This window comes from Conger conger, chromosome 8 (assembly GCF_963514075.1).
Source record: "Conger conger chromosome 8, fConCon1.1, whole genome shotgun sequence".
Taxonomy (NCBI): domain Eukaryota; kingdom Metazoa; phylum Chordata; class Actinopteri; order Anguilliformes; family Congridae; genus Conger; species Conger conger.
Window position 1 is genome coordinate 40,893,091 of NC_083767.1, and position 230,024 is coordinate 41,123,114.

General features: G+C 43.7%; 3 protein-coding genes across 4 annotated transcripts; 1 reads left to right on the plus strand and 2 right to left on the minus strand.

Annotated features, from left to right (window-relative positions):
- Positions 1–47,425: 47,425 nt before the first annotated feature.
- Positions 47,426–106,642, minus strand: LOC133135745 (IQ motif and SEC7 domain-containing protein 3-like). Its single transcript, XM_061252993.1, has 12 exons — positions 106,526–106,642; positions 91,008–92,137; positions 81,609–81,770; positions 72,730–72,852; positions 64,635–64,801; positions 61,663–61,802; positions 58,752–58,877; positions 57,182–57,281; positions 54,905–55,066; positions 52,781–52,873; positions 52,082–52,125; positions 47,426–47,574 (listed from the first exon to the last, which is right to left on the minus strand). Exons 2-12 carry the CDS (start codon positions 92,129–92,131, stop codon positions 47,536–47,538), a joined length of 2,280 nt encoding a protein of 759 aa, XP_061108977.1. The 5' UTR covers positions 92,132–92,137; positions 106,526–106,642; the 3' UTR covers positions 47,426–47,535.
- On the minus strand, positions 105,702–172,807 carry LOC133134462 (IQ motif and SEC7 domain-containing protein 3-like). The gene is made up of 5 exons (XM_061250658.1): positions 172,129–172,807; positions 147,649–147,726; positions 106,718–106,778; positions 106,499–106,603; positions 105,702–105,761 (listed from the first exon to the last, which is right to left on the minus strand). Exons 1-5 carry the CDS (start codon positions 172,644–172,646, stop codon positions 105,702–105,704), a joined length of 822 nt encoding a protein of 273 aa, XP_061106642.1. The 5' UTR covers positions 172,647–172,807.
- Positions 172,808–178,855: 6,048 nt separating this feature from the next.
- wash1 (WAS protein family homolog 1) lies at positions 178,856–219,509 on the plus strand. 2 transcript variants are annotated; one of them, XM_061251430.1, is made up of 12 exons: positions 178,856–178,980; positions 193,446–193,586; positions 199,917–200,028; positions 201,282–201,428; positions 208,497–208,633; positions 211,413–211,548; positions 212,505–212,519; positions 213,688–213,895; positions 214,295–214,471; positions 215,396–215,554; positions 217,255–217,323; positions 217,647–219,509. In XM_061251430.1, the coding sequence occupies exons 1-12, from the start codon at positions 178,973–178,975 to the stop codon at positions 217,793–217,795; spliced, it is 1,458 nt and encodes a 485-aa protein (XP_061107414.1). In that variant the 5' UTR covers positions 178,856–178,972; the 3' UTR covers positions 217,796–219,509. The 2 variants fall into 2 exon arrangements, with proteins under 2 accessions (XP_061107414.1, XP_061107415.1); XM_061251431.1 differs by lacking the exon at positions 212,505–212,519.
- Positions 219,510–230,024: the final 10,515 nt, after the last annotated feature.

Here is a 230,024-nt window from a genome sequence, read left to right on the forward strand (position 1 = left end):
TGATTTATAGAACATTGAACATTTTACAGACATGATGACATACATGGTGGGTGATGGTGTGAAGACTTACGAAATGGGGACCAATTACATGCTTTCAAACAAGTTACCACCTCCAACCTATGAGGAGCCACCGTTCCTTTCTTGCTAAAAGAAATAGTAAACAAGAGTGAATTCCCTGTTCGGAAGACAAATACAAATTTACCTTGCGCTTTGGATAAAACGTGCCATCTCGCATCCATACTAGCCTACTTAAAAAACGTTATTATTCGTGCAGACACATCATTGTAAATTTATGGCATGCGATTTTTTTTGTAGGCTACCACGTGTTGCAAGACCGTGACAATTGTCTTCTGTGAATTTAGCGCAACGTACACGGTGCCTTCAACGCTTAAGTAAGTGCTGTCTGGGCAATTGGTTTTATTAATTTGCGTAGCAATACTTTCCTCGTAGAATATTCCGCCTGGTGTAATTAGGATGCAATTTAAAATCGGTGCAGAATGTTTTTGTTTGTTTAGACCGTTGAAGAACATTGACACCAGAATTATCGCTGTGATGCGTTTTTTCGTAAAACAAAAATGGATAAATACTTGAAAACTGGTTGAAGACAACGAATGTCAAATACTGTTAAATAGTGCATGAATACAGTTTTTCCTGTACAGTTTTCCACACATCAAATCAGTAATATACAGTATTTTGGTAGAATAAAGTAGGCTATTGAATACGCTTGTGTGTATATTGATAAGAGTATTTTGTTCACGCTTAAAGTAGTGGTCGTTAAATAGGCTTATTTTTATCACGCCAATTTTTTTGCACGTCTGTTATTTCCTGTCGGTTTAAGTGTGAAAAACGTTGTTTAACGTGATGTACTGAACGAAAATGTTCATGGACTTACAAACGAACAACTGCAAGAATGTACATCTTGAACGTGGAGCATGTGCCCAAACTAAGGGCTCATTATGTAAGAGGGGCTTCTCCTGCACTGTCTCTACAGACAGTGCCGTGGCTATGGAGCCCGCAACTTCACACACCCCCGCTAGCGGGGCGGAGTGCGCCGGGGCGGAGACCACGAAGCACAGGGGAAAGTGGACGAACAAGATGGAGTTCTGTCTGGCCATAGGTGGAGCGAATATTGGGATGGGCCATGTGTGGCGCTTCCCTTACTTGCTCTACTACTGCGGAAGTTAGTAGAGCGAGATCTTATTCCTCCGTGACAACTCCGCCAACGAGTCACGGTGAAGTGTTTGAGTAGTCCAGTTACCAGTTCGCCAAATGCAGACATGTTTTACATTCGTTCTCACAGATTATATTTTATTTACATCTGGATATTTTAAAGAAGCAGTTCAGGTTACAGCACAGTAGCCTATGTGCGTTGTTCAAAGGTATACGACGGTGCCCTAACTGGGAATCAAAACCGCAACATAACCTAATAGTACAGTACTTAAAATGAAAGTAAAATTAGATTTTATATATATACGCATATAATCTGTTTTGACAAAGTTTATTTTGAGAGGTCAGTCGTGGTGTTTCGCATGGCTGGATGTTCCTTCCTGTTTTCTATTTTTCATTCGTACTCCTGCATTTACACTGGTGACAGTCCAGATTACGCTATGCTGTTCAAATGTGCAATTGGATTCAAATACTTTTCTATGCTCGACTGAACTTGCCTGGTGCAATTGAGCCAACCAAGAGGACCATAAGGCAGGGTTTGTACTTTGTGACTGTTAAGGATCGTGGTGTTACCATCTGATGGGGGTAGACCAGTGACAAAATCAAGGGAAATATGGGACCAGGGTCTTTTAGGGACAGACAGGGGTTGCAGCAGGCCAGCAGGTGGTCCAGTGGAAGTCTTGTTTTGGGCACAGACTGTGCAAGCTTGGACAAAGTCACAGATGTCCTTCTTCATGGAAGGCCACCAGAACCGTCGGCCAATTAAGGCATGAGTCCGTCTGGATCCAGGGACGAATGGCCCCACTGCAAAACCTGTGAGCGGACAGACCTAGGGACACACAGACGGTTAGTGGGACATTGACTGGGCACGGCCTCATTAGTTTGGGCTGCAGCGAAATTGAACCTGGAGAAGAACATCGGCCAGCGAGCTTGGCGGGGGTTGAGCCTTTTAGCAGTACGGATGTACTCTAGATTCTTATGGTCAGTCCAGACCAGGAATGGCACAGAGTGTCTCCATTCCTCGAGGGCCTGTTTCACAGCTAGCAATTCCCTATTGCCAATGTCATAGTTCTGTTCAGCAGGGGTGAGGTGTTGAGAATAGAAAGCGCAGGGGTGGACCTTGTTGTCCATAGGCGAATGTTGGGAAAGGACTGCTCCAACGCCAACATCGGAGGCATCATCCTCCGCAATGAATTGCCGATTGGGGTCTGGCTGCAGGAGACCAGGTCAACTTGAAGGAAGGTGAGGTCAGAGCTGTGAGGGGGGCCGCCAACATGCTATAGTTCCGGATGAAGCACCGGTAAAAATTTGCAAAACCGAGAAAAAAAAGAGATCTTTCTGTGTTTCTTTCTGCAGTGAAGTTCCTGTTGCCGTATATGGTGTGCCTCATCTTCCTTGGAATGCCCATGTTTTTCCCAGAGACCGCGGTCGGCCAGTACACCAGAGAAGGCCCTTTCACTGCCTGGAGGAAGATATGCCCCATGTTTCAGGGTAAAGTTTGCCTGGGCCTGTGCTGTAGAAACTGTAGTGTAGTGTAGTGTAGCTGTAGAAACTGTGGTGAAGGGCCAGACTGGTCAAAGCTGACAGGAAGGTGACAGTAAAGCAAATAACCACACATTACATAACAGTGGTATGCAGAAGAGCATTTCTGAACATACAACGTGTCAAACCTCTAATTGGATAGGCTTCAGCAGCAGAAGACCAATCAGTCTGAAATATAAGTCTAATAAATACCTAATAAAGTGTTCACTGAGTGTATAAGGCTGGACCAAGAATTGTCACCTTAGCATCAATGGGGTAATATTTGGGCTTGGGAATGTTGCCAACCCTCATATATTCTTTGGCATACTAAACCATGTTTTCCTAGTTGATTGTTGTGTTTAGTGGTGAAAGTCAACAGTTCTGTAAGGGTACAGGGCAAAGTGTTTGAGGTTACACTAATGAGAATCTCCAGTTGACATTCTTGGCGAACATAAAACCTTGTCTGGAAAATTTCTGCCCCCATTTCATTGTTAAAAAAGTTATGGCAAGAATAATCACAACACACTCTTAGAATGTATTTATGGTGCCAAACAGTTTCTGTCAAAGACAGAGAAAAATATTAGCTCAGAAATTTACCGGTAGCATCACATTATTATATTTTGTCACAAAAAAACACAACAAATCTTGAAAAATCACAGAGGATATTGTTAAAATAATATTTTCTTACTTCCCAAAATGTGTGTATGGAAACATATTTGAACATTATAAACTGAAAATGAAAGACCATATTAGACTGCTGAAGTACATTAACTACTTCATTGTTTGTTTTATTGTTTATTAGGCATTGGAATTGCTGCTGAACTCATGGTCATATACCAGACTGTCAGTCATAGCCTTGTTTTGGCCGGGGCCCTTTTCTACCTGTACAACTCCTTTGCGAATCCACTCCCCTGGTCCCACTGCAACAACGTGTGGAACTCAGGTATGACGTGTATGACATTTACATTACAGTTAATTTGCTGGTGCTTTTATTAAGAACCAAAAATGTCCATTATGCATCATATTTGGAAAGTGATGGGCTTTTCTGAAGCTTTTGTAGCACCTAGAGCAGATTGGTTTACTCGAGGTCCAGCTCAATGCATTGTGGTAATGGTCTATTGAGTGCTTGTGAAAGCAACATGAAGCTGAAATGATCGATGTCAGGGGTGATTTCAGGAAGAATGATATCTTAAGAAGGATATTTTAAATATCTCGTCCCTTCTTTTGTACAAATGTCCCATAAATCCATATCTTGCGTTGAGCTGCACTAGCTGTCAAATTGTATTTCTGGCCGGCTGCAGCATGTTGTCGGAACCAGAGCATCGATTACAATTGGCCATTCCTGTACAATAGCAGCTATGCAGATGAAAGGTAAAGGATGAAACACGAAACTAAAAAATGTCTTTTTCTGGAACTCTAGTGGGTTTTTTTCTAGCTTCTTTCTGTATTCTAGAACTCCATTGCTTCTAGTTGCTAGTAGTGATTGTTACATCATTATTAGAATGTTCAGCTGAGAACATTCTAATCACATAAGGACCACAAAGCCATAAGGGCACATGTCTTTGAAAAGCAAAGTACAGTCAGTGTTGATGGAATTAACAGTCCATACAGATGAATATACAGTACATTGCTTGTAGTTATACATTACATTACATTACATTACGTGGTATTTAGCAGACGCTCTTATCCAGAGCGACGTACAACAAAGTGCAAATCAATCACAAGAACAAGTGCAAAAGTAGACCTGAGAGGACAGTACAGTTCCGAGACCTAGTGTAAACATACAGAAATTCAGAACCCTTGAAGAGTACAATCAACATTCAAACTAGCATACCACTGTTGGCAGCTAGAATACAACAACAGCCAATAAAAACAACAATACCTATACAAGTAACAATATCTATACATAAGTGCCATTACGGTCTAAGGCTAATCACAGTGATTGTGAGTTGGGGAGGGAAAGATGTAGCCTGAAGAGATGGGTCTTCAGTCTGCGCTTGAAGGAGGTCAGAGACTCTGCCGTTCTGACATTCACCAGGAGGTCATTCCACCACCGTGGGTCCAGGACAGACAGCAGTCGTGAGCGTGAAGTGCAGGTGTGGCGAGGGGGAGGCGCCAGACGGCACAAAGTGGCAGAACAGAGGGGTCTTGTTGGTGTATAGGTCTTGATAAGGGATTGAATATACACAGGGCTGATCCTTTTACTGCCTGGTATGCGAGCACCAAAGTTTTAAATTTGATGCAAGCCATAACAGGCAGCCAGTGGAGGTTGCTGAGCAGGGGGGTGACATGAGAATGTCTGGGAACATTGAATACCAGACAGGCTGCAGCATTCTGGATGAGTTGTAGGGGTCTGATGGCAGATGCTGGAAGGCCAGCCAGCAGAGAATTGCAATAGTCCAGGCGGGACAGGACCATTGCTTGAACAAGGAGCTGAGTGGAGTAGGTGGTGAGAAAGGGTTGGATTCTCCGGATGTTGTACAGGAAGAACCTGCACGCCCGGGTCACCATAGCGATGTTCTTGGAGAAGGATAGCCTGTTGTCCATCACCACTCCAAGGTTTCTTGCACTAGGGGATGAGGTCACTGTGGTATACCCTAGTGAGATGGAGAAATCAGAGATGGGAGAGGTTAAAGCAGGGATGAAGATCACCTCCGTCTTATCTGGGTTGAGCTTTAGATGGTGGTTGCCCATCCAGCCCTGGATGTCTCTCAGGCAGGCGGAGATACGGGTAGAGACCTGTGTGTCTGATGGGGGGAAGGAGAGAAAGAGTTGGGTGTCATCGGCATAACAATGATAGGAGATGCCATGAGCAGAGATAACGGGGCCAAGGGATCTCGTGTAGATGGAGAAGAGGAGGGGTCCGAGGACTGAGCCCTGGGGGACTGAGCCCTGGGTAACAAGGGGGCGAGGGGTTGACACCTGGGAGGACCGGCCAGAGAGATAAGATTGGATCCACTCTAAGGCTGTGCCACAGATCCCTGTAGATGCCAGGGAGGCTAAGAGGATGGAGTGGTTGACCGTGTCGAACGCCGCAGAGATATACGGGTCTGTAGTGTGTGGCAACGAGGCTATCAGTAATGATTTTGCTTCATGTTTAGCTAAATTGTTTGAGTATTGAATCATAATAATAAAAGTGAATTTAAAATAAAAATACACTTTATTTCTAGAGTGCTTCTCAGACCAGAGGTTGGAAGCAGTTTACAACAACACAATAAATGATGCTATGATATTTTAATGATTTATGAAAATTATTTTTAAAAGTATTTTTTAATCAGGTTCATGCTGAGGGCAGGATGTTTTGCTAGTTTGCTTACTGATTCCCTGCATTTATTCCCTGACTTTATTCCATAATTCTAGAATAGAGGCATGGATTTGGCAATCAAAACATTGTTGGCCTAACCCTGAAGGAATCTGTTTACATGTTATTTTTCAACACAATCTCTTGACTTTGATGTATTTCATCCAGCATAGCTCCAGTTGTCCTGACCTCATAATGTAGTGATTCTCACATTGCGGCATGGCTTCCCAAGCACTCCTCAGCTGAACACCGTTCATATAACAGGGGTGGGAAGTCCAAGGCTCAGGTCCTGCCATGTGTTTCTTCCACCCAGGAACTCATAAATTAGCTCTACTTCCTGGCTGAAAAGACTGTGCTAATTAGCAAATCTTGGTGATTGAAGAAAATACTGGGGAGGACTTTTACTTTCTGAACCTGGATTTTATACATCTGCAATATAATAGATTTTTATAAACTACAAGTGTCTTGGATGACAAAAAACATGTCGCAGTGAGAATGTTCCTCAGGAGGTTAACAGTGATCGAACATGGGGAGAGATAGGGCAGGGAAGTGAACATGGATGGAAGGTTAAATTCCAGGAAAAGCTTTTTTGAGCAAACTAGTGAAGCAGTATCTGCCTGGTACACTGCATAATCACGGATTGAGTTTATTTAGCACAACTTATTTATGCAAGTTTCAATTGCACATCAAGGTAATCATTGTCTATGTTTAATTTGTGTCAATTCCTTTATCATCATAGATTGCTGAGCTGGTGCAAATTGTTTGAAAACTGGCTTAAGAAAGAGGCTATAACGACCTCTAGCTGGCGGAGGACTGAAGTACCATGTGACAAAACGAGGGCAGATAGACTGGTGGCCCTTCATATAACACTGTTACGGCCCAGGGGACAGAGGAACCAAAAGCAGACAGGGGTGCAGAAAAATGTCAGGTTTAATTGGCAGATGAAGGGACAGACGGAGCGTAATCCAAAGCAAGCCAAGAACCAGGGGGTCAGTCCACATAGGCGAAAGTACAAAGGTTGATCCAAAAGCAGAGTCCAAAAAACAGGCAAAACAGAAAACAAAAACCAATCGGACAGAAGGGCAAGTGCTCAGGAAACAAGGAGGCTAGAACCGGGGGAAGGAATTCAAGGGCTCGGGACTAAGAAACAGGACAAGACAAACTAGCAAGGTGCAACTGAAAAGGACTGGTATAAATACACAGGGGAATGAGACAAAATAACAACTGAACATCAGGTGAGACACATGAAAGGGTAATAGCACAATAACGAGGGGGAAACGAAAACACAGACTGGATTCACAAAGACACACATGTAATACAAACGACTCCGGACTAGGGAGTAGACAATTGCACAAAATCAGGAGATGCAGAGATACGGAGAGACAGGTGCTGAAACTAAGCAAGTAATCAGTGATAGAATAGGGAGGCGGAGTTACAGAACAGAATTGAAACTGGAGATGCGTTAGTAAGTTAGTTAAGTGATTTAAATTACAAATACCCAAAACTAGTGAATGTTAGTTTGTTAGTTTGATGAAGATATTAGTGTGTTAGTATAATTAGTACTGTACAAATTATATGTTAGTTGGGATTAGTATATTAGAGCTATGTACAAACATGAAATGGAGGGAAAGCAGGAAGTAAAGAATGCCATATTGGAAGGAAGGTTGAACCCCGGAACTACCGTAAACACCTGGATAGCGGGGCACACAGGGGAGTGACTGGGCTCGTAAACATTCAGACTCAGACATCACAGGGGAAGACGAGTGCAAAGACTAATGAATATAAACAGAACCAGACATGAATATGAAAAATAATTAATTACAAGAATAACGATAATAAACAATGCTAACCTAACAGACAGAAAACAGGAACATAACAAACACAGTATGACAATAAAAGGGATGGGGCTTGTCTGGGTTGCTGAAATCTTACATAAATCTTACATCTCAAAATTGTTTTTCCAGTTATTTCCAGCCCATGCTGCAGACAGCTTATCCAGAGTGTGAGTTTTGGAAGTAAGTTTCAAGTCCCTGAGTCCTTAGGTCTCTCTGTGGGAGGGGTGTGCTGCTGAATCAACTCACTATACTGAATCAAAAAAGAACTCTTCTTTTTTGGGCATTTTCTTTGACAAAACATAAAGAAATGCATGAACAACATAAATTGAAGTGATGGAAACACATAATGACAATAAAATGTGAATGGATAGAATGTCTGTTAAACTGCACTTCTCTGCTTGCTTGGTTCTCTAATCAGAAATCAGCCTGGGTTATGTTAGCATAGTTGAATACCCACTGGGTCTGTCAAGGCTCTGTTTATTAATTTATTAATTTGATTGAAACCCTCTCAGAGGTAGGTGAAATGGCAATTAACACATAACTGGTTTTAGCTCTGGGTTGGATGGGGTGGGGTGGGGTTTGTGGAAATATGGGTTGTTTTTGTCTTGAGAGAAAAAACCCAGCATTATCATATGTTTCATATGAGAAGCCCAACAAGCTTGCAAAGCTCAAAGTCCTGGCCCTTTGGTTATTGCTGCCACACTGTCAGTATGGAGGATTGTGGAAGACAGGTGAGGCTCAGTCCTCAGACAGCTGCTCTTTCATACAGTCCCCTCCTAAGGTATTGGAACAGTAAGGCCAATTCCTTTGTTTTTGCAATACACAATACATTTGGGGTTGAGATGAAACAAAAGTTCCGAATTTCAGCTTTTATTTCTGGGTATTTACACCTAGATGTGTTAAACTACTTAGTACGTAGCACCTTTGGTATCAGACCACCCAATTTTTGTGAGCAAACGTATTGGAACAGAGAGTATTTAAGCAAATGAAAATAAATAACTCTTGATATTTGGTAGCATTTCCCCAGCTTACAATAACTCTATCAAACAATATAATTCTTTTCAGATTTTCCAGGCTTCTTTCAGTTGTTGTTTGGTTTGGGGCTTCCAGGCTTTTTTCAGTCTCCTCTTCAGGAGGTGAAATGCATGCTCAACTGGGTTAAGGTCTGGTGCTGGGTTAAGGACTTGGCCAGTCTTCCATTTTTTCTCCCTAATGAGTTGTGTTGGCAGTGTGTTTTGGGTCATTGCCTTGCTGCATGATGAAGTTCCTCCCAATTACTTTGGAATGTTTTATAGACTTATGAATTCATCTTGCTGCTACCATCATAAGATACATCATCAATAAACTTTAGTGAGCCCACTCCAGAAGCAGCCATGCAAACTCATGCCATGACACTTCCTGCACCGTGCTTCACAGATGAGCTTGTATGTTTTGATCATGAGCAGAACCCTTTTTTCTCCATGCCTTTCAATCACTTTGATAGAGGTTAACATTGGTCTCAGCAGTCCATAAAACTTTATTCCAGGACTTCTGTGCCTCATCACTGTACTTCTTTGCAAATTGTAATACTGCCTTCTGATTCTTACTACTGTTGAGTTGTTTGTGGAAATAAAAGCTGAAATTTGGATCTGTCATCTCATCAGGTACACCTTTTCACCTCAAACTGGATTGCCTTCAGTGTATGGCAAAGACAAAGGAATTTACTTGCTTTTCCAATACTTTTCGAGGGGACTGTATGTCTGTATGAATTAGGTGCTCTTTTTCTTGTGCTGTTTGCATGTTTAGCGTCAGTTAGCTTGGGTTAGTCCATGCAATTAAGATTTTTTACATGTCATCTGGCTTGCGCGTTTATCCAAAGCGACTTATAATTGATTTAGACTAAGTAGGAGACAGTTCTCCCCTTGAGCAATGCTGGGTTAAGGGCCTTGCTCAAGGGCCCAATGGCTGTGTGGATCTTATTGTGGCTCCACCGGGGATCAAAACTCGGATGTTGCGGGTCATGTCATGTACCTTAACCACTATGTCAGGCTGTTGTATGTGCGCGCACACACATGCACACACTCTTGTGTGTACACACACACACACAGACATTTGTGTCTTTGTAATCTCCCAGCTACCATATGTCTGGACATAAGAATAACTATGATGTGCTGAACACTGGATCAGTATACCGGCAAGATGAGTGAGCATGGAGAGCGGAACAGTCAAATCTACAGGTAAATTGAACCTGGTAGAGGACAGAAGGGTCAGATCTAAGGGTGAGAGTATTTGTAGCCGCTTGTCTTAATTTTTGCACAGAAATTCTGACAGATGTTTACATTCTTGTTTAAGAATTGAAAGCTGAGTGGAATTGGAAGTGCAAGCTCCATCCTCTCCTCCATCTTATCCAGAAAGGGCTGATGTGGGTGCAGGCTTTCCAACCAAAACCTGATTCCACTCCTCAACCACTAGAGCCTTTGCTGAGGACCATGATTAGTAGAATCAGGTGTGTAACTGCTTGGTTGGAACAAACGTCTGCATCCACACCGGCCTTTTCTGGGCAGGATTGAGGACCGCAGCTTTATTGTACTACCACAATACATGCAATAGCGAGCACAAGCCAGCCTAAATCGTTGTGTAGGTCTGATTTTGAGATTGTGTACATCTGTCTCAAAGTGCTGTACTTCACTGTGGCTTTTCCATCGCTTCTGATGGTCATTCTCTTCTTCCGTGGAGCAACAGTGCCGGGGGCTTGGGAGGGCATATGGCGTCTCGTGTTCCGGCCGTTATCCTCCTTCAGCTTGGTAGACGTGAGTCTATGGGTCGATGGGGATGAACCCGCTGTTCCAGGGTTGCTCCTGCAAAAGAGTCTGTATACAAGTGTTTTAGTTAGTTTTGTAATGAGACATTAAATGCACTTTTAAATGTTTAAATGTTAAAGTGTAAAATATTAACTTGGTTTATGTTACTTTTTTCTTGACATATGAAGTTATCTTTACCTCGTTAGCAAATCTTGAAATTAGTAATACTGTCTCACCCCAATGGCAATCTTTTTGCTTTATCTAACAGAAGAAATAATATTTTAAGTCGAAATCTTTTTTTGCAGTCTACTATATGACTTAACCCCATATATGTGCGTACAAAAAGAAAACTCTTTTAACAGAAACACATGTTTGACATTACATGGGCCTGTTAATGTCCTCCCAGGCCATCCCATTTGATTGATTCTCTCTGTGTAAACACTGTCCTTTGCCAAGTAAATGATCCTTATAGTACAGCCCCCGTCCCACGCTCCAACACCCCACAGACTGCTCCCCTGTCATCTGCTCCTAAACCGAGGGGGCCGTAGATCGGCTTTTCCTGTCCAGCCTTTGCTGGTGTTATGCACTTCCTAAAGAGGCCCTGGTCTAACGGCACCTCGTCTGGGTATCAATCTCACAACCGGAGACCGTGGACTCCCATGATGGCTGAATAGCTGTAGCGATTTGCTGAACGTGGGAGAAATGTGCCAGACGCAAGCAGTGCTGGGCACGTGTGTCAGGGCTCACCCAGCATTTCCCCATCAGTGTCGCCCGTACCCTGATAGGGGTGCCAGGGATTCTGTCAGCTGGCATGGAAGACACACACACACACACACACACACACACACACACACACACACACACACACACACACACACACACACACTAAACTAATATCCATCCATCCATCCATCCATTATCTGAACCCGCTTATCCTGATCAGGGTCGCAGGGGGGCTGGAGCCTATCCCAGCATACATTGGGCGAAAGGCAGGAATACACCCTGGACAGGTCGCCAGTCCATCGCAGGGCACACGCACCATTCACTCACACACTCATGCCTACGGGCAATTTAGACTCTCCAATTGGCCTAACATGCATGTCTTTGGACTGTGGGAGGAAACCGGAGTACCCGGAGGAAACCCACGCAGACACGGGGAGAACATGCAAACTCCGCACAGAGAGGCCCTGGCCGACGGGGATTCGAACCCAGGACCTCCTTGCTGTGAGGCGGCAGTGCTACCCACTGCACCATCCGTGCCGCCACACTAAACTAATATGAAACTAGCAAATAAGGTGTCTGGGACATCCCAGGGACCATCTTCCAATTTTTAATGCTGTGCCAATTAAAAATTTAAGTGGCAAGATTCCAATGTAGTTACTAGGAAGATGACCACCTGGCGATATGTGCAAATTCAAATTTATAAGGTTATAATGGGAAAGAGACCTGGGACAGAGAACTGGAAGAAGCTTTTTAAGTAACCAGGACAGATGCGTATGTGCATATATTTCACTAAGGCTGCAATGGGAAAAAACAAGAAGTTTTGGTTTGTGGTATCGACAGCATCTGCTGCCCGTAAACAGTGATAAATGAACTTGGCTTAAAGACTTAGAAACCCAGGTAGAACAGTGGGACTACAACTTCTTACAAAGCTGCGCTCAAAAACATTAATCGGTTGCATGCAATATTATTAAGCATCTGTGACTTAAACCAAGTAAGTACAGGACTTCTCCCTTTCTTTTTACATTTTGTAGTTGATTATTTGGTAATGCCGCAGTTTGGCCGCTGTTCGTAGCTCATCACCGGACTTAATCCTTGCAGTGTGCGGCTGCGTGTGTTTGGGGGTGGAGGTCAGCGGAGAACATTCGTGGACTGCGTTTTCAGTAGTGACATCCATTGCAACCCAGCCTTTATTTTCCATAAAAGCACCATTTCTTGTGAAATTGTGAAAGGAAGCTACATCATGTGAATATTTCTGTAATGAAATAAGTGACCGTGCAGAACTAAAAATGCCCTTTCACTTCCTGCCACATTTGACCCACAGAGTTGGACCCACAGACTTCATGCTATGTGCTAATTACTGCTGTATGGCTAACAAAATCAGAACACGATTGCCTGAGGCTAACTCTCAGAACAGGGCAAAAATAATTATATTCATCCATGAGCCACTTACACTATGTGCATAGTATGTAATTTTCTGGGGGCATGTAGCATCGTGGTTAAGGTGCATGACTGGGGACCAGCAAGGTCGGTGGTTCGATCCCCTTTGTAGCACAATAAGCTGTTGGGCCCTTGAGCAAGGCCCTTAACCCCACACTGCTCCAGGGGGAGAGATTATCTCCTGCTTAGGCTGATGAACTGTAAGTTGCTTTGGATAAAAGCGTCATGGATGTAAAATCTTAAAAAATATTGGGAACCTTTTAGAATAGTCTCTCTAATAGGTTTTCTTTCAGTTAACAGCTGTGATCCGCTGAAAAGTTTTTATTTTACCTAATTTTTGAAAAATTATTTCACTCTGCCCAGTTTTTACTTTATTACACTTAATTATTCATGCGATTATCTAATCAGCCAGTTGTGTGGCAGCAGTGTAATGCATACAATCATGTAGATACGGGTCAGGAGTTTCAGTTAATGCTTGCATCAACCATCAGAATGGGGAAGAAATGTGATCTAAGTGACTTTGACCGTGGAACGATTGTTGGTGGTTTGAGTATCTCAGAAACTGCTGATCTCCTGGGATTTTCATGCACACTGGTCTCTAGAGTTTGCAAAGAATGTTGCAAAAAAACTAAAAAAATCCAGTGAGCAGCAGTTCTGTAGACAGAAACGCTTTGTTAATGAGAGACGAGAGGAGAATGGGCAGACTGGTCAAAGCTAACAGGAAGGAGAGTCATGCAAATAACCACACATTACAACAGTGGTATGCAGAAGAGCATCTCTAAACACATAATGCATCATAACTCTAAATGGATAGGCTACAGCAGTAGAAGTCTAAAAATTAAGTCTAATAAATACCTAATAAAGTACTCAGTGTATATCTGTATTCCCATTTGTGGGTACATCCCATTGATACCTTGCCCTTTGTCTAGTCAAAGGATTGCACAATGGCCTAGTTGGTACAGGACAAATGTACGTGCCCTCATGACCAGAGTAGAAGCCATTGACAATGGTCTTGTCATAATGCTATATACAGTAAAAGCAACATGTCACCAGACTGGGAAGATGTTTGCTTTCGGAAAGAAGCCTAACAAGCACAGTCATACAATGGCCATAAATGTTTATTAACTGTGCTGTGTTGAAGTCTGCAGCTATCACTGGCAATGATGGGAACTCCAGCATCCCTGGCCAGCATAAACAGGATGTGGGGATGGAAGGCCAGCAGAAACGCCTGACCTCTTTTTGACCTGTGTCCTTTGACCCGAGAAACCAGGAGCAGTTCATTCCTGCAGCGTGGAATGCAGCCACTGGCTCACGGGATGGAATATCAGTAGGGAACGCATTTCGGTTTCAGCGACCCCTTCCACACCCAAATTTGGGAGGAAAGATCTGGTCAGGATGAAAAAAACTGCCACAAGCTCCCTTTGGAACCTTAGCTCTTTGTTAACCATTCAAATTTGGCCTGGGAGGTAGCTAGCCAATAGCAAAATATTGCACTGCAAAACCCCCAAAATAAATCAATCTCTGGTATTCAGAAAAGATCTATATGGTTTTAAGATTACAAAACTAAAACCCTTTTTTGCAGTGTAAATGGTATGCATTGCGAATTAAGGGAAGGATTGCTCCAGATACAGCTGTCAATTCAGTTAAGCCAGTTCCAGTGTGCAAATGTATTCAGTATCAAAATTTAATAGAGCATGCACACTGCAAAAAGTGACTGTCTAAAAGTGTTTTAGTTTTAGGAATAAGACTTAAGATTTTTTTTTTCCAAACAAGCAGAAAATATTAGGCTGTTTTAAGTTACTGATTGTTTGACAAAAAAGTTAAATAAATAAGACTCAATACAAGACTAAAATACTTGTTCTTTTTGTAATTCAGTGTTACATCACCGATGTGTGCATGTGGCCATGTTTTATAAATGGGTGCAGCAGTTTAAAGGAAAGATGCGTTCTCTCTCCAGGTGTGGCGCTTTGCGATGAATGACGTCTTTCATTCCTATGTCGTTGGTCAAGGAGTCCTCACGACCATCGGCAGTTATAACAGATACAAGCATGATTCCTACAAGTAGGTGCTTTTATCTGTATCACCCCACTGCTATTACTGATTGTGTCCGTTATATACAGTGCAGTCCACGTTTTGTTCTTTCCGCTCTGTACTCCAGATATGAATACTCACTATGTGGTTAAAGTGCATAGTGCAATGGGGGGCTACAATTCCTACGCTGTTCACCCAATATATAAAAATAGGATGTTCAGATTAAAGCTAAAAGTCTGCACCTTAACGTCATAGTCATTGTCTTGTTTCAAATTCAATGTGCTGGAGTACAGAGCCAAAACAACAACAAAAAATGTATCACCGTCCTTATATGTAACTTATAATTTAGTGCTTTTTCATATGTCAACTGTCATGTGACGTGACGTATGGCGATGAGTAGTGGTTCGGTTTAATCGTTAAAAGTTCCAGCTGTAGGAATTTGGGCCTTTGTGAAGTTATACTTATAGTCCAGAATTCAGTTCCCAATTTATTAATACAGCAAAATAGTCTTGATTACAGTATGAAGCATACCGGGTAAAAGTAGTTAAAGTTATAAAGAAGTGCTGTGTGGGTACAAGCTTTATACCGCACAATGCAGGTTCCGGCCCCTGATTGAGTGGCAGGCGGACAAACAGGCATTTGTATGTGATGTGGAATGAAACCAAATGGTCATTGTTACCAAAGCGTATCAGTAAACTCCTGTTGTATGTATTCTTAAATGTATTCTTCCCTGCACAGCCATGTTTTTTGACGTGAGTGATGAATGTTTTACCGATCTGGGTTAATCCGTAATCCTCTGTGGTTTCTCCGGCAGTGACTGCTTAGTGCTGTGCAGTCTCCACACTGGGGCCAGCCTATTTTCCAGCCTTGTTTTCTTTCTCCTGGTGGGGTTTGGGAGCCATTCTTACAACATGACAGTGTCAGGTGAGTCAACAGATCTATGTGAGTCAACAGATCTAGATTTTAATGTGATCATTTTATCCACTGTACTCTTTACTCCACTGTTACAGTGCAGTCCGTAAATATTTGGACAGTGGTACAATTTCTGTTCTTTTGGCTCTGCACAGTGAATTGGATTTGAAATGAAGTAATGAATAGGAGGTTAAAGGAGGTGCAGACTTTTTACATTTATTTTAGGGCATTTCTGTACACATTTTAGGAGACCAAAAGTAATTGGACAGTTGGCTTCTCAGCTGTTTCTGATTAGTCAAGTGTACATCGATCAGCCACAACGTTAAAACCACCTGCTTAAACCAGTTGTTTCATGATTAAAATGCTTTAAACTGTATCAACTTCATATTTCATTTTATGATATGTGTACTTATATAAGCAGATAATCATCACTGAATTGCATTAAAAATTATGTTTTTTCATCATGGAAAAACAGATTTAAGCAGGTGGTTTTAATCTATTTAGATCAGTATCTATTCTTGATTCTAGGATTTTAATTTACTTTGGAGTCTGTTATTGCCATATTAGTAGAGTGATTAAATGTGACAATCTGCACTTTAACCTCATATTCATTGTTCAAATCTTATGTGTTGGAGTACAGATCCAAAAGAATTTAAATTCAACCACATACTTACGGACCTCACTGTAGATGTTTTATAGATTACTCCATCCACTGCATGAGCCGAATGATACTCTTTTCATTTTTGTGTCCTGTGAAGCATGTTATTATTATTATTATTATTGTTAAGACAGGTACCAATATGAAGGCTGTATAACACTGACAGTTGCTTTGCCCATTGTCAATACATTGCCACAGGAATAACAAATCACTGTTTTTCAGAAAAGACATCTCAACATTAGTGGTCACTGAAATATTTTCTTTAATTTCTTCTTAGAACAGACTGTATTGGCAGGTATCTGTCGAAACTGTCAATTTATCGTTGTTACACATGGCAACCACAGGAGGGCGACCCGACTCAGTCTATACAATTATTATCTCTGTGTACATCCACAGCATGCACGGCTTATTGTGATGCTGTTGCATGTAATTTAGCACTGCAACATTTTACTTTGAATTTTTGAATTTACTTTTTCATTCCAGTCCAGTCATCTCTATTCCTATAACCAACTTTATAGGATGTATTATGAAATAGCCTCACATTCAAAGTTTAAAAAAATCTTGCGGGTGTCATAGTCTGTAGAGCGCTGTCTGCAAGTATATTGCTGTTCGCAGACATCTCTCTCTCTCTCTCTCTCTCTCTCTCTCTCTCTCTCTCTCTCCCTGACTCTGTACACTGTACACTGTGCTGTCCTATAAAGCTGCTTTGTTAGCTGACCATTAGTGACGTGCAGTTGTTTAGACTGTTAGTCGGGGGCAATCCTCCCAGGAGCAACGTGGTCCTAGATCCACAGGTCCCAACAGCTGTACAATCATCTTATTGTGGTTACACCGGGACTTGAACCAGCGAACTTCCGGATCCCAGTCATGTACCTCAGCCACCATACCAGACTGCCCCTCGCGTTGTGTTTGACTCCTTGTGTACATCTAGATCAGTAAGGGCTTGTTCTCCCCGCAGGTTGGGAGCTGTACGTCATCATGACAAGAGCCCTATCTCTTCTGCCGGTCCCACAGTTTTGGTGTGCCCTTTTCTTCATCATGATCTTCCTCTTCACCTTTAATTGCCAGGTATGGTGAAGGTTCTGAAGGCCAGGGGTGTCACACTTTGTTGAACGTCAGGTCCTGTTTTGTCACCTTTGGATAAATAAATGTACAGTCCACTGAGTTTGTTTACATATTAGCTGGATAGAAAAGCACATATTTAAGAGTGAACTTACTAGATCATTAAAAAAAAAAAAATCCTTTCCTCCTTTTTTTAGGAACACATGCAAATTAACTCATTAATAAGAGTTTATCTCTGTGTGTTTTTGTATGCATGTGGGTGTGTCCGTGTATTGTGTTTGCATGCATGTGTGAATATGTGTCCATTTGTGTGTGCATGCATTTCTGTGTGTGTGTATGTGTTTGTGTGTGTATGTGTGCCTGCGTGTGTGTGTGTATGTGTGTGTGTTTGTGTGTGTGTGCCTGCATGTGTGTGTGTTTTTGTGTGTTTGCATGTGTGTGTATGTGTCTGTGTGTTTGTATGTGTGTGTGTGTGTGTGTGTCTGTATGAGTGTGTGTGTGTCTGTATGTGTTTGCATGTGTGTGTTTGCGTATGTGTGTGTTTGTGTTTGTGTGTGTTTGCATGTGTGTCTATGTGTCTGTGTGTGTTTGCGTGTGTGTGTGTATGTGTGTGTTTGTGTGTGTGTGTGTCTGTATGTGTTTGCATGTGTGTGTGTGTGTGTGTCTGTGTGTGTTTGCATGTGTCTGTGTGTCTGTGTGTGTTTAGATGTGTGTGTGTGTGTGTGTTTGCATGTGTGTGTATGTGTCTGTGTGTGTTTGCGTGTCTGTATGTGTGTGTCTATGTGCTTGCATGTGTGTGTGTGTCTGTGTGTGTTTGCGTGTGTGTGTTTGTGTGTGTGTGTGTATGTGTCTGTGTGTGTTTGCGTGTGTGTGTTTGTGTGTGTGTGTACATGCCTTTAGCTCCTGCTTGTGGAGAGCCTGGTCACCACCATCATGGACGTGTTCCCTGAGGAGCTGCGTAAGCCCTGGCGGCGTGAGGCCCTGGTGCTCCTCACGGTCTCAGCCTGCTTCCTGTTCGGCCTACCGCTGGTCACCAAGGTAACGATACTGCACATTGTGTGTGTGTGTGTGTGTGTGTGTGTGTGTGCCTGTGTGTGTGTGTATGTGTGCCTGTGTGTATGTTGCAGCCTGCTTCCTGTTCGGCCTACCGCTAGACACCAAAGTAACGTTACTGCACATCGTGTGTGTGTGTGTGTGTGTGTGTGTGTGCCTGTGTGTGTGTTGTGTGTATGTGTGCCTGTGTGTGTGTATGTCGCCGTCTGCTTCCTGCTCGGCTGTTGACATTACTGCACATTGTGTGTATGTGTGTGCCTGTGTGTGTGTGTGTGTATGTGTGCCTGTGTGTGTGTTGTGTGTATGTGTGCCTGTCTGTGTGTTGTGTGTATGTGTGCCTATGTGTATGTTGTGTGTATGCCTGTGTGTGTATGTCGCGATCTGCTTCCTGTTCGGCCTACCGCTGGTCACCCAGGTAACGTTACTGCACACCGCGCACATAATCACATAATCACAGGTTCATGTGTACGGTACAAATATTAATAATAACTCGTTATTTAGCTGACACTTTCATCAAAATTGACCCCCCCCCCCCCCCGGAGCAATGTGGGGTTAAGGGCCTTGCTCAATGGCCCAACAGTCGTGCAGATCTTATCGTGGCTACATGCTTCTATATTGCATTCTTTTCTAATTTAATACAAAGAAAATGTATTACAAATTATATTATCAGCATAACAATTTGAGTGAAAAGTTTAATCTTTTAATTTCAGAATTTCTTAGTATTTATGTCCACCTTTTGCTTTTACTGAATGCTTGGCTTCAAGTGTCCCCATAAATGTTCAGTGGGGTTGAGGTCAGGTGATTGTGGATTGTGCAGCACTTCTTGCTCTTCTTTGGCCTTCGTATAGTTCTTGCAAAGCTTTGAAGTAACTTCAATTTGGTTTTCAAAATCACAAAACGTTCTTTTTTTTTTTCTTTCCAGGATTACATGAAAAAAAAACAAGATTTTCAATATGGTCTCAGACCGTTGGACCCCAGTGAATACCCCATGTTTTTCCTCCTTTGAAAGAGATCATGAACTGTTTGTGTTGTGACGCATGCTGATATGATGGGTCATCATGAATGTGCTCATGATGCATAAATGATGTTACATATAAACAAACCCCTGTGATGCCTTGCTTGGGAAAATCAGTACAAAAATACAGTACTGTGCAGAAGTCTTAGGCACCTGTATAACATTACATTTACATTTACATTTTAGTCATTTGGCAGACGCTTTTAATCCAAAGCGACTTACAAGTGCATAGGTTCTACCACAAGTCAAAGCATCACATCCAGAACTAGGAAAATACACCTGGACTGCTGTTCTAAACATATAGTCGTCATCATAAGTGCAATATTTTATTTTATTTTTATTTTTTTTGGGGGGGGGGGGGGGTTAGACAGGGATAGGGGTATCAGAAGGGGGGGGCGGGGTAAATCAGGAGGGAGGACTAAGGTAGAGTTTGAAGAGGTGTGTTTTGAGTCTGCGTCGAAATAGGGGGAGGGATTCTGCTGTCCTGACAGCGGTAGGCAAGTCATTCCACCACTGAGGAACCAGAACGGAAAACAGGCGTGAACGTGCAGCTCGACCGCCAGGTGCCCGTAGAGAGGGAACCGTAAGGCGACCAGAGCTGGCAGACCGGAGTGGTCTAGCTGGGGAGTAGGGAGTGATCAGGGATTGTATGTAATGTGGGGCAGTCCCCTTAGCAGCCTGAAATGCCAACACTAGGGCCTTGAATCGGATGCGTGCGGCAATAGGAAGCCAGTGGAGGCCAATGAGAAGCGGGGTGACATGAGCCGACCTGGGCTGACTGGTGATCAAGCGGGCTGCAGCATTCTGGACCAGCTGGAGGGGCTTGATGGCGCACGCTGGGAGACCGGCTAGGAGGGAGTTGCAGTAATCCAGGCGGGAAATGACGAGCGCCTGGACTAGGAGCTGGGTGGCTTTCTCCGTCAGGAGATGACGGATGCGGCGTATATTATACAGAAAGAACCTGCAGGTTCTGGCAGTGGAGGATACTTGTGGAGCCAGGGAGAGGCAGTTATCAAGAGTCACCCCAAGATTCTTTGCCGTACGGGAGGAGGAAACTACAAAGTCCTCCACAGTCAGTGAGAGGTCGATTGACGGAGAGGACTTAGCAGGGATGTAGAGAAGCTCAGTTTTGGCAAGGTTCAGGTGATGGGAAGTCATCCACGCAGAGATATCAGCCAAGCAGGCAGAGATCTGTGTGGTGATTTGGGTGTCGGGGGGGAAGGAAATGAAGAGTTGGGTGTCATCAGCGTAGGAGTGATAAGAGAAGCCGTGGGAAGAGATAACAGAACCAAGAGACATGGTGTATAGCGAGAAGAGGAGAGGCCCAAGAACCGAGCCCTGCGGGACTCCAGTTCGTAGGGGTTGAGGGTCGGAGAGTGCGCCCCTCCAAGCCACCTGGTAGGAGCGACCAGAGAGGTAGGAGGAAAACCAAGCGAGTGCAGAACCTGTGACACCCATCCCAGACAGCGATGAGAGCAGAATCTCATGGTTGACTGTATCGAAGGCGGCTGACAGGTCGAGGAAGATGAGGACAGAGGAGAGGGATTTTGCTTTAGCAGAGTGGAGTGCCTCAGTGACCGCGAGCAGGGCGGTTTCAGTGGAGTGGCCACTCTTGAAGCCAGACTGGTTGGGGTCATGGAGATTGTTGTGGAGAAGATAAGTGGACAGTTGGGAGCAGACCGCCCGTTCCAGGGTTTTAGCGAGAAAGGGAAGAAGAGAGACAGGCCGGTAGTTGTTCAGGGCAGAGGGATCGAGAGTAGGTTTTTTGAGGAGGGGAGTGACTCTGGCCCTCTTCAGGGAAGAGGGCATGGTGCCGGAAGAGAGGGAGGTGTTGATTAGAGAGGAGAGAAAAGGGAGAATGTCCTCAGATATAGATTGTAGGAGGGGAGAGGGGATGGGGTCAGGAGGACAGGTGGTTGGGCGGTGGGAAGTAAGGAGTTTCAGTGTGACATGTGTACATGTCGATGTACATTCTGTACAGATAAGATTCTTTCAAAAATAATTCAATGAAAGGTCCTAAATGAACGTACTATACATTTTACATTACGTTTTAGTCATTTAGCAGAATAGTTAAAAACTGAATCAAATCAATATTTTTGGTGACCACCCTTCGGCATTAACTGCATCACTCTGTGATAGCCAACGCTGTCCTGCAGTTCTATAAGACAATCAGCAGGGAGGTTGTTCCAAGCATGTTCAAGAACTTGCCACAATTCTTCTGCAGACTTTGGTTGGCTTCTTGATTCTGATCTCAGACAGCCTTGATCAAGTTTTTATGTAAGTAGTCAATTGCTTACAGTAATATGTTACTTTTTAAATTAAATACAAAAATGTATCTGTAAAACTAAATCTTTTGGAAAATGAATATTTGGAAATCTCTAATATGTTCTTTTATACTAACACACACACAAAAATAAACATATATATAATAAAGTCTAGGGTGCTAAAGACTTCTGCACAGTACTGGACATGAAAAAGGAGAACAGAGTTCCCACAAAATACTTTCCAAGACTTTTAGATTTTAAAAACAAACTGTTGCGTACTATTTCTATGATCATGGAATAAATCAGATAAATGATCTGAGAGAGTAATGCCACAGTGGTGCATCCTATAGTGCACTTTTCTACAGAGGAAAGTACAAAGCTCCACTGTAAAAACAAGATAAAATCCATAAGGAAATACTAATGCTATTTGTTTACCAATAGAATTTCCCAAGGTAGTTTCAGTCTGGGTTTTTTCCTTGTTTTTTTTTCAGGAGGGATTCAAACTCATCAATATTATTGGTGGATTCTGTCTGTCCGGGCTTTGCATGCTGTATATTATTTGTTTTGAAGTTATCATAATCGGATGGATCTATGGTGAGTGATGTCACCTACTCCAGTACTTGACTTAAATACATGTCAGTACCTGGTAGGTACAAAATATCTTTCCACAACAATAGAAATTTGTAGGAGCTACTTTAACATGATTGTTAAATGTATAAAAATGTATAAAAATCCTTGTTTCAGCTGTCTGTACAATGCCGGTGTTACAACCTCTCTGATAATAAAGTATCTAATTAGGCTTTTTCAACTGGTTAACTAAACAACAAACTGTTTTTGGCTTGGCAGGTGTCACCCGTTTCTGTGACAACATTGAGGACATGATTGGATACCAGCCATACCCATACCCACTCTACACAGCCTAGTACACACTCTACACAGCCTGGTACACACTCTACACAGCCTGGTACACACTCTACACAGCCTGGTACACACTCTACACAGCCTGGTACACATTCTACACAGCCTGGTACACACTCTACGCAGTCTGGTACACACTTTATGCAGCCTGGTACACTTTTTTTCACCTTACATTAATTCATTGGATCCCAGTATGCTATCCTCGCTGACTTCTGTCCCATGTGCTTGCTCAATCCTTCCTGCAGGTTCGATCTCGTCCCGGGTGTGTCGAAGTGTCCCTGAGCAAGGCACCTAACCCCCAAATTCTCCTGACGAGCTGGTTGGTGCCTTGCATGGCAGCCAATCCCCATTGGTGTGTGAGTTTGTGTATGAATGGGTGAATGAGAAGCATTAATTGTACAGCGCTTTGGATTAAGGAGCTTTATAAATGCCAACCATTTATCTTTATACCATTTATTTATATTTCCTGTCTTTCAGAGTCCTTTCTTCTCTCGATGAAATCCATTTTAAATGGCAACACTTGCCTAAAGAGTGACTGGGCATGTTGATTTGTTAACACCCATTTGTGACTTTATTAGATAATGACACCTCTCCCTAACAAGTTATGACTTCTTCAGAACAACACATTATGTACAATGAGCTAAGAATGGACCAATTTCAGGCCCATTAGTTATATGTAATGTGGTGCCCCACCAAAAATTTTAACCCCACCATATATTTATTTTGTCCATTTTACAAAGGATATTCATCACAGTTTCATCACATATTTTATATATAGTGCATATTGTGCATGATCACTAATTCAACAGTCAATGCACATTTCACATGCTTCTCCAAGCTATATTATGATGCCGAATGCACTACAGCTAAGCTGATGTGCATTCAAGACAGCGAACGTTCACCGAAAACTATGTTAGCAGCAAACCGTTACTGTTAAACGATTTCAAATGAACATTCCATTTACACATAGTTCATCACCGATGCATTTTTAATACAAATAATACAAAAAGCGACTTAGATCTAACAAGGCCAGCTAGCTGATTCGCTGCTTACCTGTTTTTTTTAACAAAACAAACATGACATTGATTGAAGTGTATTATAACAGGCAAATAATTGTTCAGAGTTTTTGTTCTCTCTGCGTTTTCCCCATCAGCAGCCATTTTGGTTCGGTGCACACTACCTTTTCAAACTGTTGGCTAACGTTAGCTAACGTTCATGGCAAACGGAAAAAAATTAGCTTATGTTCGCGAATGTTAGCTAATGTTTGCCATCTTGAACACAGATCTGGTAGTTGCATGGATGAAGATATCAACGGCAGGTTGTTTTAGCCATCCAGATTTCTAAACAGTACAATCACAGAATGCCGCACTCAACATTTCCCTAGATGACTGTAATACACAGCCAAAAAGTGACATTTAAAAACATTTAACAAGCATCCTGTGTCCTTGCTGTGTCCACAATAAGATCAGCACAGCTGTTGGGCCCTTGAGCAAGGCTCTTAACCTCGCATTGCTCCAGTGGAGGATTGTCCTCTGCTTGGTTTAATCAACTGTGGCTTTGGAAGTGGCTTTGGATAAAATTGTCAGCCGAATAACATGTAACGTACAGTAATAACGATTTGTTTCATTGTCACCTCTGGGCCTCTGTTGTTGCAGATTGTTATCATTGTCACTGTGGTGAAATCTGCGTTCCCTTCCTGGGGTACTCATATTGGAGCTCCACTGATGCTGGCACCAATCTTGAGTGTTCCTATTTTCGTCTTGTTCTCCGTTTCCAAGGTGAGGCTTCATCGTTACCGGGCAGCTGGCACCTCTGCCACTGTATCTCAGCTCAAACGCAGGAGAAAGTGCTCAACGTGTTCTTACGCTTTCCTTGTGACATCCTTTCAGTAGCATGGGGAGAATGTGTATGTGTGTGTTTGATTGCAAATTTAATTTGCTGTGTTAAAGCTGTTTACCTGTTAACTATGTAATCGTACTGTACAGTACTAACTCTTTCCTACAAATAATAGAAAATAGTATAAATAGTATTGCAGCTTAGTATCAGTTTTTAGCAGATACTCGTTGCATGACTTTTTATGAAACTGTTTTTTTCCTTATAGTCAACTTCCTTCCTAGATCTATGAACACATGTTAATATTTTTCAGGAATGAATAAAGACATTGTGCCCTATGGGGACTGTGGCACACATTGCTTTTCCAGCCCTTTCATTAGACTGCTATCGTTTTGTTTATGGTTCGTGTCAAGGTTTATATTTCTCCATTTCTGTGCACCTGGTGTTGCTCTGTCAGGCTGTAAGTCATATTTACAGATTGTAGATTACTCTTGCCTGGCTCTGCGTTGAGTACCGCTGTCTGTCTGACCAGCATGACGATTTGGTCACAACACCTGCCCGTGAGCTGAAACAAGCCCGTCCTGGGAGGCCAAGACTCAGTCTGTGCAAGCGCGCGGTGCTGGCGGGGCGCGAGGCGAACGGCAAGCGGACAGGCGAGGAGGAGCTGACCGCGGATAGCACCACTGGTGTCTGAAGAAGCCGTATGCAGTAACGAGCATCAACGCTGTCTCACTTCCCTTTACCAACTGGACTTCATACTCCATACTGGACATCAAATGAACTCGACCATACTCAACTCTGGGTAAAGGTTTAAGGTGTTCAGTTAATATTCTTAACTGAACATTCCCGTGCTGCTGCAACCATCACCACTGGTCATTGAAAGGAGTAAGAGTTTGAGAACACTGACTTCCAAAAAACCCCTGATGATGTCATAGAACCTCACCTATCAGCATGTCCACCCGACTGCTGTGTGATTGTTCTCTCTACCACTGGAAGAAGTCGATCTTCATCCAGAATTCGACGACTGGTGCCTGCAAACTGGGATTTTCAGTGCTTTGTTATCATAATTGTATATTATTAATCACAGATGCTCCCAGTTCATTATTAAGTCATATATCTTTTTTTGTTGTTGGCCTGATCTTTAGTAAAGAGGAGCGATTGTGTGTTATCCACGCAGGTTATTTGGTACTCATCCGAATGAATTCTTGGCCCCCTGAAACGAATATTGCCCTGGTCCCCGCCAGCTCTGGGCCCCTCGAATCATCACCACCTTTCACCCCACTATCAACGGCCCTGGCTGAATTCATCTGGTTATAGGAAGGAGGACTTCCGCATACGTTAAATTAGGTGGCTTTAGTCCAGTGGCTTTACTGAAACTTAATGAAAGGGAATTCATCCTGTAGTTAAACAAAACATTTAAAAAGCAGTTTCTCTAAAGGTTTTGATCATCATCTTTCAAATTTCATAGATGCATACTGTCAGCACAACAATTTTTACAGACCTATTGGCGTACATGCTGAATGGGTTGTGTTATGGATGTGCTGTTATGACAAGTGGTTATCTTTCATGCTCTTATCTACCGTATTTGTAGAGCATTTATTTCCTGTGGGAAATTATCCATGTTCATCGTGAGCTACTGGTGAAATGACCTCAAGCATTCAAATTCTCATCATATTTCATCTATTGTAGTCCTATGAAATTTATATAAATTTGCATTATGCTCTTTTAATATTTTGAAACCTACTTACCTGCACTAATACATTGACTCAGTATAATGAAAATGCATTAACTTTATTATTAACTGTATTAACTTGTGTATTCGGGCTACAATGGGGGAAATAAGTATTGAACACATCAACATTTTGTCCAGTAAATGTATTTCCAATGAGGCCATTCAAGTGAAATGTGCACCAGACTTTGGTATTAACTCAAGAAATCCAGACAAAAGATCTAACATTAAAGTCCATATGTAAATAAAGTTATGTGTAATAAAATAGAATGACATAGGAAAAAAGTATTGAACACACTAACTGAAATGAATTCAATACTTAATGGAGAAGCCTTTGTTTGTAATGACAGCTTCAACGCCCTTTCTGTATGAAGTAACTAATCGCCCGCAGTATTCAGGTGTGATTTTGGCCCATTCCTCTACACAGATTGTCTTTGAATCTTTAAGATTGTGGGGGGCCCTCTTGTGAATCTGGATCTTCAGATGCTTCCATAAATGTTCAATTGGGTTTAAGTCAGGTGATTGACTGGGCCATTCCAACAAGTTGATTTTCTTTCTCTGAAACCAATTGCAAGTTTCCTTTGCTGTATGCTTTGGATCGTTGTCCTGCTGGAAGGTCCACCCAAGTCTCATCCTCAGCATCCTGGTGGATGGCAGCAGGTTCATCTCAAGACTCTCTCTGTACATGGCTCCATTCATTGTTCCTTCAATGATATGAAGTCTGCCAGTACCATGAGAAGAGAAACAGCCCCACACCATGATACTTCCACCTCCAAACTTCACTGTTGGTATAGTGTTATTCGGGTGATGTGCAGTGCCATTTCTCCTCCAAACATGGTGTGTTGTGTGACAGCCAAAAAGTTTAATTTTGGTCTCATCTGACCAGAGTACATGCTCCCAGTAGTTCACTGACTTTAAACGAGCTTCAACATGTCTTTTTTTCCAGTAGTGGAGTCTTGTGGGCTGAGCGTGCACAGAGGCCATGGCGGTGGAGTGCATTGCCTACTGTCCTTTCTGTCACAGTTGTACCTGCTGCCTCCAAGTCTTTCTGGAGCTCTTTCCTAGTGGTCCTTGGCTCTTTTGCTACTCTTCTAAGTATCCTTCTGACTCCCTGATCAGAAATCTTGCGAGGAGCTCCTGTGCGTGGCCGGTTGATGGTGGAGTGATGTTGCTTCCACTTACGGATAATGCCCCCAATGGTGCTTACTGGAAGATTCAGAAGTTGTGAAATATGTCTGTAGCCAATTCCATTTTCATGTTTTGCAACAATCTGGTTGCGAAGGTCGAGAGAGAGCTCTTTACTTTTACCCATCATTAGATGTTTCTTGTGTGGCACCTTAGTAACAAAAAAAAACCTTTTATAGCCCATCAATATATTCTAACCCAGCTGACATTAATTAGCACAGATTGAAGGTAGAGTTGCCTCCTAGCGGCCTGTAGCGTAGTGGTTAAGGTAAATGACTGGGAGACGCAAGGTTGGTGGTTTTAATCCCGGTGTAGCCACAATAAGATCTGCACAGCCGTTGGGCCCTTGAGCAAGGCCCTTAACCCTGCATTGCTCCAGGGGAGGATTGTCTTTTGCTTAGTCTAATCAACTGTACGTCGCTCTGGATAAGAGCGTCTGCCAAATGCCAATAATGTAATGTAATTAGTTATGGTTTCCAGCTGGTTCCTTGCCTTTCCTTGCTGTTGTGTACTGCTTTTTCTTAGTGTGTTCAATACTTTTTTCCTGTTTCATTCCACTTTATTACACATAACTTTATTTAAATATGGACTTTAATGTTTAGATTTTTTGTCTGGAGTTTTTGAGTCTTTTCACTTGAATAGGCTCATTGGAAATACATTTACTGGACAAAATGTTGATGTGTTCAATACTTATTTCCCCCATTGTATTTTTATATTTTTTGCATGACACAGAACCACATTTTACAGGTTCTGTACGTTAAATTAGTGTATCATAAGCTATTAAAATGTTATTATCTTGATTATTTGACTGTCTGGGATAGATGATTTGCACAAATGACTGTCTTGACTTTTCTGGTTTAAAACTGCTTCAAGTTTTCATTATTAAATATTCATTAAATATAGCTTCTAAACCAGGGGTACCCAAACTGATGGCCAAGGATGGGGTGGCCTGAAAATTTGGGGAGAAATTAAAATTTGTATTTTTAGTATTATTGTTTTTAAAATATGTGAATGTAGACTACTACAACACCCCAACAATAATAAAGCAATGAGGTATGAGAGGTTGTGGTATATTATGTCACATCCTGTTAATTTCCTGGTTTCTGTGTGTTTTCTGTGTTTGTATTCCATTTCACATTTTCCCTTCCTCATGATTTCTTGTCCACCCGCACCTGATATTTGTTTCCTCTATTGAAATCGTCTCACCTGCTTCTCGTTGTCTAGTCATTAGTGTAGCATATAAGCCTGCCTGTTTCTTTGTTTTTTGTACTGTGCCAGATTGTCTTGTGCCCTGCATTTGTACGTGTGTCCCTGTACTGTCCAGCATTGGGACTGCCTGCTCTAGCCCCCTAGTTCCTGTACATGTCTCATGTACCTGTTTCCAGCCCTTCTGCTTGATCTCCCGGCTTTGACCTCTGCCTAGTCCGGACCTCACCCTGCCTTCTCCTCATTGCTCTGGTTACCTGGACTCTGGCCTTTGGCCTGGACTTGGCCACGATCTCCCTAGCCTACATTGCTCTGTTTGCAGGACTTTGACCTGTTTCCTGTGACATTAAAGCCTGTTATCTGTTCCACCATGGTGCCAGCATAGCCATGGCTGAAGGCTGTTGTGTGTGGGTGGGGTGGGGTTTTGTAATTTTGTGAAGCTTCATTTCGGTTCACATCCGAGTAAGATCAGTTTGGGAACCCCGGTCCTAAGTAAACTGAAGTCCACAGTTCTAATTATACCTAGTGTTAACATTTTGTTGGACATCCCCAAAGCCCAAATCACCCTTCTTCTGGGCGATTGACCCAGTGTGTGCTTGCAGTATTGTGTGTTTGTATATTTTCTACATTTGTATTTTCTTCAGATGCTGCACAGTGAAATGTCCAGTGTTATTTCAGTTTCGAAGCAGTGGCCCACCTGAGCCTCAAACCTGCAGCAGTCTTCATAAACTCTTAATGAATCCATTCATTAATGATAACCATGGAGGGAGCACTCAAATATCCACTCAAATAACCATCAATCAAATGCAAACCTTCAGTTAGTATTTCAACTATTTGGTACACGTAAAATTGGAATAAACCTTTTCCAGACAAAGAGGATCAGCATTATTCAGATCATATTGGCCATTTCTTAATGCTGGGAAAACTAAGAGGTAAATGAGGGCACTCATGTGAGAAAGTCTTATTGCTCCTTGATTTGCATTTGATATTCTTTTTACACCATAATAGTTTATTGGAGAGAATAATAAGCAGAAAAAAGTGTATTTCCTTAATTTAGAATTTATTTTTTCTAATATTCATTCATACCTTGCATTCCAATAGTTTGTCCCAATGTATGTATACAGACAACACCGTGGAGGTCCATGAAGAGGTCACGTGACTCCTGTCTGATTGGGCAGTGAGCAGGAAGTGAGTGTGTGTGAAATCCATCCATCAAGGCGATATAAAAACCACTGGATCTACTTAGCTGAGTCCCTGTTTCAACTCTTACTGCTGGTTCCTTCTCGATGCCATGGAGAAGTCCCACTGTATTGTGGCACTTTAGAGCACATCTTTGATTTGCAGCATTCTGTGTCTTCCAGAAGTCTATGAAATTGACTGGTTAGCTACAAAATCTCTCTCTCTCTCTCATCCCCAATTTCCTTGCCACAATCATTTTCTCAGACATTTTTCAGCTCACTAAAAAAGGTGCCGTCTAGCATACAGATTTTTGAATGGAAGATGGAGGTAATCTTCGTTTCACAGAGAAGCTTTTTGGTGCCCCGTTGTATAGGGATAGAAAAAACTGACTGAAGCTGGGTTTGAAAGTAAATGCATGATATGAGTTTGTTTTATCAGTTGCTCTGTACTTAGCTTAACTCAGAATGCAAATTCTTCAAAACTTTGGTCAAAAGCAAGATACCACTGCTGCACATCTAGGCCCCCTTTTACCTGAATGTGAGAAACCAAAACAAAAAAACATTGCATGCAGTTCACACATTAACGCATTAATTACTTTTTCTAATTTGGGATTTCACATAATTAAATAATCACATGTGGAAAATACACAGGAAAACCCCACAAACTTTACATGCAGTTCATATGTGTGTTGTTTTGTTTGATTACAAATCTAAAAAAAATCTGCATTTGTCCCAAGACTTATGGAGCTCACTGTACATATGCATCTGCAGATGGCATGTGTTGTGTCTCTAGCAGATTTTAATTCTGAAGCATTGGCAATCAATCATTGAAAAAAGTAGCAAACATAAGCGTATGTTTTCAAGTTTATGACCTAGGAGTACATGTATCTGAATAGACAAAACCAGACATTCTGCTACAGTAAATTAGGCCTGCTCATAAAATGAAATGATTGATGTCTCCCGACTTAAATCTTGATATCTCCTGGGATGTATTGCTATAGTAGTCTGTTTCCTAAATCACTAAGTGAGCTGTATATCACTAGTTCCAGCTGTGCAAAGTCTCCTGGCAGCAATATTGTTGTCAGGTTTTATTACTCTTTTTTTGTAACAAGAACTGGAAATGCCACTTGATTAACTGCTAGCTAGTTGTGCCAATCAACAAATATAAATTGTGAAGTTATGTTACTGCCTTTCCATTGTCGAGATGGGATGAACTAAGGCACTGGATTAAGGAATTTATTAGACTTATTTTTTAGGCTTATTAAGTGTTCTGCTGCTGTAGCCTATCCACTTAGAGGTTTGACGCGTTCTTTGTTTGGAGATGCTCGTCTGTATACCTGTTGTAATGCATGGTTTTTTGTGTTACTGTCAACTTCCTGTCAGCTTTGACCAGTCTGGACCTTCTCCTCTGACCACTATCATTAACAAGACGTTTCTTCCCGGAGAACTGCTGCTCACTGGATGTTTTTTGTTTTTCGCACCATTAACTACAGACTCTAGAGACTGTACATGACAATCCCAGGAGATCAGCAGTTTCTGAGATACTCAAACTATCCTGTCTGGCACCAACAATCATTCCACAGTCACTCAGATCACATTTCTTTCTAGCAAAATAGCTCAACCTTTGACCATGTCTGCATGCTTATATACATTTAGTTGCTGCCACATTAAATATTTACATTAACAAACTTCTGTACAGGTCTACCTAACCAAGTGCTTACTGAGTGTGTATACTATGTACTAGTAAAGCCACTAACATTGCAAACACAGACTATTCAGCATTGAACCCTTCTGAAACCTTGCTTGAATATGATGATTGCCAGTTCTTTCTGCCATGCACATACAATTATATTTCATCAAAGCTATATGCTATTACCTTGGCCTTTGAAATCAAGCAGATAAATGTTTTAAAGTATTACACTCCAAAGATAAAAGATCAAGTTGAGACAGAAATTATAGCAAAGTGACACGTAAGAATACAAATCTACCACATTGCTTATACTGTACATTTTCTAAATGCAAAGGTGTGGAAGTCGTAAATCAAAGTCAACTTTCCCAATTAGCATCGGTAATACACTTTTCAGCACAGCTGTTCACTTTGAGCGGGAACATTTCCAGCAATTAAAATGGCTGCTGCTATTTTTGAACCGCGTGGCATATGAGGTCATGTGGCCCCGCGGCACAAATACGCGATGAATTGTATGCATTAGGTCAAAAAGAAGCTGCCACAGGAACAATGAGCATTAGTCACAAGTTATATCCTGTGACTGGCTTTAAATTCCAGCCTCCTGCTATGATAATGCTGTGCACACCCCGCTCGGCTGTCTCAACGATGTATGCAGCATCTTTGACAAAGGTCAGACAGGAAAGCCGTAGCCCTTTTTTCACTCGGCATGAAAAAAGCCGGATATTTTTAACCCGACCCGGTTTGGCAGGAGAGGGAATGCGCAGTGACGCAGCGGAAAAACCCAGGGTGCGTGTGACGTTCTCAGAGGTGACATGTTCGGCTGCGGTCAGCCACCCGGCCAAGATGCCCTCGCCGATGCGGAAGGCTACAGCACCACAGAAGAAGAACAAGAGTGTTGTTATGCCTGGTTCCTGCTTTACCCTCTGTCATGGGTATTCCATCTGTCAGAAATCCCTTCACCTGTGAAATTTAATCCAGTCACATGCCTCTTTGGCTACCAAATCAATATCTGTCCAGTATTTCACAGAAAGAGACCCTGATTTGGGGCTAAACACAATCATGATTGCATCGCTCAGCATGGGAATCTTCTGCTCTCCTGTTCGTGAGCAGAAAGAAGACTTACCTCAGTCAGGTTCTCCAAGCCAACACAAACGTCTGCTGTTTCTCATCTCTTTTTAGACTGAAGGCTTAAGCCCAGGCTGTCAGATATATCTGCAGATATGTCTCACACACTGTACTGTTCCGCCCTGTACTGAGAGGTGGCTTTCCTAGTAGTGACATTCATCAGCCTACCTTAAGCTTTAAGAAAGGCTGAAGTATTTCAATGTTTAAACCCATAAGTATGCTTGGCTTCTATTTTGGGTGCAAGAATGACAGACATTATGTCTAGCAGTATGTGCCTTTTTCCAGAAATCCAGTGGTAAATCCGCAATCCAGTCTAAATATAATGTTTTGTATGAGTAATATTTGCAAGCATCTCTTGCTTCAGCCTGAAGCATACAGTGAGCAGATAGCAGACTGCATATTTTCCAAATTTATATAAATAAGATATACTTAGGCATTTCTTTCTTGACTATTGCCTAGGTCAGTGCAATCTTGTGTAATTTTCAATAATTTTCAATAATTTCAATAATAGTCTCAAAGCAATCATGTCTTAAAATGCTCCTTTTGAGCGAATTGATGAGAAAATTGTAGACATAATTGCAATCTTTTCAAAGGCTATGTTGCTCTTTGAAAAAAAAAAACAATGATTCCAAACAATAAAGCATTTCTAAGTTGACGATGACTACCTTTTCTTCTCCAGTAAAAATAACTCCCATGGTGATGGACATTTTAATTGAGGTAAAGCCATTTGCATGCATTTATGATACTTCTAGCAAGTCACAAATTCTGTGATAATTATAACTTCAAGCAACCATTTTTTGTTGTTGCAGATGTTCATGTCTTAATTGAGTCCAATTTAGGCTGTTTGTATATATTTGAATTATAACGATAGTCACAAAATGTGAACTCATAACATAACATTTATAAAATAAAAACATTTTAATTGTGACCACATTGAAAATCTTTTCTTTTTTTTCATGTAATCCTAGAAATAAACTGAAAGTGCTGTCTGTGATGCATACTATACAATAGCATGACAATATGGTACCAAATGAAGCCAGAAATGTCACATGCGACTTAATCTCTCATGTACTGTGATTCATGGACACTTCTCTAATCCAGGCTCTAGCAGGAATGCCACATTCATAAATCCCCTAAAAGATACAGTCGTATGCAATATTTCCAGCATGCTGAAACATCCAGCCTTCAGCTTCAATTTCTTCACTGTCTCTGGGACATTAGCTTCTAGGATTTGTTGATATGTAGTTGAATCTATTCTTCCATCCACCCACACAATATAATTTAATCATCTTTGCTATTGGCTGCCACAATACCCCAAAGCACAATGGATACATCCCCAAGCTCAATGACTGGCAATGTGTTCTTTTATTCATATGGTTTTAATTTGGCGGTTTACTTGTGGACAATTAGTTCACATTTTGATTAATCAGTCCACAGCACTTTTATTCCAAACAAGTCTTTGACTTATCCAAGTGTTGTGTTGCATGCTTCAGACATTGACGTTTGTGATGAAATCGCAAGAAAGGTTTTCTCCTGACAACTCTTCCAAACTGAAAGCACTGAGCATTGCATAAGCAGACCTGCACAGTGGACTGCATCACCACTCTAGTGTCAGTTAAAACTTTCTACTGGTTTCTGTGGTGATATTTTCTATCACAGTTCTATCACAGATTTTCTCGATCTTCCAGATCTTGCCTTTACCTCAACAGTTCCCCCTAACCTCCATTTCTGAATGATGTTTCTGACTATGGGAAGTTCAGTGTTTCAAACATCTGTATATCTTCTTATAGCCTGTCCTGCTTTGTCAGAGTCAATTATCTTTATTTTCAAGTCCTCAGTCAGCTGCCCAAAGGAGTCCATTGTTATTGAGATTACATACAACACTCTTAGAGGTTAGAAGCATTAATTAAACTGGAATTGTCTCCACCTGGTTTAATTTAAGATCTAATGAGTCAATCAAGTTTTGAGACCTTCAAAACAAACAGAATTAATGGAAAAAGTGGAAGGGTTTAATTTTGGAGAGCTTGATGGCCAGAGGTCGGCAACCCTGGTCGTGGAGAGCCGCAGGGTGTGCTGGCTTTGTAGTTACTCAGAACTTAATTGATCAATGAAAGGTGATGATTTTTAAGTTATAACAAAAGCAGGCACACCCTGCGGGTCTCCAGGGCCAGGGTTTCCGATCCCCATGGAGGACCATGGACAGCACAAACGTTGTCTCTGCTTGTTGTTTCATCACTTTTAATTTTCTGAACTGTTTTCCATTGTCAGAAAGGTGGTAAGCCAAACAGTTTTCTGAATTCTAAAGCATGTGGACATTGGCTCATTGGCTCAGGCGGTAAGAGCAGTCATCTGGCAGTTAGAAGGTTGCCGGTTCAATCCCGCCCTCGGTGTGTCGAAGTGGAGGCAAGAGCAGTCGTCTGGCAGTCGGAGGGTTGCTGATTTGATTCCCACCCTGGGTGTGTCGAAGTGTCCCTGAGCAAGGCACCTAACCCCCAAATGCTCCTGATGAGCTGGTTGGTGCCTCGCATGGCAGCCAATTGCCGTTGGTGTGTGAGTGTATGTATGAATGGGTGAATGAGAAGCATCAATTGTATAGTTCTTTGGATAAAGGCGCAATATAAATGCCAACCATTTATGTCAAGGGCCAAGAGCTGCTGTTTGTTTGTTTGTGTACTGCCAGGTGTGAAGCCAGTATGGCCAACTAGTAGCACAAATTGTTTTGTTAATTACCGAGTAGGAAAGAAACCAGGGCTGGATTTGTATTTGAGGACCAGATTTGATGACTGCTGCTCTAAGGCAGGGGCCGATCTGTTTCAGTATTTTGTGCCAACTTCTGGTCTTAATTATTTAACTGACTCAATCATATGTTATGTGATGTGTATGAGTACCGGCTACAGCTGCAGACTGCAAGTGTATCCTAATGATTTTATTGTGCTTGTACAGGCTTGAACCAGGGTAATTTACAGAGCTGTCAGCAAATAAAAAAACAAGGCACAAGGTTGGAACAAAAACCAGTATGCAGACTAGCCCTCGAGGACCGGAGTTGCACACCCCAACTCTAGAACCAACTGGTTCCTGGTCCTAAGGGAACATAGTTATGCATGCTTCCAGCCTCCATTTACATTTTACCATGGACATGGAAGACTAGCACGGGGAGAAACAGGCAGGTTGTTGGCAGGGTCTATACCACCATGAGAAACATATAGCCGAATATTAGATATTAATGGACATCAGACCCATTTGAAGTCCCAAATGCTTCACCCCCTGCATCACTGACCATGAAACCCTTTAGGGCAAGTTCTTTCTCACTGTTGTTACATACTAAAACTGACAGAGCTGAACTACTTTCTCTACTGCACTTTAATTAAGAAACACATTTGGAAGAAGTCCATTTTTGCTTTCCCTATACTGTTGATAATGTCCTGCCAGTCCAGGAGAAGTTCTGGACACCGCTGGCCCCAGGCAAACGCATGCATTATCTGAATTATTGGCTGCGCTTCCCTGATTTTTATTCTTGCAGTGAGCCTAGGGGCTCATCTCAATTGCTTCTTTTTCTTTTTCTTGCACCGGAATCGATTGAGGTCCGCCATCTTTAAGGACATTCCAGCCCATTAAATGTTTCTTCTGTTAGCTAGAAGTAGAAGTTAGGAACTAGGAGCAGAAGGTAGGATAGACCTGTGGGTCCTCCTCTCTCCATCTGCCACATCTGTAATTGACATGGCTTTGAACGAACGTTTGAAGGAGCAAAGGACATTCTTTACTTTACTTTAACTCTCTTCTCCTGAATGGTAAGTAAAAAACGAGGTGAAAAATAAGCCCCAGATACAGAAGACAATGGATCTGTGTAAGGTAAGAGGTGGAAAGTCCAGGCATTGGAAAGTAAACATCCTGCCACCTACAGTATAATCTCAGCCAGCTGATTTTACTCATTAGTTCTGCCTTCTGGCTGAAGAATTGTGCTAATGAGCAAATCCAGGTGATTAGAACAAAAAGTATCGTATCTTTCTTTATCTTTAAGTTTCTTTCTAAAATTTTGCTTAGGGCTAATTTTATACCTTTCTGCGCTGTGTTGAGACAGGTAGTAGGCAGTTCTGTTACTGTCTGTATTAGTTGTGTCCTTCCCCTCAAGGCCTATATTTCATTTCCATAGCGAGCTTGAAACATAAAATAATATCAAATCTGTGGTTAGCCATGTGCCATGGACTGGATAATCTTACAATGGAAATGTTTCGTTCAGGGTAATATTTGCAAGCTAATTAAAACATGGACATAGTTTGTCATGTAATAAATGAAATCACATATTGATAAAATGCTTTGGGAGTTTAAATACAGTTAAATTCTTCCTGTGGTTAACCTGATTTTACCTCTTACCCCAAGAGCACAGTAACAGGTTAAAATAGAGTTCCTTTGCACCATATGACAGATATCGATGAGGCATGGGAAGAAGCCATCTGAACATCTAGGCTGAGCTATTCGAGTGGCTTGTGTCATCTGATCAGACACGGAGTATAAGATGGCAGCCATTACAATATAGGTCAGTATACTGTTTATGACAGTAGCTCCAAGCTGCAAAGTTGAAGCAACTGCAAGGGCAAGAAAAGCAAATAGAAGAAGCAACAGGGAGCAAAAAGATACGGATTGAATATAGAAGCAGGAATAATACCATGGTGTGGTTTTGTTTTTGTCAAATAACCTTGGGATAATGAATTAGACATTCAAGCAGGGTTTTTTTCCCATTGATCACAGTCTCCGACCCACATGTTTTGAACAGCCAGCTAATGTTTAAGCACTGAGATTGATAGGGAGTGTAATTCATTTGAAAACAGTGTGTGTAGGCCTTCCTCTTGTTTGCCAAACCTCCCAGCTGTTTCATTGTGCTGCAAAACAATTACGAGCACAAATATTCACTGCATGCCGTCTCTTCCAGAGAATATATTACTACCAATCTGGGAAATGTCAGAAGGATAGAAAAAGTGACCATAAGTGCCATGAGACTGTAAGATTTTTCCTTGTGTATGCACAACTGGAGAGGAAAATAAAGCTGAATGATATTGCTTGTGTCCAAGATTTTCATTTATAAGCCTTCGGGTAATGGTGTGCTGGGCAGTAAACCAGAGAGTTTATATGACAATGGAACACCGCCTGACAGTTTTGTTCTGTGTTCATATTGTAAGCCTCCCTTTTTTTATTGAGTTCTGTTTGAAGGGCAAAGGAAACAAACCACTTGTATGCTTTGCTTTGTATACTGTCGAAACAACTTCCTACCCTTTCAGACGACCTTCCGAAACATTACATAACACTACATTTCAGGCATTTAGCAGAAACTCTTATCCAGAGCGACATACAATGAAGTACAGATCGAACACAGGGACAAGTGCGACGAGGACCCTAGAGGACAGTACGGTTCCGAGTCCTAGTGTGACCATATAGACACCTTTCCGAATATCATATTTGTGCTGACAGAAAGCTTGTGACCGAAGTTAATGATTACCTCGTAGTCATGAATGTTTTCTTTTCTACTCTGTAAAAGGAAAGCATTCATACCTGAATTCCTCTTTGTTCACGGTGTAACGACCACATACAAAGACACGTTCTGTTACTGCTTCTGCTTCTTGTATTTACATGTGCACTAGCAGGGAAGCAGAGGAATCGTACAGTGTTGTGCCTTCTTACGGAAAGAAAGTATGACACCCTCCCCACACTGCAAAATCACACATGTCCAAACTTTTGCTTTCAGAAAGAGGGAATTTAAGAGAGAGAACATTGCCATTTTTTTAGGGCAGGAATGAAGTATCAGAACTGTAGCTCTGGGCATGAAGCAGTGCCTTAGCCTCTGATCTTCAAGCACAGCAGTGAGGTTACATCTGGCTCAGAATCATTATTGCTCTATTAAGGAAAAATCACATTTGTATTTAATTGTGAGTCAAAATGAAGGAAAAATGTTGACTTGAAAACATTTCTTGTTGGTTGTTGGTATACTACTTTTGGAAAGAGAATGTCACACTGATAAGTTCATTCACAGAAGCGGTTGTACATTCAAACTAAATTCTGCAATGTAAATGCAGAGGTTATTTAAAAATTCGTTTTTACTACCTGATTATTGATTCAGTGAGTCACAGGCCTTGAGATCTGGCCTTAATAACTGCTCGTAAAATATTTATCAATGCACACCCTGCTGAAAAAAACAGCTCAAGTGAGGTTTTGAAACAGCTGGTAACTGGAATTTCAAGCTGGTCATAGTTGGATTTTACACCAGGGAAACACACACATGTGCACAGACACACGCACACATGCACATGCACATGAACACTTAAAATATGCAGATTGTGTTTCAATACTACATGTCTAATGTCAGCACAAGCCATTTCCATTTTCCATTTTCTGGTAAGGACATCAAGCTGAGTGGAAAATAATACCCCCCAGGTGCTAGTCCCACTGGACATCAGAAGTTACATATTTCCCCGACTAATTTCTCTGCAAAGCTGAAACCACATTGAAAAAATGAAAAACAGGTCGTAGAAGTATATATATGTCACTCAAAAGCCATTTCCTGACTATTTGGGGTCAAATAAGGTTAATTCCTCATTTGCAGATTGATGGTAATTAATGCCTTGCATATCCCCTGAGAGCTTTTTGAGGCAAATATAGCCTCGGATATGTTTTCCCGACCAAGAAATAAACATCACAACAAAGGCAACATTAATACTCAAGAATGAGGCAGCGATTGACCTGATTATCCCAGTATCTGCACAGAACACAAACCAAGCTTGCTACATTCTTCATCCCTTCTTTCTTACTATGCCAGCTATGCCAGCTTGACCAGCTTCAAAATTGAGTCATAAGCTGGTTTAGCTGGTTATGAACTGGTCAACCAGGTAAACCAGGTCGATCTGGGAGGTGGTCTGAACTGGTCGACCAGCTAAACCAGGTTGAGCTGGGAGCTGGTCTGAACTGGTCAGCCAGCTAAACCAGGTCGAGCTGGGAGCTGGTCTGAACTGGTCAACCAGGTAAACCAGGTCGAGCTGGGCGCTGGTCTGAACTGGTCAACCCCCCCCCCCCCCCCCCCTCCCCCTCATGAACAATCTCATATGTATATTAATAGGTGAGAATTCTCAGGCCCATTCTCCTTCAGTGTGTTTTCATTTGAAGAGCTTATGAAAAGAATGGATATTATAACAGCCCGTCATGCTTCATTAATATTCAAAAGAGCTGCTGAATATTAAAAAAGCAGGTGGCAAAGTTTTCATATTTATATTCCGAAATCATTTGGAAATTTTGAAAAGTGCCACACAGTTCTCCTTTGACCAAACGGATTCATGGACATTTTAAATTGGCGCGATGGCTATTAAGCTATCGATAACCCATAGATTTGTTAGCCTGCAGAATACCAACCAGAGTACAGCCTTAAGTATTTAGTTGTTTTTATCGGGGGATTATTTATCGCATACATAGGTTTAAATAAATAAAGCAAATGAGCACGTTTTAGCTAATAGGCTTTCATTACAGAGTTCGCATCCGTCTCAGACTGGTCATTAAGCTTGCTGTCTTCATCAAGTAAAGCCACACTTAGCAGCAGTTTAGCTGATAGGATGGAGCTTCTCTTCTCCTCTGCCCAGGGTCTGTTTCCATCCTGTGACTTATATCCTGAAGGAGACGTATTTTAGGGGGAAATCGGGCAAATACATGGCCTGCTGGAAGTCCTGCGATTAGTGAAAACCATTTAGATCTCTTCCCCCCTCCCATCTCTTTATTAAGAGGTATTATACTGCATTTACACAGCTTTTTAAAAAGTATCTATAGAAAGACTGGGACAGGTTTTGGCTGCAATTGCTCCCAGATGATGACAGTATTATGCAACCAACGCCATATAATGCATTCAGTCTTGGACAGTGACCAGGGGACTGTTTCACAAAGCAGCATTACTGAGTTAGCCAGATAACCATACTGAGTAAAACTTTGATCAGGGCCCTGTTTCACAAAGCAGGCTTACTGAGTTCCCTGGGTAATGGCACTGACTAAAACCTGGAGCAGTTGTGTTTGCTTCAGTCCATGTGCAGTTATCCGGCTAACTCAGTAATCCTGCTTTGTGAAGCAGTCCCCAGGTCTTACATCTACTGCACAAATTGTTTGTGTGAATACATGCATTTTAGACATCTCCCTCCATATTGGGGTTGAGTCCCTCCCGGTGTCTACGATAACCTGAGTACCTGTGTACCTAAGGGAAAGCAGGAATGTTGATACCTTATCACCATGTTTGTTAGACCCTGTGGAATAATTCACAATTTCAGAAAAATAGAGCAACTGAGGACCTTTAAAGGTTACAGGTTTGGACACAGCTGTTAGGGGGAGGAAGGTATTCCATTAACCGTTTCCCACAATGCATTTGCAAATGTCAGTATGTGAACTAGATTATGTAAGCTGCTTTGAGAAGAGCATTTAAAAAGAAAACAATATATACAGTAGCTGAAACGGTGTCCACTAGATGGCCACTAAAGAGCAGTGTCTGAAATAAGACAAAAACATCAACATATATATCACTCCCAGTTTATATGTGCTGTCATTACTCCCAGCTTATGTGCTGTTATCACTCCCAGTACCAAAAGAATAAATGAATTAAATAAAATCAGGTCAGAAAAATCACACAGAAAAGAGTTGTCCTGTACAGCGAAATTGAGCGCCTTTTGGAAATCAGCCCAATATGAGGGTTACCATCTGTATTTCTACTGAGGTCTGGTTGGGAAAAAGAAAAACAATTTTAAAAAATGTAACAGCTGAAGCAAATATTTTCTGTACAAACAAGATGTCAAATTATATTCTGTTATGAATATTAATATTAATTGTCAGTATATAGGGCATAAGCCCCTGGGGGGTGTGCAGCTGCAAAGAAACATGGGTAATGTAGTCACAAGTTGCAGGATCCCAGTTAAAAGTATTATAATCAGAAACATACCCCACAACATTATATGGCTTATATCTGATCCACATGACTACACTTTAAAACCTTTCATTTCAAACCCTTCCTGAGTTAGATAGTGCTTAAGTGATCTTTATTCTGCACTCATCCTTAATTATTAATTCACTAAATTCCCAGAAACATAATATAATATTTTTATAATTATTTTGCTGCCAACAAGAGAAAGGAAATGTAATTGTTCATGATCAGCAAGTATTAAACCAAAACAAGTGCCGTGAATTGTAAACTGCTCCACCAAACAATTAGCATTGCCTCAGATTTGCTGGAGTGATACACACTTCCTTGTTCATGGTAGTGCTATTTTTGTGTGAGCGGTCTTGGTGATGCAATACTTATGAGTGAGGCAATACAGACTTCCTCTGACAGTAGACTGCTTCTGAATCACTTTGCTGGGAAAAGAGAGTGTTCCAGTTGTAGCTACCCGTCGGCTGTGGGTTTTTAAACTTCTACGTTTACACCACCTGACCCGGGACCTGGACTGGAGCTGGAATGGCCACTTCTGCTCAGCGACAGCTCATCCAGCTGGACTACAGCTCATTACTGCAGGATTTGAAACATATTTTTGAAACCCCAAATTGTGGCATAGGTACCCAAAGTGAACATGCTCAATTCTGTATACGTATAGACGGATTCGCATTTTGTCACGAATGAGAGCTAAGTCTGACATGCTAGACAATTTGGAATGTGTTTGGTGTCTTTCCATGCTTTCGAGCCCCTTGTTTGTATGAGACGGGGCACAGAGAGTACAGGGAGTTCTCTAAAGATACATAAGGAAACAAGCTTGGCATAGAAGATCATTATCGGGTTAATTGTTTTCTTTCCCGAGAGGTATCGAGTAATGTGATCTCTCTGTGTATAAACTGAGACAAGAAGGAATAAACAGGACAACAAGAATGACTTTAGATCATCTTCCATTTAATCAACTGTCAATGAGAAATGCAGCCTAAAATTTGCATTCAGTAGATAGCGTTAGATTTCAAGGGAAAAGAGACAGCAGGAAACCATCATAATGAGGAGCTGCGTGCCATTGTAATGTACACAGCAAGACATCTTGTGTTCTCTGCATAGCAAAATGGCGTCTACCAGAAGCTGCACCGAACATCAAGAGGAACGTCTTCTTCACTTAAATTACTACCACAAAAATGGAACATGATCATCAATCTTTTTTAGTTATCTATTTATCTCCTGGTCTCCCGGATCTATCTCTGACGGATTCAACACTTCCCATCAGGAAAGTTGCTTTGCTGGTTCTGAACATCTCAAGAGTGTTGAATTTGTCCGTCATCCAACACTCGAAGTTGGCGTTCTCTTGATAAGCAGGACACATCGATTTCTTTCTGTAATTAGTTTGATTTCACCAGGTCCGGCATACAAATGGATGAATCACTCACTCAAGCATATCGGTCAGTCAGGAGGGGCAGAAAATCATAGTGATGACAAAAATATTAACAAATATTTAAATATTAATAAATACCTTTACGATTTATGTTAAACATATTTAACATAAATCCCTATACCTATATTTGATATAAACTTTCTGTACACTAATATTTAAAACGTCCCCTTGATGCCCAGTATTGTGTGTTTGAAGCAGTGCATTGAAGAATAGTCTCTTTCTTTATATTCAAAAAATAGGTTTCTTTAAAAACGTGTTTCACAAGGAACAGAGATCACAGTGTATATCATATATATTAAAAAGAGTGGCTCGTAGAATCGGAGGTTACCCCAATTTCAGTTGTGTGAAGCCAGCCTACCCCCGGAGACATTTCCCACAATCCATCACAATCAGCATAACATACTGAATTTCTAGCAGGGGGTTCAATTTTGGTCTTTGGGATTCAACATCCAACCTTCAAACTGAGGACTGACAGTCTAACCTAGGGGTGCACAAAGCTTGCTTTCAGAGCTTAGAGTGTATGCTGGTATTTCATCTCAGCCAATTGCCCTGGCTAAGAAGTGAGCTACTGCAATTAACTGTGTACACCAACAATAATATCCTCTGTATATTGGACAGAAACACCATTTAAATAGAACAGCATAACCTTCAGCTGTCACACAATTAAAACAAAAGAGAAAACACAATCACATCAAGTAAATGAAATGTGCTGCATAAAAAAAAATATAAAAAGATAGTTAACTTGAAATTCAGAGAATCAGCGGTCGTTGTGCACCCCTGCTCCAGCCAAAAGTTGACTGATCTGGTGAGTGTTTTATACGCTCCAGTCTTTTCCGTATATGCTTTAGCTACCTGTAGATAGTTGGGCCTGCAGGTTTGATTAGTTAACAGTCTCACATACTGTGGGGAGGGGGGAGTCTAATTCCCTCTGTGGGAAGAACACAATATTCACATTTATACAGAACAACAACGCTCTGTGGGGATTTAAGCATGTACAGTGAATCAATACAAAATAAATATTTTCAATGTACAACTTGCATCGACACAAGCACAACTGCGCTACAACTGTCTACCTTGTGCATTTTCTTCTACATAGCATTTCTAATTCATTAAAGACAAATATGATGAAATGAATGAAATGAGACATTGTTAGAGTGGCAGTTGGGGCTATATCGAAACTAGCCGAACATATTACAAAAAACAACTTCAAAAATCATGAGACAGAAACTGCAGACATCAATGCAATAAAGATGAGCATATTAATTTTGGCTAACAGTGAAGTAGGCAGTCTGGTTGGCACACTTGGCAAACTTTGTGAAATCTTTTAAATTGCTGGTTGGATGGGTGCGGTTGTTGAAGTTGTAAAAGGGCTGATGTCAAATATGTACCTACAAAAGCTGGATTGTATTCATTAAAACACACAGATTTGAATAAGAGCAGATCATCCTGACGGAGGCTGAATTAGCACGTTCAAAATCCAGTTTCCCTCCAACTGGTGCAAGCGCTTCTCCTCAGAGAAAAGTGCTTTATGGGCACTCTGAACTCATGTCTCAACACGAGAAAGAGGGGACAGAGATGGAGGAATTAAACTCATGCCCATGATCTTATCGGCTCTGTATGGTACGATCTGTTTCGCGGATCTAACCCAATTTGCCGCACAGAAGCGCTAGCTGTGATCCGCAACCGCACGGACAGAAACCGCACGGCGAGTGAGCAAGGGACGATAAGACGCATCGCGCAGCACACCACGGGATAGCAGTATGTATAAAGATACACTATATGCTGCCTGTTCTGTTGAGAGGATGTTGGAGATAGAGGAAATAAAATATTGATGCTAAGATGGGGGGTGTAAAAAATACATTGCGTTAATATTTTACGCAATAATGTATAGCGGAGCTCTTGAGACCAAAATGGAACCAATGGCTAATGGAACACTGCCCGGACCTTCTATTTGACCCATTATCTCTATGGTAGTGAGGCTTGCATTACTTCTATGGTCTTGTTACAGAGCGAGCTGCAAGATAGTCAGCCAATGGAAGGTCTGACAACACTGAATGTATACACATACTGTAATGTACGATAACATACTATGACGTACAAAAAATATTATGTTGAATGTCTGATTGGAAAATAATTAAACAAAGCTTAAAATGCCATGGGGCTGGACTATGGATTTATATTTCTGAACATGAAATGGTATTGTGAGCCTGTGGATTGCGACAATTGAAAAAAAAAAAAAAAGGCTTGTCACACAAAAAATATAGTGTACTTTAACAGAGGGGTCAGTTGACTGAGGCAGCTGGTTTTAGACATGATGGTTCCACCTACAGAAATCATTCAGTCAAGAACAACCTCAATAAAGCTGTCACAGTTTGAAATAATGTACAACTAAGATAAAAAGGAAAGCATTCAGCATTGCAACTGGATGGATTAAATCGCAGTTCCAATATTCTTACATTTAGAAATTTAACAAAAACACAAAAACACAAGGAAGAAAAGTTGCCATCTCAAGGGACATACCGTAATTATGCATGAATGGTAGGCTGGGATTGGCTGTTTCCTGCGTAGGTGGTGGGTTGTTGCCCTTTTCCAAAGAAATTTGGCCATACCAGGGAAGTGAAATTAGCATATTTGACACAGACTGCAATTAGACTCACACAGTCCCAAAAATAATGCAGCCGCTCTCTGTTTTCTCTGAACACAAACATACCATCTTTCATCCTTGTTCCTTTTTCAATTGTGCGTGCAAGATTGTTCCATTTTCAAGATTGTGTGCACGTGTGTGTGTGAGAAAAGGATTGTTTTTTGCCCTTAAAAGGAACATTTGTCCTGTTTTTAATACAATTAATATCGATTTTATGCAGTTGCTTGTTTTCTTGGAAACCTTGAATGAAATCTACTAGCAGCAATATGCAGAAACATTATCTAAACATCGATTGGTTAAAAACCAGTCCGTCCATCCAGAGTGAAATGAAGCATCATCGTGTGGTAGTTATAGTCTCCTGTAAGTGATTTTATATGGGATGAAATGCAGAACAAGATCACTGTGCGACCTATGCAAACAATACCCACTAGAAATAGATGGAAATATAATAATAATAATAATTATTATTATTCTTTTCAGACTGTTTAAGATTTTACCCTTCAGTCCGTTTGAAGAACAGGTTTAAGATATCTTGTAGGTATAGTATGCAACATTTACATGGCATCTGCACATAAACGACTCTGTTCTCACATCAAGAACATTGAGATTCCTGAGCTGCTGAGCCGTGACCGTTGCTGTCGCGTGTTCGATTGAAATCCTCTTCTCCGCTGGCAGTGACTCTTCATTATCTGCCCGTTCCCTTCCTGAACACACAGTCCTTAATGTTAGAAAATCTGAAATTGTTTTTTTTTTTCGCTGACAGAGGAAGCAAAACTATATCACCAAGACAATTCAGTGACAAACACTCAGAGTAGAACACTGATTTTAGGTTGTTGAGAGAAAAAGTCCTCTTTTCAAAACGTAAATGAACAACACAACAACAAGTGAATCGTTTCAATGAATATTTGAGTTCTGGTTGCATTGTTTATGCTTAAACTCCTTAAACGGGTCAATGTCTTTTCAGTCCTGGTGGGACAATCAAACATGTATTTCAATTGCATGTCCTTAAAGCACAGATATATTCTTAACTTAATTTTCTCAGACAACAATGGAGTCCATTTTGTGAAGTCAGTTTTACTTTGGCACTCACATTTTTCAGCAGTCCAACACAAAAACGCCCAGTAAGAGATTAGCGTGAGGGCCTAAAACACAAAGTTGAAATAGTCAACACGATGGCCATTAATGGTTTCTTTCATTCCAAATTCAATCTCATTCAGGAAAAAATAGCCATGGAATCTACTCACGAAGGGAAAAAACTAATGGAAAAAAAAGTTACCGACGTTGATGAATAAACCAACAGAACATTATACAAATTTCAAACTACTTTATATTCCATAAAGTCTGAGAGCTGCTTCATATCCGTATATATTTTTGCTATTTCTTAAATATACTTTCTTTTTTTTAAACTCATCTGTGCATATATATATACATATGTACTATACTGTATATCATAAGGTGGGTGTTCTCTATAAAAGGTGAAAGGTCAGAGGTCAGTTCAGGTTATTTACACGAGGCTGCGGGAGCCACTGGAGTCTCTGCGGCGGGCGAGGAGTGGGTGGGGGAGGGGCGGCTGGGGGGGGATGTACTGGTGGGGGTGGTTGTAAGGCGGGGGCGGGGGGGGCAGCGGGGGCTGGGGGCTGGAGCTGCCCTGGCTGCGGCCCTCGGGGGACCGCACCGGGGTGGAGAGGGCGGACTGGATGAGCTGGTGGGTGGGGGTGTGGCTGAGATAGGCTTCCACGCGTCCGTGCCCGCTCTTGTCCAGGACGATGACCTTGACGATCTGCTGGCACTGGATGAGCGTGTCGGGGTGCAGGTCCACCAGCTGGGGCAGGTGGACGGGCGTGGGCTGGAGCTGCGGGTAGAACAGCTCCCCCCGGAGGGCACCGGGGAGGCAGACTCTCTCAGGGCTCCGGGACGCGCTGAGCTGGTACGTTCGAAGCCTGTTGTGAATTGACACCTATTTTAGAAAACAGCCAGAGACAGCATTAAATGTTATAAGTACTTTCCTCCTCTAAGTCGGTTTAGCCCTCTGGTGTACAACAACCACAGACAAGACATGCGCAAGATGGAGGCGTGCGACACGAAACGGGACCAGTAAGAACAGGTGCTGGGAGCGCTGGCGGGGGTGTGGTTGTGAGGTTGAAGGTGGGGAGGTGGGGGGAGAGGGGTGGTGTTTCGCTATCTAGGGGGGGTGGGGGGGTGGAGTGGTAGGAAAGTTGACACCGAGGGCCTTGTGTCACCCTACTCAACCAATGCGGCACTAAGGGAAAAGTTTGGGTCCTGGCGTAACCATGGTGAGGGGGACCACAAATTTTGGCGCACAACTGGGGACCAATATGCTTTGGGGACCTATTAAGGAGATGCAGCAAGGGGAGGAGTTTGGGATGGGGCCAGTGCTCAGACAAGAGAGGGCCACTTTCACAAAGGACACTCACCAGGATACATGCTGTCATTTTACATTTAAGATTCAACACGCCTAGTCACATTCAGTCAGTACAAGTGTGTTCAGAAACACATGAGAATGTGGACACTTTTTCTTTTCTTTTTTTTTGTCAAGGGGCATCCAGGGTCCTTCTCTGAAAATTTTTTACCCAGGGTAAGTGTTTGGTTGGACATAGCTCGCTGACAAAGGCCATCCAGGCTGTGCTTTGAAATGGCCGACCAAACACCTTCCCTACGGTTTTAATCTCGCAAAGTGTTGAATTGCTCCAGGGAACTTTAAAACAATGTTAAGTCACAGCCATGGTAAACAAGTCAAATATTAACGGTAACGCCAACCATTTTTCAGAATAACACCCTTGTTACCCCTTTAAAGGTCATAAAACTCCAAGCTTTTTGACAACTTTTATGGGTTTTATTTATTTCAAAACTGCTTTGGGCTCTATTGAGATATCATGAAACACAGCCAGGTTTAGATGTTTCTTGTGGAATTCACAAGCCGTTTACTTGGGCAATAATATAATTTGTGCTATAATAGAACCAAATTAGTAATTATTTAAGAATAGTGCTGTGTACAGTATATTATTTTACAAGGCTAAAGAGAATTAAAGAGGCTAAAGAGAATTAAATTGACATGATTACATGATTAAACATGATTAAAATTATAACATGGCCATTATGTTACAACTGTCCCAATTTCAAGACAGTAAAACTTGAGTAAACAACTCAAAGAAATGTTGATGCAACAGATCAGGCTATATCTCTGTTGCAACCTGAAGAGCAACTGCAGAAACAGTATTAGTATACCAGTATACAATATTGGTATACACAAAGCCAATTAGAAAACATGTGAAAGGCATCGTGAATTAGTTATGTTTCAGGATGTTTCAATAAAGACACAAAGGCATTCGTTTCAGACTGATGTCCACATTAAAAATACATCCTACAACCCTGTTCATCAAATCATGGTCCTAGAGGGCCAAATCAGGGTCCTTTTTCCACCTTCCCTTTACCTGGGAGTCATGTGTGAAGACAGACTACTGTAATTGTTCAATCAATTTCAAGGAAGGAAAACCAGAGCCGGATCTGGAGTCATGGAGCCAAATTTGAGGATCCCTGCCATATCCCTGTGTGGGCCATAGATTCCTAATCCACAAGCTCTGTGGTGAAACTCTAAAAAGGAAATGACTCCGTTGGGATCTTAGTTGTTTTGTCCTAGCCTCAGGAGCATGCTCATGAGGTAATCACTTGAATGCAGTGTCTATTTGCAGTGAGTGGGAAAAGCTTTGTGATCTTTTAGGAAGGCAACATCAGAGTTATGGCACTAAGATGGCTGTGTGTGCCAGGAGAGTCATTGTAGCTAGCGGAGGGTAGCCTGGAAATGTGATTTTTAGCCACTGGGGCGGGGATATATGGCTATGGCCCGTTGCCCCAGTAGTGACATTATGCGGTTTATGATAATGAGGAGGTAATGGATGCAGAGGGAAGGTTTGTCATGGGCTAAGTCTGTGCCGAGGCCCCCTAGTGCGAATGCTCCATACAGGTGTGTACAGTAACCGACATTTCCTCACGGGCTGGGCTGCTTTAACTGTGCTCCTGATCTGTAATATCGAAAATACGCCCCCAGCTGGACATTACTCTGTCCCTTCCAGTCGCATGATCTCTACAGGGCCCTACAATCTCTACAGACACACTTTAACCCCTTTAGGAACAAGCAACATTACTACACTTCCTAAAAAGGTCTTAAAACAGAGTGCTGTCGAGGATCGCTCAGAAGGACTGGCAATAGAGTAGCATCGTGACGTATGTGCAACCAGAACAGTTTAGCCAGGGGCACAATATGCTGTTTCCTTGAACAAAGTTGAAATTTTGGTCATTAGTCTAGTCCCTGTCGGTATGTGCTGCAAGAGCTGCCATCTGTTGGAACTGCCTGTATGTCTGTGGCACCGGTGCATTGTGGGATGTGCTGACTGTGATGAAGAATGTTCTGGAACAGCCACAGACTTCAGTCACTAATTCAAACTGAAGAGCGGCAGTGAATCATGGCTATTTCCCTCTCGAGAGCCGTCGGTCAGAAAACCGTCGCTAAACAAAATTATAAGAAAAACACATATGTGTGGCGGAAAATTAGCAGTTTTTGTCGAATGTGAAGAGGGTAATTATGCAATACACAGCTTTGCTTCTGTTGAGCTTTCAACAGTAAGTATGTTCCATTTATGTAGCATGTAATTTTAAAACATTTTGCCGCGACACATAACCAAAGGACCTGCTGTGGAAATGACGCCTGCGATGATTAGCTGTAAATGATTCGCTTCATTCACAAGTCACCGACACGTTCCCTGACAGAACGGATATCTACATCCCTTTGCCTTTTTTACATCTCCTGTTTAAGTGTGGCTTGAAAAGCTTGTCATTTTCATGAATAGGTTCAAAGAAATCAGTTGATGTAGCATATTCCGAATCTGAGATTGTTCATTAGGACACATGCCTAAGTAGGCTCAAAACTTTCAATGCAGGTCCTTGCTTATGCAAATAAATCCCATCCTGCCTTTCCACTACGTTTATCCCTGTGATATCGTTTTTCTTGCTGATATCAGCACTGACAATACACTGGAAGGAAAGCGTTTCATTATGCCAGGAGTTCATTGGCAACATAAAGGACAGATTAGGATGCACTGCTATTGCAGGTTTGACGCCATTCAGCATTCAAATAATTTTAGTCTTCTCTCTGTTTGTGTCACGAGGGTGTATATATTTAGGTTACTGTCAGTGCTTCTGCGCTAACGGGATGACGTCATCTAGAGCAGTCCCTCAGCCATGAAAATTGGTTAACAGGGCTTTCTTAGTACAACTGCAAAATAAAAATGAAGTCAATCTGTATTTTAGTTTTATGTTTATTAAAATCTTATTAATATTATGTTTTTGCTAAAGAAGACAAGATATTGTCAATGGGATGAGACATTTTGGACATTGAAGAGGCTTGTTTTGCCAATGGGGCAAGGAAATGTCACTTGTCAACACAAAACAGGCTAATATTTCCCACTTGGCAGAAAAGAAAAGTTTGACTTTAAATCATATTACAAGACTGCAGGCCCAGCTTAACTCTTAAAATTAATTATGTTGCGATCGAACATGTTTAAAAACAGTATTCTGTTATACAGGTTTGCTGAATAATTTGCCTTCCTTCTCTTACAATATTAATTTCCATGGCTGAGAACATTCAGCTCCATTGAATCATTAAGCTTTTCCAGCAGATTCAAATGCTGCATCTGACCGTACTCATTGAAGTGCAGAGTGCATATATTCTATGGTACTTCCTGTCCATCTTGCTTGTGTACGTGTGAGCCTTACATAATTCTCTCAACTAATGCACAAGGCAGTTTTAGATTCTGGCTGTATCAGATCGGTGGTGCTTATTTACATGCTGTTTACGATTCATTTTACCAGACTAAAACAGTACCACTTCTCTCTGCGCTAAAAGAAGCGCAGACTCACTACAACAAACACGCTTTCGCACAAACACACCTGCACACACACACCGATATATCAGTCTTAGCCTTCTTTCTCGTACTTAAGGTGGCCCTGCACCAATGCTCAACAATCATTTTCACCAACAAAATCTACTGCTCTGTTCAAAGTACTGGTTAATCCAAGCCTTATATCTTGGTAAGGGTGTCAAATATAAAAATAAGAGAATAGTTTATCTACCTGATTATCAACTGTTGAAAGACTGAAAGGGGCGTGGCATGCTGGTGTGTGTGTGTGACCTGGATACGGCTGAAAATATCACATTAGAAATAGTACAGTGCCAAATGTCCTTGATTTATATTTTATGTTCCTTTGCTCCGGAATGGGGAAAAAAATGTGTGGCAAAGTTTCAAAGCTGCCACACATATGGATGCTTGTAAATGCACCTACGCACACACGTTCTCCCACACACACTTTTCTACGGACTGCCACACACACACTTACCTGTCATGGTGCTTCTCTGTATGTATGAGCACTTACCTCCACTGCATTGTTCCCGCTCCTTTCTTCAAGGTCCAGCTTGCCTGTAGGCCAAAACAACTCTATTCAACACACACACACGCTCCTTTGAGCAACATGCAGGAGAGAAGCTCACTCCGTTACGTGCTGGAGTTGAGGTTTGGTTCATCCTCCAAAACTTTGGGCTGGTTTCAAGGGCACAGATTAAGCTTGGTCCTGGACTAAATTGATTTATTTTATGGAAAAACTCCATTCAAAATCAAATTTAGTCTAGGATTAGGACTAGGTTTAATCTGTGTCTGCAATATTCTGTCAGAAAATTCATAAGAATTCATGAGAAGCTATTTTATATTGCATTCTTATCACTTTCACAAGTATAATCTTGACTTTACTGACACAGCAGTGTAAGACTGGCACCAAAAGTATTTGCCTTATTTCATCATTTGAAGTTAAAAACAAAGCACTGCGTCAAAGAAGACGGGCATTCAGGTCACGACGCTGCATAAAGGAGATCAACACCCACAGTGCAGAGCGGTGCAACGGGACGCCTAATTGGTGTGTTTTTGGCTGCTGAGGGTTTTGCCTGGTAGTCAGAGACAGAGTCTTGACACCGTGCAGAATATGGGGCATTTTTCGCTATAACGAAGAGCGGAGTGGAGTGGGGGTGGGGGTGGTGTGGCGGAGGGAGGGCGTCGGGGGGGCTACCGATCGAAACCCTACCTGGTGGGGAGCCTCGCTTCCCCCGAAGCTCCACCTGAGTTCCGTTATTCCTGCCGCAGTGAGCCTTGCCCCCCTGCTGCCTCTCCAGCTCCCCTGCGGAACACAAACTCATCAATATTCACCAGCCCCCGGGACCACAGAAACAGGGCCTGTTTGCTTTATACAGCCCCTGTTTTCATATCAGAAATGCCTGTGGGATAGTCTGAGAGAAATCTTCACAATCACTGAAAGGGCTTCGCTAATTGCGCTTTTTCATTTTATGGATTTTCTTGTCAGCTCCGATCGGGATTTTTCAAGAAGACTCTGCTGTTTTTTTACTCTGCTGGGTTCAGGAAGTGTGATTTGTATTTCAATTAGAAACACTGTATGGGTGTGATTAGAAGACTTTGGCTTGCAACAACTCAAAACCTGCAACATAAGATATTGCCTTATATATAAGATATTGAATATGAATAAGCCAAAATCTTAAAAGTCATGTTGGCAACAAGAGTCATTTCCGGTTTCCATGCCAACTTCTGGCCTTAATGAGCCTTATTTAGCATGAACAACCGAAAACTCTCTATGCATGTAGTTTTTCCTGACTATGGCGGGTATCATAGGAGCCATCTTTGTGTTTCAGTTCCCCAGGTTTGGTAGTGTGAACATGGCCGATTCAAAGGGCTGGTGTCGATAAACACGTTACCGGCTCCCCCTACGCCTACTCAGCTATTTTCACAGCAGAGATGAAGAAGTAAACAATGACTGCCGCATTCTTTGTGTTTCCATGTCGGTATCTCTGTATCTGCTATGCAATGCAAATGGAATCCCGGTTATTCTGGGTTTTGTTGAGGGTACGCAGCATTTGCAAGCACTCTCTCATCTCCTCCTATCATATCCTACCGTATCCTGTATCTATCCTGGGGCTATGAAAACATATCCGCTGTATACATAATGCTTTGTTTGTCTCTGCGCTACGTTTAAGTGCATTGTCTTCATCTAAAATGTCCCTTATGTCCATAGGAATTAATTGAATGAATCATGAATTTCTCTGACTCAGCGATTCAGGTAGGACTACCTTTAGAGAATGGCCCCACATGAAGCAGGGGAGTAAAGCCAAGCCTGTATTTCAGCTGGCATTGAATCATCACCATAGCTGCCAGAAGTAATAATTCACAGTGGAAACGTTTGCTTATTATGGATGCTCCTACTCCTGAGACACATTACAGTCTTCTTCCATCGCGTATTACGGATGTTTATAACATCACCGTTTATGCTGACATCTAAGCTCCATGTGCATTCAATCAAAATCTGAATCCCTCAAAGAAAATCATCTTAGACAACAAAGCAAAGTCTGGCAAATTACTTTCCCAGAAACTATTCTCTGGCAGATCCACTTTTCTTGCAAAATTGAGAGATTTTGAGTGATTTATGCAGGTTTTTGTTCAGCAGTAGTTGTTAGACTGCTGAATCATTTCCTGATGAGTTTTCCATCTTGCTACTAGCTGTCAACAACAAACTGGAAAACTTTTGTGCCATTTTGAAAATGTTTAGGCTGGTAAAAATATCCGATGAGCACAGGAAAACAGCTTCTTGGAGAAATCCTTAGATAGCTGTCATGAGATGGATTCAGTTCACACAGAGGTTTTACTGAGTGATAAAAGTTGCCAAAGACACAATAATATCAGAAAGGCTTTCGAATGGGTCATGAGACCAGGTTGCACGTACAGTATATTAGTTCCACCTAAGTGATCATAAATTATGAGAATTATGAATTATGTTGCATTCGGTTAGTACTTTATCCTCTTTGTTTACATATAATAAAGATAAATATGTACGTATATATATATATATATATATATATATATATATATATATATATATATGCTAAAGTTCTGGACAGTCACAGGATTATTATTTGTTGTTTTGGCACTGTTCTCCAGCACATTGTATTTGAAATAAAACAATGAAAATGAGGTTAAACTGCAGACTTTCAGCTTAAATGTGATGGCAATTACATCAATAACAATATAAGTAAGTATGTGTGACTTCAGCTGATGAAGTACTTGGTACAACTCAACTCGGTTGAAGTCTCATACACTTAATGATACTGTGTGCAACCCAGTGTCCCAGTGGGGGGGAACTCACAGTCGATGCGGATCTGCTCCATCTCAGACACCTCGGCAATGGACTCCTTCAGGTCCTCCACAAACTTCAGCAGCTCCTCGGCACTCTGGACGCAGAAGTTGAGCACCTGCTTCTTCTCCGAGCCCGAGTAGGGCGACACGATGGTGATCCCGTGGGGGTAGTCTGTCAGAGCAGGGCAATTGGACGGTGACCCTGGGGTAAAAATCCAGCTGTGACCAGTTTGAGATTAGCAGCTATCAGCCGTTTCAAAACATAGCTTGAACTGGTCAAACCATGTTGAGTATGGAGCTGGTCTGAACTGGTCAACCAGCTACCAGCTGTTTCAAAACAGCTAATCAATCAATCGGTTTTTATTTGTATAGTGATTTAACAAAGGAGCTTTGTCACAAAGCAGCTTTACAGAGAACCGGCCCCCAAGAGTACGCCTAGGGCAACAGTGGCAAGGAAAAACTCCCTGGCTAAGAGGAAGAAACTTTGAGCAGAACCTGACTCAGAGGGGGAACCCATCTGCCACTGTTTGGCGCTGGTGTGTTGTAAAAAAAATATGAAAAATAAAAATAAATGAGAAAAATTGTAAAAAAAAAAGAAAACAAAATTGTAAAAGCTAACAGTTTATATACCTTGGGAAACCAGGTGTGCTCAGTGTTTGGTTAAATGAATCACCTGTTCAGTGCTGAAACACAGGCTTTTCATGCAATTTCAGCGATTCATTGCACTGATGCTGCACACAGTGTGGCCCAAAGCCTGACGCCACACTCAAGACACTAGCTTATCACTTTGGAAGCAAGCAGTCTTAGATTGCAGACCCTGTACCTCTGATGCCAAATAGTCATACAGCATGCAGAAAGAAGGAAATGCAGACCCAAGCAAACACAATCCCTGTGTCAATTACTATTGAGTGCTTTTAATACCACGTTCACCTTCAAGCTGACAGATAGTGGTACAACTGAGAAGAGCGATTAATTTGCTCCACAGACCAAACTACACCTACATTTGGTCATTTCAGTGTCTCTGAATTATTATATTTGGACATGCACCCCTTCAATCCCAAACTAATTTAAATTATTTATGCACAAGTGAATATTTCAAAGTGCTGCAGGTTAATTCTGATTAAGGAGCTTGCCTTCAGATTGCACACAATCAAGTGGGTGCAGAATAATTGGCTCAACCAATTCACTCCATAAATATTTAAGCTACAATTAGCAAATAATCATCAATGAAGGGTGAGGGGAACATAAACTAATTAACTGCCATTGAGCAGATTGAAAAGCCAGAGCCATACAATTTTTTGACAACTATGTATGTATCCCAGATCAAGAATTAATCTGTATCATCATATTGTATATTGTTCTGAGATTGACGCAGACTTCAAAGCCCATCAGTCTTAATTCAGGAAAATCTAAAATGGTGCATTTGAATGCTGCCTTGCAGAAGAACCTTGAAAAACAACAGCACATTCATGGTTCATTCTAATGATCTGCTCTGAGCTACACCATTTTCGAAATAAGGACCATTTAAAGAGTTCACCATTTCAATGACTTAACGTGTAGCCAGCAGCAACTAACCTTGGTGGTGATTTCCAATATGCAGAACTACAGTCACAATATTCCCTATATCTCATGTATACTTGCCCACCCTCTTGGCATCATTATGGAATCAATTCAAAAGAATGTAATCCTGATACACAACGATTCTCAATTAGGTTCTGGCAGATCAACCATTTGCAGGAAATATCATCATGTGGGGCTGTAAGCCTTCTCTGGATGTCAATACCACCCCCTCCCACACTGGCTCGGTTATGTTTATGAGACTCCATGAAAATAGCCATGCTGACAATACAGCAGCAAAAAGGCCTCGAAGATGCAGGCAGCCATTTTAAATCAAGCCCCAGCTCTGGATGTAACACACTCAACTACACAGAAGCCCTGCTTTCTTTTTTAAAGGTAAGCTGTGGACCTCCATTTTGCCTTCCTGTTACCTTAGTTACACTGCAAAACATCTGTCTTATCAAGTGTCTTGTAATGAGACTTTTTTTTCTCTCTCAAGTAGAAAATATTTCAGTTACATGTCACTTGTCAAGTGAAAATGTCTCATCCCAAATCTTGAAATTGTCTCACCTCACTGGCAATTGTGTGTCTTACTGAGGAAAATAGTAATAGAAATAAAAGTCTAAATATAACACATAAATACTAATTGAGTTTGCTTATTTTCTTTGGTCTGTGTAGTGCAGTATCGAGGGAGAGAGAAAAAAGCGGCAGGAGAAGAGGCGAAACTCACACTCGTTTTCAAAGAGGTGGAACTGCATTCCCAGGAGACCCATGGCTTTACAGAAGGTGTAGGTAGCTGAGCTCTTTTTCTTTGGGCTCAACTTCAGGATCTGGGAACAAAGTGGAAGCCGAATGCAGTTCTTAAAATCGAAAAAGGGAAGGGGGCAAGAGCATAATGTAATTTACGCCGATACCACACGTCCGTCTGGGTAATTAAGTACACTGAGGGGAACACTCACCGAGGCAAAATTAGCGCATTAGTTCTAACAGTTGAACTAATGGCCTAATTTTCACATTCATGCAAACATATTAGGAGAACGGATGAAACCTGGGAGCCATAATCATATTCATTAATAACATTAACAGCCTGGCGTAAATCTGGACAGAAGTGTAGAGAGGAGAGCAAACAGTAATGCTTTAAACAGCCAGTGCGTACGGTTCTTTCAATGCCGTTTAAAACCCAAGCATTTTTTTCCACCGTGACCGTTATATACGGCTTGGCTGTGATGAAGAGGGAGCCATTTTCATACATAAATTATGCAAATAATTCGAGCTCCCAAGTGGCTTAGTCTGTAACGGTGTGATTCCCCAATCCACATTCTCGCTGGATCCAATCCATTGGCTTCCCAATCACCGTCTGCCATTACTGCTTTTCAGTGTTCAAAATATCACATCAAGCCATGTAAGGTCATCGGAAAAAATAAAAAGAAACTTAAAGAGAAATAATAATAACTCTGCCCATCCAAAGCTGGGATTTTTAGACTGGGATTTACTAAATTAAATATTATTTCTGTGCCAATATTTTCTGCACATATTGCTTTCTTGCATCTATTGAAAGACTCCCATGAAACAATTTTTCTTAAAAAATTGGCTGCGAAAGTACTTTCAATTTTCTCATTCCTTTAATACAGATTGGGGAGAGAGGGGGTTTAATTATGCGCTTAATACATCATTTTAATATTATATTTAAATCTGGCTAATAAGGACATTCATTACTCTGGGAATTACATTTATTGCAAACTTATTTCAGTGACTTTCCCTTCATTAATCATACAGTATTCCTAGTGACCTAAGTTTCATCACTGACCCAACTTTTTATGCACAATGTTGGCATGGGTCTTGCTTATATGTACAATGTGGACAATACAACTTTTCACAGTAAAAGCCTGTTTAGCAGAACAGCTCAAAGCAGAGAAGACAACTACCTGCGCACAATGGAAAATAAGCACAAGATCTCGCCCCTTTCAGCCAGAGTGTGTTATCCCAGCCTGCTTGGCAGTCAAAACAGCTTAACACAATTTACAGCAGCAAAGGTTGCCATTTGGGGCAAGACAAGGAGGCGTGGGCTTCTTACCAGAAGGGTGTCATTTTAAATCTTAATAAATCAATGCTGTCCTACCCTCTAACAAAGTCATTTGGAATGTAAGCTATGAAGGTCTCTCAGGTTAATGTTTCCTGCTATGTGAGTGCATACGCTTTGCAGCATCAGGGTTTGAAAAGCTTCAAATTGATCATTCGCTTGGCTGCATTCCCATGACTCCAGACAGGGCCAGGCTGCGGACCAATGAGACGTGTCTTACCACGATGAGGTCATTGAAGAGGAAGACCTCCCTCTGGTGGGCGGCCTGCTTCTGGGCCTTGTTGACGTCGGACACTTCGAAGAGGCGGCTGCAGCACACCAGCCTCCGATGGGGCACAGAAAGCACCTGGCGGAGTCCAGAAGATGGGCCTTTTATTCGGATTGGCTGGGGACACCATACCAACTGACGTCGTGCAGTGTAAATAATGTCTTAAAAAGCGTTTTAGTCTTGTAATAAGACTTAAGATCATTACAAAATATTAGCTTGCTTTAAGTTACTGTTTGCTTGACAAGTGACATTTTCTCACCACATTGGCAGGTTTTTTTTGTGTCATTTAGCAGAAAAGTAATAGGAATAAGATGTTAAGTCTAAGTACGTAAGACTGACTTATTTTTTCATTCTTGCAGTGTGACTGTACAGATCTCAGAAAATAGTCCTATGAGGTGTACAACAGGGGTTGTGGTCAGCTGACTCCAATTCCTGAGGCCGAACCTTGCCAGCTATACGGTTCATGAAGTTTCACTTGCACCTGGATTTTCACTGCTCACACACCACCTGCTCACCTGCCTGTAGCCAAAACGTTTTCGCCCCGGAGAACAGATGGGGTAAAATGCTGCGTTAGCCGCAGGCCTGAGAACTGTTGACAAGCTCTTCCTAAAGACTCCCTTTTGCGATCGGTTCATCCCCCCTCCCCTGATCTCTGTAAGCGGGGAGTCAGTTCCCTGAAGCTGAGATGTCAAGAAAGAAGGCTGGGAGTCAGGCCATCTCCCACATTTCCTAAACCCTTCCTGCTTCTGAGAGTGTTTCCTAAACCCTTCCCCTGTCTGAGAGTGTTTCCTAAACCCTTCCCCCTTCCGAGAGTGTTTCCTAAACCCACCCCCCTCCTGATAGTGTTTCCTAAGCCCTCCCCCCTCCTGAGAGTGTTTCCTAAACCCTTCCCTCTTCTGAGAGTGTTTCCTAAACCCTCCCCCCTCCTGAGAGTGTTTCCTAAACCCTTCCTGCTTCTGAGAGTGTTTCCTAAACCCTTCCCCTGTCTGAGAGTGTTTCCTAAACCCTTCCCCCTTCCGAGAGTGTTTCCTAAACCCACCCCCCTCCTGATAGTGTTTCCTAAACCCTCCCCCCTCCTGAGAGTGTTTCCTAAACCCTTCCCTCTTCTGAGAGTGTTTCCTAAACCCTCCCCCCTCCTGAGAGTGTTTCCTAAACCCTTCCCTCTTCTGAGAGTGTTTCCTAAACCCTCCCCCCTCCTGAGAGTGTTTCCTAAACCCTTCCCTCTTCTGAGAGTGTTTCCTAAACCCTCCCCCCTCCTGAGAGTGTTTCCTAAACCCTTCCTCCTTTGGATCCCATAATTACGCAAGCCGAGAGATACACTACAGCAGAGACTGCTGCATTGAACTGGAGTCTTAAACCCCGGTACAAGCAGCCCCATGTAGATTCTCTACCTCACAGATACTGTCACACAGACACCCATTACTCGCCGTATATCATTAAATCACTCTCATTACGGACTGGAGACAACCTGACTGAGTAAGCACTCTTCTTGGGGAGGCAATTAAAAATTCTCAGGGCAGGGAGAGGGCCCGCCCACCCCATCGCACCCCCCTTCCAAGATCAGTGTGTCATCCCAATGCCCTGGCTGGTAGAGATAAGCACCAAGCATGAGTATATCCTTGAGGATTACTGCTGCAGTAGAGGTTGAGTAGAGACACTCAATTGCACTGCAATTGTTTAAAAGGCAAGAACCCCCTCCCCCTCTTCACCTGTATCCTAGCGATAGGAGACATACATATATACATAGCTTTGACACAGTGCAAGGCTGGCTGATGGATGGCTTTCTTTAGAATATGGACTTCTGTGCACACTACATGTCATGACATTAGGCTAGAATCATGCTAGCAGTTCTGACACTGGCCAAATGGCTGGAGTTCTAACATGGATAGTATACCTTCCTGGGGAAACTAAGATGCTGCCGGAAGTGGCGATGGTAGGTCAGCACTGAACAATCCCGATACTCCAATACAGTGACGGAGGCTGTGCTGTAGCAGATGCCATCTTTCAGATGAGACCATATTATTTTTATACTACAATGATATACAGTGTAAATGACATTTAATGTGGTGTTAAATTGTTATAGCTGGGTAAAATAGGATAATTAGCTGTTCGCTTTTCAGTCCAACTTTTACAATCCTATCTCTCTTTGACTGATAAAAAATCAAAGATAATGAACGTGCATAGTGAAAGCTATAGCTGAAAGCTTTATACTAAATATTAATATGCACTCTTTTTGCTGAATTTGTGTTAAAGTAAAATAATGTTTTATCCATGTTTTATGTGCAGAGATTCTCATACCGCTGGAATTCCTTGAAAGTTCCCACAATGCTCTGCAGCTCAAAGCCGTGTGCGTTTACAGCCCACTGCCCCATTTAACAAAAGGGATTAGAGTCGGAGGAAAGATTACAGCGGCGCACGGTCCGTTGCCTGCCTGATGCGTTGATGAGGGGGATTAAACAAGTGAACGAGTGATCCAGCACTTTGTGAGAGCGAGTCAAATCCCCCCCTATCTGTGCCCTGTTCTCAGGGTAAAAGGCCACACTTCTGTCAATGTCATCGCCAGCCAACCGCAACTGCCCACGTCGTCTACTGACATTTCAATAAATTACTTTTATTGTGTAGCAGCTCATTATGTGTTATCTTTAAAACATTACCTTAGCTTTTTATGTTTAAGGAGAGTGGACAATCTGTCCCTCCTTATATGGACCTGTATATTTTTTCAGGTTCCATTGCCCACTCAGCCCAGAGCTTAAAGGTGTGCTCACATAGAGCTGTGGAGGCTGAGACCAAATGAACACCTTACACAGAAAACTGTCACCGTTCACACATGACACCAGGAGTGTAGCAGCAGACAGACACTCACAGTCTTCATGCCCACGATGGACTGCTCCACCTTGGTGACGTAGGTGACGTGGTCCTCGTTGGAGCGCAGCTCCCTCAGCTGGATGCGCTCGTAGATCCCCACCACCATGTCCCGCGGGATGTCCGCCCCGTCATCCACCCCTAGGAGGCAACACAGAGGCACGGCCAAAGATTGAGGCAGACCTGGGTCAAATATCAGCCAGACCTGGGTCAAATACGTCTGGGACTCAAGTACTTTTCCAGGCTTTATTGAGCTTGTCTGGTGTATTGGAACCTATGAAATACTCGGTTGGCTCAATAGCACCAGGCAAGATCAATCGAGCACAGAAAAGTAATTGAATCCAAAATAATTGCATATAACTCAGGTCTGATATTAGCATCTACAGCACCTACTTTTTCCTGTTGAGAAGAACGGGGACAAACTCCATATTGTTAGTGAGTTCTAAGTAACCCCACAAGCCCAGTGTGAACAGATCTATAAAGCTCAGCTCCACAACAGCCTGAGAAGACTGAGAAGGAACTCACTTCAAAAAGGTAGTTTGAGACGAAGCAAAAACTGTCTGCCTCTTCTGACTGCAACACTGAAACTTTGCACACTAAGTTTCTCTCCCTTATGAAATAATTATACTACGGAGACAGTGAGCATTGCAAAGTTATGATGGAATAAATAGGTATTAGGAGAAGACAAAGACATTTGGGCATGAGAACCCCAACTATTAATTAAAACCAAACATCACCTTTGAGTTCAAAATTCAAAGCCTCGGCCCTCTTGTAAGTAAGACAAACCATCAAATTAAAATTCTACAATTCCACAGTGTCAGACCATTGCTCTCTGGGTATAAAACAGTACACCACGCACAATGAGAGCATTCCCAGCTCTACCCTGTCAGACCGTACATCGCTCATTACCCGCTGCGATGGAAGCCACTGTCATGCCTTTCGCTCCAGAACGCAGTACTGTAAAGCATCCCCCTGTGATGTTTTTCACCGGAATATGTTGGTGAAATCATCTTTATTCAGAGACATTGCCCAAATGTCTCGCTCTACTTCAGACAGGAATATACAGTACCACGCCATCACTGTGTGAAGTACATTCAGTTACAGAAATAAACTATGTGATTTTCAAAGAAGGGACTGTTCAGAGATATGAGGGATGGTTTTACTGGTTTTGAACAATCTACAATTATATAAAAACAAACACGACACACACACACACCCACACAGACACATGCGAATCAACCTGGTCTGGTAGCTGAATTCCTATATGTGACATGCTTGAGAGTGACTATGTTTTTTGTGATTATGTTTTGTCACTATTTTATGTAAGTTAAAATATATTCAGTGTATTTATATTACATTACATTACATTAATGGCATTTGGCAGACGCTCTTATCCAGAGCGTGTTCAGACATAAAATGCTTCTCTGAATTAATGTGGAGGGATGCAGTGGATGTGAACAGAAAGAACAACATTTACTGGTTTTACTGGTTACCTCAGAGAGAGAGAGCAGAAGACATATTATATAAATATAAATATAAATCTCTGCAGAAAAAAAAGCTGTAAAAATGTTATTGCTTCCAATCTCAGTGCATGCGTGTGAATGTGTACAGTACGTATATGCACTGTATGTGTATGTTTGCATGCAGCAACGCATATGTGCATCCTGTATGTATGTATGTATGTATGCATGTGTGTGTTCTCGTCTGGATAAATAAAATAGGCTCATTGAATTGAATACACAACAATGTTTCAGACCAGGCCTGCAGGAATCGGAACCGCACTGAGTGGACTACGTGCGCTGAACATCAGCTGTGCCTCAGAGCGGCGGTGGGGGGGTGCTGGGGAGATGGAGACGGCTTTCAGGCAGTAGAAGGGATGAAAGTCGGAGGCAGAAATGTCCCGGGGTGACATTTTGTGAACAAAGACAGTATTCCAACAGTGTAACTCTCAGACTGCCGCCACATCAGCCACATTTTGGCAGAGTTTCAGAACAGCATCATTATGACGGCCCATTGTAGTCAGACCAAAGGGCACGGCTGCCATGACTGGGAAGAAGCGGACCGTGTCAGAGAGCGGGGGCTGGGAAACACGAACAGGTCTGCGTGTCGACAGGTGTTGCCACGGAGATATTAAGCTGCTCCCAGAATGCCTCTGTGACAGAATGAAACTCAGGGAAAAATATATTGCTTGAATCCTAAGGGAAGCGATGAGAAAATCTGAGCTACAACAGTCATTGGCTTTCTCGCATTCTCGATACATCCAACAACACACTTATCTTGGAGTTCATTTTCAAATCGAATTACATCCCAGCCCCAGTAAGATAGGCATTCCAAGACCAATGGTAATATGTTCTATTGAGAATGGAGAAAGAGACATATTTTTACAGATATTTGCATGAATGAGCACACACAATTGAATGTATGTTAAAGTAGAAAATTAGAAAATAGAAAAGTTACTGCAGAAATTGTTCAGCCTTGTGATGTTATGTAAGGTCGACAAGCTCTGATTGGCTCCCTGCCATGCTTCCTCTAGACATAACACAGACACAGTTGATTCACATTTGACAGATTCCATCAAATGTCAAAATGTTAATGGATGTTTCCCGTGGGGCAGATTGTCCCTAACACAATTCTGATTTGCACCACAATCCACCATTCACTGTAACACCCAATTCTACTAATTTTGTTTTGCAGACATGACTTTACATTACATTATTGGCATTTGGGAGACGCTCTTATCCAGAGCGACATACAGCTGATTAGACTAAGCAGGACACAAACCTCCCCTGGAGCAATGCAGGGTTAAGGGCCTTGCTCAAGGGAACTACCAGCTACCAACCTTGCCTGTCCCAGTCATTTATCTTAACCACTAGGCTACAGGCCGCCCCATGATTAGCTAATCAGTCGAATGAGGTGACTGAATGGCTGGCTAGAGCGATACCTGCTACCCGTCCTTCCCAGGATGAGGCTCACCTCTCAGGTTGCGAATGAAGTCCTCCAGCATCATCTTGCGGTCGGGCTTGATGTTGGGGCTGTACATGTCCGTGTTGAGGAGGATGATGGCGAAGGCCAAGATGAAGATGGTGTCGGGGTTGTGGAACTGCTGTACCACGTCGGGGTTGCACATGCAGTAGCGCTGACTGTGGGAAGGGAAGAGGAAGAGGAGGAGGAAGAACACAGGTGAAGCTCTGTGATTTGGCTTCAGATAAATAATCGGGTTCACTTCGACGACCTGCTCTCATTCCCAGCCCGTTACTGATGGATGGTCAGAAGCCCTGATGTCTCTAAATGACGCACAAAGAGTCGTTTGGCCTAACAGACTTCAAAAGAAACCCTCAGCATCTTTATGTTAATGCCAATGGTAAATTAAGTTCATGAATCATGAAATATGAATTCCCCTTTACCCTTGATATTGATGTTACATGTTTACCCTTTGATGTTGACATAACATGTTTAACCTTCACTGCTGTAAAAACCAGCTATGCCAGCTTGAATATTGAGCTGGTCAAGATGGTCATAAACTGGTCTAGCTGGGTACAAGCTAGTTAACCAGCTAGTACTGGTAGGTTGTCTGAGCTGGTAGCTGATCGACCTGATACCAGAAGTTTCAAAACATGCCAAACCATGTCAAGCTGGGAGCTGGTCTCGTCGGCAGAACCTCCAATTTAAGCCACGAGTCAAGTAATCCTTCAGCTAGTTTGGCTCTCTTTTCAGAAAACAATTCAATTACTCCTGAATCAGACTCATGAGGAGATTGACAGTGTGCTGTTTGTTTCATTGATCACTTACTAGCTCATAGTAGTGTGTCAGACAATGGGGCAATATATTGAAATGTCCATCACAAACAAGCACGTAAGTTCTTCTTTTATGAGATAGGAGTTGTTGATTTGAAATGAGCAGCCTGTTCAAAAATATTTTCAGGTGAAAATAATAAAACCTGCAGCAATAATAAAACTAAGGGCATTTAATTATAAACAGGAGCAGCTACATTGACGAAAGGAAAAAAGCTGAACTTTGTTGTTAAATTTAACAACTTTCAGTTACACATCTATAGACAATGACAGATTTTGAGATCTGACAAGTAGTGTGAGGCTATTTGTGTTAAGCTTAGACCTTTTTATCAGCTGTTGATTAAAATACATTTGAGCATTTTCTCAGTTGTGAATTGAAGCCTTATCTTGGAAAAGAATCAAGGCGGATATCTGCACTGGGACTGCAAACTTCTCATGCATCAAAAATCTTGGCATCTGTCAGAAATCTACGAGCTGATTGACAGAACCAGGGTTGTAATTTTCATTTAAAACTGTTAATGTCTTCCTCCCCAGCTTCTGTGATGTTGTAAGGTCTGAGTCCATTTCCCAAATCCATACAAAATTCACCACCGTTTTGAATTGCTCAGTTAAAAATAAACGTAATGATGCAGCTAGTTACTGTATAGTTATTGCTGTATAATGCATATTTGCCACTACTCTGTCATGAGAAAAGCATACACATCAATTTAATATACAGATCTGGCGAATAGTGAAAAATCATGTACACATGAATAGAACTCAATCTCACAGAATCCAATGAGAACCACTGTGTGAACAGTTTCCACACCAAATCAGATGGGGAAACTCCTCACCTGGCTTCTCAACCTGGATTATTATTATTATTATTATTATTATTATTATTATTAATAATATTATACCTCTAAAATATTGGCACATCTAAACTGTCCAAAAGGGAAAAATTTAAAGAGAATAATTAAGTGTCTTTCAGCTTCGGGAGAGATGAAATCATAAAAGGCCAATTGGCAACAACAAAATATCAATGGAAAAATCAATGACAACTACAGGAAAGTGGATACATAAGAGATGCTGTACAGTGCGGAACAAGCGTCAAAGAAATGACGCACTCTGGACATAAAAGGGGATGACATGCCCTTTGGGATAATGAAAGCCCCTTCATCTTTTCTCCATAGCTACAAGGAATTATCTTTGAACAGTGCATAGTCTTTACTGAAATTATCAGCTCTGAAATAAATCCAATACAGTCTGTCACACCTGGAAATGTATCTATGGTAGCAGTAATGTTGCAAAATTTCACTTGCGTTGTGAAAACATCTTAAGGCATCAGTCTTCCCACTGTGTGCTTGGCCTTACTGGAGGTTTAAATTAAGGATAATATCCAATGGATCAATGGATTGAATTGAGAGGTGAAAGCTCCTTATATACTGCATAATCTGCATGTATTCCACACCATTCGCTGAACTTATTTCGCAATAAGGTGCATTACATTACGACATGGCATCTTGTAAGCTGAAAGATAAGTCACAATGATCCCCAAATCAAAGTGTTACGGTTGAACTACAATATAGCATCGTCCAGGGCTGAGACAGCCATGACTTACACAGAGTTTCTCTTTACCAGTTACTGCTCAATAAAGTCTCCTTTATGTTTAGGGCAGAAGGTGTGAATGGAAACATGCTAAAATGAATAACAGAGAAAAATATAACATCGCTCATCATCCCACAACTTTTCAACAATCCCCGAATTACCCTGGAATGGCCTATGGGCATACACTCAGTTATGCATACACTCAATCTTTAATAGCCTCATCAAAACTGATGTTGAGACAATAAACTGGTGTCAACAAAAATGTGTGATTTCCATAAAAATGTGTGGGTTTTGTCGACATTTGCATATCATGATATCTGTCTTACTGATGTTTTCTCTTTGTCAGACTGCAAAAAGCTCTGGACTATTTGTTGCACGTATTTTATCCATTATCCATACTGCACACACACACACACACACACTGACACACACACACACACACTCGCACGCACACACACACACAGACACTCACACACGCGCACGCACACACACACACACACACACACACAATTACAGCTGAAAATTAGGTTCCCGTTTCCCTTGAAGATCGCTAACTGAGGGCGGGGGAAGTGATCGCAGAGAAGCGACGCAGCTCGTCATCCCTCTCCCCGGCTCTTGTTCTGGGACTGCGCACGACATCATCCGAGCCTCGCGCAGCACCGCGTTCACATGATACCAGCCTCCCACTCAACCGCCGCCGAGCCCCGCTCTCCCCTGTCTCATTACGCTCTTCAGCACAATCAAAACAGCCCATTAGGAGCGAGAGTTGCAAACGCAAACAGGTACCCACCTTCCATTCTTCGGCACGACAAAGCCTTTGTTCCCTAAGAGGTAATGACAAGGTTTGCTTTTCACACGTTCCTGCGATTCGGCTTTCGGATTTCGAGCACATACGTGGCTTTGTATCTCTGGGGCGTTCTGATAATGGACACATTACAATCATAGAATTTGAAAAAAACTCGCTGAATATGTGCACAGTGGAATGCCCAGTGTTAATTCAACTTCAGTAGTGTACATAATGAGTCCACTTGGGACCACATGCACTCTGTAAAAGTTGATTATACTACAGTGAAAGTTTTATTGAGTACACTGGCACAAAGAGGAATGACTTGCGGTGAGGAGAAGCGGTTTCATCGATGTCCCTGTGCGGATTCCAGAGAATCAGAGAATCAGAGAATCAGAGAGGCAGAGAATCAGAGAATCAGAGAATCAGAGAGGCATATGTTGAGTAACTATTCCTCACAGTTTCTGTGTCAGTATTGAATGCAGGCATACAGTAAATATTTGGCCGTTGTATTATGTAGCCATTGAAAATATAATTTTATATCTCACAAATAACTGTCTGAAAATTACACTCACTGAGCACTTTATTAGGTATTTATTAGACTTCTGTTGCTGTAGCTTATCCACTTAGAGGTTTGACGAGTTGTGTCTTCAGAAATGCTCTTCTGCATACCACTGTTGTAATGTGTGGTTATTAACTCTCTTAACAATGTTTCTGCTGGCAGAACTGCTGCTCACTGCATGTATTTTTTCTGCAAACTCTAGAGACTGCTGTGCGTGAAACTCCCAGGAGATCAGCAGTTTCTGAGATACTCAAACCATCCTGTCTGGCATCAATAATAATCCCAAGGTCAATGTCACTTAGATCACATTTCTTCCCAATTCTGACATTTGGTCTGAAAAAAACAGCTGAACCTCTTGACCACTTTTCTGCATTTACATCACAGGGGTGTTCTCATCCAGAACCCTGTGATTTACACTATCCCTCCTATCTCTCACAGAGCCATGTGAGAGCCTCCTATCTCAGCTCTCTCAGCTCTCTCAGTCCACTCCTCCCCGCCAATCCATGTGGGGAAGATTAAACTCAAGACAAAGGTGAAAGATATTTGCTTCAGATGCTCTCTGATGGGGGACAAGGGATTTATGATTGGGGGCGTGTAGCAGCAAAAACCTAACTAATTCTGTCGTGTGAAATGGGATGGTCAGTATCGTCTTTGATGCAATTCATTCCCCGGGCCTTAAATCTTCAATGCTGGCAGTTTCAGGAGTGGTGCTTGAATGCACAGCTTTGCCCGGTGAATGTATTCCTGAGGCGAACAGGATGTACTCCAGCGGGCATGGACACAAGCGTGTTTTTATACTTTATGTAACCAGGGAAGGTCCACTGAGAGTGTGTTTCTCTTTTTCAAGGACAGGCTGGGAGAAATGCCGGGAAGAACAGCTGAAATTGGGGGGAGAGGGAGATCAGAGGTAAAGCCTCAGGAGAATTTGTTTTCGGTTGAGGGCCTTGCTCAAGGGGGCTTAAAACAGCGACTCTACAGTGGCCACTCTAAAACCATACAACTGGGCTACTCTGCCACCCCACATCTGGACAGTGTAGGCAGGTTAGTGATACACAGCGAGGTCCTCCAGTACAGAAGAAGAATGCTAATCGGTCTTACCCAGAGTAAAGAAGGCCTGTAAGAATAACTTCTGAAAACCTGCATTATGTCTTATTAATGTCTTATTAAATTGTTATTAAAGGCTTATTAAACTGGTATTAAAGTTTTATTAAAGGGTTATTAAAAGTCTTATGTTTGTACTAATTTGGTCTTCTTAAAAATGTATATCGATTTAGACTCCAATTCCAAATGATATTTTGTAGATATTTTGAAAAGTCAGCAGTGAAACATTGTTGTGGCACTCCAGGACGAGCATTAACACTTGCGTGGTCTTCATAGTTTGTAAGAATCCGGGCAGAAATTACCCACCCACACCAGTTCCCCTGTGATAAAGCCTCTTTGAATCCATGAATCAATATTTTTCATGTAAAAACAACCTGGCACTGATGAATAAGCTGGTGAATAATTTTTCCACTTCACAGTCCAAAGAGTCTACGCCACCTGTTTTTACTACGAAAAAGGCATAACAGCCAACAGTAATAGATTTATTTGGTTTGTTTTAATAGATGGCACTGATTTCATAACTGCAGGTTTAATAACGCCAACAAAACAGTTTTTGCACCCTGATGGTGCACACTTTTATACAAAGTATAAAATAAAAAAATAAAAGGAATACAACTTTTTTCTAATGGTTGAGTTTTTTAATACAGAAAAAAATAATATTTGAGGGGTTTTCAGTGCAGTTTTCAGGGTCATTTTAGACACGAGGACAAAATAAGGGGTTAAGTCATTCTGTCCCTCCATCAGAGTGACTTTACCACTACATCTCCAACAGGCCCTAGAGATGATTTATCCAATGACATGGTCTTGCTGAGGACATGTGACCACCTTTCATTCTGCCATTATGGTCTTTCTCAATGAATAGCTCACGGTCAGTGATAAGTGGCAACATTCTCCAGCATGTTTCAACATTCAAGTGGAGTGGGATCAGACTCATTCAATATCTGTCCATGACATGAACACTAATATAAATGCTGTTCAACCAATTGAGAGCATTGCCCTTCAACCACAAAAGCTACCTGACTCGCATTGCTAGAGTAGGTATACTGTGAAACTTTAAGTTAATGCGAGTAAAATGCAGCACTTCCGTTCACAGAATAGCAAGAACATTTCTACGCTGTTACTTCTGGGTCCCCTGGGGTAAGCCTTCAAGCCCCAAAAACAAACATTTCACATTAATGAATTAACTGCACTTTGGTTCAATGCATCTCAATGAAACGTGATTTTATTCCCCTCTTTGTTTCAACTGACTAGAGAAAAGTGGGTCTCGGGAGATGCATCCCAGAATGCATCATCATCTACAGCAGCAGTGATTCACACGCCCCCTGTCAGCCCGCACGTCTCCTCAGAGGTCTGGCCGACTTTGTTACCTGAGTACACTTCCAATCTTACTTTTAAATGTGTGCATTTCACATGTATGCATCCCAGAGCGCCAAACCCCAGGGCTTTTTTAAGTGGATGAATTTTAACAGTGGAGATCTCATTGCTTATGCATGCTATAACCGCCATTTCAGAGCAATTACTCGCTTCAGTAATGAATCTTGAGAAGGCAACGGAAATCAACGCAGGATCTTACTTACTTACTGTGAACTTGAGCTCTGCAAACAACTCAAGTTGATCAAAATGAATTACGTGCTCTAAAAAGAAACACATTTCAGGTTAATGACTTATGTATGTGTTCCTGGTTTTGATTTGAACAGAGCCCTTCTCTCTTTGGGAAATACTTTTTCTTGGCATGTTTCGTTAAGCTCAGACAAATAATTAATGAGCTGGCTCTCACCGTTAAATTCGCCTACACACCGCTCTACATAATCTATATTTTTACATAATGTTTACCGTGGCGAATGACACTGATGAACAGTGGAGCTATTCCTGCACACTGGCGAATTTCAAAGACGTTTTCAGTGAAAAGAAACGAGTGCACAAACATATGGAGCATTCATTAGAGGATAGGCCCACTCCTATTGGCTGATTTTACATTTCTGGGCTTTCAAGTACTTTTTTCATACAGAGACATCAAAGGCAACAGAGGCAAGGAGCCGAAAAGGGGGGAAAAAGGCGGCGCTTATATAACACTGAATTATTTTTAAACCAGCTGCGCTTTCTGTTCGGATGTTTGTCTCCGTGCAGCGCGATGCGGAACGGCAGCAGAGGGGAAAAGATGCGCATATGCCACGGCCATTTTCAAAGTCAATAAGCTAATTGGCTCCTTCAAAAAGAACACAAAACGACTGAAATGCATTGACCACCCTTGTCAGGGAGATCACTGTAGAAGTCGTTGGTTGGAGTATTTGTGACTCAGTAGTGCAGTGGGGATGTTTACTGATACCCCCACGTGTGGGACACCCATTCTCAGATCCCATTCCTGACCGACTTAGGGCAGGTCCCACTGAGGGAAAATATTCCAAGACTCAGGGGCTGGGGACCCAGATAGCAGGTGACTCCGGGCCAGATCTGGGCCGATCCAGGCCTGAAGTCAGCACTGCCACTGGTTGTTTACTCCCTGGGGAGGTGTCAACACAGGATGGGGTGCAGACTGACCTGCTATGCAGGAGAAACATAAGCGCCTTCATCTGATCGATATGAGCAATGGATGTGGATAAAAATAATCCAAGACAAGCATGTATAAATGCAGCATCACTAAAACATAAGTGCAAGTGAACTATTATGCAATGTTGGTTATGCAATTAAACATATTGTGGTGAGTGATGGTCTGGAGAGGCTTAAACTCCTGGGTCTCCTGAGTGAGACATGGTGAGAGATGAGTTCACCTCTAGCAGAGCAGTTAGATTGCCCCAGTTGTGGATCATTACAATATTCCATGCTGAGAAACTGACCAAATAGAGTGATGCAAAGCTAGACAGTAATATCCCCTGGTGTAAAATCCAGCTGTGACCAGCTTGAAATGACTAGCTACCAGCTGTTTCACAACATAGCTTGAGCTGGTCAAACCAGTATGGAACTGGTCTGAACTGGTCAACCAGCAACAAAACTATGCTTGAGCTGTTTTGTTTTCAGCAGGGCCCACACACAGCTGTTAATTCTCCCTGGTAATATCTTTATTAAAGTGAGCAAGATAATGTTTTGACCAGTTTGTTCTTCATCAGAGCCATCCCTTCCCCCGCTTAGTCAGGCCAAATTCTCCCTCCCACCCACTCCAGTGATGTGAATTCACTGTAAGGGACCTGAGGCTGGGCCGATGCAGGGAGTGCGGGAGGCCGAAAACCCCACAGCGGGCCGTCTCACCTGAAGGCCTCAATGAGCCTCTCCACCTTCTGGGCCTCTCCCTGGACCCGGATGTGGGCCTGGAACTTCCGCAGGGCCTCGTCCAGCTCCATCCCGGAGAAGTCCATCTCATCCACCACACAGCTGAAGAGAGGGGCAGGAGGGGGCGAAGTGAAGACTCAGAAACAACCAGCAGTCTAGAACATTCTCATCTCATATTCTCACACTTTACAGGGTTAATACTCAAACTATTTCCGGAAGGTGTTCCTGCAGTAAGTGCACATCTGACAGTGCTCACTAAAGTCCTGACTTTTCTGCAGGTCTCAGGGGTGGTGCTGTCATGCCGTGGTTGATGTTTTATCAGACAGTCTCTTAATGCAATTTTAATGGGGGGGAATTTTGTGGCCAACTTCACAGCCCTGATTAGAACGTCGTAAAATTAGGCCTTCGCTCTGTCAGCTCGGTGAAACACGGCCCGGATTCCGCCTCCTAAATTGTACGTCAATAATTATTGCAGGAGAGGCTACAAATTAGCCGTTCATCATTCATAGATAATGCCCTTGATACTGATTTTTTTCCTCTTCTCAAAATTGACCAGTGATTTACAGAACACATGCTGGCAAAGTGAGCAGTGAACAGAAAGTGAAAGAACAGGAATTTTCTGCGATGCATTGAGTAACTTGGTGTATTTTAATTAATTTCTCAATACACTGAAAGATGAATTTATTAAATAGCAGTTTATATTTATCATATTTATTAAATAACAGTTTTCATTCATTGCACAGATAAACAGACCAACCTCTCTGTATACATTTCTGGAAACTTTCCAAATATAGAAATAGAAAATGTTGTCAGTTGAAAAGATATAGGTAATGCAGTTTCTTTACACCGCTAGTAGATATCTTTTTCAATTCTGTCATTTGGCTTTTAATATTTTTTGACACATATTAGAGTATTATCCAAGGGATGCAGACAAACACAAAGTAGCCCTTAAACACAGCCAATGTTGTGAAAGACAGAATCCCATCATAAAATCTCCTCTCCGAGCTCTGGGTTAGTGAGCGCATTTGAGCATTCAAATGCAGCATCAACAGTGATAATCTTATGGGAGTGTAAACAGTGATTTCAGGGAACGGTAGCCTTGGGGTTGGGTCCCAGATGGAAGTATAAACATTCACCCGCAATATACAATGTCAGCAGATATTTCATTTCATAATTCACAAACAACTCTCATGCCATTTAACACATTTAGCACATCGTATGTAATTTGCACTTTTGTAAGTCGCTCTGGATAAAAGTGTTTTCTAAAGGGTCATCGCGCATTTTAATGTGTTTTTGTGCGTGCACGCCTGTGTGTGTGTGTGTGTGTGTGTGCGTGCGTGTGTGATATTTTACTCAGAAATGTATTCAACTGAGGACAGTCAAAGATTAAGCCTAAGGGGCTCAAATGGATATGCCATGTACATGTCAGTCAATTATTTATGTACCTTTATTTAACCAGGTAAAAGTGTCATTGTGATCCTTTGAAACAAATTCACCATACAAAATCAATTCTGTCAGTTTTGAATCTTTCAGTAAATTTTTTGATACGGCAGATTACAGTGTAAATGCTCACTGACTGCACTGAACATACTAGGAATCACACTTTTTTAGGAATCCAGTGAAGTTTGTTTCCCAATGTTTATGCGAAGTGGACCTGAAGAACATTCCGGAGGAAATAAGATTACTGCTTTCTTCTGGGTCAGTACCCTGCCCCGATGTCAAGGTGTTAGGCACACTCAAGCGACCATGGTATCTGTGGAGCATCCAAATAAGGCAGGATTTGTCAAAGTGGATATGCTGCCTGCCACATCTGAAAATAGCATCTACATTTACCAGCTGAAACCCAGGGGCCTTGCGTATACTTTTTTTTCACATTATGTAACAATATGTGAGTGTCATAAAGTGTTATATTAGCATATTAGCTTTTACATTTAAATCCAAGACATTTCAATTGCTGAAATTGACCTGCTGTAGATTTGGGCACTGGATTAATGTTAATCATTTAATTTACCCAAACTCATTCTGAGCACAAAAATCATTATTTGAAATAGCGGTCATTACTGTACTCACAGCAATGCGTTGTAGTTTATCACTAAATAAAGCTAAGTCAGGAATCAACCTTACACTTATAATTTACTGGTATGCTCAGGAAACATAAGAAAGGAAATTGTTTTTTGATATGACAAGGCACTTTCAATCACACACAGCAATAAGCATACAACGTATCCGCAAACAGAAATCTGCAATCTATGGATCTGTTCATCCACCTCTCTGTCTGTAGAAAAGCCTCTCTGCAGGATGACTTGCAGTCTGCGTGTCTGTGGAGCTGCAGGTGTGTTGGATGAGCACTGGAGCGGAGAGAGAGTCCAGGCTGAGCGCATCGTCCACAGGGATCAGGACGAGGGAGCGCTAACGGCAGCACGCTAACAGCAGCACGCACACAGCTGTACCCAGCTGTACCCAGGACCAGAGAGCCTCTCCATTTTGGAGTGCTGTTTACAGCACAGACACAGCCCCTCCAGGACGCAGCGCTCAGACACAGTCCCTTCAGGCCACAGCGCACACAGAGGGTCCCCAGTACACACAGCAGGGCCTATACAGACACAGCCCCAGGACACACACCCAGTCGCTCTCTGACAGGATGGTACTGTCCCCAATTCACTCCAGACTCCTTGCTGTGCACCGAGAAATGTGTGTGTGTGTGTGTGTGTGTGTGTGTGCGTGAGTGTGTGTATGAGAGAGAGAGAGAGAGAGTAAGAGAGAATGTGTGTGTGTGTGTGTGTGTGTGTGTATGAGAGAGAGAGAGAGAGTAAGAGAGAATGTGTGTGTGTGTGTGTGTGTGTGTGTGTGTGTGCCCATGGGTGTGTATGAGCATGTGTTTGTGTGTGTGTTTCTACGTATGTGAATATATGCCTGTGTGTGTGTGTGTGTGTGTGAGAGAGAGAGAGAGAGAGAGAGAGAGAGAGAGAGAGAAAGAGTGTTTTAATAACACGCACACACATAGTGCTTTATTCAGCTCACCCCATGGACACCTGAAATAAACTGCACATTCACTGAAAGTGTTTATTATCTCCCCCTCATGTGTAACAGCCAGGAAAGGGCATCCAATTGGGCTGTTTTTAATGTCATTGCACTGGGACGGGAACTTGGCTTTGGGTTTCTCGCCATCATTCGAGCTATTTTCCATTACATTGGGAATTCTTTCCTGTCTGTCCGTTAACAATTTGTAATCATTGGCGCTGGTGCAGCTGCTCCCTCCTTGGCCGATTCCTCGGCTGTCACTGAACCTGAAGTCTGTCAGTTAGCAGCTGCATCTGTCTGACAGGCAGAGGCCTCCTTGCTCACTTAAATGTAGAGCAATCATGAGAGGTACAATCAGGGAAACCACAACCCCATTTGTGAAAGGAGCTTGAGCAGAAAGGAAGGGGGGAACATCAGTAAAATGAAGGTCTCTAGCACCACACAGCCTGTGGGAGCTGGGAGCCACAGGGCGGGGAGAGCCCCTGTCGAGCGGATCGTCAGTCCTCTACTGTACATTGCACACTGCACCGGGGGCTGCGCTTCAGCAAAGATGCTATAAATGATGCAAGATACTGCAGCAGTGAGCAGGGGGGAAGAGGGGGATGGGGGGGGGAGCCGTGTGTAGCGTAGCAGTCGTTCTCCGAGGGATGGCTCTCTCGCTCGCCTTCGCCGCTTCCAGCCTTCAGCAGTCTAATGAGAGACTCGGGGAGATGCGCGATTTCAATCTGCCTAACAGCCGTCAGACCCCCTCCCCTCCCCCCCCCCCCGGGGGGCCGTGCAGGGTCTGATTAGCTTCCTAATCAGCAGGTTTTGGCGGATGTTGCGCGGATTGTAACGTTTTCGCGTTCGCGCCGAGCACCTTGATTGAGCACGAGGCGTCAACTAGCCGAGGAAAAGCTAACCAGATGGAGCGGTGTTTGCTGGAAGGGACTGATGAGGAAATTGCGAGCTAATGAAACCTTCCTTTCCCCCAATCAACAAGAGCAGAGGAGATAGCGCGGGGGGCACGGAGATGCTCTTTGGAGATGCTCTCTGTGAAAGTGTGAGTGACTATCGTTGAGTCGGAGGACTGACTGCTGAAACGTGTCTCTTGTTCTAGTGAAATTGACAGACGAGTCAGAGTATGAAAATTTCAGACAGCAGGATGGTGCAGGCTCAGAGCTGCACCTCGGTGAAACGGGCAGGATGGTGCAGGCTCAGAGCTGCACCTCGGTGAAACGGGCAGGATGGTGCAGGCTCAGAGCTGCACCTCGGTGAAACGGGCAGGATGGTGCAGGCTCAGATCTGCACCTCGGTGAAAGGGGCAGGATGGTGCAGGCTCAGATCTGCACCTCGGTGAAAGGGGCAGGCTTCTCCTTGGAGTGCTGAGACATCCTGTTCCAGGCAGGTGTACTGAATGTCTAACAGAGTTGGAGCAGAGTTGGGATTTGGGTATACTTGTGAGAGGGTGAGATGGAGAGTACAGGGAGGAGAAGACAGAGAAAGGAGAGAAAAGGAGATTAGTGTGAGAGAGAGACAGGGAGAGAGAAATGGAGAGAGGAGAGTAGAGAGATTGAGAGAGTGAGAGGGGGATGAGAGAGAAGGAGTAGAGAGAGAGAGAAAGAGAGTACTACAGTACACAAACACAATACTACAGTGCGCAACACACACAGACACACACTGACATAGTTTATACACACATGCACATACACAGAAAAACATGCACACTCACACATGGGTAGAATCAACACATTGTTATGTTAGTTGTTATCATTATGTTAGATAGTGTTATAATAATTTGAGAGGGGGTGAGAGAGAGAGAGAGAGAAGGAGAGTAGAGAGAGAAAGAGAGAGAGAGAGGTGAGATTAAATGTGGAGAGGCAGGACTTAGTGCAGTGACCTGTTTCAGTCCATTGGTCTGTGGCACACCCTGGTTCGAGTGCACAACATACAACATCACTTGCACACATGACTGCACACACACGGACACACACACATGTACACAAGCACACAAAAAGTGTTTATATTTCTGTGGCACAGTTCAGGATCATAGTTGGAGATGTGAGCTGACAATACTGAGGCAGAAATCCCTTAGATAAGCTATTTCTGTTACACCTGAACTGATGAAATATTCCGCTGTATGATTGCATAACCTTCAAAGTGTACGCTTATGTAAGCCAAACTAATGTGTTTTGCTGATAATGTACTATCAGACAAGATGGTATGAGATACTTCACAAACTTCAAAAGATCCTGGTTTGAAACGTACTTTGATGCACTACAAGAAAACAGGGACAAGTCCAGCTTTTCACTGGGCAGGTTATTGAACATATACAGGGTGATAGTAAACCCCTCCATGCCCTCCAATTCAATTTGTGGCAACTCATCCTGAGAATGAACACTGTCAGGTACCACTTCTCCAGGGATGGCAATATGTGGTAGATAAGAGCGCACCGTGAACCATGTTGTCAGAGATGGGAGAACCATTCATTTCTTTGTTTTTTCAAGATTCAAAAAATCAGTGTTCTAGAACTCCACTGCTTTCAATAACCAGCCATGATTGTTCTGCATCAGAATGTTCATCAGAAGAAAATTCTAATCACATACAGTACTGTGCAAAAGTTATAGGCAGGTGTGAAAAAATGGTGTAAAGTAAGAATGCTTTCAAAAATAGAAATGTTAATTGTTTATTTTTATCAATTAACAAAGTGAGTGAAGAGAAGAAAAATCTAAATCAAATCAATATTTGGTGTAACCACCCTTTGCCTTCCAACCAGCATCAATTCTTCTAGGAACACTTGCACAAAGTCGAGGATTTTGTAGGCATATAGTCAGGTGTGTGATTAGCCAATTATACCAAACAGGAGCTAATGATCATCAATTTAATATGTAGGTTGAAACACAATCATTAACTGAAACAGAAACAGCTGTGTAGGAGGGTTAAAACTGGGTGAGGAACAGCCAAACTGCTTCCAAGGTGAGGTTGCTGAAGTCAGTTTAATGTCAAAAGTCATACACCATGGCAAGACTGAGCACTGCAACAAGACACAAGGTCGTTTCCTGCATCAGCAAGGTCTCTCCCAGGCAGAAATTTCAAGGCAGACAGGGGTTTCTAGATGTGCGGTCCAAGCTCTGTTGAAGAAGCACAAAGAAATGGACAACGTTGAAGACCGTAGACACAGTGGTTGGCCAAGGAAACTGACTGCAGATGAAAGACACATCATGCTTACTTCCCTTCACAATTGGAAGATGTCCAGCAGTGCCTTCAGCTCAGAATTGGCAGAATCCAGTGGAACCCAGGTACACCCATCTACTGTGCGGAGAAGTCTGGTCAGAAGTGGTCTACATGGAAAAATTGAGGCCAAAAAGCCATACCGCCGATGTGGAAACAAGGCCAAGTGACTCAACTATGCACGAAAACACAGGAACTGAGGTGCAGAAAAATGGCAGCAGGTTCTCTGGAGTCAAAACGTGAAATATTTGGCTGTACCAGAAGGCAGTTTGTTCACCAAAGGGCTGGAGAGCGGTACAAGAATGAGTGTCTGCAGGCAATAGTGAAACATGGTGGAGGCATTCCTTGCAAGTTTGGGGCTGCATTTCTGCAAATGGAGTTGGGGATTTGGTCAGAATTAATGGTCTCCTCAATGCTGAGAAACACAGGCAGTACCATCAGGGAGGCATCTGATTGGCCCCAAATTTATTCTGCAGCAGGACAACGACCCCAAACATACAGCCAATGTCATTAAGCACTATCTTCTGTGTAAAGAAGAACAAGGAGTCCTAGAGGCCCCCACAGAGCCCTGATCTCAACATCAGTCTGGGATTACATGAAGAGACAGAAGCTGTGGCTAGTTCTTCAAGATGAACAACCTACCTGCCGAGTTCCTTCAAAAACTGTGTGCAAGTATACCTAGAAGAATTGATGCTGTTTTGAAGGCAAAGGCAAATATTGATTTGATTTAGATTTTTCTTCTGTTCATTCACTTTTTCTGTTCATGCATTTTGCTAATTGATAAAAATAAACAATTAACATTTCTATTTTTGAAAGCATTCTTATTTTACAGTATTATTTCACACCTGCTAAAACTTTTGCACAGTAATGTATGTGTGATCTCACACCTTAAGGCAGGGGTGTCAAACTCCAGTCCTGGAAGGCCACAGTGTCTGCTGGTTTTTGGTGCGTGTCAGCACGAGAGATGAATTTCAAAGTCTTTCATTGGCTAAAGAGTCCACACACCTTGTTCTCAATGCCTTAATTGGCTGCTGATTGAAAGGAAACCACAAATACCAGCAGGCACTGCGGCCTTCCAGGACTGGAGTTTGACACCCCTGCCTTAAGGCATTAAATTGAAGAGACTGCCGTGAAAACACCCAGGGGGTCTGCGTTACCATGGCAGCTTCCAATCATTCCCTGCTCTTCAAACCGAGGTAGAGGATGCACAAGTGGTATCTGATGGCGGTGTGGAGTAAATTGATTATAAGCGCCGGTGAAAAGTGGCTTTCACTCGCAGAGATGGTGAGGATAGCAACGCACCCAGAGAGAGTGCTCCAGAGATGCACCCGCCACTTCCCTAATGGTGTTTAATAATGACAATATCACAGATCCTCAGGGAAAAAACCTGCTCTGCCTTGTTCTTAAATGGGTCTTTATGCATCATCTGTGGGATTGTCTGCCCCTCGCAGAGTGGTTCTATTCCTATGTGCACACGGTCACGGTTCAGAGATTCAAAGGTAGAGATATTGATGTAGCGAAGGCCTTCACGGGAACAACACATAGTCATAACCACAGTGAGGATACTTGCAGGAACGACACTGTATTGTCAAGATCAGAGAAAGGATCACAGGATCTTTACAGGAACAGCAGAGTACTGTTCTGATCATAACCCTTCAAAAGAACACTGCACTACAGTCATTTTCAAGGAGCAGGAACCTCTCTCTCTTCACTTTCCATCATTTCATTTTTCTTCTTTGATTCTAAATACACACACACAAACACACGCACACACACTTCAATACACACTCACTGTACGTTCTAAATGATGTAGAGATGACTCTGTGCTGGTAATGATTTTACTCCTTGATTGTGCCTACGCTTTATCCATCGAGGCTGTGGCACATCAGACTCAGCTCAGCTTCAGGTGAATGCCCATTAAATGCGCTTCTGATTCAACCAGACTCACGGAGGCCAACATGCGCTTCTGATTCAACCAGATTCACTGAGGCCAACATGCGCTTCTGATTCAACCAGACTCACTGAGGCCAACATGCACTTCTGATTCAACCAGACTCACTGAGGCCAACATGCACTTCTGATTCAACCAGACTCACTGAGGCCAATGAGGAGCACACCGCTAAGCTTTCTGACTGAGTTCAAAGATGTTAGAGTATGTCCAAAACATGTTAATGGTTTATATGTGGTTTACACATAAAATGTTATTACCTCGATTGTACCAGGAATATTTCTCACTTAGATTCAAAATCTCAAGGTCCTGGCCAAGATAGCAGCACAAAAAGCTTCCCATAATAATACAACATGACACTGAAAATAGACAGTCATATACATAGTATGCTATTGATATTATTCAATGATATGTTATGCTGCTGTATTGTTTTGTTTCTTTTGTTTTGTTATGTTATGCTATGCAATGTGATGCTATGTTATGTTATGCTATACTATGCTAGGCTAGGCTAGGCTAAGTTAGGCTAGGCTAGGCTATATTTTCTCATTCTATGTTATGCTATGTTATGTCATACTACGCTATGCAGCTATGAGACCAGAACAGCTGAAGGAAGCATAAGCTGTCGTGATGTGGAAAGCTGTGAGCACTGATACAGGTGCGTATGGCTGAGGGGACTCACTCCAGCACGTCCCTGTTGAACTGCTTCTTGCTGTTGCCCAGAAACTCGCCGATCATCTGCCGGCTCAGCCCCTTCCTCTGCAGCAGGAAGTGGGCCACGCCAATGGGCGTGTCCGGGATGAAGCCTCTGGAGATGAGGAACTGGATTCCTCTGTCCGGGTTCCTGCAAGGGACAGCAGACACGGGTGAGCGCCTTCCCACAAAACACTCAAAGCCCCTCCAATCAGCACAGAGGAATGGGACGGAATGCAGCCCACAGAATTGCACCAACCTGGTGTTTCACTTCCACTTAGGGTGTGAAATCGAAGTTTTTTTTTATTATTATTTAATTCAAAACACGCCCCACACTAAACCAATTGGTCAGAGTAACAATACTGTGAACCTGATATTCAGCAGATTAAGGTATGAACTCTCTCCAGGTTTTTGGGGAAGAATAATTTATTTTTGTGGAATAATAATGTTTTTGCCACTGTTTGAGGGTTTTTGTCCCCTAAGAGAGTCGTTTACCACATATGCTATTGGGGGCTTAGGGCTGATATGTTTAATTATGTTCTGTGCTACTCTGGAAAGCTTCTTTGTGACAGTCTCCTGTGAAAAGCGCCATACAAAAAAATAAATTGAATTGAAATAGAATTTTTGGGGAATAATAGTGTATTTTTGGGGAAGAATAATGTATTAAAATATATTTTTGGATTGTTTTGGGAAATAGTAGTCTCAGAGTCATCCGTAATTACTTTAAAGGCTCTAACCAATCACGGTAGTGTCACACTGACCAATCATATCAAGGCAGATTCAGCAAGGGGTGTGTTTTGGGATGGAAGTGGGTGCAAAGAAATCTAATAATAATAACGCATGAAATCCCATTAGATGATACAGGCCTCACAGTGCTAATGCTGGATAAAAACCGTGCTAGTATTAGGGCATTGTGATGGAAAAATGGGACTAATGACAATTGGAATATGCAACAATAAGACAATAGATTTCTGGACTACAGACCACCTGAATGGTAACATTCACGGGTAGGGACACATTATTACATTACATTACATTAATGGCATTTGGCAGACGATCTTATCCAGAGCGACCTACAACAAATTATGAATACCATCTCAAATTCAGGAACTATAATTAAAGTACCACAGCGCAGTAGAACATTGCGATGCACACAGACCTACAACTGAGTCGCTGTGATGCAGGAACTCAAAATGGCTTCCAGCATAAATTGCCCCAGGTTCAGATTTGAAAATAATAAATGCTGTATATTTAAAACATAACAAAACAAGATGCAGATGGAAAAAGGACAAAGCTCCTGGACGCAGTAATGACCCACAGACCACGGCGCAGGAGCGCAGTGTAGATTTCTTTTCAGAATAACGAGGAATTCTGCTGCTGGCAAGGATCTGTCCAAAGTTATGTTGTTTGTATGCGCGCACAGAGGCGAAAGGGAAATTGATTCACTTAAACACATTACCTCACCCCCCTAGACCTATGGGTAATCTGGCTGCGCTATTTATAGCGGCATTAAGCATGCACTGTGGGATCATGCCACGGCAACCATGAAAGCTTAATGCATATTCCCCGTCCTCCTCCCGTTAGCCTGTTAGCCCGTTAGCCTGTTAGCGCATTACGTAATGGAGGACATGTGCACTGTGCTCACGTGAACCATGCTAACCCCTTCAGGTGTGAGGTCACATTAGAATGGTCTAGAACTGAACGTTCTAATGCCGATGTCACAATCGCTACTGGTGACTGAAGGCAGTTGAGTTCTAGAACACACACACAAACATTCAAAAAAATCTGTTCTTCAAAGGGTTGACTGACATCTTCGGTCTGGGGCCATGACCTGCAGGGTAGGCAGGCATGGTGCTGGGATAACAAGCTTGATTGCACAGTTGATTCATCTTGAAAATTATGATCTTAGAGCTGTATTAGCTAAGTTTCAGGGACAGGACCATACCTCAAGCATACCTCTTCTACTTTTTCCTATGCCCACTGTTCCTTCATTGTTGTTTTATGTGCCCCTCCCACCCTCTCCCCCTCTCTCTCTCTCTCTCTCTTTCTCTCTCCCTCTACCTCTCCCTCTCTCTCTCTCTCTCTCTCTCTCTCTCTATCTATTGCTCTCTCTCTGCCCCCCCCCCTCCCCCCCCCCCCCCCACACACACACACCACAGACTTGTTATCCATACCTGCCACAAATACAAATACTCACTCAATAAACATCCTTGTTTGCATTCGATTGATGGTGCAGGTCTCAGCTTGTGAACCGAGCATTAGAACGTACCTCCGGTGTGCGTTCATTTGCGTTCATTACGCCTAATAATTAATCTAATTATGCAGTTTAAGGGTTAGATGGACCATGGTAAGGGGATCAATTAGGCCGAAGAGAGTGGATGAGAAAAAGTGAACGGTCTGTCCTAGTCTGAGGTCTCTGGGGTCCGTTATATCAGCTGAGCTCCTCCACGCCTCCCAGATGATTCATGGTCCATGTTCACCGCCTCGTGAAGGAAACAGGCTCGTCTGCCTTCTCACTTTCACTGAGGGGTACAGCCCTGTTACACCTCCTCAGGAAGATGCTCTCCTTTACACCAGACGCCACACTGCGCCTCTGCATGTGTCTTCAGCATTCCTGCTGATGAAACACCAACAACATATGACAACATACGCTTGATACGAGATTGATGCCTTTTAGAATTTTCTCTCGGTATTTCGGTATTTCGTATCTGCATACATTTAAAGTGTCTCTCTGTAACTTTTCAATTTAAGTGGATTTACAGTCGCAACATCTGTATTTTTAATACGTGGCAGGAATATCACACCCAACACTGAATAGCTTAAAATGGTATATAAAGGAGAAATCTACGAACACAAAGACAATGAATAGCCAACTACTACAAAAATGCCATCACGAGAAAGTATCAAATATGTAATTTTGATGCCTTTAAAATGGTTAAATAAATATAAATGTAGCTTTATTTATAATATAACAGGGCTGCCTCTGATGGTAAGTGACAGATGCACGGCTGTGTGGGTTATTTTTGTGCCTGTAATGAATAGGTGTGTAAAATCCCCTGCCCCTTCTCGTCTGTCAGAGGGCCCTAATGTGTGAGAATGAGGAGAGCTAGGAGGAGAGCTAGGAGGAGAGCTAGGAGGAGAGCCAGGCGGTGAGAGAGGCGGTGAGATGGGAGGTGAGAAATTAGGAGGAGCCCTCCTTTCCCTCGAGCCTCCACCTGACTCATCCGGACACCAGCAGAAAGGCCCGTGCCTCCATCCACAAACGCTGTCCAAAAGATGCACGCTACGCCCAGGGCCAGCCTGTAGCGTAGTGCTTAAGGTACATGACTGGGACCCACAAGGTCGGTGGTTCAATCCCCGGTGTAGCCACAATAAGATCCACACAGCTGTTGGACCCTTGAGCAAGGCCCTTAACCCTGCATTGCTCCAGGGGAGGATTGTCTCCTGCTTAGTCTAATCAACTGTACGTCGCTCTGGATAAGAGTGTCTGCCAAATGCCATTAATGTAATGTAATGTTTAATAATTAATAATAATAATTTATTTAGCTGAAGCTTTTATCCAAAGTGAGAGTTGATTAGACTAAGCAGGGGACGATCGCCCCTGGAGCAATACGGGGCCCTTGATCAAGGGCCCAACAGCTGCACGGATCTTATCATGGCTACACCGGGGCTTGAACCACCAACCTTCCAGGTCCCAGCCATGTACCTTAGCCACTAGCTGCCCACTTTCCTCTAATGCAGAGAAGCCCATCGACTCTTGGGTGGTATGTGTGGGCATCAGAGAGTGATGGCAGGCCAGCAGGTAACATGGTAAATGGACAGCAGTTATATAGCCATTTTTCTAGCAGCTATGGCACAATGAATTCCTCTCATTCACCCGTTCCCACACATACTCACACACAAACAAAGAAAGGCAGCCATGCAAGGTGCCAGCCAACACATTGGGAGCAGTTAGGGGTTAGGTATCTAACTTCCAGCTATAGAAAAATGAATAACAAGGACAACATAAGCAATGTAATTGATGTAAATAAGAAAACAGGATGGTGTTGTCCACTCTCTGCTGGAGTGGAATAAAGCAATTTCTCTCATTAGCTGCAGGCTAACAACAAGACCTTGCTGTCACACAGACACACAAATATGTGGCACTGCTGTCAAAGAAACATGACTGCTGCATATTCCTGTCTGGGGTGGATCAGCAAGAGAGCTCTCGATCCCAGGCCCAAGGTGACTCAGCGTACCACATCCTGGGGATTTTTAAAGGCAGCCGTTTTTTAACGAGGAGCCGTAACGAGCCTCATGCGTTCTCAGCATCGTTAGCCCCTCTGGCCTGGGGAGCGCGTCTCTCTGTCCTGGGAAAATGCCCCCCACTGCTCATCTGGCTCGGTTGGTTCCCCCTGTGTGCCCGTGAAGGGGGGCACAGTTAATCCCCTCGCTTTATCGTCCCTGACGACGCGCGGCCCAGAATACCTCACTGGCACTGCCGCTGGTCACCTCTGCAGCTCATGTTTTATTCAGTTGGTTGAGAGACATATCCATGTTGGCAGCGTGAGCGGAATCTCACTCTGGAGTGCAGTGTCCAGCACGCTGAAGCGCAACACCACTCCGCCCCGCTCTCCCTCCACCCCCTCCCTCCCCCTGTGGTCGATTGGACAGCAGACCTCAAGCTGGGCGGAGGCACAAGAGTTTTGCACGGGTGCTGAGCCCTTTAGGTGTGAAAATATCACATGTGAACAACCCCCCCTCCCCCTCACGCTGCCTTTCCTGTGAATCACGCTGCAAAAAATCTAAAAGAAATCATAACAGGTATTTAAAACGTATTTATTTCACTTTTTCACTAAATAAGACAAAATAGATCCTCAGACATGACAAAGGATTGTATCCGAAACATTGGTTACACAATCAAATTGTTGTTTTGCAAGATATGCAAACAGTATGCGGGAGTCCAATTTCTTTTTGCATGTATTTTTCTCCCAGCACCTGTTATCTAGGCCAGGTGTGCAAAGCGCACTTCCCATTTGCTAAATAAGACGAAAATAAGATGAGGCAAGATAGTTTTGACTCATTTCAAGATTTGCCACTGGGCAAAACATTTCAAGCAAACAGTGACTTAAAACAAGTGAATATTTTCTACTTGAGAGATAAAAAATAAGGTTCTTATTACGAGACTAAAAACGCTTGTTAAGACCAACATCTTTAGCAGTGGATCCCTGGTTCAGGCAGTACTAGGCCCCAGTGTGAGCTCTGCCTCCCCTCTATCCTGGCGTTCTGTCTCCGTCCTAAAAGGAATACACCAACATTTTGGGAAATATACCTTTTTTTCCAAACAATTTCATTTTCATTTTGGTGCGTTCAATGGCTCGGTTTCCATGTTAGTATAATGTGTTAGCATAGCATAAAGACTTGACGCCCATAGGAGTCAGTAGCCTACCTCCTTTAAAGTGAAGAAATACACCTTACAGGAGGTAGGATACAGACTCCTATAGGCCTCAAGTCTTTATGCTACGATAACACGTTGTGCTAACATGGAAACCGAGCCAATTAATGCTTAAAATAGAAATGAAATCGAAATGAAATCAAACATCTCGTCCAAGTCTGAGTCAGTCGGAAAAAAGGTCCCAAAATGTTGGTATATTCCTTTAACGTGTGGGCTTCCTGACCTCTCCCAGGGTGGAGAGACGACCTCATTCCCATTCCGAGCACATTCCCAGGAACGTTCTGTCGCCCGGGGTCTCGGGAGAACGTCCCGCGGAGGAGGGGGGGAGCGAGAGCGAGCGCGGTCGGCTTCGTCACCCCCCCCCCCCCCCCCAACTTTCAGAGCCGTCCCGGAGCGCTAGGGGATGAAATGAGACGCGCTCGTCTCATCGCTCTTAATTACCTTTCCTCGGTAGAGTGGGTCCCGCTAGGCCCGGCTTGAATTTTAAATCCCCCGCACCGCAGTGGGAACACTCCCCCCCCGCGCGGGAGAGGACGCGGCGCGCAGTCGCAGGTATTAGCGCCGGGAGCCGAAACGACGACGCTAATGAGACGGAATCTACCGCAGAGCGCTGAGGTAACGTCTTAAGTCGTCAGCCGTTTCGATGTGGAAACTCCCATTTCCGTATCTGTCACAGGGACGGGTGCGCTACGGGGGCCACTGACAAAGTTTACCTGGGAAGAACTGGAACATAAAGTTTGAGTTTACGAACTGCCGTGGAAACATTTTAAATTCCAAAATCCTTTCACACGCCAACTTTCTCACAAATAAATCCCTGTGGAAATTGATGTGTAATATGTTGACTGCTAATTTTGTACACTGGATAGGTTGCCAAAAGTTGAGTAAGTCTGCCATTCAAAAGATCTGACTGCACTCAAAATGGATTTAACTCAAATAAACTCTGGAAAAACATAAATAAATAACCAAAAGGGAAGGTCAAGCAATTCTGCCACCTTCTGATATTCCATGGAGAACCATGTTGGAAACAAATGTTGAACACTTCACCATGTTCATCATCTGGGCTGTACAATGTTTTCATATTTTCTGAATCACCTAGCTTGTGATTGAGGAGCAAAGTTCTACCTACCTGGACCTGCTCTGTCAAAACAGTCACGGTCAAGCAGGGGACAATCATCCTTCCACATGCACGTCCAAATGCGTCAAACATTTCCACAATGGACTGGAACAGTTCTTTTTCTTAATAAATATATTTTTTAGTTGAAAGACTGCAGAGGAAAAATATCCACTTTCAATCGAGGAAATAATAATTCTGATAATCCACAATCTGTTATCGGACAGGTTTGTTTTGGTGCCTGAGCCTGCATTGGACAAGAGGCAGGAATGCACACTGAACAGGTCACAGATTTTATCATAGAAATACTGTCTATACTGTTTCTGTGTAGTGGACAGTTGCTCTTTCATTACAGGTAGTGGGGATTGATGACCTCTGACCTGAATGTACTTGAAGACAGAAGGTCATAATGAATGGCTTTTAATAGAGAACTAAGTGTGCCGTGCCTATAGGAACCTCCATAGCTCTGCTTGCTGTGCTCCCTGGGGCCACATATCCCATCATGCCCCTTGTCTTGAATGTCTTCAGCACTCTTATCTTCAAACTTAGTCACTCTCCACTTAGCACAGTGAATGGCGAAGCCGAATTGAATTTTAATGGAAAGTGCACTGCAGCTCAAAATAAAGGCGGAGGTCTTTATTGTGTGTGTGTGTGTGTGTGTGTGTAAGTGTACGTGCCCATGTGTGGTTGTATGTGTGTATGTGTGTGCATGTGTGTGTATGGAAGTATTTATGTGTGTGTGCATGTCACATGTGTTTGTGTGCATGTATGCACATATTTTTTTGAAGTCTTATATATTACACATATCTGATGTATGTGAAATATTGCTGAAAATAGCAGATAGCCTTAATTGCTTCCCTGTGTCCACCTGAAGGCAGTGACAGCTCCCAGCCATCAGCAGAAGAGTTCCACCCCCTTTTCCATGCTCCGCAAAGCAGAATACCACTGTGGGCCTGCTTAAGTGCTTTGTCCAATGGAGTGAGGAATCAAGGTTAAAAGGGGAATGGGGCTTTAGAGCTACAGAACTATGCGTCAACGTTTGGTAATGGTGGCCGTAGAATGCTACGCCCGTGTTTAAATCACAAAGGCAGACTATATATACGGGACCCTTCAACATTTAGATCGATTGGTATACTGTAGTCTTCTTATCTGTAAACTGTGACCACCAATTGTTCTACACGGGCCTATGAAAACCCCAGTGTTAGCGTACAAACGGCGTCCTATGCAGAGAGCGTATCCATTCTAATTGATGCCTCTCCTGCCAGTCGGCGTGTGGCGAGCCAGCCGGGCTGGATATTTAAAGCTCTTCGGAGGGTTTATTTCAGCGAGCCGTCGGCTCGGGCGAAGCCAGCGAAAGTGCGAGGCCAGCTCTTCCGCTCGAAGAGGCGCATTAAATCTCGTTAATCCCGCACCCAGCTTCATGCGCGCTGACAGCGCAAACCTCCCGCCGAGACACCCCTCACAGCTACGGGGGAGTTAGGGCTGCCAGACACGCAGTTTTCCACCGCTTTCAAATTATTTGTACAGGTCCAGTTTGTGGCCCCGATCGGTCCAGTTTGAGAAATTGATGGAACAAATTTACTGGTAGTTTCTGAGGAATTGGATAGAATGGTCACCCAGACTGACGTCGGTTCCCAGAGGGACCACCCCGCCACATCCACCCCCCTCTGGTCTCTTCCAGCATGCTGTCTGGTTATGACAAACGTTGGCAACCCAAGGATGAGCATATCCTAAATCTGACAGCCCAAGGATGAGCCATTTCTAAATCTGGCAACCCTTTCCCCAGGCCCCATGGCTTTGGGAGCAAGTGCCACGCATGGCGACCCACTCCTCTAAGTAATTAGGTGTGAATGAGCCATTAGCCAAATGTTGATCTGCATTCGACAACACCATAGATATTTGTCTCGCCCTGAGAGCCACCAATGGGTCGTTAGTGAGGTCTGTTTGCGTGAACACGATTAAAAGTGGTTTTATAAGCCCATTTTTGTTAATGTCTAGTGCTAAAACGAACTTTTTGTACCTGGCTCAGTCAAGCTAAATGAGTTTTCCTATTAATTGCTTCACGCCTTATCACAGTTAATTGAGGAACTACCTCATTTAAATCAGTTATATTGAATACAAACCAGTATAACTAATTAGTTTGAGGCACAAAGTGAATTACATTATCCACGTGCATGTACGCAAGTACGCACACACTCCAACAAGAGTCATATGCTTTTCACAAAGGCAACAACACTTACTGTAGATTAGCTGTTTAATTAACATTCTCAAATGGCAAGTAATATAGAGCCCTGGTGCGATGAAAAGCAGTTTGCTCCTGGGACTGTGTCTGAATAAGCAGAGATGAGTCACTGTCACCTGGATAAATGGCCTGTACTTTTCTGTGATTAAGGTGTGGGCCAGGGTGACCAGGTGTCCCACTTTTCCTGGGACAGCCCAGTATTTCAGCCTCTTTTCACGTGTCCGACTTACTCTTAGATTTACTTTAGTATTTTAACGAGGTTTGTCTGATTCCGTAGGTTCTCATTGAATTATATACACGGTCCTCAAAGGAATCTGGTCACCCCAGTGTGAGCTCAAAAGGCCATTTTATGAGGCTTTGAAGGGCAATGCATTCTGGCACATGCCCTACACCAGTGTTTCTCAAATGCAGTCCTTGGGGTCTCACAAGCCAGAAGGCTTTTGCTGTAAGCAGGAACTCACATACCTGATTTAACGACTGCACCATCAAAAACGCCCTTGAATAGTTAAATCAGGTGTGTGACTTACTGGTTACACCAAAAACCTCCTGGTTAAGTGGGTCCCAAGGACTGGAGTTGAGAAACGGAGGCCGGGGTACTCACACGTTGAAGAGGTTGAGGCCGATCCTGTAGAGCCGCTTGCGCATGACGTCGGTGGACAGGGTGGGGGACTTGCAGCTGGCTGGGTTCTCGCAGTGGTAGCGGGGCAGGCTGAGGATCATGGCCTGCAGGGCCTCTTTGGAGGAGGCCTCGGAGGCCGACTTGGCCGAGGTGGAGGTGCTGCTGCTGCTCATCTGCTCCGAGCTGTTGTCCGCCGTCTCTGACTCGCTCCGCTTGGCCTCCAAGACCTCCGGCCCGGCGTCAATCTCCTCCACCTCAACCCGGGGCGGGGGATCGAGCTCCGGGGGCTCCACCTTCTCCAGGGCGAGCTCCTGCAGCAGCTCCTCGCCGAGCTCCTCCGGGGGAGGGGCCGGGAACTCGAAGTCCGCCTCCCCGGGGTCTGGAGGGTCCCCTTCGTCCTGGGGAGGTGGCTCCCGCTCCCCCTCCGGAGGGTCTTTGGGGTCTCGGTCGCCCTCGACGGCGCCCCCTTCCTGGACGCAGTTGCCGAGGGAGACGGAGGTGGACTCCATGACAGAGGAGGACACGTGGAAGTTCTGGTTGTCGATCTGCACCGTCACGTCGCGGAACGCCATCATCAGCTTGCTGGCGCTCCGCGGCAAGTTGTCTGGGTTGTCCTCCTGGCCCACTTCCTGTAGAGCGGCGGGGTCCATTCCTGGCTCCGCGGCTCCGATTCCTGTCCCAGGCGCCCCAGAGCTGAAGGTCTCGGTGAACTGGTAGGTGCCTCCATCTTGAAGGGAACACATGGTCTTCAGGCTCCAGTTGCTGAGGGCGTCGTCAATGGACTTGGCCAGGGACTGCACCTGCTCCGTGAACGAGTCCTCCAGGTCGGTCAGCGTGCCGCCGATGGCGGTGGGCAGGGAGGGGGAGCGCACCAGGGGGATGCCCATGAAGTTGTAGCCTTCCATCAGGGCCTTCTCAGCCGAGAAGCCCTCCGTGTTCTGGACGCGCACCTTGCGCATGGAGATGCGGCGTGGGAGGCGGCTCTCCAGCAGCGAGTTGCGGATCTTCTCGAAGTTCTTGCTGAGCTGGTACTGGCGGAAGGCGGTCTGGATCTTGCAGGCGGCTCGGCGTGAGATAAGATGGCCGCCGTATTTGTGCTCTAGCATTTCCACCTGGGAGAAGACAAACGACAGGAAGAGAGAGATTTTGTCACAACAGCACAGCAGGGTATATTGAGAACAGCTTCCAACAAATAAGCACAGTCTGATGCATTAGGACATCATTTCACTACAGTACGAATAGCTGCAATAACAGAATAGAGAACAGCTTTCAACAGAGTCACTTTCTTTTACAATTCATCGTGTACAGGAGAAAAATATCCCTGGTCTTCTAATTTCCACAGAAATCCCTTCCATAGTCAGCAATCTGAAACGCTCCATCAATTCTGCTTTGGGTAGGGAACGGATAAAAAATAAAGTCAGCCGGCAATAAGAGACCACTTTGCTGCGGAGAATGACCAACCTGGGCTGGGATAACTGCACATGACGGGGAAATTGCGAAAGGAACCGCACGACCGCGAACACAATCTGTTGACACAGAGGAAAGCAGCAAAGGGCTCGTGGGCACTACCCAAGGCAAACAGACGGCCAGGGCCGAACACTGCTGGAATCAATAAAGCCCTCCGTTTGCTGTGGGAGCAAACTAATAGAAACGCCAGGGCCTGCTTCATTATTGATGCTTTCCAATTTCAATCTCCTCTTCTCCTCCGCTCCACAGAGTACGAAAGATAAATACCGGGAGTTTGGGAAGAGGCGGAAAAAAAGGAGAGAGCGGGACCATCTGGAGACGGCAAGGGCGGAAAGGAAAGAGAGCACGTTTGTCAAATTAAACCTGTCCTCTCTGGGAGTGGACTCTGGCCTGGCGAAGCCCGTCTGAGAAACAGAGGTTAAGCAGGGGTCAGCTATGGCACCCTGAGAATTCACCCTTTGCCCAGTGCTCTGATTGGCTCTTTCGATCTCAGCTTCCCCCAACTGCTCCAGAATGCCGTGGTGGGCTCTTCTCTCAAACATCAGCTGAATCAAATGGATACCATTTCCCTTTCTGACCTCCCCTAAGTGCCAACTGAACTGTGGAAGAGCTGAGCAAAGCTGCCTTGTACAGTGCATGGCAGTGCTCTCATCGCACATTTCAGCAATGAGAGGGATTTCTACTAGAGAAAGAGTAAACAGTATAGTCAGCGCAATGAAGGGCTGCACTACCATGAAAAATATTTAATTATTTATTGCAGAGGTGTTACGGGCAAGACGCCCTACTTCGGTGTGCCAAAAGTAATAAAGCAAAATGGAGGTTCCATCAAACAGAAAACTTTTAACTGCTGTGGCAGGTAAGGTAACGTGGTTCGTAGTAGGATTCCTACTAACCCAGTCACAGAAACATTGGCAGAGTGAACATAAAATTCTGATATGCTGCACTCAATATCAGTGTGAAACAGTATATTATAATGCTGCTCCAGAAATCCATCTTTAATCATACACCGAGAAAACAATGGACCTCGTGCAAGAACCACCGAGTGATTTGAGAGAAGTCACCAATTTTCCAATTTTGTATTATGAATTTTTCTTTACATTTATGAGTGGTTCCAACCCGTCATACGAATCAAGGCATTCCATTAAATGGAGAGGCTTGAACTCATAGCTTGAAGTCCATGTCAGTGCAGCTTGCCTGTCTCACAGAACCAAAATCAAACTTTCAAACTAGGCATTGCATGTTTCCTTTCAGTTCTTGAGTGGACTGCTTAGGAGGAATAAGAAATTGTATCAATGATACACCATATTGTTATGGCATAACCGATACGTCCCTTGTTCTCGTTAATCCCATTGGCCAACTATCCAATGGAACGCACCTAAAGTAAATACTGTATTATCATACTGACTTCATCATTTCTGAAGTTTGCTGAATCCGATGTGGCACACATTTACGAGCCGTTCATACAAAAGAGTAAGATTTTACTCAAATAATTATTTTTGTTTGCATGAGGCCCAATGTATCAAGTCTGTAAAGACTGTAAAGTAAGTTAATGTTGTTCCATAAACAGTATACTGAGCATACTGAATACTGTATATTTCAAGGCGGACTACATCTGAGCATTATTATTTCAGTTAACAACAGGCCACTTGGTCCATAATTAACGTTGTGCTAAGAAACCAGGGCAGTTTGGAATCAAATCATTCAAATACTAATTTTCTACAAGAAAAATTATTCAGCTTTTATCAAGCCATAAATCTGCATGTAAACAGGGGGAAGGCATCACCTGCTTCAGATTTCTTGGCAGAAGTGCTAACAATTTAAATGAACTGCTCCTTGTCTATCCCTTGGGAGACACACCACCTGCTGCTGAAACAACAGATTTCTACTCAGGCCTGATAGATGTTCTGGTTAGCAAAAATAGGGGGGGCTCAAAAAGTAATTGCATGCTGCCAGTGATTTCTGGGTGGAAATATATTGGCACCTTGACTTCAGGTTCATTTTTCATAATAAGCCCATTGAAAGCCCAGCTGTGCAATAGATAATGTTGTTATTCAAATTCACTTAGCCGAGGACACAGTCTTCCACTCCAAACTGGCAAATGAGCACTCTAAACTCTGAAATCTGGGGTCCAATCTCACGCCTCAGAACAATAAATGTCTCCAAACAAGCATTGTATTTATTAGTTTCTATCTCGCTGTTTTGAGTTTGTTGAGCAGGCATAAATTAAAAAGTTATTTTATTCTGACGGTTTTTGTCATTGTACGGGCAGCGACATTGTTGCCAAGCAGCACGCTGCCAAGGATAACTTGGATGTTTCAGGTTCAAATTGTAGTCAGCAGCGCACCGCTGTTGTCCATTTCAGGTATTTAACCAGAATGAATGTCGCTCGCATTCAGCTGTGTAAATGAATAGCAAGCGAATGCCAGGTTGGCAACAGTGACCATTGGCTTTTGCAGTCTGAAAATTTCAGCGGTGTTGGAGACAGTTTTAACAGCTTTGAAGCTATCCTAGCTTGATCAGACTTATCCCGTTCTCACCCTCCCAAGAATGGAACTGTCATTCAGAAACACAGCTGCTTGCACCATATGCCTTGCTTTGCATTTCTGGACTGTGAAAACAGTAACACTGTTTCCTGTTTGCCTGGTCATGCACAGATTGTTTGTTAATCATCCCCCCCACCCCCTCCAGTTGGCTGAGGGGAGGTAGCTGAAAGCCCAAATGGGCTCAACTCTCTACCTCTGTCTCTGTTTAGAGCAAAGCCTGTTAAATTTGCCGATTGAGAAGAGGTGGCAGCCACAGCAATTCTCCATTGAGCTCAGTGGGTGCCAGAGGATTTGTGCATCTCCGTTCTGAAATATAATCTTGAGTGAAACTCATTTGCTGGAATAATTACACTTTCCGTGTCTCTCCTTGTCTGACTCCCTGTTGGTTGATGATGACGTTTCCATGCGGGCATCAGGTAAAGAGAAATGTGAGCTGGTGTGGTACATATGGAACGCTTTGGATTGATTTCAGTCCACACCTTCCTGCTTTTATGTTTTAAGACGTTTCGGTGTCTCTGACCCCAGTCATCTTGTTCTGAATATATTCTTGGCATTGGCTTACAGATATCCAGTTCATAATCTTTAACTGTCCCCACAAGCTTCAAGGCCCACACGCATCTGCGTTCTCTCCCTGGTTTTAGTGCCCACAAATCATTTGCAAAGAGCAGTGACGTAGGTTAAAAATTCTCCCTCCCCCTCGACCTCCTGTTGTCAGCGCTCTGTGTAAGCATTTAGCAACGTCATCCGATAATTACTCAAAAACATACGTCATGTCACATGGGAAATCGTTTGGCAAACAGCCTGGAAAAATAGCAGTTAGACCTTAAAATATGCATAGCCTGGAAAAATAACAGTTAGACCCTAAAATATGCAAAATTTCAATTGATTTACTTGAATCAGTATGGAACACAAATCAAAAGCTCCAGGATGATATAAAAAGCTCAAATGCACAAGTCAAGACTCAGGTGATGATCAGGCCATAAAGATGAAGTCGTGGAAGAATTCCTTTTCTTCTGTGAGAAAATGAGGAATGATGGATGAATGTGATCTAAACTGTGACAAGCAAATACAGAAATGAAAAATGGTTTCCGTAGTCAGTTTGATACTGCAGTGAGAATCCCTCTGAAAACCCCAAACACAATAAACAAGAGCACAGACAGTTCAACAGTTCTTTCTAAATCAGGAGGAAGGTGCTCTCGCTCATTTTAAGCTGAATGAGACCAACTTGGACACTGAAACCATGTCTGTCATTTTCATATAAGTTCTAGGGTTAGGTGGTATACGTTTTTTTAGGTAGATCAGCATGAATTCACACAACATTATTGTATGTAGTTTTATAATACAGTTGTCAATGGTATTTTATTGCTTTTCTTCCAATGAACATTAAAAATTGCAGCAACAAAAAAAAGCTAAGTAAACTTAGGGTTAATTGTCTGTCTGTTTGAAAAAATAAATATGATGTTGCATTGTGGAGTGGTCTGCGTTCATACAGCTCCTTTATCTATTCACCTATTCACATGCACACCAATGGCTGTTGGCTGCCACGCAAGGCACAAACCAGCTTGTCAGGAGCAATTTGGGGTGAGGTGTCTTGCTCAGGGACTGGCAGACTACTGCTCTGAGCCAACGTGGCCCCTATGTGATGAGCCAAGTGACAACATAAGTGAAACCTCCCAGCTTGGCCCCAAAAATGTGTTTCCAGAAATCAGACACGAACATAGGGAAATGTAATATGCCAGTTGTGCAAATAGAGAATTTGTATAACATTTGCAGTTTACACACTCCTATTGTGTGTTTATTAGTGTTCATGCTCCAAATAAAAATAGTGAAATGCATTGCTGCATTTTGATTGATCCTTATTTTTCTACAGTAACAATACATTTTACGTTAGCTTCTTGCATGACATGTATTAGAAAACCAAATACTGACATAATATCAATAATATTAAAAATCCTGTTATGATATTTTGGCCATATTGCCCAGCCCTGAAAGAGCTGCCAAAAGGATCCAAATGAAGCAGTAAACAAACTCAGATCCAAAATATCCCCCAAAATCAGAACAGATGTATAATTCAGAGAAGCTCAAATTAGCCAGCTGCCCAATCTAGCTTTCAAAAAAAATTCATTTCATGCACAAGTATGCAATTAAGGAAATATCTAAATTTATATGAATCAAAATATTTATATTAACTGAAATGTAGAGATCACACATTCTATGTATTGAGGAGTATGTTTAATCTTCCTATTGTTTGGGGTCAATTTGTCCCCATTCAGTGTTTGATATCTCTTAAAAAACAGTTAACGGTTTTTTATATTGATACTGCATGATTTTTCTAATTTTCTAATTTGCTGGGATTAAATAGTAAATGTGTGCTGTCCTGTTCCAACTTGATAGCTCAGAGGACTACAACATTAATGTGTCCATCCCTGTATCCACACAGGGTGTGTGTTAGTCACATAACTGGCTTGTAAACAAAAATGTACATAATTAAATTCAGTTCAGTGGCTGATGATCATCTGTCTCAATAATCATTCATCACAGCAGACATTTCTACAGTTACAGTACCTCCCTATTCTCGTAGAAATAAGAATGATGAGAACATACAGTATGTTCATTCGATAAAATAATGCTGTTTTGAGCAATATTCATTCATTCATTCATTATCCTAACCTGCTTATCCTGAACAGGGTCACAGGGGGGCTGGAGCCTATCCCAGCATACATTGGGCGAAAGGCAGGAATACACCCTGGACAGGTCGCCAGTCCATCGCAGAGCACACACACCATTCACTCACGCACTCATACCTATGGGCAATTTAGACTCTCCAATCAGCCTAACCTGCATGTCTTTGGACTGTGGGAGGAAAACATGCAAACTCCACACAGAGAGGCCCCGGCCGACGGGGATTCGAACCCAGGACATCTTTGCTGTGAGGCGGCTTTGAGCAATATGAATGCTTAAATTAACACACTTATCAGAAATGCATAAAATACACACAGAAATCAACAGATAAATAAGCACAGAGTATACTCCTTGCTTTTACAAAACACTTGTTTTTATTTATTTAAGATACTCTTTAATAAAAATAGAAAGAAGTCATTTCTGCTTTGAGGATGAAACATGACATGATTATCAGGCCTAGCAGAAAGTGCAATCAACTGCTAAATCAAGCATTGTTTTTAATTGCGTGCTAAAATAACTAATCAGGGATCATTAATTTTTTCAGAACCTATGCTTTTAAAGGTTAACTAAATTAATCATAAAGCTCCTTTTTATTGAAGATAATTATTATTTAAATCATAAAATACATTTTCAAAGACATTCTCATTTTTCATTCTGAAAATGGGCCTGCTGGTATATATGAGGTATTATCACATCATCATCACCGAGAGAAAAGCTGTTTTTCCATTTGAACCCAGATTCAAAAAGAACAGAGGTCTTTTACAGAAACACTGCATCTAAAGGATCACGCGGGTTGAAGATTAAGATTGTCACTGTTCTTTCATTCAGGATTGCCCTTGAATGACCTTAGAAGGCTTTCATTGAGATGCTGTCAAGATGTAACTTTAATCCACTCACATATCCTAATACTAGCCATGGGTCTCCTGTGGATCAGAGTCCCTTGGTGGCGATAAAACAATAAAACAGGTTGATCTTTTTAGATAGGTGTGCTTTCATGTAAGATTTCGGAAGACAGTGAATGTTGGTTATCTACATGCAAATTATACATTTTATATCGGTCCTCATGAGAACAGGATTAGATGTTCTTTTCATGTTAAGATAATCTCAGTGGTATTGAAAGAATCTTTTGGCAGTGTTAATAACGGTAGATTGTAGAGCCTGATCTCACGCTAATTTGACGACAGGTGACGGAATGTTCTGTCCACTGAAATCAGCCTCTATGTGCCAAAATCTGAACATCCGCCCCTAGTGGTTGAAGTTAACAGTACACTCTAATTCCCCAACCAAAACTGAGGCAACGCAAATGTCTTTGTGTCTCTTAACCCTAACTGTTACCATAACCTCTGTTGCAACAGTTTTTTTTTGTCGTTTGCCCACGGACTATGTGCAAATACATCTATTATTTAATATATCTATTACATTTCTCCTTGCAATTGCAGAATGTCATCGCGGTGTTGCGCTTATCAAGGATTCTGAATGTGTGAACCGGTTTCCAGGGCATGAGAAATCGATGCAAGATCATCATGTAAGAGGTCAAACGCATCATTCAAAGCTTTGTTCCTAGGATGGCTCCAAATGCGAACTTAGTTCCATCACAACCTCGTTCCACTTCACTGCGAATCAGAGCATTTGAGTTTAAACAACTTCAGTGCTTTCAGGGATAACACAAAATGGTATTCTAAAGAGTTCCCTTCATCAAAGGGCAATTTTAGTTCCAAATCATCCCAAAGGTGTCTATCGGCAGCGGTTGAAAAGATAGTTGCCTGTGGGTGGTGGGTATCCAATATGAATATCCAATGTGCGTACTGTGAACTTTCTGTGGAGATGAAAACAGAAAGATACTCTGCGCCTGCCCCCCTCTGAGTGTGTGACAGATACAGTCCTGTGCGTGTGAGACCGCAGCGAAGAGCCCGGAAGAGAGAAAAACAGAGAAGAGATGGGAAGAGAGAAAAACAGAGAAGAGCCGGAAAGAGAGAAAAACAGAGAAGAGACAGGAACAGAGAAAAACAGAGAAGAGATGGGAAGAGAGAAAAACAGAGAAGGGTGGATATGCCACATGTATAATTCACCCAATAACCACCTGACACTTCCCCTACATATAGTTTAACTTCGCATTCATCGAGAAATCATTCAGGACACATCCTAAATGACCAAGGCCTTACACACAGAAAATAAAGTGTGAATGATTCTGTGCCATTGCATATTTAAAATGGCAGCACACTAAATTCATGGAGGATACTGTATGTTACAGTACCTGTTAAACACACAAACGCTTTAAGTTAGATGAGACAGAGAGTTAAAATATGGATTATCGTTTGAACAGAGATACATAAAGCGTCTCCTCTTATGATGTGTGAGCTCTTCACAGGCCAAAAGGAATATTATTTGACTGAACTTCTGTACAAATCACTGTCTTCACAAAAGTTTGAAAAGTTAATGTTCTAAAGAAGTCTATGGTGATCTCAAAGCTGTCATGCGAAAAGGAACTTTTTTGTTTTTATATAAAAATGTAAAGGTTTTCATAAAAATGTCACTTTTAGTGACGATAAAGGTCACTATATCTTAAAATGAAACGTTACAACATTACAACAGTACAGTTTACTTCAAATTCATTATAATACTATCCACCAAGCACGGAATGTTAACTTTACAGTGCAATTATCACATAATAACATATGTAAATATGTGCAAAGTGCAATGTCTTAATCTGTATCATCATGTAATGCATGAGAAATATAACTTCATATCTTGAAGGTTGCTGTGCACTGCATCGTATTTTTGGCACTGAAATTGAATATCGATCCGCCCCCTCCCCCATCCCCATCCCCACCAATCTCAGTGATAATACAAACTCATGTCATTGTAGCATTTATTTATGTCCAATCTCAAGAGATTGATGGCATGACTCCATAAACAGCTCCAAACATGCCGTGATTCTGTTAACTTTATGGAGATAACTTTTATGTCCTTGTTCTACAGACCTTTTAAAAGCCCAGGTGTTTGCAGATGGTATCATGGCCAGGGTTGGAACATCAACAGTGGACATATTAAAAAGAGTGAATTAACTGATCATATTCTTTATATTGAAAATTAAGTATGCTGAGTGATGGATGATGTACTGACAATGACTTTCCTAACTGTAAGTCATTTTATTTATCTGTATTTAAACAAAAAATATGGATGGGCACATAGGGTTGTTGACAACATGCATTATTAATGCAGCAAAAAATTTTTTTTGGGAAACTTAGGATTGAAGATGATTAATTCCTCTGTACTTCTCTGTAATTCCATTAGCATTTTCAGGCATGCGAATATGTAATATGAGAAACAAAATCTCCACCAAACTAAAAAAAAATGTGAACAAATATTAATCATTGCCTAAAACTTTTCTGAAGAAACCAGAGATTATTCCAACACTTTCCATTGATTTGTATCTGCGCAAAGAATGCATATTCATGAGTCTTGTCTACAGACAAGCTAATCAACACTCCTGTAATGAGATGAACAGTGAACTGATTAGATGTGTGTACGGCCTACAGGAACAGAATCCGGGGAAAGGGATCCTCAGGGATTAGGAGGTGGAATCTCACAACTTCAGATGTCTACGTCAGCTAAACGTCATGGCAGAACCTCGTTGAGATTGAGCGGTACAGAGTGCTGAGAATTCAACAGGATCTATCACTGGACAGGAGCTCAGAGAAACAGGGACAGGGACAGATCTTCGATTTCAGAGAACTGGGCAGGACCCTTGTGGCCTTGTTTCTGCAGTATTGCATGAAACATAGATTTATGCCACCAGACAAAGCTAGGGCAGCATATAGCATAGTGGCTAAGTTGCTTGACTGGGACTCAGAAGGTTGGTGGTTCAAAGCTTGAGCAAGGCCTGCTTAGTCTGTAAGTCACTTTGGATAATAGTGTCAGCGAAATAACTGTAATGTTATATTTTATCCCATTATACGGACGTTCAAACACTCATTACTGATTACACCAGGTCTTATTGGGTTTCAGTTTAACATACAGAAATAGAGAAGTTGTAGACAGGCAGGATAACAAAGAATGCTGAGGGGACTTTAATTACAGTAAATGGCCAAACTCGGTAAATAAATCATGAATAAATACTTTTGCTATGGGTAGCTACAGCCATTGAGATTACAGTAATGAGGCCCAGGGAAACAGAATGGATAAGATCTGTACCCCACACTGATCATGACAAATATTAACGCTGTCATCGCAATGATTAATCCTTCATTTCATTCCGGAGGTGAGAGAACAGCATGAAGGGTATTGCCAAGCTTACTGGAGCACAGCCTTCAAATGTAAAATGTTCTAAATGTCTTGTGGTAAATAATTGGTCTGATAGTATTAAGATTATAGATATAGTTTTATCTATTTCTGCATGAATCCCTTTCTTTTTCAGAATGGAATTTTGGAAGTAGTTTGTCATGAGGCACAATGGTCACGGTCAAAGTACTGCGTTCTGAAAATGACTCAAACTCAAATCACACTGAAAATATTGCATATAAAGGCTGTTTTATTGATTATCTCTGAACCGATGTTGCTGAAGCGCTGTAAAATGCAAAAAAGACCGAGAAAACCATAAATGGGGTTCTACAAAGGGTCCTGGAATGAATCACAAAGTAATAGGTGGGAAGATGAATTGGGATGAAAATATGCCGGCGCAGCTGTTGATCTCCCGCATTGTACGGCACTTTTGACGCAGCGGATCCATCTGCTTCTTTTGGCTTCTCCGGGGGAAGTTTCTGATGCTACAAAGAACGCACTCATCTACGGCTCTCAGAGGTAAAGCTAAATAAGCTGTTGCATTTCTGTGTCACGCCGTCTCAAAAGAGAAGACGACATCCAATTACAACACCCAATTTGTGTACTTGCCTCTGAGCATGTTAGCTCCAGTTTCGTTGAATGCACTGTAAGGAAAAATGATTTAAATGAATATTGCAGTGAGAAATTTATTAGGTGGCCCTGTACACCAGCTTGTTAATGCAAATATTTAATCAGCCAATTATGTGGCAGCAAACAAACGCATAAAAGAATGCAGACGCATTCAGCTTCAGCTGTTGTTCAGTCCAAATGTCAGAATGGGGAAGAAATACGATCAAAGTGACTCTGACCGTGGAATGATTGTTGGATGTTGGATGGCATGTAACCACGCATTACAACAGTGGTATGCAGAAGAGCAACTCTGAACACACAAAAACGCATTAACGTATATGTGTAGAGTAGTCAAAATTTCAAAACAGGTTGGCACTCGTGTACGATGAGTTAATGCTATGCCGTTGTGGGGGAGTTTTCATTTTGAGTATCCCTGATTAAAAATAAATTCAGATTACTTCTGAATACAATATTAACGAATGAATCAATTAATTAAAGCAAACAAGACTAGATGAATAACCAACTGGTGTTGTTTCCTATTAGAATTTTAAATTTAATTTGCGAAGATTTTTTGCAGAGCATCACAAATAGTAAATGACAAGTTGTCCTTTAAATGTCTTTAAAATCTAGCTAAACATTCATAGTATCTTTGGTACAAATTTGATTGACAGCTCTTGCAGAGTATTATTATAATAGGAATTGATTGTAAATTTTAAAACATAAAAGACATAATTCACTTGCTGGAGTTTTGTTTTGGTGTTAGTTCAGTATTAGCGCACATTTCTGATTGGCACAGGCAGTTGTTGATCAGTTTTATAATGCCTGGTGTAGGAGCAATTACGGTTTTGTAGATTAGAAAAATAATGAAGAAGAAAATAAAAAATATATAACTTCAGAACAGCTAGGACAGCGTTATTGAAGGAGACATTAATTCAGAAGGATCCTGTGTCACTAATGTGTGATAAATACATTTCCATTATCATAAAGAGAGAGAGGTTCTCCTGAGCCTAGTCCCAAATCCCATTGTCCCAGTAAATATGACCGTGCAATTATGCTAAATGTGACCCTCTCTCACCTCGTGCTGTTATGAACGTTCTGGAAGAGAGTAACCCAACTGGGTGGCATACATTTGAGGGGCTTCACTTGAGTCACACCAATCTCCATAAAGCCCCGTATGAGATGAGTCGTGCCATATAAATGTGGCTAATTATAATTTTTCTAGGAGGTCTGAAGTACAAAGAATGTTTTGCATAATGGAAATGGTGAGAGAGGTCTGTTACCGGGCAAACAAACATGTCTCCAAGTAAAACACACGGAAGCGCGCACACACTCCTGCTGGACGTTTCATTCTGCGATATCTAAACCAATTATTCGTCCTCCTTAAGGTAATTACCAGCATAATGGAGTCCAACCACATCAAAGGAAGACAATCACATTGAGCTAAAAGATATTAGCTCTATTCATCACCAGTCTGAAATTAGATGTCCATTTCAATTATGTCAGCTTCAAAGACACACATACTTCTGCTTGGATGGGAAGTTTCCTGGAAATCTACCCCTCCGTAAGCGCAAGAGATATACCCGCGATAGAGCAAGCGATAGGGCAAGAAAAAAAAAGAGTACAGGATCTAATCGTAGTCCTGCCAGCCTGTTCACACAGCTTCTCTGGGCATCATTTCAACAAAGTCTATCCATTCTACAGTCTACAGGCCCTCCAGGAACAGGGTTGGACACTCCCAGCCGGGATGCTGTTGCCAGTTTGAATCTTGGCTGTGCCATACTGGGAAACTGGAAGGGGATTCCATTCCTGTGGGACAGTTAGAAACAGACGTAATCTTGGCCCAGATTAGACTGGCCTTTCATACGGTAGGGACCATATGTGGTGATACAGCATACCGCACTATATAATCCCACTGCTGCCGATACCAATGGTGCCCAAACCATTAGAGCACCATGTTTAGAGTGGCTGTATGCATAAACACTACTTTAAATAGCATGTCTTTGTAAAGCACTGACCCGGTTTGCCAACATGATGTTGTGATAAACACAGTGCAAGAAAATGCTGTGGAATCCAATTGCTATCAACAAGTGATACTGTTGGCTAATAGAGGAGGCGCCAAGATCCAAAATGGAGATCCAAGACTTGGATCCTGTATGGCTGTATGTTGGCTTTATACTACACAATAAAAGGAAACCCAAAGAAGTAAATTAGGTTATGTTCAAACTTTGGTGATGGAAAAGGGTTTGAATCATTGTGTGTCCTTCCAAGCTTATTACCCTGCTCAATCAGCACAGAAATTTTGGGAGTGTTGTTGTTTGTTCCACTGAAATCTTTCACTAAACTGATGAACAGAATGTGAAACATATGTCGCTGGTTTAGACTCACCATGAAACTGCCAATGGGAAAAATCCATTGTTTCAAATTTGTCGCGAAACTTCTGAAATGTTAACAATAACATAAGCTAAAGTAAATACACTCAATTATGAACAACTACAACCATGTGAATATGCCACATTTTTGCATTTGTTACCATTAAAAGGGCATGCCTTAATTCCACATCGTTTACGGACATGCTCTTCACTGAAGGTGTGACGTGTGAAAATCTGGCCAACGCCCAACCCTCGTGAGGAACAGTCTCCTCCAGAGCTGACCTCTACAGAAGGGGAACGGAAGGACAGTGTTTGGCCAATGACACCGAATCGGTGTCGTGCTTGTCATCTAATCGCAGAACGCACGCGGCTGCAAAGTCATTACCTGGACGGTGACATCATGCCAATAAGGAAGCTCTGACCCGTTGTGATCTCATTCAGCACCTGTCACCGAAGAGGACGAACTGTACGGCAAGCGGAACGAATCCCATAAACAAGCACGCAAGCTCACGAACGCACCCAACGCTAAGGACACGGACCTACCCTACCCACACGGTGCCCTCAATCGTCTGCGGATATCAACCTGCCGAATGCGACAACCACGCCCTACTCAACGACGCGTCCCATTTGCCCTCAAGCAGGCACAGGGGGGAGATGGAGAGGACTAGTGTTTTAGGTACACAAAGGCTTCTGGGATATATCACGTCCCAGGAGGCTTTAACGCATCACGCTGTGTTCCTGAGAAAATTTTCTCCTCGAATACGCCACTCGCGAGCGATGTGACCCTGAAATGGAGGAATAAAGAGCCTCCAGCAGAGACCCTCTATTCAGACAGACACGGCGGTGTCATAAAATCACGGGGGACCTCGCGCAGCAGAAATGCTGGCAGCGGCGGTTACCATGACGATGCATCTTTTTAGTTTCGGACGAACAGACCACAGGTGACACTTTTTTGAGATTACGTCCCTACCCAGCACACGTCAGTTCTAGAAAGCATCAGTCGAGAAAACATTTTTTTTTTCTTCTTATTTTTTATCTCTACTCCATCGGTAGCAAATGAAAGTGGACCGATCAAATTGGCCGGGGCAAATCGCTATCCAAACATAGCAGTCGCCACCACTCAACAGAGATTCCACTTGTGGAGCCTGAGATGGGGAAGCAGTATGCACTGAGACGGAGGGAGACCAGACCACCGGAGGGGCCGTCCCCCTTCAGAGGAGCCTGACCTGGCATAGAACAAACATCCAAACCCTGGCTGAGCAACAGTTTGAGTGTTTGAGAACTAGAACAAGACGTACCAAAGCACAAGAAGAGCCAAAAAAGCCAAAACCTTGTCTTCTAGTACAAGAAGAAGGAGAAAGGCCAAAAGCCTGTCTACTAGTACCAGAACCAGATAAGCCAAAAGCCTGTCTACAAGTCCACGAAGAACCATAAAAAAGCCAAAGTGTGTCTCCCTCTGCCAGTGCCACTGTGTGATAGACCCCAACATTAGCACTAGTATTTGGGGGCTGTGCCCCCTGACCCTGTGGCCCTCCAGCAGAGCCCCTACCTGCTTGTTTTTGAGGTCGAGCGAGAGCTCGTAGTCGGAGGCGGAGGAGTGCGAGCAGGTCCCAGGCCCCTTGTTCCTCTGGCCTCTCACGGGAGAGGTGGTGTGGTGCAGGCTGGCCCTCTGCCCCGTGCCCCCCCGGGACCCCGCTCCTGCTCCTCCCTCCTCCTCCTCCTCCTCCTCCTCCTCCTCCGCCTCCTCCTCCTCCACTCCATCCTGCGCGTTCCCCTTGCCCTCGCCTGGCGGGGGGGCTTCGCTGTGGAAAGGAGAAAACTCAGTGTGAGGCTCCATCCTCCAGACCTCTCCCCTCTACCGGGGCTGGCTGACTGTGCCAGACCTGGGTCAAATACGTAACTGTTTTGGATTCAAATACTTTTCTATGCTTTACTGAGCTCGTCTGGTGTATTGGAACCGATGAAATACTCTCAAAACCAGAAGGACCAGAAAGCGGGGTTTGCACTTTTTGAGAGTATTGTTATACGATCCTATACACCAGACAAGCTCGGTAAAGCAGTATAGAAAAATATGCTTTTCTGCTGAAAAAATCTGCTCAAGCTAGGTTTTCAAACAGCTGGTAGCTGGTTGACCAGTTCAGACCAGCTCCCAGCTCGACATGGTTTAGCTGGTTGACCAGATCAGACCAGCTCCCAGTTTTGACCAACTCAAGCTATGTTTTGAAACAGCTGGTAACTGCTTGGCTAGCTTGGCCATGTCGGTTGACCAGCTCATACCCAGCTAGACCAGCATATGACCAGCTTGACCAGCTCAATTTTCAATTTCAGTTTTTACAGCAGGATTTGAATCCAAAACAATTCGTATTTCACCCAGGTCTGGAGGATTGAGGGGGAGGGGGGTAGGGGGAGAGGAGGGCGGGGGGGGGGTCTCAGGTTTGCTTTTAGACTAGCTAGCAAACACGACAGGGCATTTCAAAGTCAGAGTTCACACAGCAACAGCAGACAGAGGGTCGGACACGGGACTTTGGACAGGGGACTGTGACACACAGAGACGGCACACAGCCATGCATTTCGAGCGGCCATTTTGAGTAGCAGCAGTGAACCGTCATGGCCGCCAGGACTGAAAGGTGACCTGGGATGACATGTCTCGCTGATGTTGGCAGGCTGTCTGCACTCTACAGCTACGTGTCTGTGACAGGAGGCTTTTCCGAACATCACGTCGATGTTAACGTGAGGCTCCGGAGCTTTCCGCGCTCGGACGGGAAACATCTCAACGCTTCGTGAGCAGCAGTGACGCTTCGAGCACCCGTCACTGCCGGCTCCCTGACAGGCTAATAACACCCAGCTGCTGGAAACAGATTGCACAAATACTTCCCATAATGCATCAAGGGCCAAAGGAGCATTTACACCGTGCTAATTCTAATGACATCTCTCCCAAGCTCGGTGAAATTACGATAGGCGGCAGAAAAATAGAGCTGCTAAAAGCTTTTCATGTTTTTTTTCTTTCTACATTGGGAATATACTGCAGTATGAGGGAATACAAACTACGAATCTATAAAATCATATTAATATCAAAGAAATATGGTGCGCATTAGGAATGTATAATGTATGTTTATTCATAGTAAATCATCAGGTTAACTGCACTGATGTTTCATGACGTCAATGTAATGCATTTAACCAATATACATTTACACTGGGAAATCATCAAACCAAGGGGGACAGTTGGGCCTTGTGCTTATTGGAGAGTCATTTAGAAAACAGGCTTCTTCTCTTCTCTCTTGTATCCCTGAATGATTTCCTTCTTTTGCTTCTTCCTTTGAACTGGGTGACTGTACACAATCAATTAGCTGTTCTCATAGTGTGCTACAGCTCAGCTTGAAGAGACACTCTCCTCACAGCTTGTGTGAAGTTAAGAAGAGAGGGAAAAACTCTCCCTGGCTCTCGTGTCATTTACATTCCTGAAAAGTACATTTGAATATGATCTTATCATAGCTAAAAAATATATGGAGGCAGTAATGGCTGCAACACTGCAAAATAACATCCATAACTCATAAACCATCCCCTTTATCTTAATTATTTAAGATAGACTCCTACATTCCTACACACCACAAAAGACACGGCTGAGACCCAGGAGAAAAAAAAGTTTTAAGTATTAAAATTTTTTTGACAGTTTGAATTCTGTTTGAAAAATACCGTGTAGAGCTCAGGGAAGCCAGAATGTAATGTCCTCATTTCAGGACGCAGGGTCTCAGGAGGTTAAATTCGGTCCAATTAAACAGAGGCTTCAAAATTTGCATGCTTGTTACAATTGAGGTATTCACACCTGCACTAACCAGTGGCATACAACTTAAATTTAATTCTCAAAAAGGAGATTAGAAAATGTATTTTTGTAGCAGTTCTCAGCATCCCTGTTGAGCCAGGAGGCTTTTGAAAACACGATAAGCAGATTACGGTGTTGACAGAAACCTATTCATGCTCAAACGCTTGATCCGTCTCCTTGAAGTCTGCTGTGAAAACGTTTGTGGGTGCAGGAACTGATCTTCACCCTAGCATCCCAGGTCCATGGCTGGAGCTTAGGAGATGTGTGCAAAGCATCATGGGAAGGGCAAGGCTGCACGGAAAGCAGGCCCGAAAGGACAGCTTCTGCTGCCTCACCCACCTCTTCCGCAGCTATGCTCCGCCCACTGTGGAGAGGGGGAGGGGCATCCAGTACTAGCCCTGACTTCCCACTGGGAAGGTCCATATGAACACCTTATTACGTCAGATGATCAAGTAAGGAAAATCTGGATTCTGGATGCAACACGAATTCACTCTTGCCAAAACCTGCATAAACTGTAAGAAATTTCGAGCAATAACTAAAGTGAACCACAGCTACATAGCCACAGTGACAAATCTGCAGTATTTAATTCCCTGTGGCATTTGCATTGTTAACCCTCGGAAATAGCCGAAGATCACTTGTCATAACTAGCTAGTCCATCGCTAGCCGAGAAGGTAAAAAGCCACAAAGGAACTGATGCACAGACACACATAAGGCACCTAATCAATCGACCAACCATAAATCACAGGAACACAAATGAGTCGGTTGGCCGAGAGACAGAGAGGGAGAGAGAGAGAGGGACAGAGAGAGAGAGAGAGAGAGAGAGAGGTTGTGTGTGCCTGGACTGACAGAGAAACAGATTGTCTGTGGCTGAAAAGCAGCTATCCAGCCCGCGCCATGACCCCTTCCAAATGGGAAAGATGCCCACTCTGCGTGTGGGAAACACAGCGCGGTCACAGCCCCGCACTCCGCCCGCTCGGCGGGGGGGGGCTCTGCAGTCTCTTCCGAGCGGGGAAAACGCCCAGTCATCAGAGCAGTCATGCGTGCAGTGAGCGTATGCCTCCTCATCGATCGATCGAGCGGTCGGACGCATGCCCGGCCTCCCATGCTTTTCCTTCCATTTTGTTCCGCAGACATGCCGATGAGGACTACACTCCATCGACAGTGGCAGTGACATGGCACCATATGACATGTTTATGATATGATGATAGCACGCCTGCTCTTCTGCACAAGCACGCTCATGTTCAGTCCGACCGCAACAGGCTTTGCTCTTGTGCAGCTTTTCTCCCTTGCGTTTTCAGTGACCGGCTGAACTGCATAAAATTATATTTATCTAGAGCCGCGGTGGCGCAGGGCTAAAGCAACGGACTTTGATGGAGGCGTCAGTTCATTGCAATCGCACAGCGAGGAGATCGCCCCATATAAGGCACCCCGGGCGGCTCAGAATGCTTACTGAGGGACGGGCTGTATGTGGTGTATCCCTATTGGAATAGATAGGGCACAATTGGCTACCAAATTGGAAAATGGGAAAAATCATAAACACATTTTTTAAAAATGATATTTACTTTTTCGGCGATAAGGCCTAAACACACTGTCAGTTAAGCAGTCTGGTCTCGACAGGGAGGGAGGGGGGGGCACAAGCTCTTTGGAAACCTTGGCTCCATGACAAATAAGTTCTTGCGGGCATTGAAGGGCAAGTACCAAATTTGTCTTCACAGTTTTATTCAATATGAGTGAATTATTTGTGCCCTTTACTTCAGTGTGAAAATAATGTGCAGATCAAGGTTTATCTGGACTATATTCTGAAACCATTAAAATGAATGTGAATGCCATTTAAAGTAACTGTGAACAATTGTGTGCCGTAAAATGTGCCAAGTATTAATTGGGATGAAACGATCGTCTTTGATCATTATCGCTCACGTCGCCAAGGTGAAAGACTGGAGTTTGCATTCACGAGTTCTGCGCAGAAATAGAGATCGCCCTCAGGGAAGTGTGGAACCCTGTGTTCAGAGCTTGCTCAGGCAAAAAAAAAAAAAAAAAGCCTGGGTCAGCAAGCACAAAATAAGCATGCACAGGGCTGGGAAATGGGAAATCGATCTTCGAGAATGACACAGCTCCGCAGGGATACGAGCCAATCACAGTGTTGCGGGGCATCGCCAAAGCCAAACACCCAGAAACTGAAATTAACCCCACCAATAAAACAGGCACTTGAGAAGGGATGTCTCTTCAGCTGATTAAATTGAATTACATTGTTAAAAAGTCAGTTCAAGCCATACATTTTCAAATGAAAGTTCTCCGTCTATGAATATAAGATATGAAATACTGCACTGAGGCAAGATGCACGTGGCCATAGATGTGTTCAGTCGGTCAGAGTAGCGAGGGCAGCCTGTGATATGCATTGTTCCTGAGGTTTGGCCATATTGATAGCTAGCCTGTTGTGAGCATGTTGATGAATGCTCGCAACTGATAGTCAGCCAGCTTATGCAAATGCTGTGTGTGTGTGTGTGTGTGTGTGTGTGTTTATACGCGTGTGTGTAGGTGTGTGTGACATGAATGAACAAGCCTGTCTCTGTCTCCCCAAGCTTCATATCCATAAACACTCCCTCAGCTCCTGCTAGTGTTTTTATTGTGGTTTATTTTTAACCCTGCTTACTTCACCCATGAGAGAGAGAGATGGAGAGAGAGAGGGAGGGAGAGAGAGAGAAAGAGAGAGTGTGAGAGAGAGAGGAAGAGAGAGAGAGAGAGGGCCCTGTAAAAGGACGAGGGATGGACTGTTTCCACCCACATCCACTGAAATGATAGCAGAAAAAACAACAAAACACACTGAGCCAGCTCCCAGCAGGAACACAGGGGCTTTGGGCAAAAATAAGCCTGTGAAAGCCACATAGCTCTCAGCGTGTAAAAAAAGAAAAGGGAAAAGAAATCGCTACGAAGCCGGAGTGTGGATGTACCAGCCTGCGCTCAGTCTGTATACGGTGTTTACAAAGAGCGGCGTGATGAACCACCTGTTATCTTCTCCTCCGTTCGAATTCTCACAAGTCCGACGTGCAAACTGTGTGTTGCCTGTCAGGGAGGCTGCGAAGCGAATGACAGAATAATGAGGGGAAATAAGCACGTTTACCGCGCGCTGCAGCAAGTGTGTGGCATAGGGGAGAGTGAGTGTGTGTGTGTGTGTGTGTGTGTGTGTGGCATGGCAGTGAGTCTTGTGAGTGTGTGTGTGTGGCGTGCAGTCCAGAGGGGACAGCTGATGTGTACAAACTGGAAAGGTGGGTGGAGAGATGCAGTGCAGACAGTGTATCGTGTGTGTGTGTGTGTGTGTGTGTGTGTGTGTGTGGCACAGTGGTGAGTGTGTATGTGTGTGTGTGGCACAGTGGTGAGTGTGTATGTGTGTGTGTGCCATGGCGGTGAGTCTGTGTGAGTGTGTGTGTATGCGTGTGTGTGTGGTATGGCAGTGAGTGTGTGTCTGTGGTGTGTATGTGTGGTGTGGCACAGTGGCGAGTGTGAGTGTGTGTGTGTGTGTGTGTGTGTGTGTGTGGTGTGGCACAATGGTGAGTGTGAGTCTGTGTGTGTATGAGTGTGTGTGGAATGGCAGTGAGGATTATATGGCAGTCTGTCACTCACTGTCATTGCCTGTGATTTCAGTCATTACAGGACAACATGGGGAAAACTGTTTGCAAGCTTGTGTGTGTTTTCATGTGTGCATGTGGTGTTGTACACTCAAAACAGGTACTAAAACAGGCTTAAAAAAGGCCTAAAATAGGGACTAAAACAGGCTTAAAACAGGCCTAAAACACGGACTAAAAAAGTCCTGCCTCTCCATATGTCCTTTCTCTCTCTCTCCCTCCCTCTCTCTTTCTCTACCTTTCTCTGTCCTCTTCTACCTGTGTGTAGGTGTGAGTGTGTGTGTGTCTGCATACCAATGCCATGTCTTCATAGCGTCGATCCAGCCTTTCACATTTAAATAACGGCACACAACCATCCCAACATGAATCCACCCAAACCCACATCTCCCCCACGTGTAGCGCTCCCCCCTCAGATTCCATCCCTCCCTCACGTAGACCGACCTGCCATCACACAGCACATCGCAGGGTGTCAGAGCGCCAGACGCGGGCGTCACGTGACGCAGCGCTCCTCAGCGTTATCTCCGTCGCAGACGGTGGCGGGCGAGCGTCTGAGCCGTTGTTCGTTAGCGCGCGCTAATTAGCGTGTTCCGCTCCTTCCACACGCGGCCCCTAGCTCCAGCACGCTCGCTCCGCCACCTGTCCGTCCTCCTTAACGATGGTTTGAAGGACCTGTGATTCGCCCTCCCCCGGGCGACACGCTTCCCTCTGCCAGACGACAGAGAGAACACCGTGTCCCTGCCGATTCGCCGCTGGGTTCAGCCCGGTTATGAGTGCTGGGTAGGACAGCTCTATTCGTATTTTGGAAACGCCTTATGTCAGATTAAGTTTACATATAAAACAGTGCAGCAAGACTTCCCACAGGGATATGATACTCTGTCCGAGTAACATTGGCTGTATCAGAATCGACCTAACACTGAAATTTCTGCGGAGTAATGACGTTTTGTTTTCCTGACATCCCGTCTCTAGACAGGCCCAAGGGCGTAGCCAGAGTTAAAGCTCTCCTGGGGCGTGGACACCCCTGAAATCTGCGGCCATAAACCTGCCAGACGTTCGCCTGGAGCTCCGTACTGACAAGCACCTGTGGTTGACACTTAACAGCTGACAAGTTTGTTTCCCCATAGTTGTACATATAATTTATTGCGTATTATTTAAGAGTAATAGCGGTCAGTATATTTCATGATCAGGTTACTGGGATACACGACACTGTGGCACCTGGAGCTCTATCGTAGCTTCTAAGAGCCATTCTCCGGTCTTGTACTGGTGCCCATTCATCAGCTTCATAAAGTTTTGGGTTCGTAAACTTTGGAATGCATATTTTATGGTTTAATAATGCTTGTGGTGGCATCGTCTATTCCCTTTACAGAATGTGCATGTTTGAGCATCCATGGAGGTGTCGTTCAGCCCACTTAAGAACACGTGTGTTTGGTTAATAAGCCTTCACCACACAAAGTTTAAATCAAACTTTCAAAAAAATGCATCAAATATCACATATTAGGGGAGCTCAAACTCTTCTGCGTCAGAAATTATGGAATGAATGCATCTATGCTTTGACATATTGTAATCTGCTCACTTGATCAAACCACATGTAATGATAGCACAGCCTTTAAAATGTTTATTTTTGAAATCCCTGTTTCATATGAGCGGTAATATGTATGTGTGTATGAGAGCACTGAAGTGCCCTGCCTCGTTTCCCAGACTCTCTCTCAGAACTGACTGAAGAAACCTTGTTTTCCAGACTCTCTCTCAAACCGGACTGAAGAAACCTTGTTTCCCAGACTCTCTCTCAGAACAGACGCCTCTCAGAAGCCTCTCCACCAGCCCCAGTCGGAGGAGGGGTGCAGTAACAAACACGAACCCCAAACCTTAATTGTGAAGTATGGAGCGGTAATGAGGCCCACTTAAGGCCACTGAAGACTCCACCTTGAAGTGAGCGTTGAACGGTGAACTGGGGGGTGCCTCTGCGCATAACCCAGGCCAAATAAACAGCCTTCTCTCTGCAGGAATAATGATTCCCGTCGCTGACTGATGGGCCATCTTCTGATCTCTCACCGCCGGCCTCGCACTGTAAACTTTAACCGCCCCGTGCAGCCCTTCCGTTCATCAGAGTCACATTTAGATCAATCGCCGCCTTCACCTCTCTCTCCAAGGGTCGCCATGGAAACCATGCTTACGGGCGGCAGTGCAGCCTGGTTCAGTGCGAAATTCTGGAAATATCGCTAACGCTTTACTTCAACCCCTCGACACAAGGGTGACATACACATTACGCGACAGCTGTCGTAAGCTGGCATAACAGCTGATGTCAGCTTATGTTACATGTTGCGAAACTGTGAAATGACAGCTAAATGACATAAACTGTAATCGCGTTTATCAGCAAACGTTATGGCAGTAACGATAAGCGTGTGACAGTTTTATGTCATTTGACATAAGCTAACATCATCTGTTATGTCGTCCTGAGGCAGCTGGTATGTCATGTGTATGACAGTGGCAGGTCGGCGTTACGTCGAAGGGTTCAAGTAAAGTGTTACCAAATTATTTTCAACAGAAGTACAGTTCAACAGAGCAAGTAGATGCTTTCCAGGAATTGCTCAGTATGTCCTTTCAAGCCCATTTTTTACAAACATAAAATTTGCCGTTCTCTTGCTGAACCTTGTAATCCTTCAGAGTTCTGCCCTCCCTCCCACCCTGGCAGTAACTCTGCGTGATTAGACATTTCCTGCTTATGATCTGTCATAAAAGTAATGAAGCGCCATTTCCCAGAATACTTTTCTAGGCCAGCTATCAAGTTTCCAATTCACCACAATTTCTATTTAGTAGGACAAAAACACCTCCAGGGTGCTAACATTATACAATATCTGATATGGATACAGTCGCCAAGACACTCGTTATAGTACAGTTTACAGATTTACCATCCTGTAGGTTTTCACTGCAACCCTAATCTGGCACGCCTGATTTTTCAAATTAGCAGCTGATGGACATCATTAGCTGATGGACATCATCATCATTGTTGAAAGAGGTGTGCTTTGTTAGGGTTGGAGTGAAAACCTACAGGATGGTAGATCTCCGGGAACAGGGTTGGGCAGCCCTGTTCTAGTATGTAGCCTATAAGATAATGTATGTTCTTCAGTAAAAGAGAAACAAAAGAAAAGCCACAATGATCAAGTCTCCTAGGAATGGTGTGTCGCAGCCTCATTTGCAAATCGTACTGTACTGTACGATTCTGTATAAAATGACTTGTTATTCAAAAACTGTCAGAAACAGCTGTGATGTTAATCTACAGAGGCCTTGCTGATTTAATTCTTACAGCTCACAAGCTGTACATGATCTTTACCCCACTGTTACACACTCGCTTTGAGTACATGGCAGGCTGACTGTCTCTATGTTCCCATTGCTGTGTTCCTTTAATAGGACAACTGATAAAAATGATGAAATCATTACTTTCATCAGTTTAATAAATTGTGATTTAATTAAAATCTACACTGTACAGCTGCCTACTGTATAAACGTACAGGGATTCTCCTGACATCTTTTTTTTTTTTTTTTTTACCTTCAAACATTTCCTGCACCACTTTGTACTGGAGGATGTTATTACAGTATATTCGTGTAGGGATGTGTGTGTATTCAGTTAGCATTTGGCTATTATTAAGTTGATGAGAGAGCTGGTCAAAGCTGACAGGAAGGTGACAGTAACGCAAATAACCACGCATTACAACAGTGGTATGCAAAAGAGCATCTCTGAACACACAACGCATCAAACCTCTAAGCGGAACACTGAATAAGCCTAATAACTATATTATATTAATGGCATTTGGCAGACGCTCTTATCCAGAGTGTCGTACAGTTGATTAGACTAAGCAGGAGACAATCCTCTCCTGGAGCAATGCAGGGTTAAGGGCCATGCTCAAGGGCCCAATGGCTGTGCGGATCTTACCGTGGCTACACTGGGGATCGAACCACTCACCTTGTGTGTCCCAGTCATGTACCTTAACCACTAGGCTACAGGCCACACCTTAATACTGAATACCTAATAAAGTGCTCACTCAGCATGTCTCCTGTACTAGTGGGCACATACACACACAGAAATAAAGTGTGTGTGTGTGTGTGTGTGTGTGCGTGTATGCGTGTGTGTGTCTATTCATGTGTGTCTGTATGTGTGTGTGTGTGTGTGTGTGTGTGCGCCTGCGTGTACATGCAAGGAGGGGCTCTTGCCATCCCAGCAACCCCCACACACAGCTACCAGCCCAATAGAGGGTACAGCTCCACTCAGCAATCAACGTCCAGGCTTCCTAGCTTTGCTGGCTCCACACAGAAAAAGTATGAGCTAAAGACAATTTAAATTCATACTTCTGTCCCAAAGGTCCAGCTGGCTTGTGCACTCAATGAAAGGAGCTCAAGTGTGTTAAATTAGACTCTGCAGTTTCTCTGAGTGGGTTACGGTACTTAAGAGTGCTTCCGATGGTGTCGAGGCGCAGTCCTAATATGCAACCGGGGACTGCCCTGCTGCCCTCACAGTCCTGCTCTCATTAGATCCATATTTCCGGAACATTCCACGTGGCCTACAGCGGCTCTTAAGCAATGAGAACGGAAAGGACTCTTCAATCAAATGCCCCGAGTTCTGACTGATCTGACAACTGACTGATAATCGCTCAAAATTCCCACCCCGCTTCAACTCAGACTCCAACATTTGCATAAAACAAGTGTCTTCCATGTTTGCATGGGTCTCCGACGTGCCAGTCATCAGCAGATTGTTAACCAGTCCGTAGAGTAGAACACAAAGACCAATAAGAAATGTGCAAGTTGATGCTTTACAAATGAGCAATTTTCTAACGCGGCGCTCAGGGGTGTATGGAATCAGTCGCAGATTCAGTGGGGCGACGTGCTACTGAACATTTTTAATTCATCTTGCCGTTGCGGTAGAGTGATTTTGTGCCACCCTGCACATGTGAATGACATTCACGACGTGACTTGCTATTCACTGGAGAACAGGCCTGGAAATTTTCATGCATGAACAGGATCCCCGCTCTTGGAGGTTGTTGCGCATTTGCTGCTGGTGTGGCTGACAGGAAAATATTACAGCTTAAATGAACCAGCCACCAACTGGTCAAACCATGTTGAGTATGGAGCTGGTCCAAACTATTGAACCAGCTACCAGCTGCTTCAAAACATAGCTTGAGTTGTTTTTCTTTTCAGCAGGGCAACTATCATTTAAGACGCTAACCTAGCATGTAAGCATTTTAGGGGCAGCCCAGGGAACCATGGCCCCAACCTTACCCAGTGAAGGCAGCTAGTGCCTGGATGCAGAGGAGTGCACTTGGAATGCGGTGTAGAACGACAACCAAGCAAACAACTGCACTGCAACCAACAGGCAGCGACTACACCAGTTTATCTCCAATCTGTCTCTCCTCAGCCCTGGCACTGCTGCCAGGCTCAGACGAAGGCACACATCAGAAGCACCGCCGCATTACGGCTTTGCTTCAGACATTTCCGACATACAATATACAATATACCCGCCCTTAATAACAACTTACTAACTATATCGCAATAATAATTGACTAACTACAGCATATCTCTGAATAGTACACCCACCCTTGCTTGTAAGCCATAATCACCGTGTCAAGGCTTTGATGCAGGCTACGACATCACGTCTAGCAGTAGTCACAAACGCACTTTGTTCACCTGGCTGTGGTGCAAGCCCATATGTTTGCGGGCATTCTCATCTGGCATTCATGAAAGGTAAATAAACCCCCATCACTGTTCCTTGCTAGGGCTAACGGCTCAAGCTGGTTCAAGCAAACGCTCTTGAATACACTGTAGAGCACTGTATTCTCAGCACATCAAAGCAACTGGGAACAGAATGCAGATTAGGTAGCCGGTCATAACTTTCCTTAAGCCTCAATGATTCCTTCTCCCCCAGCAAATGAAAAAAGTTGTTGTTTGTCTGACAGCGCTGTTAGCATAACTCACAAAATTAATGGAACTTTTCTGTTTCTAATTAATTTCTAATCTCAAAGTCATCCAACAGAGACAAAAGCTGACTTTCCTTTCCACATCGCAGGTCAATATTTCATGAAGAGTATGAGAAAAACTTGTTTGGGAGGATCTTGGCAGTCGCCCCACTGAAATAAAAATGAAATGATATCTTGGGCATATTGGTGGAAATGTAGATTTTGGGTGTGGTGAACTGTCTCGGCCCATGAGATGGATGGTGAAGGACCAGGGGCTGATGGAGATGAGACATGATGTGTGTATATGTACAGTTCTTTTTCCTATGCATACATACAGTATGCCTGTGTGTGTGTGTGTGTGTGTGTGTGTGTGTGTGTGTGTGTGTGTGTGTGTATGTGTATGCACACGTGCATGTGGGCATAGGGGCAGCCTGTAGCGTAGTGGTTAAGGTACATGACTGGGACCCGCAAAGTAGGTGGTTTGATCCCCGGTGTAGCCACGATAAGATCCGCACAACCGTTGGACCATTAACCCTGTATTGCTCCAGGGGAGGATTGTCTCCTGCTTAGTCTAATCCAAAAACCTGCTTAGGACAAAAAGCGTCATGTAATGTAATGTGTAATTCAGATAGTGTAATATGTGATTCAGATCGTGACAGGTAAGAGTCTTCCAACAGGAATCACTTCTAATAATGAAGACAGTTCCCACTGAGGTTATCCAGAACAATATACCCACCCTTAAAAACAACTTAATAACTATATCTCAGTAATAATAATCGATTATCGACTGCATATGTCAGTAATAATCATTGACTAACAATACCTTCATAATAATAATTGAATAAATATATCTCAGTAATAATAACTTACTCACAATGTCTGTCAATAGTACACCCGCCCCTGCTTGTGAGTCCTAATCATGTTTGTGAAGGAGGAAGCTGGTATGTGGGCGGGGTAATGATGATGTTTCTTTGTTCTCAAATCTACGATCTCCTCCCACTCTGTGGACACCTGCTGTTTCCACGGCGACAGTTCATTTTCACACGCAGTGCCGAGGCCCCCTGCACCCACACCCCACCCCCCACCCCCACACCCCCACCCGTGCGGGGTTTGATTCGGATGACTCAGCGCATGCGTGTGTGAACGTGCGTCCGCATTCATTCGCCTGTGCTTGCGTGTGTACACGAGCGCGTACGAGTTTGTGTGTTTATAGGGGAGATGTGGAACTCACACAGAGCACTGGACTGATGACGGGCATACGTCACGTGACCAAACAGACCTGCGTGGGTGTACTCATCCAAAGGGCCTCCATCGAACAGAGAGCACACACGGACAACCGCTTACCATGGCAATTACATCACCATCATTACATTTCATAACAGCTTCAGCCCAACCTTCAAATATGGGTGCCTTGAAAATACAGTTTAAGAGAATAAGAGTAGACTACATAAAGCTTCAGAGAAAAAACAAGCCTGCATACATACGTTTGACTACCCTTGCCTGGCGTATTGGGACAAATGAAAAGTGCAAGCCCCTCCCATTTGCTCCACCTAGCAGGCTCAAATGCACCAGGCAAGATCAATAGAGCACAGAAAAGTATTTGATTCAAAAACAAATACTATTTGAACCCAGGTCTGGAAAGAAACAGGGGATTCAGCATCATACAGAAATAACCTGACATGCTGTCTGTCTGAGATGGATTCTCACTGCAGGGACTCAGAGATCCCCTGTGGGACAGAGGAACTCTTTCATCCTTTAGAGTAGAGGGTATGTCTTGAAGGGATGAGTTAATGTAATCAAAAAGATGAACATTGTGTACAGTGGCATACACACAGTGAGCACATTATTAGGTTTTTATTGGACTTTTTTTTTGGTCTTCTGTTGCTGCAGCCTATCCACTAAAGAGGTTTCACGCATTGTATGTTCAGAGATGCTCTTCTGCATACCACTGTTGTAATGTGTGCTTATTTGCGTTACTGTCACCTTCCTGTTACCTTCGACCAGTCTGGCCCTTCTTCTCTGACCTCTCATTAACAGCGTGTTTTTTCCCACAGAACTGCTGCTCACTGGATGTTTTTTAGTTTTTGCACCATTCTCTGCAAACTCCTGAGACAGTTGTGCATAAAAATCCCAGGGGATCAGCAGTTTCTGAGATACTCAAACCACCCTGTCTGGTACCAACAATCATTCCAAAAGTCAAAGTCAAAGTCAATTAGTTCACATTTCTTGAACATGGTGTTCCAAAAACCACCCACAGCTGTGGTTTAGAAAGACACCTGTATAAACTAGCCTTCAGAGAGAGAGGGGGAGGTTGGGATATCAAACTGGTGATTACTTCCTCAAATCCAATTTGCAAGGGTGGTTGAAACTACCTTTACAACTTCCATTAAAACTTTAAATTACCAAAAAAACCTCTTCCTTTTACTCCCATCATCACCTCTTCTTTCCTGAAACCCATAAAACAGCGTTCTTGCTTTAAGGCTTGAAGCCTGCTCATTACTGCCTGCAGCTATATTCACCATGGCTGCTTTGAATATCATTCTTATTGTTTACAATAACACAACAACATTTGACTTATTTATTGTATTGTTGCTGCTGTTGCTACTAAACCTATTCATCTGTATTAATATTTAAATAGATTTCCGTGAACTTTGGTATTAGATATGCATTTCTTGCACACATATCAAAGTGATTTTGAAAAATTATGAGAGTGGATGGAGGGACTAAGAGATAAAGGGTATATGTACATATGAAGTGAGAATAGAGAGAAGACACTCATGCCCATGTAGTCTAACTGAAACCTCTTCCCCTGGCTGAAAGTATAAAGAAAGATACTGAACAGCAATAAAGTTATCAGACACTTGGCACTTAATTCAGCACTGTTGAACTTATGGACTCAAAAGTGAAACAGAAACAGGAACTCTTCAACTGGAACAGGAAATACCATGAAGCATGTCGTCTTCCTGGTGATAAATGGTCTCTGAAGTGTATCCCATTCCCAGGCGAAAAAATGTCTCCTTGCTTCTCACCTCACGCACAGACACATGACGTTACCCTTCCCAAACAGCTCACCAGAGAAACAATGTTCTTCAAATTCAAAAAGCCACGCAAGTACGCATCATGCACACTCACACAAACAGTAAATGGAGTCTATCAGTCGTCATGTACTTCAAAAACATCAGCTATTTCATAGGCAATTTATTTTGGTAAATTCATGCATCACACAGCAATTTATACCAACCTAGTGTATCAGTGTTAACAGTTTGAAGAAATACATTGAAACAGGGATCATTGCCCCGCATATCAACTGTCACAGAGCCTGATCGGGTTGGTGTTACTGGGGTCATTCCAGGATAAAGCCTGAAGACATTTTGAACAGAAAAAGAAGGTTCTAATTGCGATCTCTCTATCGCACAGGAGAATCGAACACCAGCTTAGTGGCATTTCCGCCGAGGCCGATGGCTTCAGGGTTGTGTGCGTTCAAGTCGAGGACGGCTGCGGCACAGCGATTAATGCCGTCACCTCGAAAAACTTTTAATTGACAGTCAACGAAACGGCGAAGCCCAAGGTACTTTCTTTCCCTCAGTGAAGCCTGGAAGGCAGAAGCTTGTAGAACTAGAAAAGTAATCGCGACGGGTTTACTAAAGCTAGCTAGCTCAGTAACGTAGATGCAGATAGATTTCATAAAAATAGATTAAAGAAAAGTTGCCTGTGAAGAGGTATAAACACATAATCTGTGGTTGGCTGAGCTGAACCTGAAGTAACCGTGGGCAACAGCGAAGCAGGAGGGTGTGGGATGTGTCCTCCGCACATGAGCGAAGTCTGTGTGTTGGGATCTCGGTCAGTGTAGCCCACAGACTGTAGAAGAATATGGACCAAGCGCTTGTTATGTCATCCACTGACTGTCCATGGACTTCAGAAAAGCATTTTGAAGTGTTTCAGGGTTACCGGCACCGCCATGTTGTACAATTTGGAGCCAGAGATTGTGGGGGAAGGGAAGCCGATGCAGCTCCTCCACTAAGTGTGAGCGAGAGCGGCGAGATCTATCCCGGATTCGTCCACAAAGTATTGCTGTATTGTCTACATTTTTGTAACTACATTTCCTTGAGAGAAAAAAATATTGACTTTGTATTTTGACAGCAATCATACTACAGACCTGACCTATACTGCAGCAAACCGCAGTGGCACTAGTGACTACCGTCTCTCGTGACCAGGAAATGAGGTCCAAAAAAGAAGCCCGGTTTTTGGCCGCTTCTGTGCAGCCGGGCAGAAGTTCAAACGGACCTGCCACAGTGAGCAGTATCCACACTGACGGATACTACTCATAATTTATCCATAACATAAAAAGGCCCCCAGCAAAAGCATCATTTACATTTGGAATTAGCATCTGTCCATATTCAATATGTATCGCACTGGTCAGAGCAAGAACGGTATTAAATCATGGACATGCGTACGGCTCGTTCTGCATAAATAATCGCTCACTTCAAAAAGACACTGTGTACATTCTTTCTTTCAGGCAGGAAAATAAAGTAGGAAAATAAATTATGAAAAGACATTCAATTTTACTCCACACTGGTACAATTCAGCTTTGATTTATTCAGGCCAAGAATAAATGAATACATGATCTGTGTTTATCACATGTATCTCTGTGATGTGTAGGCCCATCAAGTAATGCAATTGTCTACTTCCTGATAACCTTCTTAAGCTGCTGACAACATGTTAATATATTGACACAATTTCACAGGTGGATGATTTTGCTAGGGAAGAGTTGAAGTTCAGCATTCTGAAGGTATTCCTGAGGTCGAGCCTAGTCACGAATGAAGTGCATATGCTATAAATACACTCTAATTTTCCCTTAAACCCATACTGTACCGCCCATTGCCCTGAATGACACTTTTCTGGGCCGACTAGCACTGACTGTCTGAGCGAAGGGTATGAAAAGATCAAGGTGAAGTTACATTAAACATAATCACATCCTTTATCATCCAGTGGCTTAGCCCAGTGATTTGTGCCTATTGGAGAGGTGCCAGCTAGGGTAGTCACCTTGACCGTCTTGTAACAATAAAAAGCACCGCTCTTTGTAATTACATTTCACCGCAATTAATACATATCAGCTAATCCTTCAGATAATCCAGATGCCCCATTACAATTATAGAAATAAAACTTGGCTAGCTCTGTTTCTGCAATTGCTCAAAGCCAAACAGAAAAAAAAAATGTTTGTTTTCAATCTATTGCTTATGTGCCAATATCATACCCATGTAATTTATGGTTTGTATATTGCATTGGAACAATATTTCCCTTTCAATGTTAATATTCTCACACATTCTTTTCCTTTAATATTTAAATATTTAGCAACGGTGTTATCATCAGAAACATGACAACAAACAAGTTACATTTAAATCTTCATTCAAATCCTTCAGTTTCCATAGTGTACCACCAATAGGCCTTATGACACAACAAATTGTCTTTATTTTCAATGACCTTGATGCCAAGACAAAGAAATAAAATAGAATGTCCCATGGATTTAAAATGGATCACGACTGGCAATCGTAGGCTATGATTTCTAAATGAATGCTCACAGAAGAACAAAGATCAGTGAGCATGAACAGGCAATGAAAAACCCACGCCCTAGCTAGTTCAAATTAGGAAATTCAAACCATACACGGCACAGATAATATTTGTGTCCCAAAGGCCTAAAATATACGCTCCTCATAACAAAAATATTTTTTTATGAAACAGAAGCCAATATAACAAAGATGTGGGTGAGGATAAGCAGCAGCAGAGAGAAAGAGATTTTTGTTGGCTGTATCCACCAATTCATGTCACCCCACCCCTTCATCCGTCTCTTTCTCCCCCCTCCCTCTCTCCTCAAATCAGACTTTCCACCCCCCCAGGAAGAGAAGGAGACAGGGATGGAGGACTCAGCTGTGAGAGCAGACACTGCCCTGTGATGGTGCAGGGGACGTTGTTACAGCAGGCCCGCGCTCCCACTGTGTCATGGCTGTGGGAAGTCTCTCTGGGCTGTGGAGGAACAGGGCCGTTTCTCAGATGCCTCTGATTAAACATCTGAGAGGAGCGCAGGGAGAGGTCTGCAGCTACGCGGGGAGCGGGGGGAGAGGTGCAGCTACGCAGGGAGAGAGGTGCAGCTACGCAGGGAGAGAGGAGAGAGGAGAGAGGTGCAGCTACGCGGGGAGAGAGGAGAGAGGAGAGAGGAGAGAGGTGCAGCTACGCGGGGAGAGAGGAGAGAGGAGAGAGGAGAGAGGTGCAGCTACGCGGGGAGAGAGGAGAGAGGAGAGAGGAGAGAGGTGCAGCTACGCGGGGAGAGAGGAGAGAGGAGAGAGGTGCAGCTACGCGGGGAGAGAGGAGAGAGGAGAGAGGAGAGAGGAGAGAGGTGCAGCTACGCGGGGAGAGAGGAGAGAGGAGAGAGGTGCAGCTACGCGGGGAGAGAGGAGAGAGGAGAGAGGTGCAGCTACGCGGGGAGAGAGGAGAGAGGAGAGAGGAGAGAGGAGAGAGGTGCAGCTACGCGGGGAGAGAGGAGAGAGGAGAGAGGAGAGAGGTGCAGCTACGCGAGGAGAGAGGAGAGAGGAGAGAGGAGAGAGGAGAGAGGAGAGAGGAGAGAGGAGAGAGGAGAGAGGAGAGAGGAGAGAGGAGAGAGGAGAAGCTACGCGCGGAGCGGGGGGAGAGGTGCAGCTACGCGCGGAGCGGGGGGAGAGGTGAAGCTACGCGCGGAGCGGGGGGAGAGGTGCAGCTACGCGCGGAGCGGGGGGAGAGGTGCAGCTACGCGCGGAGCGGGGGGAGAGGTGCAGCTACGCGCGGAGCGGGGGGAGAGGTGCAGCTACGCGGAGAACGGGGAGAGAGGTGCAGCTACGCGCGGAGCGGGGAAGGGCGAGAACGTGCTGTGAGTCTTCAGTCACACGTCTCAGTCCTGGGGGTTCTGCTGTCATGCACGCACACACACAGCATACACATACACACGCAGCAAACGCACACAGATACATACATGCACAGACACACTGATCACACACATACTCAAACAAACCACACACAAATAGACACACACACATGCACAGACATACGCAACACACAAATACACATACACACACACACTCTCTCTGAGAGTTCATATAATCAGGTGTGAGAGTGTCTCACATGAGTAAGTACATGTTTGTATGTACAGTATACATGCATGTCTGTATCTCTGTGGGCATGTTCAGTATGTATAAGCCTGAGGCCATTCATTTGGTCCATTAGCATGGGTCACATACACAACAGAAGCAAAACAAAGCTGATGCTATATTTTAGCTTTTCACCGCTAGTCAAATTTACAATATGAATAAAATGGATATTCATATTGTAAGCCCACCTACTCTCTCTATTTTGTCGCTAATGCAATGTCAAAATGGCAACAACTTTAGCTCATCTTCTCAATACTCAGTTAAGACTAATGATCTTGAGCAGGAAAAGTAAAATGCTTGGTAATTAACCCAACTTTAATCCACAGAAGGAGCTGCTTCACAAAGGAAGCTGTTTTCATTAACTGTGGCTATATTTAGGTTGTCAATATTTGTTTTGGTTTTTTTTCCCCCCTGATGTGTTTCACATGACAGGAGGAACTCAGGTTTTTGGCAAATCAGAAGCACTTGGTGTGTTATTTGGAAATTTATGACTACTGTACATCTGCTAACACAGTCTGTGGTGTTTCTGGGCTTCTGCTTGGACAGCATTTTACACTGCATCTCACGCAATGTTTGTGGGCCTTTAACCAGTGCTAAAAGTACTCCAAAGAGTAGCATTTATAAACACAATTTAACACTCAATACAATTCTTCCTTTAACTGCGCCTGGGTCCCATCTCTGTCGAAGCAGCGGTAAATGATGAAATGATTTGGGAGTGTTCAATGGAGCATTTTGGAATGACTATCAGAATGTTAACTCATGGGAAGACTGATTAGTTGAATTTCCTAATCATGCACAAGGTAAATTAATCTGATATGTACTTTCAACTTTCCCTGGGTTTTATTTTTTCAGGATACCTTACAAAATAAATATCAGAATTGATGTCAGCAAATGCAGGGTGATAGAAGACTACTGCTTCTGACGGCCCACAAGTACGAGAAGATGAGTGTGACAGCAGCTCCTCATATTATGAAACATTACACCCTTTGTCCTATATCTGGGCTGAAATGGAAGCCTAGTTTCTTTAGCTATGAAGACATCTGCAGGATTATGACCACGTATGGTTGGATGATCGATGAAAGGGTGGGCGTTGGTAACAGATTAATTTATAACCTGTGGTTATCTTCCATGTCAAATTGTAGTAGAATTGACATACTAGTTTGGACACATAAACAAAGAAAATAGAATTAACTAATTCAGTTTTTGCCTGTTTTACCATCAGAATATAGAAAGAACTGTATGGGAACTGTATTCATGCGCTGCGTTTCACTCCAAGCAAAGACTGCAGCGGCGTGTAATTCAATGTGACAAGCAAGTCACTACGATTATGTACACCGAACTGAATCCAGCAGTGCACAAGCCATTGTCCAAAGAGGTCAAGACATCAGCGAATCCAAAAAAGCATTGTTTAAGGAATAACAGTCATAACCAAGGTGAATTTAGAATCATTTTGTTATTCACACAGTCACAACCAGTACTTATTTTACACTGTATTGCAGATAATGAACCAGGCAGCGTCCCATCAATTACAGTTCTTCCGACACTCTCCCATCTTTACACTCCCAATATCCAAAGAGCCTAAAAATGATCTTCTGCCTCTAAAATGAGGTAAAGTAATGATCTGTCTATGGAATACAAACCTCGGTGCCCTGTCAAATTTAACTCTAACATGCTAATCCTTCAACTATTTTGCGTGAAAGCAAAAGGCTAAAGTTGGGCTTATTGAACTAAAGGTAGAAAAAAATGAAAGAAGAATGGAATATCTATCTATCTAGCTTTAACCGATATTTGACTAAAGACTAAAATAGTATGTTAGGAAAACAATCACAGAGGTCATTCTGTTGAGAGGACAAAGAAACCCTTTGTGACGAATGACTAAAAATGACCATGTTAAGAAAAACCCACACTGTAGCCTCATACAGTACAGTACATTGGCCAATATGAATCATTTCAACAGATTTGTGATCCACTCAACAAGCTTGACAAGTGTACCAAAGGAATTTCAAAACATCCACTAAGGACATTCATGGGTGTGTAGATTATCTACAGTGCTTTATGGCCTTAATATTTGTAATTATTATTTGGATGTATTAATAAATCCAATGACAACCTTTCTTCAGAAGGACACATAACGTTGTATTCATACAGGTGTAAAATATCTACAACAACAATACAGACTTGATCCCCACCTCAATCGAGACTAAAACCTACAGCCTTCTGGTTGTATGCTCTGCTCCCTTAAGACTACACCATACGGGACTACAAACATATTGGAATGCGTAAGAAATACTGATTTAATGATTTGTTACGTTATTTGACACTTTTATCGAATGCGACATACAGTTGATTAGGCGAAGCAGAGGACAATCACCCCTGGATAATAGCGGGGTTAAGGGCCTTGCTCAAGGGCCCAACAGCAGCGCAGATCTCATCACAGCTACGCCGGGGCTTGAACCTGCAACCTGCCAGGTTCCAGTCAAGCACCGGAACCACTACACTCCAGGTTGCCCCACTCTCCCTGAATGTCAATGGGCCTGGAGTGGGTACATTATCCTTAGAACGACTCTGCTTTCAGCCTGCCGCTATAAAGCATTTGGACACACGGAGGAGTAAATCACAGACGTGGCGTGGAGCCAGCTGTGAGAGAGAACCTTGTGTTTTTACCGGGGTTTCTCTCACGGGCTACAGATTTTCATCCTCCGGTCAGGATTGATCGGCGCACGGGGCGACTCGACAAAGTGGAGCGAGGCGGACCACGGTCCATTATAAAGACAATCACCGGCCCTGCCTTCATTTACCACGGCTTAGCCCCGTTCCTCAGAGCGAGGAAGTGTAACACTGTACACAACATCAATAAAAACGGCTCTCCACACTCCCGGGAGGAGGTGCAGCGACCTGCTGAATCCACTGGAGTGTGGGCTGATCCATCGTTAGCATTTGGCGTGTGGGGGTGGGCTGGGTTTGCTTCCAAATTGTGGCAAACACCCAAATATTAACATCGGAATACAGTCGATTTGTAAAATAAGACGTCCTCATATATGTGCAGTGACCTTCTGATTCTCAATGACAGGTGGGCTGTTCCATTGTTAGCATTTAATGGTGGTGGTGGGAGGGTGGTTGCTTCCACAAAATGGTGGCAAACAGCCAGACATTAGCATAGGAATGCAGTCGATTTGTAAATAAAATGTCCTTCTATATGGCAGCCTTGTAAACATATAGGACTACACATAGTGATTTTTCACAGAAGTAATTACTGCAGGGGTCACACATTGTAATTGGATTTAGCGTTGGACACATTCCCCCTGGTAGCAGCCAGCTTACCTGTACTTTAATTTAGTTTTATGTAATCTGTTTGAGGTCTCTGTAATGGCCTCGTTCAGCATTACCCCTTTATATCCTCTTGCATTGTCCATCTATACAAGCCTCCCGTCTCATTCCATAATAAAATGGCTGGCTACACTACCATATAAAGGCACTGTAAATGGTGATTGGGTGGGAGTGATAAAATGATTGACTACTCAACCGTATAAATGCACGCTAAATGGTGATTGGATGGAAGCTGTTTCAATTAAACCAGGGACCCAACTACAGTTGACATTATTTGCGACATTAAAAACTTTTCTCAGTGACTATGGAGTGCAGACCCACTGGGCCACTATATAAGACTCCAGTCATAAATAAAATGCAACATTGCACAGTTTATTTGAAGTACTCCCACATCACTCGACCAGCAGTCGACAGTAAATTAATCTATTTCAACGTGGCACATTATGACATTTGCAATGGCAGCTGTAATTGCCGAAAGACCAAAACTGATTCACACACAACAGAGAGGATAGACAGAAACAATTTATATCACCGGGGGTGTGTATAGTATACTGTAGGACAATAGTCTCACTTTCCTAGCTGCCATACAAATTAACCACAAATTATTAAACATCACAGGATCGGCTACGTCTGTTATCCTCTCTTAAAATGTTTTGACTTTTCCTTTTGTGCCACAAAAAGCTATTAGTACGGATGGAAAAACTGAGCAATTATTTAATTACAACATGAATTAAATGTCACGTCACCTTCGGAAGCTTATCTGCAGCAGACATCACTGACTGACAGAATCTTCTTTTCCCCATTCCACTGTCCTTTCATTCAATAGAAGCCCAATATATCAGGCGAGTCACGCGGTGTGGTTTGTTAGGTGGCCGATTCTCCACCTATACACGGCTACGCCCATGAGGGTGGGTGCCTGAACCCGGGAGATTGAGCTGTGATCCCTCCTCCCTCTGTCACCCTCTCTGCTTTATACCAGCCTGAATAAAGCAATAAATACCAAAGCTGTTCATCAAGGTTGACTGAGTGGCCTGTAGCCTCGTAGCTAAGGTGCATGGTACTAGGACCCGGAAGGTTGGTGGTTCAAGCCCCAGTGTAGACACAATAAGATCCGCTCAGCCGTTGGGCCCTTGAGCAAGGCCCTTAACCCTGCATTGCTCCAGGGAGGATAGTGCCCTGACTAATTGTAAGTCGCTTTGGATAAAAGCAACAGGTAAATAACAAATTATAAATATTTATTATGTCTACTTACGCACTGCTGCAAAGAGTCATCAGGACCCAAATCAGCAACAGAAACACTTTGCTGATTGATCCTTCTTTTTTTCAGATATAAACATAGATGAGAGCTTGTGAAGCTCAATCCAAAAGCATTACTACTGACTACCTTCACAGCGGTTTGCAAAATTTACAAAGAGCATTCCACTCGATTTTGGGTCTGAAAGTCACAGCCTGTGAAGGTTATCGGCAAGGATGGTCTTTGAGCTGCGATAGCCAAAAAGTGAGAAATCTTTAAAATCATAAAAGGTGTCTCTGCTCAGAGATCAGTTGGTGGATGATCTTTTGTTGGTGCTGTCACACACACCTGGCTGTTTCAGCGCCGTAGTGTCTAAAGATCCTCCGGTCGGCAGGAAAACAGCAGGGCGCGAAGCACAGGGCCTGAAATATCCACGCTCCATTTCAAACCCAACTCTTTCAATGGCCCCACCGGTGAAGGAAAAAAGCTTCAACAGCTCGCTTCTGGCTAACATAAGAGCACTCAAAGATGGAGAGGGAGTCCACCTCTGACAGGCAAATATGAAAGATGCATAAGTTTGCATCATACTGTTTATGTGGGCCAGCTACAGTACAGCAGTGCTACAGGCTGAATCACCGAGCAGGATTTCAGGGAAAGATTATTTTTAAAATGCAGATGCTAGATTTGCTTTTTCAGATTAATCACATTTATAAATATTTAGTTTATGCATTCAGAACAAACAAAGTAATTCAATCTTTTGAAATAAGATCATGGCCATCAATGTTTGATATGATTAAATTAAGCACTGCTTATGCAAGATTTGAGTCATTTCATATTTACCAATGAAAGATAAGTAGTGCAGGACATATTTTGTTCAAGTATTCTTGCTTGTAGGATAGTGCTTAATGCTATTTAAGCTTAAAATTCAGCTTTTCCAAGAAAACAATGGATGCAACTACAATCGCCATCAACAACCTCTGAACTGCCTTTATTTGATAGGGTCATCAAATCATGGTCCTTGATGAAAATCTGCTGATTTTCCACCAGTTTTCCACCCTGCCTTTAGTTGTTTGGTATTTAATGAAAGCAGGATTACAGAGTAACCCAGAACATCTTTTACTTCAGTCCATTTTACAAATTTGGAAGGGTTCCAGGTTTTACTCGGTCAACTTATCCAGCTAGCTCAGTAATCCATCTTTGTGATATACCCCTCAGCTGTGAAGACAGTCATCCGTCATTAGATCAGTCGCACTAATTGTGCAGTTAATTACCTGGGAGAAAAGAAAACCAGGGCTGGATTTGGGTTCGAGGGCCAGATGTGATGATCCATGCGTTAAAGGGTCTGTCGGCCCTTTAAGAAATACACTTCAGACTGACAAATCACTGTCACTGTGACGGAGAGTGAATAAACAAGCTCTGCTTGGCAGCTCAGTTCTTAGTCTGTGTTGCGTGTCTTCTTCCCCTGACTCCAGAGGAGAGGGAGCGAGGCACAGCGACCTTGTAAATATTTATCTCTTCTCAAAATCGGGCAGGATGTCTTACACACAGCATCCTCCCACATGCTGATGCCCATCCATCAAGCAGGAGCAAGGCGAAGAGAGCTCGCAAGCTGTCGGCAGTCAGCTCGAGTCAACATTGTGTGAATCGCACACTGTGATCAAACTCCGCAGCCGCAAGTCTGGGTAACAGACATCGGGCGCGTCCCGATACTCCAAAATTGGTATCCTCTTTTCCGTCACTCGTCGGATAGGGGGGAGAGGATGAGAGGGGCAAAGGAGGACACATTTCTTTGAGTATTGGGACGCACGTCTTGGTCACTCAGATGGCCACACCTCTTCCTATGACCACATCCTGAAAGTCTCAATACAGAGGAAGTGCCAGCTGCCGGCCTATTAACATTCCAAGGACCAGCGGCGATAGCTCTTGCCAAATTTTGACTTCTATTGTAAAAGGTTAGAAGATCAAGTACAATGAAAATACTGTTTTGAGATTGGAAGCATTGAGTAATGAAAATGAATGGAAAATGAAAATGAAATTAGATTATATTTTATTTATAGCTGTGCCAGACGTCAGCAGGCATTCTGAATACAGAAAACTGACCTTGTATCCCAAACGGTAGGATATCACTGCAGTATGACTCTGTCACTCTGTCATCCAGCTACATATTCAAATATAAACACAGACATTTCAGGTATTTCTCAAAATGTCATCTCACTCAGGGAGATACAATATCAATATTTAAGACATGATGGTTGGTTGGCATTTATATAGCGCCTTTATCAAAAGCACTGTACAATTGATGCTTCTCAATCACCCATTCATACGCACACTCGCACACCAACACCGATTGGCTGCCATGCAAGGCACCAAACAGCTCGTCTGGAGGGTTAGGTGTCTTGCTCAGGAATACTTCAATACACCCACGCAACCCTCTGCCAGGCGACTGCTCTTGTCACCACATGAAAAGATAGTTTGAATATTTGAAATTTCACTCAGTATTTAATTATGTGCTGTAAGGTAATACAACCCCATAGCTGTGCAGTTCTTTATTCAGGATAAAGAGAGCTTATTGGGAGCTCAAACTCACTGCATGGCACAATCCCACCCTCTCTATGCTCTTCCTGTTAAACCGAACTGCGGTTTCATAATAAAAGTCCCCCGCACATGAGCTCTAATCCCATCTGCCCCATGAGGTCACATATACTGCAAGTCCTCAAAATGGGTCAGGACCCAAAGCGGGCAGTTTTGTGTCGAGTTGCTCCTAGGAGAGGAAAAATCCACCATTTTGTGGCAGTCCAAGGATATCCTTAAAGCCAGCAAAAACAGCTAAACAAATAAAATAAACAGAGATAATAAATAAACAACTATTCTTTATAAATGTATTTTATTTTTTGTACAATTCATTTATAAAATGATAACACGGTGCATTTTTTGTCTCTAAATTAATTGTTTTCTTGTTTCACCCCCGGGCTACGTACAGGATGTTCAGACCCCAGCAATATCTCTTAAGAGACAGACGTTTCGACGGCGAGTTATTTTTACCCCTGCCCACAGAGCTGCATGCTCGTGCTTGTAAGCACATAATGATTTGCTGTTTGATCGCAGGGTAAGAAACGTTACCCGAGTCCCAGCCGTCTAACTGATGACACCGCGACTTCATCACCGCGTCTTCATCTCCGAGTGCGAGCCGCATCAAATCACGGCGACGGCCGGAGCTGTACATCACAGCCCCGGCAACCATGATGTCCGGAGGACTCATTTCACATACATCGCGCAGGACGCCAAGGCGTGTGCGTGTGTGCCTTCGTTCCATAGCGCTGATTAATACAGCCATTTGCACACTAAGCTTGCCTAGGGTAGAAATTTGAGGTCGTTTGACGGAGGTTTGAAAAGCCATTTCACTTTTTTTTTTAAAAGCAAAGAGACAGGTTCTGCTCGGGGAAAAGAGAGAGAATGAAAATTTTATGCAAATGCGTGCTTATTTATTTAATTTCTCATCATTACGAAATCCAAGATGATCATTTTATTGAATCATTTCATTATTTGCTTGGCATTTCCATATAAGGCAAACATAGACCAAAGTGGCTGCTATTGCAGGGAATCAAAATGTTGAATTTTTTATGTATGTTATGTAGTCGTGGAGAGAAATATTATCCTGTATATTTCAGCCTTCTTTACGCTATTCACTAAGTACAAAGGCTAAAACTAATAACATTTAGTACAATCCTTTCTGTAAATAAATAGACCAGAACACAGCAAGGATCCAATATGGAGACGGAGAGAAAGCAGGTAATTTCATAGAGAAAGTTGGTATCCTTCACTGCAGTGCTGTAGTGAGTCAGAATTACATCAACACACGCAAACACACACAGTTCTCACATATACTCAGCCAATTTCTGGCATAATGCTTTCTAATACTTCAACAACAACAACAAAAAACTGGCAAGAAGGAGTAATCTCACCCACTCACACAAATAGCACACTGCATCACTCAAGCAAATGGCAGCATTGCTCCCCTGTCAAACAGCCCGGCAATGTAATTTATGAATTACAAAGAAATGGCTGACACCAAAATCTTATGCTTTTAACCCCAACACCAGCAAATTTAAGTCATCATACTAAAATGTCCATACCTCCAAAATGTCCATATGTCCATACCTGCTTATTCCCAGCCTCACCTGCTGTGAGGGGGGTTAGCATGATCCCCTGGGCCCTGACTGACAGGGGCCCTCAAAACATATTACAACAGGATTTTCTGGCGTGGTGGGGCCCAATGTGAGATGTTTTCATGGGGCCCAACATCCCTGGGCGTGCTTGTATGTTCTAATGTACGCGTTTGATGTCTGTGCCTGCTGTAAAATCCAGTTCTGCCTATGATTAAGCTGGTTTAAGCTGGTCTAGCTGGGTATGAGCTGATCAACCAGCATGGCAAGGCTGGTCATAAAGCTGGTCTAGCTGGGTAGGAGCTGGTCAACCAGCTAGAACTAAATGTTTGTCTGAGTTGGTAGCTAGTCAACCAGACCTGCAGTCTCTTCAGATTCAAGAACAAAGGTAACCTGTGTCCAGTCTCTTCCATGTTAATATCAGCCCTGATCAGATAACATAAAATACTCCTTTCTTTGCTGAAATGTTTTAAATGCGAGGGCTGCTGATCCCCTCCCCCCTATCCACCGTAATTGCCAAACAACACTTCCTCCAAGACTGAACGAAGCGGACAACAACAGCTTGTAAACCGAACAAAAAAATGCTACAGTATGTCTGGGGAGGCATCGTTTTTGGGGTCGGTTGGAGGTCCCTCGCAGGACTAATTGCGGGCCCTCTGTCACCTTGCCCACTGATTGGAGGAGAGGCAAGCTGCCAGACCGCAGGGGCACCGAGACAGCCGCCCGTCTCCAACTGTGAATCTTATTACCAGCATCTTCCATTTATCAAGGCCCTGACACCCCCCTGTCAGCCAAAACCCCATCAGAGATTACTCATGTGGGCAGTGCCTCGCACAGGCCAGGCGACGGAGGATGAATTCAGAAGGGCCGGGTTTGGAGATGGAGGCTGAATTCAGAAGCGCAGGGTTTGGAGACGGAGGCTGAATTCAGAAGCGCAGGGTTTGGAGTCTGTCAAGGGCCTGACTCTCTCACCGGGCCCTGCTGTCGTAGCTCTGAGGAAGGGCACTTAACCCCAATGACCTTGATAAATCGGCAACTGCTTAAAGGACACAAACACGAAGGGGGCGCTATTTTATGCACCTTTGGGTCAGGGTGTCACCTCTGAGGAACAGTAATTAATAAACCACTGTGACAAAATGACACGTGGGGGTAAACCCTCAGAAATGAAGATACGGTGGAGGTACAGTTTTGTTCTGGCTCAGGGAGCAAGAGCAGTCGTCGGGTTGTAGGAGGGTTGCCGGTTCGATCCCACCCTGGGTGTGTCTGAGCAAGACACCAAACCCCCAAAATGCCCCCGATGAGCTGGTTGGTACATTGCATTGCAGCCAATTGCCGTTGCTGTGTGAGTGTGTGTATGAATGGGTGAATGAGAAGCATCAATTGTACAGCACTTTGGACAAAGGTGCGATATGAATGCCAATCATTTACCATGAAAGTACAATAAGGTTTAATTTGAGTATTAATACATTACATACAGTACATTTTCCAAGCAACAAAGGTACACAATAATGTGTGGGCAGATGGGCAGATGTTTATGTACCAAAAGGGTACCAGTGACAAGCGTTTGTACCATTTTTAGGCACTTTTTGTACCTTATTATTCAGAGTGTGCAGTACATGCCATGAAACCCAGGTTGTGAATATCACATTTCCAGTGAAATCAAGCAGCATTCTGAGGGAAAGGCACGTGTAAAATATGCAGGTCTTTACGCACTCAAACTCAGCCAGCCTTCCACCAGCCTTCCCCAAAGAAGATGCAAAATCCACTTCCACTCAAACCCCAGGGGCTCAGACTAATATTCTCAGCTGGCGAAAAAGGCGTCAGGTTTAATATTCTCAATGCAAATACAGGTCCTCCTCTGTTCAGCTTCCATTTCTGCTTCCTTCGGTCAATTTCAATGTCAAAAGAAACTGTGTTATTATTATTGGTACTTCTGTTATTGTGCTCATTGTTAACTGACAGATGTACACCTCCGCAAAGCTAAAATTAATGAGCCTCCATTTTGTCTTCCGCCTGGGCCCTTGTACGCCAAAAAAAAAAGAAGAACCCGTTTAATTTATATGTTAATATGTCAACAAAACCTTTGTGTCTTTGTGTATCTGAGTAGCACCTCAGCGCCCCTTTGTACTGGAGAAGCGACTCTGAGAATGGAAGAGGGCGTTTCCCTGAGGGTGAAAACATCGGGCCGAGTGCTTTTTTCACACGCAGGTGTCTGTTAGCTTCGCCTGTTCGTTCAAGGACGTTTCCTGCCGGCGAGGTTATGGTGCGGAAAATGCACAGTGTCAACGTTTATCAGGTAGAGCCAGACCAGAGAGAGGACCGACAGCCGGACTCTCAATCATGCTACGGCCTCATTACACGCCATGCTGCGTACCCCGCCCCCCCATTCCCTATCTGCCTGACAACATTCGATGGCAAAGAGGAACCTTCTGAATGTTGATATACATTTTAACATATAGAGGCTTCGGGAAAGTTCATGATAAGATAAGAGAGGCCATTGAAGTCACAGTTCTGTAGAATGTAAGTCATACGTAAGTGTCGTGGTTGACAAAAACATGTTGCAGTGAAAATATGTCAGTGCTTTCAGCATTGCCGAATATATGGTTCTTAAGAAAAAAGACCAGAGGCGCATCCCCTATAGAGGACAAAAATTCCCAAATCACTCAACAAAATGGCTTCTTCAGGACAATGTATTTATATAGCACCTTTATCCAAAGTACTGTACAATTGATGCTTTACATTCCCCCATTCACACGGCGATCTGCTGCCATGCAAGGCACCAACCAGCTCGTCAGGAGCAATTGGGGGTTATACGTCTTGCTCAAGGACACTTCGACACACCCAGAGCAGAATTGAACTGGCAACCGTCTGCCAGACGACTGCTCTCACCTCTCGAGCCAATGTCGCTGCAACGCCACTCCACTGTAACGCCTCAATGTTGAGTTAACACAGGTTCTGCAGATACGTGTCATCACTGAGTCATACAGTCTGATGTCTGTATGTGATGCCATAGTTACTGTATAGCAAGACTCAGGGTGATGACACATGCGTCCTTTTAATCATTTCTTTTCAATTCAATTAAAAGCACTTTTTCCTTCTCTTACATTGGCCCTTCAAATCAAACTCTAGGCAACGTTGTCCTGCCCTTATGCAACACCTGAAAACACGCCTCAGTTTGTTAAAATAACATATATTTTCAATTAAATGAAGATGAATTATTTCTGCTACTATCACCAAAGTCTGTATCTTTGAACATTCTATGTATACCAATACATATTATACAATTTCGCAGCAACAAGGTCAAATTCTGTTGTAAACCGAACACCACAGGAAGGATAAGAGGCTCTTACAGACTGCAGAACGTTCATTGAATAAGAACAAGTGGACGTGTTTAGTTTCATTCACAAAACTTTATTGGTGTGTGACACAGCAATCTGTTCCCCCCAGGCTACTGTTCTACACCGTCACCCCAGCTTGGTGCCACACTGGTGTTAGGCGGCAATCGGCATGGCAACGGACGGCAGGCAACATGGCGGAGGTCTGCCGGTCTTTTGCGACACCTACGCGGCGGTGCCGGCCTGTTCCCGCCCAGCCATGCGACGTGGAGGAGATGTCGAGACGATGACTGAGCACCGCTAGGGTTGTGTGTGTGTGTGTGTGTGTGTGTGTGTGTGTGTGTATGTGTCTCCGTGTCCCAGTTTCAGAGTGACGCACCACCCCTCGGGTGGCGGGTGTGCGAGGGGAGAGGCTGCACACACCAACTGCTCATAGTTAAAGAAGCTCTAGAAGCTTCCAGAACAATCTCCCAAATCGCTTTCAGTCCCAAGAGTGACATATGGCACTCAAGCATACTACAACTACCAAAAAAGAAAAGACACTCTCGGGCTTATACCTTTTAAAACAATCAAAATGACTGCCATACTATTGCTTTTAGTCCCTATTAATACCCAACTTTTTCTCAACCAAAGCCAAAACCCCTGTTCTTGTGTTTCCTAAGGCTGGCCAGGCCCAGCCAGCATCAGTGAAAAGTCAATGTGCTCGAGGCTTTTTAAATGCCCTTTCCTACCGCCTTTGCAAAATACAATTATGTACATCAGGTGCTAACCTCCTCCTTTAGGATTTTCCCATATTTTTACTAAGAATCATTACACAAAGTCAAGTACTGCTGATGCGTTTGAGAGAAGGAATCTTTAACTGAACTTTTAAAGGGCAACCTCACACATGAAAAACACCAATAATTTCACAAAAATGTTAAAAGCAGCTTGGGTCTTCCATGGCATAGCTGTAGGGGAATATCATGCTGTTGAAAAATAGTTGCTACTTCAAATATCATAATGTTACAAAAAAACATAAAAGAATGAAAGGTTTCCTGGATTTTCAGTCTGTACGAGCGTGAGATATAATTTTTTTATGAGAGTAGGGTCGGCCTGTATGAATCTAAAGGTGTTTGATATGTTAGGGCTTAAATAGGGCTTTTGTTATAAACATTCAACTGGGCCAACATAAAGATCCACAATGAATCTGAATATATCTGCATACATTCACATTCAATTTTCAGTTCATTATTTCTCCAACTGCATCATGAGTTGAACCCGCGGGACCAATTTATATGCGAATATTATGATTTCTCTCACTGCTAATCTACTGTGGAAGTGTCAAAACACCAAGCACTCGATCTGGCTGAATCCTACAGCGACCCTGCAGCCGGACGGGAATCACGTGATAACGGCGCCGTGTTCTTCAGAGGACCCGTTCCCCATTGTCCCCCGACCAGGACGGCGGCCTAACGAGAGCTCGCGTTGGCCTTCCATCTCTGGCCCCGGCCGGCGGGGTACGGAACACGGCGGAAAGCCGCACGCTTTCAGAGCGCGTTAGGATCCCCGCGCGTGATGAAAGGATTTCCGCGGATGAGAGGTTTATTCATCCGCCTGAGCGATGCAGGGGAAAGGCGAGCGGAAATAGCTCTGCGGTGGCTGAACGGGTCTGCTTTCAAAGGCTCTGTGCCCCCGCTGAATGTGTCGGAGGCTAACGATGACAAACCCATCAGAGAAACATCCCACAGTTCCCTCTGTGGCTGCCGTGCGCTCGTAGCTCATATGAGGAGAGAGCGCATCTCTGTAGCTGTGCATGAGCCTGACCAAAGTGCCGTGGGGTAGAACATCGCTTCAATCCGCCTCCGGTTAGACCAAGATGCAAATCGCTGAGCAGATAACAGCCCTATGCTGCAGTTTCTGCTTCACGTTTAGGATTCTCCCAGTAACTAGTTTTATTCCAGTATGGCCTGAACCAAAGGCTAAGTAACCAACCTTGCTATAACTTATACTTGAGCTTTGTTTGTGCTACACCATTGCTACTTAGAGTAAATAAGACTAAATGAGATTTCACTGCATTTCAAATTGCTATTGTATTCCAACAGGAGCACCCACACTTAGAGGAGCACCATCAATCTTCTCTTGATGTCAGGGGTTCTGAAACGCAATCCTGGGGGACCGCTGTGTATGCTGGCTTTTGTTTCAACCTCTTTTTCAACCTCTGAAATTCGAAGCTGCTAGCAATTCTTAATTTGACTTTTATTGTCTATTTGGGGAACTGAGGGGTTTTAAGCTCAGGTCCGGGAGGGCTACAGAGTCTGCAGGTCTAAGCTAAAAATGAAGACCTTTGGAATCAAAGAATGTGGACACTTACTTCAGTTAAACAGTGAATTTCTGAAACACATCAACACCAAGCCTCCATCTCTCCCTTGTTTACTCCACTGCCTCCGTGTTTTCATCACTGTTTGTCTCTCCTTATATATCCCACAATGTCTCTCCACAATTTTCTTAATTTACTTCCTGCTCTTTCATTCTCTCTCCCACTGTCTCTCTCTATGTCTCTCACTCTTAAGCCTGATTTATACTTCTGCATCAAATCTACGCAGAGGCTACTGCGTAGGCTACGTGTAGCCGCGTTCCCTATGCCGTAGGCTACAATGTAGGGAACATGGCTGCGTAGATTCGACGCAGAAGTATAAATCAGGTTTTACTCTCTCACTCTTTCACTCTCTATCTCTCTCTTTATTTTTTATTTCTCTATCTCTCTGTCTCTGGCTATATCTCTATCCCTCTCTCTCTTTCTCTCTCCCCCTCCCTCGATCTCTCTCTTTCCCCTTATGTTCTCTCATTCTCACTATCTGCTTCGTCCTCCATCTTAACCTCACTCTCCGTAAGCTCTTTCTTCATATCCCCCTCCCTCCCTTCAACCTTCCCCCTCTCCCTCTCGCCCTCTCTACACCCTGTTTCTTCCCCACCCTCCCTCTCCCTCTTCCTCTCACACCAACCTCCCCTTCATCTCTCCTTCATCTCTCCCCCTCTATCTCTCGCCACTCACACCCTACATCTCGCTCTCCATCTGAGATTTAATGTAGTTTTGGGAAGAGCGCTCTGGTTATATCGAGGGTTCAAAAGTTCAGCGCAAGCTGAGCGTCTCATCGCAGATCTGATATAATGAGAGCGGATTCCAACAGGGAGTGTGAGGGAGTCTCAAAAAAACACACAGCAAAGACAGCCAAGGTTCATTATTAGGCCCGTTTGCTACCACAGTACATCGGTAATAGAAAACAGATTGCACACTGTCGTTCCTGATGCAGTGGCCCTGGCACAAAGAAAACAATTACAAAGATGGAGAGCCATGTATCCCAGAATATGTGCATCTGTGATCACACAGATCTTGGCACATCATGGACAAACAGTGTTAGACGGTCGCATCTCAACTGCTCCAAATTCTACTGTGTGACTTAGCAAGACGTGTGGAATGATTCCTTTCTATTTTTCAAACTAGAGATGTACCAGACTATGAATTGATTGGGAAAATTACAACTGAGTTGGTAAAGCTCTTGGGCTTCTCGGCCTTTCGGAAGCAGCTGTCACAAGCATATATCTCAGTTTATCATAAAAAAACATCAGTTAATGAAATGAACAGCTCTTCACGTTTGATTCCGGAAACTCCGTGCCCCTTTTTTTGACAGACGTGTATTATTTGTCAAGAGCCTCCTGGTCTAGAGTGTTTTGTTTTGAAAAGCCTGAAGTGCACTTTTCTACTTCACCATGTTCATGACAGCAATTTTACAGTGCTTCCTTCATCTGCACATGTGGTGCTTTGTGTGCTTGCTACTGTTTAAGGTAAGGGATTCTGCAACAGTCACACACAGGAGAAACTTCAGAGGAAATGCCAAATCATTATAATTGTGTTCCTGTTCTAGTGTGTCAACGGAACTTGTAAAGTGGTTTTTGTGTGGGTCTCATACTTATCAGTATCATAATCCTTCTTTTGTTCATAATGTCAACTATGTTGAGCATTCTGAGCTGAACATATGTGGAAAAGCTAAAAAGCAAAGTGACTCATTCTGTTGCACTGTGTCTCACTGCAGTCTACAGAACTTGGAAGAGAAGATGATTGGTCCCTCTGGTGATGAGATCATAGGTCAGAGGTTACTGTTACTTTGGAAGTAAAGGAACATTGAATCTTGTCAGGCAGATTGTTATTTCAGTTCTGTGTTTATTCTGTCTGTGTGTTCCCTACAGAACCGGGTTTTGTTGACTGGTCACGTATTACATTTTATTAGGATAACTGCAGCAACTACTGGAGGATATTAAATATTATGTATTTTGTTGCCTAGTGACAAGCTGGAAAGTAATGTTTTTTGAAAAGTATGATCTGATAGGCTGGTGTAAATTAAGTCTCATTCCAAAGAAATAGATATTGACGATTAGAAATCGCTCATCATCTAACATTTTCAATATGGTAAATAATTTGTGATGATTTTATGCAGAACAGGAGCGACAGATGACCTCCACTTCACAGTGGTGACTTGCGTGGTATTTATTAGCAGAAACAAAGCAAACGTTTAGAATGAAGAGATACAAGCGGGTGTTGGCTATCTGACTGAACTCTGAATGGCAGAATATCCAGAATCTGATTAACATTTTCATGCTTTGTTTGTGCAAAACCACAGTGGCCTGGGTCAGAACAAATAGAACGCCCTATTGCCCTCATACACAAGTCATTCTCTTATTTTACATAGATATGGCAGATGTACCCGTTGGGTGGAAGGTGAAAGGTTATGTGAAAACAGATACCCAAATTGAGTGGCGACTGAGTGCTCATTCAATCTGAACTGGAAAAACTTTTATTATGTTTTAAAAGCAAGTGTTACTTTTCTCTTATTTTCATGTCATCAGTTGGAAACTTCAAAAATATGTTTGCAAAGCAAAGAAAAATGGTTACGCTTTTGAATGCCAGAGTAAAAAGCTAAAGGCTGCATAAAAGCACTCATTAGTCATCTTCTACTGGGTTCATGCTGAGGCTCCTGAGCTTATTCTATGGGGCTAGAACATTCCCGGTAATGCCCTTAATGGTGGAACAAACTGCTGATTATAACGTTTTAAAGAAGGGTTTGACTGACTGACCGATTCAAAACAGACTGATTCCTCTTGCTGACTGATTCCAAACTGATTCCTCAGACTGACTGATTCCAAACTGACTGATTCCTCAAACTCAATTATTACAGACTGACTGAAGCCAATCTAGAAGAGATGAAATGCATCACTCTATCTTCTATGACAAACATGGGGTACATTAGTTAATTCATAGTGGTGGGCTCGTGATTACTGATATACTTGGATCAAATGACACACTTGGATCCATTTTAATTAAAAAAATTAAAATCTTTTTTGACATTCAGTTCTAAAAGCCTATAGAACAATCATGTAATGCAGTTCTAGAATTTTGAAAAGCATCCAAGATATGTACTAAGAGAGGTAGAAAATTCATTTTGAAACAGTACAATGAGTGCGTCTCACTGTAAAACAACAGAAGCCTCAGAACGGCTCTCAGGAAATAGTAATACAAATTGAAGGTTGAATACTGCTCTATATTCCAATTGTTTGGTTAAATTTTAATTTTGAATTATTGTAATGACTTTTCCATTAAGGCACTCTAATGTGCCCTGAACATGCAGAGAAAATAATGGCCATTTGAATCCACTCTGGCCCGTCCACAGAGCCATATCTATGGCTGTAATTACCCCCCCCCCCCCCCCCTGCCTTCCAGACTAAATAACAGGTCTGAAGAGCTAGGGCTGCTTAATCCACTTTTACAGCCACTTTTTTAAGTGGAGGTAAACAGGCTCTGGTCATGGAGCTTTCACTGATGGCAAGGTGTTTGTAGAGTGTTTATCACACACACACACACACACTCACACACACACACACGTCCACGCACGCACGCACGCACACGTGCACACACGCACATCTACAAAGATACACAAAAGAGGTCTTGGTATTCCCCAGGGGCCGAGAGCATCATCTTCCAAGATGGACAATTTAAAAATGCATGAGCCTAAGATTGACATGGATTAATAAATAATCACGGACATCAAAAGTTTCACCACGGACACTGGTGTTCGTGTAGGGACACAGTATTCCCTTCTATAATAGTGGGAGGGGGTAGAAAATAATGTCATATAGAAGTAATTCGCAGACCTAACAATTTTTGAAAGCATTTGGATAGATGTTTATCAAAATCCAATATTATAGCAATTACATTTATTTATTTATTTTCATTCTTGTAAATTGGCAAGCATCTTCCAGGAAAATGAAGTGGAACAGCAATCAATGAACTAATGACTGGAACTCGTTAACTGCAGCCTAAAATGTATTAATTGGTAGATGAAAGTTCACCAGCCACACTACAGCTGGGGGTGGGGGGAGGGGAGGGGAGGGGAGCAGGTAGGGCGTTGGAAGTGATACTCAGGTTTGTTCTTTGTTGCAGAAAGTACAAGCTGTTATTGCACTGTTATTGCACTATTATTACACTGTTATTACACTGTTATTGCACTGAGAAAACTGTCTGACCGTGGCCTCTGTTTAGTGACTTTGAGTTGTGCACAACCGGTCTAGCTGGACTCAAATCTGGACATAGGATAGTTATTTGCTTGTTTGTTACTGGTTTGTTATCTCCTTCTCCTTGACCTTATCAGTTAATAAACTTCTAAGAAAATCATGAATTAGATGCTAAAACCTGACATGCGTTATTATTATTATTATTATTATTATTATTATTATTATTATTATTATTATTCAATTACTGCTTAGTCAAATAAGTAACTCTAAACCACCAAGGCCCAGAGTATTTCTCTAAGCAAGCTCTTCCATGAGAAGAGTATGATGTAGCAGAGTAGAATACAACTTGGTACGTGAAAACAGGAACAATGTTTGTTCACCTGCACAAGAGAAAGAAAAGTACACCATGAACTGTACTGCACTTAATGAAAGCTTTAAAAAGAACTATGATAGGGGCTGGAGGACAGAACAGAACTGGTGTCAATAGTAGTGTCTGTTTTTTTAGTCCAACTCCACATTTTATTTTGTTACATCCCATCCCAATATTGAGAAATGGCTGATTTGGCCATTCCAGTAATTAATGAATCCCTGAATTAAATGTTCTATGAACCTATTAGATTAGCAATTATTTATTGGTCAATACACTTGCTTTCCCACCTCTGTTCAGCTCGGTGTTCTTAGTACAGTAGCATTGCAGCATACAGCTTTTGTGAGTGAGTTGGAAAGCTAATGGCCCAATATTCAATTATTTATTTATTTGGTTAAAAAAGAAAACAAATACATTTTTAATGTGAGCCTTCATACCATAATCTGTTTAAAAAATACAAACAATATGAACAATCAGCTTAGTATCCAGACTGCTGCAGTGGGGTAATAGCAAGACAGCTAATAGCTAAGTGATATTAGTCTCTTGTGAAAAGTATATATTAGCCTAGCTCACAAACCGCACTGTGATGCTGTAATTTAATTCAATTCATGTGACAGCAATCCTTAATCTCCCATAGAGCATAATGTTATGGCTCTTCTTTCGTCACGAGTGCCCTAGAGTGCGTGCTGCTGGAAATTCCATGCTGATTCAATTGTCACAGCTCACAAACTGTACAAGAAAGTGATGACATTCAAAGGCTATAGCAAGAACAGGTCAGCACATTATTAAATTAACAGTTGGCTCAAAGTTTTTTAATTTTTTAAAAGAGACACACTGCATTAATGTAATATTTTACTTGATGCCATTAATAGCTGGGTCATATATTTATGAAACTAGTTTCGTATTGTAGCACGTAAGTTTTTCCAATGAAACTGTTAACTTATTTTATGGTTTAGTTTCTGTGCTGCATACATAGAGTCAGTGGTAAATGCAGCAAAACACATATACTGTACTTAAATACTAGCTCCAAATTTAAATATTTCTGTTCTATATACAGATACAATAATGTCTGTATCAGAAGCTAGTTCAAAACTAAAATCATGGTTACTCCAAAAAGGGACACATCACACAATTTATCAACACAAAACTAGCATTTCCTGAGACTGCGTTATTGAGTTCAATGATTTCTGGCAACCTGCTAACAGCCACTTCATCACTCGAGCGTTTCCTGGGGGATTGGGACAAATTTAGCAGCTGTTGTTTACTGTTGTCACATTTTCTTTTAACCCAGGGACTTCACTGTATCAAAAAATACAACACATATACCACCATAAAGCATTCAGGTACAATCTTAATTTAAATACACCTAGTCTGCCACAACACTATGTCACTTGATGTTTATTACATCATTACTACATATGTATTACATTGTAACAATGCTACGGCATGGCAATAAAGGGTGAATTTCATATCAAGGCCATGTGACCAAGTTATATGATGTTTATTACAAGATTACAACATGTGTATTACATTGTAACAATACTATTGCATGGAAATGGGAGATTCATTTGGTATCAAGGCTGTTATTGGACACTTAGTGCCAGTATGTGTTCATCTGATAGGCTTTCATGGTCTCCCTCTCATGACTGAGGGCGAATGAGAATGAAGGAAAGCTTGTGGGAAGAATGCAATGTTCTGAGACCCCGACCTCCGACGAAAACAATTCACAACACCAAAATAAAAAAACAGCGACAACAAAGGGCAACAAAACACAACAACAGCAACACAACAGCAACAACAACAGCAACAACTGACAAGCAAAACTGCACTGCATATTCCATTTTAAGTGGTTCGCTTTGGTGTGCTGTTGGGATGGGGTGGGGTGTGTGTGTCACACTTTGGATTTCTCCTTTATAATGACCTCTGGTTGGGCAGTTCTTGTCCCACCACTTTCAATCCAATCAGAAAAGCAGTCAAAAATGCTGGTTATCGACGGGCTGATTACGCAGAGCAAGTGAATCAATTTGAGGGGCTCTTGAGTGATTGTTTCTCAGTCGCCTCCTTGATATCAGTCAAATCGCCTTGATTTTTAGCGTCTCAGAGTATCACTCATGCCTTTAAAATGGAGCCCTGCTTGATCTTGTGCCCATAAAAACTGCTCCTGCTCAATTAAGATGCCTATCTGATTAGCTGGACAGGAGCCAGTGCATACTGTGTCCTCGAGCTGAGACTTTCCCGTTAAAGATTCGCATCGCGAGCTCGGAGGAGACGTGGAGGAATGAGGGGTGCTGGAACCTCGTTCCAGTGACTCCTATTGGGAGGTGGGAACCGCCATCTCCATTAAGGGGTGACACCGGCCTGCGCTTATCTGACAAATGGCTTTTTCTGGGGTGCCCAGACAGAGACAAAGACATCAGTGCGGGGCAATTACAGCTCTCTCTGCCAGCAAATTCAATAATCCTGGCCCAGCGCTTTGTTTAAAGTGTGATTTAGCTGGTGCAGCCGGGTGGCGCTTTCTCTGACTGAGTTCTACTGGGCCTGGAACCTGATGAGATCCATTGTCAGTGTTTCTTTTCTGTCTCTGTTCAAATTGTGCAGCCTTGGCAGCCCTTGACATGGACAGACTTGTAAGACAAGGACAGCCCATTTCATCAGTGTTGGAGGGAGTTGTTCTCTGAGATGTACTGTATCACGCGTTTCCCTGTTTGTACTACATACGGTGCCTTTGACATGAAGACCTGTAGTATAAATGGATATTCATATTCACTTCATTATTACCCATGTGAAAGTACAGTAGGACTAAGCTCTAAGTCAGTGGGCCGATTGTCCTACAGGAACTCTCCCTGGTTTTTATTGTGTCACAGGAAGGGCAGGGTTTTAATTACTCCTTAATTACTCCTTTAATTACTCCTTTTGCAATGTTCTTCTTTCCAGTGCAACTGTACGTTGGCATACCAGTGACTGGTTAACTAGCGGAGTGAGCTGATCAGTTCACTAGGGAAGATGGAGGCTGTTGACATCCCACCAAAGACTGACAACCACTTTGATGGAAACAGTGAGGGCAGTTGCTTCGCTAAGGGCTGCGGGTTACATGTCACACACAGACTGCCACTGATTGGTTCCTGAGAGAGGAGCCACGCCCCTTACCTTGTGGAACAGCTGGAGGAGTCCCCTTCAGGGGCTTCTGGGGCAGGGCAGCAGAACTGGTGGAGGACCGTCTGGTTCCTGTGGAGGGGAGAAGAGAGGAACATTTTAAAAAATCTAAAAATAGTCACATCAAACTGTAGGATTCAACAGTGCAAAGGTTTCATGGAGAAGTCTGGGTTATACGGTAAATGGTTGACATCCATATAGCGCCTTTATCCAAAGCACTGCACAATTGATGCTTCTCATTCACCCATTCATACAGACACTCACACCCCAACGGCGATTGGCTGCCATGCAAGGCACATCAGGAGCATTCAGGGACACTTCGACACACCGGAGGCGGAATCGAACCGGCAACCCTCCGACTGCCAGACGACTGCTCTTATTGCCTGAGCCAATGTCGCCCTCTTATAGTGACGGGAATGATGGGAGGTTGCCATAGAAACACTCTAAGACTGAACCAAACTTTCTGTGGAAGGCAATCGCTTAGAGGATGATTTGCATTTGCTGCCAGTCAGCACTCAACACGGCTATAGTTAATCAAAAGCACAGCAGTTCTGCAAAATGTGGAAAAAAAATCCCAAAATCTGCACACCGCTAAATTCGGTCTTAAAAATAGAGGCAATAAAATTGACTTCCCGTGCTCTGTATTTTTAGAGTCACAACAAAAGGGCCGAGTTGACAAGCAGAGAATAATGAGGAAAGCTGCAGATGGGCTGCTTCCAAACTGAAGAGGGAAGAGCGTGACATCAGAGGAGGCGCGGTGGCCCTTTGCGTGGTTTACAGAGAGCCGCATCTGGGCTTTGGCTGCCGACCAAAATAAATAAAACAGCAAAGCGCTCGGAAAGCTAGCGTCTCCTGGGCGATGACGAACACGGGAAGAGAAAAAGAGCAGTCGTTCCGAGATGGCCCGGCCGGCCGATTGGAAATCTCCGTCGGACTCTGCGGAATCTCATGCGTGCCATGGGGGACCGGAACGACCTTCCGGAACGACCTTGACAGCAAGGCGGAGCAGGTGGCGTTTTTATAACCGGGAGAAACGCATTCTCTCTCTGTCTCTCTCTGTCTCTCTCTGTCTCTCTCTCTGTCTGTCTCTCTGTCTCTCTCTCTCTCTGCCTCTCTGTCTCTCTGTCTCTCTCTCTCTGTCTCTCTCTGTCTCACCGGCGATACATTTCTGGATGAGCAGGTCTCCGTTCAGGCTCCACAGCAGATCCCATTAACTCCGAGTCACACACTCAAAGCTTATTCCATTCTATCAAGGCATGCAGGTGTTTCAAAAATCTGTATTCACCGGGCACATCCGTGCACTTTCATCCGACAGTTTATGAAGTTCATAACAGAAATCCCTAGCACAGAAAAAACAGCGCACTTGCACAGTCAAAGGCAGAATCCGTGGTTTATGTGTTTGAGTTTATCTGGTTATCTCCTTTGTGTTTTAGTGTGTGGTAAAAAGTTTGTTGGAGAAAACACTGGAAGATTCTTCTCTTTATTCAGGCTATCATTCACACCAGAGACTGAAATCAATGCAATGAAACAATTGTTGACCAAATAAAGTCTACGCTGACTTATGTGCATTAACCTCCTTTATAGAATATAGAGGGGTGATTTGTGCCGTGAGATTTAAATAGGCTCGGCCGACAGACCGTTCCAATCGACTGCAGGATTAAACAGTCTTCTTAAGAAAATCGCTCAGAGAGAGCTGCTCTTTTCAGAACCTCCGGCCTGAAAGGTTAATGAGCTCGTTCCTCGCGCGTGGCTTAACTGATGGCCCTGACATTGTCAGATGCGAAAACGGTGTGATTTTTAAAAAAGGGCAATGCAACGGCGGAAAGTAAATGGAAGAGACGTGTGCCCCTTCATTCACTCCTTCGTCTATCCTTTTTTTTCTTTTAATCTCTCCATCCCCGGTGAGAAAACCTCCAATGACGAGGTATGATATGGACAAGGAGGGTCTCTCTAGATTACTCTCTACAGCCACTAGGGGCCACCACCTTTGATATGGGGGAGAAGGGCGGGGCGGGGCGGGGGGGGGGGGGTAATTTAGTAAATGGAAGATCACCAGTATCCTTCTCCACCAACACCATCTCTCCATTCCAGTCCCTCCCAGAAGACAGAAGTGTGTGACAGATTATACATTTAATGATACCAGAAAATGATAGCCAGGATGGATTTTATAATAAATCAGTGGGTCATTTCACCCGGGGGTGGGTGGGGGGGTGCACACACATGGGGAGACTTACTCTCATGGGAGACACAAATTCACCAGAAGAATTCACTAGACAAGAGACACAGCGGGGCAGGGTGAGGGGGGATCTTTCATAGACGCAGTGTGAATTGTGGTTTACATGCATCAGTGTTTTGGATTCAAATACTTTTTCTGTGCTTTCCTGGTGCAACTCAGCCAACCAAGAGGACCAGAAGGCAGGGTTTGCATTTTTTTTTTTGTATTTTATAAGTTCCAATACGCCAGACAAGCTCAGTAGAGCGTACAACAGCATTTAAATCCAAAACAATCACGGATTTGACCCAGGTCTGTGTAAATTTGCATTCAGGAGCTCGCACACCCCCAAGACTTCAGCCTTAAGATAAGGCCAATACCATACACATCCGCAGCCTGAATGACAGAACTCTCTGGCCGTTTCCGGCCACAGAGACTGACAGACACGGCCAAATTAATTACCATTGTTAATGAGTCTTGTGATTGTGTTTTAATGGCCGTGGCACAACAATGGGGTTTTAATTACAACGGGAGCCCAAGGCGCTGGACTCCACCGAGGTAGCAGGCAGACAACGCCGAGGTAGCCACAGCGGCCCTGGCGCCTAGTCTGGCTCGGGTACGAGGAATGAGGGGAGAAAAATAAACCAGTTTCGTTCACGCCCATTCACGAAGCGCCCTGTGACAAACTCGCGGCGTCATTCGGAAACCTCTCGCTCCAGAGAGACGAAGCGTTTTGTGTCGCTTGTTCAGGGTGGAGGCAGCCGGTACGCATCACTTCCTGGCACAGGAGCTTCATTGAGGAGCGGGGTGCAGGCCTCGCCGTTCGCTCGGCGAAAAGTATAAACCCGGGCGGCAGAAAAGCATTTTGTGAAAGTTATAAATTATGCGTGAGCAGTTGAAAACCTGCCGGCAGCTTTGCATGTCGAGCAGACGGGCTGAGCTGGATTAGAGAGCCGGGATCTCTGTGTCACAGGTGGATTCAGGGCCTCTCTACCTGAGAGGCTGGCATCGCTTTATCTCATCCCCTGGAACCGCCGCCATGTTTTCTGCTTTCTTTAATGCTCTGAACAAGACAGCAGCAACAATGGAACAAATATGTCCTGAGGGAGACTAACTGACATGACTGCATTGATCTGAATAGCTGTGTGAAAAAGGTGGCACTGAGACACCAAAAAACACAGCATTTGTAAAAATGCAAAAATGCAAATAATAAATATTCAGTGATATTGTTTATGTATTCCTGCCATTAACATGCACATACACAAGTGCTATTATTTATTTAGAAATGCATAAATTAGCTTTGAGCCGAATCGCAGGCCAAAAGACAATGTTATTTCAATATAATGTAATGCTCAGAAGGTGTATTTGGGGAATAAGGTATAAACACCTTTTATTTAATGCATCAATTATATATAAAAATGTATTGGTGTTTTTTCATGACAGAAAAGGTGTTAGGAACATACAGTATATGGTAAATGCATGAAAGCATATGGTCATTTTGCAAAAAGCAATTACTAAAATGAAGGAACCTTCCAAAATGCTGTCTTGGCTGTTAATTCAAATCAAAACAGATTGCACAAACTGAATGAAGCTAAAATGATAGCAGCTGTACTGTACTGTCCCCAACAAATTACAAAAGAGGTTCGACAACATGTTAATTTACTGATTTACAAAGCCAGTTTCTATCTAAAGAGTCACAAAACTCTCTCTCGCCCTCTCCTCTCTCTCTCTTTTGCTCTCAATCTTTCTCTCTCTATCTCTCTCTCATTTATCTGGTGTCAGCAGTGTCCCTGTAACTTAGTGTGAATGTGGTTTGGTTTACATTGGCACCCTTGGTGAGGACGCTCAGCTAACGCTAAATCTTCATTCCCACAACCGCGATGCATAGAAGAGAGCATATTAAAGTGTGCCTTCTGACTAACCCTGTTGGGCTTCTTTCCATTATTCAAGAGGTGCCTGCATTTAAAATGGCTTCTTGCTAAGAGGGGGACTGGGGACATGAGCTTCTCCTGAATCTCCAAAATACACTTCATATGCCAGGACAACGACAGCCTCAATTTGTCTTCAAACTTTTGATATTTCCATCACATTTTCAGTCACACGGTTATTAAAATTAAAATAAGACCAATTATTTTATAATAGAGCTAAGAGACTGTAATGTGAATGGTAAAAAAACCAGAAGCAAACAAGCCACTAGTAAATGAAGCCTTGTTGTCTGGCCTTATTCGGCAGAACCTGAATATTCAGGCAAGTTATGCTGAAACTATTTTCATTGTCACAATTTGTCTTTTTAAACAGTTTCTGTGCAGTTATGCAATCACATCTTTTATGTCTAGAAAAAAATTATCACCCAACACTAGAAAAATGATATGTATTGAAAGCAGCAAAAGGCAGCTGTCAGTCATCATCTGTGTGTAATTGCTGGCAGTCGCTGTGGATTGCTGGAGATGGGCAGGCTGATAACTGATGGATAAGAAGACTCCTATGACCTCAGGGTAATAATGGGTTTGGGTGAAAGTGGGAATACGTGATTTCAGCTTGACTAAGCTCTGAACAAATTATGTTCAAGGTCCTAAGAGGAAGGGTCTGAGGCTCTGGAGCTCTATGTAGAGATATGTAAATTAGTTGTCCGGGATATAAGTTCAATTCATATTGCCTTGAGACCACTGTTAAGGAGGTCAAAGAATTTAATTGGACTCAAAAAATTTTTTTTTACTTTTTCAAAGTTTATTGACAACTGGAATTAAAATCATTTTCACAGGCATGCCATGTCATGATAGTCATTGGGATCTCTATATGGACTCTGTCCACATTGGCTTCTGCTCTTACATAAAGAACAGATACCCCTAACCACGTAAAACGAGGTTTCAGTGAAGCCAAACATACTTAATCTTTTCAAAGTTTCCTCACAGAAAGCGAGACCAACTGGGCACATTTGCTTACTCTGTCATAACCCATGCAACTCCCCCTATTTAAGGGGATAATACACATTAAGAATTCACTTTTAATTCAAAATGGAGATAGTACAAAATGCCCCAGCTGCCTTATTCAATGCACAGCTAGTGTGTTGTAACAGAAAGACCCTCAGAACACACTGAAGCAGGTTCCTCAGTAATTTTCAGGGTTTTCATTAAAAGATTCCATTACCCACAAACCACAAAAAAAGGCTTGCATAACACTGTGGAACTAAAAACATTACATTAATGGCATTTAGCAGATGCTCTTATCCAGAGTGACAAACAGTAGATTAGAGTAAGCAGGAGACAATCCTCCCCTGGAGCAATGCAGGGTTAAGGGCCTTGTTCAAGGGCCCAACAGCTGTGCAGATCTTATTGTGGCTACAACGGGGATCGAACCACTGACCTTGCGGGTCCCAGTCATTTACCTTAAGCACTACACTACATTAATCCAATCCGTGTTCTTGTCTACAATGTGAATTCTCTATTCGGAGTCTCTATTTGGAGTGGTTTCACCTCACAATAGACAGAAATAATAATAATAATAATAATAATAATAATAATAATAATAATAGTAATAATAATAATAATAATAATAATAATAATAATAATAATAATAATAATAATAATGCATTCCCCTGAAATGCAGCTCTAATTTGGTGTAACCATTAAGGTTTGAAAATAATCTATTTGTGCATCAGCCCTGAACAAAACTGCTTAATATCAACCTTTAGACTGGCATAAATGCATTCAAACTCTGGACCTTTAAATTATAGTACCATGAATAATGTAATTGTCTCCCTTTCCCAAGACGTCTCTTAATTTTTGATGATCTTCAACTATGAAATTGCTGCAGGGAAATGAAAACAGCTTGCAAGTTGGAAATAATGCCTTTTCTCCCTGTGCATTGAGACCCATTCTGCATCTCTGAGTCAGCAAAACCACATGACTGTGTTTTAAAATTGAATAAATTGTTTACACCATATGATCATGGCTGGAGTACACCAAATGATACCTTCTCACACACACACACAAATACACACACACACAAACACACACACACACACAAACACACACACACACACACACACACACACACACAATGTACATCATACAGAACAAACATATACCACCCTTTTCTGCACATCATCCTACGCAGTATAATGTTCAGTGCACATAAATGCACGACTCAAATGTATTTGGATTGCCAAAAACAAAGACTAAAGCAGACTGTTATCAACCACTGGAATTAGCTGAAGTAGCTGAAGTAACTCAATTAGCTGAAGTAGCTGAATAGAAAACTGGTTAAGTGAATTTGAATAAATCTAGTGGCTAATGGCAGTAATAATTAGCTGAAACACACACTGTGGACCAAAGCACTTGACAGAGCATGGAATAAGGCAAGGAGAGGAAAAGCCTGAGATTAAGCATTAAACAGAACTGAAGAGAAGCAGGATTAATGTGTCCATTTTCAAGGCTTCTGCACTTCTTTTACAAACAGTACAGTATATCTCTTTTTTATTATTTTTATTAGCCTTTATTTATACAGGGTAAGTTGACTGAGCATTCATGCTCTTTTGCAGCAATGCCCTGTTAATGCCCCCTCAAGTAGCCTATTGTGCTTCTCTCTCACAGACACGGGGAGAACATGCAAACTCCACACAGACACGGGGAGAACATGCAAACTCCACACAGACGTGGGGAGAACATGCACACTCCACACAGACATGGTGAGAACTTGCAAACTCCACACAGACACGGGGAGCACATGCAGACTCCACACAGACACGGGGAGAACATGGAAACTCCACACAGACACGGGGAGAACATGGAAACTCCACACAGACACGGGAAGAACATGCAAACTTCACACAGAAAGGTCCAGGCTGGGATTCAACCCAGGACCTTCTTGCTGTGAGGTGAGACTTTTATACACTAACTACACACATGATGCTCCCAGGGTAAATATGAACCCTCTTCACATGTCTTCATTCATTATTCAGCTCCATATGCCATCATGAACTATGACCATGTGGAGAAAGAGTATGTTACTCTGGTCTACTGTTCTCCAATAAACAGACTCTGGGCCAGAATAAAATCTGAATAAAGCAAATGCATATATATATCAAATGACAGACTGTACTGCTCTCTGAATAAGAAATAAATCCTTTCAGTATAAATGCTTCATTTACTCTGCCCAGATTTACTGACTTTTCTGCCTGTGCCCTTCACTGACAGTTATAGTTTATTTACAATGAAAAAATGTATGAATAAAATAATTAGGCCCTCTACAGACCAAAAAAGATCAATTTTGGCACACATGAAAAAAAGATCTATATATCCAGTTTAATAATGAGTTTGCTTTATTATCTAGCAAGCCACCAGATCAGCATTTGATACTTAATGAGCAGAAAAATGGAAATAAAAAATTAAATTAGGCTGGAAGTAGCAATAAGCAGGAAATTGTACAAAACCACAGCTAGAGAATGTTCAACAAAAGGTACAGTAGTGCAATTTGTTGGCTTTACCCCATTTTGACCCACTCAAACAGGACATAATGATGTTTCAGCAAGACTAGAAAATGCCTTTTTTGAGCTCCGTGACCAGCTAAACTTAATTAACACATCACACTATATGAATGAAACTAGTTCTCACTCCAATCACATGGTTTAATCACCAGCTTGAATCACCACTAATTGACCACCTCGTAGGCATTCAACTCAATTCAATTCATTTCACCGGGCAAGCCAGCTCAAAGGACCAGGGTCGGTATTGCGTAGGTAGGTTGAGGGCAGACCGCTCTTAGAGAAATTAAGGTTCTCTCATCTTGTGGGGAAAAACAGGTGGATTCTGCTATGGAGAAAATACAGCTAATTACCCTATAATTCTGCAATAAACAGGTTTGTTTTAGTTAATGAAATGCCATGTACATGATACCAGCAAGATGGCGACACTTAGCACCACAGCAATTTGGCTGCTATCTGTCTCACAGAATTTGAGTTAATCTCCTTTAGTTTGTGTTCTCGTTCTGGACATTATCGTCATAAACAGAATGTAGATACATCAATTGATATCAGTTGCTGTTCATTTAAAATAGCGTTTATAAGCTTGCAGTGAATCAGAATTACTGCTGAATTGAAGTGCAAAGATCTGTTTGATTTTCATCGATTTTCATGAATCGTCTCAATCCCTCAGTAATATTGCTTATAATATACTATTGTTTTATATCATACAATACATCATGTGTTCCTTTGCCCTTGGTGGAGGATATGAACGAAAGAATATGTCAACAGAAAATTAGAAGACTGTGTTTACTTGCCACATTATAGGTAGCACACTCAATTAGGCATAACAAGTCATTCGGAAAGTTAATCTCGACAGTACCGATTAGTGACTACTGATTAAACACCCGCATGAATGACCCTACCTGCAGGCTGCTGGGAAATGAGCTCTGATGGCATCTGGACTGCACATGTGTGCACATGCCCAGCTTCACCCAATCAAGGGCATTCGATCAGCGGAAAAGAGCCAATCATCAGGCATCAGATACCTCCACCCAACCCAAACAGACCATGGTGAAATCCGTCATTGTTTTGGATTCAAATACTTTTCTACGCTTTACTTTGTCAGGTGTATTGGAATTTATGAAATAATCTCCAAAAAAAATGTGAACCCCAATTTCTGATCCTCTAGTTGGCTCAATTGCACCAGGGAAGATCAATCGAGCACAGAAAAGTATTTTGAATCCAAAAAAACAAAAAACATATTTGATCCAGGTCTGGCCCAAACCACCTATCTCTGGCCCCCAGCTAAGATTGCCAGATTTACAATTTAGGATCCCAGACTAGAGGTTGAATGAGATGCAAATCATTATAAACTACCAACAGACATTATATTGTCGGGTTAGGACCATAAACCAGATATGTACAAATAATTAGAAAACCGGACATTCCCATGAAAGACCAAACATCTGGCAACGCTAGCACCAGCCCGGCTGCTACAACCATCAGTATTCCCAGAGCCTATGAGGGAAACCAGGAAACGTGGGGAATAGAAGCAGCAGTTTTGGGGTAACCACAGGATTGGGTGGCGTGGGGAGGTGGGGTGTATTTCAGTGTCTGTAGCACTGGCTGTGGGAGTCACTTCACCTGCTGGTGGTGCGGCTAGAGAAATCAAAGCTGTTTCTCTCTGTGAGGAGTGTTAATAAGACACTGGCTCTGCAGGAGTAAAACAGGTCTCCACAGAAAGGTCTCATCCACCCCCGCCGCTTCTTCCAGCAGAACATCAAAACCCCCCAACCTCAAATCACCATGAAGATTACCACAGACGTTATGTAACCCTGAGATGATGAATTATGAATAGAACTGAGACAATGGGGGAGCAGATAGCAGTCAGGTGAAGGCCTGGCCTTTCCCCCGGCTGATTAGCGAGACGCTGACGGGAACCTGACATGGCGGCAGTGCTGAACACCTGTCGCTCTCTCCTACGGTCGGATGATTTAGAACACCCAGCTGGAGGCATAATCACAAACAAAGTCAGGAGCTGTCAGACGGGGTGTGGGTGGGGGTGGGTCCCCTCAGAACCGAACAACGTTGAATCAGGGAGCCACCGCTAATGAGCAGATTCCTTACAAACTACTGGTGAATCTCTTCTATCAAATGTTCATTACATTGTTCAGTCGGGCATCTCCTGGCAACCCTACTCTACTGTCCTCAACCACCGTACAGATGCCACCACTCTCTGCCTGAGCACAATGCACACATTACATTAGTGGCATTTGGCAGACACTCTTATCCAGAGCGACGTACAACAAATGCATACCCATAACCAGGGATAAGTGCGCTGAAAGACCCTAGAGGGAAGTACAATTTCAACTGCTACCTGCACAACAAAGATAAGGACCAGGGCCTATCTGAATTATTATTTATTTATTATTATTATTTTTAAACAAACAAACAAACAAACAAACAAACAAACAAAGCAAAAATATGACCAAACCCCTTAACTATTTTGTGTAATACTGATACACAAAAAAGTAAATCACAGAAAGACAACAATTAAGGTTCACAGGGAGATAGGGAGGGACGGGGAGAGGTGCTGCTTGAAGAGCTGCACCTTCAGTTTGCGCTTGAAGGTGGGAAGAGATTCTACAGTTCTGACCTCAACGGGGAGTTCGTTCCACCACCGTGGAGCCAGAACAGACAGTAGTCGTGAGCGTGAGGTGGAAATTCAGAGAGGGGCAGCTGCCAATCAGCCTGTGGAGGCTGAACGAAGAGGTCTGGCAGGGGTGTAGGGTTTGAGGATTTTGTAGGTAAGCTGGGGAAGACCCCTTAACTGCTTGGAAGGCTAGCACCAATGTTTTGAATTTGATGCGAGCCATGACAGGCAGCCAGTGGAGGGAAGTAAGCAGGGGGGTGACACGTGAGTATTTGGGAAGGTTGAAGACCAGACGAGCTGCTGCATTCTGGATAAGTTGGATAAGCTGGACACATGTTCGTCTGAATATTGTAAACAGTACAGGGTGATACTCAATGAAGTGAGTCTGCGATTTAACAGGTAATTACATTCTCGATCACAATTTCTAACTGGAAACGATTTGATTGTATGCTCAGTTCATAGTGAAACATTTTAATCCCTACCATTGTTTACATTTTTTAAATAATATTTTGGCAGAAAACAGCTGGTAGAAAAGCATTATTTGCTGCCCTCTAAATACAAAAATACTTTCAGTACACTTTCCGTAGTGATATCAGGCACCAAGACGTAATTTCCACATCAACCAAGATATCGAGTCAGAACAATGTTGACGCCCACAAATTTGTCTGTTTACTTACTGTTTACGGCAGCCAGCTGTTATGGATCAATACTACAAGGAACAGTGCAACTGATACACCTACTCCACCCACCCCAAAAGGCATTTTTCAAAACTGTGAGGTAGCCGGAGCCAGGCTGAAGCACTGAGCAAAATTATTCTTTAAAGTCCTCCCTTGGCACAGACATTTTTTGGCTAATCTTCGGAGGTGGATTTTTGGCTCGCTAAGTCCTCAGCACACAGACGTGAGCATGGCTGAGCTTGTCCAAAACTCTTTTGCAAAACTCTTAACGCCATGTTAAACATTCAAATTAATGGAGACACCCGTTTCTCTCAGAACAAAACTGATACTGTAAGCAGATAATCCAGGTTTTTAATCACCTGCTTAAAATCATGTACATTGTGTTGTCTCTCATCTCTACAGGTGTTGTACTTCTGGTTCCAAGAACAATATTGCAAACCTGTAAGCTCCTGCTTATACGCTTTTGGGCATAATCTTTCATTCTCTTTCATGTTGTGGCCTCCTATGTTTTCCCTCCAATATTGGTATGGCAGCCATTTTGTATTGAGAGGATTTCCTTCAGGTGCTCAAACCATCTTTGTATGAATGGGTCACTTTGGACAGACAAACCCACCAGATAGGCCACAATAAATATACTGCCATTTAAACTCAATTAATGGGCAATGATTGATGGCATACCGGCTCATTATATGGCTGGTGTAGCTTGGCGAGTTCGCTAGTGAAGCACAGTGAGGTGTGGTAAAGCAACAGCCTCACAGCAGGTTACCGTGGCAATTCTCTCTGGTGACGTAATCCTCGAAAAAAATTCAAAAATAATGTTGCTGCCCTTGGCTCAGCTTCTGTATCTGTTTATATTCCCCTCTGAGTTTCACTTCATTGCTGCAAAAACAGCTGACCTATTTCTTATTGCTGCAGTATCTTCACATTAAATAATTAATGTAGAGTGCAACACATAATGGCCAAAAAGGTTAAAGCTTGCGCAGGAAATATGCTGCTTATATTTTGTAAACAGCAGTCACACAAGATGACTGTAACATCAGAGCTGCCAGGTGTTAGCCTCACATTATATTAGCTTGCAGTCCCTGCCTCCTCTACAATCATTGGCCAGTGCGATTTATAGACAAAGGAACAAGTGGGTGCTTAACATTCATTAAAATCATAACTGCCTATTTCTCAGAGATATTTCAGTTCTGGAGGAAGAGTCAAGAGTTTCTCTGTGCTGGATTACCTTAAGAATGGAGTCTTAAGGAAATCTATTCAGACCACTTTAATGGGAACTGAGAGCGTGTTTAATCATCTTGGCTCTGGCTCCATTGTCTGTTTGACTTCATTCGCTCGCAATCAGTCTTAACTGGATGAGCCGCCCTATAGTCCTGCAGACAGTGTAATTAGCCTGCTCACTGTCTGCTAGAGGGTGAGGCTTAGCTTCCTGACTGACTGCAGTCTGACTGACTGCTCACTCCCTGCCATGAGTGGGGCCTGGTCCCTTTCCACTTCAACTCAATCCCTATCCCTTGCTGTCATCCCTTGGGGGAGGTGCCATAGTAACATGGTAATTGGTCTGCATTTATATAGTACTTTTATCCAAAGCGCTGTACAATTGATGATTCTCATTCACCCATTCACACACACCCACCAACGGCGATTGGCTGCCATGCAAGGTACCAGCTCATCAGAAGCAATTTGGGGTTAGGCGTTTTGCCCAGGGACACTTCGACAAACAGGGTAAATGGTAAATGGTAAATCAAGGGTGGGCTCAAACTGGCAACCCTCCAACTACCAAACAACTGCTCTTACCTCCAGAGCAAATGTGTCCCGCTGGAACCTTGCATTGTATACCCTTGTTGGGAGGAAGGAAAAAGGAGAGCGCAAGGGAAATTAATCCCCTTTCATAATTCAGAATCGAACCCTGCTTGGCGTAGCTTCCGTATTTCATCCTGGCATTTTGGGGATTCCCCCGCTTGAAGCAAGGGAAGGGAACGCCAGGAAGAAAGCTTCAAATCCGGATTGGGATGCAGCCCGGGGATAGAACTTCCTGATTGAGTGAAAGGAGCGGGGTTTTAACCTGCTCACTGAGCTTAGAGGAGTGTGGGTTGGAAAGCGGTTTGAAAAGCAGATTTGGAAAGTAAAAGCACAAAGGGAGGACAAAGACTACAGGCCTGAGGGCCAGAGAAAAGAGAAAGGACACATTTATTACCCTCTTTCTCCCCATGGCTGCTAAGCCTCAGCCTAAAATAGCTCATTCTGATGATCTCACCCAAGTATATTTGTGTAGAAGTCTCAGTTTAAACAAATATTTCCTATTGCCACATCATCCCTACCTCAAATTTTTCTTACTGTATGTTTGCCACTTCATTCCATGTAATGTAATGTTTAAATGTACCTCCTTTAGGGCACCTTAAACGTAGACTTAAACTGCCGATTTTGAGACTGGTTCCATTGTATCCAAATACAGAGAAAATCACAAATGTTTTTGAGATACAACTGCAAATCTTCCATTAGCCATTTTCTAAAACAAATACCTGTAATTTTGTAAATCATGCCTAGGTTATATTTTGTATAAACTCAGAAACTCAGATGAGAATTACATATGGAACAGGGAGTATGAACAGGGCAGAAACCCACCAGCTTAGGGTAGGCCTACCCCACAGCTCTGCTCCTTTAAAGCACAATGAACAGGCTTTACCAGGCCTCAGCTGTGTCTCTGCTTCATTTCACTCAGGCTCTTCTGCACACAGAGAACAACAACAGATGCTGAGATTCTGAGCCATTCCCACTGTACCTTGGGCTCCTGTGATGCAAAACCAGGTCATCCAATCAGACGCTGGACACAGCTCACCAGAGAGAGGCTTAGAGGAAGGAAGTTGCCAGAGGCAAGAGAAGCCCAAACACTGTTTACGCCCTACCGGGATAGATATAGTCCTTGGTGTTGAATTAGTCAGACACATATACCACTGTTAGTGCGCTGCGCTCTCAACAGTCGCTCTCTCTCCCCCCACCAGATGCTTCTACCATAATCTTCTCAGTAATGGCGAAAGTCACATGACTGCCAATGAGCAGAAATAACCCTGTTAACCACAGAGTGGAATGTTTTTTCAGAATTCTAAGCTTTAGAATTCTATGATCTAAGTTCTAATTCTGTAAGCGTTCTAGATCTCCACTTCTTTCAGTTACCACGCAGTGATTGTTACATCAGCATTGGAATGTTCAGTTAATATATTTGTTCACATATTTGTGACCTCACACCTTAAACAGTTAACCGTCTGAATGGAGGTTTTCCAGTGTGCAGGACCTGTGAGTGATGATGGCATCTGACTGACTGGACAGGATGATGAGAAGCAGGAGGAAAATTTGATTGGACGGTCGCTGTCCGGTTTGATCACCTGACTTCATAGCAGCAGCTGCGGGCAGATGGGTATTGTCATTTGTCATGGTCAAAAGTGGTTTATGACCTAATGGTTCCTAGGAGACAGGTTGAAAGCCCGGTTAAGAACAACTGTGTAGTTTTTTGGCTCTGAAGAGTATTTTAGATTGAAAAATACTGGGACTGCAGTCATGTACTGAATATACACTCAGCACTTTATTAGGTAGATCTGTACACCAGCTTGTTAATGCAAATATTGAATCGTGAATAAGTGAATAAAACTACTAATGTATCCAGAAATATAAGACTCTAACATTTCTAAATAATCTCCCCCACCACTCATACATACACACACACATTTTTGTATCTCCTCAGAACACATGCAGTTGTGCATCCCAAGTCACTGTTTTGTCTCCCAAACCCACAGAGCAGATTATTTATTTGTGTATCACGTCATTCAGAGGAGCCAGAGGCACAGTGACCAATAGGAGTCCAACTGTTTGTGTGTGGGAGGGGTGCATTGTGGCCCTCAGATGGTGACTACTTTTTAAATATATTTTCAGAGCTGTTTGTCAGGACAGTGTAGAGATACAGGAAGAATGGGGATTGAGAGAGAGAGAGAGCAAGAGAGCGAGAGAGAGAGAGAGAAAGAGAGAGAGAGAGAGAGAGAGAGAGAGAGAGAGAGATGAAGGTCCCGCAGCCAGATTCAAACAAGCCAGATGCCAATGTCACAGCTAGCGGCTAGCATAACTGCAGAGGATCAAACCTTCAAGGTTTTGGCAATAAGACCCTCATCACAATTTACATTAATGTAATGTAATCATAGGCACTTTTTCAGATTGAATCAATCAGGAGCCCCAGAATTCAGACATTTTGTCATATTATCAGTATGTATTGATACTAACATTTTTATCAAGAGCAATTATTTGTATTGTATTCACCAGTGCCTTGAAACATCCATCCGTCCATTTTAACCAGGTTCATACTGGACAGGGTCAGGGGTGCTGGAGCATATCCCAGCATGCACCACATGGCACCACTTGCTATGGACAGATGCATTCACAATATGTTCCAGCCTACACTGTGGGGTTTATGGTATTTTTCTCTCTGTTTGAGTAAGGTCACATACACGACATGTGTACTCTACAGACTAAGTCCTCACCTTTGACCTCAATGGATCAGATTATCACTTGACCGAACGGCACATCTGGCTCTGGGTGGCGATCATCAGCTCCCATATCAGGGGTGTTAGACTAAACCCGGCGGTCTGAATGAGAAAACCTCAATTCTGAAGCTGCTTTCCATGCAGCTGTGCTGTCTCAGTAAAATGGCTGAATTCCCGTGGCTCAGACATAACGCAGATTACATAAGAAGATCATCGGCCCACAGCCGGAAAGGGCAGCGGTGTATCTGAACGAAACGATGGTCAGAACATTTTCCATCAGAATATGACAACACATTCAAGGCCGGGTCATGAATCACTGGCCTAAAGCCCGCCCCTTTAGCCTTGCCCTGACATCAGACAATGCTGCGTTGGCAACATAACAATACAGAATGAAAAACAACAAAGCCATCGATTATTTAAACGTACGCTGGCCGTAAAACTGAATGCTGCCACAGCAGTATGACTGCTGAACCGGCACTACCTCCAGACAACAGAGAAATAAACAACTTTGAGAAGTAATCGTTTAGGACAGCGTCTAAATCATCCAATCGGTTCTTCCCAGCAAGCGTGGCAGCGGCTCTTCGTCCAAATTTCAAAACTAGTTTTCCTGCGGATGATATTCAGCCCACACATACATTTAGCAATTAGGCTTTTTGGATTTTGTTTGATGCAATTCCAGCAGCCTGGTAGAAAATGCCCCGAAGTGGCCTGATGTGAATTTATCCACCTTGGAGGGAGAGTAGAATCCCTATGTCACATCTGTTTCTTCTGTGGACCAACAACACAGCAAAAAATCCCTTTCCCTAAAGTACCAAATATTATTGTTTGCTTGAAAGGCAAATATTTAAAAGAGTCATACATAAATCTAAATATATCATTCTAAAATACTTGCTGAGGTTGACTTATTTTTTGTTTTTTGGAGTGAAACTCCTAGGGAGACCAGCAGCCATTTTGAGATGCAAAAGCCCAGGAGAGTATGATGTATGTTACTTCCTGCATTTTAGCAAACATTAAGAAATCAGCAGGTGTGAAGCCAGGAAGCATGTGATTGGGCTCTATTGTATACTATTGAGTATACAACTTATATTGTATACTATTGAGTATTCTACTAGGGTAAGTAAGCTGTTTTGCACACGGCCCAGGCCTTGGTTCATACTTATATTTTCCTCTTCTGACCTAACCAGGTAGGCACACATTTCAGCCAGTGCTCATACCCACAACAGCAGACAGAATATAGTAGTCCTGTCTCTCCAGACACAGAGCCTTCTCACACATGCATTTCCTGTTTAATGAGCCCATCTTACTGTCTGCAACGAGTGCAAATCGAATATACGGATCACGGTAGCTCACCACAGGTCTGCTTATTCACTCGCTCTGACTCAATTCAGCTTGTTTGTTATGTCACACTTCAGGGTCTCTGTATGCGGCATTGAGCGGCTCATCCAAAGAAAAGAAAAGGAAACCAAAAACATACACTTAAAGGCTCTTTTTCTCTCACATTCCTGCTTCAAAGCTGCTCTGCGGCCCTTATACTGGCTGTCATACCTGAGCCTGTCCCCTGTCTTCCTGTTCAGTTACAGCCCCATATCCCTCTTCAAAGCTGGGTTGAAAGCGGACATGTTTTTCAAAAGTTCAGGAATGTTTGTGCTGATATACGTACGTCTTCCTCACCCCAAGGATAAAAAATATAAACACGGAGACAAGATGAGAAGGGGAGACGTTTTCCAGGAAAAAAATGACACTTCTAAAGCTTCAGAAAAGCTATTATGAAAACAAATGTACTATTTAAAAAAAACATCATGTACTGCTTGAAAGAGGCCAACTGATTGGTAGTTCAATGATGAAGACAAGCCGACTAAGGTCGTCCCAATGACAAACTGAATTACCTGAAAACATTTCATATTCTATAACCGATGTATGGAGGGTGCAATTTTTACCATTTCAGCATCTGCGAGCAACAGACAGTCATGCCACTGAATGCCTGAAAGGCCCCCTGAAGTCAAAAACCACAGGCGAGACATTTCACAAAGTGTAACCGACACCTGTACACAAAGCTACGATAGAATAATAACAGCAGAGCAAACCAGTGAGGATAGCACACAATAACACCCCACCATCTGTAATCTTAAAAATGACAGATATTCTGCTCCGCCACGCTGTCATCTCACATAAATAAAATGAAGCCGTAAAGATGAAAACATAATAAAATGGAATAACTGGCGTGCATGCGGCTGATGGCTCGCAATGGTCTGATTAATTTGTTCCGACAGCCGCTGAATTGTTTTTTTTTTCATCTGTTAGAAAATATGGGGAGGTACGATAACTCATCCTTCCCTTTTCTACAAGGCAAAATCAACCGCCTGTCAGTCAGGTTGAATGTATCCTGAAAACAAAGTGGAACAAAAACGCACATTTGATAGCATGCTCCTAACCAGCCAAAGGTTTCTGATACATCTTCTCTCCTTCCCGCCAGATTTCATACTTTCAATGCCTGTAAGTGTCCTTGTGACACCAGCTGCATCTAAACTAGGCTATAGACTGGAGTAGATACCTATTTTATTTTACTAGCAGCACAGAAGATACAATCTAGCAAATTCAAAAGTAAATTGTTCTGGCACTTGTACAGCATCAGGAAATGCATAGTTTACCAAATTAAAAATTGTGCGTCAAAAGCATTGATCCTCAAACCAGTATTGGCACACTAAGGACCCTTGGCAACAAGAGAAACTATTTTTGTCATGGGCTATTTCCTGTTTCCTGTGTGGCCATACACAGGAAACAGGAAATATATGTGGTCAGATCACCACCCGCCACCACTCAAAATAGAAGGCACAGAGTCAATCAACACTTACTCTGTGTTCAACACTTCAACACTTACACCAACTGCTCCTACGTAACTAGGACGGGTCAAATGCAGAGGACAGATTACCCTACAAGGTTCAATAAAGTATATCTTCCTCTTCTTCTTCTTCTTCTTCTTCTTCTTCTTACTTTTTGCTCACAATTAAGTGTGAGTTTTTCCTCAAAGAAATGCAGGTTTACGCTTTGTGTTGACTGATCCTGGGTTGACCAGACTGATCCTTGCCCAGAGACTCCTGTCATGGGCAACACAAGCAAATGTTGGCAAATATCCAGGAGAGCAGCTTGCAGAACCCTTGAGTCATTACTGCTTCCGAAAGAGAGAGAGAGTGTGTGTGTGTGTGTGTTTGTTTGTTCCTATTCTTCATTTCCACAAATATATAATATATTACCCTTTGTTGGGGTGCTAGACAGGATGGTTGAAGTTCTATTAATGAAATAAGTGTTAGTCCTCTTAGCACTTGAAACTGTACTTCCCTCTAGGGGTATTCAGCGCTCTTCTTCCCTGGTGATTGGTATGCACTTTGCACTTTGCACTCTGGATAACAGCGTCTGCCAAATGTAATGTCATATATACAGTCAGAGGTGCAGTCATTGGTACCTCTGGGTATTCTACCTCAAAATCAACAACAGCAACAGAACTACAATCCTCTGGACTGCAAGAGCCTCAAGTCCACATCTGTGGTCTGTACACATGGCATCAAACGTTTTGGGCAACGTCATGGCAACTCTTTTCCAAATATTAAGTGATTTTCAACAGATCTCAATCTCCAAACTTCTGCCTCCAATTAGAAATCCAGGATTGATGGTGTCCGGGAGGTGAATCGCTCACGGTTTCAGACAGAAGCCCCAGGGGCCCGGGGCCCCAGACGAGAGAGGGACAGCGGTACGGCGGCTGCAGGGCAGAGATTCACAGCGAGGCGGTAAGGTTTGTTTCCAGTCCTGACTGACCCTCCAGGTTCACTAATGTGTTTAGCAAGCACACCGCTGTGCTCTCTCACCAGAGACCATTCTCCAAAAACAGTTGTCCTCTCAGGCCATTTCTGAAAAAGCACTCTGTTTCTAGATTCAAGACAGCTTCTCATTGGCAAGGAAGTTAGTACGCCAAACATATTTCAGTACAGCCCTGCTATAACTTTGGGATTCATGCAACTGGGGTTTATTGCCATGAATCTGATTCAAATGGAGTAACTGGAAGAGCTCTGGATGACCCTGTAACCACAGTGTACCACTGAAGAAAAGAACAAGTGAGCTGTGATCAAGCACAGCTAATGTCAGAGTTTGCTGGGCACAAAAGACCCAGTACCCTTAACAATGACCACAGAGGACTCACATATATGCCACAACTATGACTGATTCATGATGACTTACAATTTTACACCAAAATAGCCACATCCTTGGCAAACAGTGAACAGGCAGTGCTCCACAGTCAAAACAACACCTCTAATTGCATATGCCCCTTTGAAGAGTAGCTTTTATGGAATGCTTTTTTCTGAATTCTAAGTCAGTGTTCTAGAACTGCTGTCAATCAGCAGTAGTAATTGTCACATCGACATTAGAATGTTCAGCAAAAAACATTCTCATCACACATTTGTGACCTCACAGCAGAAATGGTTAAATCCCCAGTGGCAGAGATGGCCAGTGAAAGAGGAAGGTACTTGTGGTGCTTCATTGCAAAGTCTGCCAGCAGACCGCAGCTCTCTCCCACCTTGCATACGGTACCAATACTGTCTGGGACTGCACTAACACTTGCCTCAAATAGAATTTCTAGCATCACCAGGTCTTGCAGATGTTGTGCTAATCTGCTCTTATGTGGTGCCAGATGTTAAAATAAGCAAGCATGCATCGCCAAAACTCTCAAGTGTACCAAGCTGATGTGCCAGTCTATTATTTAGTGCCTCTGAGGCAGAGCAAATCTCATGCATGGCGATCCAATCTTGGTGAGCTGAGACTGGCAAACGCGTGTTCAGCTTGCTGGGGATGTGAAGGTAAAGCAAAGTGTTATTTCTGGCTCCTGATCGGCGAACAGAAGGGCCTAACCTGAATTTGTGAGGAGAATCGGAGAGGCTAAAACTGCAATAAGCAGGGCAAGAGCACATAACATAAGACAATGTAACATAATGACAAGAACAATCCACTCAGCCCAGCAAGGCTCGCCTGTTCCTACCACTAGAGTGTACATAATGCTTAGTTAACCTAAACGCTAGATTGCATCTAGCACTATATCAAGCCCAGTGTACCAACATGGTACTGAGTGTGAAGCAGTGTGCTTTGACCCATTGACCCAGTGGATAAAAATATGCAATCGGAACAAACCCTATGTTTCAGTTACAGCACCAGATCAGCTGCAAATGAAATGCTGACACACGTATACCAGAGGGCCGATGGGCTGTTAATCATGTCTCCATTGAGAGACCATCACTGGCAGAGTAACCAATCACAGCTCTCACTGGCTGCAGCTACAGAGGCGTACTCACAGTACAAGGTCATAGGTCATATCATATCAGCCTAGAAACCATTGTTACAGATAACATCTGTCATGCTTGACAAATGGTTTACTCGGTTGAAACTGAAAAAGTAAATTAAGAAACACCCTGACCTCCGAAGCAGACAGAAGGAAATAGATCATGTGTTAATTGTGAGCCACATTTGTTGCCCTGGATGAGAGCATGTACAAAGAAAAAACTGCTAATGAACAGCGAGAGTGGAGCGATCCTTCATTTCAGATGAGTCGTGCTTTGAGCCATTTCCCCTCGCTGCCACTAAAGAAATAAATAACCCCACCCTCGCAGTAGCGCACAGCTAAAAGCCTCCGGGGGTAGATAGCACTGTACTTAAGGAAAGCAATCTGCGATGATCAAATTATTTTTCACAGACCGCTGGAGCAAGAGACGAATTCCCGTCAATACCGGCCCGTCGCAGAAAGCCGTTACTCGTTTTTGGAGTCTGTCAAGCCCGCGGGATTCCTGAACAGCATGTGGCGTCCGTGTGTTTGTCATCTTCACTAATAGATACGTAATCTTGGCTCTGGGACAGGAGTGCCATATTGGGTTTTTTCTCCTTTTAGTCAGGATCAATATGGTAAAAGTGAATTAAAAATGCTTTTTCTCCAAAATGTCATTATTTCATATATAACATATACTGCTGATTTTACTCTTGCTTCACACTATTCTTTCAGAGGCTGGGACTAGCAGTTAGGGCAGTGCTCTCATACTGTGTATGCAGGTTTATATTCTAACCAATTCATGCTGCCTTAATTGGTTGTAATGAATTGATTCCACCATATGCATTTAACTACATTAATGCACAGAGTAAACATAAGCAACAGTTGTTATTTAGACAAAACAAATAACACATTTCACTTTATACATTATGTGCAAACCTAGAGCCCTAATTCAGCAAATAACTTGACTAATTATATAATCAGGACATGAAGCTGGAATAAATACCATCATACACATACTGGCCCTCCATGGCACTGAGTTTGAGATGCTGGGTTAGAGACTAGAGCTCAGGGAGACTGTAGTCTGCAGCACCATGGAGAGCTCCCACAGTCAATTTAGTGTCATAACTACTGACATCAAAAAAATAAAGGGGCCAAGTTACTTGAATGAATGTAGGAAAACATGGGCAGTATTTCTGTGGAATATTGCTTTGGTTTACTTGCATAATTTTAAAATAAATAATTTAGTAAGAACACAAGTTGTTGAATTGCTCTTTTTAGTGAAGTGTGCATTACACGTATCAATGTCCAAAGAAATTGCTGTGCAGATTAAAAAACACTAAAACGGATCTGAGATCAGCCCAAAACGTTTGTTTTGCTGACTTTAGATCAATTTCAGAAATATAGCTTGAAATTGCAACTTACTGGGGCATTGCATGCTTTAACAGGTAGAAAAGAATCCTGGAAATAGACTACTTCATCCCAAGTAAGGATGCATAGCTAAGGTCTACGATAAGATAATCATATTTAAATTTTAACCCCTTCTGCAATCTGTCGATTGTGTTATCTCAGCCATAGGTATTGTAGCCTACTTTTGTTGTAGTTGTTACCATAGTGATCTCCACGTCAATGCACCGCGTGCTAACGCCTTCTGCCTCCCTCTCTCCAGTTGGCATCGTTGCCCAGCGACTCCTGTTTATATTGATAGAAACTGCAAGCCTGCTACAATCCGTTGATCGATTCCCGACGTCCACCCGCCTGCTCAAACACTTTCATTCAGCCATTAAGTATTTACTACCGCGGGCGGTGAATACCGAGCAGGATTTAACTCACCGGGGGAAATCGATTCATCGCATGCTTAATATAAACCGTTCCGATAAGCTCATTACACTCGCATTCTGAAAACGTATACCCCTTTCTGTGCACGGTACTGTACTGATTGTATACGTGGATATAACGGTCTCTGCCGTCATAACTCCACAGGAATGCAGTTAAATTTTTGAAAGCGCGCGCAAAGCCAAAACCTAGAACGCCGTAAGTTCTGAGGCAATCAACAACATCCCACAATGGTATCAACCGTGACGGTGGAAGGGGAGAAGGGGGGAAGGGGGTTGTGAACACTGATACCTGACAAAAACAATCAATATCCTGAAATGTAGCCTAGCTATGTGTCATGCATCCATCCCCAGCGCCAGGCTATGCGTAAAGCCGTGGAATCCCATGGAGACTCCAGATGGGAGCCCCGCTAATGATCTCTCTCTCTCTCTCTCTCTCGCTCTCTGAATATCACCCATCAGCATAGCAGACTACTGCATCATCACCCAAGAAGCGAAAGCTGCGGCTTAGCCCCTCACAACGGACCTGGCTAACGAAAAAATATTCTTCACTTCATTACGCCCTTCACTGCAGCTCCAGTTTTTTTTAACTGCACAGGACATAACCCACGAGGGCCAGCATGTCATGTTTAGCCTTGAGTAGCCCACATCTGGATTATGGAAAACCGGGAATGCGTCGTGTGTGTAACTGAATCGTGACGCAGTCGTTTAGATTTTTCCGCACATAAACGTTCTGATGTTGATCTGCAACCTTATTTCCAATTTCAAAAGGCGTCAATTTCTTTTTCGTAAAAAAATGTTGACAGCAGAGCTATTTTAAGGATGAGGAATAGGCTACTTATATTCGAGAAGACTGAAGTAAACGGTTTTCTTTTAAGTCACTTAGCTCTTATAAAGTGAACTGTAGGCAACCCATACTGATATTGGCGTTTCAGGAAAAAAAATATATAACCCTTGATTAGTAGAATTTCACATAAGAGAAATCAAGCTTAACATGTTCTATTTATAGTTTTTTTGCAGCTGTTAAAAATGCCAGCGCCCTTTCTTATAGAGTGATGCAGTGAATACATAAATATACAGTTTATGTTTCCTTAGAAATGATTTTGTAATGATTTCGTAACGTTACAGTGCAACTTTTCAAAATGACTGTTTATGTGTGTTACAGTACAGATAACCATCATTAGCTATAAGTGCCGTTAATAGAATATGATTTGACAAAACGAATTGCAAGAAACAAGTTTGCGTCTCGCTTTAATACAATTGACTCAGTTTTGGTGCTGAAGAAAAATGTTTACCGTTTTTAGCTCCAGAAGGTCTCAGTGATCCGACGGCTCGCTTCTGTAATCATGCTCTATATAGATCAATAACAGAGCTATCCCATTTGCTTCCACCCGCATCACACTAGCCCAGGAAAATAGTAGCCTATTGCAGTCCTAGTCCTACAAATGAACCAAGAAACGCAATAATGTACAACGATCTATACATGCATCTAACGAACAAATCGGAATTCAATTATTTGCAATGCTCTACACATACCATTACATTAAAGAAGAGTTGTTTTCTTTTAGGCTGTATGGCGCACAGCTAGCCTAGCCAACAGAAATCAACACAGCTATCGTGAGTTTTAGGTAACATCGAGACGTTAAAATAGATTTCATCAATATACAATACCACGTTTATACTTCCATAAAGTAGGTGAAATATTAATCCGCCAGGCTCTTCAGTCATATAAATCGAAAAGAGACCTTGCCTCGCATATTCAAACTGGAATACGTGTAACTTAAGAGAAAAATTAAGCCGCTTACTCTGCTTTCCGGGCAAGTCCCACCGACCTACAGAGCGTCGTTGGTGTCTGTGGTACCAGAGACTTGCAGCTTGGGCTCTTTTTGTCGTCCTCGGCCGACTCGGGACTGGACTTCCCCGGCTGTGGTGACTGAGGAGAGGTGGGCACCAGCTGCAGTTGCTGTGGCTGATGGGTCGGTGGTGGAGGCGGCGGTTGCTGTGGCTGTGTCGGAAGATTTTTCACCTGCAGCGGAGGATGACCTGGCAGGGTCGCGGTTTTATTCGCGGGATGCTGATGGGGGAGGACAGGCGGCTGCGGGCTGGAGCTGGGCGGGGAAGGGTGATGGTGGTGGTGGTAGTGATGCGCCGGGTGCGGGTCCTTCAGCTGTCGGTTCTCGCCAATTAGCTCTTCCACCTTCCGTTCCAGCTCGTCTATCCGCTGCCTCTGCGTCTGGATCAAACTCTGCTGGTTCTGAACGATGGTCGTCAATTCTTTCAGATAGAGGACAGCTTTCATTGGATTATCTAACAGGCTCTCCATACCTGTTATTCGGCGGTTAACGTGTTATTGAAATCAGCGTTTGGTTCTGTACTCGTCGTCTATGTATGGAGTGGATCGAAGATGCTCTCCGCAGCAGTCAGGCGTCTCTCTCTGTGCGAAGGCGCTTGAGTACCCTGGTCCTCTCCTTGCCTGCGCGGTGGCTGATGATGGAAATGGTACTGATGCGAGAGATCAACACAAAACCGGATTGGATAAGGGGCTGAAGTAGAAGGATGACGTCAGTACGTATAATAGTGCGGCCAGCTTGCGTAAAGCCGTTAACTCTTTCATCACTGGTAGCCTATTCCTTTTTTTTTAAATCTCATTATTTCACGGATTACGAATTGCTATTAGTAATCCGTGAAATAATGAGATGGAACGGTTTATATAAATCAAAACAACCTTTCATTGCGATCGGTTGAATTACTGTGGTTTAAGAAAATGTAAAATGTTTCGAATATTTTACCGTTGAGAGGACTTTTTCTTAATCAATCAATAAAGGATTTTCAAAATATTTTCAAATGATTCTACAGGACCGTGATGTGGAGGAGAACTAGGAGGACAGCTATGCTTAGTTTGGTTCAGTGGGGATACAAGACCATCACTGAATAACTGCTATTGATGTTATTTCAGCGCCAACATAACTGCTGTGGAATTTAACGCTGAAATAACTGCATCTAACACAACATTGAAATGAGTTGTGTCAAACATAACACTGAGATAACTGCTTTCTTTTGAACACACTGAAACAGCGGGCATCCAGATAGTAATCCATCCATCCATCCATTATCTGAACCTGCTTATCCTGATCAGGGTCGCAGGGGGGCTGGAGCCTATCCCAGCATACATTGGGCGAAAGGCAGGAATACACCCTGGACAGGTCGCCAGTCCATCGCAGGGCACACACACCATTCACTCACACACTCATACCTACGGGCAATTTAGACTCTCCAATCAGCCTAACGTGCATGTCTTTGGACTGTGGGAGGAAACCGGAGTACCCGGAGGAAACCCACGCAGACACGGGGAGAACATGCAAACTCCGCACAGAGAGGCCCCGGCCGACGGGGATTCGAACCCAGGACCTCCTTGCTGTGAGGTGGCAGTGCTACCCACTGCACCATCCGTGCCGCCCATCCAGATAGTAATGAAACACAAAATATTGCTCAGTTGCAATTTCTTGCAGTGTCGAGCTCCTGCAGAGACCTGGTTTGTGCTGAAAGATATTAATTTGTTCGCAGTCCCCTATTATTGATTATATCACATGTACAAACACACACATAGATGCACACACACTGCATGCATGCACACACACAAAGACACACACATGCTTGTATGCATACACACACACGCATGCACACGCACACATACACACACCCCTTCACACATAACCGCACGCACGCACACGCATGCACACACACACATTCACATACATTCACATATGCACATACAGTACAAACACACACACACACACGCAGCAGCGATATGTGTGGATATTATGCTGCAGATTAAAATTCCTGTGAGCGTTGGTAGGGAGGGGGATGGGATGCATGTAAACACCACCAGAAGTGAAAACTATTGACTTCCTTCCATGGGCAAGGGCAGTGTAAGGGAGCATTAGCTTCTTTGCTTCATACTATATAATAAATCACATCAGCAGTATACTGGACGGCCTGGATCTTAAATAAGAAACACTGCACGCTTGACATAATCTTGCCACTGGGTGAAGCAAGCTATGGGCCATGTCTTGTACCTCAGTATCTTTCAAAATATGTATATTCTCATGAGGCTTAAAGAAGGAATAAGTTATTGATCCATATGGGTGACACAAAAATTGCATTTCCGGTTAGTTCTGTTTAATAGTATGAATGAAAAATGCTATTTTTTTTAATAGAGTCATTATCTCTGCATCAAGTGACAACAATCTTGTCATTGTTACATGAGTCTTCTGCATGTTGTGGTGCCATACACATACTGTACTGTGGGTCATTCTAGGCCAGGGGTGTCAAACCAAATTCCCAGGGGTCTGCGGGTTTTCGTGGTTGCCTTTCAATCAGCTGTCAAGCCTTTGAGAACAAGATGTGTGGATTATTTAGCCAATCAAATACTTAAATGAACCACAGGTGCCTGGAACAACCCGAAAACCAGCAGGCACTCTGGGATTGGAGTTTGACACCTGTGTTCTAGGCTATAAGGTTCATGGGAAGACGAGAGGGGACAGGAGGGAAACTTATTCGGGAGAAATCACAGTTATGTAGTTCTACAGCTTTGACAGAACAAACAATATTATTTTAATAACCATAGGCACCAGAAGGTTATAGTGATTGACCTAAAAGCATACTTTAATCTGGTGCTCATGCCTCTCAGGTTAGAAGAGACTTGAAAAAGCATTACAGAAAAGGTGAAGAGGATCCAAAATTATGGATTACATGTTCTTATTGTGGACTGTGTTTAAATATGGAGCATTCATCAAAAGGATATACTTGTGTTTGTACAAGATTCAAGTTAATTCACTTGTAATTGTGCTCATAATTAGGTAGGGATTTCATTATTGAGCCACTGCTATGTGGCTCTTTTATATTTGTAGAATAAAAATATGACTACACATTATTTCCACCACTAAACAGAACCTGCCTAATCCCTGTGTGCTTTTTGCCTCCGCAAGGAAAACCTGAAGGCCTGTCGTTTGAGAACATTTAGCCAAAAGTGGTCACTTATGATCAGTAGTGTGTAAGCCCAGAGGGGTGGCAGTTGACTGGTTTCTGGTCCCTAGCGGTATGACTCAGATTTTTCAGATATCCACATTACATTTTTGTAACATTTTAAAGTACATGCTGTTTGTACTATGAATAATTCCTAATTCATTGGTTTTGATAATTGTCTTGATGCTACACTTCAAATTCAATATTTATTAGAAAAAATAATTCATTAAAAAATTTAAATGACGAGCCAAGTTGGGCTGAATGGCTTGTAGCGTCAAACCTTTTCGAAGTACTTTTATGTTTATGTAAATACTGTCATCATCCAAGTCCCCGGTGTGTGTCACCACAGTTGGGATTTATTTAAGGGGAAAAATGCCTTTTAACTGTACGTGTAACTTGAGAGAAAAATGAAGCCACTTACGCTGCTTTCAGGGCAAGTCCCACCGACCTACAGAGCGTCGTTGGTGTCTGTGGTACCAGAGACTTGCAGCTTGGGCTCTTTTAACCCCCTTGCCAGTCTCTACAGCACTGCCATGCCATTGGCCCTCAGATAGGGCCACAGCTGTCCTCCAGCTCTGCTATCATCAGACAGACAGGTTTGAGGGGCCAAAACTGATGACTACATGGAAGGACTGTACTTGCAATTACGTCTGCATTTTGTAGTGAACTCCAAAGCACAGAATTGTACTGATTGCAGATTAATAACTTCACTTCCTAGGCATCACTCAGGAATGATAGATACAGATTCTATCAGGACTCATCCATCAATCTGCCAGTTGATGTTGTTTCCTCAGATGGATGCACATCTGCCTATGACAATTCATCATTTCACTGCAACAGTATGAAACAAAATGGAGGCTAAAATGGTCCCTTCTTTGTGGGAGAAGGGACGCAAATACAGGTTGGTCCTCCTTTCATTATTCTTGCGACAAATAAGACAAACTTTCTTGAAAATGTTTCAGTTCATTCAAATGATTGATTTTACTTTTTTTTTTTAATCTATGTATCCATGTTCATACCCTTCATGGTGATGAATGTTGAGAGTGTAGATGGTCAAAAGAGCAGGAGAAAAGGTAGGTAATTGATGCTTCAGATTGAGAAGTAACCCCCATGTACAGTATAAAGTATACTGTATACGCCTCCAGTGGTGTGTGTTCATGCGTGCTGAAGTCATCTCCTGTGTTTACTGAACTGGGCTAAAAAGGCCCCCTGCTGTTTCTGCTGCTGCTGAAACACAGAGGATCAAAGCAGGGTTGAAACTGTGACCAGTCCCTTTCCTTTGAAATCTTAAAATAATTCCTCAACGCAGGTATGCTCACGTCTAGTTTGCTGTGCCAATCAATTCCCTCATTCAATGTAATTTTTTGGGGCTGATTTTCCATTACTGCTGTCAGATAAAGCTGTGGAAGTTCCCATGGTGCTCTCAGCAGACTTCTAAGACTGCCCAGAGAGATCACTGCCCAGTGTGTCGACCAAGGCCATTAAAAATAAGCTTGATTGAATAGAGGCCTGCTTTATTTTTTTACATCCGTGTGCAATGCTTTTGGAGCAAACGTGGAGCTAAATGACGTATTTATATTTGAACAAAAAGAGATATTTCCTCTATACGTCTCCTAAACTAATGAAAGGAAGAAGCATAGAAATGCTGCAGACGCATTCATGCTAGCCTTGAGGCGAAATGGCTTCCACACCAGTGAATAAATGCATACAAATCCCCCCAAGAGTTCTTTGTTTGAAGTTTTCTATTTTTACTCTTGTATTAGCAGGAACAAGGATATTCACACTCCCTTTAGAGAGTGGATGTTTTTGTACATTGAAACAGGAACAAACACAATCTCTCTAAACTCTCCACAGGTAAATTGGGTTGTGTCAGACACACTGAACCAAGGCGGCAGTGAATTTCATTGTATGAAATCATCTTTGTGACAGTATTCTGTAAAAAACGCCACACAAATAAAATGGATTTGCTCTAGATTAGAGTATTTCATTATTTATTTATTTTTCCTTATTTGCGACTGTAGTATGCCAGTCTTCATTTTGTCAAGCGGATGAAAAACCTTAAGAGGCGATGCTTAATTTGCAAAGTCACTACAGGGGACAGGCTGTCCAAGTAAAAATGGCAGGATGATCTCTCATGATGGCAAAGCCACATATCTGTTTGTTTCATAGAAATGAAAAGTACCTAATTATTATATTACTCATTCTGAGCCAGCGCTTCTATATTTAAATCGGTCCTCTCATCATGCATGTTCAAATTGAAGGTAATTAATTTCTGCATCTAATAATGCAAATGCGTTCTCATCACAGGCATGGCCTTAACTAAGCGGAACATGAAAATCATTTGGTGAAACAGAGCGTAAGACAAATTTACATCAAGGTAAATCATGGGCTAAGACAGGAGAGGGTTTTTTGTTTTTTTTTTTCTTCTAAAAGGCATTTTTAAATGAATTTATGCAATGTTCTTTGACAATCCATGGTTGGGGGAGGTCAATGGAGAAGTGATGAAGAAAGGTATCAGAGTGATATACTATATAGTACGTATATAGTATAGCGAAATAGTGCAGAACACATATTGAAGCAGTGGAAATATGAGATATGATTGCAATATTTGGATTTCAGTTGTTTCACAGTAATTTGTGGAATAACAGGATAGTATTCTGCTGCCAACTCTCAGTTTAGAAATGAGAATGTCAAGATTGACAAGATTCAATTTAGGGGTCAACATTTGAAGAAGCCATATTTTCCATTTTCAAAATATAAAACTGCTTTTAATAATACAATTTACCATACTGGCATCAATAACAACTCTGAACACCACAAAAGACAATAAATAAAGCATTTCACACTTCATAACCAGCTAATTACATTCTCTTCATGTTTCATCTGTTGATATTTGGCATTACATTTTTTTTTTTTGCCTTTCGTCTGGATTTGATAGTTTTCTGATACTTTTATCAGATTACCATGACATAATGAAAACATACTGGCCTATATATAGAAAGATATTCTGTAATAAGTTGAGCAATACATTTGAATATATGGCAGCACTGTAAATATATTTTCAATATATAGATGGATATATACATATATATTTAGTTTGTTATATTAAAATAATTAGTTTGCAGTATATCTCTAGCTAGTATTCAATATATCGTCCAATACAAATTATAATATAGCCTACTGTATATTATTATAACAGTTTCTTATGGAAAATGTTTGTATTTGCCTTCATAGGCACAGTAGCAACTGCACATATTATAACAACAGCCTGCCATTGTCAAAGAAGACGAAAACTGACAAAACTGACTAGTCTATATAGCTCTGTATGGCAAAAAGTTGATTTGTAGCACTGACTTCCTTCAACCCTGAAACGACCTCAAGTGACTGATATAACCTGCAATGCTTAATATATGAGCAAATTATATTTGCTTGAATTTAAAGCACAAGTACATTAGTAATCCACGGTGATAGCCTATACAACTATTGCAGTTAGCATAGAATTTGGCAAAGAAACTTGTCAGGCAGTAGGACCCCGCGGACATACGTGTGATCAGTGGGTATTGGAGCGCGTGAGAGGAAGAAGTTACACGCACGTAAACATAGTACTAGCTACGATTACAGTAAATGGTCAGGTAAGCAGGTGCTCGCTGTTTTTTTTAATGTATTATTCATAATTGAATGACAGATGCGAAGTTTAACCTGGGTGCTTAGCTTTCTTGCAGCAGGCGTGTGTATTTAGAGCTTTGTTGTGTCATGGGCCTTGAAGAAGCGAAGCCAGGGAATGTCCATTCACGGTCTGCGGGCTTGATGAGCATCGAACAGCTCCATTCAATGACGCGGGCAATTGCTGCAAATGTTTGCATTGACGTGATGGCTATGTACGGTGCAGGAGTGAATAAGTTTACAGCAAAACACTCGCAATTCAGTGAATTAGCTCATGATCTATCTGGTTAGCGATGTCAGTTATTGGTGTATAGTTAGTCCTGGTAATGTTGTTTGCTAAGTTAGCTGGCTAGTTATCTAGCCTGCTGAAGGGTGCTATGAGCACACATGCCAGACACAAAAAATGATAAATAATAATCTACATTTAACACATTCTGCTGCGCGTCTGCTCAAGATTGGCTAGATGTGTTTATTTAGAACGACAAAGCACACGTATGTGGGTAATGCAGACAGTAGTTGTAGGCTAATTGTGCTTTTGTGGGCATTTGGTTTCTGGCGGTGACTGTCATGTGACTCAGTGAAAGAACACCGGCCAGAGGCTTGCGACATAAGTTACAGTACTTGGATTTCTAATCAAATAGAAATATTTATCTTTTAGCTGACTCTGTAACCAGAATTCTGCTTTATGTGTCGCTAGCCGTCTTCTCATCAGCGATCGCAGCGCCGCACGATTCTAACAGCATAGCGTTTAGCAAGCTGTCAATGCAATTATTTCGTCCCTTCACTGGCCAACTTTGAAGCCAGGATGTGGCCATTCCATACCCTTTTTGCGTAAGATTGGTAACGGTAACATTTGGTTGCTCTTTCGACTGGGACGTCCTGCTCCGTGCCAAATACAGACCCCTTGATTCTTAGAGACCATTTTGCTTTCATTATTGTCCAATGCTGCTGGTCTGGCGAAGAGCCCACAATATTACTCAATCAAACGTCATCTGAATGAAATTGCCTATTAGACGAAATTCGCTTCTTCCTGTGAACTTTTGTGCTGTGGCCAAGTGGATCAGCTTCTCCTCATGTGACACCCAGCGAGTTTGGAAATTGGATCTCTTCCTGGAGTTAGTTACCCCTGTACGGTGGGATACCGTATATTTAAAGAGCCAATCCCCAATTTATAACAGAACGTTACTGTAGAAAGGTCCATTCTGTTGTAGATTTATGACGATATGACTTGCACTTGCTTCTGGTTATTTTATCTGCGCTGTGCTGTACCTGGTCTTATTTGCTTGTGTGATACCTTAAGTCAGACAGGATAGCTTGACATTGCTGTCTGTGCCTTTTGTAAAAATGATCTTCAAAGGTGTTGTAAATGCCAGAGTATTTAGGCCTAGCTTTTTTCAGAATTAAGCAAATAATCCTGTTTGGTTGAGCAGCCATGTAGAAATTTGTAGCGTTTGCTTACGCAATGGACTTGTTTTAGGGAGCCATATCATGAACACTTGGAACAATTCTCAGTTTTAGGACTAGTCTCTCTTGTCTACCAGAGTTAATTGATATTTGGCACTGGGGTGCATAATATTGCATTTAACTCGAGTGGCAAATGTAGTGCTAATTGTTCACAAGCATCCAACTTTTAAAAGTGCCACCAAATGCACTACTCAACCAGATGTAAAAGCAAGAGTTCTTTCATACATTTGTCACCTGGAGTGAAGAACCAAGCGATATTATTTTACTTTTCATCAATATTTACCTGTAATAGATTCAAGGGTGTTAGTTATTTTTCTCCCAGAGTCTTGCATCATGTTCTTTTCTGAGTGATGTTTGTTGTTTGCCCAGTCGAGCAGAATCGTGTAGCATTAGCATAGTGTCTCAGCTCTAGGCAGCGTGGGATTGTGGGGGCCTCCGCTGGAGGTGGAGTTCTTCTTCTTTCCTCTGCGCTGCGCCCTGGAGGTACACAGATGTTGCACGATTGTTTATCTTCTGGAAGTCTGCCGACTCAAGTCGGTACATAAGGGATCAGAATTACATTTGTCTTTCCTTTTTGCAGATACTCATTTAAAGTTTTATGTGTGACTGAACTTTGTTTTGCCCCTGCTCTGGAAGTCATTAACATGATAGTATACAGCATTATACATCATGATGAAGTATGCAAACAGCAGCCTTTCATTAGGAGCTTTGGCTACTTCTTATTGATTTGAACAGGTTTTGCCAGAGAGCCCAAACCTGATTGCCAGATACACCACTGTATGTTTTGGAATAAAGTACTGCGTTTTAACAGTGGAAAGGTTCTGTCTCAATCACAAATTTTGATGTGCAGGAGTCAACTTTTAAAAAAAATGGGATACAGCCATAGTCAATAATGGTCAGATATCACTTTGACAGACCATCATTAGTTAATCATTCACAGTGAATTCAAAATGAAATGAAAGATAACGAGACATAACTGTAACAACCTTGTGGGTTTATTTACAGTGCTGATGTAAATTCTCTATAATACTCCATAGACATTTTCCTGTAAATTAACTTTTCCTGAATTAATATCTAGGTATGACAGCCATCAGTGGTTAACATGGGTAGCCTAATAAATAAATAAATAAAATAAAATGCACTTATGATGACAACTATGTTTAGAACAGCATTTCATGTGTATTTTGCTAGTTTCTGGATGTGATGCTTTCACTTATGGTAGAACCTATGCACTTGTAAGTCGCTTTGGATTAAAAGCGTCTGCCAAATGACTAAAATGTAAATGTAAAATGTACTCAACTTTCCAGAAAAATAGATTTATTGATGAATTAATTTGGGTTGGTGGGCCGGTGCATGTGCATGCGCCATTGTTGGTGAGGTTGTCTCTCTGGAGCTGGTCTTAGTTATACCCTGTTAGTGAGCCTTTGCTCACTGGAGAGGCGATAGCCCACCTTGGGGGGAAAGGTCAGAAAGCGCCCCTCAGATAAAGCATCCATTTATGTAGATTATCAGCAAACCCCTAATTCAGCAAATAATTGAACTAATTATATAATCAAGATATAATCTGAGGTGGGACACACTGCCCTCCATGGCACTGAGTTAGAGACCACAGGCCTGAAATGAGCTTGCCTCCATTTTGACTGATGGAAATAACCTGAGGCCTGTGTGTTAGTGCTGGGGGGTGGTGTCAGCTTGGGCAGCTTTAAGCCTCCTGGCCTGGCTCTGCGCTCCACTACAGAGTGGCAGGGTGCTGGCACTGGTCCTAGACCCTGTAGAAGCCGGAGCCATAGACTGTGGTGAACAGGGAGCTGCTTTTGTGGCTTCTTTTGTCGGTCTAATAGAAGTTGCTGAAGTATATCAGTGTAATAAATTCAATTAAGAGAACATCCTGCCCTCTATGGGAGTTTTTCTTGTTGAAAATGTTCGGATGTTTCTTCTCAAATTGGAACCAGTGGCGGTGCCCTTTTCGCTAGCTCTGCTGTACATGCTTAAGCTCTGATGCTAAAGTCATTCCACCAACGCATTTGCATGTAAGCCAGTGGGACTATAACTGCTGAATTTAACGGAATATGGTATTAGGAAAAGCAACTGCACACCAAAAGAATTAGCACTAGGCGCTGGGACACAGGAGCAAATTAGGATCAGAAAAGAAAAGACGCTCGAAAAATCTAATCATGGTGTTTAGTTTACCGTATAAACGGTTGGGGCTTCGACTACATTGGTCTTCGTCAGAACACTGATGAAGCTCTGATGGGCTCAGATGAAGATCGATGTGTTCCAACCGTCAACCGTTCACATGGTAAACTAAACAGCATTATTTGTTTTTTTTGGAGCTGTAAGCCTAGTGTACAAGTCTTTTCTTTTCTGACACAGTTCAGACTACACAACTGGACTTGTTTGCAAACTTGTAGCATACGGGTGCCTGTCTTTGTTAGCAATACAGAGCTAACATGGGCTCTGTTTCACAAAGCAGTGTTAGCTGGATAACTACACTGAGTAAAACCAGGGACCCTCCCAAATCTGGAACATGGACTCAAGTGAACAGAGATGTTCTGCATTTTACTCGGTGCAGTTATCCAGCTAATTCAGCATACTGGCTTTGGTCAGCTTAAATTCACCATTTCCCTTTTGTGCATACCCTGTTTCGATAGCTCAAGGGTGTCTAGTCTTATGGGAAAAGTGCCATTGTGGGTGCAGGTATTTGTTTTAGCCCAGCACTGAGACACCTGATAAAGGCCTGGAACTCCATAACTAGTCTGATGCTCAGACTTTCAGCTACAGATCCCATATTTTTGCTGAGCAAAACAAAACTAATACATTTTGTGTGGTAGGAAAATAAAAGGAGTGAGAAAGGAAATGTGTGTTATTAATTCAAATTAAACTAAAAATAGGATTCTTTACAGTGCTGGACAATTACTTTTACAGAGATATGACCATTTCAATGTTTATATTTAAATATTGCCACGCTACTGTGCTCCAAAAAAAGCTCTCTTATGACTGATCAGCTGATGATGACATCATTCTCTCATCACCTTGTCATCGTCAGGAGGGAACTTGAGACATCTGTCAGGGCGTTCTTATTTTTGCCCTGTTTCTGACATCATCTAGCACAGCTGCCTATGTCTCAGGCAAACTCTCCTGAGACTTTAGGATCTGCAGTTCAAAGAGGCAGTTTATCAAGGAATCGAGCATTTTTATGTTCTTATTGCTCTTTGGCATTTAAAGCTTGGGTAGGCGATCTTTGGGCGCGAGCAGAATCTGGGCAGAAGAAGAAAGATTTTGAATGTATACAGCAGCGAAAAACCCACCCCCTCCTCTCCAGTCAGCCTCTCTGGGACGCGCGCCACAATTTTGATGGGCAGGTAAGCCCGCCTCCTGGCTGAAGGCGGCCCTCATTGGATGTTAGCTACAGGGAGTGATGAAAACAGAAGTCCCTGAAAATCTGTCCTGGGACAGTCACACATGTCAGATTTTTTTCCCAGAGCAGTTGGTTTATTGCTAGCAGTTGGAAGGTGAAGAGAATTTCTCCCAAATATTACCAAATCCTACCTCATCTTTAATAATCCCAGTCCCTCTGTGGTAGCTGTAGCTAATATTTCCATATTTTGTCTCATAACTTTATTAACTGTTACTGTGTTAAACAAATCAAATAGAGGTCTTCAGGTGTGTAAAAATACACTTACAATTGAGGATAGTAGGTCTAGTGGGCGGGTGAGGTACTAGTGTGGCCAGATCATTCAGTTCCAACTCATCCAGAAATGAGATATGTTTCCTGATGTTCCTTCTCTCCAATTTTGTTCAAATATATTTTAAGTATGCACAGTTTAAAAATGCTCTGCAGTGATTTGACTTAGCTGCAAAGTTTAAAATGGAATGGAATATTGGTGTGGGTTGTAACTGGAAACTATTATTACAGTATTATTATTATTTTTGTTGCCGTCGTTGATGTTATTTGGTTCAGTGCACACTATGGTGTGTTTGCAATCTCTCGTTAAACTTGAAATTAGTGCTGTGTCATAAGAACTGACCATACATAAACGGCTAATTATTCTGGAGAGGATATAGCTTAGCCTATTCAAAGGGCTGCTTCTAAGAATGAACAAAACAACACAGTTGCAGTGTTTTCAGGTGATTAATTTGCACATTCGTTTTCTGGGTCGAGGTTTTTTTCCACAGGAGACTATTCCATCACTATTCTCCCCGCGTCGCTCGGCGTTAATTGAAACTTGGGTCCCATCGGACGGCTAAAAACATTAAAAAGCAGATTTATCAGGAACGCAAATGGCTTCTAAAATACCTAGTTTACTCACTTTACTGCTTAGTCTATATTTCATAATGGCTTTCCCAACTATTTCTAACATAGATTTTTATTTATCCTTCATTTTATCTGGAAAAACCATTTGAGATGTTTTTTTGTTTTGCACAAGGTAAAGAATAAAAGCAGCAAACGTGAACATGGGCTGAAAAGAATGTTCCAGCAAAGTGAAACAAAAGCCCAAAGGGGCTCGGACAGAGCACTTTCCCTGACAGACGTGTCAACAAAACTTGAATAAGAAAAAAATCTAATTAACAAGCGGTGGCATTGGAAAAGTGGACTGAAGGAGGAAGAGAATGGATTGATATGAGAAGGTGAAAGGTCACTGTAGCAGGAAGTGGAAGACTATTGCAGTTCTTCTGATGATGAGGTAAAATGTTCCAAAAGTGAAATTGGAAATCTGCAATAAGTCTAAAAAAAATACCCGCACAGAGGTTGTCTGGTTATTATACAGTTCGGTCCAAAAGCCTGAGACCACATTGACCAAATCTGGCAGGTTTTTTTAATGTAATTCTGGAAATAAACAGAAAGTTTTAGGATTTAAAAAGGAATCATCAGGTTTTGCAAAATAGAAGCATTTTCAGTGGTCTCATACTTTTGCCCCCCCCCCTGTATATCTTGTAGTATAGTGAGATTTAAATCGAGAAACGTATTGACTGATTTGAAAGTTTCATCGTCAATTCTACACAGTGGACCTGTCATATACACACGGTTTAAATTTAGATGCAGGGTTTCTCTTGAATGAAAAGGAGGCTTAGGTGGTATGCTGGTCGGGCTGTGCCATCACTTAACATCTAAGTGATGCACTCGCTCTTTGAATCTAGAGTAATGAGCCGTGTCGTCCTTCCCATTCGCTCTGTGAAATGTCCACTTCCAGACGGCGTCGTGCTCTCGCCGTCTGGCCACCTCAGGTGCAGGTCTCATCGCTGTTTGATAAACTTGTTTGTGAAAAGGTTGTGTGTCTCGCCTGTGGCTTCGTAGCTCAGGGAGATTAGCCTGTCCTTTCCAAATTAGTATTCAACCCGCTGGAAAAAATATATACATTCGGGAAGCGAAGAAGAAAACGCAAGACGGTAATCTGGATTTCGCAGGGCACCTGTGAAGTAAGGCCACCCTTTTAGCACGCGTGTGTGCCCCGGTATCAAAGCGCAGGGGAGCCGTTCTGATCCTCCGCCAGTTCCTGGGTGGAGGAGATCCAGAGCTGCGCGCTGTTTGGGGCTTCAGTCTAAGCCCCCCAGCTTCTGCTTCCGATGGAGAGGAGGACACATCAAACGGAGCCACGTTTTGTCCTTTCAGCCGGCGACGCGATGTACGATAATGAACGCGCTAACCGCTAATCGTGCGCTAACAGGCCTCTGAAAACACAGCACATGAATGAGTAAAAGAGTGAGAGAGTGTGAGAGAGAGGATGAGCAGGGTTCAACCGCTTTCCCGTTCGCCTGGGGCAAGGAACCCAACCGGCTGTCTGACGAGTGAAACTGCTCAGCAAATCAGCGAGTGTGGATTCATGGCTAGTTTGATTGGTTCACGTTTCCGTTTGATACTGCTAAGTTAGCGCAGAAGTTGTATGCGGGAAGAAAAAAGGGTTCCAAGGTGGGGGTTACACTGGAGAAGTACAGCAGCACCTCATATGGCATTGCATCACATTTGAAGGATGAGACTAGAGACTAGAGTGCCATGCGACTAAAGCAGCTGCCATGTGCGGCAAACCGCTTTAATGCTCTTCGTTTCACTTCCTTTTTCAGTCACTTTCCCTGCCATTGTGGTGACTGCAGTGATGGTAAAGCAAGCAGCCATTTAACCTACCCCCCTGAATTTCTTCTTTTTTTTTGTTAAGTCTAGGAAGGGCTTTGTAGCAAACATAAACTGTAAGTGACCATGGCAAGATTTGCCCCAGTGTGGAGGTAAAAAAAAAAAAAAAAATTTATAAAAAGTTCTCAAACATGTCAGTATGCATTTGTGAGGCTTTGATCACTGGACAGACAAGAGGCTGCCTGTCTCACTAGCTAGCTCACTTGCTGCAAATCTCCATGTCGCTGCCCACTATCTCCTGACCTACAGAGCCTAGGTGAGGTCACTATCTCCTGACCTACAGAGCCTAGGTGAGGTCACTATCTCCTGACTTACGGAGCCTAGGTGAGGTCACTATCTCCTGACCTACAGAGCCTAGGTGAGGTCACTATCTCCTGACTTACGGAGCCTAGGTGAGGTCACTATCTCCTGACTTACGGAGCCTAGGTGAGGTCACTATCTCCTGACTTACGGAGCCTAGGTGAGGTCACTATCTCCTGACTTACGGAGCCTAGGTGAGGTCACTATCTCCTGACTTACGGAGCCTAGGTGAGGTCACTATCTCCTGACTTACGGAGCCTAGGTGAGGTCACTATCTCCTGACTTACGGAGCCTAGGTGAGGGGTATAACTCTCCTTCCCGCTTCCTGCCTGTAGACGGCCGTATCCGCGCTCGGGATTTGGCCGCGGTCATTCCAGCGGCGTAATGCGCGGTGAATAATCGATGCGGACGGCTCGTTCCTGCCAGGGCCCGGGCGCTAGGGCTCGTCTCCCCTCTCTCTCTGAAGCGGGCGGCCGCCGCGTGATCACCAGCCGGCTGTAATTGAACTTGCCTTTCCGGAATGTTCCGGAAAGCTCAAAGGCTTGGCGGTGGTCACGTCTGAGCCCTGCCTCTCGCCAACGGCCCTGTGGAACGGTGCGTCAGCAGTCAGGCGCCAGGACGACTTTCTTCCACTGCCATCACCTGAGTGTTCAGCGAATGCTAATTCTGGCAGTCAGATGAGCACGGACATGTCTTGCGAAAAGCAGAAAAAGAGGACATTTTATGAGCGACCCCAGGCATTCTACAAGCAGCCAACTTGAAACTTGAGGATGAAATGTGTCTTTGTTCAAAGAAGACAAAGATGTCTGTCGGCCATTTTGAGAATACTGACAGGAAAATGCATTACATTTGATTCTGATGTACTCCGCAGTTTAATGTAAATTACAGGAAAACAACAAAGATGATGTAGACAGTACTCTCCAAAAATAACTCCTAATTTAATTGAAGGGAAAAAAAACCCACTGATACTATTTTTAATGCACAAATGCTGTGGAATTAGCATAATGCTTCATGAATTATTTTTGTTTCACAAATAAGCTGCTGCCAAAACACTCAGGAAGCGCATGTGCGATTACATGAGCTGGTTTCATCTCCAGTAGGAATCCCGCTGCATTGTGTGGCTTCCCTGGTGGTCTGTGGAATATATCAGGGTCCTGTAGGCAGGAGCCCTGTGTTTTCATTTGCAGATCCTGGTCCCTGGGTGGTCAGGATGTACACACATATCATATCAGTCCTGTGCATTAATCACTCAACAACATGACTGTTCTAGTCATGTCCAGCAGCTGATGTAGCTAAGCCAAATCCTATTGGTTGACAGTCAGGGCAACATCCATCCAGACATTGAATGATGATTCAGGATCAAAACTCTTTTAACAGCAAGGGTCATTTTCTCAAATGCACATAATCCATGAAGGTCAGGTTTCTTGTTTGCCATTTCTCACAAAGTATTGCAACCAATCAGTTCATGACATGCTATTGGTACTCCGTACATAGCTTTGCATATCTTTCAGTATTGTGCTGTATACATCCTGCCATAGTCATCGTACTTATACGATAATTGGCCGACTGCGACAGAGCCTGATGTTTACTCACTAACGTGCCTAGCTTAATGTACAGAACATGGAACGGTAGCCTAATTGTTTGTTTCAGTTGAAGGATCACTCTGGTGATCAGAGCTCACTCTACTTGTGTCTTTTCTTTGATAGCTCCCTCCCTGCTATTCGTGAGAAACGCTTTTTCGAATCAGCCTGGGTTCGTCTCTTAGAATAATAATGGCGTGGATTCACTGATCTCTGAAACATCTTGATGGCTGATCTCATTCTCGGCTGTGTAAATATACCAGAAAGATCGGTGAGTGTGGAGCATTGATGTATTGAGTTATAGCTGATGATGAATGCTAATTTCATCGCCATCTGTTTGTGTACTGAGCTGATGAATCCAAACAGTGAATGCAATCCTGATGACTTTTTTTTTCCATGGTTGAAATTGACTTGTAGCTCCTATGTGCTTGCAAGACGAGTTGTCTTTGCTTCTCGACACCTTATGCAGTACAGTGTGTAGGTAGTTACGCAGTGTTTCAGCGTGTAGCCTTGACAGCCAATTTCGAGAATACTTAAATCGTGACTGAAATTGTTTTAATAGTAGTTACTGTATTTGTCCAGCGTCTTCTGCTGTTTAATTCCACAGGGAGTTAAAAGTTTTTCATTTTGAGTGTGAGTCAGTGCAAAAAAACAAAGTATGTTCTTCTGCGAGTTAAGCTTAGTCTCTTATGTGTTTTGGCAAATTCTAATCTCTCTTGCTGTGCTGTACACCCTCCAGGTTATTTGACTTGAATTTCCTATTAGCCATTATTGACATTGTCAGCATCCTCCATTTTACCTCGTGTCCAAAGGCCAAGAAGTTTCATGAAAATTACATGCAAATCATGGGCTGCTTTTGGAAACAAAATGGCGGCGTGATTAAACGAAGGTCCTGTGTGTCCCATGGGGGAAGTTGTCACAGTCAGCCGTGAGAAACCGCAATGGATCTGTCGCTACGAGCCCGAGAGCAACTCTTTGCCACTCGATAGCCATTAGCTACGCTTCAATGGCTGCGCAAATCAATGGGCCAAAAGTGACAGTTTGCAAATTCAATTCCGTCAGCGATTTAAGAAAAGTAGCTTGGGTGTACCTTGGATTAGGGACTGTCTTCAGTCAAATAGCAATGCATCTCATTTGAGTAGCAACAGAAGTGTTTTCCTTCCCTCCGCTGTTGTTGAAATCACTGACTTTGACAGAAAAGAAAATGGCAAAAAAGTCTCTCTGTGTTTTAGTCTTGTAGTGAGACATAGAATGTTATTTTATCCCTCTCAAGTAGAAATAAAATTATTATCTTAAGTTTAAGTTACTTATTGCTTGACAAGTGAAGTTTTCTTACTGCAATGGCAAATGAGTCAAACTGTCTCACCTCATTGGCAACCTTTTGTCTTATTTACCAAAAAAAGTAACAGAAAAAAGATTTTGCATTTAAACATAAGACTAAAATACTGAATTCCTTTTTGGTTTTAGCAGCAAACTAAAAATGCATTAAAAATGCATCAAAATACTTTGAGATTAATGAAATTTCTGCACTTAATTGATTGAGATTGAGTGTAGCTCATTTAAAGGCCTTAAATTGTTTTGATGTTGTACCTTGTGTTTTTAATCCTTGCCCCCCCCTCCCTCCCTGTGAGTGATTAATGTCCCTCTGGAGAGACCTCTGGCATCACGTCGCGGTGATGAAATTAGCCTCTCACAGGGTGGTGCGGCTCCCACCCTTCCCAAGCCCCGAGTCAGTTTCTGCACACTGAAAACCGCGAATGCAGTTTCCTTGGCAACGGAAGCTACTGTGCATTGATTGAACCTTCGCTCTTATCAGGAAAAAAAATAATAAAGTTTTCTAAGAGCGAGCTAAAACAGTCTGTGTGAGCGACACAGGGCAGTCTGTGCTACCTGGCACCAATGAACCTGAGTGTGAATTCACTGAATTTCACTTAAACACTTGCATTGACTTCTGTTGTATTAGCTTGATAGAGGTGGGAAGTTAATGAAGTATTTCGGGTGGTTTGTCTGGCTGAATAGCACATCTGCAGTGCCTCAGGGCTTGAACTTGCAGCCTCGTCACGAGCCTCTCACCGCATTAGCATATCTGAAATAGCCACCGAGAACGACTTTCGTCTGTAAGGGCCGGTGTTTTGGGTTTTTTTTTTTAATATTCTCCGGTGTGAATGACACCTTTCCTCCAGACGTGTGTTCTTGTCGTGTCCGGCGGAGTGTGACAGCGGCGCCCCTGATGGGCTGTGGGCTGAACGCGAGGCGGGCGTGAGCAGGACGCGCGTCAGAGGACACCTGCTAATCTCCGCCGTCTGGAAATGATGGACGCCCGTCGGCTGAATGGGGCCAGCCGGAGAATACAAAGAGCAAAGACGGCCAGGCGAGACGTGTGCGGCGGCGCTTGAGGCCCGGTCTCGAACCGTACGCGGGGGTCAGAAAGCACGGACTACCCCCATAATGCACTTTGTCGGAGTGGTCTCTACTCTGTCTGTTACCCTCTGCCCTGCTTCCTACCTGTCAGAATACAGCAAAAAATACCAAAGGAGGGCAGACTCTTTTTTATCTTCCACAGCCAGTAATACAGAGATACTCCTTGTATTACATTACCACATGGAATTAATTACCAGATCCATTCCATGTGGTGTTCTGACATAAATGCTCCTAGTCTCCTCCATTTCCAGCGAAGCCAATCTCAGAGAGCTGGCTCAGCAGCTCTTATTGGCGTTCTCCCTGCATGTGGCCTACGAAATCGGAACATCGAGGAGGAATCTATAAAACGCTACCCTAACCTGTTACGGTGTTCTGTGAACCTGGGACCCGGATCAACAGCGCCGTGTTTGGCGAGATGTGTCGGCGTAATAAGGCCGAGGTAACTCAGACTAGCACCTCCGTCGGCAGGGGGAGAGCCGAGGACTCGCAGGGAGGCGTCTGCCAGCTCGTCTCGGAGACTCCGGCTCCTCCTGCTCATTTTGGACACATTACTGTTGCGTCTGTTGATGTAGTGCTTGGCAGGCTAGCCCGCTCTGATTCACTTACACTCATCTCCCGGGCGACGTGCGAGGCTCTGTGAAACTCTGAATGGACAGAGCTGTCTAATCACTACCCATATCAATCAGTCATAATACCTCATTATTTTCACAGAGCACTGTGGTTGGCTCAAAGCATATGCTTTGAACTATTCATACAAAATTTTAAAAATGGTCTTTCCAAAGAACACGATCATTGGTTGGAAGCAGTGAGTCATTTACAGTAGCCGATAGGAACAGTGGTCAACAACCCTGGTCCTGGGGATCTACCATCCTGTATATTTGAATTTCAACCCTAATTTGACACACCGGACTCTACTAATTAGCAGCTCAATGGCCCTCAAATCTCTAGCTCTTGAATGAGGTGGGCTTTCTTAGGGTTAGAGTGAACCTAAAGGATGGCAGATCTCTAGGAACAGGGTTGGTTACCACTGCTATAGGATAACGGCCATTTCGGAGTACATGAAGCTTGGCTGTTCCACCGCTGACTGGTCTTTCTCCTGTGTTCCTGCTCTGTAAAAAACAAAAAATAAGTATCACAGCAAGTATTTAAGTCGAATTTAAACTTAAAATATTGTTTCTATTACATTTTTGGAAGAAATAAATATTGTGAATGAAGTGAGACAGTTTGACTCACTTCAAGATTTGCTAATGGGGGCAACCATAATTTAAAACAAGCTGATATTTTCTACTTGACAGACGAAAAAAAAGATTTTAAGTCTCGGTACAAGACAAAGGCAGTTCTTAAGACAGTCTTTTTTTTGCAGTGTGTGCAGGTTTTTGGTGCTCTAGTGCAACGCCCTCCTGAGCTCCTCAGTGTTACTGAGCTGTGCAGTAATCTCCCTGGATGAAGAGAACTCAATAACTCCACACTGCTCAGAGCAGTACCCCTGCCAGAGTCTTTACCCCATGTCCTTTAACAGCCTTTACACTGAGTGAGGAGAAAAGTTTGGCTGGACGTGCCCTGCATCCAAAGATGACCTATGGGCGAGGCTTTTAGTTTGTGCAAGCTTTGGTTTAATGCTTTCTCTGGGGTTAATGTCTAAAAGGCGATCTTTTTTTTCCTGAATATTTTTTTTGAGTGACTGCCACTCATGCAGGAATGGTAGCTGAAAGGTTAGAATGTGCAGTTCAAAATTCTCAAGTGGATATGGAGTGGTTCTGTGGCTATAGATCAGGGATAATCAAGTCTGGCCCTCTTATCCAAATCCAGTTCTAGGATCAGGTTCAGGTTAGTTATTTTCTCCCGGGTAATTGGTGCTAGTGATTGGCCTGTCTGTCTTTATACCTGACTCCCAGGTAAAGGGAGGGTGGAAAGCCAGCAGTTCTCAGCCACCGAGGACCATGAGTTGCTGTTCCCTGCTATAGATTATGGTCTATGGATCATTCTTAATCACGTGACGTAAATGGCCTAAGTGACGTGGCATCCATTAAAAAAATATTATGATGGTGCCTAGTCAATATTTTTTAAGATAAAGGTTGGATGGTTGAAAGTAGAAAACAAAGACCTAAGGGGGGAACTTCACTGATAGAATGCATATATGATAGAACGCATTAAAAGAAAACTTACCAGTGACAAAGTGATCCAAACAAACTTGGATATATTAAATTTTTTCTGATGGAAGATCTTGCCTACATATATTGCAAATCCTCCTTGCTCTTCTTTCTGTGACAACCTTCCATTTTCTTATCCCTAGTGGGTAATAATCTTTGCCAAACGTAAAGAAGACTTGTCTCTCCCCCGGTCAGCTCGATTTGAGCAACCATAAACTGCACATAACCATAACTAACCGGAATGAATCTGTGTTATCGCTGTGTAATATGCTTTGTCGTTAACCAAATATTTTGGTGGAAAAATACATTGAGTTCTAGGGGCAGTCTGTATCTGCTGGGCTCTGTGTGTGTGACGTGTATTAAGAGCGGTCCATATCTGCTGGGCTCCACAGGATGACCCAGAAGCACTACCTGGAGGGCCAGGTGTACTCTGTGCCCCTGATCCAGCCCGACCTTCGCAGAGAGGAGGCCATACACCAGATCACAGATGCCCTGCTGTGTCTGGAGAAGATCTCCACCGACATCTTCAGCAGGTATGCACTAATCTCACTAATATACACACACACTCACGCACACACACTCACACACCCACCGACATCTTCAGCAGGTACACACACACTCTCACTAATATACTCACACACACACACCGACATCTTCAGCCAGGTGCACAAACACTCTCACTAATATACATACACACATACACACACACACACTCACACATACCCACTGATATTTTCAGCAGATACACACACACACGCACTCATATACACACTCAACTCACACACACACATACTCAAACATACGCACACACACATTCTCACACGCACACACGCACACACACACACACACTCTCTCACACTCACACACACACACACACTCACACACCCACTGACATCTTCAGCAGGTACACACACACACACACCGGCATCTTCAGCCAGGTTCACAAACACTCTCACTAATATACATACACACATACACACACACACGCACTCATATACACACTCACACACACACATACTCAAACACACACACACACACACACACTCTCTCTCACACACACACACACACACACACACATACAGGCATGTGTGCATTTCATTAAAAATTGTGCATGTGCTTTTTGTTAGCAGTAAAATAATAATTACAGCTCTGGCCTGGGTTTCCCTGGACTGCTTTATTATTGAATAGCTCTCTGCTCAGAGACCATATATTACTAAAACATAATGGCTTCTACAGAAAGACCAAACTTTTCATCACTTCATAAGTGGGTCCTTAATTGAACTTTCGTCAGGAAATGAGCAACGGAGAGGACGATTTTTTTAACGGATGAAGGTTGTCCGGGGATATGGATTCCGCTTGCGTTCGGGCGGTACTCCGGGACGGAATTTGGGTCCGGATGGATTTTAAATTGTGACATCGATCAGCCCACTCGGGCTCGATAGCGGATGCGGAGGACAAGCAGCGGGCCCGTTGAGCCGCTCCTCGCTATCGGAAAACGAATATCGAATATCCAAACTGATCAGAGAAAAGCCAGCGGGTGTGTCCCGCGTCTTTGACGAGGACCTGTCCCAGAATGCCGCCAGCTCTGCGGGCAGCTGCTGGTTGACCACGACCGCACCCAGAATGTGGCAGGATCCTTGGGAAGCTATGGGAAGACGACCACCTCCTTCGCCAGTTGCCCCTCGTGCTCTGGGTCCAGATGTATGCTGGGACTTTGAGTTCCTGTAAGGGTATGGTCAGTGTTTTCACTAGTTGCTCCCCATGGCTGTTAGATCAACCTGGTTTAGATCGACCTACATTCAGCCTTGAGTTGAACTATGAAATACGGGAGAAGCTTCTCACTGTCTCCATGATGAGAATATTTTATAATACCCATACCGGTCGCTAACATGTCTAGTCATCTTAGGAGATGAACCTTCAAAGGGTGGAGAATTTAATATTTTAACAAAGGTGCAGTCGCACTGTCTCTCCCTGTCTGTCACTCTCGCTTTTTTCTTTTGTTTTTCACATATTCTGTCTCTCTCCATGTAACACGCACACACACACACACACAAACTCTCTCTCCCTCAGAACTAGGCCTCTGTGGGTTACATAAGAGCACACAGGAGAGAGTCTGAGGCTGACTTCTTCAAACAGGAAGTTGCTCAGAGGCAGCTCCCTGACATTCTGCAGCGTCAACAACCCCCCCCCCCCCCATTCTACAAACCTCCCAGCTGTTCCTCCAGCCCCCCCCCCCCCCCCCCCCCAGAGCCTAAGTCTCCAAAGATCCCTGCCCCCAGCTCCCGCCGCCCGGCCCGTGTAATCATGGCTGGGCAGCGTGGGGAAGGACGCGGCCCGCGGGAACCTTTCACAGCGGGGTCTGTGGATTGCCGCTCGCCGCTCGGGCGCCGAGGGAGTGGCAGGCCAGGGAGAAAGAGCTAGAGAGAGGAGGACCCTGGCTACGCGTGCCCCTCACGGAGGAAACTTCACACAGCGAGCGGCCAGTGATCCCTCGCCTCCTCGGCCTCTGGGCAGATCTGAAGCTCCTCTCCACGGCTCCACGCCCCGCGAGGACACTCCAGCCTCACAGGGAGCGGGGATAAAAGAGCCCTTTTCCCCCCAACTGGTGTCACAGAATAAGTGCTTTTCCTCAGTTTGCTTCTTACATAAGACTCTCCTCTTCAGCTCCTCTGATCTCCCCTTACAATAGGCTTACAGAAGCAACAGACTCAGTGAGTTAAAATAGCTCAAAGGCTGCGAGAGACATATTCATGTCAGAATTATGTTAATTGCTACTGGCTATTTTATTTTTAATTGCACTGATGGGAGTAATTTGTTATGACGCCGATTCAGTGAGATGTTTGTGCTGATACTTCATGGTGTGGTTGCATCATTTTTTGATATTGATAACTCTGTTGAAGTTTCAGGGTGCGTCACGTTTGCTTGTATATCTTTTAGAAAATTTTGTTCTTTTAAAAACCTGCATACTAAAACCCTCAGAAGTTGCTGTAGGCTCGTTCTGGGAGCTCTAGGCGGCCATTTTGTGGCTGATTGAAGTGTTTTAGACTCAGCATTGCTGCTCTGATGGCTGACCGCAGCAGTGGAGATCAGGATCCTCTTCAGCTCATCAGCGGAGTCTCTTACCTCAGGCAGAAAGGATGAACCTCGGGAGGGCCAATCACGGGCGGAGGTAATGCGGCAGCTGATGACCTCATTTAACGCGGCTCGCTACACAGACTCTGCTGGACGTCCGTGCACACGCCTCACTACCGCCATCGTACCGCCAAGTCTGGGCTCTCTCTGAGGCTCCCCCACCACGTTCCGTTCGCCATAGCGACGCCCCTTACGAGCGCAGAGGAACCCTTCCAGAAACGGCATCTTCTTTATCCCGCTCTGTGAAACATTTATTTTGCCGTTTCATTTATTTATCTTGCTCTCTTTCCGCTGTACTGGAAAATGGCTTTGGTCTCTGCCTGAAGGAAGGGCAGTTAAACAGGCTGAGTTGTCGATTTCTCGTTGTGCTTGCTCTGTATTGAATTCCCTCGGCGACTTAGTCCCGGTAATTCTTCCAGTTAATTTCTTTTGTCCACCTGCTCTTGCTGTACTTTGTCTGCTTATGGCTTTTAGCCATTTGTATTTTCTGTCTGACAAAAGCAGACTACTAAGACTAATGCTGCCATTATAGTGCTGTAACTAACTTCAAGAAGTCGGCTAACGGCAAATACAATCCTCTGTACTGGAAACAACATCAATTCCTGTGTCAAAAGTACAGAGTTAGCTGGATAACTGAGGATAAATGCAGAACCCTCCCAAATCTGGAACTTGGACTGAAGTAAAAAGTAATGTTCCAGGTTTTACTCAGTGCAGTTATCCAGCTAACTCAGTAATCCTGCTTTGTGGGTTTTACTCAGTGCAGTTATCCAGCTAACTCAGTAATCCTGCTTTGTGGGTTTTACTCAGTGGAGTTATCCTGCTAACTCCGTAACCCTGCTTTGTGGGTTTTACTCAGTGCAGTTACCCAGCTAACTCAGTCACCCTGCTTTATGGGTTTTACTCAGTGCAGTTATCCAGCTAAGTCAGCAACCCTGCTTTGTGACCCCTCCTCACTCTCCCCTGCATAGCCCAGGGGACATGTTGTGTTGGCTGAGTGCTGCAGTTTATCGATGAGGTTCTTGCCGGGTTGCTTCATTTAAGGAATGTCTTGAATCTTCCCAGCGGGTGGAAGCTGCAATTGCTGCTTCAGCCAATCAGGGCACTGTGCCATGTTAATCAGCCAATCAGAGCACAGTTCCATGTTAATCAGCCAATCATAGTACACTGCCGTTTTAATCAGAGCCCTCTCTTGTGCTAATCAATGTAAGCACTTTCCAATTACCTTGCTAATCGCATTTAATTCCTAAGCACAGGCTGCATATTGCATATTGAGTCTATGGCATACTGGAAACAATTAGTTTACTTTCAGATGGCAAGGTTCCCATAAAAAGTGCTGTGGCAGGGCTAAGTTGTCCGAGAACATTTAACACTTTGTGAGACTAGCACAGTACTGTGGTTTGTGCAGGGGGCGTCCTACTGTGATAATAATGGAATCACATTGCACAACATCTCCATAGTATCCCGTATGCTAAACATGCCATAGAGACCGAGGGCATCTTAAGACTCCTGAGATGCTGGGAGTGAGGGGTCACACTGGTGTCACAAGGTAGTCACATGCCTTCCTCCACCAACACAGCCCAAACGCACACTGCAGGCAAACGCTCGGAGGAAAATGAGCTCCCCAAATTCATACCAGGCTTTTAGCAGAGCCCGCATTCACAAACAGACAGAGAGAGATAGAGCCAGCATGCTTCTAAACGCTTATTATCCGCCCTGAATATTATTTCAGACGGGTAAATGAGTATGTGAGAGAATAAATACCAGAAGGAAATTACAGATTCTAATCCCGCAGCTGCAGTAGCAGTCGCGGGGGCTTAAAAAGCCATCCAGGCGGTTTCCATGGCGACGGCTGGAGCGATCGCAGACATCTTTTTGCGGCCCCGAAAAACAGAGGTGGGGAATCAGTGACAGGGGGTGACGGAGCCAGAGAGATTGAAAGATTGACTGAAAAGGTTGAAAGAAGATTGAGAGCGAGAGAGCTTTGCCTGAAAATATTGGCTGTCTGGTTTTCAGCCTCACAGTTGTTAATTTGGGTCTGTATATAGAGGTAGAAGGAAAGTTTTAAGAAATTAGATTTTTTGCCAAAGTTTGCTCTCTTTTGGTTTCTTTCACCTGCACCCGAGCTCACCCAGGAAAGACAGGATGTAGCATTGGTGCAAAACTCAACAGGGGTGAGGTTGCCGTAGCAATCGCTCTGCTAACGTGCTAACGTGCTAATTTTTACCAATTGCTTTCAACATTCTGCGATGAGAATGTGGTTGCCCTCCCTCTCACCCTGCCCACGCTTGGCTCAGGGGCTAAGACGTGTGGACGCTGGCCCCAGCATGTACGCCAAGCTTCAGGTTAATGTCCATTAACAACATTCTTCAATCGCGAAACGTTACAGGAAGACATTTGTTTCGGGCCTGGAAGTGAGCCTTGCGCCTGTCGCTAATGACGATCTGGACAAAGCGCTGGTCTAATCTGCCCGCCGCAGAGCAGGGGAGAGGGGCAGAGACGCCCGGAACAACCGGCAAGAGATTCATCAAACGGGATTATAACGTTGTACAGCTCAGAGGCCAAGCAAGGCTCAGAGTCACAGGCCTCATCTGCCTGTGTGTGCCCTGGAAAAAACAAGAAATAAGTCTCTCTATCTCAAGTATTTTAGTCTTATATTGAGAATTGTTTGCTAAATAAGACATTACATTATTACATTATTGCCATTTGGCAGATGCTCTTATCCAGAGACTAAGCAGGAGACAATCCTCCCCTAGAGCAATGCAGGGTTAAGGGCCTTGCTCAAGGGCCCAACGGCTGTGCGGATGTTATTGCGTCTACACCGGGATTAGAAGACAAAAGTATTGCCAATGATATTAGACAGTTTGACTAGTTACAAGAGTAAGTTTCGCAAACGTAACTTAAAAAAAGTAATATTTTCTACTTGAGAGAAAAAAACAAAGTCTGAATTTGAGAAATCTTTTTCTGCAATGTGTCACCTTGTGTGAATCTCAGCCTTCAATCCAAAGGCGGTTCAGATCCACCTGGATTGAAGATGAGATGCTGTTACCAGTGGGTCGCCTGGAGCTATAGGGAGGTTTACTGGAACCAGGTCTTCACAGAGAGGGGAAGGTTGTGAGTCACCATCCTGCTTCTGGAAACATCCGTCCAGCATTCCTTCCCCCTCGACATCAGGACACGCCCCGGCTGATCTCAGGAGTGCAGTAATGAACCGACCGGGCACCATGAACCGCCCCAAACAAAGGACAGCTTGGTTCCACGAGGAAGCACTCTGATTGGTCGTTCTCCGACATCCCCGAAGATCATACAGTTTGCTGCCGGTTCCAGTAAATCCAGGTTCAGAAAGTAAAAATCCACCCTAGAATTTTGTTCCAGTCGCCTGTATTTGCTCATTAGCGCAGTTCTTCAGCCTGGAGGTAGAACTAATTACTGAGTTCATGGGTGGAAGAAACGCGCAGTAGGACCTTTAGACCTCTGGCCTGTTCCCACACGACTCCAGCCTCAGCCGCTGTGTGACTGTGCTGGAGTATGAAGCAGGGGAAGCAGTAATTGAGAGTGTTTATCATGTGGCCCACGTGAGGTTTAAAACTGCAGATTTAGCTCCGGCTCACCGGTGCTCACGGTGTGCGATATCAGCGAGAGGGGGGCCGGGTGTGTGGGAGTGTGTGTGTGTGTGTGATGTCGGCGGGATTCGGGGTGTTTCGACTCAGCTCTTCTCCCCGTTCCCCCTGCAGGGTGTCTCAGAGCGTGGAGAAGAACAGGGCGCACCTGCAGGCGGTGAGCCAGCGGATCAGGCTGGCCCAGGCCCGCGTGCACAACATCAAGGGCAGCAAGAAGGCCACCAAGGTGAGGGGCGGAGCCACGGCCAGCCAAGCCCTCTCGGCCTATCCCGCGAGGGTTCCCCCCGTCGCTTAGCAACAGGGCCCTTGGCACCTTCATTCAGGCAACACACACGGCTACACACATGCACGTACAGACATGCACACATAGTATGGACTCAAAATGCATGCATGCACGCACGCACGCACACACAGACACACACTCCCACACACGCACAGCCCATTACACCCCTGATGGGCCCTCTCCATCGTGTAGTGCCATCGGCGATGTGTATCTCAGGGAGGGGGAATGGAACACTCAGCCCCCCCCCCCGGCGCATGCCAGCCGCAAACACCTAACGACCCTCTCTCGCTTTTCTCTCATCCCCCCATCCTCCTCTCCTCTCTTCCCCTCTCCCCTCCTCCCCTCTGCTCTCCTCCCCCCCTCTGCTCTCCTCCCCTTTCCTCTCCTCCTCCTCCCCTCTGTTCTCCTCTCCTCTCCTCCTCTTCCTCCCCTCTCCTTTCCTCTTCCTCTCCTCCTCTCTTCCTCCTCTCCTTCTCCTCCCCTCTCCTCCTTCCTTCCTCTCCTCCTCTCATGTTTTAATGGAGACCCTGTCTCTACAGCAGCTTCTAAACACCGGTCTCCTTCCCCATTTTACAAGAGCACTGTTCACTGTTCATCTCCAGCACACTGACACAATCCACCCCTCCCCTCCCCTTCCAAGAGGCCCAGGGATTCTTCACAGGAAGAAATCACAATGTCTGCGGACAGGTGGCCAGTGAGATAAGGCCCCGGCTACAAAAACATTCATTCTCACTTTTCCCCCGACCACGTCCATTTCACTTTCAATAGAATGCTCTTCATCTTTCTGCAGATGTATATTTATTTTACGTTTGTTCTGTATGATGTATATACAGCTGCACACAATGGACTGCACACAGGACACAATGCAGAATAATTGAGTTATTCCTGTGGGACAGGGCTCAGTCAATACGAATTTGGAAATGGTATTTGTATTAGAGTAATAGAGTATATTATCATATTCTATTGATGTTAAAAGGGGCAACTCAGTCACAGAGGGGATATGCTTTGTTAATTTGTCTGTTCCAGTGTTGCTCGACTGAGATGATAATCTCCATGGACGTTCGCACGACATAGACTGTGGTTGTTGTCCTTGGCAAAAAAAAAAAAAAGAGATAAACTTTAGATAAACTGGCAGATGGAATGCTGGGTCCAGCCCACCCTAAACATGTCTGCCTCTCCTCTGTCTGTGGTCACAGGTGTTCTCCAGTGCCAAGTACCCCGCCCCAGACCGCCTGCAGGACTACGCCTCCATCTTCTCCGGTGCGTCGGACCCCTCCGCTCAGAAACGCCCCCGCTACAAGGTGCAGAGCAAGCACCGGCCCCTGGATGACAAGGCACTACAGGTAAACGGGTTATGCAAACGATACCTTCACAGCTGGGGATCGGCATGTTCATTTATTCTTGGGGATCATTTCGTGAAATATCACATATGGATGAGAGTTTACATACAGTATCAAAAAATAGCGTATAAGTGAAAACACAGTATCTCCGTAGTTCACAGTCCCATCAATCATATCTTGGTGTCTTCCAAGCGAATGCTCCTAAAATGGGAGCAGTGTTGAGCCCTGGATCAGATAAACTGACAGTCACAGAGTGGACACACCAGCCCCCACTAGCCCCCACACACCCGCCCTTGTCCCTTCTGTCTCTCTGTGCCGCCAATCCGATGAGAACAGCTGGAAGCCTGAACCGTCTTCCCGAGAAAGCAGCTGAATGTATGCTGTGGTTTATTCAAACGCTTTTTGAGACTTTTTCAGCTTCATCGGACAGCATAGTGAGGAGTGACCGGGAGAACGGGCAGGGAGAGAGAGATGAGGAAGTTTGCGTGGCATAGATATGAAGCGCCGGCATCACATGTGAATGGCGCCCTACAGGTTACAGCGCAAAACACCGGGTGTCATCACCCTTTTAATCTGATCATTTGTTCCTTTAGTGTGGAGGGAGAGGGGCAGGCTGGGGGGGTTCTGGGTCGTGTCTGACCCCTCCTCCCGGACGTAGGGCTGGGAGACCAGGCCTGGTTGTTATGCGAGAGCCCTTCCTGTGGACTGTGGCCCTTTCCCCTGAGGAATCGTCACAGTCCTGAGGCTGCAGAGCGTGTGCGTTCACTCCACCGTGGAGCCTGGGCTGTTCTCTACTGCCACCTGCTGGCTGCTGGCTCACACCGCAGCCATTACATCACATCACATTACAGTTCGTTTTCTGATGCCTTTATCCAAAGCGGCTTACAGTTGATTTGACTAAGCTGGGGCCAATCCCCCCAGGAGCAATGCGGGGTTAAGGGCCTCGCTCATGGGCCCAACGGCTGCACTGGCTTCACCGGGCACCTTAACCACCAGACAGGCAGCCCTCATCTCAGACTGAAGGCTTGGGGCTGCTTTCTGTACTCCATCAAGCAGCGTTCAGAATGGGCTTAGTTACCCCTATTCTGAGCTGATCCAGGATCTGTACCTGTGGGGGGAATATATCCGCATAGGAATATACTTTGTGTTTTTTCAAAGGAGCTCAGAACTGTTTTGTAGAACTGACATAAGCGGTTAGTTCTAAATTCATTGGAACGAAAAACCTGGCGTGACGGAATTATAAAAATATTTTATTAAAACCATTAGGGATATATTACTGCCAAAATAAACGTCAACGTCAACGTGGGCGCTAAACAAAATGAGTTGTTTTCCTTAAAACCACCTAGTATGAAGCCCATAAACAGTGTTTATATGAAAAAAACGAAGATATACGATAAATATCATTATAAATATCACACCTGCGACAACATGTTCCTTTGTTTGTTTTGTCATCATCATATTTGACAGCCAGCAGCCTTACAGCAGTGTCTAGGAATCTATGTATCTGTCTTAAAGGGGCCCTTAGGCTGCAGGATTGTGCGCACTGCAGTGAAGGTGGAACGATCTCCCTCACCGAGAAGTGGGCGAGTTCCGGAGCCTCTTTCCCGCAGTTTCCGGGGAAACGGAGTATAACACCCAGATCCTCCTTTAACAATAATGGCCCCCAAATTCATGCAGCCTCCCAGAGACGTGACAATAACCTTCATGTCTTCACAACAGGATGAGAGCGCATATGATAACGTCGCTTACAAAAGGACGAGGGGGGGGGGCCGCCCCCCGTCAGTAATGGAAGCCGAGACATTCGTGAGAGACTTCCCGCCATTAGCGCCCGCGCGGCGACTCGTTAGCGGCTGCCGCGGCCCGCTGTCACCCGCGCGGGGAAATGAAGCCGTCAGGCGGGGTGCTTAGCCACGTCCAGCGCACGCAGCGAGCCGCGGGGCCCGCGTCTGACAGCAGCGCGGCGTAACAGATGGAGCTGGAGCCAAGGCCTCATCAGTGCTGCTACACGCACACTCACACACACTCACTCACACACACTCACTCACGCACACTCACACACACTCACACACACTCACTCACACACACTCACTCACGCACACTCACACACACTCACTCACACACACTCACTCACGCACACTCACACACACTCACACACACTCACTCACACACACTCACTCACACTCACTCACACACACTCACTCACACACACTCACACACACTCACTCACACACACTCACTCACACACACTCACTCACGCACACTCACTCACGCACACTCACACTCACACACACTCACTCACACACGCACACTCACTCACACACACTCACACACACTCACTCACACACGCACACTCACACACACTCACTCACACACACTCACACACACTCACTCACACACACACACTCACTCACACACACTCACACACACTCACTCACACACGCACACTCACACACACTCACTCACACACACTCACTCACGCACACTCACACACACTCACTCACACACACTCACGCACACTCACACACACTCACACTCATACACACATACTCCCACACCTCACACTCACACACACTCACACACACACTCACTCACACACACTCACGCACACTCACTCACGCTCACACTCATACACACATACTCCCACACCTCACACACACTCACACTCATACACGCACACACACACCTCACACTCACACACACTCCCTCACACTCACACACACACTCATACACGCACACACCTCACACTCACACACTCTCACACACACACGCACACGCACACACACACTCACACACACTCATACACGCACACACACCTCACACACTCACACACACTCACTCACACACACACATACACACACACACACACACACACTCTCACACGCACACACACAGACACACACTTTGTAGCCCCATCCTCATCAGTGGCTGTACTGCTCTGAGTGGGGGGTGTGGTGGGGGCTCATGGTGTAACTCCCTGAGCGAATGTCTGTCCATTATCTCTCCTCATGAGGCCGCCATGTTTTACCCAGAGTCCCCCTCTCACTGACCCCGGCCTGACTGACATCGTCTCCCAGAGGCTCAAGGCACTCTCAACCCTTGAAGAGTAGGATTTTTTGTAGATAGTTTTCTGTTCTGAAAATCCATTGCTTTCAGTGACCAGTCGTGATTGCGACATCCGCATTATAACGCTCAGTTAAGAACGTCCTAATTGCATTTTTGTGATCTCACACCTTAGAGGGTTAAGGTAATGAGTCCTCACTTGTGGGAAACAGCTGGCGGCACACCCTGATTGGGACACTGGTGATGTTTTCAGCCTGTGAGGGCAGACGTGTTAGCCTAAAGGTAGAATACACACACATTCACGCACACACACATACACATACACACACACTCACACGTACACACACACACTCACACACACACACACACATACACATACACACACACACTCACACACACACACGTACACACACACTCACAGGTACACACACACTCACACGTACACACAGCACACGCACACACATGTACACATACACGTACACACACACTCACATGTACACACTCCCACACACACATTCACGCACACAGCACGCACACACATGCACACACACACACACACACACACACACGTACTCACCCCCACACACACATTCACACGCACAGCACGCGAAAAACAGATAGACTTTGTGCTCGAAGGGTAAATCAATTATTTTACATTACCAGCTCTTAAAATTCTATATTGAATTGCTTATGAAGTCTTGTATATATTAGGGAGAGTGGATGGAAAAGTCTGGGACATATTTAAAAGAGAGAATCAAACCACTTGGCAATTCAGAGTGGGATGGAGGGGGAGGAGGCTGTTATCAGACTGTGTTTTGAGTGCAGTGTCTAGAGATGTAAAGCAACCACAAGTCACAGGTGTGGGGAAGAAAGCACTGGAGGGGACATTCTGTTCCGAGTGTGCCAGATTGTGCGGTCTTGAGCTTACGAAGATAACTAGCACTGCATGTGCAATGCTGGTCTGTTGTTGTTGCTGTTTTTAAGCGTTTCTGTGTTGTCGTTGTGCTGTTGGCAGTGGCCAAGAAGAAAACAACGGCAATGCAAAACATGTGCCTTTATCGTGAAATGAAATACAATTACCATGAATTGTGCTGTAAAAACAAAGTTGACTTGATTTCGTAGTTTACATTATTAGACTTTGCTTATTTAGCACTGGTGGTTGTTAAACCAAGTGTAAATTAAGGGAATGTTGTAAATAAAATGGAGTATAGTTGTTGTATAACAACCAAGTTGTAAATGTTATCATCGTCACAGCAAAATACATAAACTCTTTTTTTTCTTAAAAATATAGAAAATATTGTATCACAATGTGGGAATATCATCATATGGGGAGATTAATAATACCTTAGGCTAAAGTCGGATTACCTCCATGGATGTGGACATTTATCACCCTTCCTGCTCTTAAGGACCCTGTTCTGAAATAGGTTTGGTAGTTACTGATTTAAATGTGATGTATAGTAAAGCCAGTTGTATTAGTAGGTGACCAGTTCAGGTCTGTTGGCCAGTATATGTATCCAGCAGCACGTACGGCCCTCGGTAGTTTACCAAAGTTATTTGAACAAAACTGCAGCACAAGATAACCTGAGAGTTTCTCCAGTGGCATCAAATTCATCTGCTACAGGACGCGGAGTTATGAATATTAATCGTCAGCCGGGGCAGCTAACCGTTAACGTCCCGATATGTGGAGCAATTGGATTAGTGGAGCAATTAATGATATAATATAATTAATGTAAGTAATACGAGCAGTCAACTGCACAGACAGTCCCAAAGTTTCAAAAGGGCATGAGCTTCTACCCCCACACACACGCACACACACGCACACACACACCCAACGTCACACTGCCTGTTTTTCTTTTTTCTTTCTTTTTTTAAGATTGCCGACTCACTGTTTTTGTCAGGGGATTAGCGCGGCCTAGAAAAGAGCTTGTTCTGAAGTTAGCACGACGGACTCCTCGTCCCCAGCTCCTGGTCTGACGGCCTCTGAGTGGGGGAGAATCGATAAAGGGCCGAATGGGCCAGGGTTAGGGTTAGGGCCTGACAGACGTGGGACTGTGAGGATCTCACCTGCCTGGCTCAACCGTTCGTCCTGCCTGTTAAAAATGCTGTCACGGTCCATCTAGGGTCAAAGGGTTCACTTGATTATGGCATGGTAAAGCATAACATAACATGGTCATGCTTAACATCTCTGTCGAGGTCGAGGAAGGGTTTTAAAACGGTCAGCACTTCAACAACACTCCACAAACCAACCAATCACATCCCGTTTGTGTCGGCTGCTTAATTTCCCCACCAATCAGCTCTTCCATTTGCCAACTCTCACAATCAACCTGGAACATAGTTTTCTATTAAAAATTTGACAAATATTATTACACAAACTACAGATAGAACAGGCCCCTCGCAGTGCTAAGTAATTAAAAGTGTCTGAATGATCACACTTTAAGGGGAATTCATTAATTCACTGCAGAATGAAATGATACCGCACAGATTCCATGCCAAGTTCGTCCCAGTATTTGAAATTTTAACGAGCCGTGAGATCAGGCAAACGGCAGTGAAGACATGCCCAACAACAGTGTCTGGATACCGTGCGAAAGACTCATTACTGCCAACATACCAAAGGAGGCTAAAGGTCGCCTGAAATCGGCTAATTAACCTTTTTTTGGAGCTCAAGCTGACAAGCAGTGGAGGATTTTATTTAATTAATTTTAAAAATTAAAATTTTTTTAAATATATAACACAAGTACAGAAAACTGCACTAAACAAGAGTGATATGCTGTGATTTGTTGCTGTCCTCATGCGTGTTATGGGAGTGGTAGACTAATAATGATCCCATTATGATTACAGGGTCTAAACACACATTGGAAACATTAAAAAAGGGCTTCTCAAAGGCTTTGTATAATGTGCATGTATAACGTACAATGCAGCACGGGATATGGATTTCACATTCACATTCAACATAACATATGATGAGAACAGGACATTCAATCCACTATTCCGCACTGTCTGTGTGGAATTTTCCTTTTGCTCCTGATTATATCTGGGCACAAGCTTCCGTCAGTGAAATAAATGCTTGTATTATTTCTGCGTTTCAGCTTATGAACAGCGTCTGTGTACAGGAAGCTTAATAAACCTGCTCTTAACCCTTAAACGGTGAATTTCAGACTTTCAGGTCTTCTGTGGAACACGCTGCGCTTGTTAATTTTGCGGTCAGCGCGCAGGTGAAAGATAAGACACTGATTGGTTGGCCTCTTATACTCATTAGATTTGATTGGTTTACTTCGAGGCATTTTCATTTTTTACTTGGACAAGTTCACTGCACATCTCACATCACTGTTGAGGATTTACAATGAGGAACACGTGGAGGAGCTGAAGGCTACAGCTGGGAAGGACTGCTCTTAAGACTGGATTAACTGCTTTGTTACTCGGGGGATGCACGTATATTTCACCCGCAGTTGACACGCTGTATCATAGAAACTCACGGTGTGGAAATGTGCAATTTGCAAAAGTATATTCAGGAACACCTCACTCATGGATGCAGCGTTGTGCCAGATCTCTGTAATCTCTTTGCCATTTTTCAGATTGAAATATGCTCTATTGGTTTTCCAAAAAAACCTTTCCAAACATGAATTGAGAAATGATTTAAACAACATTACTGCCATTTATCACTCTTTTGTGCATATTTATTTATTTTAAAAGTGCCATTTCTCTCTGTCTCTCAATTCAATTTCTTTGTACTTTATTGGCATGACAACCATATATTGGACCTGCCAAAGTGTATGCAGTCAAACACAGAAAAGTTTCAGCGACAGAAGGATTTTTAAAGAGCTGAAAATGTGGGCGTAAGTCTGTGGCTTCGTTTAAGACGAAATGTTCTCAGCAGCGAGCAGGTCAGTCTTTCCGGGGATTTGAGGTGTTTTTGATTCCGAGATGTTTTTGAAGCAGCCACCCTGCTGTGTGCTCATAATGCGAAAAGAGCTCTCACAAAATGGCGTCTCTCTGTCTCTCTGCCGCCTGCAGGAGAAGCTGATGTACTTCCCAGTGTGCGTGAACACCACCAAACGCACCGAGGATGAGGGAGAGGAGGGACTGGGGAGCCTGCCCAGGAACGTGAGCTCTGTGAGCTCCCTACTGCTGTTCAACACCACCGAGAACCTGTGAGTTTCTCTCTGTGAGCTCCCTACTGCTGTTCAACACCACCGAGAACCTGTGAGTTTCTCACTGTGAGCTCCCTACTGCTGTTCAACACCACCGAGAACCTGTGAGTTTCTCTCTGTGAGCTCCCTACTGCTGTTCAACACCACCGAGAACCTGTGAGTCTCTCACTGTGAGCTCCCTATTACTGTTCAACACCACGAGAACCTGTGAGTTTCTCTCTGTGAGCTCCCTACTGCTGTTCAACACCACCGTTCAATACCAGTGTCAGCCAGCCACCCAGGGCCCTCTCTCTCACAGAGACACTCCTCACAGGGCTCTCTCTCTCACAGAGACGCTCAGAGACGCTCCTCACAGAGCCCTCTCTCTCACAGAGACACTCCTCACAGGGCCCTCTCTCTCACAGAGACGCTCCTCACAGGGCCCTCTCTCTCACAGAGACACTCCTCACAGAGCCCGCTCTCTCACAGAGACGCTCCTCACAGGGCCCTCTCTCTCACAGAGACGCTCCTCACAGGGCTCTCTCTCACAGAGACGCTCCTCACAGGACCCTCTCTCTCAGAGACACTCCTCACAGGGCCCTCTCTCTCACAGAGACGCTCAGAGCAGCTCCTCACAGGGCCCTCTCTCACAGAGATGCTCCTCACAGGGCCCTCTCTCTCACAAAGCAGCTCCTCACAGGGCCCTCTCTCTCACAGAGACGCTCCTCACAGGACCCTCTCTCTCACAGAGACACTCCTCACAGGGCCCTCTCTCTCACAGAGACGCTCCTCACAGGGCCCTCTCTCACAGAGACGCTCCTCACAGGACCCTCTCTCTCACAGAGACGCTCCTCACAGGGCCCTCTCTCACAGAGACGCTCCTCACAGGACCCTCTCTCTCACAGAGATGCTCCTCACAGGGCCCCCTCTCTCACAGAGACACTCCTCACAGGGCCCTCTCTCTCACAGAGACGCTCCTCACAGGGCCCTCTCTCACAGAGACGCTCCTCACAGGGCCCTCTCTCACAGAGACGCTCCTCACAGGACCCTCTCTCTCACAGAGACGCTCCTCACAGGGCCCTCTCTCACAGAGACGCTCCTCACAGGACCCTCTCTCTCACAGAGATGCTCCTCACAGGGCCCCCTCTCTCACAGAGACGCTCCTCACAGGGCCCTCTCTCTCACAGAGACGCTCTTCACAGGGCCCTCTCTCTCACAGAGACGCTCCTCACAGGGCCCTCTCTCTCACAGAGACGCTCTTCACAGGGCCCTCTCTCTCACAGAGACGCTCTTCACAGGGCCCTCTCTCTCACAGAGCAGCTCCTCACAGGGCCCTCTCTCTCGCAGAGCAGCTCTTCACAGGGCCCTCTGTCTCACAGAGATGCTCAGAGACGCTCTTCACAGGGCCCTCTCTCTCAGAGACACTCCTCACAGGGCCCTCTCTCTCACAGAGATGCTCAGAGCAGCTTTGCTGGGTTACCGGCGCGCAGCGCAGCAGGCAGACAGAGAGGCAGCGGGGCTGGCGGGGTGTTGCGTTGGCAGGCCCGGGCTGGCAGAAACCCCCACGCTATGGCCACTGAAAGCCTGCGCTGGCTCCAGGGCCTGTGCCGTGCACACAGCTGCTGTCTGTAAAGCATCCATAAATCACTGATACAGACCTGGCCCCATCTCAGCCCAGCCCTGCTATCATCCCCCCACAGAGTATCACCACATTAATGACTTTTTAATTCATTTATTTACTTTTTCCTGCCAATTCCTTAATTCCCGCTGCTGTAATGTTGATTCTGGTCACTGTGGGGAGTTTTTGGACTGAACTCTTGAAGTGGCTGTAAACTGAAAGGCTGGAGGCTGGAGTCCAGGGCTGTGCCATGGTGCTGTGCCCAGTGGCAGACCCCTTCACCTGGGCTGCTTGTGTCCTTATCCCGCCCTGTCAATGGAGAGGTTTTAAACACGTACTGCATATGTCACCATGGATACCTCTCTGTGTTGAAGGATCATGTTTGAACGCCAGTAAAATATCATCAGATCTGGCCCTCAAATCCAACCCTGGTTTTCTTTTCCCCCTGGGTAATTAACAGAACAATCAGTTGTTAGCCCGGCTGTCTTCACACCTGACTCTCAGGTAAAGGGATGGTGGAAAGCCAGCAGTTCTCAGCCATTGAGGGCAGTAATTTGATGATTGAGCAGCTGATAGGAAGGTTGGTGGTTCAAGCACCAGCACGGACACAATAATATCCGCACAGCTGTTGGGCCCTTGAGCAAGGCCCTTAACCCCACATTGCTCCGGGGGGATTGTCCCCTGCTTAGTCTAATCAACTGTAAGTTGCCTCAGTAGTGCAATAATCCCTGGCCTAAACCTTATGAGCTGGGTTACAGCATTTCTTTGGCTAAAGGAAATGGACCGTTGAAGCATTAAAACATTGAAAATGAGCTCATTAGCTAACTCTGGCACATTTACATTGATGTGGAACCTGAAAATGTTGATTAATGTGCACCGTCCCTAGTAAAAAAGTAAAAGAATAAATAAATGAAATAAAACAGTAAGGCGTTATTGAGGGCTCAGGCAGTAAGAGCAGTCGTCTGGCAGTCGGAGGGTTGCCGGTTCGAAGTGTCCCTGCGCAAGACACCCAACCCCCAAATGCTCCTGACAAGCTGATCGGGGCCCTGCATGGCAGCCAATCACCGTCGGTGTGTGAGTGTGTGTATGAATGGGTGAATGGAGAAGCATCGATTGGACAGCGCTTTGGATAAAGGCGCTATATAAATGCCTGCCATTTACCATTTATTTGGCGGCTCACAGGTATAAGAAGTACGTGTTCCTGGACCCGCTGGCGGGCGCCGTGACCAAGACGCACCAGACGCTGGAGACGGAGAAGGAGGAGAAGCCCTTCGACGCCCCACTGTCCATCACCAAGCGGGAGCAGCTGGAGAGACAGGTACGCCACGGCGGGGGGGGTTACAGGGCATCGCAGGACCGCGCGCGCCTCTCGACCGCGCCCTTAGCGTGTCAGGAGAGGTGTCACACCACGTCCGTGCGTCTGGGGGGGGAAACGCGCGATTCGAAGCACGCTGGCCTGCTGTTCCACACACATAGGCAGGACCTAGTGCGAGCCAGTGACGGTTTTTACCAGATTGCGCAACTTTGTAGTCAGAAATAAACCTGAAGAACCGCATCCTGCAACTTTGAGGAGTTTTTGAAGCGTCTTCTGGGAAAAGAAGAAGCCCAAAGTTGCGTTTTATAAGGAGACTTGGCAACAGTAACCCAGCATTAATGAGGAGGAAGGCATGGAGTCGGCTATTCTCGGAGCTGCCGGCCTCCGGGTGCAGTTTCGGAGTGCTGGGGGATCTCGCTAACTTTGCTAACTACCGTTAGTAGTTTGGAATTTATCGTATATACTGAGAGAACACATCGTACATACCTATAATATTACATATTGTCTTTTTCTTGGCTTGTACTACATCCATTCCATAATGCAAAATGATTAATTGGCAGCCTCTTCTCTGTGTACGACAAGGGATTTTTTTTTCCTGTTTTATTTAAATATATTTCATCATTAAAAGTTACACATATCTGAGTCCCTTCATCCCAGAGCAAATATGGGCAGTATTAATAGTGTGTTTGCTGAGCTCCATCTGAAAGCCCCAGTAGTCGTGGCTGTATTATCTCCTTATTCTCTCCTCCGTCCAGGAACAGCCTGTTCTTATGGGCTAAATGAAAACCGTATATTCAGGCACGCACCGGCGTCGCGTCACTGCGGAGGGCGCTGAAATAAAGAGGCTGAATTATTCAGGGAAAACGCGCTGTGCCATACTTTTATGACCCGCTTTAAGCATTTAAAAGTGTTGCTGAGAGAGCGCCCCGGCTGAATATTTATTTTGCGTTTTATTGCAGCATCTCCTCTGGTTGGTAAGTGCACCCTTCGGCGTGTAAATGTAACTTACGGAGTGCCGTAGAAGCTGAATCAGGTCTTTACGGGTGCGGTTGGTGAATTCTGGATAACTGTGCACCTTGTGGTTTTTAATGCCCTGCAAAAACCAACAATAAGTCTCTCTCAACAAGTATTTAGACTTCTATTTGTCTTAAAGTCTTATTTCTGTTACTTATTCACTACTTCGTTGCTAAATAAGACAAAAATATTGCACAGTTTGGCTCCTTTCAAGATTTGCCAGTGGGTTAATAAAATGTCACTTGTCAAGCAAACAGTACCTTCAAAAGGTAATATTTTCTACTTGATGGAAAAAATGACTCATTACTAGACTAAAGCACTTTTTAAGAGAGCCTTTTTTTGCAGTGTACCAATTGCTCACTCAGTTTATTCCATCTCACTCACCCTCTCACACACTCACTCACTCATACACTCACCCTCTCTCTCACTCACTCACTCACTCACTCACCCTTTCACTCACTCACTCACTCACTCACTCACACACTCACTCACTCACTCACTCACTCACTCACTCACTCACTCACTCACCCTCTCACTCACTCAATCACACTCTCACTCACTCATACACTCACACACTCAATCACACTCTCACTCACTCACACTCACCCTCTCACACACTCACTCACTCACACACACACACACACTCACTCACTCACCCTCTCACTCACTCACTCACTCACTCACTCACTCACTCACTCACTCACTCAATCACACTCACTCACTCACTCACCCTCTCACTCACTCAATCACTCACTCACTCACCCTCTCACTCACCCTCTCACTCACTCACCCTCTCACTCACCCTCTCACTCACTCACTCACCCTCTCACTCACTCACTCACCCTCTCACTCACTCACTCACTCACTCACTCACCCTCTCACTCACTCACTCACTCATATACTCACACACTCACTCACACACTCACTCACTCACTCACTCACTCACTCACTCACTCTCACACTCACTCTGACTCTCTCTCTCTCGCTCTCACTCACTAACTCATACTGTCACTCACACGCTCACTCACACACTCAATCACTCTCACACTCACTCACACACTCACTCTCACACTCACTCTGACTCTCTCTCTCGCTCTCGCTCGCTCACTCTCTCACTCTCTCACTCAGACGGCGGAGAACTACTTCTACGTGCCGGACCTGGGCCAGGTGCCGGAGATCGACGTGCCGTCGTACCTGCCGGACCTCCCGGGCATTGCGGATGACCTGATGTACAGTGCAGACCTGGGCCCGGGGTTCGCCCCGTCCGTGCCCTGCAGCTCCGCTATACCCGAACTGCCCTCGTTCGGCACCGAGCCAGAGGAGCCCAACGGACCGGGTGAGCCCGTCGCCCCGGGTTACGGGCCTCGCCACGCTTCATCCAGTCCGAGTGCTAGCATGCGCGTTTCTGCTACTTTTTTAATACTAATTTCATTTCTGAAACGTCAATCAAACATCACATTCAGGTAATGCCATTGTCGGGGACTTTACTGTTTTGCAATTCGAATGTCTGAGTGTTTTTCAATATGAATGAGATTCACGTGTGAGTGGTTATTGTTTATATCTTCAATGTATTTCTATGTGAAGCGGAAAAAACAATTTCCACCTGGTTAATAGTCTAAAGTAGATTAGAAATGATCAAACGTGCTGAACAGTTCTGTTCGGTGTGTGTTTCTCTTATGTGCAGTTTGCCACCCGCCGGGTTAGCAGTTAGCACGTTAGCATGTTTGTTTTCCAGGTTCGCGCTTCAGCACCGGAGCTCCGCCCCCGCCCCCTCCTCCTCCCCCGCCGCCCGAGTCGCCGCACCTGAACTCCGCCCCCCCGCCTGGGGCACCCCCGGCCCCTCCCCCGCCTCCACCCCCTCCCCCTGCCCCGCCCACCGGGGGCGGCGACCTCAACGGCCAAACTCCCTCAGGTGAGAACGACGACACTGATCTGTGCGTCTGGCAGGAAAACACTGGAATCAACATGCCCTGGCTTGGTGTTGGACACACCCAGACGGGGCCACCGAGTGTTCAGTTACTGTGGGCCAATTACAGAGTTACCAGATGTCACGAGACAAACAAGTGCTTTCAGAGAGGCAGGGTCGGATCAGATCCCGGGTTTAAGTAGTGTTAGCAGCTGAGAGAGCAGGTTTCTACATCTAATCCTCTGTGTGTAGAGGACTTACCGCAGAGCCCAGAGAAAAGGACCCACTCCGCTGCTAACCTGTTTGCTCACAGTAACTGTTTCCCCAAAGCCAGACTTGAGCTTCATCCCAAAAGCGCGCGTATCACCTTTTGTATTGTCGTTGAACTGTTTTTTGGATTTACTTGCCTAGCTGACATCATATCACATACATCATCGAGTGCTGAAATTACCATTACATGCCCAGTTGCCTACAGTAACATTACAGTACTGTTCATTAGTGCGTCATTACAAGACACTTACAATGTGAGTTAATGTGAGGATTTTGCGGCGTGATTTGTTTTTTGGCAACAACAGCAGTGTCCAAACTATGTAATGGCACTAGGCTAGAGCTAGGCTAGGCTATAGCGAAGAGTGCCTTCATTTCAAATCCTGTGTAGGATACACTACTGTTAGATATACTTTATTGAACCCCATGGGGTAATATGTGCTCTGCATTTAACCCATCCTAGTTACTTAGGAGCAGAGTGCAGCCACAGTGCAGCGCCCGGAGACCAACTCCAGTTCTGAGGCCAGTGCCTTGGCCAAGAGCAGTGGCAGGAGTAACACATAACCTGACATGAATGTCTGAGTTCCATGTGAAAGATGCTACTGTCACCCTGGCGGTATTCTGGTTAGCTCAGGGTCTTCCTGCTGACCTTTGACCACCCAGGCGCGGTGCAGGGGGCTCCGTCGGAGGTGGTGCAGCCATCTGACGGCAGGGCCAGCCTGCTGGAGTCCATCCGCATGGCGGGCGGCATCGGGAAGGCCAAACTGCGCAACGTCAAGGAGCGGAAGATGGAGAAGAAGAAACAGAAGGAGCAGGAGCAGGGTGAGGTCTACGTCTGCATCGAAACGTCTCTCTCACCTGTCCATTAAACAGAGTGCCTTTAGCAGGGTGAGGTCTACGTCTGTGTCGAAGCATCCATCTGGCCTGTCCAGTGCCTTTTTCTGAGCCATGTGTGCTCAACCGTCTCTTATTTCGGGCTAGTCCCTGCCCAAAGTTATCCGGGTAATGCGTCTCGTATGCTCTATATCTGCCCTCCCTCTACACCAGCGGTTCTTAAGCTACGGGTCAGGACCCAAATTGGGGTGCAGGAGGGGGGTCCTGGAATGAGTCTAGACTAAGCTAGTATGCGTGTTTGATGGCTCCTGGATAGGTGATAGATTTCTAATTTGGGTCCTGACATTAAAATGTTTAAGGACCAGTGAGAACACGGTCAGCTCCATATTCCTAACACTGAATGGTCTGTCTCTCCCGCCTTGTCAGCATAGAGCCTGAACGTACTGAATGTATTTATCCACAATTAAGGCAATTACGAAGTCGGCATAGCACAATTAATGTGGCCCTGCATGCCATTATGTCTCTGCTGTTCTTCTCAGCATGATAACTCTCTATTGGATGGATTTTCCTGGTAAAGCCCAGCTTTACCTGGACTGCATCAGCGATATGAAACGCATGACCTTCATACATCTTGAAAGTTACTTCTGACTAGACTCCTAATCAGTGTCTGCGTGTGTTTAGCTATGCGATGCAGCTGGTCCTGGCAGGAAGTAGATTCTTCCTTTGTTTAGACCTTATTAATTCGGCAGGTACAATAGACCCAACATGCTGATGCATCGCTGGGAACTAAATAGCACCGCGCATTTTTAACCTTTAAAGATCATGAATGTCAGCCTCATTAAACTATGCCCTTTTGTGTCTATTTGCCATTTGCAGCAAAATCCATATCTGGCCGTATTAATGGTTCTGGGAATTTATGCGGAAATATATTTTTTTAAAAAGATAATAAATTAAGATTTGATTATTCAAAGGGTGTTGTGGCAACGCTGAATAACCCATTCAGAGATGGTATTGGAGAACTCAAGGCCATGTTTATAAATACTTAATTGAAATGGTGCATCGTGACATTTCTAAACCTCCGCAGATTGCTTTGCGGATTGCTGTTGAATCCTTCAGGAATGCCTGAATAGCATTGTGGTTTTTTGTTATGCTTTTCCTAATCATGAAAGTATGTAGACAAATATCATCCTGTACGGGCTGGGGGCAGCAATAATTTTAGTGAGGGATATCGCCTTTTATTTAGTCTTTTACTCTTTAGCCGTACCTGATAGAGTAATAAACATCCAAACTTCAGAAGCCATGTGGAAATCTTTAACTCATTAACAACAAGGTGCTCATTTTAAAGGTTAAAAATGCGCAGTGCCATTGCTTCTGTGTGATCATGTGATGTGTTTCTGTCAATCACGATAGCTCCAAGGCCTTGCTGCTGATTGGCCGTATTACCAACCCAGCAGTACAGTTGTAATATTTTGTGGCCTCTGAAATTTGGATGTTTACTACTGCATCCGGTGTAATTAAAGAGACATTTGCAGAGAAAGACAACGTACCACAAGACTGTTATTGCATTCAGTAATTATCACAGTAGTGTAATGCCCAGGCCTACCCACCCAGCCTGCGCTAACTCTGATCACTCTCCACTCGTTTCTCTTCCTCTCTCTCCTCCCTCATTCCTTCTCTTCATCCGGCAGTTATAGCCACCGCCAGCGGAGGGGACTTCATGTCGGACCTGTTTAACAAGCTGGCCATGCGCAGGAAAGGTAGGCCTGTCTCCTCATGTCTGCCCTTATCCGCACTGTCTCACACATACATGCACATAGATCCCACAGCGGGGCAAGGGAATGGGGTGTATTGGGTGGTACTGCTAGAACACTTACCTTTGATCTGACTACTGGGTAGAATTACCCGTTGGCTTTGTACGAGACCAGTTTTGAAGGCAGGGAATTTGACTTATGTGAAAGTTTCTGATTTGAAATATGCCCTGAAGGTGAATGTGTAAATGTGTAAAGTGAGTGTTCGAGGTGGGGGTTAGAGCCCGGTATTCCGGTCCTCTGAGCGGCGGTGTCGTTCGGTATTCCGACAGGAATCTCCGGAAAGGGCCCGGTCCCGGGCGAGGCAGCCGACAGCCCGGCGAGTTCGGGCGGGGCCTTCGCCAGGATGTCGGACGTCATCCCGCCCCTCCCCGTCCCCGGCCAGCCAACCGCAGAGGACGAGGAAGACTGGGAGGCATAGCCCTCAGACCCGTCCTCCAATAAGAAGAGCTCGGGGGAGGGGCCAAGTTCCCTGCCTGGGAGTGGGCGGGGTTTCTTGATTCAGTCAACGACTGGGGGATCTTTGTCCAAGACAAATAGAAAAGATCCCCCCCTCCCCAAGACTAATAACATTAAGGCGTTTACTAGCGTTGAAAACAGGCAAGGAATTCTGAAGTCTGGTGTCGAACATTTCCTTTTTTTGCCCGTCTCTTTTGGTTTTGTCAGTGTATGCTTTTTTTTAAGGTTGGCTGGTTGAGCGAAGCATCATGGTAGATGTGTGGCCTGCTCTTGAGACTGGACATGTGAAATACTGATTACTCTGCACTCGCTCTCATCCTCTCATCCCTCCTCATCTATAGAAACTCCTGCGCTAGCGTTAGCTTGAAATGGAATATTTTTAGTCTTGCCTCCCTGAAAGTAACATGGCTTTTCCTCTGTCGCACACTCCAGCTTTTCCTGTGACCAGAAAACAGGGTAATGAACCACCTTCTGTGGCCTTCCTGGACAGAAGCCAATTTGGCTTTCAGTGGCGTTCGCCGTAGAAACCACCTGAGGCTCCGATTCGATCTCTTTTTTTTTTTTGCACTCACCCCTAGCCTCTTCCGCTGCACTTCAGCGGACGGGTAGGCGGCTCCTTCGCGGGTAGGGAGAGGCCGAAGACCGGAGGAAAAGCGAAACATCACAAACGGACCCCCATCGCCAGATGGCCAAGGAGCGGTGCTCCGAGACTGGAATTATCAGCTTAATCCTGGCCCCTCGTTCCCGGATCTGTGGATCTGTGGATTTGTAGGCGTTTATTTATAGTGGTCGTCCGGGACAGGGGGGGCCTGTGATGGATACGCACTGATGCTGTGTGCCTCCCGTGACTGCGTCATTATGTCCGGTGTGTCCCCCCCCACCTGCCCGTCCAGGCTGCGTAGAAAGGCGCAAGCGCCTCCCTGTGTTGCTGTAAAATATGTCCCCCCCTCCCAAATGTTCATATGCATATGTGTTGTTGGGTTCCACTTCAGCCTGGATGAGCTTTTTCAGAAATGCGTGTAAAAATTCTGCGTCTGGTTTGTCTGTTGAGATACAGGGTGGATATGTGAATTGTGTGTGTGTGTGTGTGTGTGTGTGTGTGCGCGCGCGCATGTATGGGGATATATACCTCCCAAACTGACATCAGTTTTTTTTTTCTCTCTAATGTTTAAAAGAAATCTGTCAGTGGAGATTTTGCTAATTAAAAAAATGAAATGATCTAAACGATATTACCGTTTGCTGCATAGCAGTGCAGGAGCAAGGTGGGGAAATATGTCCAATTCCCAAAGCGCAAAGGACAGATGGGCAAATTTGTACGACTGCGGTGACGTACATTGCAAAGTCAACATTCAGCGTTTACCAGGAAAATGTCCTGTGCTTTCATTTATGATGATAGAAGATAATAAAAGTTCAATAAAAACTATCAATATAATGAGTAAACTGTATAAAACCACAGAATCTCATAAAAACATTGGAATAATGAACTGGGCGGAATGGATATCAAAATGGTGTTTGAAAACGTTTGAAAATCGCTCACTGAAATCTGCTCTTTCTTGGGTTTCATGACCACATTTATAAACTTTATATGAAGTGATTACTCTTCGCAGACAATATCTTGCAGGTTTATTATCTTAATCCGAGTCCCCCAGCGCAATAAAATGTGTGTTTTCAAGTCAGCCAAGAACCATTTCCTTTGTTCCCATGTTTACTGAAGTCTCTCAATAAAAGGGCAGTTAAATATCTCCATTTATTTCAACAGCCAATAGATAGACATTCTTTTGCCATTTCCTGACAGCAATTAACAGAAAAGGCAGAGCCAGGTTGCCGTAATCTTGTTTCCAATAACTGCAGTGTACAAAATGGCTGTCTGGGATGACTCATGCGTTAGTTCCATTTTCTGTCACAGTCAGGCTCCTTAATGTCCTAATGGTTTAACTCTTCGCTCAATCTGGTCCGTTTTAAAGATTGAAGAGAGTGTTTGACTTTGAGAGCCAAAGTTTAAAAAAAGATCCTGTCTAACTGGCCTGTTTAACAGAACCGAACATGGTTTGCTTGCAGCGAAAACAAATGCCCATTCATTGCCTGTGAAACCAGCGGTTCAATGGCTGACCCTGAGCTCTGTGTGTTTCTCTTCCTCTTTGAGCGTGGTGTCACAGCAGTTTGAAGCTTTAGTCCTTTTCAGCAATGTATATGCTGAAGCCTGAGCCAAGCTGACTACAAGCCAGAGAAAATGTAACTGAAAGATCCAAATGAGCTGAAAGACCCAAATGAACCAAAGTGTAGTGTAGGAACCAAAGGGCCATCAACAGCACCCATAGGTCTCCCCCTTCTAGAATATTCCCTTCTGTTCCACCTATGCTCACTCGCCGTAGCATCATCCAACGGGATGGTTCTTGCCCAACGGAGCTGATCCTTCCCCTCCTCACCCTGCGGAGCTGATCTGGGTACAGTCAGAGCCCCCCCTTGCCCTCCTCTCCTCGCCCTGCGGAGCTGATCTGGGTACAGTCAGAGCCCCCCCTTCCCCTCCTCTCCTCGCCCTGCGGAGCTGATCTGGGTACAGTCAGAGCCCCCCCTTGCCCTCCTCTCCTCGCCCTGCGGAGCTGATCTGGGTACAGTCAGAGCCCCCCCTTGCCCTCCTCTCCTCGCCCTGCGGAGCTGATCTGGGTACAGTCAGAGCCCCCCCTTGCCCTCCTCTCCTCGCCCTGCGGAGCTGATCTGGGTACAGTCAGAGCCCCCCCTTCCCCTCCTCTCCTCGCCCTGCGGAGCTGATCTGGGTACAGTCAGAGCTCTGCAGAGGCAACATCTCCCAGAAGAAGTAGACAGAGAGGGACACTGAGGCCGCGTTAGCACGTTAACATTCTGCCGGCACGATGGGTCTCTGGAGAAGCGATCGGCGTGGCAGGGTATGTCAGCTCATGGCCAGGTACTCCACCGCCAATTTAGGGGCTAGGCTTCAGTCCAGCACCATTCACCACTTCACCGCTTTGCCGAACCATCCGCTCAACTCGTATGGGGATCATGTAATTCCATGGGTTCTCCATGTATGGAAAACGAGTCTTACCAGCTAGTGAACACACGCTATCCCACTACAGTTTAATCCCACTAGAAATCACGTAGTGGGTCTACGTATTTAAGATGGGGACCTTGGTCCAGATTAAAAGATGCTAGTTTTATACTTGTGATGGATGCTTAAAAGCTGTGTGATGTTAGAAATGGGTATAAGCAGTTGCAAATAATTGTTCCATATACATTTACAGACTTTATGCTCAAATCCATGGAAACTTCAAATCCATTTCTGCTGGTGGCTAGGGGCAGTAGTGTAGCATAATTGTTTGGGAGCTGTAAATCTGATGAGGTTGTAGGTTGAATACCCTTGAGCAAGGTCATTGCCCCAGATTTCTTCAGTGAAATATTTCCATCAACATAAATGGATCGTTAGCAAAGGAATGTGGGCTGTGTAAGTTTCTCTGGACAAGCAAGTCAGCTGAAATGTGAAACATCTATGAATATAAATGAATCCCTTAGTCCACGCTGGAGAAATGGGGAGTAATTTTATGGTTGATCGGTGGCGTTGTAATTGATTGGTTGGACGAATGGCACAACTCCTGTGGGGATCGCATGATTTCCGGAACTAAATGGAAATAAACACCTGCCTGGAGGAACAGCCCCGAGCCAAATGGGACTGAACCAACTATGGGTCCTGTAATAATCGCTTCAGTGTGAACTCCAAACTGGCAGAGTCAGACAAAGCTCTCTCTGCTAATGCAAGCTGGGGCCTACACTCAGGTAATCATTGCAGTCAGGGACAAGGCTACATATTAGAACAGGGGTGTCAAACTCCAGTCCTGGAGGGCCGCAGTGTCTGCTGGTATTTGTGGTTTCCTTTCCATCAGCAGCCAAGTAACGCTTTGAGGACACGGTGTTTGGACTCTTTAGCCAATCAAAGACTTAAATTAATCACTCGTCCTGAAACACAAATGTTACAATACATTGTATTCACAACGTACAGCGAAGTGCATACCCATAACCAGGGACAAGTGCGCTGAAAGACCCAAGAGGAAAGTACAGTTTTAGTGCTAGGAATACCACAAAGATAAGGGCTTGGGCCTTGTTGATTAATCTGATGACAAAGGATTATAAAGTATAAAACCGTTAGAATAAAAAGGATAAATTCATGTAGGAACAACAATAAGTAGCAATAAAACCATCCTAGCGAACACAACCATAGTAATAATGAGACACAATTGTGAGAAGTAAAAATAACAGTCTTGTATTCTGTCTGCTTGGAGGATTTGATTGCCTTACAGGTACTATTCCTGGAGTGAGGACTCCTGGGGACCAGTGTTGCTGCCATGGAAACGCATTTAGACATTTAAACGTCCTACATTCACACCTCATTATTAAAATCTGGTATCACTGTCACAGAAAATCACAGACCAGCGGTGGAAAGATGTCCTCAGAATCAACAATCGGAACAGGTGGCCAGTGACAGCCTTCGGATGAAATAGGACGCTTTCGAGAGTGAGATCCTCGAAGCAGACGCGTTGTTTACACCAACCAGGATTCGCCTATAGGCTACATCAGTGCAACCGAGGCATTCCCACTAGTCTGAAATTCACACAGTTGGAACTCCTAATAGAAACCTTTAATGCAAATTTACGTCATTTATTTATGACGCAAGGGAAATTATTGTACAGGGAGTTCTCGAAAACCGATCCCGTTACACATTCACAGCTAAACGGGGTTACGGGTTTTCGACACGTTTTCAATCTTACCTCCGAGGGGTTTTAAAATGAAATGTTTTCAAAACCGCCCATAGTGTGAATTTGACGGTTTTAAGCAGCTGAAATGGCTTTTGGAGGGAGTTTTGGTGCGTGTGTACGAGGCCTAGGTCTTCTCCACAGTGATTCAGAACGCAATAGCTACAGAGGAAGACAATTACCGGGCACACAGCGGGAAGAATATATCCTGAACATAACGTCATTCCTCCCCCTCCCCCTTTCTCTACCTGACTCTGCAGATTCGCACAGAGCCTTGCTATATTGCGGTAACATTAAAATCAGGAAACTATTTTTGCCTCATATCCACAGTTGAACAGAGGGGGACAACGCCAGATCACTTAATGCACATATTGCCATCACGGTTATTTCACTCCACCAACTGAATATTATCAACATAAAGGAACATTTAGGATTGTGTATAGTGTCGCAGTGTTGGAGACTTACCAGGAATGTCAATTTGTCATCATGAGATTGTAGGTAGCTACATTGTAAGACCTACTTCAATAAATATCAAGTTATAGGCTATAAGAGAACATAAGCAAGGCAGGGCATCTGCAACGCAAATTGAGTGTTCCATTGTTTAGCGATGCACAGGTGCATCCAACGAGAGCGCTGTTGTATAGCGAACGTGTAATCACAAACGCTCCTGGATGTAGCCTACACCTATCACCGCATCACTACCTGGTCCACCAGTTAGCTGACGTTCGTGGCGAACAGAAAAAAGTTTGAATATGTTCGCGAACGTTAACGTTTGCAATCTTGAACGTACCTCTGGTCGGCCATTATTGGGCTCCTGGAGAACCTACAAATCATGTAACCTCAGGCTGTCAACAGTCAAAATATCATCAAGGTAAGATTTCGCTTGTGAAACTCTTTTGCTGTTGATGGAAAACCCAGAGTGTGCAATTAATGATTAAATAAAATGCAGCTCTGAGAATGAGCGTGTCGCTGTGGACGGTGCCGTTGTCAACTCGCAGGCTTGTTTACTGTTGAGACCAGTGCGTATCCTGTGCTCCTTGCGTAGGCTACAGGGGTGCGGCCAGGGTATCTCACATTGGAGGGCCAAAGTCATGCCTTCAGATGTAGTGGAGAGACCAAGAACAATATAATAAAGGCGATCATGTGGCCTTCAAGATCCATCGTTGTAAGTTTGTGAATGTTAGTTCTGCTGTCTCACGTTACATAACAAGACTTAGGCTACTCAGTGCTCAAAGCGTAAAGTGTTAATACCGAGGTATTCCTACTTTGAAGTCACACTGTGTTCACCAAGCTCTGGTCTGCTCCGTCAGCCAATTGGATGCGAGCTTAACCATCGCCTCCCTTGTTTCTCCTTGTGCAGCCAAAACACTAGAAACGCGGGGACGCGAAACTCTCTTCCCCGTCCCTCACATTTTTTGAAACCTAAATAACATGTTTGGAAAAGAACAGAAAAGACACTGTGACTACGACGTGTGCGATCACACTCTATAGAGACACATGTAAAAAAAAATCCATATAAAATGCATTCTCTTCACAGGATGCATCCATTTCTTGGTCACAGCCTGAGGTGTTGCTGCTGAGAACACAAAGACAGAAACCGAGGTGATAATAAGATCAAACACAGAAAATATGTGAAACCACAAAAGACGAGGACAGCTATTATAGTCCGTCTAATAGGCTAACTTAGAATTCAGCTTTCATCATGCCTGTTCCTCTAAAAGGAAAAACTGCTTTACTACCTTGGCGATGACTCTACAATCTTCGTTGCTATGGCATCACTGGCAGCAGTTCTGATCTGTCTTCTTCTGCCCCCTTGTGGCGACGAGCTGGTACTGTCGGGATTCTGCGTTGCCTTTCCGTTCTAAGGTTTTGCAACTTTCATTTCAGCTTGTTTAAATAGATTTTAAGTTTTGATACATTTTTCAATCACGTCAAATTTGCTTTTCATAGACATTTTTTTTAACAAAATAAAAATAAAACACAGTATACCCTGGTGTAATGTTTATGTGTAATACACTTCGAAACGCGTTCATCGAGGCGGCTTGTGATTGCGTGACACTAGGTGGCAGCAGAATTCCATTATCCATTTGAACACATCCGACACCAGATAGGCTATAAGATTTGAGGGGAATTTTGGCTCTGAACGTCTATGTACACTACTGTGCTCTTCAAAGTCAGATCAGAACGAAGATGCACTCACTTCTGTTTCAGAAAATGTTAAGACTGAACAAGGTTTATATATTTTTTTAGGGATAGTTCACTTCTTAGAGTTTGGAGTTGGCCCAGACGGGTTTTATGTGAAATGAAGGCTATTGTATGTAATTACTGAAGCTACTGATGACTTTCCAGTTCTGGTATACGGGCATTTGGGGGTTTGGGGGTTAAAGCAACATTGCTCTACATGCTGCTTGGGGTTACTTGAAGTATATTTCCTTGCTTTAGACCACAGATCCCAAAATGCCTTGTATCTACTCTAAATCTAAACAGTATTTATTCCCAGAAAGTGAACTAACCATTTAGAAATGGAGGAGAAGGCCAGCGCACAGAGCCTCCAGAACTGACAGCTGCTCCCAGCATCCTAAAAAACATTTCAGCAACTGACAGCCTCTTTCTCCCCCAAGTTAGTACCCTGCCCTAAGGCTGGTAAAGGAGGGCAAACACATCTTTCTGTCCGTCTACATGGAATGATATATGTGGACTGTTTTTCATTACTGGTAAAGAGTGCACACAATAGTGCTAATGGGAAAGCAGACTGCCTTTGTGGCTAGTTATTTAGGAGTTTTTGTATCTCTCATTCAAAAATCTACCACCAACATAACATCTGATTTCTTACATAATCCACTTTTTCGTAATGGGGGGGCCACAATACAAACAAAACACTTAAAACACACAAAATATCCAATTTTATTTCATCATGTCTTTCAGTTCGGTCCCTTATAATGTGATAATGGTGAGGAACACAATTGGCAAGCAATGTCCATCTTTTGTGATATGCCAATAACAGAAATGGGACATAGTTATTCAGGAAGTAAAAGATAATGTGTGTGATAATGTGTGCCTTTTCATACGAGTTCTAGGACATAATCAATGTTGGACAATTGGGATGTTATTGTAAAAAGATTACATTTGAGTTATGTACATTTGGAAGATTGGCTGTATTGTATGCTTCTGAAGTAGGCGCGACACAAAAACTTCTCTCAGCTCTCAGTCGGATTTATGTAAGCTTAACATCGAATGGAAAACAAACCCTAGGCACCTCACAGAATAAGAAAAGTGTGTGCAAGACATCCTCAGTATTGAGAATCATCAAAGCGAGACGAACAATCAACAGCCAATTGCCTTTGATCTTGTTCCAGGCTCCGCCCGCCCTCATTGTATTTACTGAGTCCTCATTGGCCAGAGCCCAGAAGGGCAGCAGCCCCAGGCCTTAGTACAGGGGACTCAAGCCTGAGTGTATAATTTTATAATTACGGTATTTAGCTGATGCCTTTATCCAAAGTGACTTACAGTCGATTACACTAGGCAGGGAAGAATCCCCCCCAGAGCAGTGTGGGGTTAAGGACCTTGCTCAAGGGCCCAACATCTGCACGTATTTTATCATGGCTGTCGTATTGTGGCTATTTGGGCTTGAAACAGCAATCTTTTGGGTCCCAGTCATGTACCTTAGCCACTATGCCCCAGGTGTTCCACTTCATTAGCCAGAGAAAATGGCTGCCTAGAGCACTACCCCAATTACAGGTATTAGCCATGTGTGCCCTTTTCCAACCCCTTTACACCATGATTGACATCCATCCCACTCCCCCCCCCCCCCACCCCCAACACCCCACATTTTAGTTTTGTGTTCAACATGTTATTAATGTCCGTTTCGGTATTATGCCCGTGTCATTGTGCGACATCGCCTGGAGCCAAGGTGAAGCTTTTCCTTGTGCTGTTGGTGACCTTGAGAAGGTGCCATTAAGCAGTTGAAACCACACTGTCAAACAAAAGCTACATTTTGCTCAGCTTTCTAAACTAATGGCAATCAAAATCTGTGGTATTACATTTATTTTGAATTCAGAACAGCAGAGCCGATTCTTGTGACCACTAAAATCACACCTCCAATCCACGACCTTCAAATTTGATGTCGAGTATAACAAGAGTTGTCCTAATTCAGGGGCTAAATGACAATTATAGTGTTGTATTGTCAATGGTTGAAGACTGCTTTGTCAATGACAAACTGAATAATAAGGCTTCAAGGCTTATGGGGACAATGGTCACAATTCTTTTTTTGCTCATATCCGTAAATAATAAAATATGCACATGAATATGTTCGCAGGCTCGGTTTCTACATTAGTGTACACTGTGCATGATTTGGGATTTTCTATTTCTCCACTCACTGTAATGAAAAGCATCCTTTCATACAAACAAAGACTGACGTATGAATCATCCACTTGTGTCCTAGGCGAACAGGATGTGGTTCGGAATACTGAAAGGCATGTGTAACTGCAGTATCCCCGTTATTCCTGTTTTATGAATTAGCGCTTTAAGGAATCGCGGTCAGCAGCACTCCGTGTTCCTGCCCACTGGGTGACCAGTCCTGGCCATTCGGGACAATGGTGACGGCACCACAATGTCCGTATTGTGTCTTGCCTCCCATGACATTACATTGCATTTCTACATCTAGCAGGCAGATGGTCTTAACGAGAAAGAGTGATTATATTTGTACATGCAGTACAATCCATTTACATGGCTGGATATGACACTGAAGCAATTACGATTAACTCTTTAAGGTGTCGGATCACAAATACAGTGCGTGTTCAGATTGTTCTGAACAGAACATCCTAATGCGACCTGTAGCATAGTGGTTAAGGTACATGACTGGGACTTGCAAGGTCGGTGGTTTGATCCTCGGTGTAGCCACAATAAGATCCGCACAGCCGTTGGGCCCTTGAGCAAGGCCCTTAACCCTGCATTGCTCCAGGGGAGGATGGTCTCCAGCTAAGGTTAATCAGCAACAGAGTTCTTGAACACTGATTTAGAATCCTAACAAAAAATTAATTCTAAAAAACCTACTCCTCAAAGGGTTAAATACCCTGCTTGGTATAATAGCAGTGCCCCACCAATAATTATACTACAATACCACCCTATGTGACATTCTCATACAAAAAATATCTTAAATTTCAGTACAATACACTGGTGATATTTGTGGTGACTTCTAGTATCATATTCTTGTGTTTGACAAGACAATGGATTGCTACACTTGATACAGGCCAGTACAGGAGATTTTCACTTTTCCAGTAGTTGTTCCGGACTGCTCCCAACTTGAAAGTGGTGTCTGTGACAATACCGTCTTCCAATCTCTCGTACAATACAATGGGAACCATCTCCTAATGTGTGTAATAGCTAATTAAATGAGAGTGGTGTGGTGGTGACACAAGGGTTACTGCTATCATCGACTGATATAGCCGTGTGGCTCTGATCCTTGATTGTCCTTACCCTGAGTGGTGTCAATTACACATTGGGCTGTGTCCACGGAGACAATTCCACACAAAAGGGATGTGATGACCCAAATCCTTAAATCAAAGTGCCATATCAAATTGGTGTGAAATTAATGCTAAGAGTCTTAACTTTCAGGATATGAAATCTAAACATTTTTTCAGCCACTTTGAATGTAGGCAGTTGTGTGGGAGACATTTTTCTCTAAGCTTTTATATTTGCTAGGAGCATGAGCAATTTCATAATAATTAAATAGTCTTCAGACCTGGATTTTAATCCAGACCAAAAATGTTTGGTGAAAAAGTGAAAAACAAATACACAAGTAATAACAAAAAGAAGCTAGAACTGACATAATAAAGGCAATAAAAACATACTTCCTGGGTCTCATTTAATATGGACTGAATACTATAATCACAGAATAAATACTGTGAAAATGAACTTTAATTCCAGCCTTCATTCCTGAGCTTTCAAACTATGAGCATTGTAGACCTCCCCTCTCTCTCTCTCACTCTCTCTCTCTGTCTCTCTGTCTGTCTGTCTCTCTCTCTCTCTCTCTCTCTCTCCTGTGTGTGTGTGTGTGTGTGTGTGTGTGTGTGCTCTGTGAAGCAACACACAGATGGTATGGCCTGTGTAACAATGCATCAGACATGGTGTGCGTGTGAAAGTGTGTCAGATCAGGCAAGGACACAAAACTCACACAATGATCCAAAGTGTAAACAGAAGGAGCAATTTCCGGAAATCGTTCCTAAGCCCATTCAACAGTAAGGCCTCTGCTGTCCCTTCTCCCTGCACCCTGCTCTAAATTTGCATACAGACAGTTCTGCCACAACACGAGAATTGTATCAGTAAAAGCCAATTTATGATTTTTGCCATTATTTGCCAAAATGGGATAATGGTTTTTATCTATACAGCCAGCCCAGGCAAATAATGACAGCATGACAATACTCCTACAGAAGTGATTTGTGCTGCTGTTGAAACAGTTTGAGTATGTTATTGAATTTCAGTGAAACAGGTGCTGAAAGCATCCACCTTTTGATTTGGCTGTTCTGGCTTTGGGTCTCTTTAAATATTTAATTGAAATGATTGAATTACTGATTTAACAGAGGAGCTTGGTGGATAGTAATGGCTAGTCTTAGAAGAGCTCACAGATGTAGGATCTTCCAGATGTACCTTCACAACATTTGTGGACATGGCTACATACTTTTTTAAAGACTCTAACTTCTATTTGCCAGACACCCCCAAAACCACCAATCTCAGATTTAGACCTCATAATTTTGTACATGAGATGTGACATTTTCTCACATAATTTATGTTTATGTCCATATAAGTTTCAATTATGTGATACAAAGCTGGGAGTTTCAATGTGGATTGACTGTTCTGGTTTATGTTGCCAAACAGAAGAGCCAAAACACAATATGTAAACGTAAAAGTACAATATTGTTTAACAAGGTTGCAACAGTGCCATTGTGATAGAGCCTTACAATTGTATCTTTCCGGTCCATTTCTCCTATCGCTGCTCAAGAGAGTGTTGCGTAATTCTCCTCTCAATATTATTATCATTTCAAATAATGGTTGGGCTTCTTATGGATAACCAAAATTACTGTGTGTGATGGATGTCTCGATAGGACAATACCGGAGTCAAATACGAATTGCTAATGATTGTGTGATTTTGAGCTAAGAATGGTGAGAAGTTACAAGGGTTCCCTTAAAATTGCCTTCGGAGCTGCTATGACTAAAAGGAAGGCGTCTTGAACTTTTTCCTCCTCTCCCGCTCAGTAAAATGTCGCCCTTTTTAATATATTATATTTATGGAGGCTTGATCCCCTAGCCTAGAGCCTACTCTCCTGAATGGATGATAAATAAATAAATAATCAGTATAATCTAAAGCAAAACACATTTTGCCATTTTTCTTGTCATAGTGAAAAGTTAGAAATACCTAGACATCGCTTATATGCT

Bases quoted from the DNA above. Each gene is read 5' to 3' on its own strand.
- LOC133135745 (XM_061252993.1), bottom strand. From the start codon at position 92,131: ATGCTAGAGCACAAATACGGCGGCCATCTTATCTCACGCCGAGCCGCC. The intron at 57,282-58,751 runs GTAAGACACGTC...CTTTGTTCCCAG, and splicing joins TCTTCAATGACCTCATCGTG to ATCCTGAAGTTGAGCCCAAA. The intron at 52,874-54,904 runs GTGAGTTCCCCC...TGTGTTCCGCAG, and splicing joins GGAGCAGATCCGCATCGACT to GGGAGCTGGAGAGGCAGCAG.
- LOC133134462 (XM_061250658.1), bottom strand. From the start codon at position 172,646: ATGGAGAGCCTGTTAGATAATCCAATGAAAGCTGTCCTCTATCTGAAA. The intron at 106,779-147,648 runs GTAAGGGGCGTG...TCCTTTCCACAG, and splicing joins TCCTCCAGCTGTTCCACAAG to CGAAGCCCCCCCGCCAGGCG. The intron at 106,604-106,717 runs GCGGAGGAGGAG...GTGAGAGGCCAG, and splicing joins ATGGAGTGGAGGAGGAGGAG to AGGAACAAGGGGCCTGGGAC.
- wash1 (XM_061251430.1), top strand. The intron at 193,587-199,916 runs GTATGCACTAAT...TTCCCCCTGCAG, and splicing joins TCCACCGACATCTTCAGCAG to GGTGTCTCAGAGCGTGGAGA. The intron at 214,472-215,395 runs GTGAGAACGACG...TTGACCACCCAG, and splicing joins CAACGGCCAAACTCCCTCAG to GCGCGGTGCAGGGGGCTCCG.